Source organism: Drosophila kikkawai, chromosome 2L (genome assembly GCF_030179895.1).
Source record: "Drosophila kikkawai strain 14028-0561.14 chromosome 2L, DkikHiC1v2, whole genome shotgun sequence".
Taxonomy (NCBI): Eukaryota; Metazoa; Arthropoda; class Insecta; order Diptera; family Drosophilidae; genus Drosophila; species Drosophila kikkawai.
Window position 1 is genome coordinate 27,049,839 of NC_091728.1, and position 288,358 is coordinate 27,338,196.

The 288,358-nt window shown below is 42.3% G+C and overlaps 3 protein-coding genes and 4 long non-coding RNA genes across 20 annotated transcripts; 5 read left to right on the forward strand and 2 right to left on the reverse strand.

The window, feature by feature from the left end:
* Window positions 1-1,621: 1,621 nt before the first annotated feature.
* Window positions 1,622-2,709, forward strand: LOC138929130 (uncharacterized). The gene is made up of 2 exons (XR_011445571.1): window positions 1,622-1,855; window positions 1,916-2,709. It is a non-coding gene; the product is annotated as an uncharacterized lncRNA (long non-coding RNA).
* A 53,534-nt stretch (window positions 2,710-56,243) lies between these two features.
* Ugt50B3 (UDP-glycosyltransferase family 50 member B3) lies at window positions 56,244-108,966 on the reverse strand. The gene is made up of 7 exons (XM_041775919.2): window positions 108,841-108,966; window positions 108,498-108,580; window positions 108,365-108,422; window positions 86,211-86,394; window positions 57,626-57,922; window positions 56,781-57,568; window positions 56,244-56,726 (listed from the first exon to the last, which is right to left on the reverse strand). Exons 1-7 carry the CDS (start codon window positions 108,846-108,848, stop codon window positions 56,558-56,560), a joined length of 1,587 nt encoding a protein of 528 aa, XP_041631853.1. The 5' UTR covers window positions 108,849-108,966; the 3' UTR covers window positions 56,244-56,557.
* Window positions 99,743-100,141, forward strand: LOC138927891 (uncharacterized). Its single transcript, XR_011444334.1, has 3 exons — window positions 99,743-99,806; window positions 99,942-99,966; window positions 100,024-100,141. It is a non-coding gene; the product is annotated as an uncharacterized lncRNA (long non-coding RNA).
* Window positions 108,967-109,005: 39 nt separating the features above from the next.
* Window positions 109,006-190,049, forward strand: LOC138927918 (uncharacterized). 6 transcript variants are annotated; one of them, XM_070283364.1, is made up of 3 exons: window positions 109,006-110,727; window positions 120,288-120,404; window positions 189,618-190,049. In XM_070283364.1, exons 2-3 carry the CDS (start codon window positions 120,397-120,399, stop codon window positions 189,889-189,891), a joined length of 282 nt encoding a protein of 93 aa, XP_070139465.1. In that variant the 5' UTR covers window positions 109,006-110,727; window positions 120,288-120,396; the 3' UTR covers window positions 189,892-190,049. The 6 variants fall into 6 exon arrangements, with proteins under 6 accessions (XP_070139465.1, XP_070139466.1, XP_070139462.1 ...); XM_070283365.1 differs by having other exon boundaries at window positions 109,006-109,190; XM_070283361.1 differs by lacking the exons at window positions 120,288-120,404; window positions 189,618-190,049 and adding an exon at window positions 114,261-118,962 and having other exon boundaries at window positions 109,006-114,097.
* On the forward strand, window positions 143,827-148,188 carry LOC138927919 (uncharacterized). The gene is made up of 3 exons (XR_011444377.1): window positions 143,827-145,261; window positions 145,332-145,417; window positions 145,473-148,188. It is a non-coding gene; the product is annotated as an uncharacterized lncRNA (long non-coding RNA).
* TpnC41C (Troponin C at 41C) lies at window positions 148,383-162,956 on the reverse strand. 2 transcript variants are annotated; one of them, XM_070283366.1, is made up of 4 exons: window positions 162,450-162,956; window positions 149,050-149,077; window positions 148,592-148,987; window positions 148,383-148,522 (listed from the first exon to the last, which is right to left on the reverse strand). In XM_070283366.1, exons 1-4 carry the CDS (start codon window positions 162,939-162,941, stop codon window positions 148,488-148,490), a joined length of 951 nt encoding a protein of 316 aa, XP_070139467.1. In that variant the 5' UTR covers window positions 162,942-162,956; the 3' UTR covers window positions 148,383-148,487. The 2 variants fall into 2 exon arrangements, with proteins under 2 accessions (XP_070139467.1, XP_017029307.1); XM_017173818.3 differs by lacking the exon at window positions 162,450-162,956 and adding an exon at window positions 155,333-155,634.
* On the forward strand, window positions 151,281-153,064 carry LOC138928986 (uncharacterized). Of its 8 annotated transcripts, none has more exons than XR_011445401.1 (4): window positions 151,281-151,348; window positions 151,405-151,730; window positions 151,791-152,808; window positions 152,870-153,064. It is a non-coding gene; the product is annotated as an uncharacterized lncRNA (long non-coding RNA). The 8 variants fall into 8 exon arrangements; XR_011445404.1 differs by having other exon boundaries at window positions 151,286-151,348; window positions 151,405-151,459; window positions 151,628-152,808; XR_011445403.1 differs by having other exon boundaries at window positions 151,304-151,348; window positions 151,405-151,459; window positions 151,511-152,808.
* Window positions 190,050-288,358: the final 98,309 nt, after the last annotated feature.

Consider the following 288,358-nt stretch of genomic DNA (forward strand, 5'->3'; position numbering starts at 1 on the left):
AGGTAAGAAAATTTTGGGAAGACCTTCCGGAAAAGTCGCTAGCGGCTCAACAGATGGACACACTGTTGTATGTAAAATTCTGAAACACCCTACAAAGATCATAGCTGCGTTGAAGTTGTGTATCAATGAACTCGGTAAAAAAATATTTAAACAAAAAAATCGAGCTAACGAAGCATTACCAATTGGAAGTAATGCCTGCTGTTAGACGATCAAGACTTGGACGGCGTTCACGCAATGCAATAAGTATTCAGAATTCCCGTAATAGCCGGACGCAAGAGGAACGTACAGAAATTAATGCATCGATACGTGCCCAAATGGCACAGCTTCTCGCTCCACAAAGATCACCTCAAGCCCGACATAATAATAGAGAAAGACGAGCCGCAAATGAAAACTTGAATCGCGCTGCATTCGCATACAATCCTGAAACATCCTACAAGGATCTTACGTGCGTTGTTATTGGTTCATTATCTGTTGTATGTCAGCATTGAAATGCATTGAAGTTTCGGTTGGAAACCCCCGGCTTATGCTGTGCAGGTGGCAAAATTAAATTGCCCGTTTTGGCTCATCCACCAGGGCCATTGTATTCGCTACTATATAGAAACTCAGCCCAATCAAACAGTTTCCTAAATCTTGCACAAAAATATAACGGATGCTTTCCAATTACGTCATTTGGAGTCGAGGTTTTTCATCAATCAGGCTACAATCCAAGTTATAAGGTAATGGCGTCTCTTTATTATCAAAATTAACAACTCACATTTTTTAAAATTGCATTCCAACATTCAGATTCATGGGCAAATTCAACACCGAGCGGGCGCTTTGTTATCACCACAAAACTTAACGTGAAATTATCGAACAATTGCAAAATCTTCTCTATGTGCATAATGAATTGGTCAGATTGTTCAAAACTGCATTGGATATAATGCATTATGACGAACATAAAATCATTATCAGCGCTGACAAAAGACCCACTGGTAGCCATGCAAGACAATTTAACGCTCCCACTATCAATGAACACGCAGTGGTGATTGTTGGCGAGAATGTTGAATCACGCGATATTGTTCTTAAGCGTCGGGATAATGGCCAATTGCAGCGAGTTTATGAGACTCATCGGTCTTATGATGCTCTTCAATACCCGTTGATGTTCTGTCGTGGAGAAGATGGGTATCACTTCAACATAAAGATGGTCAATCCAACGACAGGTTTGTTTAAAAGTCATCACGTCTTTTTAATTCTACAACTGAGTTTGAATTCAAATTTTAGGAGAAGAAACGAATAAGAAGGTTAGCTGTATGAATTTTTATGCGTATCGATTGATGATTCGACTTGATGTTGACAATCATCTGTTAAGATACCACCGTTTGTTTCAACAGTACTGTGTCTCAATTTCATTCGTTTTAATCAGTCGAAGTTGCGGTCAGACGAGTACATTCACTTGCGTGACGCCATCGCTATTGAAGGACACGCGAACAACATCGGTTGTTTGACCAATCTCCCAGCAACTTATGTTGGAAGTCCGCGCCATATACAAGGGCAAATTTAAAGGAGAGGAAGTTCTTATCCCACGAATTCCGATTATTCCAACAGATCTTCCATTCCAATTCAAGAGGATTCAGTTCCCAGTTTGATTGGCGATTGCGATGACAATCAATAAACCGCAAGGCCAATCGTTGGAAGTCTGCGGGATAAATCTAGAATATCCATATTTTTCACATGGCCAGCTATACGTAGCCTGTTCGCGTGTGGGAAAGCCGTCATCATTATTTATTTTTACACCGGATAACAAAACAAAAAATATTGTTTATCAGATCGCTCTCCACAGATTTCAAGTCAAAAAAATTTGTCAATCCAACGACAGGTTTGTTTAAAAGTCATCACTTCTTTTTGATTCTCAACTAATTTTGAATTCAAATTTTAGCCTAAAATTTTTAGGAGAAGATAGGAATAAGGTCAGCTCTATGAATTTTTATGCGTATCGATTGATGATGTTTCAACAGTACTGTTTCGACATGTACGTCAAAGTAGAAACGGAACGTCTCAATTTAATTTGTTTTAATCAGTCGAAGTTGGGGCGAGATAAAGTTCGCCGGGTCCGCTAGTTGTTTTATATTGAAGCAATCGTACAAATTAAGAAACGATTTTTACAATGATTCGTCTTTTTTAAACCCGAAATATGCCAATGACTTGCACCCTACATCATTGTACGAAATCGCGAAGAATTACATTCCATCGCATATTACTGTGGATTTAACAGAGCTGGACAAGGAATGGAGAAAACAAAGTCTCTTGGCGATACGGATTGTAACGATTCCATAGATACTGTAGACTATTGGAAAAAAATGTTTGAAAAAAATAATGTTGACGGCAGACGCAAATTCCTTCAACTGCCCATTTTGGTAAACTATTTTATGTCACTGCCTTTTTCAAATGCTGCAGTTGAACGATTATTTGGTGATCTAAAAAATATTAAAACGGATAAACGCAATAGGCTGGATAATGAAACGGTTGCATCAATTCTCTGTGTAAAATCTGGCTTAAAAAGAACGGGAACAACTTCTGTACAACTAATGAAAAATCAGTTGGAAATACCACACCTTAAGTTTGTACAGTCCAATGCAACTGCAAGCGAATCAAAAGAAATTAGACTTAGTATCAATAAAGTGTAATTAAACGATTCGTGTTTTATAGAAATATATGAAACCTGGAACTGTATATTATCCTTTTATTCCAAGTCAATTTACGCTATCAGCGCACACATTTCAGCATAGAATAATATTTTAGGCCTTAAACAGAATGGAAATAAGGGTAAGTATACGCCACCTGAACGTGCTGTAACTGTTTCTTTTATACGATAACACGGTAGTCCACGGTAGAGCTAGGTTTTATCTATGATTTCAAGCAATTTCCCCTTTTATAGTTTTTCCCCTTTTCCTTCCCCTCTAGACCCTAATTTCCCCTCAAAAGGGGAAGTTCCCCTCATTGTGGAAACACTGATTCCTTTTCCTATTTTTTTCATTCATATTTTTCTTTGTCCGATTATACGTTGAGCGTCAAATAATGGAATAATTATGTTTTAGTTCATAAATTAAGAGTTAAGAAATATGTTATTTTTTTGTATGTTATTGAATAATAAGAATGTTAATCTTGAATAAAAACAGAAAGAACCGATCCATTTCGTACATTTTTGATAGTTTTTGAGCACATTTATAATAAGAAGGTACTTGTCCGATTATGCGATGGAGTCACTGTATGTACATATGCAAGCACACGTACGCCGTTGATCGCAAAAAGAAACTCTTTTAAAAGTAAAGTTAGTATACAGATTAAAATATATATGTTTATGCATATATGTATAAACTTATATTTGGCACTGATCTTTGATTGTCTTTATTTATTTTACAATTTTAATAGCGATCAGCGTTCATGTAGATGCATGCAAATGTCTGTATGTATGTGCGTACTTATACATGCATTAGCTGTACAGTTGCCGTTTCTTTAACGATTTTTGAGCTTTTTTGTAGATGCATGCAAATGTCTGTGTTTGCATACACGTATACATGCATTAGCTGTACAGTTGTTGTTTCTTGAACGATTTTTTGGATTCTTATTGTCTTGCAAGTGCGAGCGAGATAAATGGCGCTGACTTCCAAGAACCGTTTATTGCGATATTTGTACATATGTATACATATATTCGGTCATGTTAAATATTTTACATTTTCCTATTTTCCTATTTTTTTCAACTTAAGAATATTACATGCGATTTCTTAAAGGACCTAAATGAGGCAGATTTAGCGTTCCTCTTCAAAAACAGAAGGCTGGGAGAAAAAATACGATTTAGAAAGAAGCTTCTGGAATGGAGAAAACAAACTGTAATTATTTAGATATTTCTTTAAATAATTAATCAAAAATAACAAATTTTAAAAATACGATTTAGAAAGCAGCTTCTGGAATGGAGAAAACAAACTGTAATTATTTAGATATTTCTTTAAATAATTAATCAAAAATAACAAATTTTAAAAAATCCAAATATTCTTTCAGAACACCAATACTCTAGATAAAGGTCTTGATTATAGTCTAGATGTGAATCTTCCAAAAAGTTCAGAGAATGCTAGGGACACTATTGTAAGTATTGCTTTATAGCATATATTAAATAATCATGTGCACCTAATAAGCATTTAACTGATATTGTTATTTATTTAATTAATTAAATAATTTATTTACTTAGGATTTGATTGAAATTTTGTGTGAGCACTGCTCTGGAGAGTACGTGATACGCATATTTAAGGAAATACAAAAACTGCATGACACTTCCAGAAAAATACTCATTGAAGCCACGAATATCAAAAAATAAAAATTATAATTTTACCAATACTTTAAGGGCACCAAATACAAAAAAGGGTTTTTTATATTATCTAAAAATATGATTTTTTATAAAATAGAAGAAATTTTATTTTTAAATGAGAAGGAATTTGCATTTGTCTATCTTAAATATAATATAGAGATATTTAATGAACATTTAAGATCATTTCAGATTAACGCAATAGACCAAATCGATTTTATATTTCCTGAAGACATATATAAAAGTCCATTACATGTGCATAATATAGAAAAACTATATATAAGGCCAAAATATTATTAATTAAGAACATATATTCAATAAGAAACCAATATATACTTTAAGAAAATCTATATATAAGGAAAAAATATTATTAATTAAGAACATATATTTGTTCATGCCAGAAAGGCGCTTAATTTCGGGAGGCAGTGCGCTCTCTCTTTCTCTCCCTCTCCCTCCGGACTTCCAGTCCAAAGCTCCTCCGCTTGCGCTCTCGCTCTCCAAGCTGATGCTTCGGCCGCTCGCGCACTCCTAGTTTGATCTCCGACTCCAACTTGTACATTTTAATTCCTATATTGAACTCCAATAAAGCGGTCCATTCGTTAACATTGAAAATAACCACGCCCCCCCCGGCCTACTACTTTCTTGCGGTATTCTTTTTGGTGGTGACTTTTCGCTATTTCTTTGGTGTTTTACGACTGCGGCGCGGGAGTGTTTTCTAATAAGAATTTTTTGTGCTCATCTTACGGAACGGACAACAAGTTTCCCCCAGCCGAACATTTGGTCCTACAGAGCCGGATTTTGGATTCCGGATTTTTTCTACAACTCCGCTTCACCAGCAGTTCTCGGCGTTTTCTGCTTCCAAGATAAGTGCTCCGTATTTCGTCGCCCCCCTCGCTGCCGATCTTCAGCAGTAGTCCGAACATTTAATTTCGGTCACTCTGCTGCAAGATTAATTTTCCGTGTCGACTCCAAGTGCGAGTTTTCCTGACAACGGCAGTTGAGGAATTTTCCATTTCCTACAATTTGCAAATTTTCAATCCGTCTCCGTTTTGAACGTCGCCATATTCTTGTTATTCCGCTTTCCTCTATTCATATTGGCATTTATCCGTACATCAATGTACAAAACGGTTCCTACATAAGAATACAAATTCATACATATGTCCATACATATCAGCTTACAGAAACCCATTGATTTTTATTTCGTACAATAGAAAATAAAATTCCAATAATAAAAATTTAATAACAATCCAATACAGTCCGCTGCCTACGAATAGCTATCCAGTGCTATAATAAATCCATATACTTATATTATATTTTCTCCATATGAACATATACAAAAACCATTACATACAACATTTTTAAAAAATATATAAAACAAGAAAATCAAAAAAATACAATAAATAAAGAATAAAATATTGCAAAAAATTTGTAAACCAGTGTCCGTATTTTTTTGTGCATTTCATTTTTGCACCTTGCATAGTTCCGCTGCCGCCGCGACATATAATTGTCTACTTACAAACATATCCATACACAAGAGCTTTACATCGCCGGCAGCGTAACCCAACGAACATTGTGTTGGGAAAAAGGTGTCAGGTGTTCCAATCCCACCATTCCGGTTTAATTATTTTTTCTTTACAATTAATATATTTTTTAAATTAAATAATAATTAATCAATCAATTATTGTTAAAGTTTTTTTACTCGCATAAATATCCGCAATCGTCATAATTACGTAATCTACATCCTTCCTGCATTTATTTTAAATACGAAAATAATAAAAACTCTGCATTTCCATTCCGCAATTATTTATAAATATAAATAAATTTCGATTCTCGTCGCATTTGCTCCAATTAATATTGGCTCCACTACAAATAAATTTTCCATTCTCGTCGCATTTGCTCCAATTAATATTGATTCCTCTACACATATTTTCGATTCTCGTCGCTTCTACTTCAAGTAAATTTTTTCCAGTTTATTTACTGAGATTGGTTAATTCCACCATCTACCCTCTACAATCCTCTGCAATCCATATTTGTTTCGATTTTACCGTCTCACATTGCTAGTCCTTCGATTTAGTTGACGGTACTGGGAGCAAATAATTCTACCATTCGAATTCTACAGCATATTCTTGCGAACATCCTTTATTTTGAGAATTCTGCTCAATCCAGCAGCTTCATTCACCTACTTAGTTGGTCACTCCTGCCTACTCCCAAAGGAATATAAATATGTCAGAAGGACAAAAGTCAATTCCCCAAGACGCAAGTCAGAAGAGGGAGATATCCAGAGCCAACGGCCCTCTAGATGTTGCTATGCTTGAGTTTATAGCAACTAGCAACCGTCTCATCCAATTTGAGAGCCAGATTTTTGCGGCATCCACTTCCAAGCCCAATTCATTCACATTAAAGATCCGTTTAGATCAGATCCAGTCCTTATGGGAAAAGGTTGAACGGGAGTATGAGACCGTTTCCAGAGCAGCTCTTCACGAGGGAGGTAGCGGAAATCTTCCGCAACTTCAAAATAAATACGAACACTATTATGCGGTGTACGAAAGATGTGCTTCCAAGCTGAGCGAATACATTGACCGTGTGTCCGTCTCCAATTCACAGGCAAGAGCAGCTCCGCCACCAGAGACATTCTCGAGGGGCTGCGATCTTCCGCCATGCAATACAGGAATCTTCGACGGAGATTATCTGCGCTGGCCCACATTTCGTGATCTGTTTACGGCCATGTACGTGAACAATTCCAACTTAACTCCAGTGGAAAAGCTTTTCCACTTAAACGCCAAAACTAGCGGCGAAGCTCACGCCATTGTTTCTAAATCTCCACTGACCAATGATGGCTTCCAATCCGCGTGGTCAGCGCTTCACGATCGTTTCGAAAATAAACGCGCGTTAGTAAACAATCAACTTAAGAAATTATTTAACATGGAGTCCAGTGAACGCGAATCCTCGGCAGCCTTGAAGGAGCTGCAAAATACAATCCAAAATTGTCTAACATCGCTGAGAATTTCCGGCCTTTCTACCGAGAATTGGGATTGCCTCCTTGTCTATTTGAGCTCCACAAAACTTCCGAAGCTGACGCTTTCATTATGGGAGCAATCCATCGAACAAAAAACCGAAATTCCTACGTGGCCGGAACTTGATTCATTCCTAACAGAGCGCTATAGAACTCTGGAAGCCATAGATTCTCTCCAGCCTACTGTGACACGTTTTCGTTCATCTAAACCGATAAGTTCCAACCCATCGCCACGAGGACTACAATCCTTTAGTACGAGGATTCTACATACGTCCAAAAAATACGATTTGTGTTCTGCAGAGAACCATCCAGTGCGTTTGTGTCCACGCTTCCTTCAGATGACGATAGTCGATCGATCATCTTATATCCAGAAAAAGCAGTTGTGCTTAAATTGCTTTGCAAGCGGTCATCCACTCCGTAATTGCACAAGCGCCCACAATTGTCTTACTTGTCACGGTCGGCATCACACTTTGTTGCATCCAAGCGACTCATCTTCCAGTGTTCCGATTCCTCGTGATGACACCCGACAAATATCTCCACCTATCCAACGGATTTCGTCGTTCTCTACACAAGTGACCAATGCGGCCGACTCCTTCAACTACTGGGTTCCATACAACGACAACAAAAGCAGACGTTCCCGAGGTATTTCATCCTACCAATGCCGAGTCTGTCAAGGGAACCATCCTCTTCGGAAGTGCCACCGTTTTCTTCGACTTGATGGAAAGAAACGGCTCCAGGCAGTCATCGACAGGAAATACTGCGTCAACTGCTTGGCCCACCACCATTCTGGAGGATCTTGCCGTAGTAACGACCGATGCCAGTCGTGTGGACAGGATCATCACACACTTCTACATGCCGACGACCGCTCAGCGAATCCAACACTTTCCCGAGCGCAAGACTTCTAATATTTTGCTGCGTATCCTCGCAAGGGGGGGAGAATGTTCACGCCAGAAAGGCGCTTAATTTCGGGAGGCAGTGCGCTCTATCTTTCTCTCCCTCTCCCTCCGGACTTCCAGTCCAAAGCTCCTCCGCTTGCGCTCTCGCTCTCCAAGCTGATGCTTCGGCCGCTCGCGCACTCCTAGTTTGATCTCCGACTCCAACTTGTACATTTTAATTCCTATATTGAACTCCAATAAAGCGGTCCATTCGTTAACATTGAAAATAACCACGCCCCCCCCGGCCTACTACTTTCTTGCGGTATTCTTTTTGGTGGTGACTTTTCGCTATTTCTTTGGTGTTTTACGACTGCGGCGCGGGAGTGTTTTCTAATAAGAATTTTTTGTGCTCATCTTACGGAACGGACAACAAGTTTCCCCCCCGCCGAACAATATTAATATATTTAATAAGAAACCAATTAAAAAATCGAATTTTAATTTGAAAAAATAATTTTTTGTGGTAATTTCAACTGTAATTACAGTATTCAACAGTATATGTACGGTATACTGTAAACGTGGGTTGCTCTGCAGTTTCTACAGTAAAATAGTGTATTTCACAATTTGCTCTGCAGTTTCTACAGTAAATTAGTAAAATAGTGTATTTCACAATTTTCGTGGTTTGGCGCTTTTTAACCGCAAAATCGTGGTTCCATGTACTGTAGAGCAGTACAAGTTACATAATGCGTTACGTCGTTATACTGCAGCGTACAGTTCATGGAACCCAAGATTTTGGTTGTTGCCTTTTGACCCACGAAATGGTTGGATTTACCCACGATAATTTTTTCTGTGTTGGTTTACCAAAGAGTTGACCCGCCCCAAAAATAAAAAATCAAATCTGTAAGCTAAATTTTAAACGCACCGGTTTTCAACGTTCCTATCTAGTCTGTGCATAACGCGCAGTGTTACAATAAATATTTGACTCGTTGCAGGGCCCAGTTTTCTGAGGACCCAAAACAGTTTTATAATTTCGTTAAGACTAAAGCCTAGTACTCTGACGATGAAAATCCGCTGTAACATGTGTTATAGCAGAATCGCTGAATACTTAAAAATTAAAGAAAAGCCATGAAACGCCATGAAAATGTACCTTTTATGGCGTTTAAGGCTTTTCTTTGGTCACACTGGACAGCTGTTTGTAAACAAATTTGTTAATTAATATGGCATTAAAATGCCCTTTGTGGGTCAAATCCCATATAATGGACTTCGCCTTGATAGCCCACTTATTTTTCTTTAACTTTCCCTCCATTAGGGGTGTAAGAATAAATAAAATGAATTATTGTTATAGCACGATATCAGCTGTTTACTCTCTTGATCTGGCAACACCATTCAATTTTCGCAGGTATAATTTTCGTCGTCAAAGTACCGTCAAAATTGATGAGGCTATTTTTTATTTTTCACACCGTTTTTTTTTTGTATATGGAGTCTGGCCGCTATATATATGGCTGGCAAAAATCCTCCATCTGAACCCTCCCCGAGGGTCCCGGCTGGGCAATGGGCACTGTATTAGCCCGGACACGGGCAATGCAAGGCCACGGCTCAACATCTTCTGCCCTAAAAAGCCTAAGGAACTGAGCCGTTAGCCAGGACTGGAGGTGCCTGGCGGAAGGCATAAAACGCAAGTGGGCGGTACCCCCATAAAAGATACCATTCTGGAGAGTTTAAATGATGAAACCAAACCATTGCTGGGATGTCAGCCCAAACGTCGGTGAAGGGAGTGACCGCTACCACCGGCGGGAAAGGGGGGGGGGGGAACAATCCTCTCTGCGTGCCATAGTCGATACAGACTCGAACCTTGAGAACGTGCAGCTCTCTAAAGAGAAGAAAGAAAACCTTCTCCACTCACTGAAACCAGGTACCAGCTCCCAGCGCAGGGACGGGCCAAAGCAGTCAAGCAAGGGAATGAAGGCCAAGGCGCTGTACAAAGAGGAGAAAGTAAAGCTTACCTGGGCTGAGGAAAAAATCGCTGAGGGGAGGCTTCACTCCGCCAAACTCCCCCACATGAGACCGACTGGTGGATTCGCCAACAAGGTGGAGGAGACGCTTGCCAACAAAAGGCAACGCTCAGCCGAAAGCGCCTCTATGGACGCACCGGAGAGCAAGCGGCAATGCGGGCCTAAGGAGGCAGGCCCTCCCCAAATGGCGAAAACAGCAAAAGTCAATGAGGTGACAAAACGACACTTGATCGTGGCCCTCATTGACAGAAGCGATGAAGCCGGCAAAATGACCGAGGTGCAGTGGAAGATGGTGCATGCGCGGCTCGTTGAGTCATTGTACGCACGGATGGAGGATGATCCCGAAGCTCCCATGCCCACCTTCGATGGCGCTGGGTGGCTGAATGGGGTCAAAATCCTAAAGTGCATGGATGACCCGACAAGAAAGTGGCTGATGCAAGCGGTCTGCCAGATGGAGGCGCTGTGGGAGCGGGCCAAGCTAGAGGTGGTGGACCGGGAGCTAATCCCATCCACTCCAAAAGCGAAGGTACTCTTCCCCATCGCAATCCAAGCAGACCGGGCGCTGAAGCTGCTGCAGCGTCAGAGCCCGGAAATCCCAACCGCGGACTGGAAGGTTCTGCACGTTGCGGTCCCATCACCCAAGGAGGGGGGCAAAGTGCAGTCCTCCATATAAACAAGGAGGCAGAGGACATCCTCTATCCCAGATACGGGAAGATGGCGTGGGGCATGGGTAGCGTATACCTGTGCATCAAAAAGCGCCACCCCGGGGATAAGGATGACGCTGGATGAGTCCGACGAAGGAGAGGACGGTGACCTGACCGTAGTAGTCAACCCGTCATATGAAGGTGAGCCCAGTACCCATGCTGCAGCTCAACCTCCATAAGAGCAAGGTCGCGTCGGCGGAACTCCTCGCCGACATAGCTTTGGTCCAGGAGCCATGGATCGCCTCAGGCAATGCCATCGCCGGACTGAAGTCCGCAAATTACAATTTGCTCCATCCACCAACGGTAAGCAGGAATAGAACCGCCGTACTTGTACGGAAGGGTCTACACGCTAACCTTATGTCTCACTACAGCTCTGATGACCTGACCGTGGTGATGCTAGAGAGCGGGAAAAAGCGCCTTTTGGTAGCTTCCTGCTACATGGCACACGACAGGACGACCCCACCAGAAGAACTCATGAGCCTGGTAGAAGCCAGCTCGAAGGACCAGCAACTGCTCGTGGGTGCAGACGCCAACGCGCACCAGAGCGTATGGGAGAGCCCCGACATTAACGCAGAGGTGAGTCCCTCTTAAACTTTATACTCTTAACCAACCTAAGTATAGCAAACGTGGGGGAGGAACACACCTTTGTAGGCCTCCCCTCCTCAAGCGTGCTAGATCTTACTCTTGGGATAAGGTATTTTGGTATAAGAATGGAGAGTCCTTGAGAGACCATCCTTTTCAGATCATAAGTACATACGGTTCTAATACGCATTCGACACTCTCCAAAACAATCAGTCTTCAGGAACCCCCAGAATACTAACTGGGGAAAGTTGAAGGAGACTATCGCGACACGTCTCGCGACCTCTCCGGGCACAGTAGAATCTGCGGAAGACATAGAAACTTCTGCTCTAATATATTTTTTTTTTGCTTAATATTTATTGGTTTTATAAACTTTGCTGCTTTAAGCCTAGTACTCTGACGAGAAAAATCCGCTGTATAAATTTAGACAGCGGCCAAACTCCATATAAAAAAAACGGTGTCGAAAAAAGAAGAGGAAGAACTTTTAGCCACGTCGTTTTTTCCGGTACTCTGACGACGAAAATGAAGCCTGCGAAAATTGAATGGCGTTGCCAGATCAAGATAGTAAACAGCTGATATCGCGCTGTCTAAATAATTCATTTGATTTATTTAGACAACCCTAATGGAGGGAAAGTTGAAGGAAAAAGGTGGCATTGATAGGGGCTGTCAAGGGGAAGCCCATAATATGGAATTTAACCCACAAAGGACATTTTAATGCCATATTTATTAATATTTTTAATATTTTTTTTGAATATTTGTTTACAAACAGCTGTCCAGTGCGACCAAAGAAAATCGTTAAACGCCATAAAAAGTACATTTTCATGGCATTTCAGGATTTTCCTTAATTTTTTTGGTCACACTAACTCGGTAGCGAAATAAACAGCGATTCCGCTGTCTAATTTAGACAGCGGGTTTTTCTCGTCAGAGTACTAGGCTTTAAGCTTAACATCTACTATTCAATCATTGGTTCAATAACATGTAGCAGAGGAAACAATTAAAAAAAAAAAAATATTTAACTACGTTATTCGCCGGGTGGGCAGCTCCCGGATGATGACTCTCCTAAGTCGTTGTCTTCCTCTTGTAGCTGGCAGTGCTCTCGCCAGCGGGTTGGGGTGTCGAATTAACCTGGTTCGGTGTCGGGCGGCAATGGTGCTTATGGAATCTCCCACAGCAGGGACATGTAGCTCTGTCCGTATATCCCGGTTCCTGATATACCACTCAGCGCCTGTAATACGCCTCAGGAATCTGGCTTGGAAGGCTTGTATCCTTCGGCGATGCGATCTGGCTGCAGTGCCATATACAGCCACTCCGTATTGCCAAATCGGTGCCAGTAGGGACTGATACAGGCGAGTCTTGCACCTAAGGCTCAGCTTCGATTTAGGGCCTGTGAGCCAGCTAATGCGCCTGACAGTGTTTTCCAGTTTGGCCCTAATCTGCTTGATATGTGTGCTGAACGTCAGTCTCTTATCAAGCACCAGTCCCAGGTATGTGTGTTCCACAAGTTGTGGCAGAAGCTGACCGTGAAGGAAGACACCTGGGCATGTGCTTCGCTTCAGGGTGTATGTGACCACCGCACACTTGTCCGTATTGATGGCCACATTCCACCTACAGGCCCAGTTTTCAAACCTCTTGAGGAGAATCTGAAGTTTATCAGTGGCACTATATATGCAGCTGGATCTAGCCAATACTGCGGTGTCGTCTGCATATGTAGCAGCACACGCGCGCTCAGAGCTTAGGTGAAGCGGGGCATCATGAGCGAATAGATTGTAGAGCGTGGGTCCTAACACGCTTCCTTGAGGGACACCAGCTCTGATATTCCTGGTGGAGGAGGCAACTCCATCCTGTACCACCTGGAAGCTCCTCTCCTTGAGGTAGCTGCAGATGATCTCAAAGAGCTGTGGTGGCAGGAGCTCTTTGATCTTGGACAGGAGCCCCTCGTGCCAGACCCTGTCGAAAGCCTGCTGAATATCGAGAAATGCAGCCACGACATACTGGTTCCTTTGATACCCCTCGACAATAAAATCGACGACTCGGTGGAGCTGTTCAGGAGTACCATGTCCTTTCAGAAATCCGAACTGGTGTCTTGGTATGCCTCGATGACTTCAGGTAGCCTCTGGATCCTGTCAAGTATGCACCTCTCGAACACCTTGGCAAACGTGGGAGGGAGGCTGATCGGCCTGTAGTTGGCTACGTTGTTGCAGCTTTTTTTGTGGATCATTACCACGTTTGCGTTTTTCCAGGAGAGCGGGAAGTGTACGAGTCTTAAAGCAGCATTGTATACCAGGACCAGGAAGAGGAGTGCCTTAACCGGAAGGAGTTTAGCAACTCTATTGGTGATGCCATCCGCTCCTGGCGATTTCCGGTTCTTCAATTCCTGATCCTGGCCCGCACTTCTGGAAGCAGGATCGGTGAAATGGGAGGCGTCATTTGGTGAGGTATTTCTAGAGAAGCAAGGACCTTTTCAGTCCTTTCCTGAGAGGATGTTGCGAAAGGGGTAAATCGCTCCTCCAGACTTTCGGCGAAGGCTTCCGCTCGGTCCTGTGGTGACTTTGCCCAATTTCCATCCGCTTTTCTCACAGGAAACTTGGGGGTTACTTGCCTTTTACTCTGCCCGGCAAGTTTCCAAAGCGCGTAGTCCGTGTCCCTGTCTGGTGTTGCCTCCTCCAGCTCCTTGTCAATGCGCTCCTGGCGTAGAAGTCTCAGCAGCTTCCTGACACGGTGTGCCAGTCTGCGGTACACCCTCAGCACCCTGGCTTCATGCGTCCTGGAGTATTCCCTCCTGAGCCTGTGTTTGGTGTCGATCAGTGCCCTGATGTCCGGTGGTAGAGAAAGGCGGGGCACAGTGTGGCGGCTTCTGTCCGGGGGCATTGCGAGCTCTGCTGCTGCCTTGATTTTATCCTCCAGAAGTATGGCAGCGTCATCTACGTCCTCGGCAGAGTTAATCTCCATATGCAGGTGTATGGAGTCCTCCAGGGTTCTTCTAAACATCCTGACGTCAGATCCGGGGGGCAGGAGCGTCCTTCTTGGCACATAAGCGCTTCGTGGCAGGTGTAGGTTGACTATGAGTGGGATATGATCCGAGCTAAGCTCAAAGGATTCATTAATAGTCAGCCGACGTCCATGGAGTCCTTTAAGCAGGGCGAAATCCAGAGCAGAAGCGGTTCTGCCGTTGCAGGGAAAGCACGTAGGTCTGCCAGTGGCCAGGATTTGTGTGTTCGTGTTATCCAGGGCTTCAACCAGCATTGTGCCTCGCCTGTCAGCTCGGAAGTTGCCCCAGTTGCGGTGCTTGGCGTTGAAGTCTCCTCCTAAGATGGCTTTATCTCCACAAAGGTTAAGCAGAGCCTCAAATCCATCACATGTCCAGGTGGGGCGAGGGGGAAGGTAGACCGCTGCCACATCCAGATCTCCAAAAGGAGAGTTGAGAGTGATCATCGCCATCTGTGCCAATCCCAGGCGTATCGGGTTGTGCTGAAAGTAGGTCAGTCCACTTCTGACCAAAATCGCAGCTCCACCTCTGGTTACAGCACCAGCTCAGCTCTATGGAGGAAGTACCCAGGAATGTTGAAGAATACTCCGTGTTTAAGGAAGGTCTCAGACACAAGCATAATGTCAATGCTATGTCTTCAGAGGTACACCAAAAGCTCCTCTCGATTAGCAAGGAGACTTCTGGCATTCCATATACCCACTTTAAGGGTCCCCATGGATAGTTGGCATTCCTCTTTTCAGCTCTCTTACAACAAGAGATCGTGGCTAAGGAGGAAGCCAATTGGTCCACAGTGGCCTTGAGGCTGGTAAGCACGGTCACTATCCTCGTCGTGTCCCAATCAGAGTCTGGGTTGGGTGGCGCTGTAGTATTATGAGATCTGCCTCGGCTTCCTAGCACTGGGAAGTCGTCCTGCAGGTTATAGCTTGCCAGCCTTAATCCAGGAGGTAGTACAAAGACGGCCGCAGGCGCGGCTAGTTGTTGCTGCTGGGCTCTCGTCCGTCGGGCATACGACAACCCTGGTTGAAGCATTGCCGACGGGATTGCAGTATCACGTCTGCGGGCACCTCTCCCTGAGTTGTTAGATGGCAAATTCTCACTGGGGGGGACTCTCTTAAGCAAAGATGCAAAGATGCGGCATTTTTTGTCATATGCCGCATGGCCTTCTCCACAGTTAGCACAGCAGAGATCCGCTGCGATGACTGCCTTACAGGCCTCAGAGCCCGTCCAGTGGCTGTCTCCACACCTTCCGCAGACTGGTGGTTTAAGGCAATAGTTCTTGGTGTGATTAAATCCGAAGCACCGAAAGCATTGTTTCAGCCTGTTGCTATCCCTTTTTAATTCAGCTGTTACCCTCTGCCTACCAATCTAAGCAATCAATAGAGCTTCTTTATTATTAGGGGCCTGCTTAAGGTCCACAAACCAGCAGTTCTGCCTGGCCTGGTTCGGTGATTTTTCTTGAGTTCTAATATAGACTGCCACAGAATTGGCTAGACTCCGGAAGCTTCTAGCTCCAAGTAGCCAACCACAAAGAGTCATCTCAAACGCGACGATGGACTGTGGACTGAGGGCAGCGAAGAGGCAATAACAGCACTTTCCAGGAGGCACCCAATGCGAAAAAACACCAGGACCTAGCAACTGGAGAAGAGCATTTCCTAAAAGATCTAATATCCTCTAGTAGAATCCACTGGGCTATAGACTACTTTGCGAGGGTAAAAGCACCAGGACTAGATGGAATATTCCAAACCATGCTGCAGGCGACCAACGAGGTGATCACCCCATGGCTTTACACAATATATACAGCTTGTTATCCAATGGATAGGGATATAGCCCGTGCTTAAACAAGCTGCCCAAAGCAGGAAAGTGCAGCCACGTGAGCCCCAAGGATTACAGACCGATAAGCCTCACCTCATTCCTACTTAAAACGCTGCAAAAGCTGCTGGACCTATACATCAGGAACGATGTAGGGAGACAACTGTCGACCAACCAGCACGCCTACACGAAGGGGAAATCAGTGGAGACGGCACTACATTCGTTGGTAGCCACCATTGAGAGAGCCCTAAACCATAAGGAGTATGCACTTGGAGTGTTCGTGGACATATCCGGGGCATTCAACAACGTTAGCACGGACGCAATATCACCTAGAAGCGACCAACTCGTCCCCCGCTATTATCTTGTGGATCAAAAATCTTCTAAGTTGCCGGCGGGTACAATCAGATTGGGGCACCGCTTCCATGGTGAGAGGAGCGCACAGAGGCACGCCGCAAGGTGGGGTTCTGTCGCCCCTCCTATGGAATCTGGTGGTAGACGACGTAATCAAGAGATTCGAGAGGAAAGCACCAAAGATAACAGCTTATGCGGATAACATAAGGATAATTATCACGGGAGTCTGTCCATCGACCCTCAGCTCGATCATGGAAACAACGCTCAGGGAGAGACAGAGAGTGTAGAGTAGAGTAGAGAGTGTAAAAAGGCCACCATTGCGCTAAATGCATCCAAGAAGATGCTTAGCAGCACATGGGGCCTCTCACCCGCTCTAATGCATTGGGTCTACATATCGGTGGTGCGTCCGACTCTACTTTATGGAGTCTTTGTACAATAAGTTTATGGAGATAACAGCGGCAGGCACTGCTTTGCATATCAGAGGCGCTGAGGTCAGCCCCTACCAAAGCACTCGAAACATTAATCGGTATATATCCCCTAGACATCCAAGTGCAACTGACGGCAGGAAAGGCGGCACAACGTCTGGTTGCATCAGGAAACTGGTCGCTACAAGGATTCGGGCACAGTTAAATTGGTCGACATGAGCAGTACATCTGACTACATGATACCCAGAATGTGCCTGGATGTAAACACAACAGTATTCATGGAACCAAATGACTGGAAGTCAGGCCAGGACCATGCTAAATACTTCAATATATACACCGACGGCTCCAAGATGGATGGAGAAGTTGGAGCGGGCATATACTGTTCAGACCCTGAAATGAGCACCCTGTCGTATAAGCTTCCAGGCGGAAGTATTCGCCATCAGGAAAGCAGCAGAGCTTGCGCAGAGCATAAACCGCCCACATGAGTCGGTCAATTTGTTCGTAGACAGTCAAGCGGCGATAAGATCCATGCAATCATCACCGGTCAGTTCCAAAAATGTACTGGCAAGCAGGGAGTCACTAGATAGCCTGAGCACGACTAAGTCAGTGGGTTCCCAGCCACCAAGGCATAGACGGTAACGAAACCGTGGACGAACTTGCAAAGGAAGGCGTCGGACTGGTGAGTGAAAGAGCAGAAAACGTCCCTATCTCCCTAAGAATGCTCCAAAGCGAGCTAGAGAGACGCAACCTGCAGAAAATCAAAAATCATGTGCAAAGAGCACAACGAGAAACTCACTCACTACGTGCTGCATCTTTCGCGGAAGGACTGCAGAATGTTAGTGGGTATTCTAACAGGTCACTGTATGTCTGCACATGCAGTCTAGCTGGGTATTACCGACAACGCCAAATGCCGGAAATGTGATGAATCCGAGGCAACAGAAACCTTGGAGCATCTCATTTGCAAATGCCCTGTCCTAACGAGGGCAAGAAAGAGATACCTAGGCTCTCCAGTTCTGGCATCGCTAGAAGATGCCTCCAGGAGGAAGCCAGGCGAACTCCTTGCCTTTGCGAAAAACACCTTGATATTCAAGGATCTCGAAACCCGCATAAATAGTCTCTAGGTCCATCTAGGAATTTCCCCGGATAGCTATGGGCCATATTGGCCTATGTGTGGCCCCTCGAGGGTCGTCCGGACTAACCTAACCTAACCTTACCTGGCCGCTATAACACGTGTTACAGCTAATTTTCGTCGTCAGATTACTAGGCTTAAACGTAAATCAATTACTCATTCTTCCGCGCTCTCTTTTGAAAATACATCAGCAGATAAGGATCAGGCAATAGCCGATCTATTTGCTGTTTTTTCAAACCAATTACTTTAACTTAATAGACTCCAATCAGACTTATTCTTACGTCATCCCCAAGTCGAACCAAATCTTTAGTCCTACCTTAAAGGAAAGCTTCCTTCTTCTAGATCTTCATCTTGTTAAGCCAGTTTTTTTTTGGCAGGTCTCGACGGAATACCTGGCTGTGTGCTTAGGTATTGTGCCGAAGCCCTGTGTAATCCCCTTCTCAAATTGTTTACCTTATCCTTAGAAAAGTGGGAACTTTCCCCTTATTTAGAAGGAATCATTCGATATTCCTCTCCACAAAAAAGGTAGCAAATTGGAGGCCAACAACTACAGAGGAATCTCTTAGTTGTCGGCCATCTCAAAACTGTTCGAAAATGTCATTACTCCTCATCTGCAGCACCTGTGTAGGTCAATTATTTCTCCATGTCAACATGGTTTAATTAATCGAAGATCAATTACAACCAATATTTTGGAGCTCACTTCCTTTATTATAAAGTGCTGCCGAAATAACTTTCAGACAGATGTAATCTATACTGATTTCAGTAAAGCATTTGACTCTGTTAACCATTCTCTTCTTGTTCGGAAACTCGATTTAATGGGATTTCCGATTGATCTTCTTAATTGGATCTCATGTTATCTAAATGGCAGGACGCAAAAGGTCCTCTTTAAAAATAAACTATCTACGAGGGAGTCATTTGGGTCCCCTATTGTTTACATTATTTATCAACGATCTGCCCGAAGTTTTTACCAACTCCAGAGTACTTATGTACGCTGATGACGTCAAACTTTGTGTGCAATATAACGACGCTTCTTGCCAGTCAGACTTACACACAGATCTTAAAAATTTTGAAACATGGTGCCGCGTGAACTTATTAAATAGCTCTAAATGCAAGCTAATGACATTCTCCCGTGTCGTTCCTCAGCCTGCAACTTATACGCTAAACGTCTGCTCTTTGGAAAGAAATAATATAGTTGATGATTTGGGTGTCCGTCTGGATCCTAAACTTGACTTTATCGATCATATTTCGTGCATGGTGAATAAAGCCAGGGGTGTGCTTGGGTTCATTAAACGGTGAACGAAGGAATTCAATGACCCCTATGTTACAAAATCTTTATATACTTCATCTGTTCGCTTGGGAAAGTTGACAACCGAACGGCATGGTCTATCTACAAGAAAAGGCATCAACATGACGGCTCCCTTTACTCATCGGTGGCCAATACCACCCAGCAGCGACTCAACCAACTCCCACGACGAGGCTCAAATCCAATCTCCACACCACCACCAAACACAGTCTCGGCGTCAGCATCAACCTCAAACCGCCCACCAACACCAGATGACAACAGAAGAAACGTAATCGCATATGACGACAGGGACGAGGCAGCTATGTCAACAAGCTCTGTTGAAGAATTTGAAAACGGTAATAGAAAGTCAACAGTTAATATCCTTCCAAAGAATATAAGCAAGAGAACCAAAAGAAATATTATAAATAAAGAAAAAACAAATAGCTCAATAATTACTATATCTAAACTTAAGAACTCTCCTATTACAGATTTGATAAATAACTAAAACATTAAAAAGACACCCTCTATCTACTTAACACATGTCACTTACTATATTGCAATGGAACATTAATGGTTACTTAAATAATTATAATGAACTATTATTGCTTTTAAAATCACAGAAACCAAACATTATATCCCTCCAAGACATATTCAAAAAAATTCTTTACAAACAGAGCAGACTGGGAAAAATTCGAAAAACTTTCAAACATCCTTAATAACAAATTCCAATATCAACTAAAACAAATAAAGAACATAGTAACACTAATAAAATAATACTAAATAGCGCTTATTATAGTATCCCTCAGTCCCAGCCCCCAAAAAGCCAACATAATGTCCCATGGTGGAACAAAAAATTAGAAACATTAAAAGGTATTAGAAACCGAGCCTGGAGATCCTTTAATAAAGACATGACCCAAAAAAACTTAATAGAATATAAAAAAAAAATTAATGCTCAATACAGAAGAGAAATCCGATCCAGCAAAAGAGATAGCATGCAAACACTTACATCAAGTATATCACCAGAATCCAAACCCGAAAAGATTTGGGATAAAATCAGACAATTCTGTGGCGTTCACAAATTAACAAATATCCACTGTATACACGACAACCATGTAAATACATCAGCTACAAACGCAGTAGATATTGCTGCCATATTTGCTAGACATTGGTCATCTCTTTCCGATGACAGCAACTTCTCCGAGGAATTCTTACATGCCAAACAGAAAGTTTACAGACAAAACAATAATGAACACACACATAAGGCAGCTGATTTGATTTGATTTGATGGAAAAACAAATTGAATATCTAGAATTTTGCGTAGCTCTAAACAGCCTAAAAGGACACACTCCTGGAAATGACAAAATCAACTATGACATGATACAGCATACAGGGAAAGCGGTAAAAATAAGAATAATTAACTTTTTCAACTCTATACTAAAATCATTTATCCCCCAAGCTTTTAAAATCAGTACAATAGTCCCAATTCACAAACCTGGAAAAAACAAAACGACCATAGACGCATATAGACCAATTAGCCTCAACCCATGCATTTCTAAAACGCTTGACAAAATCATTTCCAAACGACTGTGGTGGTTTGTTACTTCTAACAAACTCCTTAACAGTCGTCAGGTAGGTTTTAGAAAGGGGAAATCTGTGTAAGACTGTCTACTATATGTAGACGCTCTAATCAACAGGGCCCTCTCTGAAAAACGACACTTCTCAGTAATATCTCTAGATTTCGAAAGGGCTTTTGAGAAGATAGGACTACACACAATACACAACCAACTTACTAAATGGGGCTGCGGGCCAACGATACTAAGCTATGTAACGCAATTTATGACTAACCGGAAAATCAGAGTTAGAGTTAACCAAAAATACTCTTTAATTCACCCCCTCCATAATGGAATCCCACAGGGGTCTCCATTGTCTGTGATTCTATTCCACATTGCCTTTAACAGCCTATCAGACACAATAAGCTTGCACAAAAACATTAACTTTACTGCATACGCCGATGATTATAGCATAATTATTGACTTAAAAAACAAAAGAATCCACAGATAAATGTTGGCAATCTTTTCGAGGACATAAGGAACTGGTGTAATAAATCAGGAGCGTCTCTCTCCATTTCGAAATGTAAACATATACACGTATGCAGAAAGATAAACTGTAGCTGCCAAGTATCTACCCATCTTAACAGAATAGAGACAGTACTTACAATATTAGGTCTATCATTTAACTCAAAATACAAATTTAACCCTCACATACAAAAAACTTAAAAAATCCCTTACTAAGTCGACCAACATTATAAAATGCCTCTCAAATGAGAAATATAATTGCCAGTCACTCACACTCATTGAAGGCGTTAGAAGTTTGTGCATCTCAAAAATAGATTTTGGGCTTCCAATATACGGATTAGCACCGAAATCAACCATAAAACCAATACAAACCGTATTGAACAATGCGATCCGAGCAGCGTTAGGTGCCTTCTGTTCGACACCCACGTATAATCTGTACATTGAAGCAAACCTATCCCCAGTAGAAACCAGGATAAAACAGCTTCAAGCCAAACTTTCTCATACAATTATACACGCTAGGGACACTCCACTAAAACCAATAATAGAAAAGATAACAAAAAAGAAAAACCGGAAATTTAGAAACTCAGCACTTCAAAAAGTTATAGAGTTATGCACAAAAGTTGACATTCCCATAAACCCAATAAAAGTACGAAATATAAAAAAGCCTCAATGGCACCGAAAAACGGATGCCATAGACACACGCTTAAGTCAACATCACAAATCAAACACAAACCATGCAATATTTAGAAAAGAATTTCTACAGACCAAATCTGAACTTAAAAACTACACCTTTATATACACTGACGACACAATTGCATACGCGATAACCACGGAAAACGAAATATTAAAACAGGCCATTCTCCCACCCTACTCATCTGTCTTCACGGCAGAAATTGTTGCAATATTGGACGCCATTGAGATTGAACGGAAAATAAAAGGAAGAACGTGCATCTGCTCCGACTCCTTATCAGCAATTGACTCCATTCGAAACATTGTCAACTCATCGTACATCCCCTCGAAAATCAGAGGACTATTAAGTGACTTGTATCCTAAAATAAAAATCTTGTGGGTTCCGAGCCACGTCGGAATCAAGGGCAATGAGTTAGCTGATGACACCGCAAAAAATGGAACAATCTCACCTTTGATTACATCTCCTAACATCAACCGCTCAGATATCAACAGACACATAAAATCAATCTTCTCTAACAGCCATCTCAATCTCCTACAGTACTCTTCTAGTTGGTACCAAATCATAAACAAAAACAACTACAGTATTAACGATTATTCAAAAAAACCAGACATTATCAAACTCCCCAGAAAAATTCAAACCAAAACAAGAAAGGAAGCTAACTTCGGCACGCCGAAGTTTGTATACCCTTGCAGATTGGTTTTGATGTTTATATTATAGATTTAAATGCTGAAAACACTCACAAAACAGAGTTTCATTCATTTATGTTCACAGTTTGACAGTTACAGTTTTACATTCACAGCTTTAAATCTATATATATATAAAAATGGAGACAAAAAATGTTACTAATGGCATCACAAGAGAACGGCTGGGCCGATTTGGCTCAAATTTTTTTTCAGTTGTTTGTAATTGCGAGTAGAAGGTTATTACATACATTACATACATTTGGGAAAACCTTCCGGAAAAGTCGCTAGCGGCTCAACAGATGGACACACTGTTGTATGTAAAATTCTGAAACACCCTACAAAGATCATAGCTGCGTTGAAATTGTGTATCAATGAACTCGGTAAAAACTCGGCGTTCACGCAATGCAATAGGTATTCAGAATTCCCGTAATAGTCGGACGCAAGAGGAACGTACAGAAATAAATGCATCGATACGTGCCCAAATGGCACAGCTTCGCGCTCCACAAAGATCACCTCAAGCCCGACAAAATAATACAGAAAGACGAGCCGCAAATGAAAACTTGAATCGCGCTGCATTCGCATACAATCCTGAAACATCCTACAAGGATCTTACCTGCGTTGTTATTGATTCATTGTCTGTTGTATGTCAGCATTGCAATGCACCGAAGTTTCGGTTGGAAACCCCCGGCTTATGCTGTGCAGGTGGCAAAATTAAATTGCCCGTTTGGCTCACCCACCAGGGCCATTGTATTCGCTATTATATGGAAATTCAGCCAAATCAAACAGTTTCCTAAAGCTTGCACAAAAATATAACGGATGCTTTCAAATTACGTCTTTTGGAGCCGAGGTTGTTCAACAATCAGGCTACAATCCAAGTTATAAGGTAATGGCGTCTCTTTATTATCAAAATAACCAACACACATTTTTTTAAAATTGCATCCCAACATTCAGAATCAAGGGCAAATTCACCACCGAGCGGGCGCTTTGTTACCACCACAAAACAAAGATCATAAATTCCTTCAGATCTATTTCATTGGTGATTCGGAAGTTGAACTAAATCACCGCTGTGCAATTTTTACTGCAACTAAACGTGAAATTATTCAACAATTGCAAAACCTTCTCCATGAGCATAATGAATTGGTCAGATTGTTTAAAACCGCATTGGATATAATGCATTATGACGAACATAAAATCATTATCAGCGCTGACAAAAGACCCACTGGTAGCCATGCAAGACAATTTAATGCTCCCACTATCAATGAAGTCGCAGTGGTGATTGTTGGCGAGAATGTTGAATCACGCGATATTGTTCTTAAGCGTCGGGATAATGGCCAATTGCAGCGAGTTTATGAGACTCATCGGTCTTATGATGCTCTTCAATACCCGTTGATGTTCTGTCGTGGAGAAGATGGGTATCACTTCAACATAAAGATGGTCAATCCAACGACAGGTTTGTTTAAAAGTCATCACGTCTTTTTAATTCTACAACTGAGTTTGAATTCAAATTTTAGGAGAAGAAACGAATAAGAAGGTTAGCTGTATGAATTTTTATGCGTATCGATTAATGATTCGACTTGATGTTGACAATCATCTGTTAAGATACCGCCGTTTGTTTCAACAGTACTGTGTCGACATGTACGTCAAAGTAGAAACGGAACGTCTCAATTTCATTCGTTTTAATCAGTCGAAGTTGCGCTCAGACGAGTACATCCACTTGCGTGACGCCATCGCTACTGAAGGACACGCGGCCAACATCGGTTTTTTGACCATTCTCCCAGCTACTTATGTTGGAAGCCCGCGCCATATGCATGAGTATGCTCAAGATGCGATGACGTATGTCCGGAATTACGGACGCCCGGATTTATTCATCACCTTCACATGCAATCCGAAATGGCCCGAAATTACCAATTTGTTGCTTCCAGGACAAACATCCAGCGATCGACCTGACATCACTGCACGAGTATTCAAGCAAAAGATCACAGTACTTATGGATTACATTGTTAAGCAGAAGGTTTTTGGCGCAGTTCGTTGTTGGATGTACTCGGTTGAGTGTCAAAAGCGTGGCTTACCACATGCGCACATTCTGCTCTGGATGTTCGACAAGATCCGACCAGATCATATTGATTCGATTATTTCAGCCGAAATACCAGATAAGCAAACAGCAAGCTGCATTCCATTGTGACAACGAGCATGATCCATGGCCCTTGCGGAGTCCACAACCCAGAGTCAGTATGCATGAAAAACGGAAACTGCACAAAACGATTTCCCCGTCCGTTGACGGCTGAAACAATCAGTGGAAACGATGGATATCCATTGTATAGGCGTCGTTCTCCAGATGATAACGGCAAATGGATCGAATTAATGGTGAAACGTAACGAAACAAACGTAACAGTAATCATGGATAACCGCTGGATCGTTCCATATTGCCCGCTTTTGTCGAAAACGTTCTCAACGCATTGCAATGTTGAGTACTGCAACTCTATCAAAACCATCAAATACGTTTGCAAATATGTGAACAAAGGGAGCGACATGGCGGTGTTTGGCATTGCTGATCCGAATGCAAACGACGAGGTGACGAAATTTCAACTTGGAATATCCATTATTTTTGCAAAAAAATTTGTCAATCCAACGAAAGGTTTGTTTAAAAGTCATCACTTCTTTTTGATTATCAACTAATTTTGAATTCAAATTTTAGGAGAAGATAGGAATAAGGTAAGGTAATAATGTACGTCAAAGTAGAAACGGAACGTCTCAATTTAATTTGTTTTAATCAGTCGAAGTTGGGGCGAGATAAAGTTCGCCGGGTCCGCTAGTATTTTATACATTTACCGATCGCTTCTATGGCAGCTATATAGTTGTCCGATTTTTATGAAATTTATACCATATTTCTAGAATAATAAAAAAAACGTATATCTCAGAGTAGATCAAAATACGTTGAAAAACAACGAAGCTATAATTTTTTTTCCTATTAATTTCCCGATCGTTCCTATGGCAGCTATATCATATAGTCGTCCGATTTTCATAAAATTTTTTACCAAAATTCAGAAATAATATAAAATGACCATATCTAAAAAATGTTGAAAAACAGCAAAGTTATAATTTTTTTTCTAAAAAATTATCGAACATTTGTATGGAAGCTATATGATATAGTGGTCCGATCCGGCCCGTTCCGACATATATAGCAGTGAGAGTATATAGAAGACTATATGCAAAGTTTCATTCAGATAGCTTTAAAACTGAGGGACTAGTTTGCTTAGAAACAGACAGACGGACGGACGGACAGACGGACATGGCTAGATTGACTCGGCTGTTGATGCTGATCAAGAATATATATACTTTATAGGGTCGGAAACGTTTCCTTCACTGCGTTGCAAACTTCTGACTGAAATTATAATACCCTGCAAGGGTATAACTATCCGATTACGCCTTGGACACACTCGGCTTACACACAACTACAGACTATTGCAGGCCATAACCAATACCTGCCAATTCTGCGACAACACCACAAAGTCAATAGAACATATTTTAAACGAATGTACAGCATTTCAAAATCACAGAACCTCTATTCCTAATTCAAACCTTACCCTGCTTCTCTCCAATCCTACAACGAGCAACCTCCTTAAACTTCACAATTTTCTTAAAAAAACAAACCTCCTACACCTTTTATAAAATAAAATCAATATTTAAGATAACATAAATTTAACCAATAATCAAAACTTTGAACTATAATATTTGTCAAAATAGAATAATAAGAATCAAACTTCATAGATTTTAAGAGAAAACTTTGAATGAAATACCTAAATCCAGTCAGCCTAAAGCCTAAGTAGCTATGGCTGCTCCCCATCTGTTGCTTTAGTTTATAACTTTAAGCAAACAGAATGTAAATGAATAAATAAATAAATATTTCCTTCGCGCCTATTAGACTATTTGGTTGTTCTCTTCGAAAGAATTTGATTGATCAAAACGGTTGACCGTTTTGTGCGAGCTCTGCCTTTTTCACTGGTAGCGCCATAAGCCCTAACCAGCATGGATTTATGCCAGGACGGTCTACTACCACAAACTTCTTTTGTTTTTAATCACTATACTAGTAAGTAAAATCAATTATGCAATCGGAAATAATTCTTAGCAATACCCAAGAAAATGGAAAACAAAATGAATTATTATAAGTCTCGAAAAATATCATAAATTAGCTTATTATCGTGCCTATTTAAATGGTATTTAAAGTGGCCTTAAGCGTCCATAACGTCACAGTAAATTAATTTTCGCTCGGCGTTATAATCATATTTAAGCAGAATTCATTTGCACCACTTTTTTCACGTATTAACTCCGAATTCAGAGTAAACAAAGCTGAAATTGTTATAAACAGAAGCATTACCCTTTTTTATTTTAATGATATAACTTATAATGGTTACGGACCTTGGTTTTTAAGAATATACGAATAAGTTAGTGTGACTGCTTGCTACATCTCCTTTTCACTGTTCAGTATGGCCCGGTCCTCTGGCTTTTGACATATCAAACATTTGATCACCCTTCGGATCAGTTTCCCCATTTGGCTACCAGATGCGGACTCTGGGTCTCCGTGGAATTTCTCGGATCTTACCTCCTGACTTGCTAGACTTTCTTTGGGCCCCTCGTTAAACTTCAGGTCCGATTGACGACGCACAGTAGCGCCTCTCGAACAAAAGCCGTTGCAAAAATCGAAAAAGTCATAATCGCAAAATCGATTTAAACCATAAAAAATCGACAGAGAATTTCCCAAGGATTCCGAATCTGTAACCAAAAAAATTTTAAGATTTTTTTTTGAAGATATGAGCATTCAAAGTCGAAATTGTTTTCCGTGTATGCGTCATACAACAAAAAATAGGTAAATTAGTCGACTTTCAGGCAATATTACACAAAAACTACATAACCAATGGTCTTGATTTTTTTTAAATGACAGGTATATTCATTACCTCTTATTCAAATAAAAAAAAGGGTAGTTTTGTGTGGGCTTGTACAGGTAAATCGCTACCTGCTAGGTGTCTATTTTTTTTCACCTTTTTCTTGCTAAAGTAGTCTATAACTTCTGAAGCTGCCCAGAGCCGGCGACTACACTAAGACTACGCACTGCGTGTATCTTTCCTGAATTAGAATCCGTTTAGAAAGTCTGCGTCCAGCTGCGACTCTGGCATTGCGAAGCAAAACACTGAAACAACTCAGGGTAAAATATACCAAAATACCGACACAATTTCATACAAACCAACAAAAAATACTCACTGTAGCGCTCACGGTTCTGTGGCGGCTAAACTTAGAAAAACAAATTTTTTTTTTCAGTTTTCAAATTATTTTTATCAAAGCAAATACATTAAAATAAAGATAAAAAATTAAATCAAAAATATTTTTATAAAATTGTCTTCATTGCGAAAAAAATATTTCTTCACTTTGATACCCTTTAAAAAGGCGAATGAGTGGGCGTGGCAGATTTTCCAATACATATGTAAATTTTACAACAATTACCTGTCAAATGGCGTTTAAATTATTTAGTTATCTTGTTTTGTTCAAAAGTTATGATTTTTGCAACGTAAAATGAGAAAAGGCGCTACTGTGCGACGGTTGTCGTTTTAGGCTTTCACTACATGCACTATGATTTTTCCCCTTTTTTATACCCTTGCAGGATATTATAATTTCAATCAGAAGTTTGCAACGCAGTGAAGGAGACCTTTTCGACCCTATAAAGTATATACATATATATTATTGATCAGCATCAACAGCCGTGACGATCTAGCCATGTCCGTCTGTCCGTCCGTCTGTCCGTCCGTCTGTCCGTTTCTACGCAAACTTGACTTGACTTCTATATACTCTCACTGCTATATATGTCGGAACGGGCCGGATCGGACGACTATATCATATAGCTGCCATACAAATATTCTATTAATTTTTAGAAAAAAAAAAATTATACCTTGGCTGTTTTTCAACATTTTTGCATAATTTTTGAGATGTGGCCATTTTATATTATTTCTGAATTTTGGTATAAATTTTATGAAAATCGGACGACTATATCTTATAGCTGCCATAGGAACAATCGTGAAATTAATAGAAACAAATTATAACTTGTTGTTTTTCAACCTATTTTTATCTACTGAGATATAAGCTTATTTTATTAGTTCAGAATTTTGGTATAAATTTCATAAAAATCGGACAAATATATTATATATCAGTTTTCACTCCGAGCTTCAAAGAGTAAAGACGTGCGACCGATCAAATCCCCAAGCGACAGCTTATCAGCAAATAAATCTATATTTAGATCAATCAGTTCGTGACTTATTTGCGCAAAGCGGTAAAAAACAACAAACACAAAGACTAAGTGAACCAAACCAATACTCTATAGGGCCCGAGCCCAACCATACCACGATGTCTCGACCACCCGACCGCCCTTTGACAACGAACAGCACGATAACAAATGAAGCAAAATACATAATAATTAGTAGAACTGACAAAAAAACATTCGAGAACATTAACCCATTTATAATAAAAAAAGTGGTAGACTTCACCTGTAATGGAACAGTCGAAACGTGCAAAAGAACAAGAGCAGGAACCCTCCTTATCAAAACAAAAAACATTCTACAAGCCCAGAAATTACTTAAATTAAAAATTTTCCATGACTTCCCAGTTAATGTCGAAGAACATAAAACACTTAATACCTCTAAAGGTGTCATCTACTCCAACGACCTGCGGAACATTGACGAAAAAGAAATATTAGAAGAAATGAAGCCACAAAATGTGATAGAAGTCCGTAAAATTCTAAAAAAAAAACAACAACGAAACAACAGAAACTGGCTTAATTATTCTGACATTCTCCACAATTAACTTACCGGAAAAGATATGGATAGGTTATGAAGTCGTCCAAGTACGCCCATACATTCCACCACCAATGAGATGCTACAACTGTTTAAGATTTGGACACCCCACGGCCTTTTGTAAAAGCGAACAAATTTGCGCCAACTGCTCCGAAAAAAAACACACGGACGAAAACAATATATGCACCAAAATAAAAACATGCATAAATTGCAAATACGAAGATGAAGAAATTAAACACCATAACGCAATGGACAAATCCTGCCCTGCCTTCATCAAGCAAAAGGAGCTTACTGCCATAAAAACACTCCAAAAAGTCGATCACAAAACAGCCCGCTACATCTACAACACTCGCCACATCCACCCACCGATCCCCTTCTCTCTGAAAGCCGCACTGCCATCACAAAAACCATCTACAAAAGAAACAACAACACATACTACTAAAGCTTCAACTACTAACTCATCAACACCGATCAACACTACCAGACAAATCATTAACTACGACAGCTCCCCAGAAGAAGCCATGGACACTACTGCATCAACATCTTTATACTCCACTCGCTCCGAAATCTCTGACGAACTAAAACTAAAGATATACACAGCTAAGTCCAATAAACTTGGTATTCCCCTGAAATCAAAAGAAAAAAACACCCAAAAGACGAAAACCGAAAAAAAAATAATAAAAAAATAGCAGAACTAATGATTACCTAAATAATTACAATTACCTACAAATACTTATAAAAAACAAATACCCCAAAATCATATCTATTCAAGATACCCACCTCCAATCTACCAACAATATCCCGATCCCAATTAACTTCACTCTATATCACACAAATAACTCTAACAACCCCTACGGCGGAGTAGCACTTTTACTTCACAACTCTTTAGAACAACAACAAACTCAAATTAGCAACATTAGTTTTGATTCAATAGCCGTAACTGTAAACTCTAAGATTAAATTCACCATAATTTCTAGCTACATACCACCAAACAAAAAATTTACTTTACAAGATTTGCATGACACTTACAACTTTATCGACACTCCACTCTTAATAACAGGCGACTTTAACAGCTGGCACAAAAGCTGGGGCTCGCAAAACAATAACCCACGAGGAAACATACTATTCAAATTCATAAACCAGTCTGTATTAAACACACTTAATGACGGCTCACCCACCCACTTCACTACACACCACACATTCACCCACATCGACCTCTCGATCGCTTCTCCGGAAATAAAACTTCACTCCAAATGGTCAATTGACAGTCACCTCTCAGGAAGCGACCACTTCCCGATCTCGATTGTACTTTTTGAAAACGAAACAATTGATTCTTCCATAACCAAGCCAAAATTTAACATAGAAAAAGCTGATTGGCCTCTATACCAATCAGTAGTCAAACAATTTTCCGACAACAGACCACCCGCCAAAATTTAACATAGAAAAAGCTGATTGGCCTCTATACCAATCAGTAGTCAAACAATTTTCCGACAACAGACCACCCAGCTTACAAATAAACAAAGAAGCAGCCAACCTCTGCTCTATAATACGGCACAGCGCGCACCTTTCTATTCCGCAATACCACCTAAAAACATCCAAGCAGGTCCCTTGGTGGGACAATGAGCTTAAAACATTAAAAAACAACAAAAGAAAAGCCTGGCAAACCATGTGCCAAAATATAAACACAGCAAATATTATTACATATAAAAGAGCGAATGCCAAACTAAAACGAGAAATAAAAATAAAAAAACGAAAAGCTTTATTTGAATTTACCTCCGACATAAATTCACAAACCCCAATACCAATATTATGGAAAAAAATCAATCGATTCTGTGGCCTCAAAACCCACTTACAAATTCACTGTCTTGCCAACCCCTGCAACCCATCTCAAACCTATACAAAACCAAAAGATATCTCTAAAGCATTATGCGAACAGTGGTCAAACGCTTCACTTAATAATAATTTTCATACCGAATTTAGGTCACACAAAGAAAACATAAACTTTAATATTACTCACGACACAACCCCCCTTACCCTACCATTGGAATCTGAAATATCTATCATTGAACTAAGAGCCGCCATTAATCAGCTTAAAGGTAAAACTCCCGGTAGAGACCGTATAAGCTATCAAATGATTAAGAATCTACCAGATATAGCCATGCATAGACTACTAAAATTCTATAACAACATCTTTAACACATACATTCCACAACAGTTCAAAGTAAGCATCATAATACCCATATTAAAACCCGCCTCAGACAAAACAGCAATATCATCTTATCGACCCATATCCCTGAATAGCTGCTTATCCAAAGTTATGGACAAAATAATTTCCAAAAGACTATGGTGGCTAGTCAACAACAGCCAGCTACTCGATAGTCGTCAAATGGGCTTTAGGAAGGGAAAGTCGGTATCAGATACCCTAGCCTCGCTAGACTACCTGACTACCGCAACCCTATCGAGAAAAAACCACCTATCCTTAATCTCGCTCGATTTCTTAAAAGCATTTGACAGAATTGGAACTCACACCATAATAGATGAACTTACAACCTGGAAATTAGGACAGAAAATGATGAACTACATAACAAACTTTTTAACAAATAGAAAAATTTCCGTTCAGATCCAAAATATTCAGTCACAACCTCTACCACTGGAAAATGGAATCCCACAAGGATCTCCACTCTCCGTTATCCTATTTGCAATCGCTTACAACAAACTAAATAAAATAATAGGCCTTCACAAATCTTTCGAATTCACCGCATACGCCGACGACTATACAATATTAAAAAAACTAAAAAAAACAGAAAACACTTTAGATATAAACCCTCTGCTCACTGACATACAAGAATGGTGCAATTACTCCGGAGCAACTCTCTCTATACCGAAAACAAAACATTTACACATTTGTCGTAAAAAAAAGTGCAATTTTGAAATTATTAACAACCTTGACATAAAGACCGTAAAATCCTTAAAAATACTTGGTATTACCTTAACTAATAATTATAAATGGGACAAGCACATAGAACAACTAGTAATACAAATAGCCAAAAGGCTAAATATTATTAAATGTCTCTCTAGCAACAGCTTTAATTGTAATATTAATACTATTATTTATGTTATCAACACAATCATAATGTCAAAAATTGACTACGGTCTGTTTCTATATGGAAGAGCACCAAAATCAAAACTGAACAAAATAAAAACCATATACCACTCAGCTGTTAGAATAGCCTTCGGAGCCTTTCGCTCAACACCAATCAACAACCTACTCTATGAATCCAACATTAAGCCAATAGAACACAGAACTAAACACGCCTTATTAAAAAACTTCAAACTTATATCTTTAGCAAAAAAAACTCCGTTAGAACATATAATAAAAAAATCTTGAAAGCAAAACGTACCCCAAAACTATTATCTTCTCTACAAGAAACCATAAATAGCTGCAAAACGATTCACCTAGATCCAACCCCCATTAAAATTAATAAACAAACAAAACCCACATGGCCCTATAACTACTACCCCAAAATAAATAAATCATTACAAACCTCAGTCAAATCTGACACACCACCAATTGTTTACTACCAAAAATTTCAAGAAATAAAACATAGCCTCAAATACCACACCTTTCTGTACACAGACGGCTCTAAATCCGACCACGGGGTAACCTACAGTGTAACCTCCACACATTCCATCATAACCCAGCAAATGCTCCCACCTTACTCGTCGATTTTTACTGCCGAGATAGCAGCTATCCTCTGCGCATGTAGATACGCAGAAAAACAAAAGGGAAAATTCGCTATATGCACCGACCCTCTGTCTGTCCTTACAGCACTAGAGAATCCCAATAACTACAACTACTACACTCTTGAAATTAAAAAAATAATCTCTAAATATAAAAACAAATTTTCTTTGATATGGGTACCAGGACATTGCGGTATTAACGGAAATGAAATTGCAGACAAAGCGGCTAAGGAAGCAACGAAATTGGCATTAATATCCGAAAAAAATCATAACACACCTGACACTCTGAAATATATCAGTGAACATATGAGATCCCAATACGACCAAATCTGGAACCACACAACTCAGCACTACAAACTCATTAACCCAAAAAAACTAAACAATATTGAACTTCTTAGCAAAACATTCTCTCGATTAGACACTATCAAATTTATGAGACTTCGCCTCGGACACACTAAATTGACACACAGCTGCCTCTTAGACAAAACTTCACCGCCTACATGCCAACATTGTAACCAAGCCTTAACACTAATCCACATATTCCTAGAATGTCCTATTCACGATGAACCTAGACAAAAATTCCTCCAAAATAACATAGAACAAATTCTAAACCCAATAAATGCTGTAACGACCATTAAATTCCTTAAATCAATCAACATCTACAACAATATATAATCCTAACATTATCAAAACACAATACACATATATTTAATTTTATCAACATATTATGTACATACTAGCATACATACACAATCATACCCTTAGTATATAAAAATTATTAGTGTAAATACCTTATTCATTTAATCACTCAACTAATATTGTTAATTATAGCAAATGTATAACTTAAGCAGAAGGCCATTGTAGCTATTGCTTAACAAAAAAAAACAAAATTATCCACACTTTGTAATTGCGGATAATTTCTTTATAATAATAATAATAATATTATATATGTCGGAGATTACTTTGAAATGTTAGATGTAATTACTATTTGTAAGACTCTAAGTGTATCGAATATGGAAATAAATGAAGAGTTAAATAAGTAACGAGAGAAAAGGAAGAGAACTTATTAAGAAAGAGCGTGGTGGGGATGAAGAGAGTATTCCCTACCGAGTGTGGCGCAATGACGAGTAGAGAAGGACGAGGAAAGTATAGAAAGGGAAAAGTGCAAGTCAGTTCCAGCGAGACTGTCAGGGAAAGCGGACGTACTACTCAGTCATTGCGACTCACTGCGCTTAGTAAAAAGAAAAGGAAACGACAATGGCCGACAACATTGACCCCCCATCCCCGACATCAGAAGTGGGATCACCACCCCTACAAGACAACCCGGATAATGGCTGGCGCACACTTCTGGAAGCGCAAAGCAAAGTGATTGCAGAACTTTTGAATGCTGCACAGTCCACGTCGACGCCTGGCACACGTGCCGTTTCTGCAGTGCTACCATCTTTCGACCCTGAAGCTGCCGACGCAGACGCAGCAGCATGGTGCAAAACGGCGAACATGATTTTATCTGAACATCCGCAAGAAGGTGCATCCTTGGTAATGACGCTCAGCAAGTCGCTTCACGGTAGCGCATCGCAGTGGCTGTCGCAAATTTGCTACCCTGGGATGAGCTGGACACAGTTCAAGGAATTGTTCATGGAACGCTACGAAGGCAACGAGACGCCTGCAGCATTGTTGCTAGACATGCTGAAGGGACGCCCAAATCCTGAAGAATGCCTCTCCGTGTACTCCAGCCGGTTGGTTACATCACTCTTGACCAAGTGGAAAGGAATGACGCACGAAGAAATTGCTGTATCGTTGGTCCTAGCTCATACATCCCAAATTGATTCCAGACTGCAGAGATCAGTGTTTACAACAAATCTAAAAACACGTGCGGAGCTACAACAACAACTGAAAGCTCATACGTTCGCAAAACAATCTGAATACTCTGGAATGGAGCAAGGCCCGGAAAAGAAGAGGTTCAAGACGCAAACGCCGATAAGATGCCATAGTTGTGGAAAACTTGGACACAAAGCAATGGAGTGCCGCAAGAGAAAAGCAGAGGAAAGAAATGAGACGAGAACAGCCCTTAGCAACAACAGACAAGCCGTGACATGTTATAGGTGTGGCAACATTGGTCACATTGCATCAGTGTGCACTAAGGGGACAGCAACAGCGAATATAAACATCGAGAAGAGAGTGGACATGTGTGCGGTACTTCAGCCTAAGGGAACTGCAATACAATCTGGTGAGCGGTTTCCATTTTTCTTCGATTCGGGTTCCGAATGCTCGTTGGTGAAAGAAAGCATCAGCGAGAACCTTGCCGGAAAGAGATGCCATAATCTGGTAGTGTTGAGAGGCATAGGTGACAATGTTGTCAAAAGCAATAAGCAAATTCTGTCCACCGTACAAATTTCAGGATTTTAATTTGAATTGTTGTTTCACGTAGTTGATGAAAATTGCCTTAAATATGACATGATAATTGGACAAGATATTTTTCAACATGGGTTTGGAGTTATTTTAGAAAGTAACAAATTCGATATTTATAGAACTCAAACTGTAAATAAATAAAACATAAATAAATCGGTTCAGAGACGGTGTATCGCTTTAGTGAGAACAAGAAGCAAATAGTAAGGGAGAAAATTCAGCAGATGTTGGAAGCAAAATTAATCAGACCTAGTTGTTCTCCTTTCGCTAGCCCAATGTTAATGGTTAAAAAAAAAATAAATAAATAAAAAAAAAGGATGGTAGTGAGAGATTGTGCATTGATTATAAAGAACTACACACAAATACAGTATCTGATAGATGTCCCTTGCCATTGATTTCAGATTCGATAGAAAGAACTGCGTTTGTGACCACGGAGGGTCAATATGAATCTTTAGCAGTGCAGCTTGAACAGAAGAATGCGTCTCCTATATTTTTGATGTAATTGTTAAAGCATTTGGGGTTTAGCATAATTGTTTGCGATGGATTGCATGGATGACATGTTGGTCATGGCAGGCTCGGAAGATTAGGCTTCCCGAGGACTGAAAATTATATTATATGTTGACTGTACCAGGGTCTTCATTTAACGTTGCCAAATGTGGGTTTCTCGAGCCTGGGCTATGAGGTGCGCGGTAGAGAGATCAGATCCAATTCCTAGAAAATTCTTACGTTAAAAATTCGTCCTTTCAATCGGTGTAATTGGGCGTAAGACCATTTATTGAATTGGCGTCTTATTTTTAAAAATTTGTGTCTCGATTTTCTCAAATTGGGAAACCGATTCTTTAACTTCAAGTACCTTTACGTGAAATTACGATTTTCAGAAATTACAACGAACGTCTTTTAGTGCTATTACAAGTGTAGTATGCACATATATTGAGTACCCACTATACTTAGCGGGTACACACTGTAACACTAAGTTGCAATGTTTATATCATAAACATCAAGTGGACGAAATATGAACTACCCACTTATGTATATATCGGCCGCTCACAAAGAATGCAAGTGTCAGCATAAATGCTACACGAGCGGACCACATGTATGTATGTGCATATACCTCCGCGCTCAGTCCAAAAGAGCATAGCTATGTATTTAAGAATATTTAAGAATATATACATGACTCTCTGCTGCCGCTGTTGGCAGCGCAGCTAAGGGACTTAGACTTCCCTAGCTTTAAGTCCATATTGATTAAGACACACATAAATGAGAGTTCGGAGCGACAACAATGGTTGCTCCGACCAAACCAAGAAACTGAATGTAACATTGACCAAACCTAATCTGAAGAATAAATAAAATAATAATCAATGAAAACCCACTCGAGAACCTGCCTACTTATTTCTGGAGGAAACTGATGTTAATATTACATGGCGACCGATAACAGAGAAGAACCTCAAGGGACCGCAACTCTGAACCGCAAATGATGAAAACCGATGCTGGAAAACGGATCAAGAGGCAAAACGCAGTGAGTAGTGTGTGATGTGCGGAAAAAGAAGTGGTGTGGTAAAAAAAATTAAAGGCCAGAAAGGCCGAACTACTGAAGCTATTGAATAGCGGAAGTAATGTGAATTGGGCCCACTCGGTAAAAATACATGCCGAAGTGGAGCATATAAAAAATATATTGAATGAAAAAAAGAACAAACCACCAAAAACCACTGAGACAACCACATCCACCTACACTGTGATTAAAAACAATGGAAAAATTAATCTGAAACAACCCCCTCCAGAAGAAGCTGAATATCCACGATTTAAAAAGGAATGCCCAAAGGACTGCCCGGGACCTCTGGAGAGCCCGTTTTGCATATCAACATGTATGAAGCCTGTGCGATGACCAGCACCGGCACCGCCTGAGCCCATAGGCCCAGGACAGCTGCAGCAGAAACTGTGAGTGTGAGGGGCAGGCCGCCTCTTACACCTTCGAGGGAGCGTCAGCGAAGCCGGACTGGCGACGACCAGCTGACGCAGAAGGACGTCACTGGAACCTGTGGAATCCTGCACAATATTTTTAAAAAACATTTTGCACTGCGTTGCATATTTTTTTTAAATTGCACTACGATGCATATTTTTTTTTATACATATAAAAAAACAATTGTAAAATTGAGCGACATTAAAGTTGCCCGATAGCGTGTGGCCTGGCGGCTATACAACCAATAGGCAGGGAAAAATGTAAATTTTTTTTATAAAAGAAAAGAAAATTAAACAAAATCTTAAAATTTGAAAATAAAATTCGAAATATTATTATGTATACCATTGAGGAAATGTATAAAGAACTATATTAAAAATTACTTATCATATATCCTTGGAAATAAAATAAAATAAATAAATAAAACAAACACAATTCGAAAACAATCAATAGGAAACCATCAGCAAAATGGCTAGCAGCAACGCTGACATTAGACGTACTGACATGAGTCAGGAAATGCAGGAAAGCGCCATTGAATGCGCAAAACAAGCGATTGGTGCATTCGAAACTGAATCGCAGATTGCCAAATATATAAAAAACGAATTCGATGCAAAATTTAGACCCAACTGGCATTGCATTGTCGGCAGGGATTTCGGATCATCTGTGTCCCACGATCCAGATCATCTTATATATTTCTATTTAAATCAGTTAGCGATTTTATTGTATAGGACAAGTTCGTAGAGACAGCAATTCCGTTTGTGTAGGTTCGAGAATAAAATTCGAGTAATGTTCTGAACAAAATTCCATTAAATAATGGAATGGGGTGAACTTTATAAAGAACTGAACAACATAAAAACTGATTTTGACAGATCATACAAGTCATTATCAAGGACCCGGCTGGCACAGCAAAATACTGTGAATAAGCATGCTGAAATATTAGTAGACCGCTTTAACGCAGCGCGTATATTAATATATGACCAGAGAGACCGGCTAGACAAAGCCAATTGGTCTCGAGTATCTAAGTTCTTACTAAAATTACGAGAGAACTTAATATACATAAAACAAAGGTATAACTTGGCCATTTCAGTGCCAACTATATTAAATACACCATTGGCAGTAGAAACTGAAGACGAGCCAGCACCATCAGAATCACCAGCTCTTGAGCCGGATGAAATAAGTGACCCAGCTACTGCAGATACCGAAATAGAGGAAAAAGATATAAACAACCTCACAGTACCTGCAGTCCTTATTCAATCTGAACCATCAGATCAGGATCTAACAGACTCTACCGATAACGACAGCATTGTAGAAACAAAACCTAACACAATGGCTGACGAAACGATTGCCCAACGGGCATACATTAAAGAAATTTCGAGTGCCATACCCGAATTCAACGGCCAAAAATTACATCTACAACGATTTGTAACGGCCTTGAAGTTAGTTAACCTAACAAAGGGAACATTCGAACACATAGCTGTAGAAGTGATTAAATCCAAAATTGTTGGATCAACACTATACAGAGTTCAAGATGAAACGACCATACTTGCGATAATCAAGAAGTTGCAAGACACCATAGTCGGCGAAACGTCCGATGTAATAAAGGCCAAAATGGCCAAGACTATACAGAAAGGCAAAACTGCCGAAAAATTTACCTCTGACATTGACAATTTACGGAAGCTCCTCGAAGCTTCGTATATCGATGAAGGCCTCTCAGCCGAACACGCTGATAAATTCAGCACAAAGGAAGCCATCTCCACAATGGTCAAAAATTGTGAGCATGGCCGACTTAAGACAATATTGGAAGCTGGCAACTTCACGACAATGAATGAAGCCGTCACCAAGTACATACAATGTAGTACCGAAATGACGGGTAATGCCAACGCCATATTGTACACACAGAGAGGTAACAACTATCGCGGTAATAATTACAGAAATAATTATCGCGGTAGGGGTAATAGCCGAGGTAACTACCGAAATAATGGCTATTACCAGAATAACCAAAATAACGGTTATAACCGCAGCTATAATAATAATAACAATAATTATTATAGAGGAAACAACCGTGGCGGAAACAACCGCAGCGGAAATAATAGCGGATCGAACCGAAATAATCAAAACAATGTCCGAGTAGCCCAAGGCACATCGGAAAACTCACAAACCCCTTTAAATATTCAAAATTAGACGAAGCTAGAATTCACACAGTTAATCTCAGCCAAAATGTATTTGTTCCATTCCAATGTAGCTACTGGGAAACAGCTTACCTTTTTAATAGATACGGGTGCAGACATTTCAATTTTAAAAGAAACTTCGGATAACTTCCAAAACATTCAATATGATTACATAATAGATATAAAAGGCATAAGTCAAGAAATAACCAAATCTCAAGGTTTAGTTTCAATGTTTCCCAAAATGCCTTCATAAGATTAATTAATACAACAAATACAAACCAAATAGTAAGTACAGATAATCTAACATGTGAACCACTTTCGAACTACGATGTAGTCAACACAAATCCAGACAATAGAGAAAAATCTGTACTATCGCAACTTTCAAAAAACTTCCCTCCACAATTCAAGTCACAGCTTTCCAACTTATGCACTCAGTATAGCGATATATTCGGATTGGAAACCGAATCAATAACAACGAACAATTTTTATAAACAAAAACTGAGATTAAAAGATGATGAGCCAGTCTATATAAAGAACTATCGAAGCCCTCATAGTCAGGTTGATGAAATTCAAAAGCAAGTCGGAAAATTAATCTCCGACGGGATTGTCGAACCATCTGTTTCTGAATATAATAGCCCTCTGTTACTTGTTCCTAAGAAATCATCCCCAGGGTCCAATTTAAAGAAATGGCGATTAGTAATTGACTATCGTCAGATTAATAAAAAATTACTTTCTGATAAATTCCCATTATCTAGAATTGATGATATTTTGGATCAACTAGGTCGAGCTAAATACTTTTCATGCCTTGACTTAATGTCAGGATTCCATCAAATTGAACTAGAAACAAGAAAGGAAGCTAACTTCGGCACGCCGAAGTTTGAATACCCTTGCAGATTGGTTTCGATGTTTATATTATAGATTTAAATGCTGAAAACAGTCACAAAACAGAGTTTCATTACATTTTATCTATACTTATTATGTTTACAGTTTGACAGTTACAGTTTTACATTTCCAGTTTTACATTTTCTCTACATCTACCGATCGGTTTATATGGCAGCTATATGATATAGTTGTCCGATTTTTATGAAATTTATACCATATTTCTAGAATAATAAAAAAAGCTTATATCTCAGAGTAAATAAACATACGTTGAAAAACAACGACTCTATAATTTTTTTTCCCATTTATTTCTTGACCGCTCCTATGGCAGCTATATCATATAGTCATCCGATTTTCATATAATTTTTACAAAAATTTGTGACGAATAACGCACAAATAAATAAATATTATATTAGGGACTAAGAAGAATACACAAATACAAATACAAATACACAAATACATATATATATAGCAGTAAGAGACAAAACTTGAAGACAAACATATATATTAAGATTTAAGAATAAGCGACAACAACTGAAGACACAAAAGATACCTAGGAAATAAGAGACAATGATTGGAGTAAAATAAAAACAAAGAACAAACAAACCAAAAGAAAACGAGCACCAGTTTGATTTAAATGCGCGCGCGCGCCACGAACAGAGAGAGGTCACACTGGCCCGCTAAGGGTCTGGCCACACTATTATGGCAAATTCCCTCGGGAGCGACAGCCACACTCGAGCGCTCCAGAGCGCTATATAAGGCGAGCGCCAGCCGTAGAATGGCATTCAGTTTTCGGCCGGCGATCGGTCAAGTCCTCTAACCGGAGCTAACAGGAAGGAGCCGCCCAAGGAGCACAGGACGAGTAAGGTATATTGGTAAAGTGGTAACTCATAGTCGGACCCCGACCATATCTTACGTCTATAACTTGTGGAAGACCTTAGGGCCTCTCTGTACGTCTCGATATTGGAAGACCTAAGGGCCTCCCTATAAGTCGCTATATATATCTTAGAAGACCTAAGGGCCTCTAACAACTTCTCGATCTTAGAAGACCTAAGGGCCTCTAACAACTTCTCGATCTTAGAAGACCTAAGGGCCTCTAACAACTTCTCGATCTTAGAAGACCTAAGGGCCTCTAACAACTTCTCGATCTTAGAAGACCTAAGGGCCTCTAACAACTTCTCGACCTTAGAAGACCTAAGGGCCTCTAACGACTTCTCGATCTTAGAAGACCTAAGGGCCTCTAACAACTCCTCGATCTTAGAAGACCTCAGGGCCTCTACCAACCTGCTCACCTTAGAAGACCTTAGGGCCTCTACAAACTTCTCATACTAGAAGACCTTAGGGCCTCTACAAACTTCTCGATCTTAGAAGACCTAAGGGCCTCTACACACTTCTCACCTTAGCAGACCTGAGGGCCTCTACAAACTTCTCATCTTAGAAGACCTCAGGGCCTCTACAAACTTCTCACCTTAGAAGACCTTAGGGCCTCTACAAACTTCTCATATTAGAAGACCTTAGGGCCTCTACACACTTCTCACCTTAGCAGACCTGAGGGCCTCTACAAACTTCTCATCTTAGAAGACCTCAGGGCCTCTACAAACTTCTCATCTTAGAAGACCTCAGGGCCTCTACAAACTTCTCACCTTAGAAGACCTTAGGGCCTCTACAAACTTCTCATATTAGAAGACCTTAGGGCCTCTACACACTTCTCGCCTTAGAAGACCTTAGGGTCTCTACAACCTCCTAATCTTAGAAGACCTCAGGGCCTCTACCCACCGATTCCTTGGTGGAAGACCTCAGGGCCTCCGCATCCTACACTAACCTGAAAGATCTCAGGGTCTTCGTCGACTCCTCTCGCCCTCTAGGAAGCTAGACGACTCGGAGCCCCAGCCCGAGAGCGAGCAACGGACCCCAGGGCAACGGAACGCGCCGTGAAAAGGGACGAGTGGACGGCGGATCACCGGTGACGAAACCCAGCCGAGGAAGGACGACCCGAGCCGGCATACGGCCCCCCTGGAGCAGATACTCTCGACGACCAACACCAAAACCCCGCTTTCTTATTTGTACCCGTATATATATATATATATACAATAAATTGTTTGTCCCAGTATAACCTAACTACGGCTTTCTCCTCTGGAACCCGGATCGAGAACTTCCTTGCAGCAACCACCTCAGGCAATAAATAAATATCTGAGACGAACCCTGGCCATCCTTGAGCCCGAGGAATGACCTAACCGTCACAAATTCTGAAATAATATAAAATGGCCATATCTAAAAAATGGTGCAAAAATGTTGAAAAACAGCCAAGTTATAATTTTTTTTCTACAAATATATCGAACATTTGTATGGCAGCTATATGATATAGTCGTCCGATCCGGCCCGTTCCGACATATATAGCAGTGAGAGCATATAGAAGACTATATGCAAAGTTTCATTCGGATAGCTTTAAAACTGAGGGACTAGGTTGCGTAGAAACAGTCAGACAGACAGACAGACAGACAGACAGACAGACAGACGGACAGACGGACAGACAGACAGACAGACAGACGGACAGACGGACAGACGGACATGGCTAGATCGACTCGGCTGTTGATGCTGATCAAGAATATATATACTTTATAGGGTCGGAAACGTCTCCTTCACTGCGTTGCAAACTTCTGACTGAAATTATAATACCCTGCAAGGGTATAAAAAGTTCAAGAGATATAACGTCTTTTTCAACGAGCAATGGCTCATATCGCTTCACGCGATTACCTTTCGGATTAAAAATAGCTCCAAATTCGTTTCAGAGAATGATGACTATTGCATTCTCTGGACTAGAACCTTCTCAAGCATTCCTTTACATGGATGACTTAATAGTAATAGGTTGTTCCGAAAAACATATGCTTAAGAACTTAACAGATGTTTTTGAGAAATGCAGGAAATACAACCTAAAGTTACATCCAGAAAAATGTTCATTTTTTATGCATGAAGTGACTTCTAGGTCATAAATGCACAGATAAAGGAATACTTCCAGATGACAAGAAATATGACGTCATCAAGAATTACCCAGTCCCGCACGACGCGGACAGTGCTAGACGTTTCGTCGCGTTCTGTAACTATTACAGACGTTTTATAAAAAATTTCGCTGACTATTCACGGCACATAACAAGATTATGTAAAAAGAATGTTCCTTTTAAATGGACAGATGATTGTGAAGATGCATTTCAGTATCTAAAAACAAAACTTATGGAACCTACCTTGTTACAATATCCAGATTTCACAAAAGAATTTTGCATAATAACAGATGCAAGTAAGCAAGCATGTGGAGCGGTTTTAACTCAAAACCATGATGGTCTCCAACTTCCCATTGCATACGCATCAAGAGCATTCACTAAAGGTGAAAGTAACAAGTGTACTACTGAGCAGGAATTATCTGCAATTCATTGGGCAATATTACATTTTCGACCGTATATTTATGGAAAACATTTCGTAATTAAAACGGATCACAGACCCCTTACATATTTATTTTCAATGACTAATCCAAGCTCTAAACTTACACGTATGAGGCTCGAACTAGAAGAATACGACTTTACAGTCGAGTATTTAAAGGGAAAAGACAATTATGTAGCTGATGCGTTATCGAGGATAACCATCAAGGAATTACAGAATATCACTGGATCTATACATAAAGTCACTACTAGAAATCAAAGTAGACAGAAATCCTGCGCAGGAAATCAACAAACAGAATTGCCTAGGCAATCTGAAGAAAAAGCTTCAAAGCCCAACGTATATGAAGTCATTAATAATGACGAAGTACGTAAAGTAGTGACCTTGCATGTAAATAATAACATGTGTTTATTCAAACACGGAAAGAAAATTACAGCAAGTTATGATGTTAGCGATTTGTATACTAATGGAACCTTTGACCTAGGTCAATTCTTCCAAAGGCTTGAAAAGCAGGCCGGTATTAACAAAATCAGCCAACTCAAGGTGGCACCGTGGGAAAATATCTTTGAACTAGTTTCAATTGATAATTTTAAGATAATGGGCAATAAAATATTGAAATTATTGAGAGTAGCGCTACTCAACCCGGTGACCAAAATAAACAATAAAAAAGAACAAGAAGCTATACTGTCTACATTCCATGATGATCCAATCCAAGGAGGTCACACAGGCATTACAAAAACCTTGGCCAAGATCCAGAGACACTACTACTGGAAAAATATGTCCAAAGACATAAAAGAGTACATAAGAAAATGTCCAAAATGCCAAAAGTCCAAAACGACTAAAAATACCAAGACCCCGCTAACAATAACAGAAACTCCGCAAAGAGCTTTCGATAGGGTAATTGTGGATACAATAGGTCCACTACCAAAATCTAATAATGGAAATGAATACGCAGTAACATTAATATGCGATTTGACTAAGTATTTGGTAGCAATACCCATACATAATAAAAGTGCAAACACAGTAGCGAAAGCTATATTTGAAAATTTTATTCTCAAGTACGGTCCAATGAAGACGTTCATTACGGACATGGGAACGGAATATAAAAATTCGATAATAGAAGACTTATGTAAATACTTAAATATCAAAAACATAACTTCTACTGCACACCATCACCAGACCGTCGGAACAGTGGAACGAAGCCACAGAACACTTAACGAGTTCATACGCTCATATATCTCGGTCGATAAAACAGATTGGGATACATGGCTACAATACTTCGTATATTGTTTCAATACAACTCCCTCTATGGCACATGATTATTGTCCATATGAGTTAGTTTTTGGTAAATCTTCAAATTTGCCAAAACACTTTAATAGCATAGATAGAATGGGTCTACATTATATAATATAGAAGACTATGCTAAGGAATCTAAATTTAGATTGGAGCAGGCATACAAGAGAGCTAGAATAATGCTAGACATTAATAAACAAAAACAAAAACATAGGTACGACAAAAATAGTTTAGACTTTTAATTAAAAATAGGAGACCAGGTTTTATTAAAAAATGAAACTGGTCATAAGTTAGACTTTAAATATACAGGTCCGTATAAGGTAGAATCAATAGGAGTTAACGATAACATAACCATAACAAATATTAGAAATAAAACACAAGTAGTTCACAAGGATAGATTAAAACCATTTATTTCATAACCATTTTAGTTCTTTTTATATTTCACGTATGGCCATACATAGCATAAATACTATTAAAATCATAATACATAAGGTAACTAAAAAAAAAAAAAAAAAAAAGAAAAAAAATTTTACAAAAAATTCAAAAAAAATTTTATATATATGTCGGAGATAACCGTTATTTAATTTAACCGTAGTCGAGCCAGCGAGTTCTGTCCGCCTGCGCACTCCAAACGTATCTGTCCACGTCACTTTTCCTTTAGCCTTTTCACATTTTCTTACTTTTTACTCAAACGTCAATCCTAGACAATCTCAAGCTGTCTCTCTCATTCTCTCCTATTGTTGCGACAGACGAACAGACCTCACTCAGTAACACTCCTGTTACCGACTCAACTGTCATTGCGCCTGCGCGCCAGCGACACCTACAGGGCTACCAATACCTGAGCATGCCGAATAACTCTGTTGCCATAGCAACAAGCTTTCCAAATTTGCACTTAGCAACCAACTCGCCGACACGGCCATCCTGACAATTCACGCGTCCTCGCGTGACGTGTCTTCTAATAGCTCTAAACATAACTGTCATTTATCATTCTCTCTTTTTTCTCTCTTTGGTCTCAACTTAACATTTCATTTTATCTGTTTTATTCATGTCAAATAAGCTTTACTTTTATTTCTTGTCGCCACTTCATTCTCTTCTCGTACCAAATCTGTATCTTCTTTCTCTGCTCGTACCACAACTCTTACTCAACATCTCTTCATCAATTTATACAGGCTCTTGCTGCACACTTTGCAACGCTCACACGCACCTCTTGCGTCACGGTCTCTCTGGACAGCCTTATAAATGATTCCACCAACGAGTGCCTCAGTCGGCGATCTCTCGCTTACACTTCTAGTGTCTTCAAATGTTAGTTTGGCAGGATAACCTTTCGAAACCATAGAGTACAAGCTCTTTTCGTATTTCAAAAGGCTCCGCTTCACATATTCTGACCATAGGAATAAAGTAGGCCCTGTTTCATGTGATCCGACACGGCCTTCCTGACAAATCACACGTCCTCGTGTGTTAACTTTAAATCACAGTATTCTAAAATTTCGGTACTCGTTACATTTTATTGTCAACAAACATTTCATTAATTTTCTAAACATAAGTATTGAGGCATTTAGACAAAATAAGCATCTTGGTTTCATGATAACATAACAAATTACATCTTCATTTTAATCATAATTTACAATTCAGACTTCTCTAATTACATAGCTTTATCAACTGGTGTATTTCCTTTTACACCCACATACTGACCCCCGCCATAACAATTCCTTCTGTTATGGTGCGGTCTCCACTGACCCCCGCCATAACAATTCCTTCTGTTATGGTGCGGTCTCCACTGACCCCCGCCATAACAATTCCTTCTGTTATGGTGCGGTCATTATATCCCCTCTTGGGATTCCAAGGCATCAACCGTGCCATCCATATCATCATTCCCCACATGGGAATCAGACGCATCTCCACTTGAGTCGTCTAAATCTTTATCAATCAACGTCATTGCTTATTTGTCTATTTGGCAATGCCCTCAAAAACTCATGCGCATACTTATAAGTTCTTTTGCTTGTTAAGGATTTTAAAATGTACCGATTTCCATCTTCATTTCTTTATCTCTTTCTTTCTCCTCTCTCTCATTCGTAACAATTTCAATTTCCAATTTATCCATTTTAAGTTAATCTTGCCTTAACAAAATTGTGCTCTTCCTTCCATAATTTTACCGAACCGGCATAACGTAACTTTAAATTTCTTTCTCTATACTTTTCTCTGTGTCATGTGGTGGTATCAAGCCCAGAGGGTGGGTCCGATTGGCATCTCTTAAGGGCTTGCATTGGTTGCACTACTAACTGTGCAGTTCGCCGCAAGTTGCACCCCGCCAAGAGCATCTTGCCATCACCTCTGCGGTCCTGGTATCCAGCCAGATGACTACTTTAAAACTTTACACATGATACAACCTTCAACAATCTTTAAACTTAGTCATTTCCAACAATATTGATAAATCTGGCTGAGTCTATTTTTTTTTCCACCCAAATACATAACGGATTTATAACCTTGATTAATAAGCAACTAAATTTAAGGGACACTACTGGCAGATAACATTGCCTCACACCTCTCTGTATTCTTTAAAATCCCTCTTCGTAACTCAAGTTAATTTCAATTATTTTTAGTTGTTTATAAACTATACCAATAAATCCTGAATCCTGAAGTTGATCAGTCGGTCATTTGAGATTTCCATTCTAAGTTCAGACGTTTTTCTGTCAATTTATTTTTATTTATCGGAGTTAAATCAGTCATGTGAATTCTGGACACAAAAAGAATTCCACAATTGCCTTGCGCTTTCTCTTCCTCTACTCTATGATGCACTTCAGTTAATTTTTTTTTTTTAGAAATGATTACATCTGCAATAAGTATAGACTACAAACTCTCATCTGAGCAAACAATGCCAAAAATGTCAGAATAATTGCACGCCAACCAATATTTCCAATTCATACAAAGGCTACTTGGACTCCACAAGACACATAGTTCTACCAATATATCCACCAACATAAGGGTCTCCATTAATTAGGTGTATTAGCATTGGACCATATCCACAAGAGCTTATATCTGTTTCAAATTTGATCAGATGTTTCGAACCAACAAATAACGATTACAGGCTCATTTGTAATAATATTAAAAACGTTCGTTCCAATTTCTGAATATCGTCATTTCACTTAAAGATACTTGAAGCCGAAGAATCTGTCTCATGATCTGAGAAAATCGAGGCACACGTTTTTGAAATAAGGCACCAATTCAATAAATGGTCTTACGACGGTCTCTTAATTGCACCGATTAAAAGGACGGACCTTTAACGTAAGGATTTTCTAGGAATTGGGTCTGATTTCTCCACCGCACACCTCATAGCTCAGATACTGCGTAGTAGGTTCAAGAAACCCACATTTGGTAACGTTAAATGGCAACCCTGGTACAGTCAACACATTTAATACAACTTTCAGCCTTCGGAAAGCCTTTTCTTCCGAGTTTGCCATGATTAACACGTCATCTATGTAAACTATCGCAAATAATCATGATAAATTCCAAACGCCTTAACAATTGCATGATGAAGGTAGAACCAAACCAAACGGCACGGCAGACCAAACAGACGGCAACTCGTAATTTTTTTAAATTAATTATTTTTCAACAGAAACATTTTTCCTTCACAGGGCCTGACACAAGCGGCAAAGGCCACTGTCCGAAACCATTTTCGAATATTGCTTCCGATATTCTAAGCACAACCTATCGTATTCCCCAACATTGCAATCAAACACATCTCTATTCCCATCTTTAACCAACAACTTTATGTCCAAACCATGTGTGTGGGGACACTCTGCACTATTCATGTCTACTAGGCGAGTTTCTAAAGCAGACTGAATATATAAATCTGTATTTTTGCCGAAATTGCTCTTAACCGCATTGAGCTCCCAAATCGAAGAATAATTGGAAAGGGCTCACCCGATACTGTCACTGTTGAATCACACAAATCAACTCGCTTCTACATGCAGCTGCCGCTGCCGCTCGCAGCCGCTGATACCCATCTCGTGCACACAGATGCAATGTGACCACCGTTATCACGCCTGAAGCGCGTCACTCCAGCTCTCCGCACTTCAGCCGCAGTTCCGCCAGTGTGCTGTTGTTGTTGTCTTCCATTCTTCCCCAAATTTTCTGGCCGACAATGATGACACTTGCAACCGTCCGGCTCAACACGCGACCAGTGCATTTGACTGCCTATCACGACTCCGGTGTCTCGCACCACGCGGCTGCGCAAGCCTTCGATGCGCCACTGAATTTAATATCGACCGAAAATCACTTTATCAGAATGCCCGCGAGGCTATGGTGAATCCCACTTCTGATGTCGGAGATAACCGTTATTTAATTTAACCGTAGTCGAGCCAGCGAGTTCTGTCCGCCTGCGCACTCCAAACGTATCTGTCCACGTCACTTTTCCTTTAGCCTTTTCACATTTTCTTACTTTTTACTCAAACGTCAATCCTAGACAATCTCAAGCTGTCTCTCTCATTCTCTCCTATTGTTGCGACAGACGAACAGACCTCACTCAGTAACACTCCTGTTACCGACTCAACTGTCATTGCGCCTGCGCGCCAGCGACACCTACAGGGCTACCAATACCTGAGCATGCCGAATAACTCTGTTGCCATAGCAACAAGCTTTCCAAATTTGCACTTAGCAACCAACTCGCCGACATATACATATATATACAACTATAAAATAACTTCACTATATTACGTTATTTTCAAAAGGAGGGAGATGTAGTATGCACATATATTGAGTACCCACTATACTTAGCGGGTACACACTGTAACACTAAGTTGCAATGTTTATATCATAAACATCAAGTGGACGAAATATGAACTACCCACTTATGTATATATCGGCCGCTCACAAAGAATGCAAGTGTCAGCATAAATGCTACACGAGCGGACCACATGTATGTATGTGCATATACCTCCGCGCTCAGTCCAAAAGAGCATAGCTATGTATTTAAGAATATTTAAGAATATATACATGACTCTCTGCTGCCGCTGTTGGCAGCGCAGCTAAGGGACTTAGACTTCCCTAGCTTTAAGTCCATATTGATTAAGACACACATAAATGAGAGTTCGGAGCGACAACAATGGTTGCTCCGACCAAACCAAGAAACTGAATGTAACATTGACCAAACCTAATCTGAAGAATAAATAAAATAATAATCAATGAAAACCCACTCGAGAACCTGCCTACTTATTTCTGGAGGAAACTGATGTTGATATTACACAAGTGAGCCTGTAATCGTTATTTGGTTGACAGTTGTAAGCTCTTGTGGATATGTTTCAATACTTATAATTAATTAATTAATGGAGACCCTTATGTTGGTGCAGTATATTGGTAGAACTATGTGTCTTGTGGAGTCCAAGTAGCCTTCATATGAATTGGAAACATTGGTTGGCGTACTATTATTCTAACATTTTTGACATTATTTGCTCAGATGAGAGTTCGTAGTCAATACTGACTGCAAATGTAATCATTGCGGAAAATATTGAAATTAAGTGCATCATCGGTGGCCATACTTAAAATCGTTGAGTTGTTAAAATCGCTGAGTTGTCCGTAAAATGGTGCAAAAGGAAGAGCACTAAAATTGAAGGCAAGATCAATTTAAAATGGAAGAGTTGTTAAGAATGAGAAAGGAAAGAAAAAAAAGGATAAAGGAATGAAGATGGAAAATTAAGATGAAGAACGGCACCAAACAGAGCTGGATCCGAAGAGGACCCTTTGTCAATTTAGAAAAGCTTGATGGTGGCCGATATGTTTTGAGATATTTGTCGAGTAAGCGAAATTTTAAGTAGTTGCCCGCGATGCCTGTTGAGGTAGATGCAGATGAATGCGAGAGATCGTCGACTGAGGCACTCGTAGCTACCATAACATCAAAGCAAGAGATCTGTATTTTAAGATGGTTGAGGTGGTGCCATACACAGGGACTAAATTTGAATGATTGTGTGAAGCGTCGCTAAGGTGCGGCAAGAGTCCGGTACTGTGGTATGTGTGTGTGGTAGCCAGACGATTGAACTTGAGCGGAAGAGAGCGTGTCCTCTAATTGATGTGTTTAGGAATAGCCTGCTAAGTTAATGTCTGATGGATATCCAAACTGTTGGGTTTGTGCGGAAGAGAGCATGTACTCTATGGTCGTGAAAGATTATCCCGCCAAACTAACATTTGAAGACCCTGGAAGTGTAAGCGAGAGATCGCCGATTGAGGCACTCGTTGGTGGAGTATAAGGCTATGAGGGTCCAGAGAGACCGTGACGCAAAAGGTGCGTGTGAGCGTTGCAAAGTGTCCAGCAAGAGCCTGGCAAGAGTTTGGTACAGTGGTAGCCAGACGATTGAACTTGAGCAGAAGAGAGCGTGTACTCTAAACCGTGTGTTAAGGAATATCCTGCTAAGTTAATGTCTGATGGAATGCAAAATTGATATCCAAACTGTTGGGTTTGTGCGGAAGAGAGCGTGTACTCTATGGTCGTGAAAGATTATCCCGCCAAACCAACGTTTGAAGACACTAGCAGTGTAAGCTAATTGATTTTGAAGAGTTATGTAGAGCAGTATGAGTAAAGAAGCTAAGTGATGATTATTGCGAAGTTATGGCAATGAGGTCGAGGTCGTGTTATAGTCAGGAAGGCCGTGTCGGAGATTACTTTGAAATGTTAGATGTAATTACTATTTGTAAGACTCTAAGTGTATCGAATATGGAAATAAATGAAGAGTTAAATAAGTAACGAGAGAAAAGGAAGAGAACTTATTAAGAAAGAGCGTGGTGGGGATGAAGAGAGTATTCCCTACCGAGTGTGGCGCAATGACGAGTAGAGAAGGACGAGGAAAGTAGAGAAAGGGAAAAGTGCAAGTCAGTTCCAGCGAGACTGTCAGGGAAAGCGGACGTACTACTCAGTCATTGCGACTCACTGCGCTTAGTAAAAAGAAAAGGAAACGACAATGGCCGACAACATTGACCCCCCATCCCCGACATATATGTAGCTGCCATAGAAACGATCGGTAGATGTAGAGAAAATGTAAAACCAGGAATGTAGAACTGTAACTGTCAAACTCTAAACATAATAAGAATAGGTAAAATTTAATGAAATAATATCTGCAAGGGTATACAAACTTCGGCGTGCCGAAGTTTGTTTCCTTTCTTTTTAATTTTAAGCCTATTGCATTGAAATTTGGAATGAATACATTTATTAAGCTCCCAAAACGACCTACCAAGCTTTAAATGATTTGGGGTAATATTTCATATAGCAGCCATATAACCGATTTTTGGCTTTGCGATGCGGTCGTTCACGCTAAGTGTCTAGACTTTCGTAGACGCAATTTCTGCCAAAAATGGTTTACGCTACTGTTGCCATGCCTGTCGGGAGGTTGAGAAGGAAATGTTATTCTTCATGCGGCAAACTATAAGTGGATTTAATGAACTTAGGGTCAATTTTCGCAAAGCGAATGACCTGTTCCCAGTGCTGGACGCTCACTTTAACAGGATGAAGTTCCAATGGTGTTGAGATCGGGAGCGGCGAAAGATTCGGCAACCGAATGTGCCGGGATGCAAATGGCAGCAGCGGCGCCAGTCATATCCGTTGAGTCTGCTGCGGTGTCTCAATCTGTGACACCGCAGACTTCGAAAAAAGTAGTAGCTGTTCCTCAGGGAAAAAAAAGGGCCGGAGCACCGGCCGAAGTCGGTAATGCTGCGTTTCCGAAGACCCTCACCGCTATTCCACCACAAAAAACAATATTTGTTTCATCGCATCGGAAGATGTACTTGCCATATACTACTGGGCAAAAAACACGCCGCCAATGTGAAAGTGGAAAAATTTAACTTTTCTCACCCCAGAGACATCTCATCGTTTAAGATAAGTGTCTCCCTCGATCTCTTTGACACAATTGTTCAGGTGACTTCTGGGCTGAACACGCTGCAGTTAAGGAATATGAGGTGAAAGTAAATAAAAAACGTCCTGTGAGAGTAAAACCTCCAAGGCCGTCACAAACCACATCAACTGCAGGTATTGAATTTATCTGTGTGAAACTATCATTTCCAGGTAGTTTTATCTATATAACCTGTTCTTAAGTTCCTCCATCTGCTGAAGGGCCTATTTATTGGAAACACCTTTCGCCAATTCGGGCCGTTTCCAACATGCTTTTAGATAGTTGGTCATCAGATGGTACGTCCAATGTCCTCCAAACTGCGGCACAGCATGACCTCATCGATTGCTTGCTTGACATTACTTTGTCCCAAGATAACCATGTCTTAAGTTCTTTAAATCGCTTACTGGATCTGTGTTTCGCCTCCGATCCTGTAGGTGTAAACTTAACAAGAGTTGATCCATTGACGCTTCCTGAAGACCTTTACCATCCTACTTTCGAAGTGACCATCGATACGGGAACTGTCGTAAAGAATAAATCTGATCGCTTGGCCAATAAAGTTCGCTGATTTCGTAAAGCACTTTAATTTGCGGATTTAATTGGTCCGATCTATACATGTGTACTTACATGGCGTCCGCCGTGGATATTTTGTACAGTGCCATGAATGCGTTCTTTGCATCGTGTGTTCCGTTAGCCTATCCGTCGGTTTCTAGTAAACCACCTTGGTTCACTAAAGAGCTGACACGGCTAAAAAACGTTAAGTCTAGGCTTTATAATCATTATAAACGTAACGCTACTGTTCATTCAAGATATTTTAGTACTCGGTCGAATTTCACCGTGCTTAACGCGCAGTGTTATAAAAGTTATTTAACGCGCTGTTGGGTTCAGTTCACGCAGGACCCGAAACCGTTTTATAACTTTGTTAACACTAAACGTAAACCCAATTTATATCCTTCCTCACTTTCATTTAATAACAATACTGCAAACTCTGATCAGGCCATCGCCGATCTCTTTGCCGACTTTTTCAAAACTACTTATTCTTCCTCAAATAGGTTAAATCAGACTTACTCCTTTGATTTGCCCAGGTCGAACCTAATTTTCAGTCCTATTTAAAACGAAAGTTTTTTCACCGGGTCCCGATGGAATACCAGGCTGCGTGCTCAGGTATTGTACCGGGGCTCTGTGCAATCCCCTTCTGAAATTGTTTACCTTATCTCTAGAAACCTCAGAATTTCCCCTTATTTGAAAGGAATCATTTATTATTCCTCTTCACAAAAAAGGTAGCAAACGGACGCCAGCAATTATAGAGGAATATCTAAATTATCGGAAATTCCAAAACTTTTCGAGAATGTTATTACTCCTCACTTGCAGCATTTATGCAGATGCGTAGAAGAAGCATGGTTTTATGAGGCGAAGATCGACTACTACAAATCTCCTGGAACTCACCTCTTTCGTTATTAAGTGTTTCCAACGTAACTTTAAAACCGATGTGATTTACACAGACTTCAGTAACGATTTTGACTCGGTTAATCACTCTCTTCTTGTAAGGAAGCTTGACTTAATCGGGTTTCCTGTCGATTTTCTTAAATGGATTTTCAGTTATTTGAGTGACAGAACTCAAAAGGTTTTATTTAAAAATTCTCTGTCTAAATTCCTCAGGGTCACTTCTGGCGTCCCACAAGGTAGCCAGCTCGGCCCGCTGCTATTTACATTGTTTATCAATGACCTGCCGCTGGTTCTAACGAACTCTAGTGTACTTATGTACGCTGATGACGTTAAACTATGCTTGCAGTGTAAGGACAGTCAGACCTGCAATCGGATCTGAATAACTTTCAAGCATGGTGTCGTGCTAATTTATCACATCTCAATAGCTCTAAATGCAAGCTGATGACATTTTCATGTGTCACTCCCCAGTTTTCCACTTATATGCTAAATGATTGCGCTCTTGAAAGAATATCTCTTGTTGACGATTTAATGTTCGCATAGACCCTAAACTTTCGTTCTCTGAACATATTTCGTGCGTGGTTAATAAAGCCAGGGGCATGCTCGGTTTTATTAAGAGGTGGTCGAAGGAATTCGATTCCCCTTATATAACGAAGACCCTTTTTACTTCGTTAGTTCGCCCTATATTGGAGTATGGTTCATGCGACTGGAGTCCTCAATTCGGAGTCCATATTAACCGTATTGAATCTGTACAAAAGAACTTCTTACTTTTCGCCCTCCGTGGCCTACCCTGGGATGCTGATGAGAGACTACCATCCTATTCTAGTAGACTTCTATTAATTAACTTACCCTCGCTAGCTAACCGTAGAACGATGCTTGGTGTCGTATTCCTTAATAACCTAATAAACGGTGATGTTGAGAGCCCCTTTCTTTTAGGGCAGCTCAATTCGTGTCGTACGTCACACGGCTGCGCCCCTCAGTCGGTTGGACGGGAGGAAGAAGCGGGACACCGCGCGAAAAAAAAAAAATTCCATTTGCAAAGTTTAGTATATATTATATACATATACATATTATATTTGCCGATGGAACACACAGTTAATTCAGTTGCCTGGGCCATCCTGTTCCCCCTGTTTTCTCCTTCTGCTGACCACCCACACTACAAACACGTACTGCATTTTAAATTCCACCAAGAATTTGACAAAAGCGGACACTGTTTGCCAGAAGTCATACACATATCAACCTTTTATAATTTTAAATTAAAAACAACAAATGTTCGATATTTACATTTTTAAACACCGTATTTTTATTTATTTAACGTAGAGTGAAAGGACCACAGGCCTGATATATGGGTCCATGACTAAATTGCATTTGTAATTAACTTTTCGGCACACTTTGATTTGTAGACTTTGGCTAGATTTTTCATTTCTTTAATTATAAATGTAAAAACGTATTTACAAGGCTTTAACTCCCATTGATTTGTAACAAGAAAATCAATTTGTTCCTATTCTGAGGCATGCTCAAGTAAACTTTGGCTGCTTAAGTACAATTTAAAACTTTCTTATTACTAAGCATTTTTGTAAAAGAAGGTTCCAGTTAAAGCTTCTTAGGCTTCATTCTCGATGCGGTTGGGGAGGCAAACGTAGTGATATGAATGCTGTGTACCTTCTCATTCCGAAAGTCAAGGCGTTTCAGTAAAATAAGTAAGCTGAAGAGAGCAATCATATAAAGGGAAAACACGTCTAGAAGATAGTACTGCCACCATCTGTGGACCAAAAAAAGATATTAAATGCTTTATATTAAATATGTTATAAATTACGTCATATTTCGCGAAGGTGCTTGCAAATGATAAGCGCCTTTGTGACGCAGCACATATTCGGTCCAGTATATGGCCGTCTCCAAAGCTGTCGAGCGCTGATCTAGTAAAAGATTCTGACGATAGCGAGCTGCATTTCTGTAGCGCGGGTCATGAATCACTTTCATGATTGCCTTATAAAGTTGATTGGTAGACAGCGTCTCAAGATCCAGCTTGACGGCGTAGCCATCTACCTCGGCTTTGGCAGAATTAACATCATGATCGCAGAATACTGGCATCGTTACGACTGGTACTCCGTGAAATACAGTCTCAAACATGCTAAGCAAACCTCCGTGCGTGACAAAAGCTCGTAGTTTAGGATGACCCAATATGTCCTGTTGAGGCAGCCACCGTGAAAGTTTCACGTTTGAAGTAAGATCATGTATGTCTGCCGCATTTCCTTCGTACTTCCAAAGCACATGATATGGCAGGTGGGCAAACGTCTTTACAAGCATGCGACGGAGCGATTCGGGCATATTCGCAGCTTTTACAGATGAACCCATCGATACATAGATAAATCCCGAGACTCCAGAAGCACCAATAAAGTCCTCTAGATCTTTTGGAAGTTTCCTAGCTCGTTTACAGTGAATGCAAGCCACCTCTGCCACATTTGGATTCAAGGCTCTGGGATAGGACACCACTGCGTGGCCATTTTGTAAAATAAAGCTTACATTACGAGCCATTTCATAAGGGTGCGGTATATGGCTGCCCAAATGTTCTTGCAACACAAGATGCGTTCGCCGCATAACGTACTAGGAATAAACAAAAAGATTAAGGTTTGCTTTTTTTTAAATTTATATTTTTCTTACCATATGCAAAAGGTTTTGTCCAATTTGCATGCCCGTATTTATAGCCCGTTGGTAGATACTCATCGTGTCCGTAAATCGAGAATAAAAGTTCGGCGTTACGGCATAGCTTGCCGGATTTCCAGCAATAGATAGGCTACCAGTATAGAAGCCTACTGTGTTTATATACATAAATGGGATCTTTAGCAGGTGCACCAATCCTAACGCGCATTCGGGGAAGGCGCCGTCCAATATGGCTAAGTCGAAGCTTCGAGTTGACAACTCTCTAGTCTCCGTGTCCCGCAGCATTGCGTCGCATGACTGCCAAGAAAATATAAAATGTTATTCAGGTTATAAAAAGAATCAAAATCGAAATGAAAATTTAAGCAGAATATATTTTAATATATACCTAATATTTCATTACTAAGCTACCGGAAATATATTTCCAATATTCCTCTTTATAGAAAAAGAATTCAACTGGTAATGCAGTTGAAGTCTGGCCCAACAGGATCAGCAAAGTTAAAAATTATTAGGCGAACGTAGCTGGGAACATGTTGAGCATAGGTTTTGTCTGTAGATGGTGCAGAATGTTAGCATACATCAACATTTTATTATCTAATATCACCTATGTCTATAAACCGATTTTCAAACAACTCATATCGAGTATAGATTATAATTCAAGTGTGCTAGAGCATTTAAAAATACCCTAAAGTACTGGAGGTATCGATTGGCCATGTCTGACCTAGGTATCCAGCTAGTTCGTGAATGGGTACTTTCTTAAATGATCTGAACTCCGAACCACCTATCATCCTGTGGTAACGCCGAACCACCGGGTATTTTATTTAGTAATTAAGGGGTCGGTTAATATTAGTCATTTATTATACTACTTTTACTTTTTACTACCCTGGCAGGGTATTATACTTTAAGTCAGAAGTTTGCATCGCAGTGAAGGAGTTATTTTAGACCCTAGAAAGTATGTCTTGAACAGCATCAACAGCCAAGCCGATCTAGCCATGTCCCCATCCGTTTCTACTTCGACAAATTTTTCACTCTAGCGCCTTTTCCCATTTTACGTTGCAAAAATCATACCTTTTGAACCAAAAAAAGATAATAAAGTAATTTAAACGCCATTTGACATTCCCTTTTTTTATAGGGTATCAAAGTAAAAAAATAGGTTTTTTTGTCAATGAAAACAATTTTTAAAAAATAATTTTTTTTAAGTTTTTATTTATGTATTTGCTCATATAAAAATAATTTGAAAACTGAAAAAAATTTAACTTTTTTTTTTTTTTTCAAAGTGTAACCGCCACAAAACCATGAGCGCTGCAGTTAGTATATTTTTTGGTGTGTATGAAATTGTGTCGGTATTTTGGTATATTTTACCCGCAGACGCAGCTCGACGCAGCAGATGAAAGTTGATTTTGGTCCAGAATAGATCCACAAAGGTCGTAGTAATAGTGTAGTAGATATAAACTACTTTAGCCAGAAAAAAGGGGAAAAAATGGACACCTGGCAGCCCAAAACCTAATTCCCTTTTTTCGGATTATCTTACAGTTTATGAATGTGCCTATTATTAAAAGCAAAAACCATGACGATAGGTAATCTTTTTTTCTGCAATGTTACCTGAAAGTGACCAATTTTTCCTTTTCTTATGATGCAATAATGGAAACAAAGTTCAACTTTGAATGCTTATTTCTTCTATCTAAAAATTGAATTATTGCAGATTCGGAATCCATGATAAATTTCCTGTAGAATAGGTATGGTTAAAATCGTTTTTGTGACAACGACTTTTTGCAACTGCTTTTGTTCGAGAGGTGCTACTGTGTGACGGTCTTCTGCTGTCGGAGAATTGGGAGAAGGGTGAGTCTAAGATGGCCGACATGGCTAGCCGACAGGTTGGTTACCGTGGCGACCGGACCGTTCCACCGGGTGATCAGATGCGACGATGGGTTATCCTGGAGCTTTCTGGTGGACTGTGTGGCTAGGATAAGCGACACATGGGCTTAATATAAGGCTTGTCCACGCCAGGGAGATTCCATCTTTAAAGCCGAAAAAGAGATGAAGTCGAGCAAAGCGTTCCTTCTTTTCATTAATCAACGCCGCCTGCCGCTGTTAAAAAATCTAGACCCTAAGATCTGATACGGCAAAGGGAAGGCCAAGATTAAGGTCTTTCTGCCCGAGTCGGACGAGTTATTAGAAGAGGTCGATGACACCAACAAGCTGTGGGACGGTAGGTGACAAGTCCCACGACACATTCCAAACCAACATCGATATTGAAAATCGGGCAGATTAACACTGACGCGCAACTCACATGCTTTACATATCGATATCAGACTTATACAGGACGCTTTGACTAGGGACGAGAAAGTCGCTCGCCTGAGGATCACAGAATTCACTAATCCGATGCGTAATTAAGAATCAATATAACACTTCTTGATCTTAGCACACCGGATCTAGCAGTTGCCAGATTCATTACAGCGGATGGGAGCGGAGTAAACATCGCCTCGGCTTACATGGCCCACGAAGAGCCGGCACCACCTGAGCCTGTAGCCAAGCTGCTGCAACGGTCCGAAGACACGAAGATGACACTGGTGCTAGGGTGCGACGCAAATGCGAAGCAAACGCTCTGGGGAGCTCGGAATCGAACAAAAGAGGTGAGTCTCTTTTTGATAACATTATTTGCCGTAACGTTACAATATGTAACAAAGGCAACACACCAACCATCTTATTTTCTCAGGGATCGCAAATCAGAGTTATGAGTAAAATAAAAGTTAATACCAAAAAATTTAGCTGGAAAGATGGAAAATTTATGTATACCAAATTTTATTAAGAAAAACTTTTAAAACCAATTTTTATTTTTTAATTTGAATAAAAGAGTTTTAAAATAATTTTAAATAGAGAATTTTATAATTTACATGTTGTTTTTTACTGATTAAGTAAAGATGAAGAGTATGCGTTTTCAAAGAAAACTGTTTTAAATTTTCTAATTCTAATTTTAAAATATAAAAAGGCAAGCATAATGCCTATGGTCTAGAAGTTATTAGCAAAACATGCCAATTTTTCTGATTTTATCACCAAAATAACGAATAATAATCGCTTTCGCTAGAATTATCATTCGAATATTTTCAAATATGTTTTAGAATATGTTAGATTCTGTCAATGTTTATCAATAAGAACACTTTTATATGTGACTATAATTTTAGAGAGGTTATACTTTTTTTTTTTTGCCGCGGTTGACCTTTCTATAGAAATGATATTCAGGCCTGCTCCGGTAATCGTAAAATTTTTTCGATTTCGTTTTGGGCGAAAACGAACCGTTTTGGTTTTTAGCTGCTCCGGTTTTCGGCAAATTTCTGCTATCGGATGTTTCGATTTCTCATCGTTTCTCACTGCTCAAGCAGCTAACTTGTGTTGTTGGTAATAAGCAAACAACGTAAAGTACTGCCTATTATATTTACAATTGCCCTTTTTCTAAGCCAGAAAAAGGCAAAAAATGGTAGAATTAAGCAAATCTAGGCACCTAAGATGCTGCCACACTTTTCACAGTTTTAATTCCGGTGGTCTCAAATAATTATTTGGTTAATTTGGTCCATTTAAGTAATCACATTAAATAGCATTATTTATAAACAACCATTTTGGCGGTCCTTTAAAGTTATTAATGTATTCATTTATATTTTATAAGTATTTTTAACTGGCTGTTTCGTTCCACCAACAATATGGCAACCTTGGCGATAACTTTTTGAGGTGAACCTATCGACCTATCGCCAAAACGAGAAAACTGGTTGAACACGGCAAAACTTTTGTTGTCAAATCTGAGGTGGGGTCAGAAATAAATTTTTTATAAAATAACTACCTGCCAGAATGATCTTGTGGTGGTGTGGAATAAACATCAATAGAACCTACACATACACATAAGATTAGAGATAAGATCGACTGTAAATAGACTTTAAGCTCTCCTTGATCGCTGCTAGTAAAGTAGTTGGATTTAGACCGTACAAGTGTTCGGACGTACAATAAAGATAACCCAAACTGAGTCTAGCAATCTTCTCTTTGGATATTGACGTGAAGCTCAACTAGCAACTGAGCCATCTAAAGGCCAACTCATCAACGATCGATTTTGGACCTAGTTGAAATAGCTCCCTAAACCTAAAAGACGCGGAGATTGATAAAGATCTGGCTTGTCTGAGACCGCTACTAAACTGGGCCCTAACATCGACATAACTGGCGACGACGACTAACAAAAAATTAAACCACCCGTTTGGAATTAAATTCCAAAACAAAATCTTTAACACGCGTTTCAAACATACGAAATACGACCATAAAAGCCCGTAAATTGCGGCTCAAGCATAACCAGCGAAGCCAGCCTTATCAGCACAGAAGATAACGGCTCTACCCTCGCCTGAGCGGTCCACCGGCGATCTTCGAGACCAAGCTTTGGCAATCATCATCGCTGTCGCTTATCTTACCTTCAGAGACTGCTGCGTTGGACAATACACGCAAAATAAAATTAATTACCGTTCTTCAATTGATTTTCGCTGGAGCTGTATTATTCTAAGAGACTGCTGCATTGGAGCTTTACTACCTTCGACTGCTGCGTTGGACAATACACGCAAAATAAAATCAATTACCGTTCTTCAATTGATTTTCGCTGGAGCTGTATTATTCTAAAAGACTGCTGCATTGGAGCTTTACTACCTTCGACTGCTGCGTTGGACAATAACATACAAAGTAAAACCAACCACCGTTCTTTATTCTTTTCACCCTATCCCCAGACCTTTACTGTTCTAAAGAAAGCTTATAACTTTATACATAACTAACCTACATACAAAAGCCACACAAAAATGAATACCGAAATAATTGCGTCGTTTAATCTCTATTTAAATTGTATAAAAACTATAAAAGATTTTGATGGATCGGACAAAAATCAGCTCCCAGATTTTATTAATCAAATTAATGACTTCGAAACGTTCGATGAACAATCTAAAAACCTCTTACTTAATTACATAAAAAACAAATGCATTGGATTAGTAAGACCCGTTTTGCATAGATACGGAAACATTAGATCGTGGAACGAATTAAAAGAAATTCTAATAAAACATTTTGGGGAAAAAGAGACTAGTGACATATTGATAGATACCCTAAAATTATGTAGAATAGAATCCACAATAGAGCAATACTATAATAAAATCAATGAAATTGCTAGTAGAATTCATAGCCATTTAGTACAGAGGAAGTTAATAGGATTTCACTTAGGATCTTTAGGGACAATCTTCCCGAACCTACACTGATAAAAAAAATAAAATCTTCTTTTGAGATTTTGCGCATTCTTAATTTAAAATCTTACTATAAGACCAAAAATTCTAGAAAGGAGATTTTTCAGGGTGTATTTACGAACAAAATAATCTACTTTTAAGATTTGCACATTTTTTGGCATTCTTAAAAAAAAAATCTTAAAAAAAGACCAAATATTCTAATAAGAAGAAGAAAAAATCATAAAGTAATACCGAAAATGATTCATTTTAAGAAATAAAAATCGTAAATTAAGATTTTTGTTAATCTTAAAAATTCAGAAGAGACGGCTTCTAGTGTTGTCTCTTTTTTTCTCACACAAAAATGGAAGTCATAGTGCCGTCTCGCTCTTACGACCATTCTTAAAAAATCTATTTTTAGCTCAGAGGGGAGATACATTTTTTTTTTGTTTTCTCTGTCCTTGGAACTGTATGTATTCACGTTCCCGACATTAGTGTTTGATTTGCCTCAGTGGCCCAGTTGGTAAGCGGTCGGTCTGTGAATTTTGAGACATGGGTTCGGATCCCAGCCGGGGAAAAAAATGTAAGTAGCTTTTAATAAAATTTCTAATACTAATTTAATTTACAATAATCATTTCTAGCTCTATAATTACAGATTGTAAAAATTCTTTCACAATAATGTTTAATTTAAAATGTTTGGTATTACGAATGTTTAGTAGTATTAACTAAGGCCGGTCTCGTTAGGATTCAAACAAATTTTTTTTTTTCTTAATTTAAGCCTTGTTATGGTCATTTTTTAAGATTTTCGGTCGTTTATCGTTCTTATTTTAAACTTTTTTAAGGATTGAAATAATATTTGAAAAATCTCAAATGTAGAATGAAAAAGTACTTAAAAGATGACCGAAAATATCCAAAGAAGACCAAAATATGCTTAAGCCATTTTCGTGACCGAAAAATCTCGTTTTTATGACCAAAATTCTTGTTTTTTTTTATCAGTGTACTAAAACAATGATTTTTGCTAGGAATCCGCAGTCATTAGATGACGCATACAAAATTATCGAAGACGCTCGCCATCAGAATTATACTCTCTATGGGCCCATTCGAAAACAGTTATATAATAAAACTCCCTTTAGGACAAACTTTAGCAACGATAACTATAATCGAAATAACCCAATCCAAACTGAATATCAGAACCAACCACGGGCAGAGGATAACCCCGGTACTTCGAATAGGCAAAATATAAGAAGATTCGCAAACAATAATAATTATCTTAACAGACATATTGCTAATCCAAACACTAATTCTCGAATGTCCTACAACACCATCCAACCGCAACAAATAGTTAATTATAACCCAAACAATGATACTTCGGCAACTCCCATGGACGTAGGCCAGATTAATAAAAATTTTCAATTAAAGGACCATCAAGATTACCTTATATAAAAATCGAATCTTCCGTAAGAGAACTTCTATTCATTATTGATACTGGAGCTGATTTCAGTATCATTAATGAAAATGTCTGCCACCCGAAGTGGAAAACTAATATTGATGTCAAAGTAAAAGCAATGGGAAACACCATTAAAATACAAAAACTTTGTAGATTTCCTTCATTCAAAGAATTTCGAATAAAAAATTACTGGTGTGAGTTCTTGGAATACAACTTTCACGACCATTTCGACGGTATAATTGGAGGAAATATATTGAACGATTTAAATGCAATCATAAATTACGGAGAAAATAAAATTACTTTAAATAATGTAAGCCTGAAGTTATATATGCAACACCCAAAACCGTGTAAAAACTTCGGAGCTAATGTAAATCAATTCATGAGGCTAGAACATCTCGATTATAATTCCCAGAACCAGCTTAGCATTATTCTAAAACGGTTCGAAAATATCTTCTATAAAGAAGGAGACAACTTAACGTTTACAAGTGTAATTAAACATAAACTATCCACAAAAAACGAGATACCTATCTATTCAAAAGCGTATAGGTACCCCGAAGCCCATAAGGATGAGGTGAATAAACAAATAAACGAAATGCTAAAACAAGGAATAATAAGGCATTCAAGTAGTCCATATAACAGTCCCTTATGGGTCGTGCAAAAAAAATTAGACCTTTCTAACCAACAGAAATGGCGGCTGGTCGTTGATTATAGAAAATTGAACTCTCAAACAATCGAAGATCGGTATCCTATCCCTAACATTGACGAAATATTTCACAAATTGGGAGGATGCAAAATCTTTTCTTCGCTCGATTTGGCTAAAGGGTTCTACCAAATAGAGATGAATGAACGCGATATTCCGAAGACAGCTTTTCTACCGCCAACGGACATTATGAGTTTTTGCGAATGCCTTTTGGTCTTCGAAATGCCCCAGCAACTTTCCAAAAACTTATGAACCATTTGCTTCGACCCTATATAGACCATTTCTGCCTTGTATACATGGACGACATTCTTATTTTTTCGAAAACAATCGAAGAACATATTGAACATCTAAATAAAGTATTAAAATGTCTTGCCAACGCTAACTTGAAACTTCAAATTGACAAATGCGAGTTTGCCAAATGCGAAATAGAGTTTTTAGGGCACGTTCTTAATGGAGACGGGTTAAAACCAAGCTCAAAGAAAGTAGAGGCAATTGATAAAATAAGACTACCAACGACACAAAAACAAATTAAAAGTTTTTTGGGAATTACTAGCTATTTTAGAAGATACATAAAAGACTTTTCTAAAATTGCAAAACATTTAATAAAATACTTGAAAAAAAATTCTAAAATAAATACAAAAGACTTAGAATTTATAGAAGCATTTGAAAAATTAAAACTATTAATCAAAAGCGACCCAATTGTAGTCTATCCCGACTTTAAAAAGCAGTTTACACTTATTACAGATGCCAGCAACTATGCCTTGGGAGCGGTACTCATGCAGGATAAAAACGTTATATGCTATGCTAGTCGTACTTTAAAAACTCACGAACTTAACTATAGCACGATAGGAAAAGAACTATTAGCTATCTTTTGGGGAATTAAACATTTTCATTATTATTTGTATGGGAGAAGATTTATAGTTAAAACCGACCACCGCCCACTAGTATGGCTTAACAATTTAAAAGAACCTAACTTAAAGCTACAAAGGTGGAAAATTCAATCAAACGAATACGATTTCGAAATTGAATTCATTAAAGGAAAAGAAAACGCGTTAGCTGACGGACTTAGTAGAATTTGCGATCATAATATACCCCTAAATAGTCCCGAAATGAATAAAACCTTTTCTGTAAACTTAAATGAAACCGATATATTTATGGGCGAACTTACAAATCCAATGCAATCTTTAAAAGAAAACAATGAGCCAAACTATGACTTTTCCTTAGACCTAATAAATTTGTTTTCAAGCCAACCATCAAATTATGAAACCATTCACAGTGCTCAATCAGACAACTTAAATTACATATATACGAAATACAGAAAACGCTCTTAACATATATAAATTTCAAATCGTACTGAAAAAGTCTGATAAGGAATTAAGATCCACTAAAATCTTATATAAAAAGAAAATAAGAATCACTATACAAACAAATGGCAATAGCTCAGATTTATTAAATATAATGCGAGACATTCTACCTGAAAAAGGCTTAATAGCCATCTTTTGCGAAGACATAAACCTGTACGTAAAATTCCAGGAATGCTATAGACAATTTTTTGCCTACAACGTTAATATTAATATAATAAGATCATTTGCACTCCTTAAAGATATCACAGATAGAGAAGAAATTTTGAAAATAATCGACGAGGAATATTTAAAGAACAACCATAGGGGTATCAACGAAATTTTTTCAGAAATAAAAAAAATATATTATTATCCTAATCTTCAGAAAGAAATTCAAAAATACGTCAATAACTGTAAAATATGTCACTTAGCCAAGTACGATCGAAACCCAATAAAATATAAGCTAAACATAACCGAAACTCCTTCCCAACACAATGAAATAATTCACATGGATATTTGGTTTCCCATGAGAAACATCATGTATCTGACCACCATCGATAAATTGACAAAATATGCTACTGCACATTATCTTAAAAATAGATCGTGGATATCTCTCTTGAAAGCATTAAAAGATAGGATACAAAATTTAGGAAAGCCCAAACTGATTATAACAGACAATGAATTTAATATAAACTGTATAAAACAGTTTCTGCTAGACAACAATATAAATATACATTATACGACTCCCTATAAAAAAACAGGAAACTCGGATATAGAAAGACTACACTTAACATTAAATGAACATATCCGATTGTTTAACGCAGATGATAAAAATAAAGATACAATTCAAAACAAAGTATATAAAGCAATTCTCCATTATAATAATACTATTCACTCTACCACAAAATATAGACCAATAGATTTTTTAAACAATTTACTTAGTTCAGAGCAACTTCAGAATCTTTCAGAAATTGTTAAGCATCGTAAGGAACAATTAAATGTAAAGAATAATAATACTGATAAAGATAATTTTATAAACGATTATGTAAAAAATAATAAAGTTGGTAAATCTAATCCTAAGTAAAAGCTATCTCAAAACTACCATCAAGACGGAAATTATCTCATATCAAATGACAATATAAATAAGAAAATTTACAAAGATCAAGTTAAAAGAAAATACAAATTCCAAGATTAAAATTAAGAAAAACAAGTATATTAACATTCTATTGAACGTATGCATATGTATTACAACTATTTACTTTTCATCAATTAATATTGCCGAAACTTGTCGGGGGGGAGTCATGTATAACTATAACTACACCTAGAACTAGAACTATAACTACAATTATAACTATTCTAATGCCCTCAATTGTAACCTACACATACACATAAGATTAGAGATAAGATCGACTGTAAATAGACTTTAAGCTCTCCTTGATCGCTGCTAGTAAAGTAGTTGGATTTAGACCGTACAAGTGTTCGGACGTACAATAAAGATAACCCAAACTGAGTCTAGCAATCTTCTCTTTGGATATTGACGTGAAGCTCAACTAGCAACTGAGCCATCTAAAGGCCAACTCATCAACGATCGATTATGGACCTGGTTGAAATAGCTCCCTAAACCTAAAAGACTCGGAGATTGATAAAGATCTGGCTTGTCTGAGACCGCTACTAAACTGGGCCCTAACATCGACATAACTATATCGCGCTGTCTAAATAATTCATTTGTTTTATTTAGACACCACTAATGGAGGGAAAGGTGAAGGAAAAAGGTGGCATTGATAGGGGCTGTCAAGGGGAAGCCCATAATATGGAATTTAACCCACAAAGGACATTTTAATGCCATATTTATTAATATTTTTAATATTTTTTTTGAATATTTGTTTACAAACAGCTGTCCAGTGCGACCAAAGAAAATCGTTAAACGCCATAAAAAGTACATTTTCATGGCATTTCAGGATTTTCCTTAATTTTTTTGGTCACACTAACTCGGTAGCGAAATAAACAGCGATTCCGCTGTCTAATTTAGACAGCGGGTTTTTCTCGTCAGAGTACTAGGCTTAAGAAAAGAACGGAGGCTCGGGAAAATAAGAGGGAAGTCGCCACCCCTGAAATACACCGACGCCATATGGCAACGCCGGCGGCGGAATAGCGCTCCCGGCCCTGAACAGCTGAGATTAATCGAGTAAATCTTACCAATCTGGCAGCACCCTCACCTATCGATTATCGAGACCTGTCGGATATCTCTCGTAAAGGAACAGCTGATAACCGCCTATGTAAAGCAGCGCACAAGCCAGGACAAATCACTTTTGCAGAGCAGCCAAGCCGGCAACAACTAGTAAGTCTTTAAAAATCAACTAACCCTAATAGAACCAGAGGAATAGGTAGCAGTGGGACAAAGTTCGGTTCTACATAGCGGATCTTGCCTAGTGGAGGACATCCGAGCGAGCAAGGATAAGTGCGGGGCGAGGTTCGGCTCTAGATAAGGTATCTCGCGGATACAGGGGACCCGAGTGCGGTTCTTTTGACCAAACTTGTACGAAGGTATCATAGACGTGGGTCAAAATATGGCTCCAGCTAGCGGATTTTGATTAGGGGAGGGCATCGAATAAGGCTCGTGTCAGCCGAACTCGTGAGAGCCAGCATAGGATGGAACAATGTTTGGCTCAAATTAGCGGATCTTGGCAAGTATAGGGTATAACTGATGCTTTAGGGAACGGTGCAAGCTTGGGCCACAACGATCTTTGTCTTTGAGAGACGTCACCCGGACTCGCCCACCGTGACCAGACCCGCGGCCAGACCGCAATAGATCACGCGCCCTACGCCAAGCCGACTAGCCCTCGCACACATTACGGAGTCGAATCATCCACGACATAGTATTATCAAGCCGACTAATCTGTGCATATTTTGCGGAGTCGCAGCACCCTCGACAGGGTATCCATCCAGCCGACTAACCCGCGCACACATTGCGAATTCAAATTACCTACGACAGGGTATCCCAACCACAGGAAACACCCTAAACATACCCACCACAGGCTATGGTTACAATATTAATACTCACGGTATTCCCTTGACGAGTTAATGGCTGAATTGCAGAAAATATCTAAAACTGCTGAACAAGTTGTTTACTTATGCAGTTTTGCAATTGTATACCATAGATATATGCTGTTATACATAAAATATAAAAATTTATATAATTTATAAACAAAACCTGACCCCGAAAACATAAGTCAAATACCTCGGCATTGTAATTGACAGCAGCTGACGTGGAAAACCCAATTTAGGAGAGAGGGTGTAAAAGGCCACCATAACGCTATATGCATCCAAGAAGATGGTTAGCAGCACATGGGGCCTCTCACCAGCTCTAATGCATTGGGTCTACATATCGGAGGTGCGTCCGACTCTGCTGTATGGAGTATTAGTGTGGTGGCAAGCCATGGAAAAGAAAAGCAAACCAAAGCACTCGAAACCATAATCGGTATATATCCCCTAGATATTCAAGCGCAACTAACAGCAGGAAAAGCGGCACAACGTCTGGTTGTATCAGGAAACTGGTCGCTACAAGGATTCGGGTACAGTTCAATTGGTCGAGACATAAGCAGTACATCTGACTGAGGCTGTCGTAGAAGCTACCAAGCCATTGCAGTATATTCCAGGCGAAAGTATTCATCATCAGGAAAGCAGCAGAGCTTGCGCAGAGCATAAACCGCCCACATGAGGCGGTCAATTTGTTCGTAGACAGTCAAGCGGCGATAAGATCCATGCAATCATCAGCGGTCAGTTCCAAAAATGTACTGGCAAGCAGGGAGACTAGATAGCCTGAGCACGACTAAGTCAGTAAGGATCTACTGGGTTCCCAGCCGCCAAGGCATAGGCAATAACGAGACCGCGGACGAACTTGCAAAGGAAGGCGACGGACTGGCGAGTGAAAGAGCAGAAAACATCTCTATCTCCCTAAGAACGCTTCAAAGCGAGCTAGAGAGACGGGCTGACGCAAGCGCAAAAAGCAGGTGGAGGAGCAATTCCGCAACCTGCAGAATACCAAAAATCATGTGCAAAGAGCACAACGAGAAACTCACTCACAACGTGCTGCATCTTCCGCGGCAGGACTGCAGAATGTTAGTGGGTATTCTTACAGGTCACTGCCTGTCTGCTGGACATGCAGTCAAGCTGGGCAAACAACGCCAAATGTCGGAAATGTGATAAATCCGAGGCAACCGAAATCTTGGAGCATCTCATTTGCAAATGTCCGGCACTAATGAGAGCAAGAAATAGATACCTAGGCTCTCCGGTTCTGGAATCGCTACGATCCCACGAGGGCCGTCCAGTTAAACCTAACCTAACCTAACCTATATTGTTACGAGCAATTGTTTTTGCAAGCCACCGCATAAAATAATTTTGTACCTTATGTAGCACCTCCTTTTCTTAAAAAGGGGGGGTGTCACATTTATTTCGTCTATTGATATATTTGCATCACTGCGCACTGCATTCGTGGCTTCATAACAAGAAATATTAAATAAAAAAACAGTGGATTATCAATTAATAAATAGTAATTATTAAAAATAACTAGGGATTCCACTGAATTCATGACTATATATATATTATATATATTTTCATAAAAATAACGATTTTCTTTTGATTATTTTAATCGATGTTTAAACCATCGATATTCGCCAACAACTCTTTTAATTTTCGTAAAACATAGGGCCTCCTGAATTCTCGGTTAAATTATACCCAGTCCGTAAGAAAAAGTAAAAAAAAAAGACGCATTCAGGCAGGATATTCCCTATACTTGCAAACTATTTGGAATATTATGATTTTCTTAAAGCTAGTAGGGGTGCAGTCAGTGAACAGGATATGGTTGTAAGCCGATTTCAACATCTGAATGAATTGAGGCGTAGCATGCAGATACTCGTACAACTCTGCTGAGATTTCTGTCTATGCGTAGAGCTTTGTTCGTCTTTGCCGCGTTAATTGCGAGTCTTACCTTAGTTATTTGTATACCACATAGTTATCTATATTCAAGGCATATGCGTTAAACATTTTGTAGATGGGTTCCTGACGAAAAGGGATGCTTTACGCTAGTCTGGATGGCTCTGCCTGTATGAAAGTTTCCTTTCAAGATCCCAAAATTCCGTACTACTTTTTACGCAGGGAATTTTATATTCCATGATCTGAACGTAAGTTTGCTGCTTCAGCTAGCAGATATTATTATTATTATTTTTTGAGGGTATTGAGCGTGCTGGATGTTTGAAGAAGATCGACAGATCGGATACGTGCAGTACTACATTTTCTGTCAAACCATGGTTCCGGCCGAGGTTGCAAGGTGCTGCATGCAGCACACTGATTTTTTTTTATACACGACGTAATATTGACCAGTATCTGCCCATCAGTGCATTTTTCACGCCACCTGAGATTTGGCAGACACCTTTTCAGATCTTCCCAAAGCTATACTCAATCAGAATTAGCAAAGGCAAGTCGAAAAAATGTCACCTTCGTTTTATACATCTTTGATGGTCCCTAACGAAAAAGTAATTGATTACTGAGCAGGCCTGTTCTCTGAATAAAATTACGTCCCCTCACTACTCGTTCTACCACTTATGACAAGGAAGTTTAAAAACTCTCACATCTGGATGAACCTCCATACAAGTTTGCACACGACGTCCTAGACTGCTACCATGATTGAGACTCTCAAATTGCGCCACCACCATGCTTTTCTCCAGGTGTATTTGATGTAGGAGTAAAAAGGTAACGTCATTCTTAAAAGACGGTTGCAAAGTATTTGTTTCCGGTAAGTGTTGGCAATAGCTTTCATTAAAGAAATGACAGCACTGTGCTTAGAGTGAGCGGGTCAGCTGCCGCATTTAAAAAAAAAATCTCTGCATACAGTCGACTCAGCAGCGTTGTTGGACTTACGTGCCTTTGTGGCTTTCAGCGCTGAGTTTTCCAAAATTTGCCTTGAAGCATCTCGACAACACGTCTACACTGCGCATCAACCTTTAGTTCGACTATTAGTCCGGACATAAAAATTCTAAATTTCAGAAAGGACTTTGTGCAACTTCATGGAAATTAGGTGGTTCTTAAAAAAATGTGGACCAGAAACGTGGTCAAAGAATAGCGAATTTGTTGGTTGTTGATGTTCAGTTGTGAGTTATTTGTACTAGAAAAGTGAGTGGAAAAAAGTGAATTAAAAGGACCTAAACTAAGCCCTTAGAAAGATTCGGACATTAGTTGGTCAATTAATCTCATTCTATTATGTCAAAAACTTAAATCATTGTAGTGTGTATTTATATTTCGACGGATAAATGATGGATATGAATAATTATTGTAATGCACATTCCTTTGTTTGCACACTACATTCGAGGGAAACCTTTATTAACATACATTACAATTCTACCGGCAAGAACGTCTCGGTCTGAACGAAATAATTATATTTATCTTATTTAATTAATTAATTAATTAATTACATACAAGAGACGTCAACAAAGTTTTAGAGAAACAAATAATATCGACAATGGAGTCCAAAAATAGCCACTAAATTCATATACTTTTTTAGTCAAACTGCGCGCTTATACAGAAAAAATGCAATATCGACAAAACAAGGAAAGTTTTAGCAGCAAGTATTCATTCATTCATTCTGGGACTCGAGTTTCCCCACCTGAGTTTTGAGCAACTTTTTTTCATCGATCTTATTTTTCAGTTGCTCGGAGCGGACGAAGGATAGAGTTTTTTTGAAGTGATTTTCTAGGTGAAAATTTTATATTTTAGTTTTAAAACAACACCTCGTTTTGACAAAACAAAAAGTAGATGCTTCGGGTCAGTTCACTTGACCAAAAGCAAGAGCAGAAGTTCGAGCAGATGTGAGTTATTTTTGAGAGAACTTTAGTGGCCGACCGTCCTAGAAACAGCGAGGGCCATCCGGAGCTTAAACATGTTGGCAATCGACAATTAAATCACATTCAGTAAGCATACTGGCTATCACGCCATAATTACATAATCGCATGCCGGGATTATGAGACCGGAGAACTGACACCAATCCCCTTAACCGTGAGAATACAACAGAGAATGGGGAGCCCTAAAAAGGACATCAATGCATCCTGTCTCTGCCCACCCAACCTATGGACTTCCTTCTGCGCTATGAGGCCACCGTGGATTTGAAAGACCTTTAATTAAGGTTCGCAGGAAGAAGCCTTGCTGGAGTGGGGGGCTCAATATTAATTGTTTTACTAGGTTGAGGAAGTAGATGCTACCCGCGCAAACAAATGAGGGACAGGTAAATTCAGCAAAGCTTATCAACATAATCCAGCATTTTATAGATGTAGAGTTTGTAATGTTAATTCTGAGATGATTTATAATATGTGTGTGGGAATAACATAAACTTTTAGCTTCTTTCTTTAATGAACAATGTAAATGTAGGCGACTTTAGCAACTTTGACAACTGATTCATAACTTCATACGACTTTAGTGGCTTTATTTAACAACTTAATACAATCACTCCAGAAAACACGACTACTCCTTGCGACTTCTCTCGCCACTCTGCAACTCTCCCTCTTGGAGAGGGATCCTCTCATGATCGGCTAGTTGCCATTCGCAACGACGCAAAAGGTGTACTCGCTGCCAGGCTGTACCTTAACACCTTACACTCGGCCCTCTTGCTCATTTTCATCTGACCCAGATGAAGCCAACTCGTCGTCGTTGTTGGCTTGTACCTCCATAGCTTCATGTATTCGCAACTGGTACTTGTTAAGTTTAGCCCTTCGACTTGGGCTGTTTTTTGAACGTCGTACCGGCCGTTTTGCTTTATTTGAACGACTTCGGACGGTTCAGCTTTCTTCCTGCGATAAATTGAGTCTTCTTGACTGCGACGAGATCACCCAACCTGTAGATGTGCGTTCGCTTGCCCTTTTTGTCGTAGTTTCGCTTATATACCTGCTGGGCCTCTTCAATGTTCTTTCTGGCTTCGTCCCGCATTTTTTGTCTCAGTAGGCTGCACGTCCATAGTGTATCTTTCGATGCAAATGTTATTGTCTTGACAGAAACATGGCTCAACTCTTCTGTGTCTGACTCTGAGATTTTTTCAGGGAAATGTACCATCTTTAGACGTAATCGTCCAATACGGACATGCGGAACACCAGTTCTCGGTTAAATCCTATCTGGTTTCAAAAATCATTTCTAAAATTGACACTGATCTAGAGTTTGTGGCGGTTTGTATCTAGGCTTACGATTATTCTACCTACGTTTCATGTTCGTATACTCCACCCAGGTCCGACACTGATATATATATGCAGCATTTATCATTAATTCAAGAAATTCATTCTCCCCTTGGTGTTAATGACCACCTTATTGTTACGGGTGATTTCAATCTGCCCTCCATTTCTTGGATGCACTTGTTCCCACCTCACCCCACGATTTAATTCATGGTCTTATTGACCACTCATTGGGACAATTAAATTTAGTTTCGTTTGTCTCTGAGTTTGCCAATGCCTACGTCACTAGAATTGACCCTCTTTCTAGTCCTGAGGACGTTTATCATCCCACTTTGGAGCTAACCCTTGAAGCCTCCACTCCATTACTATTGTGTCCGGAAGCTGAGCCTGCAACGTTTCTCTCAGACATCGTTAAGCGTTTCTATGACATAATGTTCGCAGTTTTCGGCATGTATGTTCCTTCATTTCCCTCACCAGAAGTTTCTCATAAGCCCCCTTGGTTTTCTCGTCGGCTTTCTTATCTAAACAATTTGAAATCCAGACTGTTTAAAAAGTATAGCTAATCTGGTCTCCAAGTCGACCATTCGAAATATTTAACTGCTCGTACAAATTTCGTAGCACACAATTCAGAATGCTACAGAAACCACTTAAATCGGTGCAAAATTGAGTTTCAGGCTAACCCTAAGCACTTTTACGCTTTCGTAAACTCGAAACGGAAATCTCAACAATTTCCATTATGTCTTCATTTCGATATTGATATCGCAGACCTGTTCGCAAAATTCTTCCAGACTACATACTCACAAATTAATTTCGATAATAACTCAGAGTATTTTTTTTCCACTTCCGCTCTCCAATTTGATTTTTATGCCTGTAATCAGCGAAGATGATGTTCTTCATAATCTCAGAACAATCAAACTTTCCTTCTCCTCTGGTCCAGATCTTGTACCTAGCTGCGTTCTGAGAAATTGTGCCAGATCATTATGTAGACCACTGTCTAGACTTTTTCAGTTATCACTTCAGCATTCGTTTTTCCCCAAAGTTTGGAAAAAATCTTTTATCATTCCGCTTTATAAAAAGAGCAGTAAATCTAATATTGAACACTATAGAGGTATAGCAAAACGTAGTGCGATTCCCAAATTATTCGAATTTTTAATTACTACTCAGCACCAATGTAGCTCAATAATGTCCCCGTCACAGCATGGCTTTATGAAACGTAGATTAACGTCTACAAATCTCCTTGAGTTTGTTGTTGTCATTAGAAATGCATTTAAAAATAACTCCCAAACCGATGTTATCTTTACAGATTTCAGCAAAGCTTTCGATTCGGTGAATCATCAGTTACTGCTGAAGAAACATTGTCTTTTGGGTTTTCCGGTTACGTTGATCAAGTGGATTTCTACTTATTTGTCGAACCGAACTCAAAGAGTTGCATTCAAGGGTTCATTCTCAAACCTTGTTCAAGTGACTTCGGTGTTCTGACTCTCCTAAGCTTTTGCAAGCTGATTTAAGGGGGTCTTCTCATTGGGCAACTTTTTTTTTTCGATTTTTTTTTTTTGCATTTATTTATAGCTTGGGATGTTGTGTATATGTCCCCAAAAGGATTTTTAGAAATTCGAAATACTTTAGAAGATACAGCCTCATTTGTGAAGCAAAGTCTTCGCAAAATGAGCTTTTTTCAAACTTCAAACGCGTTTATCTCGAAACCACGTTTTTCGAACTGGCGGCCATGATATCTCCAGTTCAACTGAACCGATTTTCATGAAACAAAGTGGAATCGACGCAGAATTGTCACCATTTTCGGGTGACGGAACAGATTTTTTTTTAAATGTTTTTTTCTATTTTTTTTTTACACTAAACTAAAAAAAAAAAGCCCGAAATCGAATTTTTTTTTTTTGAATGGCCGCCATTTTGTTTAAAAAAATTTAAAAAAAAATCAGTTCCGTCACCCGAAAATGACATTTATTCTGATTATAACCCCGTTTTTATTTTTCATTTCGGACGCTCTGGAGACCCTGAATCGTGGCCGCCAGGACGACACCTTTTTTTTCGACCACCAAGTTTGAAGTCTCATTACTCTTTGAACAACCCTCGTATCGAGGCAAGAACAACTTTTTTAGTTACTTTGAACATTTTTGAATACAATAAATAAAAAAAGTTTTCAATTATTCTTTGCGTTTTCAAATAAGAATTTTTTTAAAAAGGGTCCAAAAAACGGGTTTTGAATAAGAAGACCCCCTTAAAGAACACGTTGCCCTGGTGCACTCACAATTTATTGTTTCTTATCAAATCTAAATGTAAATACATGTCGTTTTACCGCAGAAATTGTTTCCATGCCAACTATTCCGTAGGCAAGAGTGTTCTTGAACGTATTTGTTCTGTAACGGATATTGGAGTTCTATTTACCCACCGATCACATCGGTATAATTGTCTGTAAAGCAAAGGATGTTTTTGCTTTCGTAAAACGATGGTCTAGGGAATTCGATGATCCCTACACTACAAAACTTTTATATATATCTCTGGTTCGGCCCATACTCGAATATTGTTCGTGTGTATGGTCCCCCCAATATGCAAAGTATCAGGACCTTATCGAATCGGTACAGAAACAATTTCTTTTGTTCGCTCTTCGGGGTTTCGACTGGGACCCACATCGCCGCCTTCCTCCCTATGCTGACAGACTACGCCTTTTGGACCTGTCCTCTCTTAAGGATCGTGGGACCTGCCACGGCGTGATGTTCCTTCATAAACTAATGAATGGACATCTTTTTTTCCAGTCAGATTCCAAGTCAAATACGTTTTTCAGTTCCTTCTAGGCCATCACGTTACTTTCGGCCTATAGCTTTTGATATTTGTAAAACTAATTTCGAGGCACACGATCCTTTTCGCGTTTTATGTTCACTTTACAACGACATGTACTCTCTGTTATATTTTAAAATGTCATTAGACTTTAACAAAAATAATATCTTAAGACATCTATCCTTGCCTCTGACCACCTGATGTGAGTCGTGGCATATCATTGAAAAACACTCGTTATCCGGTCTGAGCTAAGGATATGGATTTAAAAGGGCAGATATTTGCTATTCTTAATAAATAAATTCACATCCTTGAATACAATAACTGCTTTCGGATGACTTCCGGTGGAGCTAATATCATTCGAGAAGGCGGCTTCATGCCGATTTGCAAGGTAAAAGATTCAACAGACATAACCATTAACTCACACAAACACAATGAATTGCAGCACATAACCACTACATATACACCACACACTACACCATCACACGATCAGATGGTGAATACGCTGAATGTGCAATATTCAGCGAACACAACAGTTAAAGAGACGAAATATTTAACAGTTGCAATCATTTTTTCACGCTAATTATGCTGTGGTTAATATGTTCAAGACAGCATTGGAACGAATTCCATCGGATATGCACAAATTTGTCATAAGGCCGGATTGTATCCCAGCAGGTGAACATGCGTGAAGATTCAATGCACGCACCTTTAATGATGTTGCTGCAATCAGTGTTGGGGATCCAACTAAATCGCGAGACATTGTCGTTCAGCGATGAAGCAATAACATGCATCGTGTAAACGAGACACATCGTTTGTACGAAGCGTTACAATATCTAATCATTTATGGGCAAGGGCAAAATGGATACGACATCACATTGAAGATGGTCGATCCAATTAGAAGTACAATATTCACACATAATTATTGCTATTATTGGTTTCCACTTGCGACGACCCACGTCGCAACAACAAATATAATCCATAAGTAGAATTAAGCTTTCAAATAAGATTAAGAATAGTAGTGGCAACGCCGGCCAAGGAATAGCGCGTCCAGCCCTGAACAGCTGACGATAATCGTATGGATACGATCGATCTGGCAACGCCCTGCCTATCGGCCATCGGGGAATTATCGATTATCGATCGGGGGAGAACAGCTGTCGACCGGCTATATAAAGCGACGCACCGGCCAGTGCAACTTCACTTTTGCAGAGCAGCCGAGCAGTCAACTGGTGAGTTAACAAGTAGTACTAATCCTAGCTTTAGCAGTAGAATAAGGTTTGGCCCTGGCGGCGGACCTTAATAGAAAAGAAGGTAGGAAAGGTGAAGGTAGCGTTAGGTCTAGATCTGGCCCCCTGCAGGCGGATCTAACGAAGTAGCTGGGAGGAGCGGAGTTTGGCCCTAGTTGGCGGACTTCGCACAGATAGTCAGCCGTGGGACGAGGTCGGGCCCTTGCATGGCAGATCTCGCGGAAACAGGGTATCGAGCGCGGTCCGTATGACCTCGCCGTACAGGTAGTATAGACTTGGGGTTCTGACCTGGCCCTTGGATGGCAGATCAGGAATAGGGGAGGGCGTCGAATGAGGTTCGCCACATTCGCCAAGCAAGCATAGGAGGGGAGAAGATCTGGCCCTTGCCGGCGGATCTTGATAGCTACAGGGTAGCAGAAAGGCGTTAGGGACGGTGCGAGCTTAGGCACAACGATCGCTCACCTCGAGTGACGTCACCCGGACCCACCTACCGTGACCACGACAGCGGCCAGCCGCAACGGTCACGCACCCTAGTCGCGTCGCCCGAACAGGGTATTCACAAGCCGACCACGAGACAGTCGCGTCGCCCGAACAGGGTATTTACAAGCCGACTACGATACAGTCGCATCGCCCGAACAGGGTATTCACAAGCCGACTACGAGACAGTCGCATCACCCGAACAGGGTACTCACAAGCCGATCACCGACGATCGCATCACCGATACAGGGTATCGCCACGCCGACAATCAGCAGTCGCATCGCCCGAGCAGGGGAACAACAAGTCGACCCACTGGACCCTAGTCGCAGTGTCGCATCACCCACCACCGGGTATCATCGTCAGCCAGCCGGCTGAGCACCATCGAAGACCGGGACACGGATCTACCCGCAACCAGGGTATCAACAAGACACCCCCACAGCAGCAACCACACTGTATTTTTTCCACAGGTTTCACTATATATCTTGATCAATAAAGCTTGTATTAAAATTACCTCTCTCCTCTTGCCTATTTACTGATTATTGGGACACGAGGGACTCGGACACTACAAATTTTCTGTACGAACCCCGACTCCGGCGAGCTAGGCCGAGCACCCCAAAAGAGGGTCGTTACAGTGGCGCCCAACGTCCTGAAAACCTCGTAGTCCTTAATAACAAAGTAAAAAACCATGGCAACAGAGAAGTTAACCCGCGGATGGGTAACAAGTCTAAACAAGACCCAGCTGGAAGAATACAGAAGGGAGTTTGGAATGGAACCAGAGCTGATAGTGGAAGACCTACGACGCCAGCTATCAGACTTCATAAAAAACGGAGACCACGACGAGGGAAGAGTCAACAGGCTGAGAGAACTAAGCCAGCGACATGCAAAGAACAAACAAAGCCCCGTAGTGGAGGTAAACTGGGAAGTGATCACAGCAATGCTACAGGCGGAAAAAGAAATGAAACCAACAAACAGCGCGGATACAGAAAGAGACTTGGAGGAAGCAAGCTCCGGAAAAACCCAAGAAGGCTCGCCAAAGCCGGAACTCAAAAGGAACAGCCAATCGGAACGCGCGTCAGCCATAAATACCATCCGAGGATGGGGCGAAACATTCGACGGGTCAGGAGACGCGTTAGAGTTCATAACACGGTTGGAAGAACTGGCAGCAGCCTACGATATAGGGCTAGAAAACATTACAGCGGCAGCAGTGGTAATACTGAAAGGTGCAGCCCTAGACTGGTGGCGGACAAACCCAGAAAAGATCCACGATTGGGCAACGTTCAAGGCACAGGTTACGCGGTATTACGTACCGGCGGACTATAGGGAACGAGCAATGGAGCGGATAACGAGACGTCAGCAGTACGCACAGGAACCCGCAAAAGACTACATACGGGAACTACGGAAGATGATGTCTCACACCACACTAAGCGAGGAACAAAAACTAGAATGGACATATAGGAACAGCACCGTGGAATTCAAGAGATATGCCAAACGTAGTGAAGTACAGTCGCTACAGGACTACCTAAGACTAACGGAGGAATTCGAAGCCTTAGGAACACAATACCCACAGCAGACACAAGCAAGAACGGCAGGAATACCCAACGTAAACAACCTGTGCCGACGATGCAAACAACCAGGGCATATGGCGCATCGGTGTAACAACCCGGCGAGACTGTTCTGCTGGATATGTGGAAGGGACAACACAAGAACAATCGACTGCTGCAGAAGATACGAGGGAAACGAAAGAGGCGCTGGGAGTCAGGTGGGACACCCAGTGCCAACCCAGACATACCACCAGAGACGATGATCAGGTTTGACGGCCGGAAGATCATCGCCCAAGTCAAGGCGGCAGGCGTGCAGGTCGAAGGAATAGTCGACACAGGCGCAACGAGAAGTTTCATAAGCGAAAAACTAGCGGACAAACTCCGACAGTATGGCGAAGTCCAACCAACAGACGAGGTAATAAATCTAGCGGATGGAACTACAACGACGGCCACAGAAGAACTACGTCTAAAGATCGAACTAGGGGAAAGCAAAGCAGAAATAACGCTACTAATTCTGGACGACGTTATCGGAGGTATACTACTAGGGGTAGACTTCTTGGCACAGTGTGATACGACACTGCGGTGCGGAGGATTAACCACTCAGCTCAAGCCACAGACTGGAAAACAGCAGAAACACCAGAAAGTAGGAATAGCGGCAGCAGAACCGACAGAGGCAGAAGTCGAGGAATTCCTAAAAAGGCAGCTAAAGCTGATGGGTGAAATCCACGGGACAAGTCATATTGCAAAACACAAGATATACATGAAACACGACAGACCACTGAAGCAAAGGTACTATCCGAAAAACCCGGCAATGCAGAAGATAATTCACGACCTAGTGGAGGAACTCCTACAACAAGACCTGATCGAACCCTCGCACTCAGCCTATAGCTCACCGGTAGTGCTCGTTAAAAAAAAGAACAACCAGTGGAGGCTATGTATTGACTACCGGCAGTTGAACACGCACTCGGAACGAGACGCATACCCAGTACCACGGATGGACCACATCCTTAACCAACTGAGAGAGGCAAAGTATATCAGCACACTGGACCTAAAGAACGGCTACTGGCAAATACCCATGGAAGAAAACAGCAAACAGTACACGGCATTTACAGTACCGGGACGAGGATTATTCCAATGGAAGGTCATGCCATTCGGTCTGCACACCGCACCAGCAACGTTCCAAAGGGCACTGGATTCAGTGATAGGCCCGGAGATGGAACCATTCGCGTTCGCCTACCTCGACGACATTGTAGTGATCGGTAGAACAAAGAGAGAACACCTGGAAAAGCTCCAGGAGGTACTGGCAAGGCTACGGAAAGCGAACTTACGAATCAACCCGGAAAAGTGCCATTTCTTCCAGGACAAGTTGAAGTACCTAGGGCACGTAGTAAGCGCAAGGGGGATACACACAGACCCCGACAAAATAGCCGCAATCAAGGACCTGCCCGAGCCGACAACGACAAAACAAGTTCACAGCTTCCTGGGAGTCGCCTCATGGTACAGAAGGTTCGTACCCAGATTCACCGAAATCGCGAAGCCGTTGTTTGAGTTGATAAAGAAGAACGCGAAGTTCGAGTGGACAGAAGAACACGGAAGAGCAACAGAAGAACTAAAAAAGGCACTGACAGAAGCACCAGTACTCGCATGCCCAGATTTCACAAAGACATTCATATTGCAAACAGATGCAAGCAACTGCGGCTTAGGGGCAGTACTCACGCAAGAAGACGACGACGGAGAACACGTCATCTCATATGCGAGCCGCAAACTAAGGAAGGAGGAAATGAACTACTCAGCAACAGAAAAAGAATGCCTCGCGATACACTGGGGTATACACAAGATGAGGATGTACCTGGAAGGATACCACTTCGTGGTAATAACGGATCACCTGGCGTTAAAGTGGCTGAACTCCATAGAGAGTCCGTCAGGACGGGTGGCGAGATGGGCACTGGCACTACAACCATACTCATTTGAGGTACGATATCGGAAGGGTAAACTCAATGTAGTAGCCGATACACTGTCAAGACAACCTACCGAAGAGGCCCAAAGTGCCGAGATAGCGGAAGACAAATGGATTAGAGAAAAACTAATAGACATTGAGAAGAATCCGAGTCGGTGGCCAGACTACTGTGTCGAAAACAACAAATTATATAGACACCTACCGTCATGGGCAGCAGACGAAGACATACAACCCTGGAAACTCTGCGTAGGCAAACACCAACGAGCGAGAGTATTGGAAGAAAACCACAAAACAGCAACGGCAGGACACCTGGGAGTAAGAAAGACCAAGCACAGGATTGCTACGCGATACTACTGGCCAGGAATGCATCGGGAAGTCAAGAATTATATCGACCGATGCACGACATGTCAACAGTACAAGGTGTCACAACAGCAGGCGTCCGGAAGAATGCTCACACGGATAGCGGAGGCACCGGGCGAAACACTATGCGTCGATTTCGTGGGCCCATTACCTAGATCAAGTCACGGCAACAATATGCTACTAGTATTCATTGACAAGTTCTCAAAATGGGTAGAGCTGACAGCAATACGGAAAGCGACCACAGACGCAGTCCTCAAAACGTTCCGAGAGAAAATACTGGCACGCACCGGGGCTCCAAAGGTGTTAATCTCAGATAACGGAGTGCAGTTCACAAGCCACAAATTCAGAATGCAGATGTCAAAGTGGGGAGTACACCAGCAATTCACGGCTCCATATACACCGCAAGAAAACCCGACAGAACGTGCGAACCGAACAATAAAAACCATGATCGCACAGTTCGCGGGAGAAAGGCACGACCGATGGGACGATGTACTACCGGAGCTGACACTAGCATTTAACAGCAGCCGGTCGGAGTCAACTGGATACAGCCCGGCATACCTCACATACGGGAGAGAACCGAGGCTGGCGGGAAGTCTGTTCGATGAAGCGACAAAAGGCTCAGCGATAAACGAGGAGACCATGGAAGAAAGAATAGCACGAATCAAGGAAACATGTGAGCTAGCAAGAAAGAACATGGAAAGAGCAGCGCAGGACCAAGCCAGAACATATAACCTGAGGAAACGCGAATGGAAGCCGAAAAAGGGGGACATGGTGTGGGTTCGACAACACCCACTGTCAAAAGCTTACAACAAGTTTTCAGCCAAGCTCGCACCGAAGTTTGAGGGTCCATTCAGGGTCGTAAAACTAGAGTCACCAGTAATAGCGGTAGTAAAAGAGGTAGGGTCGGGCAAGACACAAAGAGCATATGTAAATAACATGAAGAAATACTTAGGAGAACAGGGAATAGCACTCGACAACACCGAACCTAATAACACAAATACACTCACACAAGAACACTAGCACAATGGTCAAATTCAATAACGGGTCAACCCAGCTAGATTGGCAGGAGAAGTCATCAGAACCACCTCGAAAATTTAAACTGGCAAAGGAGGGGGGAGTGCGACGACCCACGTCGCAACAACAAATATAATCCATAAGAAGAATTAAGCTTTCAAATAAGATTAAGAATAGTAGTGGCAACGCCGGCCAAGGAATAGCGCGTCCAGCCCTGAACAGCTGACGATAATCGAATGGATACGATCGATCTGGCAACGCCCTGCCTATCGGTCATCGGGGAATTATCGATTATCGATCGGGGGAGAACAGCTGTCGACCGGCTATATAAAGCGACGCACCGGCCAGTGCAACTTCACTTTTGCAGAGCAGCCGAGCAGTCAACTGGTGAGTTAACAAGTAGTACTAATCCTAGCTTTAGCAGTAGAATAAGGTTTGGCCCTGGCGGCGGACCTTAATAGAAAAGAAGGTAGGAAAGGTGAAGGTAGCGTTAGGTCTAGATCTGGCCCCCTGCAGGCGGATCTAACGAAGTAGCTGGGAGGAGCGGAGTTTGGCCCTAGTTGGCGGACTTCGCACAGATAGTCAGCCGTGGGACGAGGTCGGGCCCTTGCATGGCAGATCTCGCGGAAACAGGGTATCGAGCGCGGTCCGTATGACCTCGCCGTACAGGTAGTATAGACTTGGGGTTCTGACCTGGCCCTTGGATGGCAGATCAGGAATAGGGGAGGGCGTCGAATGAGGTTCGCCACATTCGCCAAGCAAGCATAGGAGGGGAGAAGATCTGGCCCTTGCCGGCGGATCTTGATAGCTACAGGGTAGCAGAAAGGCGTTAGGGACGGTGCGAGCTTAGGCACAACGATCGCTCACCTCGAGTGACGTCACCCGGACCCACCTACCGTGACCACGACAGCGGCCAGCCGCAACGGTCACGCACCCTAGTCGCGTCGCCCGAACAGGGTATTCACAAGCCGACCACGAGACAGTCGCGTCGCCCGAACAGGGTATTTACAAGCCGACTACGATACAGTCGCATCGCCCGAACAGGGTATTCACAAGCCGACTACGAGACAGTCGCATCACCCGAACAGGGTACTCACAAGCCGATCACCGACGATCGCATCACCGATACAGGGTATCGCCACGCCGACAATCAGCAGTCGCATCGCCCGAGCAGGGGAACAACAAGTCGACCCACTGGACCCTAGTCGCAGTGTCGCATCACCCACCACCGGGTATCATCGTCAGCCAGCCGGCTGAGCACCATCGAAGACCGGGACACGGATCTACCCGCAACCAGGGTATCAACAAGACACCCCCACAGCAGCAACCACACTGTATTTTTTCCACAGGTTTCACTATATATCTTGATCAATAAAGCTTGTATTAAAATTACCTCTCCCCTCTTGCCTATTTACTGATTATTGGGACACGAGGGACTCGGACACTACAAATTTTCTGTACGAACCCCGACTCCGGCGAGCTAGGCCGAGCACCCCAAAAGAGGGTCGTTACACACTATCAATTCATTTAATTTTGCATTTTCAGGCGTATCAACGAATATAAGAATAAGCGCAACGAATTACTATGCGTATCGTATGATGATTCGTACACATGAGGAGAATGTCATTCTGAAGTGCCGTTGGCTATTCAATCAATTCGCTGTCGACATTTATGTCAAACTTGAGACCGAACGTTTAGCGTTCATCCGATTCAATTAGGCAAAGCTACGATCTTAGGACTGACGATTCTTCCATCATCTTATACCGGAAGCCCGCGCCACATGCACGAATACGCTCAAGACGTTATGACGTACGTGCGAAATAATGGAACTACTGGTTTATTTTTTACGTTCACATGCAATCCGAAGTGGACGGAAATTGAAATTAAGTTAAAACTGGGCCAAAAACCGCAAGATCGCCATGATATTATAATATTCTCATTGATCCAATTGCAAACTGCAAATGAATGTACACGGGCAATAGGGGCATTAGTCCTTTTTTCAAATCCCACCTCCTACTACAGACCTAATTTTGAGGAGGAACCAGCGCGACCTACTGTCCCCTAACTACTTACATCTGCACGCCTAAAAACATTCGTCACATTTTACATTTAAATTTATTTTATTTAACAAATTTGGAATTCAGAAGAACACCTATATTTGAATATGACGCCCAGACTATGTTGCAATATTTTGAAAGAGCATATATAAGCTATATTTAAATTTAAAAAATATTATTTTCATTAACAAATTATAAAGATAGAATTTAGTTGAATGTAACTTACTTCGAATGCATATCTCAGACCATCCCATGGCTTAATGGGCATATCTCCAGCCATTCGTGAACCAAGTAAATCCCAATTGGTATAGTTTTGAATGTATTCAACTAAACCAGCTGGAGTTATCTCGTTCAGACCTTCAATGTGAAAATCTGCAGGGAAGCCACTTAGGAAAGTAATATTGTGACCCCTGAAATCACGGAAAGTTTTTATTAATAATTTTTGTATCCTTTGTTTTTGGTGTTGTATTGGTGTATTCTAAATTTAGAGATCATGAGATAATTCTTTTTTTTAATTAAAAATTAATATTGTTATGTATGTAATTTATGGAATCGTAAACTCCCTTCAACCATGGGATGATTTTAGTCAAGTAGTTGTATTAAAGCCTAAAAAGGTTTCTGACCGATTTTCGCAAGAAAAAAAGTAAATGATTCAGAAAAATACAGTTTTTTCTTAATACTTAATGTTTCTTGTTGCACTTACCACGTGATCAAAGAATCAGCACAGATATGCCATTTAATTTTAAACTTTACAGTTCATAGTGTCCAAAAAAAACCACATGGTTGATCTTTTATCTTGATTGGTGAACTATTCTTTTAACAAAATCCTGTAGGCCTGTTTTGTGAATCACAATGGATTCGTGCCAACAGTTATTTAATACTAATGGGATATGGGTTCCAGACGTAAGTCGAGGAACGTGGAAATTGAGCTGCCCTAGCAGATTGGGGCTTTCAACATCACCGCTTATTAAGAAATACGACACCAAGCATCGTTCTACGGTTAAGTAAATTAATAGAAGTCTGCTAGAATAAGACGGAAATCTTAAGTCAGCATCCCAGGGTAGGCTACGGAGGGCGAAAAATAAAAAGTTCTTTTGAACAGATTCAATACGGTTAATATGGACTCCAAATTGAGGACTCCAGACGCATGAACTATACTCCAATGTCATCAGTTTGCATTTGAAGCTTTTGAGATGTAATAAGTTAGCACGACACCATGCTTGAAAGTTATTAAGATCCGATTGCAGGTCTGACTGGCCAGAGCTGTCCTTACACTGCAGGCATAGTTTAACGTCATCAGCGTACATAAGTACTCTAGAGTTCGTTAGAACCAGCGGGAGGTCATTGATAAACAAAGTATATAGCAGCGGGACGAGCTGGCTACCTTGTGGGACGCCAGATGTGACACTAAGGAATTAGGATAGAGCATTTTTAAACAGAACCTTTTGAGATCTGTCACTCAAATAACTCAAAATCCATTTAAGAAGATCGACGGAAACCTGATTAAGTCAAGCTTCTTTACAAGAAGAGAGTGAATAACCGGGTCAAAAGCTTTACTGAAGTCTGAGTAAATCACATCGGTTTGAAAGTTACGTTGGAACACCTAATAACAAAAGAGGTGAGTTCCAGGAGATTTATAGTGGTCGATCCATGCTGACATGGAGAAATTACGAATCTGCATAAATGCTGCAAGTAAGGAGTGATTACATTCTCGAAAAGTTTTGGAATTGCCGACAACTTAGAGATTCCTCTAAAGTTGCATGCGTCCGATTTGCTACCTTTTTAGTGGAGAGGAATGATAAATGATTCTTTCCGAATAAGGGAAAATTCTGAGGTTTTTAAAGATACGGTACACAATTTCAGAAGGGGTTTGCACAGAGCCCTGGCACAATACCTGAGCACGCAGCCTGGTATTCCATCGGGACCTGGTGAATAAACTGGGTTTACACGATGAAGATCCAAACTAAGGGAGCTTTCGTTTAAAATACGACTGAAAATTAGGTTCGACCTGGGCAAATCAAAAGAGTAAGTCTGATCTAAACTATTTGAGGAAGAATAAGTAGTTTTGGAAAAGTCGGCAAAAAGTTCGGAAATGGCCTGATCAGAGTTTGTTGTATTGTTATTAAATGAAAGCGGGGAAGGATATAAATTGGGTTTACGTTTAGTATTAACAAAGTTATAAAACTGTTTCGGGTCATGCGTGATCTTGACCCTACAGCGAGTTAAATAAATCTTATAACACTGCGCGTTGACCACGGTAAAGTTTGACCGAGCGCTAAGATTACTAGAAAGAGCAGTAAGAGAACCGGAACGTTTATAATATTATAAAGCCTAGACTTAATATTTTTTAGGTTTACGAAAAACCGACGGATTGGTTAACAAAACACACGTTAAACAGAACGAATTGACTGTAAAAAATATCCAAGGCGGATGCCATGTAAGTACACATGTATAGATCGGACCAATTAAATCCGGAAATTAAAATATTTAGCCTTTAAACGTTTGCTTTACGAAAGCAGCGAACTTTATTAGCTAAGCGATCAGATTTATTCTCTACGACAGTTCCCGTATCGATGGACACGATGAAAACGTCAATGGATCAACTCTTGTTAAGTTTACACCAGTAAGTTTACAGGATCAGAGATGAAACACAGATCTAGTAAGCGATTTAAAGAATTTAAGACATGATTAACTTGAGACAAAGAAATGTCATGCAAGCCATCTATGAGGTCATGCTGTGCCGCAGTTTGGAGGACATTGGACGTACCATCTTATGACCAACAAGCTCCAGGTATATTGAAGTCTCCTAGAGTTATTTGTTGGTCTGTATCTGAAAGCATGTTGGAAATAGCCTGAATTGCCGAAAGGTGATTCCAATAAATAGGCTCTTCAGCAGATGGAGGAACGTAAGAACAGGTTCTATAGATGAAACTACCTGGAAATGATAGTTTAACACAGATAAAGTCAATACCTGTGAGATCGTCATTTTTGATTTGTTTGGAGATAAGGCTGGAGTCAACGGTAATTAAAACTCAACCTCCTTGCTGGGAATGAAGGTCCAATCTATAAATTGTGTACTTAGCTGGGTAATTTTCGGAGCACTGAATCTCCGGCTCTAACTAGGTTTCAGTAAACGCAATCACCTGGGAAGTATTTAGTTTTTTGGCACTGCAGTGACACCTGTGGTCGAAGTGCTTTGCGCCGGCCTTTGAGGTCTTACTCCCACAGGCCGCTTCTTCTGGAAACCCGTATCAAGTCCCTTGCTAGAGGATTTGGATGGGTAGAGAGTTTTTCCTTGTAGGACGCTTTTTGTTTTTTTATTTCGTTCTTAACTGCAGGAATGCCGAGATCCCTGTGGATGTTTTTATTGCGAATATACCATGGTGCCCCGGTGATACTTCCCAGGATTTTTGATTGGGCGCGCTGTATGATGTCTAGATTGGTGCTGCACGCGTTCCCCCAGAGCTGGGAGTTGTAGAGCAGGACCTTGTAGTCCAGACACAGGGGCGATCGGGAGTTTATGAGCCAGTGGAGGCTGCTGGCTTTTAGTTTTAGATGAATTTACTTGCATTCAATGTGTCTTCGCCATGTTAGGCGTCTGTCCAGATGGATGCCCAGGTACGTTACCACGTTGACTTCGGGGATCTGCGTGCTGTTCAGGTAGAGCGGATGCCCTCCGTCTGTTGTCTGTTGAGAGTGAACGTTATGTGCTTACACTTTTGTGCATTTATTTTGATACGCCAGTCAGATAGCAACTTCTCGACTACCTTAAGGTGGTTGGCGAGCTGGGTTGTTGCACGGACTGGGCATCTGGAATGGCTGAGGATCGCAGTGTCCTCAGCGAATGTGGATAATGTTAGCTGGTTGCTTGTGGGGATATCCGCTGTGTATAGGACAAATAAAGTAAGCCCAAGTGCGCTTCCTTGTGGAACTCTAGCTTCGATTGAATAAGTGTCGGATGTTGTTGCGTTGCACCTCTCTGCGAAGACTCTGTTGTAGAGATACGACTCAAGTAATTTGTGCGTGTATACCGGCAAAAGTGTTTTAATTTTGTGCATGAGGCCGATGAGCAAGACGCGGTAGAATGCTTGAGAAACATCTAGAAATATCGCGCTGCAATATTCTCGATGCTCGAAGGCTGTGCGAATTTCTGATGTTATTTTGTTAACTTGCTCTATATTTCCATGCTTTTCTCTGAAGCCAAATTGATGAGCTAAGATGAAGTTGTGAGCTCCCAGGTAAGGAATTATGCGCTTTAGTACGCATTTTTCAAATACCTTGGACCAGCATGATATTAAACCTATTGGTCGGTAAGATGACGGAATCGTGTGGTCTTTTGCGGGCTTCGGTATCATTATAATTATAGATTTTTTCCATTTTGTTGGGTAATGGCAGAGACTTATGATCCCATTGAAGATTTTACAGATGACCTCAATAGCACAATTCGGAAGTTCAATTATCATTTTTTGAGTTATTAAGTCATCGCCGGGAGCCTTTTTCGGCTCAGCTACCTGATGACCTTGGTGATCTCGTTCGGACGAAATGATGCTGGAGTAGATTCCGTTTCAGTTTGGATTAGAGGTAGTTCAAATTGATTTGCAGCATGGTTCGGCTGGAAAACGCCCTGGAGATGTGAGGCAAAAGTTTCGGCTCTGTCTTTGTCGCTGCGGGCCCAGCAACCAGATGACTTTCTTAGTACGGGGTGACGGTTTCAGTCGGTGAACTTAAATTTGGGTGAGCTCTCCATAAGGGATGCTTTGTGCTGGTTGGCGAGAGTTTCTCAATATATCTTAATTGTGCTTTTTCGGCATCTTGCTTCAGGGCCCGGCTTAGTTTGCGTGTGGCTTCATTTAGACGTTGCTTTGTGCTTGGCGATCTATTGGTTTGCCACGCCCGTCGCAGACGCCTCTTTTCTTGGATAAGCTGTTCAATTTGCTGGTTCGTTTTGAATTTGATTTTTTGCACATCCGTCTGTTGTGGTGATGAGATCCTGGCTGCAGTCACAAGTACCTCTTCCAAAATGGGAACTCACATACATTTTGTATTTCATCCAATTGGTTCTGTGCGACGTCAGCCTGTAGGGGCGATCCGTAGTTTCTGGGCTTTGAAGAAGGGTTATTAACAGCGGCGAGTGATCTGAAGAATGGTCCGGAAGGGCCTTGGCGTTTATTAAATTGCGTGGGATGTTTTTTGTCACCGCGAAGTCAATTAGATCAGGTATCTTTCTGGGGTCTGCTGGCCAATATGTGGGGCTACCAGGGGAAACGTAGTCCAGTTTATTTCTCACATTGATGAGAGCGTTATACAGTTGTCTTCCCTTGGGGGTCACGAGGCGGGATCCCCAATGCGTGTGCTTGGCGTTGTAATCTCCTGCAGCTATGACACGATCTCCAAGAGAGTTGTAGAAATCCATGAATTGGCCTTCAGAGATTGTAAAGCGAGGTGGGCAGTAGACAGCAGCAATGCAAAGGTTGCCGTTACCTGACTGCACTATAATGGACGTAGCTTGCAAGTAATTTGTTGCAAACCTTTGGTGAAAATCATGTTTGATGCGTTCTCTCTCTTTACCATCTGGGTGATCTGTGCGGTGGAAGGTATACCCTCTAATATAAAAGTTGTATCTGTTTGTGAGGTGCGTTTCAACAAGTAGCATGGCGTCGATTTGGATTTCATTAAGTTCAAGTTTATGCCGCTCAATATATGGGCAAGTACATCTTCCGACGCGAGGCCAGGGGCAAGCCGTGAAACAAATATTGTTTTTAGTGGTGGAACAGCGGTAAGGGTCTTTGGTTATGCAGCATTAACAACTTCAGTCGGTGCATCGGCTCTTGTCAAAAAAAATTCTGCGATGTCAATGACTGAGACAGTGTCTCAGTGGACTCCATGGATATAACTGTCGGAACAGCTGCCAATTCCATCCCGGCACATTCGGTTGCCGAATCATAACGGCTCCCGATCTCAACACCATTGGAGTTGTTGTGTGGGTCGGGAGCTGGCCGAGGGGGTGTGCCAGATCTTAGCTTGCTGGGGCTTGCGCTTCTGGTCTGGCGCATGAAGGATAACATTTCCTTCTCAACTTCACGACAGGCATGGCAAAAGTAATGTAATCCATTATTACTGGAAATTACATCATCGGTACGGTCCGTTAAGTTGTAGCATATAACGTACATATACGGGAAAGATCCGGTCAAGAAATCGAACGGATGGTCGGGGAGTCCTATTTCGCAGAACACGTGATGATTTTCCGGCTCAGTGTTAGTCGGGCATTGGAGAGGCTCCCTGGTTAATATTCTGCTAGGCTCATTGCTCGCGGTCATTGGTATTGAGATTTTATATAGAATGAGAGGCAGAACTGAAATAGTCTGAGAGAGGGAGTAATCGAGTCCTACATAACCATATGCGCCACTCAGGTGGTATTGAGCAGCGATATCCCCACCCTACCAATGATCGCTAGTGCTAGGTTTTCCTAAAGGATATTTGCATTAACATTAGAACTTACTTCAATTAATAAAGATTTTTAATCGTAATACCTCATTAACTTGTTTCATTTGGCTTTCTTTCGCTCTTGACTAAGTATGTACTTCATTTAACTATGACGAGAGAATGAGATGGTTTTTATATATACAGAAGAAACTAAACTTAACTAAGTAGGATAATACTAGTAAGTTGGCAGTATTAAGTAGGATGGCTAATCTTTTTAATAACCCCGTATTCTTTTCAGTGTAAATATATTTGTGTGCGGTTCATCAACGGTTTTATTTATGAAAGACCGTCCGAATTAGAGGACGTCTTCATACGGAGTTATTGTTTCAAACTAATTTTATTTTATTCAAATCCTAGCTTATATAGCTAACATGAGAATGTATTTTGATCTTAGTTTTAGACCCACGCATCGGACAGTTCCCGATCGTGGGATATACTCTAAGTGCGATAAGGGTGCACGCAGTCACCCCGATAGCACATATCTTAAACAAACCCAGACCGCTCGCAGGAGGTCATATTTCGGGTTGCTTGTATTTTCATAGGCCCAACTGGCGGTTGTACTTAGAGGTAGTCAAGTGCAGTGCAGAGATTTAATACCTAACATATGCATCTTTTCTATATTCGTGTTCACGTGTGAACAATTTATGTTTACATTTCAAAAGGAATATATCTGTGTTTACTTTCAATTGTTTGATCCGATCAAATAAAAATAATAAAATTAAATAATAAAGGTTATGGATGACTTATCCATTATTTCCTCGGCGAAAGATCTTTCTCCAGGTGCTGAATGGTTTGGTTAATAACAGTTAGTTGTTTATTTATTATTTATAATTTGATTCGCTTTTGTAATATATTTTAACTCATACCTAACAGCTTCATCGTGTCTTTATATAAAAAAAATTTAATAAAAGCATTTTTCCTCGCTAAGAACTACATTTTTCTAGTATAATTAATTATTTTTATTACCCTTGAGGGTATTATAATTTCAGTCAAAAGTTTGCAACGCAGTGAAGGAGACCTTTCCGACCCTATAAAGTATATATATTCTTGATCAGCATCAACAGCCAAGTCGATCTAGCCATGTCCGTCTCTCCGTTTCTACGCAAACTAGTCCCTCAGTTTTAAAGCTATCTGAATGAAACTTTGCATATAGTCTTATATACTCTCACTGCTATATATGTCGGAAAGGGCCGGATCGGACGACTATATCATATCGCTGCCATACAAATGTTCGATAAATTTTTAGAAAAAAAATTATAACTTGGCTGTTTTTAAATATTTTTCGCCATTTTATATTATTTCTAAATTTTTGTAAAAATGTTGTGAAAATCGGACGACTATATTTTATAGCTGCCATAGGAACGATCGAAAATTAATAGGAAAAAAATTATAACTTCGTTGTTTTTCAACGTATTTTCATTTACTCTGAGATATGCTGTTCGGCTGGGGGGAAACTTGCTGGTTTCGTTCCGTAGGATGAGCACGAATTATTACTAAAATGAAAATCACTCCCGCGCCGCAGTCGTAAACACCAAAGAAATCACCACCAAAATGAATAGAAGTAAGAAAGTAGGAGGCCCGGGGGCGTGGTTATTTTCAATGCTAAACGACCGTGGACGTGGTTTGCTTTATTTGGCTTCAGTATAGGAATGAATCAAGTTCCGGCCACGTAGGAATTTCGGTTTTTTGTTCGATGGATTGCTCCCATAATGAAAGCGTCAGCTTTGGAAGTTTTGTGGAGCACAAATAAACAAGGAGGCAATCCCAATTCTCGGTAGAAAGGCCGGAAATTCTCGGCGATGTTAGACAATTTTGGATTGTATTTTGCAGCTCCTTCCAGGCTGCCGAGGATTCGCATTCAATGGACGCCATGTTAAATAATTTCTTAAGCTGATTGTTTACTAACGCGCGTTTATTTTCAAAACGATCGTGAAGCGCTGACCACGCGGATTTGAAGCCATCATTGGTCAGTGGAGATTTAGAAACAATAGCGTGAGCTTCGCCGCTAGTTTTTGCGTTTAAGTGGAAAAGCTTTTCCACTGGAGTGAGGTTGGAATTGTTCACGTACATGGCCGTAAACAGATCACGAAATGTGGGCCAGCGCAGATAATCTCCGTCGAAGATTCCTGTATTGCATGGCGGAAGATCGCAGCCCCTCGAGAATGTCTCTGGTGGCGGAGCTGCTCTTGCCTGTGAATTGGAGACGGACACACGTTCAATGTCTTCGCTCAGCTTGGAAGCACATCTTTCGTACACCGCATAACAGTGTTCGTATTTATTTTGAAGTAGCGGAAGATTTCCGCTACTTCCCTCGTGAAGAGATGGAAACGGTCTCATACTCCCGTTCAACCTTTTCCCATAAGGACTGGATCTGATCTAGACGGATCTTTAATGTGAACGAATTGGGCTTGGAAGTGGATGCCGCAAAAATCTGGCTCTCAAATTGGCTGAGACGGTTGCTAGTTGCTATAAACTCAAGCATAGCAACATCTAGAGGGCCGTTGGCTCTGGATATCTCCCTCTTCTGACTTGCGTCTTGGGGAATTGACTTTTGTCCTTCTGACATATTTATATTCCTTTGGGAGTAGGCAGGAGTGACCAACTAATTAGGTGAATGAAGCTGCTGAATTGAGCAAAATTCTCAAAATAAAGGATGTTCGCAAGAATATGCTGTAGAATTCGAATGGTAGAATTATTTGCTCCCAGTACCGTCAACTAAATCGAAGGAGTAGCAATGTGAGACGGTAAAATCGAAACAAATATGGATTGCAAGAATATGCCGTAGAATTCGGATGGTAGATGGTGGAAATATTCAATCTCAGAATTGCAAGTAAATAAACTGGAAAAAATTTACTTGAGGTAGAAGCGACGAAAATCGAATATATGTGTAGAGGACTCAATATTAATTGGAGCAGATGCGACGAGAATTGAAATTTATTTGACCAAATAAATAATTGCTGAACGGAAATGCAGAGGTTTTTTTTATTATTTTCGTATTTAAAATAAATGCAAGAAGGATGTAGATCACGTAATTTTGACGATTGCGGAGTCTTCCTTCACTTCCGTAGGATAAGCACTATTAAAACACTCCCGCGCCGCAGTCGTGGAAAACCAAAGAAATATCACCGCACGTAAGAAAATCACCACCAACGAAAAGAAGTAGTAGGCCGGGGGGGCGTGGTAATTTCAATGTAAAATAGTATGGACTTGGTCCGCTTTATTCGAGTTCATAAAGGGAATTAAATGTACAAGCGGGAGTGGGAGATCAAACAACTAGGAGAGCGGGAGCGGCCGCTCAGCGATGCGACGATCGGCCAGAGCCGAAGCATCCGCTAGAAGAGCGAGAGCAAGCGGAGGAGCTTTGGACTGGAAGTCCGGAGGGAGAGGGAGAGAAAGAGAGAGCGCACTGCCTCCCGAAATTAAGCGCCTTTCTGGCGTGAACATATGCGATTTTGTTATCATTTCAGAATTTTGGTATAAATTTAATGAAAATCGGACAACTATATCATATAGCTGCCATATAAAGCGATCGGTAGATGTAGAGAAAATGTAAAGCAGGTATATACAACAGTAGCTGTCAAAAGTAAAATGTTATGAAACTCTGTTTTGTATGTGTTTTCAGCATGCCGAAGTTAGCTTCCTTTCTTGTTTTCTATAACTTTCTTGATTGTTCATATGATAAGTATATGATAGAGTTGTTCGATCTAGCCCGTTCCAAATATAGGGAACAGAAAGAAGACTATCTATCAACAAGGTTTATTAAAAAAACCGATTTTCCGTAAAATCGGCGAGATTGACTCTTCTGTATATATAAAACTAACCCATTAAAATTAAGAATCAACGCAGAGCCTAATCCACTTTAATGAACCTATTAAGGTTTCTTACCGTTCAATTCTTATAACACTAAATATAAAGATATGCGAAGATATATTTTGGCCCCAAACATCCCCCCCAATTGTTCTAGTGGCAAAAAACCCATAATTTTCTTTAAAAATTCTGGACGCTAAACGGTTTAACTAATCGATACAATGCTTCTGCCATCATGTAGTTCTCTCGATAATAAAGATTTAATTTTATTTAATATTCGATATTTCATTTTTTATTATTTTCTTTTTGTGATATAAATATAAGGACTACCTTGTCACACGAGGACAATTATAAAATAAATGAAGAAAAGTCAATTATAGAAAATCAAAAAATGGCATTTAATGGATTTATTTGGTAGTTTCCTCAAAGCTCTAGGCCTATTCTAAAAAAACGTATAACAACCAGTGTTTAAAAAACTGTGGTAAGTTTCATTTCGCATGATTTTGATTCTGCTTCTGCTTCTGAACAAATCAGAAGTCGCAGTCAAAGCATAGTCAAAAATCAAACAGCGACCAAAATCAAAAATCAGCAGCAGTCGCCGCTTTTCGTTTTCTTGCTTTCGGCTTTGCTGTTGCTTTCGTCGTAGACGTAAGTCGATGCTGTGGCATGCGTCGACTTTCGGAAGTCGTCGGCAGCTACAGCCGCATAAGTCGGTGCATTCGACTTTTAGCTACTTTTGATTTTGGTAGCTGTTGCTTTCGATCAGCAGCGTAAGTCAAAATTAGCAGGAATATGCAGATCGTGGAAGTCGCCCAAAACTGCCGTTGTTTTCGATCGTCGCGACTTTTCATTTATGACCTATGAGTTTGATTAATTTTTTGGCAATTAATTATTTCGTACTTCTTGTACCTTTTTGTTCATGTTTTTTATTTTATTTTTTAATTTTTACGAAAAATAACACAATAAATCAAAAATGCTTTTTGGATGTGGCCATTGACACCTTGCCACTGTTTGAAAATTAAAAATTAATAAGTTTATTAACACTCAAACTGTTTTTATGTTTTTATTTTAATTAATTTTGTTTTTATTGATATTGAATTACTCGCATTTTTGATTTATTGTGTTATTTTTCGTAAAAATTAAGAAATAAAATAAAAAACATGAACAAAAAGGTACAAGAAGTACGAAATAATTAATTGCCAAAAAATTAATCAAACTCATATGTAGGTCATAAATGAAAAGTCGCGACGATCGAAAACAACGGCAGTTTCGGGCGACTTCCACGATCTGCATATTCTTGCTAATTTTGACTTATCTGATCGAAAGCAACAGCTACCAAAATCAAAAGTAGCTAAAAGTCGAATGCACCGACTTATGCGGCTGTAGCTGCCGACGACTTCCGAAAGTCGACGCATGCCACAGCATCGACTTACGTCTACGACGAAAGCAACAGCAAAGCCGAAAGCAAGAAAACGAAAAGTGGCGACTGCTGCTGATTTTTGATTTTGGTCGCTGTTTGATTTTTGACTATGCTTTGACTGCGACTTCTGATTTGTTCAGAAGCAGAAGCAGAATGATTTTTTTCATTTTATGATATCGCTCGCAGTTGAAGTAGTGAAAAGCAAAAATATTGCGACTTATGCTAATTCGACTGCAGTTTTTTAAACACTGATAACAACCCAATGCACACTGGTCCCAAAGTCCAAAATTTGTGCAGTAATTAGAAAAATGGAGATATACGCTTGAAACTTGGTACAGTTAATGGTTGTTGGACATAAAAAGCCTCTGCAAAAATTTTTTGCGATCGGGCCACGCCTTCCTTACCTCCCCTTATAAACAACAAAATTACTCATACGTCCGTTTGTCAATTGATATTGCTTTCAGTTTTACATGGCTTAGATTTTAGTTTCTTATCAGAAAATAAATATTTTAAATGAAAAAATAACTAAAATAGAAAATGAGGAAAGTTTTCGGCTAATTTTATTTATTTTTTTTTATCACATATATTTATTAAATTAATCATTTTCTACATCTAAATCAAAAGAATAGTCATTAGTAAATTCAGTTGTGTCCAAGTCATCTCCATCATCAAATCATCAAATGTATCTGGTATACAATCTTCAAAATATTGTTTGTACAAACTTTGGCCAGTTGAACCGTCAAATCCATAACTGGCAATTAATTTCATATTACAAATATTTGGATAAACGTCAAATATGTCTTTTTGTAATTGTAATATACGTTCGACAGTGTGATTAAGCATGTTTTGTAGTGAAACAGAAGCGACAGACTCCGTAATATTTATTCCTTTAGGCCTGCACTTATCTTTTGCAGCGATAATTTTTTTGTAGCTCGGATAAATGTCGCAATTCCTGCATTTACTTTGCAGCCTTATGCTCATATACTGTTTTTTTGTAAAGCCGTTTTCAATTAAAAATCTAAGGCTTCTTCTGGAGTGAAAGGTACAGGCTCTGCTTTGGAAGATACTTCCTCAACGGTCAATCGCGCCTTTTTTGCAGCCAAGTTTGCTGCATGAGCAAGAAGATTAACGTCGTTATTATTTTTAGATGAAAGATCGGCAGCTAATCTTTGCTTTAAACGGCAACTTCCTGCATCATAGTTTAGTCGTGGGCGTCCTGCATTTTTGGGGGCCTCTTCCATAAAATCAGATGGTAATAATTTGATTTTGAAACGTGATGCGAGCCAATTTTCATGCTTCTTCTTAAGTCTTGAAACATCCCGGTTACAATTGTTTAACCGTGTTTTTAATGCAGCAACAAAGTTTCCTATTTTCTTGTCTATTGAGTTCTTTATATGTTCCTTTAATGTTTTAATAATATGCTGCAGCACAAAATCATAAATACTTTTATTTTCACGACCATTTGCCAGCCAAACCTCTACCATTTCAGCATAGCTCAAATCGATGTTGTCTGTCAAAAAACAATATTTCATGGAATCGGGCAAAAACGGGCAAAAAAAAATTAGTGTAATCAAAAAATATATATGTTAAAGATAACATCTGTATCAATAGTTTCTTAAATACGATTAAATACTATATACCTTTATTCCACGGAACACGGCAAAAGTTAGGTTAGAATTGTTAAAACACATAACCCCTGCAGTACCACATTTCATCAATAGGCCTTTTCATCAACAATTCATCAACGCGCCGACTGCGACGTCGACAGAATCGACGCTCTGCCGACTGCTACTTGAACCCGAACTCCCTTCGGAGACCCGAACTCCCTTCGAGTCCGATTTGTCGGTGCATGCAAAAAAAAACAAAAACAATTTGCATGGGCTTCGTTTTTTGAAGTCCGAAACAAAGTAGAAGACGCAATTAAAATAGATTCTCGAAGGTTCGACTCCATATTTTCGGAGCAGCGGTTTTCGGTTTCGTCTTGCTTCTTCTTATTCCCTTTGCATTACAAGTTGAAGTGTTCTCCACTGCAGAAGTGTCGTGTGTTAAAAATATTAAGAAATCAAATAATTCAATAATTACGTTCCGGGCCATATTGGAATATAAAAAAAGGTGAGTAAAAAGATTGTTCGTAATTAAATAGAAGCCTATAAATGTACATACATATATTATTTTATTTATTATATGTACATATATAATATATTAATATATTATATTTATATATGTATGTATGTATTTTCTTTTCAGACTGCAGTAATGGCCAATATATTGGGTAATTTTATTTAATTAAATTATATTTTTCCTTGATTAATTATAATTTTTTCTGTAGATGCAATTTCCCAAGTGACTAAAACTGAGCCTCCAGATACTGCGCAATAAATTTGGTCTTCATGAATAGAAAGCGGAACACCAAGGATCAAAAAGACCTTAAGGCCTTTTAATATATGTATGGATGTTTAATCTTAGTTTTTTATATTTGTGTTTTAGTTTGGGTATAGAATTAGTAAAAATAAATAATATTCATAAAAATTTAAGAGTTTTATTTTTATATATGAAAAAAAAAAATCATCAACAATTCATCGATGAATTGATGATGAAATGTTGATTAAAGGCTGATGAAATGTTGATGAATTGTTGATGATTCATCGATGTATTGTTGATGATTCATCAACAATTCATCAACAATTCATCAACAATTCATCGATGAATCATCAACAATTCATCAACATCAGCCTTTCATCAGCCTTTCATCAGTAATTCATCAACAATTCATCGATGAAATGATGATTAATTGTTGATGAATTGTTGTTGATGAATGCCTATGGCATGCCCATGTTAAATTCATCAGTAATTTGTATGGCCATTCATCGATGAATCATCAACAACACCCCTTCGGCTATTGATGAAACGTTGATGAATTGTTGATGAATGGTACTGCAGGGACATCACAAAAACACATATTAATAAATAAATTACACATATAACAAATATTGCAATATTACATAATATTTCACATACCTGCACAATTATCATCCATTTTGAATTATTGCAATCGAGATATTAGATTTTACACAATTTGTTTTCAAACTTTGCATTAATTTCACGAGAAAGCAATGCCAAAGTTTGCGGTAAACTATTAGCTGATTTCCAGGGCTGCCAGCGATCGCAGGGATGCAATTTCAATTGAAACTCTATTATTTTCAATTGCCCTGAATATTACTCTATCGCAATAAAATATTGTTTTTGCCCAACTCTTAAAAAAAAAATTGGATTCTTGCACAAATTTTGGACTTCGGGACCAGTGTGCAATGTCAAAATAATATTTCATTACGAAATTCTTCAACTCCTTGTACATTGCTGGTGATAATTTTTTTCTTTTTAAAACTTAAGAATAATATTATAAATTTAAATTAAGCCTAACAATAAAATAAAATTTAAGTAAATCAAAATCCCTGTCGCTGGGTGATGGGAAAATGAAAGGGGGAAACATAATCAACTATGTATACATATGTATGTATTCTTACCATTCAAAATGGGGATTCATTTTAGTTTCAATAAAAAACTGAAAGTGTAAATAAAGTAAGCCTCAATAACACAAAATTAAACAATTAATACTGTAGAACTTCTACACTTCACTTCTACTTTTTCGTTTCGCAAGCGGTTATAACTCCGATGCAACGGGAGCAGGTCATGTCAGTTGCAACGCTACTGCCGAAAAAACGACGCAGGAGAAGTTAAGCCGCTCACGTGCCATAGTCGATACAGACTCGGACCTTGAAAGCGTGCAGCTCTCCAAAACAAAAAAACCGCAAAAGTCATTGAGGTGACCAAACGACATTTGATCGTGGCACTCATTAACAGAAGCGATGAAGCCGGCAAAATGACCGAGGCGCGGTAGAAGATGGTGCAGGTGCGTCTCGTTGAGTCATTGTTTGCACGGATTAGATCCCGAAGCTCCCATGCCCACCTTTTATGGTGCTGGGTGGTTAAATGTGGTCAAAATCCTGAACATCCATTCCTAATGCGAAGGTACTTTTCGCCATCGCAATCCAAGGGGAACGGGCCCTAAAGCTACTGCAGTGTCAGAGTCCGGATATCCTAACCGCGGACTGGCAGTCTCTGCATTGGGACAGGGAACTTTGGTATCAGAATGGAGAGTCCTTGAGAGAAAATCATTCCCAGATTATAAGTACATATCGTTCGAATACGTATTTAATTATTTATTTATTTCGCCAACTGTAAACCTTAACTAAAGCTTAACTAACATAACTAACTAATATTAATTGTGGATAAATAAAGAAGAAATGCATTCTTAATTAAGGCCCTTGGTGAGCAAAGGTCCAATCGCATGTTTGGTGGAAGATTGTTGTAAAAATATAAGGCTCTATAAATGGGCTCATTAACGCATAATTGGTTCGACAAATGGCTCAAACGTTCTTAAGTGCCTACCAGGAACTGGAAAATGTATACAACTAAGCAATGCAGGACAATCGATTTTGCACGAAATAATGTGGAAAATGACATGTAGACTAGCAAAACAAAAAATTTTTCTGAACGAAGCATACTCAAGCTTAGACCTTACAAAAGAAAAAAAATAAGCTGAGCTTGGTGTACGGGTCGCTGAATTGAGCCGCATTACGCTTTATGAACCCATACATAGCATACGCTTTCGGAACCATATAGTTTATATGGTCAATGAAAAGGAATTTAGCGTCAAACATAACTCCCAAGTCAAGTGCTTCAGTTTTGCAGGCAAGGAGGCAGAAATCGATCGAGTAGGAAAAAAGCGAATTGTTGAGCATTTTGCTGTACGTGACAGTGAAGCATTTGGACAGATTTAAGGCCAGCTTTTTCCGAGAGCACCAATATCCAACTCTAGCCAAATCATCCTTAAGCATATTACAATCCGGGACCGAATTTACCGACATGAAAGTTTTTAGGTCATCGGCAAAAATTCTGAGTTCTTAAAGCATTGGCCAATGTCATTTATATATAAAATAAAAAGAAAAGGTCCTAAGGCAGTCCCCTGAGGAAGGCCAGACGCCGCTATATACGGACTCGAAGAATGATCATTGCACACCACTCTATACCGGCCATCTATATAAGATCTTATCCAATTCAGCATTGATGAATGGAAGACTATTTTTTTCTAGCTTAGCCAACAATGCACTATGGCAGACCTTATCAAATGCTTTGGCAAAGTCAGCGTATACCACATCCACATGCTTTTGTCTCGAAAAGGCATTAATGCAAAAATGGGTAAAAACAGCTAAGTTTGTGGTAGTCGACCGTCCTGGCATAAAACCGTGCTGGTTAGGGCTGATGATGCTACCAGTGAGAAAGGCGAGCTTAGCTACAATTCGCTCAAAAATCTTTTATATATTGCTAAGCTTTGCAATTGGCCTGTAGTTGGATATTATATTTTTACCGCCGGAAAATGGGAGTAACTGTTGCCAGATTCCATCTCTGATTAAAAACACCGCTGGAGAGGGATTTGTTGAAGATTATTATAAGTGGCTCTGAACGAACACCAATACAACTTTTTAATATAAAAGGTGAGAGCCCATCGCAATCGAATTTTTCATAGTCATTAAGGCTCTCCGCAGCGAGTTGGCAGTCGGACTCAGTGACATATAAGCTCCCAATAGCAATAGAACGAAGCGTGAAATCATCATTCCATGAAGATAGTGCTTCGAAGTTTAACGCAAAGTATTTGGCAAACAGATTTGCCACTACGATATCAGAGGATGCTGACGACTTATGTATATAATGACATGTGGGAGGGGATATATGATGTTGTTTTCTTCGAGTTAATAAAATGTCAGAAAAATTTCAGATTGTTAATTAATTTCATTTCCACATCTACTATGTATTGGTTATATTATATAAGACCTTATTTAAGAATTCGAATTCGTATCTCTTATAGAATTTATTTCCGATATTCTTGTATTTTTTAAGCAAAGCAGACGGTGAAAACAACAACTCCAGCCAAAGAGACATAACTTAAAATAGCCTTGGGCTCCGTAGTCGCAACAAACTTGCCGGCATGTAGATATGTGATGATTGGCAAGACTTGGAGAGTATCCGAAACAGGTGAAACTCCAACGACTGTTTTTTTATACTCTTGCAGGGTATTATAATTTCAGTCAGAAGTTTGCAACGCAGTGAAAGAGACGTTTCCGACCCTATAAAGTATATATACTCTTGATCAGCATCAACTGCCTAGTCGATCTAGCCATGGCCGTCTGTCCGTCCGTCTGTCCGTCTGTCCGTCCATCTGTCTGTTTCTACGCAAACTAGTCCCTCAGTTTTGAAGCTATCTGAATGAAACTTTGCATATAGTCTTCTATATACTCTCACTGCTATATATGTCGGAACAGGCCGGATCGGAAGACTATATCATATAGCTGCCATACAAATGTTCGTTATAACTTGGCTGTTTTTCAACATTTTTGCATCATTTTTAAGATACGGCCAAAATATATTATTTCAGATTTTTGGTTTTAATTTTATGAAAATCGGACCACTATATCTTATAGCTGCCATAGGAACGATCGGGAAATTAATTGAAAAATATTATAACTTCGTTGCTTTTCAACGTATTTTCATCTACTCTGAAATATGAGCTTCTGTTATTATTTTAGAATTTTGGTATAAATATTATGAAAATCGGACAATTATATCATATAGCTGCAATAGACACGATCGGTAAATGTAGAGAAAATGTAATGCTGGGAATGTAAAACTGTAACTGTTAAACTGTATACATAATAAGTATAGGTAAAATATAATGAAACTCTGTTTTGTGTGTGTCTTCAGCATTAGAATTTATAATATAAATATCAAAACCAATCTGCAAGGGTATACAAACTTCGGCGTGCCGAAGTTAGCTTCCTTTCTTGTTTGTTATTGTTATTATTCTTCCTCTTCCTATGAAGAACTTTTACAAACTCGTCTCTCTCAGCATTCGGGGGTCGTAGACCTTGGCACTGGACCGACGATAAAAAAGCAGCGGCAGCATACGATTGAGACACTACCGTTGCATTAGCGGCTTGCCCTTGGCGAGGCCTACCGGGGACGTTGTTGGTATGTTGGATTGAGTCCAAGCTTCAGAGAATTTAAAATTTAGATGCTGGTACCAACACTCTAGATTTTTATACCCTTGCAGGGTATTATAATTTCAGTCAGAAGTTTGCAACGCAGTGAAGGAGACGTTTCCGACCCTATAAAGTATATATATTCTTGATCAGCATCAACAGCCGAGTCGATCTAGCCATGTCCGTCTGTCCGTCTGTCCGTCTGTCTGTCTGTCCGTCTGTCCGTCTGTCTGTCTGTCCGTCTGTCCGTCTGTCTGTTTCTACGCAAACTAGTCCCTCAGTTTTAAAGCTATCTTAATGAAACTTTGCATATAGTCTTCTATATGCTCTCACTGCTATATATGACGGAACGGGCCGGATCGGACGACTATATCATATAGCTGCCATACAAATGTTCGATATATTTTTCGAAAAAAATTTATAACTTTTCTGTTTTTCAACATTTTTGCACCATTTTTAAGATATGGCCATTTTATATTATTTCTGAATTTTGGTAAAAAATTTATGAAAATCGGACGACTATATGATATAGCTGCCATAGGAACGATCAGGAAATTAATAGGAAAAAAATTATAGCTTCGTTGTTTTTCAACCTATTTTTTTCTACTCTGAGATATAAGCTTTTTTTATTATTCTAGAATTTTGGTATAAATTTCATAAAAATCGGGCAACTATATCATATAGCTGCCATAGAAGCGATCGGTAAATGCATAAAATATGTAAAGCTGGGAATGTAAAACTGTAACTGTCAAAAATTTTTCAAAAATTTTTTAGTGCGAGTCATTAGCTACAACATAGCCATCGCACTGCCACAGTATATTTAGTAAGAGTTAGATTGCATCAGCAGGCAAATCAACGCAGGCAGTATGAAATACCCGAGGGCAAAGAGAAGCGCAGCGAACAGCCTCTTTGTAGCGAAGCTGGGATGCCGAAACTTCTAAATTACACTTGGCGCACAACATAGCGATAGCGATCATATCTCGTTCGAACGCTTGAAAGCTAGTCTACGACTATTCGAAAACTATCCAAAACAATCAGTCTTCAGGAACCCCCGGAATACTAACTGGGGAAAGTTTAAGGAGACCATCGTGACAAGGCTCGCGATCTTTCCTGGCATAGTAAAATCCGTGGAAGACAGAAAATTCCCTAGAGACCCTCTCCAAAGAACTGCGAAATGGTTTCCACGCACCAGGCCACCCAGGTGAAATAAGGACATTACACTTCGATGCAACGCACTTAAAAATATTCTTCAAAACAGCCAAGCAGGCGAAAGATGATACCATCAATGAGGAATACAAAGTCCCACTAAGGTACTACAAGAAAGGAAATATGCAAGGCGCAGAGAAACTCGTGGAGAAACTTTTGCTCCAATATAGAGAATACCCCTGAAACGGATAGACTCCGAAAGCTGCTATCGAAGCAGCCAATAATGCAGAGTCAGCTTAAACGCGACGACGGTCAGTGGACTGAGCGCAGCGAAGAGGCCTTAACGGCTTTAATGCAAGCTCATTTCCCAGGATACACTGAGGTATCCCATGCCAATAAGCACCAGGACCTAGCAACTGCAGAAGGGGATCTCCCAAAAGATCTAATATCCTCTAGTAGAATCCACTGGGCTATAAAGTTCTTCAAGGGGATAAAAGCACCGGGACTAGATGGATGCATTGGAAGACCTCTCGGATTGTCTTCGTGCCCAAAGCAGGAAAGTACAGCCAAGGATTGCAGACCAATCCTTATTTCTACTTAAAATGCTGGTAAAGCTGGACTTATACATCAGGAACGATGTAGGGAGACTACTGTCGACCAACCAGCACGCCTACACGAAGGGAAAATCAGTGGAGACGGCACTACATTTGTTAGTAGCCACTATTAAGAGAGCCCTACATAAGAAGGAATATGCTCTCGGAGTGTTTGTGGACATATGCTGGGCAATTAACAACGTAACCGTAATAATGGAGCGCCTAGGAGCGACCAACACTCCGCCATCAGCATCTGAATGAGAAACCTTTTAAGATGTAGGCGAGTACAATTCGATTGGAGCATCGCCTCCATTGTGATAGGAGCGCACAGAGGAACGCCACATGGGAGTCTTCCCATCGACCCTCAGCTCAATTATGGTATTAACACGGACAAGACGGACCTCATTCTCTTCACCAAGAGATACAAGGTGGATCCCCCCCACCCCAAAATCGACTAAATTAGGCTGATCCAGAAAACACAGGTCAAATACCTTGGCATTGTTCTAGACAGCAAGCTGTCATGGAAACTCAACATACTGGAAAAAAGCCACATAAACCTATACGCATCCAAGAAGATGCTTATCAGCATGGGCCTCTCACCCGCTCTTATTATGGGGTTTACTTACTTCTACATATTATTGTTACGGTTTTAAAGTTACAGTTTTACATTCGCACTTTTCTCTATATCTACCGTCCGATCTGGCCCGTTCCGACATGTATAGTAGTGCGAGTATACAGAAGACTATGTGCAAAGTTTCATTTAGGTAGCTTTACAACTGAGGGATTAGTTTGCGTAGAAATATGGAAAAACGTGGAAAAACACGCACAAAAAATGTATAAACATAAACAAGAAGCCTAATGAAGACTGAAATTAAATTTTATTAAATTCTGTTTTCTCACCAAAATCAATTAATATTACAAAAAAGGTATTCTGCGTTCTTTTAATAATACCTTTAAAAATAAAATGGTAAAAAAAAAGTATATTAAAACAAGAACTTCGGCACGTCGAAGTTTGTATACCCTTGCAGATCGCAATTGGATCATTAAGAATCCAGCCATTCTGGTTAAATAATTAAAATGAAAATATATACAATTTGTATATTTATACATAGCATAAATAAAATGCTGAGAACACACACAAAACAGAATTTCATAACATTTTACCTATACTTATTATGTTTACAGTTTGACAGTTACAGTTTTATATTCAAAGGATCAAAGGGAGAGGAAGTAAGGAAGCTAATTTCTGCGCTGCGAAGTTATTAAACCCATGCAGTTTGTAATTAGGTAGTAATGAATCAATTCATGTTGGCCAAATAAAAAAAAGAAACAAGATTATTTATTAAATGTTTTATAATGTATTCCATAAAAACATGTATAATATTAATATTATCAAAATATATGTTTAAAAACAACGGAGGTATGGCAACTTTAATTAAATGTACCTATTTATTTTATATTTGCATTCTAATTTTCCTGTACACTTAGCGATCGTTCCTATAATATATAATATTTTCATCCGATATGCATACAATTTAAATCGACATTCTGAATATATGATTTCCGATCCGGTCTGTTTTTATTGATGTAAGTACTAATGAAAATAGAAAAAAGACTATGTGCAAATGTTCATTAAAATATCAATAAAACGGAGAGCCTAGTTGTTATCCAGTCATATCTAGATCTATACATTTACATACGAATGCGATATCATATATAGCTTCTCTCAGTACCTTTTTTTTTCATTTTATTTTAGTAAGTATTTTTTTAACTTTTATATACTCTACTAGTTTAATCACAATCACAATGCTTGGTAAATCATGCTTATACATACCTGGCTATAAGTCCCTTAGCCAGCTCCCAAAAAGGTATTTTGTGAGACTTTGTACCACCTACAAAAAGGAAAAAATTGTCATGTTTTTAAATAATATCAAGTAATTTTAGGAATGTTTTTTAGTTATAGTTACCCTGTGTTGCCATTAGGACGTCTGCAGAGAGTGTACTGCAGGTGCAGATCATCAAAAGCATAGCGCCTATTCGAAGCATTTTTCTGTAAGTGGCATTTATAATATGTAAGTGAATTTTATATTTTGTATCCGTACATGGATTTAAAGCCGTTTGACAAGACGTCGGACCAGTATTTCGCAGACTGCGAGCAATTCGCTTGGATTTTTAAATTTTATACCTATATGACCAGTTTCATGCGCATGCTACTTAAGTCACTTAATGGAGCGTTTACTACACGACTCGAAATTTTAATGTACTTATAATTGATGTGTTTATGTTAAGAGGAATTTTTTAAATACGCACAATGTCATTAAGAAGCAATTCTACGGAAGTTAACTCCTCGTGGTATAATTTCATAAAAGGTTAATTTGTATGTGGCTTCTGAATATAATATATCAAATAAATTCTGAAAGAGAAACTCTTCTGAGCGTTGAGAATCATTGATGATGAGGTTCAGGCTACCGTTACTAATGTTAAATCTCATTAGGATTCTGTGAACTGGAAACAATAATGTATGATGTAATCGGACTTCTAAAAGGTTATTTTAAAACTCAAATAATATGTTATAACACCAAAATCAGTAATCAGTAGTTCAGAGAGTTTTTGATTTTACATCTTTTTACCGTCGATTAAAAACACCATTTAACGAAAAAGTAAATTTCATCAAAATATTATGTAATGCAAAATATTGAAAGATAAAGACTAAATTCCGGTTTGTCTACACCTAAAGTTCGATGGTCGGCTGCAGCGTCTGGTTTGATTAATTTTATATATATCTCAGGGCATTATTTTCTAAAATATCAAGTATATTACAATATAACAAAACGTATTTCTTACAGACGAATCTTATACCCTCGCGGAGTCTAATAATTTTGGTCAGAATTAAGCACAGAAGGAGTCTTTTCCGATACTATAAAGTCGAACAGCGTCAACAGCCGAGTCGATCTGGCCATGCCACGCAAACTAGTCTTTCTCTCAAGGAAACTTAGCATATAGTCTTTTGACTATTCTCTATATCGGATGATCGGAAATTTTGTTGAAAAGCGTAAATAAATTAGCAAAAATTTCTATATTTCAGGTTTTATCCGAATATGTTGTAAATCATCAAATTTCATTACGTTTATTGACAATTTTTATTTTTACAATTTTATATTTACAGGTTACATTAGCACTTTTACATTTACAGCTGTAATTTCGGAAATGACTGTCACTGCGTACAGTGGATACTTTTGATGCCACGACGCACAGTAGCGCCTTTTCTCATTTAGCGTTGCAAAAATCATATCTTTTAAACCAAATAAGGTAATCGAATAATTTAAACGGCATTGCACAGGTAATTGTTGTAAAATGTATATATGTACTGCATAAAGTACCACGCCCACAAATACGCCTTTTTAAAGGGTATCAAAGTGGAAAAATATTTTTTTTTCAATGAAAACAATTTTTAAAAAATATTTTTTATTTAATTTTTTATGTTTATTTTAATGTATTTGCTCAAATAAAAATAATTTGAAAACTGAAAAAAATTTTTTTTTGTTAATTCGAAGTGTAACCGCCACGCGCTACAGTTAGTATATTTCTTGAAATGTATGAAATTGTGTCGGTATTTTGGTATATTTTACCCTGAGTTGTTTTGGTTTTTTGCGTTGCATTTCCGCAGACGCAGCTCGACGCAGCCGATGAAAGTTAATTCTGATCCAGGAAAGATTCACGGAACTTGTAGTCCTAGTGTAGTCAGTGGCTTTCATTGGCGTCAGAAGATATAGACTACTTTAGGCAGAAAAAGGTGAAAAAAATGGACACCTGGCAGGTAGCGATTTACCTGTAGAAGCCCAAACCAAAGTGTCGTTTTTTTAGGTTCTTTAATAGTTTATGAATGTATCTATCATTTAAAGTAAAAACCATGACCATTGGTTTTATGGTTTTTTTGTAATATTACCTGAAAGTCGACCAATTTACACATTTATTTTGTATGATGCAAAAAACGAAACAAAGTTCAACTTTAAATGCTCATAACTTCTACAAAAAAAAATCTTAAAATTGATTTTATTGCAGATTCTGAATCCTTGTTAAATTTCCTGTCGAATAAGTATGGTTAAAATCGTTTTTGCGAACATGACTTTTTTGATTTTTGCAACGCTAATTGTTCGAGAGGCGCTACTGTGCGACGAAGACAAATTTAAAAGAATGGTAAATTAAGACTGTAAATGTCAAAATGATAATTTAAGACTGTAGTTGTAAAACAATAATTATACAGTTAAATATGATCGAAATTGGCATAACTTCGTATTTTAAACTTAATCGAAATCTAATAAATATATCAAATCAGTGTTTATTATACCCTTGCAGGGTATTATAATTTCAGTCAGAAGTTTGCAACGCAGTGAAGGAGACGTTTCCGACCCTATAAAGTATATATATTCTTGATCAGCATCAACAGCCGAGTCGATCTAGCCATGTCCGTCTGTCCGTCTGTCCATCTGTCCGTCTGTCCGTCTGTCCGTCTGTCTGTTTCTACGCAAACTAGTCCCTCAGTTTTAACGCTATCTGAATGAAACTTTGCATATAGTCTTCTATATGCTCTCACTGCTATATATGTCGGAACGGATCGGACGACTATATCATATAGCTGCCATACAAATGTTCGATATATTTGTAGAAAAAAAATTATAACTTTGTTGTTTTTGAACATTTTTGCACCATTTTTTAGATATGGCCATTTTTTATTATTTCAGAATTTTGGTAAAAATTTTATGAAAATCGGTCGACTATATGATATAGCTGCCATAGGAACGGTCGAGAAATAAATAGATAAAAAATTATAGTTTCGTTGTTTTTCAACGTATGTTTATCTACTCTGAGATATAAGCTTTTTTTATTATTCTAGAATTATGGTATAAATTTTATAAAAATCGGACAACTATATCATATAGCTGCCATATAAACCGATCGGTAGATGTAGAGAAAATGTAAAACTGGGAATGTAAAACTGTAACTGTCAAACTTTAAACATAATAAGTATAGGTAAAATGTAATGAAACTCTGTTTTGTGAGTGTTTACAGTATTTAAATCTATAATATAAACATCGAAACCAATCTGCAAGGGTATACAAACTTCGGCGTGCCGAAGTTAGCTTCCTTTCTTGTTATTTATAAATATGACAGGTAATTGTTGTAAACATTATACATATATGTACTTCTCAATGTGCCACGCCCAGATCCCCTCCTTTATAGGGTATTAAGGGGGTCTTCTCATTGGGCAACTTTTTTTTTCGATTTTTTTTTTTTTTTTTCATTTATTTATAGCTTGGGATGGTGTGTATATGTCCCCAAAAGGATTTTTAGAAATTCGAAATACTTTAGAAGATACAGACTTTTTTGTGAAGCAAGATCTATGCAAAATGAGCTTTTTTCAAACTTCAAACGCGTTTATCTCGAAACCACGTTTTTCGAACTGGCGGCCATGATATCTCCAGTTCAACTCAACCGATTTACATGAAACGAAGTGGAATCGACGCAGAATTGTCACCATTCTCGGCCCGAAATCGAAATTTTTTTTTTGAATAGCCGCCATTTTGTTTCAAAAAATTAAAAAAAAAATCTGTTCCGTCACCCGAAAATGACATCTATTCTGATTATAACCCCGTTTTTATTTTTCATTTCGGACGCTCTGGAGACCCTGAATCGTGGCCGCCAGGACGACACCTTTTTTTTCGACTACCAAGTTTGAAGTCTCATTATTCTTTGAACAACCCTCGTATCGAGGCAAGAACAACTTTTTTAGTTACTCTAAACATTTTTGAATATAATAAATAAAAAAAGTTTTCAATTATTCTTTGCGTTTTCAAATAAGAATTTTTTTAAAAAGGGTCCAAAAAACGGCTTTTGAATGAGAAGACCCCCTTAAAGGGAATAAATCGTTTTTTTTCATATAAAAACTAATTTTCCAAATTTAATATTTTTTTGCATTATATTTTTTGGTTTGATTTATTTAAAATTATTTGGAACACGGAAGAAACATTTTTAATTTGAACCATTTTATTCTGTTATGTCTGTTCGTGACTTTACATGCCGCAGAGATGCAATAAATGGGTCAGATGATGCAGTTGACATGTTGAACAGGTTTTCATTGAAGCTGCAGTTGGTAAACTTTTTGGTAGATTTCGGTATATTGTACCCTGGATTGTTTTGGCGTTTGTTCGAGAGGCGCTATTGTACGCAGTAGCACTTTGGTCCAACCGACCACATTTATCGGTCAAAATTAATACGTCTATTAATTTAAGGGATATAACTGAAAACTTTACCAATCCTAATATTTTACTTATACGATGATACTGGATCAAAATTATCTGTATCAAGAAACTATATCCCATAGCTTTTATAGGAAAGATTTAGAAATTTTTTAGATACATTTACGAATTTTCGGTTACCTCAAGATTATGTTATCTTAACGAAAATTAATAATTTATATACACTTGCAGGGTATTATAATTTCAGTCAGAAGTTTGCAACGCAGTGAAGGAGACGTTTCCGACCATATAAAGTATATATATTCTTGATCAGCATCAACAGCCGAGTCGATCTAGCCATGTCCGTCTGTCCGTCTGTCCGTCTGTCCGTCCGTCTGTCCGTCCGTCCGTCTGTCCGTTTCTACGCAAACTAGTCCCTCAGTTTTAAAGCTATCTGAATGAAACTTTGCATATAGTCTTCTATATACTCTCACTGCTATATATGTCGGAACGGGCCGGATCGGACGAATTTATCATATAGCTGCCATACAAATGTTCGATAAATTTTTAGAAAAAAAATAATAACTTGGCTGTTTTTCAATATTTTTGCATTATTTTTGAGATATTGCCATTTTATATTATTTCAGAATTTCCGTAAAAATTTTATGTAAATAGGACGACTATATCTTATAGCTGCCACAGGAACGATCGGAAAATGAATAGGAAAAAAACTATAACTTCGTTGTTTTTCAACATATTCTTATCTACTTTTAGATATGAGCTTCTTTTATTATTTCAGAATTTTGGTAAAAATTTTATGAAAATCGGACAACTATATCATATAGCTGCCATAGAAGCGATCCGTAGATGTAGAGAAAAGTAAAGCTGAGAATGTAAAACTGTATCTGTCAAACTGTAAACATTATAAGTATAGGTAAAATGAAGTGAAACTCTGTTTTGTGTGTGTTTTCAGCATTATAATTTATAATATAAATATAAAAACCAATCTGCAAGGGTATACAAACTTCGGCGTGCCGAAGTTAGCTTACTTTCTTGTTTAAGAAATCGAATCACGAATTCCTATCGTTTATGTAAAAAGGGAAGTGATCGAAGCAGGCGGAGAGCTCCGAAGTGACGGCAGCAAAGTAGGAATAGGGAGAATAATATTCATTGAGTTTTTTGGAGTTCAGCAGTTCGGTTGAAATTCAGCAGATACAAAAGCAGAGAAAATAACTAAAGTTGAATAAAAACGGGAAAAAGCAGAAAACTTGCAAATTTTAGAAACATATATAATATCCGAAAATTAGTATAATAAAACGTAACAAAAGACGGTAAATACCCATCTCACATTTATATAGGAAGAATCAGGAAAAAAATTAACTTTTTGCATGTACATAATTGCATACAAAATGGATTATAAAAACTTTCTACGATTCAAAATTTTTATTTGAAAACCCAAGGCGTATTATCCAAACCCAATTCACTTCTCCAAAGGAATAGATAACCGGAAATGAGTATCTTGCTTGCGAAGATTTGGAAGCCCTTGAACCAGATTGTTGAATGCGCTTTTATTTACACGGAAACTTTCTTTACAAAATTCGTCTGAATTTCTGGCAACATCCTCCTCTCAAAATGAGCCGAATCGTGGCTGTTGTAATTCGCTTAAATTATTATATAATAATGTTTTTTCGTAATGAGTTAGCTGATTTTTCCTACAAAAGTCCAAACGCTGCGATTTTGCAGCAACTCGAAGGTTGCTGGAGACATCCCAGTCAAATCCATGAACTTTATCATGGTAACTTTATGTTGCTCCATTGCTGATATCAGGCTTTCGTCGTTCATTTTCGTAATTTCATTTTGTTTCCAATAACCTTAAACAGGCTGTCAAAAACTAACGCATATAAATTGAGTTATGTAGTATAAACATGCTGTCAACGTTCTTGCGTTAATTTCGATTTCGATAGGTATCTCAGATCGGTCAAAATTACTGTATTTCTTAAATTTTTTTTTTATATTAATAAGTTTGCATTAGTAAAAAGACGTCGACGAAAGGAAAGCAGCAGAGCTTGCGCAGAGTATAAACCGTCCACATGAGGCGGTCAATTTGTTCGTAGACAGTCAAGCGGCGATAAGATCTATGCAATCATCAGCGGTCAGTTCCAAAAATGTACTGGCAAGCAGGGAGTCACTAGATAGCCTGAGCACGACTAAGTCAGTGGGTTCCCAGCCACCAAGGCATAGACGGTAACGAAACCGCGGACGGACTTGCAAAGGAAGGCGTTGGACTGGCGAGTGAAAGAACAGAAAACGTCCCTATCTCCCTAAGAACGTTCCAAAGCGAGCTAGAGAGACGGGCTGACGCAAGCGCAAAAAGCAGGTGGAGGAGTAATTCCGCAACCTGCAGAATATCAAAAATCATGTGCAAAGAACACAATGAGAAACTCACCCACTACGTGCTGCATCTTTCGCGGAAGGACTGCAGAAGGTATTCTAACAGTTCACTGCATGTCTGCTGCACATGCAGTCTAGCTGGGTATTACCCACAACGCCAAATGCCGGAAATGTGATGAATCCGAGGCAACCGAAACCTTGGAGCATCTCATTTGCAAATGTCCGACCCTAACGAGGGCAAGAATGAGATACCTACCCTCTCCAGTTCCCGAATGATCGGGAAATTAATAGAAAAAAATATAACTTTGTTGTTGTTCACGCCAGAAAGGCGCTCAATTTCGGGAGGCAGTGTGATCCCGAACGCTCTCCTTTTCTCTCCCTCTTCCTCCGGACTTCCAGTCCTAGAGCTTCCAATCCGCTTTCCCTAGCTTTAGTTTCTTTTGTATTGACCAGTACCAATTTACTTCTGATCAAATAAAGACATCGACGCCCGTCGCGTAACACCCCGATAAGTCTCCGTGTTCTTATTTCGAGTGCATTTCAGCTTAAAGCCGCCCCCCTCCAACATTTGGTCCATCAGAGCCGGATTTTTCGTCGCATCTACCAGTAGCTCCGGTGGCTTTAAAACCGCACAAGATAAGTTCAAATATATTATTGCTGCCGGTCATACAGTTAGGTTTTGCGAAGCTCAATTCGTCTTAATCTCTCTGTATGATTATTGTCTAAATCCAAGTCCGATTAATCCGACACTACGGCAGCATAAGAAGTTCCAATTCCAAATCCAAAATATTCGTTTTCTACATTTTTCAATATCTGTGCCAAAATCCAAATTGTGTGTGTAAATAAATGCAATAGCCACAGTGAGAATTTATTTCCAATAGTTCTCAATTCCTCTTCGTTAACTGTGTTTCCGCTAGCATTTATTTACATTTACATACACATTAAATACAGTCCACCCCACAAGACTACAATCGCTGTCAACATTGACAGTTTCCCATATTCGAGAAATTATATCCAAATAATTTCTATACAAGATCCACGGGTTCCAAAATTCATAAAGTGTTTGTTTAAATAAATGTCTAAGCCACAGTAAAACTTTCCAATTACGAATTATTCTTAATTCCTTCTCGTTTACTGTGTTCCCGCTAGCATTTATTTACATTACATACATACTCCAAATACAGTCCATTTCACTCCGAAACTTATATTTACAAATTTACAACAATAACTGTCCGCAGCTACTAAAATTACAAATTTATTTAATTCGTACATATATTTGTTGTTTATTACTCCCTCGCTCTATCCTGAGCTGCAATACGTATTTACATACATACATAATCGTCTGCATACGACGCTCCAATATTTGGCCATTTTTTCCGCCTCTCCTTATCTCCGCTATTTTGCACTTGCATACGACAAGTGCACAAATATACACACACACGTATTGGTTCCGAAATACAGCACCGGTCAATCACATAAGTCCAGATAAATAAAATAATTTGTAAATTATTTTATATTAAAATTCCAACTAACTAATTAAGTTAGAAATCCAAGTGCGCTTCCGTATCCGCATTAGTGTGACCGTTTTTTCGCTGCTGACCGGAATTATTGAATTAATTCAAATATTCCCGATTTAAATTCCATACGGGAAAACTACGATTTTCCAAAATTAATTATATATAATAATTATTACGACTCCGATTGGTTCCTAAATTCCCAATCAAACTTCGACACATAAATTTTAATATATATTTATAGTACATTTTTGTAAAAAAAAAAAAAAATCCAAAATGGCTCCTTCAATTTCAAACAAATTTACTTTGATCTGTGACCGTCTGAGTCACTTCGAGTCCAGAGTCTGCAATCCAGCAGCACCCACTCCATCCAAGTACTCTTGTCAAATCCATCTCGACCAAGTCCGAGCGCTATGGGACAAGGTCGAGACAGAGTACGAAGCTTGTTCAGAGCTAATTTCAGTTGGTTTAGAGGGCGCTGCAGACACCTTGCCTACTCTTAAGGCAAAATACGACGACACCTATTCCATTTATGAACGGTGTGCCGCCAAGTTCATGGAACAGATCGATACGATCTCTGCTAAAGCAGCTCCAGTCCAACCTCCTGCGCCCCAAAATTCCTTTCCGTCTGGCTATCGGCTTCCTCCGTGCGAAACGGAAGTGTTCTCGGGCGATTATCTTCGCTGGCCGACTTTCCGAGACCTTTTCACAGCGGTCTATATCGACAATCCTACGCTGACCCCTGTAGAAAAGTTGTTCTATTTAAATGCCAAGACGAGTGGTGAAGCTCATTCCATAGTTTCGAATTCGCCACTGACCAACGACGGTTTCCGCTCAGCATGGGAAAACCTATCTGAGCGTTTCGAAAATAAACGCGCGTTGGTGAACAGCCAACTGAAGAAATTACTAAACATACAATCCATTGAACGCGAATCCTCGGCAGCCTTGAAGGAGCTGCAGAATACAATTCAAAATTGCCTCACATCCCTAACTCTGTCCGGCCTTCCTACGGATAATTGGGATTGTCTATTGGTTTATTTGTGTTCCTCGAAGCTTCCAAAGCTAACGCTCTCCTTGTGGGAGCAATCCCTACCAAATAAAACCGAAATTCCGACGTGGCTAGAACTTGATTCGTTCCTTACTGAGCGCCACAGAACTCTGGAAACCATCGATTCTCTCCAGCCTCCTACGTTACGCCTCAGTCCGTCCAAACCGACAAAATCCATCGTGGCACCGCGAGTACTGAAATCCTTTAGTACGCGGATTGTTCCCATATCCAAAAGATGCGATTTATGTTCTGCAGAGAACCATCCAGTGCGTTTGTGTCCACGTTTCCTTCAGATGACGATAGTCGATCGACCATCTTACATTGAGAAAAAGCAGTTGTGCTCAAATTGCTTTGCAAGCGGTCATCCACTCCGTAATTGCACAAGCGCCCACAGCTGTCTTATTTGTCACGGTCGGCATCACACATTGTTGCATCCAAGCAACACTTCATCCAGTGTTCCGAATCCTCGTGATGACGCACCACAAATTCCCGCACCCATCCAAAGAGTTTCCTCGTTCTCCACACGAGTGACCACTTCTGCCGATTCCAATTACTGGGTTCCGTACGACGACAGCAAGTGCAGACGTTCCCGAGGTATTTTATCCTACCAATGCCGAGTCTGCCAAGGGAACCATCCTCTTCGGAAGTGCCACCGTTTTCTCCGGCTTGATGCGAAGAAACGGCTCCAGACAGTCATCGACAGGAAGTACTGCGTCAACTGCCTGGCCCACCACCATTCCGGAGGATCCTGTCGAAGTAGCGACCGATGCCAGTCGTGTGGACAGGATCACCACACCCTTCTACATGCCGACGAACGCTCAGCGTTATCCTACGCTTTCCAGAGCTAATACTTCCTGGTACTTTTGCTGCGTATCCTCGCAAGGGGGGGGAGAATGTTCACGCCAGTGTGATCCTTTTCTCTCCCTCTTCCTCCGGACTTCCAGTCCTAGAGCTTCCAATCCGCTCTCCCTAGCTTTAGTTTCTTTTGTATTGACCAGTACCAATTTACTTCTGATCAAATAAAGACATCGACGCCCGTCGCGTAACACCCCGATAAGTCTCCGTGTTCTTATTTCGAGTGCATTTCAGAGTTAGAGCCGCCCCCCTCCAGCAGTTGTTTTTCAACGTATTTTCATCTACTCTGAGATATAAGATTATTTTATTATTTCATAATTTTGGTATAAATTTTATGAAAATTCGACAACTATATCATATATCTGCCATAGGAGCGATCGGTAAATGTAGAGAAAATGTAAAGCTGGGAATGTAAAACTGTAACTGTCAAACTGTAAACATAATAAGTGTAGGTAAGCCAGAATGGCTGGATTCTTAAGGGAGGATATCCATGTAAAAAATAGTTTATTATTTAAAGCAGCGATGGGCACGAGACCTAACGGTTTGAGCAGCAGCTCGGTCAGAAAAAAAAAAAAAAAAAAAAAAAACCCCCAGCGTTACGACGCGTCGCAGCCACGCGACACACAGAATGTGCGAGCCGAGAAAATACACTGACAAAAACTTTTTGAGTAGATCAATATCTTCAGCCATTTTTGCGTGCATTTATGTCCGCCTAAGAAAAACGACTGCAAAAAAATTTTTTTCTTTAGTGCAGCTCGGTCGCTTGTGTTTTGTTGTTGCAAACTCGGGATCGCTCGCTACCTGCGCCAAAGGTCAGTGTGGTTGTTTTTGTAAATCTTCACGGTTCGCTGGTCGCGAGGAACGACTGCAATGTGCGACTTGCTGGCGCCTCCGAAAAAAGATAACGGTTTGAGCAGTGTGAGCAAATTGTGGCACGGCGTGTCCATCGCTGATTTAAAGAATATACTGTGTAAGTTTCATTATCAAATTCCAACTTTAAGTGCCTCAAAACAAGTATGCTTGACTATTTCCTACATTAAAAAATTCACGAATAATGCCTAAATTTTGACCGTTTACATAAATATATATCCTCTTTAATGATCCAATTGCGTTCCGAAGTTAGCTTCCTTTCTTGTTTTCAGTTTAATTAAGGTTAGGTTAGGTTTAACCAAACGGCCTGATGGGGCCACGCATAGGCCCATATGGCCCTTAGTTGTCCGGGAAATTTCTGGATGGACCTAGAGACTATTTACGCAAAAGAAATACTCCAAGGTTTCGGTTGCCTCGGATTCATCACATTTCCGGCATTTGGCGATGTCGGTAATACCCAGCTTGACTGCATTTGCTGCAGACAGGCAGTGACCTGTTAGAATACCCACTAACATTCTGCAATTCTTCCGTGGAAGATGCAGCACGTAGTGAGTGAGTTTATCGCTGGGCTCTTTGCACATGATTTTTGATATTCGGCAGGTTGTGGAATTACTCCTTAACCTGCGTTTTGCGCTTGCGTTAGCCGTCTCCCTAGCTCGCTTTGGACAATCCTTTTACCAATTTTCCCACAGCTGCGCAGTTAACCTTAGTTACCCCGAGTTTTTTAGGGCTATTCCCATGGCCTGAATTGATCTGTCACTTCCTGCCAAGAACCAAGCCCTAAAATAAAAGAGAAAACCAGAACAGAAACAAAAATTAAGGCAACTTTTATGCCTTTTCCAGAACAAGCCCATGGTGGTGGAGCCGAGCGACTTTGAAGTCTTTATAGCCAAAAATAAAACAGTTATCTAGAACGATCCCCAGAGGGAGCTGCTCATCTATCCCCCTGACGATGTCTCAGTGAGTAGATATACATGTGTTTTGTGGAAGCAAAAGAAACAAAGAATTTTAAAATGAATTCATGAAGTTGTTCTTGGTCTTAAGAGGTTTTCAATAAATGTAAACTTTAAAGGTGTTTATATTTTCTTTTTACAAAGTTATATTTACTTTAACTCTGTATTTGAATAATTTATGTCATATCACCGCTTCCACAATTGACCTTTTGTTAATTTTTCATTTCCATATCAATATTTATTGCTTTATTCATTCTTCAGAAGATCATCACGCCCCGCAAGCAACGCGATTCTTTGTCCCCTGCATGATCCCTTTATAATTGGCAACGCAAACAACTCATACTAGGTCACTTTCCAACAAAATTGGCGTTGCCATCCTTCTTAATAAAACAAAAGCGATTTGTAAATATTTACAAAGCAAATTATTGTATTAAGCCTAGTACTCTGACGACGAAAATCCGCTGTAACGTGTTATAGCGGAATCGCTCTTTATTTGGCTACCGAGCTAGTGTGACCAAAAAAATTAAGGAAAAGCCATGAAACGCCATGAAAATGTACCTTTTATGGCGTTTAATGCTTCTCTTTGGTCAAACTGGACAGCTGTTTGTAAACAAATTTTTCAAAAATATATTTCAAATATTAATAAATATGGCATTAAAATGTCCCTTGTGGGTAAAATTCCATATTCTGGGCTTCGACTTGACAGCCCCTATACATGCCATTTTATTCCTTCAACTTTCCCTCCATTGGGGGTGTAAGAATAAATCAAATGAATTAATGTTACACCCCGAGATCATCTGTTTACTATCGTGATCTGGCAACGCCATTCAATTTGAACAGCCATCATTTTTGTCGTCAGAGTACCGGCAAAATCGACGAGGCACAAATTTCTTCTTTTTCCTTTTTTCACACCGTTTTTATACCCTTGCAGGGTATTATAATTTCAGTCAAAAGTTTGCAACGCAGTGAAGGAGACGTTTCCGACCCTATAAAGTATATATATTCTTGATCAGCATCAACAGCCGAGTCGATATAGCCATGTCCGTCTGTCCGTCTGTCCATCTGTCCGTCTGTCTGTTTCTACGCAAACTAGTCCCTCAGTTTTAAAGCTATCTGAATGAAACTTTGCATATAGTCTTCTATATGCTCTCACTGCTATATATGTCGGAACGGGCCGGATCGGACGACTATATCATATAGCTGCCATACAAATGTTCGATAAATTTTTAGAAAAATTTTAACTTGGCTGTTTTTCAATATTATTCCATCATTTTTGAGATATAGCCTTTTTATATTATTCCAGAATTTTGGTAAAAATTTTATGAAAATCGGAGCACTATATCTTATAGCTGCCATAGGAACGATCGGGAAATTAATAGGAAACAAAATATAACTTCGTTGTTTTTCAACGTATTTTCATCTACTCTGAGATATGAGCTTTTTTTTTATTATTCTAAAACTTTGGTATACATTTCATAAAAATCGGACAACTATATCATATAGCTGCCATAGGAGCGATCGGTAGATGTAAAGAAAATGTAAAGGTGTGAATGTAAAACTGTAACTGTCAAACTGTAAACATAATAAGTATAGGTAAAATGTAATGAAATAATATCTGCAAGGGTATACAAACTTCGGCGTGCCGAAGTTAGCTTCCTTTCTTGTTTTATATAGAGTTTGGCCGCTGTAACACGTGTTACAACGGATTTTCGTCGTCAGAGTACTAGGCTTTAAAATAAAAACCGAAAGATACGAGCAACTAATTTATTTCTTTCACGAATGTCACAAATAAATAACGGCAAATAATGAGAAAAAAAATTGGAAATGTTAAAGTTTGCTGAATAAAGTTAGCAGGACATAAAAAAACAAGGCTAACAAATTGAACGACAATTTTTTTTCTTTCACGAAAAATTAACGGCAAATTATAATATAATCAAAATTATGAACATGATCTATATATATAAAAATGGAGACAAAAAATGTTACTAATGGCATCACAAGAGAACGGCTGGGCCGATTTGGCTCAAATTTTTTTCAGTTGTTTGTAATTGTCAGAAGAAGGTAAGAAGGTAAGAAAATTTTGGGAAGACCTTCCGGAAAAGTCGCTAGCGGCTCAACAGATGGACACACTGTTGTATGTAAAATTCTGAAACACCCTACAAAGATCATAGCTGCGTTGAAATTGTGTATCAACGAACTAGGTAAAAAATATTTAAACAAAAAAATCGACCTAACGAAGCATTACCAAAGTGAGCTTAAACAATTGGAAGTAATGCCTGCTGTTAGAGGCAATAAGTAATCAGAATTTCCGTAATAGTCGGACGCAAGAGGAACGTACAGAAATAAATGGACGTGCCCAAATGGCACAGCTTCTCGCTCCACAAAGATCACCTCAAGCCCGACATAATAATAGAGAAAGACGAGCCGCAAATGAAAACTTGAATCGCGCTGCATTCGCATACAATCCTGAAACATCCTACAAGGATCTTACCTGCGTTGTTATTGGTTCATTGTCTAGGATTGCAATGCACTGAAGTTTCGGTTGGAAACCCCCGGCTTATGCTGTGCAGGTGGCAAAATTAAATTGCCCGTTTTGGCTCATCCACCAGGGCCATTGTATTCGCTACTATATAGAAATTCAGCCCAATCAAACAGTTTCCTAAATCTTGCACAAAAATATAACGGATGCTTTCCAATTACGTCATTTGGAGTCGAGGTTTTTCATCAATCAGGCTACAATCCAAGTTATAAGCTAATGGCGTCTCTTTATTATCAAAATTAACAACTCACATTTTTTAAAATTGCATTCCAACATTCAGATTCATGGGCAAATTCAACACCGAGCGGGCGCTTTGTTATCACCACAAAACAAAGATCTTAAATTCCTTCAGATCTATTTCATTGGTGATTCGGCAGTTGAACTAAATCACCGCTGTGCAATTTTTACTGAAACTTAACGTGAAATTATCGAACAATTGCAAAAACTTCTCTATGTGCATAATGAATTGGTCAGATTGTTCAAAACTTCATTGGATATAATGCATTATGACGAACATAAAATCATTATCAGCGCTGACAAAAGACCCACTGGTAGCCATGCAAGACAATTTAACGCTCCCACTATCAATGAACACGCAGTGGTGATTGTTGGCGAGAATGTGGAATAACGCGATATTGTTTTTAACCGTCGGGATAATGGCCAAGTGCAGCGAGTTTATGAGACTCATCGGTCACATGATGCTCTTCAATATCCGTTAATGTTCTGTCGTGGAGAAGGTGGGTATCACTTCAACATAAAGATGGTCAATCCAACGACAGGTTTGTTTACAAGTCATCACTCCTTTTTGATTCTACAACTAAGTTTGAATTCAAATTCTAGGAGAAGAAACGAATAAGAACGTCAACTCTATGAATTTTGATGCGTATCGATTGATGATTCGACTAGATGTTGACAATCATCTGTTAAGATACCACCGTTTGTTTCAACAGTACTGTGTCTCAATTTCATTCGTTTTAATCAGTCGAAGTTGCGGTCAGACGAGTACATTCACTTGCGTGACGCCATCGCTACTGAAGGACACGCGAACAACATCGGTTGTTTGACCAATCTCCCAGCAACTTATGTTGGAAGTCCGCGCCATATGCAAGGGCAAATTTAAAGGAGAGGTAGTTCTTATCCCACGAATTCCTATTATTCCAACAGATCTTCCATTCCAATTCAAGACGATTCAGTTCCCAGTTCGATTGGCATTTGCGATGACCATCAATAAATCGCAAGGCCAATCGTTGGAAGTCTGCAGGATAAATCTAGAATATCCATATTTTTCACATGGCCAGCTATACGTAGCCTGTTCGCGTGTGGGAAAGCCGTCATCATTATTTATTTTTACACCGGATAACAAAACAAAAAATATTGTTTATCAGATCGCTCTCCACAGATTTCAAGTCAAAAAAATTTGTCAATCCAACGACAGGTTTGTTTAAAAGTCATCACTTCTTTTTGATTCTGAACTAATTTTGAATTCAAATTTTAGCCTAAAATTTTTAGGAGAAGATAGGAATAAGGTCAGCTCTATGAATTTTTATGCGTATCGATTGATGATGTTTCAACAGTACTGTTTCGACATGTACGTCAAAGTAGAAACGGAACGTCTCAATTTAATTTGTTTTAATCAGTCGAAGTTGGGGCGAGATAAAGTTCGCTGGGTCCGCTAGTAGAATTATAATTCTATAATATTATGCTGAGATTAAGGTACATTGAAGTAGCTACTGCTAAAAACAATATTAGACTTAATTAATTAATTAATAATTAATAATTAATTCTATCATGATTATGAAAATCCAAAGAGTCGAATATTGTTTTTAGCAGTTGGTACTTCAATGTAACTTAATCTCAGCATAATAATTATCTAAATAAATTATATTCTATAGCCTAGTACTCTGACGACAAAAATCCGCTGTAACATGTGTTATAGCAGAATCGCTATACATTTTGCTTGGTAACCAGTGTGACCAAAAAAATTAAGGAAAAGCCATAAATCGCGATGAAAATGTACCTTTTATGGCGTTTAAGGCTTTTCTTTGGTCACACTGGACAGCTGTTTGTAAACAAATTTAATAAATATGGCATTAAAAGCCCTTTGTGGGTTAAATCCCATATTATGGGCTTCGTCTTGACAGCCCTTATCAATGCCACTTTATTCATTCAACTTTCCCTCCATTAGGGGTGTAAAAATAAATGAAATGAATTATTGTTAAATCACGATATCAGCTGTTTATTCTCTACATCCGGTAATGCCATTCAATTTTCGCTGGTATCATTATTGTCGTCAGAGTTCCAGCAAAATCGACGAGGCAAAAAGTTCTTCTTCTTCCTTTTTTCACACAGTTTTTTGTTACAGCGGATTTTCGTCGTCAGAGTAGTAGGCTTATAATGCACATCCTACTGAAAATCGTTTTGCAGTCCCGAAATTTCTTATTTTGTACCGCATAAGAACGCATCTAATAGGGTTTTCTCACAGAGCGTCAAACCGCATCCACCGTCCGTTGAACAAACTGCCCATAAGGTTTTCCGAACTTTCTCATGTTGGACCGGCATCAAAGTGCATCTAAATTTAACGACCATTTGTTTGGCTATAGTTTTTCGGTGCAACTCTGATTTCTGTTTCTTAACATTGACCATTTACAACGAAAATGTAAACAAAGTTGGCGAGGAACAAATGAAATATGGAATTTAAAATGTGGGGCTACAAGCATGTCCAAAATAGTGGTTGGTGTTTTTCTGTATATTCTGGCCCCAAAATGTCAACTGCTACTATTTAATATAAACCGCCTACCTTTACTTTATTTTATAGATTTTGGAAGCCTATACTACCTCTACACCAGAGAACTGCAAGGGTGGCATTTTTTTGCACTCTACTCACACCCAACTAAATTCGGGTGCCGGTGCCACTCACCACTGCAACTGTTGCAAGTACTCTGTGAATTGAGCACCCGATCATTGCGGTACTTTTCGTCAGCGGGTGCCGATCACACTTGCACTCAAAAAGGGCACGAGAAAAACAACTATGCAAAAAGAGTGGCAAGAAAAAAATTGAACTTATTGACAGAAAATGAAATGAGTAACTTGGGCAACTTATAGTTACTATATCGATAATTCTGCTCAGCTGGGCATAGCGTGATTCTATTGGACAGTCAAGTTGAGGCGTTTTTGGCGAGATAAACGGATTTAAATGAAACGGCACCATGCATTGAGTGTTTTCATACTCAATAGTGCCAATTGTACAGTATTATCGTATAGGATAATCATGTAACGGTTGGGAACGCTGCCAGATAGTAAAATTTTCAGGTTCCAGGGGGGGGAGGGGGAATTTCCTAATTTCAACCGCCCTCCCACATCCACACCCCCCCCCCCCCCCACCGGGATCCACCACTGTGTTATTACCCTTAAAAATCCGTTCTTAAAATTTGTCTCTTGAACTTATGTATATCGATAATTTTCAATACATTTGAGTGTCTCGAATTTGACCAGGCCTGCTCCGGTAATCGAAAACGGCAAGAAAACGAGAAATTGGTGCTCCGGTAATCGAAAACGAAAGATTTTTTCGATTTGAAAAACGGGCACCTTTTTCTGGCCGGAATGAAAAGTAAATGACTTTTTTTCAGAGCTTGCAAATAACTGTCGACGGGGTTTTTCCTGTGCTCTCGTTGCGAGTAAAACCGAAAAAGATTATACTCTCTCGCTCTCGCTCAGAGCAAGGGAGTTTTGCTGTCTTCATTTCGGTTTTTTGTTGAACGCTTTTCGTTGAGCTCTTTTTGCTTCGGCCTTTCAATGAGCCGTGCGTAAAGAGCGGGACGCGAAACGTTCGCACACAGAGAGCCAGCAAAAGACCAAGTGACCGAACAGCTCAGCGCGAACGGTCTTCACCTTTGTTTGTTTTTTTTTTAATTTATTTATTTTTGTGAACAAGTGTCCATATAACAAAATGCTATTAAAAAGAAAAGAAAAGTTTTAGACAATGTTGTTTTTAAATCGCAACTAAACGTTTAACGATTTACTTGCCTATGCGTGTGAATGTATACCAATACATACGCAAGAGACTTTTGTTCACTGACCACGGTTCATGGGACAACCGAAACAAAGCAGAATAGAAAAAAACGAGTTCGCTCTGAACGCGCGCGAGCTGATTCCAAGAACTCATGAATGGGTGCTCTCTGAGTCTTTTCGTAAAGAGTGAGAGAGAGACAGATATATGCAGACAATTAGAAACGGTCGACAGTTTTTTGCAAGCTCTGCTTTTTTTATATGAAATCAGGTCCTATTTACAAAAGAAAAAAATTGTTTACTCAGTAGTTTATTGATGTTTATTCCACACCATAAGATCATTCTGGCAGGTAGTTATTTTATAAAAAATTTATTTCTGACCCCACCTCAGATTTGACAACAAAATAAGTTCACCCCAAAAAAGTTATCGCCAAGGCTGCCATATTGGTGGAACGAAACAGCCAGTTAAAAATACTTATAAAATATAAATGAATGCATTAATAACTTAAAAGGAGCGCCAAAATTGTTGTTTGTAAATAATGCTATTTAATTTGATTGCTTAAATGGTCAAAGTTGACCAAATAATTAATTGAGACCACCGGAATTAAAACTGTGAAAAATGTGGCAGCATCTAGTGCTTCACTCAATAATTTTTTGCCTTTCCCCTTCAAAATAAACAATTGTAAATATAAAAGGCAGTTCTTCACGTTGGTTGCTTTTTTCCAAAAGAACAAGTCAAGTGCTTGAGCAATAAGAAACGATGAGAAAACGAAACATTCCGATAGCTGAAATTTGTCGAAAACCGGAGCAGCTAAAAACGAAAACGGTTCGTTTTCGCCCAAAACGAAATCGAAAAAATTTTACGATTACCGGAGCAGGCCTGAATATACATACATATATAGAAAAATAAGAAAGCTAACTTCGTCACAACATAGTTTGTATACCCTTGCAGTTTGCTATTGGCTAATTAAGAATCGATCCATTCTGGTCAGATTAATTAAGGATTAAAAAAGGAAATATGTACATATATGTATGTATATGTATATAAAAGTTATACATTTATACATAGGATATTGTTATATATACATATATTTGGTTTTGAATAAAAAAGAAAGTTTAATCGTATAAAATAAAAACTATATTTAGCACTTAATATCTAATATAATAAACATTATCAGGCCTGCTCCGGTAATCGTAAAATTTTTTCGATTTCGTTTTGGGTGAAAACGAACCGTGTTCGTTTTTAGCTGCTCCGGTTTTCGGCAAAGTTCTGCTATCGGAATGTTTCGTTTTCTCATCGTTTCTCACTGCTCAAGCGGCTAACTTGTGTTTTTGGTAATAAACAAACAACGAAAAGTACTGCCTTTTATATTTACAATTGCCCTTTTTCTAAGCCAGAAAAGGGTAAAAAATGGTAAAGTTAAGCAAATCTAGGAACACACCGATCGAAAAAGGTAAACAATAAAAACGGTCGCCATTCGCGGCGTAAAACTATGAATTTCTGAATTCCACATCGATGTATTCACGCATAAATGAATGCGGAAACCATTCAATTTATGTTTTTAACCTGTAATGCCTAAAAATTTTTTAATTATTACCGAAAAAAAAAATATTTAAATTTACAGCGCAAGAACCTTGCCACCAAAAACATATTCAGGCCTGCTCCGGTAATCGTAAAATTTTTTCGATTTCGTTTTGGGCGAAAACGAACCGTTTTCGTTTTTAGCTGCTCCGGTTTTCGGCAAATTTCTGCTATCGGAATGTTTCGTTTTCTCATCGTTTCTCACTGCTCAAGCAGCTAACTTGGTAATAAGCAAACAACGTAAAGTACTGCCTATTATATTTACAATTGCCCTTTTTCTAAGCCAGAAAAAGGCAAAAAATTATCGAGTTAAGCAAATCTAGGCACCTGAGATGCTGCCACACTTTTCACAGTTTTAATTCCGCTGGTCTCAAATAATTATTTGGTTAATTTGGACCATTTAAGTAATAAAATTAAATAGCATTATTTATAAATAACCATTTTGGCGCTCCTTTAAAGTTATTAATGTATTCATTTATATTTTATAAGTATTTTTAACTGGTTGTTTCATTCCACCAACAATATGGCAACCTTGGCGATAACTTTTTGCGGGGAACTTATCGACCTATCGCCAAACCGAGAAAACTGGTTGAACACGGCAAAAATTTTGTTGTCAAATCTGAGGTGGGGTCAGAAATAAATTTTTTATAAATTATATACCTGCCAGAATGATCTTATGGTGGTGTGGAATAAACATCAATAGACCACTGAGGAAACTATTTTTTTCCTTTTATATATAAGATCTGATTTCATATAAAAAAAGCCATTTACTTTTCATTCCGGCCAGAAAAAGGTGCCCGTTTTTCAAATCGAAAAGATCTTTCGTTTTCGATTACCGGAGCACCAATTTCTCGTTTTCAAAAACGAAAACGAAAAAATCTTGCCGTTTTCGATTACCGGAGCAGGCCTGTATAAGTTAAAATGCTGAAAAACACACAAAACAAAGTTTCATTACATTTTATATTTACAGTTTGATAATTACAGTGTTAAACTCGCAGCTTTACATTTTTCTGACATCTTTCGGTAGTTTCTATGGTAGTGGTCCGATTTTTATATAATTAAATGATAAAGAATGGCCATATCTTAAAAATGAAAATATGTTGAAAAACAGTCAAATTATATTTAGTTTTCTAAATATTTGTCCGTTCCGGCCGGATCTGAGAGTATTCAGAAGACTATTACAAATACTACTTTGCGTCGAAACGGACAGACGAACGGAATAATATTCCATATATACTTTTTAGGGTCGGAAATGTCTCCTTCAGTGCGTTGCAAACTTCTGACTGAAATTATAATACCCTGCAAGGGTATACAAATTACGGAATGCTTCGACCTTTTTATTTGTTTTCATCGGTATGTTTTTGAGTAAAGAGTTTTTGAGAGAGAGAGTTAAAAACTGTTTTGGACGCAACAGCAAATGAGAAAGAGAGAGAGAGAGAGGTAGGGAGGGAGGGCCAAAATTCCATATCAGAAACTATTGCTTTACTTTTAGCCCTAGACGGTCATGCTACGTCGATTCGAAGACGCAAAATCACAAAAGACCGAAAAATGAAAAAAGGTAGTTTTTTATTTTTTGTTTTTAAGTACATATTCTTAATATGAGAATGAATTATTATTGTTAATTTTGAACAGTTAATATGATGAATTAAATGCTGTAAAAATTTGTTTACAATATTTGTTTTGTTTTTTAACAATTTTACTTATTTTAAAATTGGCGTCGTCGATTCGACGAAGCATAACCTTAACGTAGGAAAAATAAGCATGACCGTCTAGGGTTAAAATAGAAAACTTTCTTATAAACTCACATGATACAAAAATTATATATAAATTAACAACTAAAACACCAACCAAAAACTATATTATTATTAACAAGCGGGCCCGGAAATCTCGCTCCTAATTCTTATTTTATATAACCCCAGAGTGATAATAAAACGCATGTCAAAAATAAATTTGTAAGCTTCGTCGATGCTCTACTCTTTGCGCTTTATTTGCGTCCGTAAATGACAAGCGCTAGTTCGCCAAGTGAACCGATCAATGAACGGCAGTCGCATAACTCTTATGAATTGGAATGAAAACAGCCGACAAATAGCCTCAACACAACGCATGTAACGTCCAAGTTAAAAATTTGTCACTGTTATCGACTTTGCCTCTGTTACCGACCGTAATGCACCTGCTGTTATCATTTGGATATTCGTCATGTCCACTCATAGTGTAAGGCACAAAGGGGCTGGGAAAACAATTTTCTTGGATCTTTTGGATCGAAATTTCTGGCCATCTCGTGTTGCACGTGAATATGAGGAATAAATCCGGGAGTACGTAATTACCCAGGTACATCATAGCGCCAATTTGAGTAACTGGCAGAATGGTTAAATAACGACAACAAAGAATGGTCAAATTGATACGTTTCGTTTCTTCTTAACGTATATGTCAACACAATACTTTTTAAACAAACGGCGGTATCTCAAGAAATGATTCTCTAAATTCTGCCTCATCATTAATCCATATGCATAAAAATGTATTATATTATTCGTTTCTTCTCCTGAAATATTAATTTATACTTATTGTGGAGCAAAAAATAAAATGGCTTGTAAACAAAGCCTGTCTTCGGATTGACCATCTTTATATTAATTTGAAAGGCATCTTTTACATGACAGAACATCAACAGGTATTAAAGTGCTTCATGCTATGTGATTGATGAGTGTCGTACGCGCGCTGCGATTGTCCATTATCCCGACAATTAAGAATAATGTCCCGTGATCCCATGTTTCGCCAAAAATTACCACTGCAATTTCATTGACTGTGGAGCGTTGAACTGTAAGAATTGTAGTAGTAAGGATTGCTTAACACTGATTTAGTTAAATTGGCGAATCTAAAAAAAAACAAGAAAGGAAGCTAACTTCGGCACGCCGAAGTTTGTATACCCTTGCAGATTGGTTTTCATATTTATGTCATAAATTATAATGCCGAAAACAGACACTAAACTGAGTTACATACCTTTTTACCTATACTTATTATGTTTATAGTTTGACAGTTACAGTTATACATTCCCAACGTTACATTTTCTCTACATCTGCGGATCGCTTCTATGGCTGCTATATGATATAGTTGTCCGACTTTCATAAAATGTATACCAAAATTCTATAATAATAAGTAAAGCTCATATCTCAGAGTAGATGAAAATACGTTGAAAAACAACGAAGTTATAATTTTTTCTATTACTTTTCCTATCGTTCCTATGGCAGCTATAAGATATAGTCGTCCGATTTTCATAAAATTTTTACCAAAATTTTGAAATAATACCAGAAGCTCATGTGTCAAAGTAGATTAAAATACGTTGAAAAACAACGAAGTTATAATTTTTTCGATTAATTTCCCGATCGTTCCTATGGCAGCTATAAGATATAGTGGTCCGATTTTCATAAAATTTTTACCAAAATTCTGGAATAATATAAAAAGGCTATATCTCAAAAATGATGGAATAATATTGAAAAACAGCCAAGTTAAAATTTTTCTAAAAATTTATCGACCATTTGTATGGCAGCTATATGATATAGTCGTCCGATCCGGCCCGTTCCGACATATATAGCAGTGAGAGTATATAGAAGACTATATGCAAAGTTTCATTCAGATAGCTTTAAAACTGAGGGACTAGTTTGCGTAGAAACGGACAGACGGACGGACAGACGGACATGGCTAGATCGACTCGGCTTTTGATGCTGATCAAGAATATATATACTTTATAGGGTCGGAAACGTCTCCTTCACTGCGTTGCAAACTTCTGACTGAAATTATAATACCCTGCAAGGGTATAAAAATAGATCCATTTGTCGTTGGCATCACGAGTACGTATGTTATGTTTTTGTATTGTTACTGTATGTATAGTTAGTAATACTGTGAGTTTTTAACATCTGTTGAGGCCCTAAAGAATTTTCCCGAAAGTTTTTCAACATTTTTTAGCAACAAAAACAATAGCAGGGCAATATCAAACAATTGAAAAGCCCTAAATAATGATTATTTGTATTTTTCAAAGATAAGAATTTATGTGTTTTTCTACTATCATCAAAAATATATCAGGAATACATATTGTATATGTATATATAGATATATGTAGCTTACGTTAGTATGTACATATATATTTACATTTATATTTGACTTCAACAAACTTTCAAATTATGTATTATTCCCTGTGATGTAAAAATTAAAATAAAATGGACCAAACACACCATTTACAAGTGGTATAAAAAAATATTTTTAATTTTACAAATATGTTCAAAGTCTTATCGTCTAATTTAAATAAATAAAATTTGTTTTAAATTGAAATAATTGAAATAGACAGATTGCAAATAAAATATGAATATAAAAAAAATACTTACTCAAAACTACTATTATAATTAATGTAGCCTTAAAAATTTCTATAAGTATTTTGAGTTTTAAAACGTTTTCATTTTGCATAATAAACAAAGTATCTTACTGGGTTGTTAAAAGCTTACGAAAATGGCTGCGATTTACTGAATGTATGCATGTATTTATATTGCTATTATGTCATTTAGTTGATTTCGGAGCTAACTGCTTCTCCTAAGCTGAAACAATGGTATTACACAAATAATACATTATGCCGTAATTGCCATAAGTCTTTGTTTCCCGTTTTTTTGTTTCCCTTAGTGTATATTACTTAACATGTTGTTGCTATCCCATGCACCTGACATCTCATTCCGTTTTGATCCATACATACATTTGCTAAAATGACAGCACTGATAAAGTATACATTCATGTATACATGTATCAGTTTCTAACACTTTAATTTTTTTAAGCGCAACACTTTATTTTGTGATACTTAGGTCCATATAAAAATACGCCTTGGAAATTACTTAATTTAAAAAACGTATAGACTGTACCTGGATTAATTCAGATTCTTGATCCCCAGCTACAAAATCTGAGCAGTATTCTTTTGTAAATAATTGGGTTATTTAAATTGCTGTTTTTGCATTGTGCAGCCGTTTGTTAAATTATATTTTATTTTGCACTTTAATTGTGTTGCACTGGAAGCCCTCTATGCATATGCAGCAACTGGTCTCTGAGGCCAGATTGCCGGAGAGTTCCAGGAAACAGTTGCTGCGACTACTTTTGCTCGCGACACTTCTGAATATGCAAAGCCGTTAACACACTTTCACCAAGGCAAACGTAATATTTCATTTGCTGATAATAAAGTGGAAACATATTCCGAGGCTGACCACCGAAATAAGGTTGATCAAGCTAGTCAACCACTAAAAAAATCATTCTCACTTTCAATAGCAATTTATTGATAACTTCTACTGGAGCTTTTCAGCCAAGCAATTAAACTTATTAACCAATTTACATTCTGTCAGATAAGACCACTAATCCAATAAGCATAAAAGCTTTTCACTTTTCTTTGGGACGGCGCCTCAGCGAAGTTTCTCCGCGGGTAAACTGAAACAAACTGAACGTTGACTGTGGTTTTTGGCGCTGCTTGGAGTCACAACAAGATACTGGTGTTACAGCAGTATGTGCACACAACACGAGCTCAACGGTTGTGATTGGTTTCAGTTACGTTTGGGTAACTTTGGCCAGACAATACTACATCTACTATTAGGTTTATTTCAGTTTCACTCTGAAATATTTCTAATAGGTGTTATTGCTAAATAGTTCCGACCTTGAAGAAACCTCATAATTTTCTTTAAAACTCGGGCGTGCGGTTTTTATAAGAAATAAACTCCGTACCGCCAGAGTTAAATCTTACATAATGTAAAATGTGTAGTTGTTAGTTTGTGCATGCGTCCCCATAAACTATTCTGGGGAAGAAAAAGAAAGTCTTGGAAAAAAAAATATTTTTTTCCATGGGACGTATTATTGCAGGGAGCGAACTTAATATGCTGTATAGTGTAATGAAAACAATTTGGATTAAAATCGAAACAAATATTTGTTGTATTAGTACATATCTGAATTTTCTATTGATTATCAAAAAACTTATTAAAATTATTAAAAACAAGAAAGGAAGCTAACTTCGGCACGTCGAAGTTTGTATACCCTTGCAGATTGGTTTTGATGTTTATATATTATAGATCATAATACTGAAAATACTCACAAAACAGAGTTTCATTACATTTTACCTATACTTATTATGTTTACAGTTTGACAGTTACAGTTTTACATTCCCAGCTTTACATTTTCTCTACATTTACGGATCGTTTATATGGCAGCTACATGATATAGTTGTCCGATTTTTATGAAATTTATACCAAAATTCTAGAATAATAAAATAAGCTTATATCTTAGAGTAGATAAAAATACGTTGAAAAACAACGAATCTATAATTTTTTTTCTATTAATTTCCCGATCGTTCCTATGGCAGCTATATGATATAGTCGTCCGATTTTCATAAAATTTTTACCGAAATTCTGAAATAATATAAAATGGACATATCTGAAAAATGGTGCAAAAATGTTGAAAAACAGCAAAGTTATAATTTTTTTCTAGAAATATATCGAACATTTGTATGGTAGCAATATGATATAGTCGTCCGATCCGGCCCGTTCCGACATATATAGCAGTGAGAGCATATAGAAGACTATATGCAAAGTTTCATTCAGATAGCTTTAAAACTGAGGGACTAGTTTGCGTAGAAACAGACAGACAGACAGACAGACAGACAGACGGACAGACAGACAGACGGACATGGCTAGATCGACTCGGCTGTTCATGCTGATCAAGAATATATATACTTTATAGGGTCGGAAACGTCTCCTTCACTGCGTTGCAAACTTCTGACTGAAATTATAATACCCTGCAAGGGTATAAAAAATTATAACTTCGTTGTTTTTCAACGTATTTTCTATCTATCTATCTATCTATCATCTACCCTGAGATATAGTCTTATTTTATTATTTCAGAATTTTGGTATAATTGATATAAATATATAATATACATATAAATGTAAAGCTGGGAATGCAAAACTGTAACTGTCAAACTGTATACATAATAAGTATAGGTAAAATGTAATAAAATAATATCTGCAAGGGTATACAAACTTCGGCGTGCCGAATTATAATAATAATTATTAATTAATTAATTAAATAATAAATAAATAAATAATAAATAAAATAAATTAAATAATAAAAATAGTTTAATTAATTATTAATTAATTAATTATTAATTAATTAAATTATTTTTATATTTAATTAATAATTAATTAATTAATTAAATATAGTTTGGTTTAATTAAAAAATTAATTAAATTAAATTATTTTTTATATTTAATTAATAATTAATTAATTAATTAAATATAAAAATAATTTAATTTAATTAATAATTATTAATTAAATATAAAAATAATTTAAATAAAAATAATTTAAATAATTTAAAATTAATTAATTAATTTTTTTTAAATTCAAAATGTAACCGCCACGCGCTGTAGTTAGTATATTTTTTGGTTTGTATGAAATTGTGTCGGTATTTTGGTATATGCTGAGTAGTTTTGGTTTATGCTGTTGCATTTCCGCAGACGCAGCTCGACGCAGCAGATGTAAGTTGATTTTGGTCCAGAATAGATCCACAAATGTCGACAGCGACCTTTTTGATTTTTGCAATGGCTTTTGTTCGAGGGGCGCTACTATGCGTCGTATACATGCACGACTCACTCCATAAGCAAAGCAGATTACACTAACAATTTTTTCTCCGCGTCTTCGTTGATCTCGGCAACAACACTTTCATAGGCTTCGCCGTTACCTCGCTTGTCCGAATGTAAATTATTGTTGGATCGTCGAAAAATTTACATCGCGAAAAATCTGTTGTATTTGGCGTTGCAGGCAAGATGTTTGATATTGCAGAAACTAATTTCATTTTTTGTGAAAATAGCTTTTGTGAGCCCCAATGCATTGTTTGCTTTAACGTATTAGTAAATAAAAGTATATAATAAAAATTTGTTTTTATATTTTATGTTTTGTTTACTTTTTTTAATAAAATGTATTTTTATTACTTTCGATATCTTAATTTGAATTTACTTTCATTTTTTTTCACTTCAGAAATTTGAAGTTAAAAAAAAACCGTTGGCGTAAATGTATTTGTGTTTTCATTTATGTGTATTGGTGAGTTGCTCTGTCATAAGCAACGTTTGGGCACCCCTGCTTTATAGAGTCGAAAATGTATCCTACACTGCGCTGCAAACTTCTGACTAAAATCAAGGTCAAAACGATTGTCAATGAAAAAATTATTTTTCTTTCTTTGAAAAATGTATGGTTTGTTTTCAATATATCGAAGAACCTGTTTTCAGTTTTGGCTGCCCAAGACAATAATCCAAGTAGTCGTTTTGAGTCGTCACCAACAGAGTGCACCCTCAAAATAAACGACAAGATTGTCCTCGTTGGAGCCAGAGAAGTTGGAGGAACACTTTACAAAGCAGCGATCGAGCCCATACTTCCAGAACGAAACGTCGATGTCAACGTCGCAACTTCAGGAACTTCAATTATCAGGAACTTCAATTATCTACCACGAGATGTGGGGACATCAGGACAAGAACCACATCAAGGACATGCTCAAAACAGAAATGGGCATTCAAGTCAAGCTTGAGAGTAGCTTTGCGAGCCTTGCATCAATGGAAAGGCGCATCGATTGGCATTTGGAACGAGGAATCCAGCGATGAAGCAAGGAGAACTGATGTCAGACGATGTTTGCGGCCCATTTGAGGATTCTTTCCAGAAGAAGAGGTATCTGGTAGTTTTTAAGGACCTGATTTCGTCAAGCAGAAATCAGAGGTCAAGGACGTGCTGCGACACATGGTTTCTCACGCCAAGCAACATGGGCACACAATTCGAGAATTCCTGAGCGGCAATGGAGGAGAATTCGACTGTGCAGGAGTGAGAGAAACTCTTCAGGAAGCTGGTTTACTTTTCGACTCACCGCTCCCTATACTCCAGAACAAAACGGTGGTGTCGAGAGAGAGAATCGAACGATAGTCGAAATGGCGAGAACTTTCAAGTATTCTAATCCAGAAATAAAATTTCCAGAAGCAATTTGGCCCGAGTTGGTCAGCACAGCAGTCTACGTTCTCAATAGGACGGGTAAATGTTCATTGAAGGGTCTGAGCCCTTACCAACTTTGGCTGGGAAAGAAACCAAGCATCAAACATCTTCGAATTGTAGGATCGACGTGCTACGTACACATTCCATGCCAAAAAAAGGAAGAAGATGGACGAAAAAGCTGAAAAGGGGTACTTGGTGGGTTACGACGGCGATGAGAGATATCGTATTTACTTACAAGAGAAGCAGAAAGTAGTCGTGTCGAGGGACGTAAAATTTCAAGAGAAAAATGCAATCAATGAGGTTGAGGGATCGTTTGAAGTTGAAGAGACCGGAGCATCTGGATGACTACGTAGCAGCTGCCGAGAATTTTGTGCTGGAGAGTCCAGATTCCTTCCATGAAGCCATCAACAGCAACGTCGAGTGGAAAAAGGCAATGGACAGGGAAATTTATTCCTTACATCAAAATGAAACTTGGAACTTGACAAGACTCCTCAGAAGATCGAAAGCACTTCCTTGCAAGTGGGTCTATCGAGTCAAAACCCACCACGACAAATACAAAGCTCGCTTGGTCATCGAAGGATTCCGAGGGCCGAGAGACGAGGGATTGATTACGACCAAACTTTTAGCTATGTTGCAGGAATGGAAACAATCCTCTCAGTGTTGAGCGTTGCAGCCAAAAATGATATTATTTTGGTCCAATTTGACGTCTCGACAGATTTTCTATACGGTGAATTGGATGACAAGGAGATTTACATTCAACAACCTGAGGGATACGAGCAAGGACAGGGGCTTGTTTGCAGATTGAAGAAGAGTCTCTACGGCCTTAAGCAAGGGCCGAGATGTTGGCAAGAACGCTTTGGAGGTTTCCTACGGAAACACAATTTCAAAGTCAGCGAGGCAGATCCATGTCTCTACATCAGGGAAAGAAATGGCAAAAAGATTCTACTCGTTGTTAACGTAGATGACGGACTCGCCGCAGCAACAGATACGCTAGATTTGGAAGAATTTTTGGACGAGTTAAAATCAGAGTTCAAAATTGTCTCAAGCTAGAGTGAGTGCTTCTTGGGACTCGAAATAAAGAAACAAGCATTTCTTCATCAGGGAAAGAATTGCTGAGGGAGAATTTGGGATCGAACAAATCCCGACTGAAGAACAACTCGCAGATATGATGACAAAGCCGATCCTCAATACTCGTCTCCGGATTCCGCAACAAGATTGGACTCTTCTGAAGGAGAAAAACACCATTTATTTTGCTTTATATAGAGTCATAAAATTTTCAAGTTTGTCAATTGAATTGTTATTTTTTGAATTCTCACAAGGGAAAGTGTTGAAGATAAATGTTTCAAATTCAAAAATACCCGCCAAGTTAGAGGGCGCTTTAAATATCATAAATAAACAAGATTTTGATTTCCAAGAAATATCGTTTATTTACTGGCCTAAATAACTAAATAAGTAAAAGTTATAATATCGGACACTGAAACGTACAGTTTGCCTAATTGTCGAATCCTGACCCGAAATCGGATAATAAAACGGGCAAACACTGGGACCTGTGCAAGTGCAGCAAATATCCCGCTAACGGACACTAAAGTGCACCGCACGCGTTAAAATTCTTGTTGTCAACGAAACTGCTAGAAATCGGTCTACGGTTCTTCTCCCTCCTTCTTTTGTCGCTTGCCTGTTTTTTGTTATTTCGCTGCAAATGAGCAAGAGGAAAATACTAAATTGAGGGAGAGGAGTTATTCTTGCATCATCTTTCAACTCTTTTGGTTTGAGGAATTTATACCGTCACGTCTCTTTTCCTTTTGACCGGCGAGTTTGCGCGGACGTCAGTGAACAGTTTTTTGCACGCGCACGTGACTAAAACGGTAAGTGTTAAATTTAAATGTATTAATCAGGCCTGCTCCGGTAATCGTAAAATTTTTTCGGTTTCGTTTTTAGCTGCTCCGGTTTTCGCCAAATTTCTGCTATCGTTTTGCTATCGGAATGTTTCGTTTTCTCATCGCTTCTTTCGCTCAAACAGCTGATTTGTGATTTTGGTCAAAAGTAAACAAATTTAAAAAAATGCCTTTTATATGTTTAATTTCGTGTGTAGAAGCCAGGAGGAGGCAGAAATTGCTGCAATTAAGCATCTAAGGCATCTAAGATGCAACATCTTTGGTCGAAGAGCCAAAGTCATTCAAGGCGCTGCAAAGTTTAGCCTACTTATATATAAAAATGAATTTAACTTAAAACAGCTGGTTTTCACAAGAGCGGGCTCCCACATTTTTTACAGTTTTAGTTCCGGTGGTCTCAATTAATTATTTGGTCAATTTTAACCATTTAATCATTTGCGAAAGTGATTTATTAAAACTCAGTGCCGAACAGTTACATTTGGAGTATTTGTATTTGTTGGAGCAGTAGATTATTAGTATATTGTTGTTGAAATTTACATGAAGAAAAAATAGAACTAAAACGTAAACAATGTAAAACAAACAATGTAAAAGTGCAAGCGATAGCACTCAGCCGAGCTGAATAGCCGAAACGCATAGCTTTCATAGCGAGGCAATTCGGACGCTGCTTGTGTAAAAAGAGTAGCCGATTAACCTTTGGAACTGCTGGCTGCGCCAGCGCAATAAAACTTTCGTGCGACTGCAGTTCTTTTCGTCTTCTTTTCTTTGCCTTCGAGTGGAAATTCCCCAGCTAGGCCGCTAGTTGCTAGTCGCCTTTTTTATTCGAATTTTTTGTCCGGAAAACCCTCACGGATTTACATGTTGGCGCCCGAGACAGGGACTACGACTTGGAAGCACTCCACGTTACGTATGTTTGTGTGCAATTATCTGGCTGTAATTCTTGGCACTTTGTATATTGGAAAACCAATTAAAACCAACATATAAAACCTCCAAATAAACAAATAAAAAGTGTACAACCTTTAAATTTTTTTGAATTTAATCCCCGTATGGGATCCACTTAAATATTTTCGGACAGTTTATTTGTCAAATAAAATTCAACTTGGTGTTTAATTTCGGCGTTGGTTTTTGGCATTATTAACCCTTATATAACCCAAATAAAATTTGGTGTGCTTGTGAATTTATATTAATAAAATTTAATATTGGGGTATCGGCGAAATTGTATCAAGTGAATAATAATTACGGAATCATTTGCGAAAGTGCCAATCATTTACATTTGGAGCATTTTTATTAATTCCCAATCAATTTCAAAATGGCTGAAAGAGATTCAGCTGCAAAGTCAAATGCAAAACTTTTGATGGCTATGCAGAAACACGATATGGTTCTGAGTGACATCGAGCGAATGAAAAAGGGGATTTGAGGAAAGAACTATTTCATTCGACAAAATTCAAATGGAATATCGAATGCAACTTCTCGAATCGTACTGTAAAAAACTAATGGATATCCAGGTAGACATTGATATACTATACCCAGAAAATGATCTGAGAGCGTCGGTTGAGGATGCGTGTATTATTACAAAGGCATTGTATCGCTCCGCAATGGGAGAAGTCGAACCTCAGAGACTTAGTCAAGGGGATTTCAGTGGTTATCGTCATTCATCGCAATTACCAAAAATGAATCTGCCGAAGTTTAGTGGAAAACATTCAGACTACAAAAATTTTATAAGTCTATTCGAGAGTTTAGTTCATAACGATCCATCCCTTACAAAGGTAGAAAAGTTCAACCATTTGCTTACATGTCTAACAGGTGATGCATTAGGAACTGTAAAGGCGTTTCAAATTTCCGAGTTAAATTATGAGAAAGCATTGGCTAGCTTGAAAAACGTGTACGACAATAAATGTTTGATTTTCTTCGACACGATTTCTCAGTTGTTTGACCTTCCCCAGGTATCGAAACCCTCTGCATCAGGCTTGAGGTCTTTTGTTGATGAAATATCGGCTCTGCATGCATCATTGCAGTCGTTGGGTAGTAAACAGGAGATCAACAATGCAATTTTTATTCACATAGCTATGTCCAAAAATACGACAAAATCCCGATTTGAGGAGCAGCTAGATTACAATAAGTTGCCAACATGGACTGATTGTGCGTTTCAGTTGAATCGGCGATACCTGCATTTAGCTGCTGAGGAATCAACTAAAAGTAAAGGGAAGCCTAGCCAAGGTTCGAATAAGGGATACTCAAAATCGTCATTCTCATGCACAAAAGCAGATCACAAACCAGATTTGAAATGTCAATATTGCTCAGCGACGAATCATAATTTAGGTAGTTGCCAAGCCTTTATGGCTCTGTCCGTGATTCAGCGTTTTGATTTTACGAAACATAATCGGCTGTGCATAAATTGTTTAAATCCTGGTCATCCAGTTAAAAAATGCATCTGCTCTAAGCCTCATAACACACTTCTTCACAGATATGGGGTAGAGCAGCAACCTGTAGCTTCGGGGTCAGGTTCTCAAGTGCAGTCACAGTCGTTTCCTGTAGCATTTGATCATTCAAATCAAGCCCACTCATGTCATGTTGCAAGTAGCGACCAAGTGATTCTTGCCACTGCTGTCGTTAAGGTCCGGGATAGATTCGGACAGTTTCAATTAGCACGAGCTCTTTTAGATTCCGGGTCGCAAATAAACTTTATGGCCGAAGATTTGGCACAACGTTTGCGGTTACATAGGGAGGAGCCTTATTTGAATATTACTACGGTCGGGAAGAACGATTCGGTAGTGCGGCACAAGGTTCACAGGTCAATTCACTCTCGCGTCAACGCTCATAGTTTCACGACCGATTTTTTGGTGTTAAGGTCAATTTCATCATATCAGCCTGATTATGAAGTTAATTATGCCCAATGGAAGATTCCAGCAAACATTGAATTGGCAGACCCGCGTTTTCACAAGCCCGCAAAAGTGGATTTGCTGATAGGCGCAGAATCCTTTTTTGAACTTCTAAGCGCAGGCCAGATAAAATTGGGTTCCGAACATCCGTCCATTCAAAAAACATTATTATGATGGATTGTGTCGGGGAAAATACACTCAACGCTTAGCGAGTCAAGCTCAACTAGGCAACGTCACTGTCAGTGAAAATATAAGTTCTCTCGACTCTCTGGTGGAACGATTTTGGGAATTGGAACAAGTCCCAGAGAGATCGAAGGCTGTTTACACAGCTGAACAAGTTGCTTGCGAGAAGCATTTCCAGAACACAGTAAAAAGACTTTCTCCAGGTCGTTTTGAAGTGAAGCTGCCATTTAAGACAAATCCAAGTGTTCCAGGCTTATCCTTCGAAACGGCAAGAAGCAGATTTCTTTCGTTGGAGCGCAGACTTGCGAATAATTGCGAGTTGCAAGACATGTATCACGAGTTTATGAGAGAGAATCTTAGCCTTGGGCATATGTCACTGCTTCCAACGCCTCCTCCAGGATAACACTATTATATTCCACATCAATGTGTCCTGAGACCTGATAGTAGCACCACAAAGTTGCGAGTTGTTTTTGATGCGACAAGTAAAACGTCAACCTCGATCTCATTAAATGAGACTCTAATAGTGGGTGCAACTATTCAGAGGGAGCTTTATGCTATTTTGGCTAGATTTCGATTGAACGAATATGCCTTGACAGCAGATATTTCAAAGATGTATAGGCAAGTTAACGTTGCCAACGAAGACCGAAATTTCCAACTCATTTTGTGGAGGGAAAAATCGACTCAAGCTCTCCAAACCTTTCGCCTAAACACTGTCACTTATGGGACAGCCTCTGCTCCATTCTTAGCCATTCGTTGTCTCATTGAGCTATCAAAAATTTACGCTAAATCATATCCGGTGGCAGCGGAGGTAATTTCGAGCGACTTTTACGTTGACGATATGCTCACAGGAGCGAACAGTTTGGAAGAGTTGGAAGTGATTCGCAAGGAAGTCACTGAGGCTTTGGAGTTAGGGGGTTTCCATCTAGCGAAATGGGCAACAAATCATCCAAGTTTGATGACTAGCCAGGGACCAGAAAAATCGCTTATATTTAACACCTCTGAGTCCGTTAAGACGCTAGGAATGAGGTGGAACCCACAGAATGATGCATTTCATTATAATTTGGAGGATTCGTTTCAATCCTTACCTCCCACGAAACGCAACATTTTGTCCGTCACAGCTCGTTTGTTTGACCCCTTGGCGCTATTGTGTCCGTTGATCACAAGAGCAAAAATTTTGCTTCAGGAGCTTTGGCGACAAAAACGAGATTGGGATGAATCAGTTCCCATGAAATTGCATACAAGTTGGAACGAATTTAAGCAGAATTTATCAGAGATTGACAAGATATCCATTCCTCGATATATCTGTCTGTCGGCCTATGACAATGTTCAGATCCACGGATTTGCTGACGCATCGAGCCACGCCTACGGCTGTTGCATTTATGTTCGCACGGTGGCTGGGACAAATAGCTTATCGAGACTGCTAACCGCTAAGTCACGAGTGTCCCCGCTAAAAACCAAATCAATTCCAAGGCTCGAATTATGTGCAGCGCATTTGCTGGCCAAGCTATGGACTCAAGTATCTCCTTTGCTACACAAGATAGAGTTGGAGAGCGTTAATTTTTGGTCAGACTCCCAAGTCACTCTATATTGGTTAAAGAGGGATCCGTCTACTTTAGCAACATTTATCGCGAATAGAGTTGCTGAAATCCAAGAACTCGCAGAGAATATAGTTTGGCGTCATGTGCCTACGGAAGAGAATCCGGCTGTGGAACAGATATGTATGGGAAAATGGACCTGAATTTTAAATGCGAAATCCAGACGAGTGGCCTAGTTCTCATCAGATTGAGGTATCACAGGAGTTACAGTTGTCCGAGAATACAAAAAGCGTAGCAGTATGTTCCATCACAAAAAACCAACCGAATGTCTTTATTGAACTTGTTGGACGATGTTCGTCATTTAATAAATTAATGTGGATCATGGCATACGTAAATCGATTTATTCAAGGGAAGAAGCGGCAACGCGATGTTGTTATTTCGTTTCAATTAATTTGGGTTGGGGGAAGATTATTAAACGCGCCAATTCCGTATGATGCCAAATTTCCGTTGTTACTGCCATCGAAGTCAGAATTTGTTTCGTTGTATCTTCGCAACTTACATCGGACTCATTACCATGCTGGTGTCAAGGTTTTGGTATCGCTCTTGAGACAGCAGATATGGCTTATTAATGCTCGAGGAGCATGCACTAAAATTGTCCGTAGCTGCGTACACTGTTTTAGGTACAAACCAGTGCTAATGGACCAGATAATGGATAATTTACCCGCCGATAGGGTCAAAATGGCTCGCCCCTTTTTGGTTTGTGGGGTAGACTTCTGCGGTCCATTTTATGTATCATTGAAGATCCGCGGTAAACCCCCGATTAAGACGTATGTGGCCGTCTTCATGTCTTTCTCGTCAAAGGCTGTTCACCTTGAGCTTGTGACAGACCTATCCACTGACAGTTTTTTATCTGTTTTTAAAAGGTTCGTCGGGAGGAGAGGGCTGCCGAAGAAGGTGTACAGCGACAACGCCACGAATTTCGCAGGAGCGAGCAACGTGCTGCAGGAGCGGAACGCAGCGTTTCACCACAGCGAGGATCAGCTGAGAGGGTACGCGGCTCAGAGAGGTGTCGAGTGATGTTTCATACCGCCGAGGTCACCACACTTTGGAGGACTGTGGGAGGCAGCCGTCAAATCCCCCAAGCATCGACTGCTGAGAGGGGTCGGCAACGCCAAGCTAACGGCCGACGAGTTGAGCACCCACCTGGTCGAGGTAGAGGTAAAAATGCAATTAATGGATTAGCTGTCAAAATTAGAGTGGTTTAGATAATAAAAATGCACTTAATTAGGGGGAGATATCAATCTGTCATAAGAGGGGGCAATAAAGATGGAATAAATTATGTGACGGCAGCCGGATCAGCAGCAGAAATAAAACGTGAGTGCAGTGTCACAGAAAACCAAATCGGTGATTAAAAGGAAGTTTCTTCCAGCGTGGCGTGGCGAATTGCACGGGCAACGGATTTTTTATGTGTTTTTGTTCTGCCGTGTCTCCGAGCCGCTGACGGGATTTTGGACTGGGAGAGCCCCTCCATCACCAAGACACCTGCGCGCCATTAGGCTCCAACACCAGGCCGCCTGAGCGCCAGCAAGCCGCCATCAGGCGCATCTACAAGCCACCAAGTCATCTGGAGGACCACGCTGGGTCCGTTCCGGTAAACGGCCGACCATAACCTTAGTGGTTGCTGCCAAGACTAGCGTATTTCCTGCCGCCCATAGTGGCCATATATATTCTGCCGTCATTTCTGGTGATTTTCTGCCGCCAATCCTAGCCTTTGGAGCCAACCGCCGCGCTGCCTCGCTTAAGACCGCGCTCTATATAGCGCGGTCTCCTGCAATGTAAAAATTGGATATATATTTTATTCGTATGTTTTTTGGTGTTCATTGTAATATTTTTGCATTCGATCTTCATCGAGTGCAGACGTGCTTACGAACGACCGCTACGTGGGGTTTATTCTCGAAGTGTTTTTTGATGGTGAAAAGTAAATTCGGAACTATAAACTACGTACTGATAGTTAGGCCAAGCCCTACAGTACGTATGACATACGGACACTAGTGCTTGAGACGTGTTTTTGAGCGGCAAAGTTCATTTAGATGGTGCCACGCGTAACAAGCTCAAAATAATGAGCGGCGATCCCGCCGTGTGCTTTACCATCTAGATGATCTGAGCGGTGGAAGATATAACCTCTTATGTGAAAGTTGTATCTGCTTGTGAGGTGCATTTCAACTAGTAGCATGGCGTCGATGTGGTTTTCATTTAGAAATGGTGTTAGTTCAAGTTTATGCCGTGAGACGCCGTTGGCATTTCACGTGGATATACGTAGATTGGACATTGATTATTTCGACTGTTGTGCTACAAGCAACTGTATCGCCATATTCTGATTCTGGACAAGCGTTTGCATGGTCGTTTTCATAAATGACATGAGTTCCATCATACTTTGTTGCATGATCACCGTCATGGATTCCAGGTAGTTTTGTGGCTGCCCTGGGGCCTGCTGAGCATTTACTGAGTTTGAGGGGAGTGGATTTTGCATACCAGTTCGTAGAGCTTTGGCCTAGGAGATGCCCGTGGGGGCATTTAGCGGACCAAAAGAAGATCTGGCTGATTTGGCAAAAAATACATCTGGAGTAGTTTTTGAATTATAATACACATTTTGTGCATTTTGTTGGCGTGTAGCTGTCGCTCGTCGCATGCGACTGTTCAGCTCCTTGTAGACCACGCATTTTTCGTAGTTGGGTCTTCTTTGTTCGCAGGGCAGTGTGCGGAATTATGGAAATCTCCACAGACTACTCAGACTGACCGAAGGGTGCAGTATGTCCTTGTATGTCCATACTCCTGGCAATTTGTGCATTGCACAGGACTGTTGCGATTGTACGGTTCTTCTACGGTGATTCTTCGATGCAATAGAAACTCAACTTGTAGATCGGGTGAACTTCATTCTTCTTTAGGGCTTTGCTATCTGGCTCAAGTTGCAGCTTTTTGTTTTTGTTGATAATGTTGCTAACATTCTTGGCAAGGAAACCCTTGCTCTAAGGGTTTGTAGTATCTCAGAAGGGGCGACGTCTGGTTCAATTCCTGATAGCACTACTTGCAGTCCGTTGCTGCTTTTAAAGTGATAGGTGTAAAAGTTCGTTTTTGATTCCCGCTGGTATTTAGACACAGCTCAAAAGTGTTCTTCTGTTTTGGTTTGAATTTTTGTTTCGCAAATGTTCCCTTTAATAAGCGGAACAACATTAAAGTTTCCGTCCCTGACCAGGGCGTTTGAGCTTTTCTCCCTAATATAAATGGGTGGGGGCTTTGGCTGTTTTTGAGTCTCCTGCTCCGGCTCTGCTTGGTTATTCTCATCGGCTGCTAGCGGAGAAAATCTGTTGGAGTTTTTTGGGTCGTAGCTTTTGGTGACACGGTTGATCTTGAGTTGGTTACCAACCGTGTTATGTGGGCTAAGCTTACGCTTAATTTGGATGTAGCGATCCATGTCAGTCTGTATGGCCGGAACCGCTTGTTGCTTATCGGAGCTTACGGTTTTTGTTACTGTTACTGTTGCTGTTGCTCTTGCTGCATTTGCAGAAATTGTAGCACTTCTTATAGTTGGTGCGTCTTGCATCGAAGCCGGTCGTGATGGGGTTTGGCATTGATAGTTTCAAGATGTAAGAGTTGGAGTGAGTACGGCGGGTGAGCAAGAGCGCGCTCTCTTGCCATCGGCGGTCAGTAGAGCCGGGGTGGGCTTGGTGGACGCTTTTTCTGCTTCGATATCGTGAATGGAGAAATACGCGAATCAACCTTATCTTTGGTTTACAGAGCTTCTACGCCGATTCTTTTGATCGTCGCTCATTATTTTGAGCTTGTTACGCGTGGCACCATATAAATGAACTTTGCCGCTCAAAAACACGTCTCAAGAACTAGTGTCCGTATGTCATATGTACTGTAGGGCTTGGCCTAACTATCAGTACGTAGTTTATAGTTCCGAATTTACTTTTCACCATCAAAAAACACTTCGAGAATAAACCCCACGTAGCGGTCGTTCGTAAGCACGTCTGCACTCGATGAAGGTCGAATGCAAAAATATTACAATGAATACCAAAAAACATACGAAAATATACTTCATACAGTAAATACAAAAAAAAAAATATATATAAATAGAAACATCCCAGAATGTCATAAAACAAGTATAGTTGCGATCGATCGGTTGCGTTGTCTGAAAATATAGAAAAACTCATCAGATGTTTGTTATTCAAAAATGTTTTAAAGACTTCAAAAAGATTTGTATTTTATCAAATCAGTCTAATTGCAAACTGCAAGGCTTCCCAAAGGTTGCTTGTTCTAATAAAATATTACAACTCCGAAAGTTTAAATATTTATTTACTTTTATGTTTCATATTTCCTATAATTGAATTACTTTTATTTTCATACCAATCTGGAAAGTATGGACATAATTTATATATTGCGTTCAATCGTCGCCGCCTGTCATAACTTCCATAAATTCTATAAAGTGAAAAAATTATAATGTGATTGTTATTGTATTAGTATTAATTAATTATTTAATGTGCTTACCATCGAAATCTACGGTTCCGGATCCATCTGAATCAATTTCTTCAATCATCATGTCTAAGTCGTCGTTTGTAAGTTTATCATCTAGTTCCCGAAGAATTTCACGAAGTACACCTGTGGTAATATAGCCATTTCCTTCTTTGTCATAAAGGCGAAATGCTTCTTTTAATTCAGCCATCATGGCTTCCGCGTCCTCTTCAACAAGAAATCGGGCAGCCAATGTTGTAAATTCTTCAAATTCAATTTGACCGGATCCATCTTCATCAACTTCAGCGATAATATCGGCCAGAGTAGCATCATCAAGTTGGTGTCCTAACATACTCAGAATGGTTCCCACCATTGCTGTATTAATGTATCCATTCTTTTCTGGGTCAAACGCATTAAATGCGTTGCGCAGTACTGTAAAAAAAATTAAATTAAAATTACAATGAATATTCCAATAAACCTTAGTTATAACTTACAAGCAGTTTGCTCCTTGGTCAATTCGTCCTTAAAGTAAAATAAAAAAAGTTTTGAAAATTTGTATTTTGTGTTTTATTAAATATATAAATTTTAGATATCAGAATTGCAAATATTTCTACTTTATACCCTTATGGGTCGAGATCAACATGGAAATAATCAAAAATTTCGAAATCAGGTAAAAGACTTGATAAGCAGTTTGTGATTAAATTAATACCAAATATTTTAAAAAGAATACCATAATCATAAAGCAATACCAAAAACTATAAATATCAAGAAATAAATCCTAAATTAAGATTTTCACGCTCTTACGACCATTCCTTAAAAATCTATTTTTAGCCTAGAAAGAGAGAGATATACTTTTTTTTTGCTCTTTTCTTGGAACTCTATGAATTCCCGACATTAGTGTCTGATTTGCTTCAGTGGTCCAGTTGGAAAGCGGTCGGTCTGTGAAGTCTGAGACATGGCACTATGGTCCAGAATCCGTTTTTTTTTGCATAAAGTCGAAAAATTGAGCTACAGGGTTCAAACTTCGCAGATTTTGTTGTTGTGGCATTAACAACTTGTGTACAAAATATTGGGCCAATACGACCACGCCCACTCTTGCCGCCTCTGCAAACTGATTGATATTTAATTTATAATTTTTATATATATACATAATTACCATTTATCATATACATATTTAACGCATATATAATGAAAAAGTTAAAAAAAAGAGAGATATTTTTCCGAATTTATAATTAGAATTATTGGAAGAAATGAACCGTTCAAGAACGTAGTTACTTTTGGGAAGATATTTATGAATATCACTATAAAAATTACTGCATTTTTAATCTATTTCCTTTATTTTCTTGGATTTTACAGTGTCTTTATTAATTTTGGTGCATAGTCACTTCGATACAGATTGAATGTTTCGATTGTTGCTGCTCCATAATTTGAAAAGTTCGCTGTGACTAAACTATGTATATTACCAAAATGTTAGAAAAGGGGGACGAACGGGGATGAGTTTTTTGTTTGTGGTTAAAGACAACACCCACGAGTACAATCTGGACCAATTAGTTGCTGTCAGCATGGAGCAGCTTATTAGTTATATTCCACGAAACACGGAGAACGCATGTTAGTTTTCTAAAAACATACACATAAATTGGACATTACACAACACTAAATACGTAGAACTACACATAAAATAACAATATACATTAAATAGTGCGTACCTTGAAGATAATTTTCCATATTTTAGTTGAATTTTTTGGACCAAAATTATGTGTCTTTCACAACATAAAGCAACTAAATATTTTAGCGCGAATTTATATTCGGAAATGAGCTGATCGCAATCGCACTTTTAAAAGCTCTCAATAAGCTTTGATGGCACATTTAAAGTTTTTAATTAACATTTTTATAACGTATGATGAATTTACTTTAAAATTAAAATAAGAAAACAACGATATATTAACATAAAAAAATCGACTTTATGCTCGAATCCCAGCCGGGGATCAAGAAATGTATATATATAAATAATATATATAAATATAAGTGTATATATAATATATAATAATTTAAGTAATTATAACCATTTGTAGCTCTATAATTACAGATTAAAGAAAATTCTTTCACAACAAGGGTTTAATTTAGATGTGTTTGGTATTATGAAGGTTTAGTATTACCTATAGCGGATTTCTTTAGGATTCAAAAATATTCAACATTTTATATTTTTTTTTTACCAAACCCGAGATAAAATCAAGAATGTTAGGGATTTAATTATGACTCTTGATCTTGAATTAGGATACAAACATTATACAATAAAACCAAAATTCTAAAAGAAGACATAAAAATGCTTGCGTTACTTTCGTAACCGAATGGTCACGATTTTATTTTATTATGGATACGCTAACTTTAACCTTACTAATTTCACTAAGCATTGTAAAGAACATATTTTTTTCTTTCACTCTTGATTTGTTTAAAGTTTTGTGGAGCTGCTCTTTTAATCTCACGCTCCTTTTTTAACACTTCTAATATTGTCAGCTATGTTAAAATCAGCAAGGAGGCTATTTATCCAGGCGATCTCACTATTAAGACTGCTGGTGCATTGGCGTTGCTGCCCGGACCGTTGGACAGTAGCGTCTTTTAAACAAAAGCCGTTGTCGAAATTGGAAATGTCATAGTCGCAAAACCGACGGAGAATTTTCCAAGGATTCCGAATCTTTAATCAAAATAATTTTAATATTTTTTTGGTGGGTAATATAAGCACTCAGTGTTGAACGCTTTATGCGTCATACAAAAAAATAAAAAATCGGCTTTCAGGTAATATAACACAAAACTGTATAACCAATAGTCATGGTTTTTGCTTTATATAACAGGTACATTCATAAACTCTTATTCAAATTAAAGAAAGTGTTGTTTGGGCTTGTACAGGTAAATCGCCACCTGCAAGGTGTCTATTATTTTCACCCTTTCCTGTCTAAGGTAGTCAATAAAACCTGAATCGGGACAGATTTGGCAGCTAGACTATTACTAAGCACTGCGGTCATCTTTCCTGAACTAGAACCAATTTTCATCGGCTTCATATCAGAATATTTTCAGATTCGGAATCCTTTGAATCCTCCTCCGTCGGATATGTTGGAAGATCCAGCTCGAACAGGTGCATAAATTGTCCACATATGCTGTACAATTATGTTCTAACATGGTATTTTACTGAATACGATCCATATTACTCACGATGAAGATCAAAATTCGCACTCATTAGGCTGCAACTGCTAGCGACACCATGAAACTCCCCACCACCGTGCTTTTCTATAGGAATAAGATGCTAGCTGATATAAGTTTGGACTGTCAAATTTTTCTCCCCACACTCCATAATATTGGACGTCTAGGAAATTGGCTTCTCATCATAGCCATAAATTTCAGCAAATACTTTTTTATATAATCTGTTTGCTTCTCAGTTTCATCTTCTGAAGCTTCTTCGATGGATTGTAAGAAATCGTCCATCGGAGAGGAGGGGTTTGTGCTTTGAGGTTTTTAAATTCGAATACTGTTACACAGATTTAAAAACGTGAAAAATTTTGACGCGTATAAGCGCACAAATATATTAGAACTAGAATAGAATAAGAACATTAAGCGATATCGAAAAAGGGATTGGCGACATTAAGAAAACCATTTGAATTAAATGCGCGCGCACGCCAAAGATCACGAGTGGAGGGTCACACTGGACCGAACGGAGGCTGGCCACACTATTGCAGGGCCTAGTGGGCCACGGCACTAGAGAATTCTTTTATCAGCCGAATGCGATTGGGTCGAGTTAAATTCGCAGTAGTTAGCAGCGAATTCAGTTTTTGGGAACCCAGGTTCCTATAAATAAATCGTAGTTAAAATCTCTCTGCTGACTTTCGAGTTCAATAAACTTCTCTGAGCTGGCTTTCGAGTTAGACAATAACTTCCCTGAGCTGGCTTTCTAGTCCAACAACCATTCTCGGTGCAGACTTTCGAGTCCAACAACATGTATCTCTGTGCTGAATTTCGAGTCCGACAATAACTTTGTTCTGTTGACTTCCGAGTGCAACCACAACGGGGGTCTGTTGACTTTCGAGTCCGGACACATCCCCACGTGGATGACTTCGAGTCCGAACGCATTCGCTCGTGGATGACTTTCGAGTCCAAGTGACCTATCTTCTGGCGAAACTATCAGTATCTTCCTTACCGGACAGCCGCAAATCAAGACGAGGAGGACGAATCGGAACCACGGCGTAACCCAGAAGCGAGACTCGGCATGAAATTATTGAGAATTGTACCTTTTAAGTCAATAAACATTAATATACATTTTTACAGCATAATCCTCTAGCGTTCTACTGTGAGACTGGGTTGGGATCTTGTACAGCAACCATGCCTGAACCAAATTAATTCCTGAACAGACCCTGGACGTCCCGCGAGCTATCCGAGGACCGACACACCGACACAAAATAATAAAATCTAAGTTTAATGTACGTTGTTGTTTATTTTAAACTTGTAGCGTCAGGAATAATTTTACCAATAAATAAATAAAGCCATTAAATTAATGTATCAACTTTTTTTTTCTCAAATCTATAATCACTAGACAATTATAGGAAAAGATCACAAATTGAATTGATTTTTATGTTTGATAAATAACAAGAAAGGAAGCTAACTTCGGCACACCGAAGTTTGTATACCCTTGCAGATTGGATTTGACGTTTATATTATAGATTTAAATGCTGAAAACACTCACAAAACAGAGTTTCATTACATTTTACCTATACTTATTATGTTTACAGTTTGACAGTTACAGTTTTACATTCCAGCTTTACATATTTTATACATTTACCGATCGCTTCTATGGCACCTGTATGATATAGTTGCCCGATTTTCATGAAATTTATACCAAAATTCTAGAATAATTAAATAAGCTTATATCCCAGAGTAGATAAAAATACGTTGAAAAACAACGAAGCTATAATTTTTTTCCTATTAATTTCCCGATCGTTCCTATGGCAGCTATATCATATAATCGTCCGATTTTCATAAAATTTTTACCAAAATTCAGAAATAATATAAAATGGCAATATCTAAAATGGAGCAAAAATGTTGAAAAACAGCAAAGTTATAATATTTTTTCTAAAAATTTATCGAACATTTGTATGGGAGTTATATGATATAGTCGTCCGATCCGGCCCGTTCCGACATATATAGCAGTGAGAGTATATAGAAGACTATATGCAAAGTTTCATTCAAATAGCTTTAAAACTGAGGGACTAGTTTGCGTAGAAACAGACAGACGGACAGATGGACAGACGAACAGACGGACAGACGGACATGGCTAGATCGACTCGGCTGTTGATGCTGAACAAGAATATATATACTTTATAGAGTCGGAAACATCTTCTTCACTGCGTTGCAAACTTCTGACTGGAATTATAATACCCTGCAAGGGTATAAAAATTTGAAATAATATATAATAGCCAAACCTCAAAAATGATGCAAATATGTTGAAAAACAGCTAAGTTTTAATTTTTTTTTTTCTAAAAGTTTATCGAGCATTTGTATGGCAGCTAGATGATATAGTCGTGCGATCCGGCCCGTTCCGACATATATAGCAGGGAGAGTATATAGAAGACTATATGCAAAGTTTCATTCAGATAGCTTTAAAACTAAGGGACTAGTTTGCGTAGAAATGGACGCACGGACGGACAGACGAACCGAAGGACAGGGCTAGATCGAGTCGGCTGTTGATGCTGATCAAGAATATATATGTATGTATATACTTTATAGGGTCGGATATGACTCCGTTACTGCGTTACAAACTTTTGTCTAAAATTATAATATCTTGCAAGCGAATACAAATAGAATACCAAAATGCCTACGTAACACGTTAATATCGGCGAAGTATGCTATACCATAGGTGGGTTCAAGATATAATAATCCAATATTATGCCGAAATAATGTTTATAATTTTTTTCATTAAGCAATTTTTTGGGTTTCTTTGTTTTTTGTTTTTTTTTTTTTGTTTATAAATAGCTTATTACTTAAAGAATATACTGTGTAAATTTCATTATTGAATTCGAATACAACTGTTAACATGGGCGCATCCTAAATTTTAAACGTCTTTTTCTCAGTTTTATTTTTTGAATTTTTAACTATGCTATAGACACGATTTACAAAAAAACGATGTATTATATCGCAGTGAATCAAAAATTATTATGATAAGCATGAAATTTATCTTATTTTTGAACATAAATAGGTGTAATAAAACTGAGTTTTGGTATTTATTAAGAGGGTGGAAAGTGAAATCAAATTTCTTGAAAATTGAACTTTTTTTCTTCAAAACTGAATTAAATTTTTTTTTCATAATATCTTTAGGGTTTTTTAGGTTCAAATAGAAGATAAACGTATAATAAGCACATATAGCAACAGGTCTTACGAGCTCTATCGTGTCCATAGCCGGGAAACTCAAAGCTCGATGCGCCACGGCATATATTCCATAAGTCCGCCATTTTGTAAGTTATTATTTATTATTAACTATCTTGAACGTTTCACGATGATTGCTTGACTATTTTCTACAAAAAAAATCCATGAAAAATGCCAAAACTTTGACCGTTTACAAGTACATATATCCCCCCTTAAATAACACGTATTTAAAATTAATTCTCTTTGGCTTCTACTTTTCTTTTTTACCAGGAAGAACTGTTGTTATATATTTTTATAGTAACTCGACGCACTATTTATATTTTTATTACATCCACAGATTTCAATATTGACGTCAAACCATGTTTAACTTACACTCATTTTCTCCGATACAGTCGACTATATTCCAAAAAGAAATTTTTGTATTTTATGATTTTAATAAATTTTGCCACTATACAAATATTTAAATAAAATGGCTTTTAAGTTGTTGTTTTACACTGATATCTGTGCTAGTATTGGGTAATAAAAACGTTTTACGCCCGTTAACCGATCGCTTTATTAGTGTAAAAGCATGCCAATGTACTGCTGCTATGATTGAAGACTGTGAATTAATATAGATTTTCTTATAGTGCAAATTATATCTATTGGTTTCGGCGCCATAATCTTAGAATCAAATAAATTTTACAAACAGCACTCGTTGCATTCGGTGAGACTATTTTCGCAAAAACAAAAACAATTATTGTAACAAAATTGAAAAGCGAGCATAAGTATTCCCTTTGAATTGTTTCTGTAAAAATATTTTTGTTTCCGAAACAGCTTCGTACTCGGGAATTTATTTTTAGATGGACAATAATGTAAACATTTTTTTTATATTTGCATACGTATACCATATTTTCATGCATCTTAGTATGCAATATACATATGAAACCATCTATGTATGTATTGGCGTCCCAAGAAAGAAACAAAAACAACTGGTATATACAAAATATCCTGAAAATTTGTTTTTTTAATAAGAATTAAAGCACAGTCAAAGTAATGCAGGAAGAGTTAAACAAAAACCAGAGAATTACTTTAGTGCCAAGCCGCTTCAACGGAAGCTGATCATACACGTCTTCTTAATGAGTCCTCTATTGTAAGGTCGATGGTACAATTGTTTGCGAATAATAAGTTCCGTATTAATAATGTAAATTTTAAATATAATTATTTCGAATATTAGTTTTATTAGATTATTTAATGTATTCCACGGATGAATGGTATGCTAAAGATGAATATTTTATATACGTTTGCAAACGTTATTATAATAGTTTGCTCCTTTCTTTTGCGACGAGCGAAAGTAGAATACAAATAAAAATATAAAAATAGCTTTGGTTTTAAGTTATTGCCTTGAAACATTTACTAATACGTCATAGAATACAGATGTTGCGACTAAAGTTTATCACTGATCTATATAACTAAGCATTATATTTAATATATTCCCCAACATATAACAATCGATTATAAGTAAAAAAGAAAACAAATTAAACCAATTAAAATCTTATCAGAAAAAATACCTTAAATGGATATGGAAATTGAATATATATTTTTTATACTGAATCGGGTGATGATGGAAGACACATGTAATTTCCATTTTAACACCACCTTAACAAATTTGGGATGAGTAGGCATAATTTACAAATCCTCATTTAATTCTCGAACTCTCAACTAAGTTAAGCGGTTTGTTTAAATACAAATAAATATATGAAATGAGGTACAGTCGGGCAACGGGTACACATTTTGCTTCATTGTGAATGGCAATCGACTGATCGGCGATGAGCAAAGTGACCATTAAAAAGAAGTGCAGAGAAGCTGGAAAAGGAGAGTAGCAATCACAAAGAGAAGTCATCAGATGCAGTCGGATTTTCGGGAGTCATTTAATTGAATTGGTAAAGAAAGCTACTAAAAGTCGTCTAAAGTCAAAGTTGTTGAAGTCGACTAAAGTTTTTTTAGCAGTTGCTATTAGTTTATATTATCCCGCATACTTCATTGTACCTTAATCTCAGCATAATAATTATCTAAATAAACTATAGGTTAGGTTAGGTTAGGTTAGACCCGACTGCCCTCGAGGGGCCACACATAGGCCCATATGGCCCATAGCTATCCAGGGAAACTCCTGGATGGACCTAGAGACTATTTATGCGGGTTTCGAGATCCTTGAATATCAAGGTGTTTTTCGCAAAGGCAAGGAGTTCGCCTGGCTTCCTCCTGGAGGCATCTTCTAGCGATGGCAGAACTGGAGAGCCTAGGTATCTCACTCTTGCCCTCGTTAGTGCCGGACATTTGCAAATGAGATGCTCCAAGGTTTCGGTTGACTCGGATTCATCACATTTCCGGCATTTGGCGTTGTCGGTAATACCCAGCTTGACTGCATGTGCAGCAGACAGGCAGCGACCTGTAAGAATACCCACTAACATTCTGCAGTACTTCCGCGGAAGATGCAGCACGTAGTGGGTGAGTTAAACCATATATTTTAATACAAATTTTACAAGTGTGCGGAATCAACTATCCCAATGCTAAATATATATATATATATATTTTTCTTTTGCGTGCTTCATGTAAAATACAAGTATCAATAGTCGCCGCGATAAGTACAATTTGAGCTGCGGAGAAGTAAATACGTCAAGAAATCTTTTCGTACTGATTTTATTACATACGGCATGGGGTTTATATACATGTTCTTGGGTTAAGGGATATTTATTTTAGGTCTACTTTGGGTTACATTTATCAAATGATTGGGTCTATCCTATTAAAACAAAAACAGGTGGAACAGCCATGTGCACTACTTAAATAACAAATTCCTGCGAAGTCTGCATGCAACAGGTGTGAAATACGTGACCGATCGTGGGATTCTGTTTATGACCCGAAATAACACAATTGTGCGCCTATTTGACCCTAGTGTCCCGAGTTTCCAGAGATTATTTAGGTAGCTGGACAGCGACCAAATGCAATCTTATCAATAAATTGCTGGTGGCAGCTCCGAGCAATTATCAAGTTTCAAGCCAGATAAATGCTTTTTTGGTAGTTATTAGTTTGCAAGAAGAATCTGTTTTATTATAAATCAATTTCACCTCACAACTTGTCTCTGAAGAAACATGGCTTGCTTATTGTAGCAGTTGAAATCGTTCTTAGCCCTTTCTTGGCAAGTCTTAAAGTCAGAATCTGACATTTCTACGAACTCATCACGGTGACTATTGATTGCCAGAAAAGGTACTCTTGTTTCGACTGGATCCCTTCCTGAAATATGAATGGAATTCTGGCCAGTTTGTAGATGTCTAATACTTGTGACTAAATCAATGGAAAACTGACTTTAATGATGACGTAATCATTTACAATAGCTCCTCCACCCTTCTTCATTTGGTATGCCGTAAAGATGATACTTGGAGAAACTGAAAGAATTTGTCCGGTCTTTAAGTGTCTTAGTATTTGTTCCAGTTGTTCGGCTCTTTTTATGACATTAATTGTTGAATCTATAAGGGACCTTTGGTTTTTTTAATGATTAATCAGTGTTCCTCATTACCTTAACCTGTTATTGTCGTAGCCATGTCTTTGGCATATGTTGAATCTTGTGTAATATATCACTAAGGATATTGTATGGGTATCGGATGACGGATGGAGGGGGGTAACTTCTCTGGGAGGCACGAGAAGTGGTCCGGCTATGGGTCTGGTCGGTATCTGGGAGTGAGAGTATGGAGAGGGTCCTAAAGAGTCACCAAGTCGTCGGATATATATATTCATATTTTATTTTCGCGTGCTGGCGGGAGAAAGAGAGAAAAATCAACAACAAAAGAATGGATGAGAGAAGGTAAAAGAGTAAACAAAAAGGGGAACCTGCTTGTCCACAAACACATGCGGAAGCGTAGCAGCCATGGTGATCCAGCAGCAGATCGCCCACCCTACCATGACTTCACCGCCTCCTAGCTGTGTGTAGCCGGAATCCCTTGTGACACGCTTCTAAGTCCTATGGATCCTCCTTCCCGACTTTGGGTCCTGCATGGTCCCCAATTGAGACGAATTAGTATTTCATAATTAACTATAATTTATTCTACAAAATTCTGTTTTAGTTCTCCTATTTTCCATGAAACATGCTCTTCCCTAGTTGGGCTAAATAAATGCAATAAATAACAGCATCCAAGTATATATAAATAAAATAAGAGAGGTTAAATATGATGTAATGTTAAATTAAACTCTAAAAGTTGGAAATATAACTAAAATGGGAACATAATAACATAAAAGATATAGTTAAGCAATCATTTTGTTGGTTTAAATTCAACAGACGCTGCCTTCCTTGCAGTTGTATTTAATTTCAATTATTTTATTATTTTATCTTTACGCTAAGCGAAGCAGCCAAGACAACAACCGTTTTCTTCCTATCAAAATGTGGATCGTATGTGACGTTAACATTCAAGGCCAAGGCCAGACCGAATACAGCTATTGCATTAAAACTGGGTCATTCTTAGGAAAGACAACGTCGAAAGCGCTTTCTCGTTCTGCATTCCCTGTAAAATCACTGCACAAAAATATTTAGAGCACAAACCAGATAAAAAGGCAGATTAACCACAATAATAATTAATTAATTAATCATAACTTTTTCTTCAACTTCAACAATTCTTTTCGTTTCATTTCCTCTCTGCTTTCTTAAAAGATCGCTATTTAATTTTTTTTTAACGTTTTTATATTTGGCTCCACTTCCACTTTTTCTTTTAGTGTAGCAGCTTATCGGTGGCTCTTCTCTTTTCTTTTTTTTGTCTCTTTTATTTCGGGCAATGCATGGTATTTTTTTTTTCTTTTTAATTCAATCGGCTTTGCCGGGAGCAAGAAAAGGAAAGAGAATAGCTTAGAGGGGAACGGAAGATAGATGGAGTTTAAACTAGCTCATTGGCTTAGGTATTTGGCTAATTAGTCAATTTTTCAATGCCTCTGGTATTCGATTTTTAGGTTTAGATTTTTTAGCCCAACACTGAACCTAACCAAAAAAAAAAATTCAAACACAAAAAAAAACTAAGCTCGGCTTTTACTGGCGAATCCGGGCGGAATTGCACCGGACTTTTTTCAGGCCGCTCCTCCGATGGCCGTTTTGGGGTCGGGTGCAGTTGCCATTTGGGAATTAAAACGTTTCCGGGTTCCGAGCTCGCCCCGCGCGTCTCCCGATCGGAGCGACTGCTGTGCTTTAAGCCGAACTGGCGCTTTCGGGAGAGGCGAGTAGAATCGACTGGCGGAACTGAAGAAGGCGACGAAAATGGTGTGGAGCGGCGTCCACTAACAGCTCCAAAATTTTTCGGGGCTCGCCTGCAAACATAATTTCCCCTATAATGTGAGCCACAACGAAGTAGATGGATATCGCCCTATAAGCCTGCTCTTGGGAAAATGGCGAAAAGAATTGTACTTAACCGGATCCTGCAACTTGAAGCGGTGAAGCGCAATATACCAAAGCGACAGTTTGGGTTTAGGCGAGGTCATGGAACTCCGGAGCACTTACATCGAGTGGTGCAATGGAGGAGAAGCAATATGCGGCAGCTGTGGTCATGGACATTAAGCAGGCTTTCGACAGGGTGTGGCATGAAGGCCTCCTCTTTAAGTTAAAAAACATATTGACTCCGCAACTTTTCCAGCTGGTTAGCAGTTTCTTGCAGGCCAGAAGCTTAAAAGTGGTTGTAGATGGAGCTAACACGATAGCAGGGATTGATGAAGACGACGTACTTATTGCAACGTTTGCCGACAACACTGCCGTGCTGACAAGAAGCGCTTGTATACATACAACTTAGCGAGATCTACAGAGCTATGTTGACACCTTCGAAAACTGGACAAAAAAATTGAATATAGGGGTCAACAGTGGTAAATGCGCAAACGTAACCTTTGCAACAAGGACCAAATCCTGCGGCGTGATCACAATGTTGGGCTCTGAACTGGAGCACAAAGCGTCGCATAAATACCTGGTCATATTTGACAGGTCACTCAACTTTTAAGCCCACACCACAATGGTCAAGCACTCTGTCTTGCAGAAGGCAACGCAAAACAAGCTGCCTCTACATAATAAAGTTGCCATTGTTCGGAGCAGACCGCCAGCACCTAGTCACGCACGCATAGGTGTACTACTGCACCTGCAGCGCTCTTTTGTTTTCTCTTTCTACTCTTTTCTTATCTCGCCTAAGCTGTCGCATTAAACTACAGACTACAATTGTACTCTCATAAACATATATATATTCCAAAGCCAAGCTTACAGACTGTGTCTGCAGCTCCGAGAAAAGAAACACGAAAATTAAACACGGCTTATACTAAAATCCTATCGCGCGTTTTTATTATAAACTAAAGGGTGTGTAAGGAAGTTCGACGGCTGGGGTAAGCCTCAGTCACGTCCAAGGTCCTCTTTAACAGAAAAATTTGTAAAGATGTGGGACAAAGTGTTTTGACGGACGGCAAACTGACAGGAGATGGTAATGGTCAGTTACCGGGATACGCAGCCAGAAAAATGGCTGATTCGGTCTCTGCAATAGAGCGAAATATTCGTCGGAGCGCGTTTTGGGTCGGGCCCGTAGCAATCGCTAGAAGGAGACCGAAAGAGGGGTCGATTTTGGGGACCACCGTTTCCTGGGGCAGAGTTTATGGCCTAAGATCTAGGCATTTTGGGCAAATATTCTACGAAATTCATGGCCAGCGTGGCGGTGGGTCGTTCCCTCGCGAGCTGGACTCGATCGGAGTCGAAGATTTTACTTGAGAAAGCTTTTCTGGAATTTATTTAATTTTTCTCAATTCTCGGAAGTGGCGATCAGTGATTAGCTCCTCCGCGAGAGCACAAAAATATATATATTAAATAAGATTTTACTTATATCTCATTGTTAAATTTCGGAGTAAAATTTCTCCCAGTGTAGGCGAAACTCAGCCTTTCCCGCGAGCACCAAAGAAGAAAATTTATATTTATGAGAGCTTTCTTGAATTTATTTAATTTCTCCTCATTTTAAATTTATCCGCGTTTATTTTTTTCTCAGTGTGGGCCGCGGTTAGATAATCCGCGAGAGCAGGAATATATTTTGAATAAAATTTACTTAGGTCTCATTATAAAAGTTTGGAGGGGAAATTTCTCCCAGTGTAGGCCATCCCCCGCAAGCACCAAAGAAAAATTATAAATACATCCGAGTTTATGTTTAATTAGTTTTCAGTTTCATTATTTATTTATTTTTACTTGAGTTGTATTTTCTTCAAAATGTTTATTTTTCAGTTTTCATTGGGTTTTATTTTTTATTTAAATCAAGTTGTATTTTTCCAAAATTTCTCTCTTTTAGTTTTCGTTTTGGTTTTATTTGAATAATAAAGTTTGCAGGGATTTTTAACAAAAAAAATAAGGTTAGATGTCGGGGCATTATTTCTAGCCTACTCTAGCGAAAACCGCATCCTGGCCATCGAGAAATTTCTATTTACACCGGTACCCGCTGGCCAAAATGCGATCCTCCTATACACTCACCCGTCTCCGTTTTTCCGCACACACACACGTGCCTGCCGGTGGCTGCTGCTTCCGCCACGTCCTCGCCGTCCGCTTCCAAAAGAATTTGCCTCCTTGGCCGTCGAGAAAAATTAAACTCCGCTGCACGTCACTGGCTGCCTCACGATCGTTGGGGCACTTGGTATAAATTGTCACTGTCAATAGGCACTTTTTCTGCACTCGTTGGTCGCAAGAAAAAAATATAACTCCGTCGCTTGGAAAAAAAACACTCCCGTTTTGGCTTCGCTGTGAAAAGAACTCCGTCGTCCGCTCGCACGTCTCTTCGATTTCGTCGCCTCCGCAAAAGTAAATCAGACCACGCGGCTTTGCCAAATTTTCGGCCGCGCCGGTAATTTTCCGTTGCTCATTGCATTGCGGTGCATCAGCTTCCCTCTCGCTCTCTCCTGTTGGCGCGTGCCAATTTTCGGGGGTTGCTTTGCGCTCGATCGTATGCTCGCTCTCTGTTGCTCCCATACGGCGCTAACTCCGTGGCCACTTATTCGTGGTGAATAGCTCTCTCTGCTCTCCGCGTGTAGATGTGTGTGTGTGTGTGTGCGGGGTCTAGAGATGTGAGAACGGGGAACCAAAGATAACTACAAACTCTTTTCTATGCTTAACTTTTGTACAGCTTATAAATGACTATATTATTATATTAAAATATACGTTGCCCATTTTATAAAGAATGTATACGAAAATGATTATATCTACAATGAATTATTTATACAAAGCTTAAGGTTACAAAAGGAGAAGTGAATAAAGTATTTTACAAGAGATTATTTAAATATTGACAAAGAGAATAATTGGGCGTTTGCCGGTTTGTTTTTGTTGTTTTTTTTCGCTGCTCGCTGCGGTGGCTCTCCATGAGCGTTGGCGGCGGTTGTTTTGCCGTCGGCTGTTGTTGTTGTCGCTGCCGGCTCCTGATCGCCGTTGTTGTTGGCTTGGTGAGCTGTTGATGACGTGGCCGTTGTTGATGACGTAGCTGCGGTTGTTTTTGTTGGCTACGGGCGCGAAGTATTGTTTTCGCTGGTCGCGCTGGCCGTTGCCATTGCCGCTGCTGTTGGCCGCTGTTCTGGCCGGTTTTGTTGTGGCCGGCGTTGATGACGTCGACGGCCGGTGTTGTGGCCGTTTTGTCGATGACGTCGACGTTGGTGACGTGGCGGCCGTCGTTGTTGTTGACGGCGAGAGCGCGCTGTTGTTGTGGCCGCTGCTCGGGCCGGTGTTGAGGCCGCTGGCCGCTGTTTTCTGACGTCGCTGTTGATGACGTGGCCGTGGTTCTGGCTGATGTTGTTGCCGTCGGCTGCTGGCGCGGGTGGCCGGTGTTAAGGCTGATGTTGGTGCCGCCGCCAGTATTGGTGGGGAGTCAGACGACTCCTCACATCCTCCCCTTACTTCGGGGTGCGCTGAGAGATGGTGACCACGTTCCCCTTGCTGAAATGGACCCTGAATTGCACTGGGCCCGCGTAGTACAGGAATTTCCTGCTCACTCGCCTGTTCGCTGCCTCCTGTGGTTGGACGCGCTCGACCACAGAGCGTGGGATCCGTCCTCCCGGGATCCGGATACGCCAATGTCGTGGCGGCAGGACCCAGTCCTCATCGGCAGTGGGATACTCCTCCTTCTCCTCGGCTGCGGGGGTGGCAGGCGGACCCTTGCTCGGCACCGGTGTAGGGCGGTTGTGTTGTTCAGCTCGCTCTCGGCGGGCCTTAGCGAGACAGTCCTTATCGTACTGCACAAACCAGGGATCGGGGGGCAGCTCGCTCGCGCTGCGCTTGGGTTTCGGCTTTGGCTTCAGGCCGCATATCACCCCGGACGCGGAGAAAATGGTGCGTCGGGCAACGTCGGCCGGGTCGAAGTCCGACATGCTGCTGGCCCGCCGGTGTCTCTCGTAGGTGGGGCCCACGTCGTCGTCCTCCTGGCTGCCGTCGGCGTCGGCTACGCTCCCGTTGCTGCCCTTGCTGCTAGGGCCTGTGGCGACTACGTCGTTGTTGTCGCTGCTCCCGTCCGGTCGACCGTGGCGGTTCTCCTCGGGTGTCGCCGACCTCGAGGTCCCCACGGCCGACGCGAACACCACCCGGCGACGTGCGACTGGCACCCTGTTGGGCACCGCCGCGGCTGCGCCGGCGTGGCTAACTGCGCGCTGGAGATCGGGCAGTGGTCTACGGCCCGCTAAAATCTCGTCAGCGTGCTCCATCGCCTCGCTGAAGGCCTCCCAATCGATGTCCTTGGGCAGGAATCCCTCGGCTGGATATCCCAGCACCACGTCATCCGTGCGGGGGACTTCCACGGTGGCCGCGGCTGATGTCGCTGCGCGCCACAAACGGCCAGGCTTGTTCGATGCCATTGTCTCTGTAGAGGGAGAAAACAAAGGTTTATTAGCTCGCGGTTGTGATGATTACTAACTAAGGTTTTAAGGAAAGTTAGTAATAAGGGCAAAGATTCGCTGTGCTGGCACTGGGAGCGTTGAGTTTCCACTAGGGAAAGTGGGACGTTGGGAAGGCGCACCCTCCAGCAAGTGGCCCCACTGACTCAATTGTTGGCTCCTGTATCAGTGTTCCTAGGTGGCTCTTGCCTCGGCCGGATCGAGCGTGACTCGTCGGCTTCTTTGGAGCAAGTTGGGTGCTGTTTTGCCGTCTTCATACGGACTTCCGCGACTGCTGCTGCGTGGCTGTCGCCGTGTGTTCTCCCGCTGTCCGCGGGTATCCTTGTCTTCTGCGTCTCTGCTGCTGCTGCTCCGCTGCTCAGGGGTTTAGCGCTCCTCGATCGCTAAACTTGCTCCGTAATCGGTGCGTCTTCTACGTGGTCCAGTCTGCTGGGCACCAGATTCTGTGTTTCTGGCTCGTTGACTGCTTCCTTCAAGTCTCCAAGGGCTGCTGTTCGACGTTGCCGGCTGTGAAGATGCTGCAAGCGCACTATGGTGGGAGAGAAAAATTTGATTACTTTGTAAGGGCCTTCATATTTGGGAGCGAGCTTGGCGGCAAAGTTATCCGCCGCCTTAGACAAATGATGCTGCTTTACAAAGACCAGTGATCCTATGGTTGGCCTCCATGATCGTCGTCTGAGATCATAATGCTTGCGCTGTTCCAACGACGCCCGTTGAGTGTTCTCTCGAACCACCTTGAAAATATCCCGCAGCAATTCCGCCTTTGCTTCTGGTGAATGTGGCGCTTGGCTTGGTCCTGGAGTCACTTCATCATACAAGGCTCCTGTGAGTCGTGGCTCTCGGCCTTGAACGATGAACGCCGGACTAAATCCGGTGGAGTCGGAGACGCTGCTATTTATCGCCAGGTTCAACTCGGGCAGGAGTTCGTCCCAAGTCGTCTGCTTGTCCTCGATATACTGGGCGACCATTGTTTTAATGGTTCGATTGGCCCTCTCTGTCGGGTTCTGCTGCGGGGTATATGGCGCTGTGTACTGGATCTCCATCCCTGCCTGTTTACAAAAGGATTTAAATGAACGACTCGTAAACTGTGTCCCATTGTCACAGACAAAAGTGCGAGGAACTCCGAAGTGATTTAAAATCCTCTCCCTAAAGGATTTTTCGAGATGTGCTGAGGTGGCTTTTCTAAGTGGGACCAGCTCGACCCACTTCGAGAACGCGTCGAAAAATACGAGCAACATTGTATTCCCACCTTTTGATCGCGGAAGAGGCCCAATAAAATCGGCGCAGACAGTATCGAATGGCTCACTCACCTGCCTGGTAAACATTTTACCCGCTGGCTTGGCTTGACTAACTTTGAATCGCTGACAAGTGTCGCACTTGCGAACGTACCTGGAAATATCGCGAAAGAGGCCCGGCCAGTAGTATCTCTGGGCGATCCGGGCGGTTGTCTTCCTGATTCCCAGGTGTCCTGCCGTGGGCTGGTCATGGCATTCCGCCAGTACGCGCTGCCGGTGTTCCTTGGCCACACACAGTTTCCATGGCACGGAGTCTTCGTCGTCGGGTCGAGATCCGATGTGTCTATACAGCTGCTGGTTCTCATATACGTAGTCCGGGTAATCCTCAGGTCTGTCCTGTACAAGCTTCACCATCCGCTGGTACCATGTACTCTCCGGCTTATCCTCCTGGATCATCTGTAGTACCTCCAAAGGCTGTCGAGAAAGTGCATCAGCGACGACGTTCTGGCTCCCGCGTCTATAGGTGACATCGAACTGGTACTGCTGGAGTTCTAGCGCCCAGCGCGCTACACGGCCGGTGGGATTCTCAATCGAGTTGAGCCACTTCAAAGCGAGGTGATCGGTTATCACTTCGAATCGGTATCCTTCCAAGTAACATCTGAGCTTCCTGATGGCCCATATGATAGCCAGACACTCCTTTTCCGTGGCGGAGTAGTTTTCCTCTGCAGCGATGAGGCGTCTGCTGGCGAATGCGATGACTCTTTCTTCTCCCTGGATCGTCTGTGTGAGCACTGCTCCGAGGCCGATGTCGCTGGCATCCGTTTGTAACACGAACTTCTCGTTGAAATCAGGGCAGGCAAGAACCGGTGCCTCCGTCAGTTTACTCTTCAGGTCATCGAACGCATCCTGCTGCTCCTTCTCCCATTGCCACTTCTTGCCCTTCTTGAGCAGTAGAGACATGGGCTGCACGACGCTAGCAAAGTTTGGTACGAATCGCCGATACCAAGACGCGATACCCAGACATCTCCTTAGCTCCTTGCACGTGGTCGGTGGGCTCAGTTGCCGTACTGCTGAGATCTTCTCGGGGTCGGTGTGAATTCCCTCCTCGCTGATAACATGTCCCAAGTATACCAGGCTGCGCTTAAAGAAGCTGCACTTCTTTGCGTTGAGGCGAAGGTTCGCCTTCCGTAGCCTCCGGAATACTTCCTGTAGATGCTGTACATGCTCTTCCAGGGTGCGTCCGATGATGATGATATCATCTAAGTACGCAAACGCGTTGGGCTCCATGTCCGGTCCTATGACGCTGTCGAGCGCCCGCTGGAATGTGGCTGGTGCTGAGTGGAGGCCAAACGGCATCACTTTCCAGTGGTACAGGCCCCTCCCGGGGACTGTAAAGGCAGTGCATTCGCGACTAGACTCGGCTACAGGAATTTGCCAATATCCGCTCTTCAGATCGAGCGTCGATATATATTTGGCATGGCGCAGGCGTTCCAAGATGTGTGTTATCCTTGGCAGCGGGTATGCATCTGGAATGGAGTGAGCATTTAATTGGCGAAAATCCACGCAGAGTCGCATCTCTCCGGACTTCTTGCCCACGAGTACGATCGGGGCGCTGTGGGGACTCCGTGAGGGCTCTATACAGTCGTTGCGCAACAGCTCGTCGATCTGCTCATCAATAATCCTCTGCATCGCGGGATTCTTCGGAAAGTATCTCTGTTTGATGGGCTTGTCATCCCGCATCGTGATCGTGTGTTCCGCGATATTCGACACTCCTGTCAATCCGTCGAATTTAGCCAATTCCTCCTGTAGAAACTGGTTCACCCATGGCTCCAAGTCTGCGTGCTCTGTATGTTCGGTGATGACAGCTAGTGCTCCTCCAGCGTCAGATCTAGGCTCCGGGATGGCTGGTGAAGGTGCTCGCCTTTCCGCTACGGGTTCCACTGCCGGCTCCATTGGCCTGGTGGCTTGTCTTCGTCGAAACGGATTGTTTCGCACGGCGTTGTCATCACGAGGCCCTAAAATGCGACTGGTCGGGGTATCTGACGTCGCATGGTCTGTCTCGTTGCTGGCTGGTGGGGATTCTGCGGCTTCGATGGGGTCTGCTGCTTTCGGAGTGAACGCGTTTGTCAAAACCAACGGCGTAGCTAAATTATAGGTGGGGCTGGTTAACAAGAACGGGTTTAGCTGCAGTGATGCGCGGCCACATTGAATAGTGGCAGATACGCCACAGAGGAAGTCCATGCCTAAGAGCACGTCTTCCATGATCGACGGCAGAACTAGTAGAGGAAAAGTCACCCTACGTTGGTCCAACTGGACTTTGGCGACTAGAGACGTTGTGATCTCCTTGCGGGAGCCTTCAGCCAGGCTGACGTGAGTGCGTACCGACCGTACGTTATGTGTTGTCCCTACGAGTTGGACCACTCGTTCACTCACAAAGCTCCTGCTAGCTCCGGTGTCTATAGTCGCGCTGAACTTCTGCCCCTCGATCTGCACCTGCGCGATGATCCGACCAGCCTGCACCTGTAATATCTCTCCTAATTCCGGGGATTCCTGAAGGCAGTCTCCGTCCGCTCCCCGAGTGGGCGAAGACTCCTCTCGTTTCCCGGCTGTGTGCGTCTGCAACACTCGACTGTGCGTATTCCCCGACGCCCACAATCCCAACAGAAAAGAACTCTGGGATTGCGGCACGTTGCCTGCTGGTGGCCCTCTTGAGCACAATTCCTACACGCAAACCTGAAATTTGTGATCGTTGACAGATTCCCTACTCGAGGACCCTGTGGGGTCGTAGCTGGGATGGGTGGTCGCCCGACTGTTCGCGAGAAATTTTGTTGAACTGCTGGTGGCTCGTATCCGCTCCTCCTTGGCGCGGGTTGTGGCTCAGCTACCATCCTGGCATGGCTTCCAGTGCTCCGGTCCCGAGTGACCTCGAAATTGACCGCCAAACTGGTGAGTTGCTCCAATGTGGTAAAGTCGTGCCTCCTGGCGTACATCTGGTACTCCGGTTGGAGGTTCTCGTAGATGCGCTCCAGCTCTTGTTCCGCGCTGTATCCCGCTCGGTGCATCAACAGTTTGATGTTGACGAGATATTGCTTGAACGTCTCCCCTCGACGCTGATCCCTAGTGCGGATCTCATCCTCGAGTCGCTGGAAATACCTCGGCGGCAAGAAGAAATCCAAAAACGCCTTTTTGAACTTCGTCCAGGATTCTCCTAGCAGCTGGCTCGTCCGGAACCAGTGCTCGGCCGTGTCCGTCAAAAGGCCAGGGATGGCCTGCGGCATCTTCTCCACGTCGACTTCGTAGGCCGTGGCTCGTTCCTCGAGATGCTGGATGAAGGTGATGGGATCCGTGGTGCCATCGAAAGTTATTCCCCAGTTCCTGAGTTTCTCCGACAGTGTCGCTGCCGACATCTCCGCCTTCTTTGGAAGAGTCTCACGCCTGGCCGGGAGGGTCTCCACGTCTCTGGCCACGTCGGCGGTAGCTCTGCCCTCCAGTACTGGTACTTGCAGTTGCGCGGGACCCGGTGGGTGTGGTTGTGGACTCGGCGATCGTTGTTTCCTATCCGCTAGAGTGGCGTTGATTTCCGCCTCACATTCCTGTAGTCGTTCGATGACTTCCAGCACGTGATCATCTTGATTGTTGAAGGCAGCCAGCCGGCTCCGCATTTCCTCCACGGTTCCGGTTGCTTCCAAGGAAAACTCCTTCAAAATCGCCTCCAATTCCCGCTTCCGCAGATACGCGATCCAGCGTGCGCCCATATTGCTGTGAAAAATTTAATCGACTGGCAAACGACAGGAAAAATTTCGAAAGGTCGAGAGAAATATTTCAGACGAGGGTCAAGCGACGGTTGAGTTGATTAAACTTCAGTGAACTATTTGGTTTTTATTTTTCGCACAAAAAAAAATCACCAAATGCCCACGTGCAACTAGGTTAAACTCGAATTTGATGTAAAACGACGATTTAATGTTGCTGTTCTCCTCGACGGGGATTAAATTTATTCGACGACGATGCAAGCTTGTAGAATTTCCACGACGATGAGTCAAATTAGGCGACGGCGATGTAAATTTAATTCGACGATGATGCAAAGTTTTATTCCACGATGCTGTAAATTTTATTCGACGGTGATCGCGACTTAGTAAAATTGGTACGACGATGGCTTTTACTTCCGTTGAAAACTGCGACTGTACGTGTTGACTCGACGGCGGTTGAAAAGAGAAGGCCCTCCGATGCGTATCTGCAGGCTGTGTTCGATCGCCGCTGGTGTGAGAGAGACGACGATGAGAGTGAAGGGTGAAAACAAAATGGCTGCGCTGTGGGGAATTTGGGTTAGCTTTTCCCTGCCTCGTGCTTTCGAAATTCTCGCGACCTGACTTGGCTACCTAGAGGGCTTTTCGCTCTCGCTCTCTCTCTCTTTTTTTTTTCTTTCCCTCTTTGCTTTCTCTGCTCGGTTTTATTTCTTGGCTCACGTGTGTTTCTAGTCACGTGATCAAATAACCTCTCGTTTTAGGTTATGATCTTTTCACGGCTGGGGGTATACAAATTTTCGCTGCGTGTGCCACGAGTTTCTGAGAGTGGGTATACTTTTTGGTTAAGTTCTCCCGATTTTTGCCATGTGCCTCTCGAAAAATTCAAAGTTTTCTCGATTGTGAGGTTATATAGAATGCCCGGGATATATTCTTATCGATATATATATATATCCACGTAGTTTTCTGCCCTAGAAATTTTGGTGTCCCTCGACATCCGACTCTCCATATGTTCCGACTTAGAAAATTTTCTCTAAGTGGCGGAACCGAAAATTTTTCAAACTTGACGTATCCGAATGGGTCTTTAGGCCATATTTTCGACGTCTAAAGTTCGTAAACCCCATGTCCCTGTTCGGGCGCCATTCTGTAAGGAAGTTCGACGGCTGGGGTAAGCCTCAGTCACGTCCAAGGTCCTCTTTAACAGAAAAATTTGTAAAGATGTGGGACAAAGTGTTTTGACGGACGGCAAACTGACAGGAGATGGTAATGGTCAGTTACCGGGATACGCAGCCAGAAAAATGGCTGATTCGGTCTCTGCAATAGAGCGAAATATTCGTCGGAGCGCGTTTTGGGTCGGGCCCGTAGCAATCGCTAGAAGGAGACCGAAAGAGGGGTCGATTTTGGGGACCACCGTTTCCTGGGGCAGAGTTTATGGCCTAAGATCTAGGCATTTTGGGCAAATATTCTACGAAATTCATGGCCAGCGTGGCGGTGGGTCGTTCCCTCGCGAGCTGGACTCGATCGGAGTCGAAGATTTTACTTGAGAAAGCTTTTCTGGAATTTATTTAATTTTTCTCAATTCTCGGAAGTGGCGATCAGTGATTAGCTCCTCCGCGAGAGCACAAAAATATATATATTAAATAAGATTTTACTTATATCTCATTGTTAAATTTCGGAGTAAAATTTCTCCCAGTGTAGGCGAAACTCAGCCTTTCCCGCGAGCACCAAAGAAGAAAATTTATATTTATGAGAGCTTTCTTGAATTTATTTAATTTCTCCTCATTTTAAATTTATCCGCGTTTATTTTTTTCTCAGTGTGGGCCGCGGTTAGATAATCCGCGAGAGCAGGAATATATTTTGAATAAAATTTACTTAGGTCTCATTATAAAAGTTTGGAGGGGAAATTTCTCCCAGTGTAGGCCATCCCCCGCAAGCACCAAAGAAAAATTATAAATACATCCGAGTTTATGTTTAATTAGTTTTCAGTTTCATTATTTATTTATTTTTACTTGAGTTGTATTTTCTTCAAAATGTTTATTTTTCAGTTTTCATTGGGTTTTATTTTTTATTTAAATCAAGTTGTATTTTTCCAAAATTTCTCTCTTTTAGTTTTCGTTTTGGTTTTATTTGAATAATAAAGTTTGCAGGGATTTTTAACAAAAAAAATAAGGTTAGATGTCGGGGCATTATTTCTAGCCTACTCTAGCGAAAACCGCATCCTGGCCATCGAGAAATTTCTATTTACACCGGTACCCGCTGGCCAAAATGCGATCCTCCTATACACTCACCCGTCTCCGTTTTTCCGCACACACACACGTGCCTGCCGGTGGCTGCTGCTTCCGCCACGTCCTCGCCGTCCGCTTCCAAAAGAATTTGCCTCCTTGGCCGTCGAGAAAAATCAAACTCCGCTGCACGTCACTGGCTGCCTCACGATCGTTGGGGCACTTGGTATAAATTGTCACTGTCAATAGGCACTTTTTCTGCACTCGTTGGTCGCAAGAAAAAAATATAACTCCGTCGCTTGGAAAAAAAACACTCCCGTTTTGGCTTCGCTGTGAAAAGAACTCCGTCGTCCGCTCGCACGTCTCTTCGATTTCGTCGCCTCCGCAAAAGTAAATCAGACCACGCGGCTTTGCCAAATTTTCGGCCGCGCCGGTAATTTTCCGTTGCTCATTGCATTGCGGTGCATCAGCTTCCCTCTCGCTCTCTCCTGTTGGCGCGTGCCAATTTTCGGGGGTTGCTTTGCGCTCGATCGTATGCTCGCTCTCTGTTGCTCCCATACGGCGCTAACTCCGTGGCCACTTATTCGTGGTGAATAGCTCTCTCTGCTCTCCGCGTGTAGATGTTTTTTTTTTTTTTTTTTTTTGAAAAGAATATAGGCTTAAGTACATATGTTACAGAGGATGGATAGGGTGGAAAGTCCGCACCCGTGGGACTGCCGCAAAGCTATACTTCACGGGGGCGGTTGGCGGTCCTGTTGCCGCTCATCGGTCGCCTTCGGTGCGACGGGTCTGCTCCCGGCGCCTCAGCTCTCGCATCACGGTTGCTGCCATTTCGGCAGCCGCATTCCATTTGGAGGGGGTCTCCAACATGCAACCGACTAAGTTGTCGGGTGTCAGGCGGCAGTTCATTGCCGCTTCCAGCGCGGCTCGTTCCGCCGAGAATAGGGGGCATACGAAGAATGCATGCTCCGCGTCCTCAGTAAAAGCGCTGCCACAGTAGTCGCAGTACGGGTCGACCTCATGCTTAAACCTGTGGAGGTAGGCCTTGAAGCAACCATGTCCTGTGATGATCTGCGTGGTGTAGTAGTCCAGCTGACCATGTCGTCTCTGCAACCAGGGAACCAGATCGGGGATGAGCCTGTAGGTCCATCGTCCTGTGCTCGCGTTGTTCCATCTATCCTGCCATCGAGCCATGGTGCTGCTTCTCTGGATTCTGCTACCTGAGTTCCCAGTCCTGCGCTCCTCTGCCAGTAGGTCTATTGGGATTGCTCCCGACACCACCAATGCAGCTTCTTCTGACACCGTGCAGAAGCAGCTCGAGATGCGCAAAGCGCAGCGTCTGTAGACAGACTTACACTGCCGGCTGTAGCTGACAGTCCTCATGGCTTCCGCCCAAATCGGCGCGGCGTACAAGATGGTCGAGGTCACCACTGTAGCTATTAATCGTCTGCTATGCTGCTTTGGGCCACGGGTGTTGGCCATCATCCTAGAGATAGCGGCAGTGGCCTTAGATGCCTTGGCCGCTGCGTACTCCAGGTGGCTCTTAAAATTCAGCCTATGGTCGATCATGACTCCGAGGTACTTGATCGCCGGACTGGACTCGACGTATGTCGAGCCGACCCGGAAGGTGACCTTCTCTACGGTCTTTCTACTGCTTATGAGCACTGCTTCCGTTTTGTGTTCGGCGAGCGAGAGACCGTTGTCTTTCAGCCAAGACATCATCATGTCGATTGCAATGCTGCATTTAGCAGAGACATCGGACAGGTGCTTCTCCACCGTGACCAGCGCTATATCGTCAGCGAACCCTACTACGGCGCAGCCATCTGGTAGTGGAAGTCTCAGGATCCCGTCATACATGACGTTCCACAGGATTGGCCCAAGAACAGATCCCTGGGGTACACCACCTGTCACGTGGTGCATCTGGTTGCCGTCGTCGGATGTGTACAGAAGGACGCGATCTTTGAAGTAGTCCGCTATCAGGAGGGTGAGGTTCCCTGATATGCCGCCGTGTTGGAGTGCCTGCAGGACTAAGCTCCAATTTGCTGAGTTAAAAGCGTTTTTGACATCTAGGGTGGTGACCAGGCAGTATTGCTTGGTGCCTCCCTGCCATCTTTCGCCTTCAATCGCGTTTGCTGCCATTAGCGTTACCTCTCGTATCGCGTCGATCGTGCTCCGCTTCTTCCTGAAACCGTGCTGCTGATTCGATAGAGCTCCACGCTCTTCGATCTCTCTCTCCAACTTGTTGCAGATTATGCGCTCAAATATCTTCCCCAGTGTGTTGAGCATGCACAGGGGGCGATATGAGGACGGGTCGTCATTCATTTTGCCTGGTTTAGGGATAAGCACTAGTCTCTGCTGCTTCCATACTCTTGGAAAAGTGCGCTCCGCAATGCACCTGTTGTATACCTGTGCAAATAGGCTTGGGAATGACTTCATTATGGCATGAAGTGCAGCGTTGGGAATGCCATCGGGTCCCGGGGCTTTGGCTGCCTTGCTGCTGGCCAACGCGCACAGTATTTCCTCCTCGTTGGTGAAGATCGCTTCACTCGCAGCTATGTTTGGCAGCACGAGGGGCGGCTGCGACGGGAACAGCGTGGAGATTATAGCTCCAAGTTGTTCCTGGGAGGTTGGAGTCGGCGGTCTGTAGAGTTTGCCCATGACCAGCTTGTAGGCCGAGCCGAAGGGTTCCTGGTCTGCTGCATCGCACAGCTCTTGGAAGCACCTGCTCTTACTCGTCTTAATAGCGATTTTGAGGGCTTTTTTCTTCTCCTTGTAGCGTGTCTCGAACAGCGCTTGCGTGGGACGCCCTCTACTTCGTTGACATCTTCGCCTTGCAGAGAGGCACTCGCTCCTGGCGACGGATATCTCATGATTCCACCAGGGGACTGGTCTCCTTCCATTTCCTCTAGTGGAGCTCGCCATGGCGGCATCACAAGCAGCCTTGATTCTCGCAGATAATATGCCGGCGCAGGTGTTGGCGTCGCCAGTGATGACGTTGCCATCCATACTGCTTAGGAGTGTGTCTGCGTTAAGGGTGTGTACCTTGTACGCAGATTGCCGGAGAGACGGGCTCTGCTGGCTGTGCGTCGTCTGGGTGATAATGGCTGCGTGGTCGCTGTATGTGAGCAAATCCGTGACCTTCCAGTGGCTGGTCCGGCAGAGCTCCGGGCTGGCGAAAGTCAGGTCAATGATTGACTCTCTGCCTGCCTTGCTATAGGTGCATCTAGCTCCATCGTTCAGGAGACAAACGTCTAATGTGGCCAGGGCGTCCAGAAGGATGGTTCCCCGATGAGTCGTTTTCGAGCTCCCCCAGGCGGTGGACCACGCATTGAAGTCCCCAGCGATTAGTACTGGGGATCTTCCGCGGGCGTCTCGGGCGATCTCCTGCAAGATGTCTCTAAAGGCATCTATATGCAAGCTCGGGGCTAGGTAGCAGCTATAGATGGTGGTTGCTTGGACCTTGGCCCTTGCATAGCCAGGTCTCGACGCCCTCTGCGACAGGTGTCCGGGGGACTGCCCGCAGCTCCATATGGCTGAACCACCATCCGCACTCTGTTGCCATACTCCCTCTGCCTTTGACTTGTACGGTTCGCTCAGTACAGCAATGTCAATTTTCTCCTCGAAAACCGTCTGTGACAGCAGATCTTGGGCAGCTCTGCAGTGGTTTAAGTTAAGCTGTAAAAACTTAACCATTCTGCGTGTTATGGGTGGCCTTCAGGTACTCCGGGCAGATCCTGCTCAGAGTAGCGTGCGCAGCTTCACCCGCGGGTTTGCCTCCTCTGGTGCATAGGATACACCTGGGCTTGGCTTGGCACGTGTAGTGCTTGTGGCCTTCTTCCCCGCATCTGAAGCAGGAGTTTTGTGTGGCCTTGGCTACTGAGTCTGAGGCCCTGCATCTCGTCGAGGTATGTCCATAGCCCATGCATTTGAAGCACCTCCTTAGCTCAGTCTTCTGTCTGATGCGACAGACGACCCATCCGATTCGGATTTTGCCCTTGTCGAGCAGTCTCCGCGCATGATCAGGCCTGAGGCTGACGGTTGCTGTTTGCGTGCCGCCAAACGCCTTCCGCATCCTAGGTGCAGTGTTGCTTGGGATGTCGCAATCCTCTCCGGCAAACAGAGCCATAGTGACTTCTCCGCCGCTGGTCATCTCGTCCAGGTCGCGAATCTCCACTTGCACAGTTTCCTGCATGACCGCCACCTCTGCTTTATCGGATATGGCCGTCCTGAGTGCTGCCTGCAGCTGCTGTGTGGACGGGTCCTGAGGCTTCTGCATTCTCAATAGAAGTCCGCCATTTGCAGTTCTTCGCAAACCTTGAACATTGTCTTTGAGTCCCTGGAGGGAGGGCTCAGTTTTGACCAGCTTCAGCATATCTGCGTACGAGCCTTCGCTGCATTTTATTAAAATAGCGTCGGCGCGCTGCTTCCTGGGCATGACAGCGTTTGGTGCTCGAATCCCTTTGGGTTCGATGCTCTCCGGTCTCGGTTGGGGATTTCTGGGCTTAGGCTTGGCCCTGACCTGTTGCCATGCCGAATTTCCTGGCCCGGTGGTACAAGCCGCTTTGGGGATCGTGGCTGTCAGCGTGGGAGTGGTCTGCTGGCTTACGCTCGAGGTAGAGCCCTTGGTGTGGCCCTCGGCCAGCGCTGCACTGATGTCGACCTGCAGCTTTTTCATCGCCAGCATGGAGTCGATTGTCCCCTGGGTGACGTGGCGGACCACCTTTTTGTTGTTGGTCTTGGTATCAGTGAACTTGGCGATCATCTCGTCTAGCATCTTCCCCAGCTTTTCGGCTAGTGCTGGTGCGCTAGTGTCCACTCTCTGCTTCTTGTGCGCTCCTGACTGGTTCACATCGGGGCTCACGGCATCCCAGCTTCTCTTCGGGGTAGCCGTTTCCTCCTCAGTCTCGCCGAAAACAAACACGGGTCCCTGCACATTTGGCGGTGCCGACACCGGTTGCTTCTCTGGCATGCTCGCGGGAGGCGAGTGTTGCATCTTCTGCTTGTTGCGCTGGAAATTTCTCAGCAGTTCCTCCTCTGCTCTAGCTACCGCTAATGCCTGGGTCTCGTCATCCCGGCCTGCAGGCGGTTTCGCTTGGCTCATCGCACCTGCTCCTAGCGGGGTCCCTCGGTGCGCGGGGATTTCCCCCTGCGAATGCCTGATGGGAGTTATACCGCTCCTTCTCGGTCCCCAGAGCCCCTTTTAATTGGCGCCGCCTCAGCGGGGGGGTTGGAAAATGGCGAGTTCCTTGGCCTTGTGCTCTTAGCCCCACCAGAGCCAACTGCGGAATGTGGATGACAATTCCTAAGCCTAATTTAAATTTAAATTCAAATCCAAACCCAAACCTAGACCCAAATTCAAACTTGAAATTCGAAATTCAAAACCTAAAATTCAAAACTTTAAATCCAAAATTCAAAACTTAAAATTTAAAATTCAAAATTCAAGATTAAAACTCAAAAACTCAAAAACTCCGCGTGTAGATGTGTGTGTGTGTGTGTGCGGGGTCTAGAGATGTGAGAACGGGGAACCAAAGATAACTACAAACTCTTTTCTATGCTTAACTTTTGTACAGCTTATAAATGACTATATTATTATATTAAAATATACGTTGCCCATTTTATAAAGAATGTATACGAAAATGATTATATCTACAATGAATTATTTATACAAAGCTTAAGGTTACAAAAGGAGAAGTGAATAAAGTATTTTACAAGAGATTATTTAAATATTGACAAAGAGAATAATTGGGCGTTTGCCGGTTTGTTTTTGTTGTTTTTTTTTCGCTGCTCGCTGCGGTGGCTCTCCATGAGCGTTGGCGGCGGTTGTTTTGCCGTCGGCTGTTGTTGTTGTCGCTGCCGGCTCCTGATCGCCGTTGTTGTTGGCTTGGTGAGCTGTTGATGACGTGGCCGTTGTTGATGACGTAGCTGCGGTTGTTTTTGTTGGCTACGGGCGCGAAGTATTGTTTTCGCTGGTCGCGCTGGCCGTTGCCATTGCCGCTGCTGTTGGCCGCTGTTCTGGCCGGTTTTGTTGTGGCCGGCGTTGATGACGTCGACGGCCGGTGTTGTGGCCGTTTTGTCGATGACGTCGACGTTGGTGACGTGGCGGCCGTCGTTGTTGTTGACGGCGAGAGCGCGCTGTTGTTGTGGCCGCTGCTCGGGCCGGTGTTGAGGCCGCTGGCCGCTGTTTTCTGACGTCGCTGTTGATGACGTGGCCGTGGTTCTGGCTGATGTTGTTGCCGTCGGCTGCTGGCGCGGGTGGCCGGTGTTAAGGCTGATGTTGGTGCCGCCGCCAGTATTGGTGGGGAGTCAGACGACTCCTCACAGGTGGCAAATTCGTTGTCTTCCCCACAAACATTTTGGTGACCCCGACGTGATCTTTATCGGAGTCTGCATCTCGGTTTCGTAATTGTTTAATATCGTTTTGTAACGCCCCAAATCAGGGGCGCACCATTTTCTTCACCAACTGCGTGCCGAGAGAGAGCTCGGAGTCACTTTCGTTCTTATCCAGTTCCTTATCATTGTTATTATTAGGTTAAGTTCATTTTTTTCTTGTAAATATTTGTCATTATTCATTATAAACTTATAAAACTAAACTAAGCGGTAAATATTATTATTAGTCGTGGAGAGGCGAACCCACAGGAACCAACTAGGTGGCAACCCCTGAACACCTCGTTAGCCACGACGCGACCCGCGCAGAGACCCCCTGAATTTGCTATCGTACTCCCCGTGATCGATAGGCCACTCGATAAGCGACCCGGCCGATCGATAAGCGCGACGCGTCGCTGAAGTGCGAGCACTAATTTTTTCACCCGGCCTCTTCCGCTCTCAACGTTCACCGAGACAAGACGTGCGCCAGTCGCCGAGAGTCGCCGAGACCTAAGAAAACCCACGTGACGCATCTTACCGCAGAGCTATCTCTCGTGCACCTCGCGAATCCGTGCTCCGCCGCGCCACCACCACGCCCGATCGTGCGCTGTGACGCGAGCCGCCTCTGCAAAACGCCGGCCACGCGAGTTTTCCACACGCGTTTTCCCCCCCTTCTCCGCGCGCCAGATCGCGACAACCGCGTCGCCAGGAGGAGTCACGTAAGCACCTCTATCCTTTTACCTTTTTTTAAGGGCAGCAGCAGGCCCCGGCAGACAAAAGAATAATTATAATAAACCAACGTAAAAAAACAACCAAAGTGGAACGTAATTATTATTATTTCGTAGTTTGTGGTATCCTTTCTCTTCACCCTTTTCCTTCACCTCGACCGAGACGGACGCTTGTGTCTGGTTTCACACTCACAAGGCGAAGCTTCGGCCGAGATTTCCTCCTCTTCTCCTACCCTCTGCATGCTCCAACTAAAGTAAATCTCCCGTAGACTCCGAGTCCATCCGGAGTAGTACATCTCCCGTAGACTCCGAGCCCATCCGGAGTGGTAGATTTCCCGTAGACTCCGAGTCCATCCGGAGTAGTAGATCTCCCGTAGACTCCGAGTCCATCCGGAGTAGTAGATTTTCCGTAGACTCCGAGACCATCCGGAGTAGTAGCCTCCCCGCTTCCCCCCTCAGCCCCGATTCCGCTACCGTGAGTCGCTGCGACGACCCACATACATTCTCGTTAGAAAGCGCCACCTATTGGTCCGAGCACCCTCACGACCAACACGCGTTTTCGGTAGACAACACCCCCTAGCGGTGCGAGTTGCTAACTCGGGATCGGCGTGACACCCGTCAGAGGGCGCTATTCTTCGAATTTCCGGACGATCACCGTTCCCACCTCAACCGAATCTCACCTCTGCGGTGTGATCGGACCTGGCCGGCAGACGGCGCTACCCGCGTTCACCCACCAGGGGGCGCCAGCGACAATTTCTCGGAGTTTTGCAATCCTCAAGCTTCATTCGAAGCCTCATCCGTTCGCCCGACAGGTGGTGCTGAACGCCCACCTTCTCACGGTCCGCCACACGGGCGAAGCAATACAGTGGCTCTTGGTCTTAACCACGTAGTGCTACGCCGGATGCGCAGTCTGCGAAGCACTGCCAACGATTCTACGTTAGGTGTGTCTCGTTCCTCGGTATTCTGCCACCTCCATACTATTCCTACTACAGGTCCCATCCCTCTATATAAATTTTCTTGTATAGGTTCCTTGGCCCCGACTGAGATTTTATCCCGGCCAGAGAACTTCGTGACAAGTGGCGCCCGAACAGGGACCGTAGGGAGAAAATACCAGGAAAAATACCACCTGTATGGGGAGTGTGTAACACCGGAACGAGTGACATAACCTAAAAATTTGAGAAAAAAAAAAATAAATAATTAATAATAATAATAGAGAAAAGTATAAAAAGTGCTCGCGACCGTGAACATATTCGCATCGAACCAGTACGCGCGCCCGGTACTAAGCCCACGAGCTTACTCGCGACCTCGAACAGTTACGCGACCGAGTGTCAGTGAAAGAAAGACAAACCATAGACTCCAACCAAGAGCCCCAGTGGCCCAACGGTATCCAGAGACGAGAAGAGAATACACGAGGACAACCCAGAAGAACCCACCGAAGCTATGGATCCCGACCAAAAACATACCGGTGAGTTCGTTCCACGTACGATTAAGAATCCTGGGGTCTCCACGCGGTGGATTTACTCCGGCTTGAAGACAGAATTGCAAGCGTTCGTCGAGAAGTTTGGGTTCTCCCCTGAGGGAGTCGTTGACGATTTACGGCGAAGTTTTGTCGCCCTCGTCAAGGAGTCTGAGCAACCACAGGAGGTGTGGACTCGACTCACCGACCTCTCACGGCGGTATACCACCCGGGGCCCGAGCCCTGTGCCTCCTGAAGAAGAGAGGCCGGGACCCAGTGGCCTGTCGACAAATCAAAATGCAGGATCGAATGCCGGAGTCTCTCCTGCGGGACGGCCGCGTTCCACTCACAGTTTCACTACTACCCCCCAGAGCTTCACTATGACGGCCCCGAGCTTCACTGTTCCTGCCCAGAGTTTTGCGATCACCGCCCCTTCTTCTTCGACTATTCCCCGGGAGATGTACCCTGAGCCGAGCCACGACCGGCACCGTCGGGAATTCGTTTGCGTTCCGGAGCGAATCCGGAAATGGGGGCTTCAGTTCGATGGATATTCAGACCCATTGGCATTCATTGAGCATTGAGCATTGGACTTTGTCCTACGGGATTGACCTAGGGCTTCACCCTCGGGCTATGGCGGAACTGCTGACGAGCAGAGCCGACAAGTGGTTCCAGACGAGTCGCCTCCAAGGGGCCGACTGGACCACCTTCCGACGAGAATTTCTGGAGTTCTTCCTTCCCCCCAGATACCTCCAACGCTTAGATGACCGGATTCGGAGTCGTGAGCAGTTGGAGGGGGAGACCTTCAAAGATTTCATGTTAGACCTTCGTGTTCTCATGGGTCACGCAGGCTACGACAAAACCCAAGAGCTGAATCGGCTATACGAAAACGTCGCGCCGGAGTATCAGATGTATATCCGGCGTAGCGAATTTCAAACCATCGGGGAGCTAGCCCAACAAGCCACCGAGTTTGAGGCTGTTCAAAAGCGGAGCCGCGAGCGACAACACGGCAACCCTACCGCTATGAATACCCCTGTCCGAAATCCGCTTCCCCCACGTCAGATCCGCCTTCCTTCTCCGATGAGACCCAGTCAGGGAAACCTACCTCACACACAGCCTGAGCCCCGAGCACCCGTTCCCGCCAGGGTTAATCGGGTGACAGCATCTGATCGGCGAATTGATGTCAGAGATGCGTGCCGCAACTGCGAAGAGCCAGGACACTTCAGCCGCGATTGTCGGATTGCCCGACAGTACTTCTGTTGGGATTGCGGACGTCGAGACGTCCGGACAGTCGAGTGCTGCCGACGTCAAAAACAGGGAAACGGGATGGGTCCTTCGACCGGCGGAGTCCGTCGGGACCCAATCCAGGGAATTACCAGTAACCGCACCGCTTAGGATAGAGAGAGGGAGGATCGCTGCTGAGGTCGACATCGGCGGACACGTGCGTCTAGCCACCATTGACACAGGGGCGTCGAAAAGTTTTATCAGCCAGGACATCGCCGACGTAGTGGGGCAACCCCATCAGTTTAGGGAAATCCGCACGCAGATCAACCTCGCCGACACATATCGGGTCGAAGTGTCAAGGTTGCTTTTAGCTGATGTGACTCTCGCACAGAAGTCAATTCAGGTTCCCCTACTCGTAATGCCCGCGATGCTGGAGCCCCTAATCCTCGGGATGGATTTCCTTGCATCTATTGGCACCACCCTCCGATGTGGGAGCGTGAGGCTGCTCTCTCTACACCGACCCGAAGAACTCGGCAACACCAGGCACAACGGACCAGCGCATGCCGATCAGGACACGAAAATTAAACACGGCTTATACTAAAATCCAATCGCGCGTTTTTATTATAAACTAAAGGGTGGCAAATTCGTTGTCTTTCCCACAAACATTTTGGTGACCCCGACGTGATCTTTATCGGAGTCTGCATCTCGGTTTCGTAATTGTTTAATATCGTTTTGTAACGCCCCAAATCTGGGGCGCACCATTTTCTTCACCAACTGCGTGCCGAGAGAGAGCTCGGAGTCACTTTCGTTCTTATCCAGTTCCTTATTATTGTTATTATTAGGTTAAGTTCATTTTTTTCTTGTAAATATCAGTCATTATTCATTATAAACTTATAAAACTAAACTAAGCGGTAAATATTATTATTAGTCGTGGAGAGGCGAACCCCCAGGAACCAACTAGGTGGCAACCCCTGAACACCTCGTTAGCCAAGACGCGACCCGCGCAGAGACCCCCTGAACTTGCTATCGCACTACCCGTGATCGATAGGCCACTCGATAAGCGACCCGGCCGATCGATAAGCGCGACGCGTCTCTGAAGTGCGAGCACTAATTTTTTCACCCGGCCTCTTCTGCTCTCAACGTTCACCGAGACAAGACGTGCGCCAGTCGCCGCATCCTACGAGACCTAAGAAAACCCACGTGACGCATCTTACCGCAGAGCTATCTCTCGTGCACCTCGCGAATCCGTGCTCCGCCGCGCCACCACCACGCCCGATCGTGCGCTGTGACGCGAGCCGCCTCTGCAAAACGCCGGCCACGCGAGTTTGCCACACGCGTTTTCCCCCCCTTCTCCGCGCGCCAGATCGCGACAACCGCGTCGCCAGGAGGAGTCACGTAAGCACCTCTATCCTTTTACCTTTTTTTATGGGCAGCAGCAGGCCCCGGCAGACAAAAGAATAATTATAATAAACCAACGTAAAAAAACAACCAAAGTGGAACGTAATTATTATTATTTCGTAGTTTGTGGTATCCTTTCTCTTCACCCTTTTCCTTCACCTCGACCGAGACGGACGCTTGTGTCTGGTTTCACACTCACAAGACGAAGCTTCGGCCGAGATTTCCTCCTCTTCTCCTTCCCTCTGCATGCTCCAACTAAAGTAAATCTCCCGTAGACTCCGAGTCCATCCGGAGTAGTACATCTCCCGTAGACTCCGAGCCCATCCGGAGTGGTAGATTTCCCGTAGACTCCGAGTCCATCCGGAGTAGTACATCTCCCCGTAGACTCCGAGCCCATCCGGAGTGGTAGATTTCCCGTAGACTCCGAGTCCATCCGGAGTAGTAGATCTCCCGTAGACTCCGAGTCCATCCGGAGTAGTAGATTTTCCGTAGACTCCGAGCCCATCCGGAGTGGTAGATTTCCCGTAGACTCCGAGTCCATCCGGAGTAGTAGACAACACCCCTAGCGGTGCGAGTTGCTAACTCACGATCGGCGTGACACCCGTCAGAGTAGTGGAGTAGTGGATCTCCCGTAGACTCCGAGTCCATCTGGAGTAGTAGATTTTCCGGAGACTCCGAGTCCATCCGGAGTAGTAGATTTTCCGTAGACTCCGAGTCCATCCGGAGTAGTAGACAACACCCCTAGCGGTGCGAGTTGCTAACTCACGATCGGCGTGACACCCGTCAGAGGGCGCTATTCTTCGAATTTCCGGACGATCACCGTTCCCACCTCAACCGAATCTCACCTCTGCGGTGTGATCGGCCCTGGCCGGCAGACGGCGCTACCCGCGTTCACCCACCAGGGGGCGCCAGCGACAATTTCTCGGAGTTTTGCCATCCTCAAGCCTCATTCGAAGCCTCATCCGTTCGCCCGACAGGTGTTGCTGAACGCCCACCTTCTCACGGTCCGCCACACGGGCGAAGCAATACAGTGGCTTTTGGTCTTAACCACGTAGTGCTATGCCGGATGCGCAGTCTGCGAAGCACTGAGAGAACTTCGTGACAGTTTAAAAAAAAACGCTTGTTTGATGTCGTTTGCGGGCATTCGGTCACAAATACACAAACATATGTATATACATACAGTGGGCTGCCGGCCGTTTGATTTTTTGTACATTTAGCGCTGTGAAAATCAAAGCTGTGTTGTGCAAATAATTCGACATAAAAGTGAATCGAATTTAATCGTTGTTAAAATCGCATAGTGCATATACATATACATTTATATGTACATATAGCCACCGCCATACATACATTCGTTCACATATATCCGCTGTTGCTAAGCAGGCAACTTAACGGCAAAAACAACAACAACAAGTTTAAGGTTCCGTTTCATTTCGGCGATGCTTGAAACCTCTACATTTTCGCGGTAGAAAGCATAGGGAGTTTCGTGCCTCTGACGCGGTCAGACATTTTAATTTATTTTATTTTTTTTTTCTCGTGATCGAATAAAAGATATGTCTGATGCGGAAAATTCGGTTCGGGCACCAAATGAATCCCCAAGTGACGTTGACTTCTACCGAGCCAAAGCCGACTCTATTTTGCGGCAAATAAACTCGATGAAATTTTATTTAAATGCTGATTCGGTCAATCAGTTTGATGAAGCTGATTTACTCGCCCGAATGGATTGGATCAACTCCTTAAACCAGACATTTGATGCTGCGCAGACATCGTTGGAGCGACTGGATTTTACGGAGATCTCGAGCGACCATCGGATTGAGTTTTCCGGAGTTTTCATGGATGTAAAGGCAAATCCTCGAAAGCTGGATCATAGGACGCGTGAAAAATGGGAAGAGGATTTATCGATCACAGAGCTGCCTACCTGGGATGCTATGGAGTCGTTTTTGGAGAAGAGGTGCAGGATGATGGAAAACTTGGATCAAGCCTGGGTAACTCAAACACCAGGCCAGCAGGTGGGGAAAAACTTGCACATATATAATCCAAGTGCACTTATTGCTTCTGCCACTAACTCAGGTCAGCAGATATCTTTATTTTGCGATGCAAGGGATGATTATTTGCCAAAATGCCCTCAATTTTGAAATTTGAGTCCGAATCTTCGGTATCGAGAAGCAAAGAAGTTGCACCTTGTGACGCCTGTAGGCGCACAATATATCGTATAAGGAAGAAATAGAATAAAATAGAACCAGTTAGGGACATAAGAAATGGATTGGCGACATTATGAAAATAATTTGAATTGAATGCGCGCGCGCGCCACTGATCGTCAAGGAGGGTCACACTGGACCGAACGGACTGGCCACACTATTCGGGGAAAATCCCGCACAGGACTCTGGCCACACTGAAGCCGCGCCAGGGCCTATATAAAGCGGACCACGGCCCTGGAGTAATGACTTAGCAGCCGACTGCGATTGGGTCGAGTTCGAAGTCACTTTTTGGGAACTCTGGTTCCTATTTATAAATTGTAGTTAGGATCTCTGCTGACTTGCGAGTCCAATCTGACGACTTTCGAGTCCAAAACACTGCCGACTTTCGAGTCCGATTCTCTCTGCTGACTTGCGAGTCCAATCTCTGACGACTTTCGAGTCCAAAACACTGCCGACTTTCGAGTCCGATTCTCTCGGCTGACTTGCGAGTCCGAAACACTGCCGACTTTCGAGTCCACTTCTCTCGGCTGACTTTCGAGTCCGAATCTGCCGACTTTCGAGTCCGAAACACTGCCGACTTTCGAGTCCACTTCTCTCGGCTGACTTTCGAGTCCGAATCGGCAGACTTTCGAGTCCAAACGTCTCTGCTGACTTTCGAGTCCGAATCTGCAGACTTTCGAGTCCAAACGTCTTCGAGCTGACTTTCGAGTCCGAATCTGCAGACTTTCGAGTCCGAACTTCTCCGAGCTGACTTTCGAGTCCAACAAACGGCGCTGAGCTGACTGTCGAGTCCGACAACTACTGGGTTCGGTTGACTTTCGAGTCCGAACGCATTCTCTCGTGGTTGACTTTCGAGTCCGAACGCATTCGCTATTGGGTGGCTTTAAAGGCCCCTACCCTGGCGGGACTATCGGCATTCCCCTATCGGACAGGCGTACTCGGGACGAGGACGAATCGGAACTACGGCGTACCCCAGAATCGAGATCCGGCATGAAATTATGGAATTATTATTGTACCTTTGAAGTAAATAAACATTAAGATACATTTACGGCATAATCCTCTAGCGTTCTACTCTGGGACGGGGTCGGAATCTCTTACCTGGACGTCCCGCTGACTACCCGTGGACGACAGGACGTTACAGATTGGTGCCCGAACAGGTTGAAGTGGTTGCAAGAGATCGACACCAAGAGTAATGGCTAGCAGGCAGATTTAAGAGAGAGGCGGCAAGACCGTGAGTCAGAGCAACGACCACAAGGAAACGGTCAAGGATTGTAAGAGCTAGACGTACGCAAAGCTGGAGATACAATCATGGAGAGGAGGATAAACGTGGAAATCCTGGATCAAGTAGGAGCTGGGGAATAACGTACGATGGAATGACCAACCCGCTAGAATTTATAAGGGAGCTGGAAGGTTGGGCGACGGGATACGGCATCGGGCACGACCAGTTGGTGCAAACCATGCCGTTCATCCTGGAAGACGCGGCGAGCGATTGGTGGAACTGCACACCAAACAAGCTGGACAGTTGGGAGAAGGTCACGGGAGAGCTGGTGGCGTACTTCTTGCCGCGGAGGTATCAGGAGCAACTCAAGGAGCAGATCCAGCATCGGAGGCAAGGAGAGACCGAACCAACGAGAGGGTTCGCAATGGAGCTGATGCAAATGATGAGGTTTGCGGAGTATACGGCGGAGGAAAAATTGAACCGCATATACCTGAATTGCCGAAGCCAGATAAAACTATACACGAGGAGGTCGGGGTTCAAAACACTTCCCGAGTTTCTCAAACTGGCAGAGGTAGTTGAGATGATCGAAGCAGAAAGTTTCGATCAACCACAGCACAGACTCGACCAAGAGATCTGCAGAGAGTCCGACGGTGGGCCTGTTAAAAGGGACCCCAAAACCATCGGATGCTGTGAGACGGCATGGAACCGATCAGGGCACACATGCCAGGCGGTTTCGGACCAATGGAATACACCAGGAAGTGGAGAGGCCAAGGTGTACATTCGGTCAGCCGCTAGGAAAGAGGGCACCGAGGAATTAGAGGAATCCGACATGGTGATCCAACAAGACCTGGAAGAGGAATCGAGGCAAGAGGAAGGTGGAAGCACCACGGCGCTAGCAGGCGAGATAGGAAGGATGGCAGAGCAAGTGGAAGAACAGCCGCACGGGCAGGAAGACAAGGATCAAGAAGAAGAAATGCTGGAGGACCAGATGAGGGCGGACGTAGAGAAGAAGGACGTGGACCAAGGAGAGGAGCCAGTACAGTACAGTACATCGTGGGAAGGAGACAGCACGATTACAGAAGCAACGGGGATAGACTGGAGCGAACAAAGATCGACGGGTCAAGTAGCATCCCAGGGGAAAGAACGAGGAGCGAAACGGAGGAGGCAACAGCACCAAGACGGAACGATGGACAGGACCCCGAACTGGAGAAGCGTATTCGACCGGGGCAAAGACGTTACGGTGCGGAATCACACCGTCTCCCAAACGGGGGGGGAGTGTGACGCCTGTAGGCGCACAATATATCGTATAAGGAAGAAATAGAATAAAATAGAACCAGTTAGGGACATAAGAAATGGATTGGCGACATTATGAAAATAATTTGAATTGAATGCGCGCGCGCGCCACTGATCGTCAAGGAGGGTCACACTGGACCGAACGGACTGGCCACACTATTCGGGGAAAATCCCGCACAGGACTCTGGCCACACTGAAGCCGCGCCAGGGCCTATATAAAGCGGACCACGGCCCTGGAGTAATGACTTAGCAGCCGACTGCGATTGGGTCGAGTTCACCTCCCCAGTAGTTAGCAGCGAAGTCACTTTTTGGGAACTCTGGTTCCTATTTATAAATTGTAGTTAGGATCTCTGCTGACTTGCGAGTCCAATCTGACGACTTTCGAGTCCAAAACACTGCCGACTTGCGAGTCCAATTCTCTCTGCTGACTTGGGAGTCCAATCTCTGACGACTTTCGAGTCCAAAACACTGCCGACTTTCGAGTCCGAATCTGCAGACTTTCGAGTCCGAACTTCTTCGAGCTGACTTTCGAGTCCAACAAACGGCGCTGAGCTGACTGTCGAGTCCGACAACTACTGGGTTCGGTTGACTTTCGAGTCCGAACGCATTCTCTCGTGGTTGACTTTCGAGTCCGAACGCATTCTCTCGTGGTTGACTTTCGAGTCCGAACGCATTCGCTATTGGGTGGCTTTAAAGGCCCCTACCCTGGCGGGACTATCGGCATTCCCCTATCGGACAGGCGTACTCGGGACGAGGACGAATCGGAACTACGGCGTACCCCAGAATCGAGATCCGGCATGAAATTATGGAATTATTATTGTACCTTTGAAGTAAATAAACATTAAGATACATTTACGGCATAATCCTCTAGCGTTCTACTCTGGGACGGGGTCGGAATCTCTTACAGCAACCACGCCTGAACCAAATAAATGTATCTGCACAGACCCTGGACGTCCCGCTGACTACCCGTGGACGACAGGACGTTACAACCTTTGCTTGAACTGTTTGCGCAAGGGGCATAGTTTGCAGCAATGCAAGTCGACGCACTGCAGATATTGCCGCATGAAGCACCATTCATTGTTACACATAAACCATGACCCATCCGCACCATCCATCTCATCTGCATCTCCATCAATCTCTCATCAATCCATCGATCCATCCTCGAGCTCTCAGCCATTGCCATCCACTTCATCATCAGCATTAGTGTCATGTGCTCAACCATCACCTCATCCTGAGCATCACATATCAAGCCCTCCACCCAAAGCCTCAAATATTATGCCGATTGATTACGTGTTGCTTCCGACTGCAATTATTTACTTGAGAAATAGAAGTGGAGCATTTATGCCTTGCTGAGCAATTTTAGATTCTGCCTCGCAGATAAACTTCATAACCTCTCGCTTAGCTAGTCAACTTAATTTGAATCATAAAAACTCGCAAATCTCGATTGCTGGGATAGGAGAATCGTCCATAATTTCGGATAGGGCAGTCGATATTGTTGCGCAATCACGGGATGCCAGCTATCGTGCGTCATTCGCAGCTGTTGTGACTCACAGTATCACGGATTACCAGCCCCATTTCAATATAGATGCAACATCATGGAGAATTCCGCAGAACATTTCGCTCGCTGATCCTTATTTTAATCAATCGCAACGAATTGACCTTTTGCTTGGCGCTGATTTGTTTTTCCAAATAATTTCCACAGGAAAAATTCATTTGGACAGGACTTTGCCAACTCTTCAGAACACCAAACTTGGTTGGATAGTCTCTGGAGGGTTATCGAGTATGCCCAGCCCTGCATCGAGGAAGTCACATCCGGCGGAGTCGGCGTCATCAGAGTAGCTATGGTCCGTACAGCTACGGGTCTAATCAAGAGAGCCGTCGCCAAACTAGCCGCTCTGCCCATCGATTCCGAGATAGTTGGAACCGTACCTCTTCCAACGGGGGGAGTATGTTCGGAGCAGACCGCCAGCACCTAGTCACGCGCGCATAGGTGTACTACTGCAGCGCTCTTTTGTTTTCTCTTTCTACTCTTTTCTTATCTCGCCTAAGCTGTCGCGTTAAACTACAAACTACAATTGTACTCTCATAAACATAAATATATTCCAAAGCCAAGCTTACAGACTGTGTCTGCAGCTCCGAGAAAAGAAACACGAAAATTAAACACGGCTTATACTAAAATCCTATCGTGCGTTTTTATTATAAACTAAAGGCTGGCAAATTCGTTGTCTTCCCCACAAACAGCCATATATAAGACGATTTTATCTCCCATATGGAAATACGCTATCCTAATATATGGTACTGCAGCCAAAACGAACTTAAACAAAATTAGGATAGCGCAACCCAAGACCCTAAGGAAATTTTTGGTGTTCCCTGGTACGTCAAAAACAAGGACATCGAGAGGAACCTGAAGGTCCCGATGGTCGGAGTCGTTCTCCAAGATTTGGCAATCGGCTATGCGCAACGCCTCGAAAACCATCCTAACGCTTTGGCCAGACACTTTACAGGGAGACCCAGAACAAGAAAATTAAAAAGATGCCATCCAATTGACCTTCCTAAAAGGGTCATAACATAACACATATAACATAATTCACATAACATAATAAACATTATACACAAAAATTTAAATGTAAATATGTAGGTAAGATATTGCATAGGTATCTTTTTGTTTTTGTTTTTAATATGTAATTAGATTAAGTTGCCTCAGCGGTATCAGAAAGCTAGTTTAATTAAACATTTTTAACAAAAAAAAAAATATATATGTGTGGTAGACAGAATATAATCTCACAACTTCTTTATTTAACTCTGCGACCCAGAATTAATCTATTCGAGATGTGCTTACAGACTAATGTACTCTTTCATCGGCCTAACAGAATAGGTATCGGTGTTGTACAAGTATCGGTATCAGTGTAAACCCCCTTAACACTGATACCGATACTTGTACAACACCGATACCTATTCTGAATTAGGAGGCCAAAAATTAGTTGTTTTTCGCGATTTTTTTTTGGAAGGTAAAGAAACGACCAAGCTTCTTGCAATTTTTGGTATATTTTTATACATATTTAAAGTGCTTAAATAAATTTAAAAAAAAATATATATTTCAAAATGGCGGACTTATAAGTAGTTCACTGCAGCTCGTAATTCTTGTCTGAAACAAAAAATTCAAAAAAAAAATTCAATTTTTATAAGTGCATTTTCTACATGAACTAAGAAAAACCGGAGAAAATCGTGAAATCGGAACTTTTATTCAGGTTTAAAAACAAAAATGCATTTTTCGGAATAAAATATTGACTTTAATATGCTGTAAAAAATTTAAAAAGCGGTTTTCAACAACCGTTTTAGTTCATTTAGAAGAGAATTTAATTCTAAAGAGAATAAGCCTTTATTCGTTTCAATCGGTCAATGAGTTTTTTTGTTATCTTTCCCGCCAATTCGAAAGAATCGTAAAAATGAAAAGTGGAGAAAACGCGCTTCAAAGTTCGCCCAAGCGCTCGCAAACCTGCTCGGCGCTCCTTTGCTTTCATCTCTATCTTCAAAAATACTTCCAATTGGCTTCTGAAATTTGTGGTATATTCTTAGATAGTTTATCTATCGATTTAAGCAATAAAAAAAATCGATTTTTTTGGCCTCCTAATTCAGGAAACCCCCTTAAGTTATCGGTATGGCCGTTAAAGTATCGGCCTACTACAAATGTGAGCACTAACTGGCCCCTGGACCTGGTTAAACTCACCTTAGTATTTAAGACTCAAATTAAATAATAAAACACGGATAAAGCCGCGCAAACTTTTCCTTTCCTTGGCTCGAAATTAGGTAGCACCGTAAAAATGTACAACAATTTTGGGCGCTCTGAGGTTTCAAAAGGAATATATAGAAGCGTCGGCCAGAGGCTCAGCCAATCCCTCGCCCACGCTGGCGTTGTCAGCAAACTCCATTTTGGATAGAGTATCTCTCGAAGAGTTTGCTTAATAGGAGCGATACTTTTACCACTTTGTAACCTTGCAACGACCTTTGCGTGCTTTCTCTAAGCCCCATCCTCGAGATATTTATAAAGCCTACTTTTAGGCATATATGAATGCCTCTGCATGCAGCATCCTACACTAGTACACCAAAAAGACTACTTGCTATATTTGCAACGAAGTCGAGTTCGGGCTCTTTGTTTTCGAGTTCATTTTAGTAGGCTAGCAGGTGGAAACGCGGATTCCTTAACTTCCAAAAGGACACGGGACGCCGCTAGCCCAGCAGCCTCTCAGTGCGACACGCCTCCGAAGAGAATCCCAGTGCCTCAAAAACATTGCGGAGCTGCGCAAGATCCTGGATGATGTTCTCCACGACATCAACTATAGGCAACAATAGTAGGCATATAACCTTGGCTATGAAGACCAAGCTAGCGCGCGTGAAAGAATTTTAAGTCGACGTAGGCGAGTGGCTCAACTCCGCTCGGAAACCCGCAGCAGTACCATGCCGCAAATGCTCTCATGGCGGGAACAACTCAGAGACCACCCAGAGACGGTTCGCAGTGCAGCAGACCCCCAAGGTCTAGAGCAAGTAAGGGCGGCCAGCGCGAGCACGAAGAAACAGCGGCGCGTCGGCACACCGGCTGGAGCTCCTAGGCAGGAAAAAAACTCCGCCAGTGGGACTCCTGCGGCAAGCGCGACCAAACCCAGTGTACCTAACCGACCACTGCTAATTAATGCGAACGAGCATAGCGCAGGTGCTTGGCGACTCAGCGGAGGTTCGCGGCATGCCAGAGGCCTTTGAACCTTCGGTACTCGAGATCCCAAACTAAGGAGCCTGTGGCTGTGGCTGTGGCTGCGATCGCAATTCAGCTTGGACAAGGCCAAGGTAAAGGAGCATCCGCCCAGGCTACGCCGAGTCCCCGACGGCAGTAATAAGCCTCCCATGCTAAGGCTAATACGGTGCTGATGAGAAGAACAGTGTAGCAGTACTTGTCGGACGTCAGATCGGCGGTTGGTTTCGATCGCGGTAGAGCAAGTGGGGTATGGGTGTACAGTTGCTACCTGGCACTGAACCTCCCCCTGGAGGCGTTCAGCAGCATCATCGACGAGCTCAGCGACGACATCCGGTGACGAAGCAACATCATAGTGGGCGGCGACTTCAACGCCTGGGCCCAAGATTGGGGAGCCGGGTCCATATTAGACCTAACGTTAGCAGGGCAGCGCACTAGCCTGCCAAGCCAAGTGGAGGATCAGCGAGATCTACACAGCCAGCGACCACGAGGCCATCCTCGTTTCCCTCGGCAAGAACCTACCTCGCAGAACGGTTCCGCCTAGAGCAAACAAGGCGTATCGGCAGGACACGCTCAACGCCTGAGCGTTCTCGAGCGCCCTAGCTGGAGGACGATGTCGAGCGTGCATGCAACGCTAGCAGCAGCAACTAAAAACTTTTCGCAAGCACTACACACCTGTTTACTGGTGGATCGACGACATCGCAAATCTTCGCTCATCTTGCCTCCGAGTTAGAAGGCTAATCCAGAGAGCGTGCGGCTCTCCGAAACTTCTAGCCTGTAGCGAGGCGTATAGGATCGCAAGGGCGGCCATGAAGAAGGCGATAAGGGCCAGTAAGAGAGAGTGCTTCCTTAAGCTCTACGACGATGTCGAGAAGAACCCATGGGGCGGGGCATATAAAAATTGGTGAAGCGCGTGAACGGTGGCAGCAAAGCACCATCAGATCCGGAGGCCCTCGTAGGCATAGTTCGGGTGCTATTTCCAATTGGACAACCGCTGCACTACCCTGTGAGCAGCGAGTCCTTGGAGATATGCCCGGAGCAGGAAATACTAGTGCCTGCGTGGACCCTTAACAATAAGAAGGCGCCAGGTCCCGACTCGATCCCTTACAGGGCGACCAAACTGTTGCTCACCCTGCATCCCAAGGTGATCGCCGAGACCTTCAACAAGTGCCTGGCGGAAGCACGTTCTCAGAGCGTTGGAAGCGACAAAATCTGGCGGACTCTCGACAAACCAGTTTGGCTTCCGGAAACGGAAATCGACCCTGGACGCCATCGAAATAGTCACCAACTTGGCCGCGAATTCCATCGCAGGCACAATATGGAAAAGCGGCGTTAAGGAGTACTGGTGGTAACACTAGACATCCGGAACGCCTTTAATTCTGCGGACTGGAGGCGGACACTGAAGGTCCTGGAAGCCTTTAACATCCCCGGTTACCTACTGAGGATTATCTGCAGTTATTTCAGCGAGAGGAAAAAAGCTACGTGTGGGTGCGTGAAAGAAACCTACCGCTTGTGTGCCCTAGGAGTAGCGTGAGCCTTCAGGATGGTCTCCGACGATGCGGCTCTGGTCAGGGGCAGGTGCCGCTGGGAGAGCTAGTGCAGGAAGCCCCCCTCCAATGCGAGCCGGAAAATCCTTCGGTAAGGCGTGAGGCCAGGAGCAGCGCAGCACAGGTGGGACAGATCCACCAAAGCCCGCGGGACTCACCGCCTGATTCCAGACATCAAAAGCTGGATTAGTCGGAAGCACGGAGAAGTGGACTCAGGCGCTCAGCGACAACGGATGCTTTCCAAGTTATCTTAAACGATTCGGACACGAGAGAGGGCCATTGCCGAGAATGCGGGACCGGGGTGGAAGAGAACGCGCACCATGTCCTCTTCGAATGCCATCGCTTCCACCACGACTGGCAAGCGCTGGAGGTGGCCGTGGGTACGGAGGAGGAGGCATGGGGCGCGACAGCCATGTTCGTGGCAAGAGTCATGAAAACCCTGAGGACCCTGATTAGGCGGCCTGTACCTCGCGCGAAGCAATGCCTATCGGCAGTACCGCACAACCATGGCCCTCTACTCTTATACGTTTGCACCTTCCCACCAACCAAACCGCAGTCTTCGTATCCTGTGTTATACAATAACTTGTCTTTAATGTTATGTTTGTAAGTGTAAAAAATGCCAATTGTCAAATATTAGTAAGTGGGCAAGCATGAATGGACTCTCCCTTAATCCGACGAAATGTAAATGTTTAATTATTAGTAAAAGATCGTAAAATATTCCAAATCATCCAAGTCTTCGTATTAATAACGGCTGTATTGAGTATGTTAAGCAAGTTGTTAACCTAGGTATTACCATGACTAATAAGCTATCATAGAGTGCACATGTGTGACGGTCTGTCTTTCCACGGATAGCTTAGCGGGACGTCCAGGGTCCGTTCAGGAAATATTTGTTTGGTTTAGGTGTGGTTGCTGTAATAGAATTCCCGATCCGATTGTCCCCAGGGAGAACTCGAGAGGTATATACGGTAAAGAGTAAGAGTATGGTTTATTTGGCGTAACGGTTACAGTCAGGGCGTGCCTGGGAAGGAAGAGAGGGAGAGAGAGCGGTGGACGGCCTCGAAAGTCCGCAGAGGGAATCGGACCCGAAAGTCAGCAGTGATTCGGACCCGCAAGTCAGCAGGGAGAGAGTCGGACTCGAAAGTCAGCTGTGTTCTGGACTCGCAAGTCAGCAGAGAGAGTCGGACTCGAAAGTCAGCAGTGATTCGGACCCGCAAGTCAGCAGGGAGAGAGTCGGACTCGAAGAGACTACGGGGTTAACTTCGATGTATTGCTTAAAACCTGGGATTACCTGGTTCCAAAGAAAAAGTGACTTGGCTGCGTAGTGATTACAATCGCAATCGGCGGCTGAGTAATTTCTTCAGCGCCGAGGCCCGCTTTATATAGCCCCCGGCGAAGCTTTAGTGTGGCCAGAGTCATGTGCGGGAATAGCCCGAATAGTGTGGCCAACCTCTGTTCGGTCCAGTGTGGCCGTTTGCTTGCGATCGGTGGCGCGCGCGCACTCAATTCAAACCTGGCCTCCTTGTCTTCTTCCTTTCCCCTCTTTATTTCTTTCTTCTTTGGGTTCGGTTAGTTCAGGTCTTTCCATATTTCAGTTTTCCCTTCTTCTTTGGGTCTTTATTTCAGTTCTTGTTTTCCGTTTACATACTTCATTCTTTGTTTCATTTTACATACTTCAGTTTCTTTGATTCTTAACTTATTATTTTTACTGTGACGACACGACTGGTCGCCACAACCTTATAAATATATGTAAATAAATAACCCTGCAATTTAAGCTTAGAACTAGTTATGTACATATTATATCTAAAATTAAGACTAAAACTAAGCACACACACTCACACACGCACACCCGGCATGAAGCCATACACACGCACACACACACACACACATCACCCGGCATGAAGCCAAATAAACCCCGCGAAGGGAAGATCAAAACGAGCACTAAGCTTTGAAGTCACGCGCGCAAGTGGCAACGCTGTCGGCGATAGTATCAGCATCTGGCAACGCCAAGATCGATCGCGGCAGCGCTGCCGGCAGGAATTAGGTCACGGCCACACTGCGGAAATTAGGTCAATTTAATCCTCGCAAAATTCTAGATCTCGCAAGTTGTGCCGCTCCCGAAGTTAAATGAAAAACCGCGTGTCCGCGTCGGGAATAATTATCCTGCAGGACCTCGAAGGACATCCCGCCAGGGTGAGCATGGCCGCCGGCCATTAAGTATATATATACCGGGGAATTTATCCCACACCCGCCGCCAGAAGTTATTTTCCTAAATAAATTACCTAATCAGAAAACATGTGCCTAATTCAAACTGCCCGTTTTCCCTGTCTTCGTTCGCGGGCCGGCGCCCCTCGCCGGCAGTGACCAATTCCCCTCCTGCCTTCCCCGTAGCACCGGAGTAATTCCGGGTGCGGGCGAAAGCCGGACGGGAACAGGAGCCCGTGGCCGCCGGTCCCCTTTCCCCCTTGCCCATCAGAGAGCCATCCCGCCGCTGGATTTTTCCGGGCGAGGATCTGGGGTTGGTCGCTGGATTTTTCCGAACCAACTGTCCCGCTGCTGGATTCTTCCAAGCGTGGACGCAGGTATCGGCTGCTGGATATCTTCCAGCCGTTGTCCTGTCCCAACGGACGCCGCGCTGCTGGATCTTTCCGAGCGTGGGCGTGGCTGCTGGACTATTCCGAGCCCTCTGAGCAATCCTGCCGCTGGATTCTTCCGGGCGAGGATCTGGGGTTGGTCGCTGGATTTTTCCGAACCAACTGTCCCGCTGCTGGATTCTTCCGAGCGTGGACGCAGGTATCGGCTGCTGGATATCTCCGAGCCGTTGTCCTGTCCCAACGGACGCCGCGCTGCTGGATCTTTCCGAGCGTGGGCGTGGGCGTGGCTGCTGGATTATTCCGAGCCCTCTGAGCAATCCTGCCGCTGGATTCTTCCGGGCGAGGATTTGGGGCTGGCTGCTGGATTTTCTCCGAGCCAGTGGTCCCGCTGCTGGATTCTTCCGAGCGTGGACACAGGCCTTGGCTGCTGGATTCCTCCGAGCCTTTGTCCTGCCCCGAAGGCGCCCCGCTGCTGGATCACTCCGAGCGTGGGCGTGGGCGTGGCCGCTGGATAATTCCGGGCCGCTCGTCCCGCCGCTGGATAATTCCGAGCGCGGACGCGGGCTTGACCGCTGGATTATTCCGGGTCGCCCAGTTTCCCTGGCCAACTAATCACGTGCAAATATTTTCTTCCCCATTTTCCCCGCTAGCTGGCCAGAAAATTATCGGCGCTGCTCCGTTCTGGGTGTCTCGCAAATTATAAATTTTGTGAGGGGACTCTGGGCCGCTGAGGATCACCCCGGCCGCCCAGACGCTTCCTTACATGGCGCCCGGAGCAGGGACAGCCCAGGACGGAAAGTTGGTCATCGTGGCGGATTAAAGCCCCGCCAGCCGATATTTTTTATTTAGGTCAGGAAAATATATATAAATAGGAAAAAAAAATATATATATATATGGAAAAAAATATATACATTTTCTATGGGGAGAATATTTGGCAACGGCCACGTTTTTTTCACAGTGCAAATAGGTCGCGCCAATTCGGCGGCAGACGGCAGCGGCGAAGCATAATACAAAGAGAAATTGGCAATAAAATTTTCCACCCGCCACGCGGGATATTCCCGCCAAAAATTAACTTCGCTGCACCGCTCGAAATTTGACGTCGCTGCCCGCGTCAACGCAGGCAGAGGGACGCTCTCTGCCGCTATCACTCTGTCGCTTTGCTTGCATTCGCCCGAGATTCCCGCCCAAAACTTAGCTTCGCTGCATCTCCGCCCGCGTCAACGCCGGCAGAGGGACGCTCTCTGCCGCTATCGATCTGTCACTTTGCTGCGCCGCTGCTACCGTGGGCAGCAATAAATAAAGCTACACTGGGCAACATAATTTAATCTCCGACGAACTATCGTAATAATCACATCGCTCAAGTTCCCCGCCGTCGCAAAAATATTTTTTTTCTCTCGCAAACGCCAGTGACTAAGATCCTTTCCGCCGTGGTCAAGAACATCCTTCGAGGACACTTGAATATTTTTTCCGAAATTAATAATATCCCTCAAGGACAGTGCCGAGAAAAATTCTTTCGCCGTCGCATTCAAAGAACTCAACGGGAAGATCTTTTAATACAACAAAAAATACCACGGGTACCCCGAGGATCCTGCGTGATCCTGTCGCCGATTTAAAACAAAGCGGATCCTGCGCGATCTCAAAAACGCGGAAACGCGGAAACGCCGAAACAATTAAATAAAATAATTAAACAAAATAATAAATATAATAAAATAAAATAAATACAATAAATAAAATCAAATAAAATAACTGAATAAAATAAATAAGTAATAAAATAAACGCAATAAATCAAATCAAATAAAGTAAAATAAAAAAGTTAAACAAAATAAAATAATTGAATAATTAAATAAAATAATTAAAGAAAAAAATAAATAATAAAAGAATTAAATAAATTATATAATAAAAATAAACAGAATATTTAAATTTCGATTGTTTACGTAGAGCGATTATACTCGATTCCGTGACCCGTGCCATTGCAAATTAATTCTCGGTCGCCGTATCCCTGATCATTTTCTTCGCAAAGATGGGCGTCACCTGGATTAGCTATCGTAAAAAGATGGAGCTGGAAGCCATCTATCGTTCGACGGAACGACGGATCCACTCGGGTTCATTGAGCACATCGAGGAGCGTACCGATACCTGCCGGATCGACCGGAGATATTTGGCTCAAGCCCTGGTGGTGCTGCTGTCCGGCCGGGCTGAGAGTTGGTTCCGCACGAGCGGACTCCAGCAGGCCAGCTGGGTCGAGGTTCGCCGTGAATTTCTAGATTTTTTCCTGCCACCGCGGTACTATCAGCGACTGGAGGACGAGATCCGGACGCACCTGCAGCGACCCAACGAGCCGTTCAAGGAATACTTAGTGGATCTTCGCTTGCAAATGCGCCGAGCTGGATTCTCTCCGGACCGAGAGCTGGAGCGCGTCTACGACAACATGCTGCCGGAGTACCAGCTGTTCACCCGAAGACAGGATTTCCGCACCCTGGCGGAGCTGACCCACCTAGTAGTGGACTACGAGGTGACGCGCAGCCGGAATGGAGCCCAGGATTATCGCTCTCCGAGCCCTCGACAGGAAGCTAGACTCAACTATGGGACGGAAGCCGGGCAGACGCCGCGCCGTTCCCCACCAGCAGCCCCATTGGGCAACCAGCCGAAACGCAAACACGAGCCAGAGCACAGCCTCTCGCGGCACATCGGAGCCAGTCAACCTTCGCGACGCCTGCCGCAACTGCGGCCAACCGGGACACTTCTGGACCGAGTGCCGGAACCCCCGTATCATTTTCTGCTGGGACTGCGGACGCAGAGGAAATCCATTTCGCACCTCCATGAAGCGTGTCCGTTTCCAGGACCACGTCGAGGAAACGCCGGCGCAAGACTCGCCTCTCTGCGGAAACATTAACTCGGTGAGTCACCCCGCTGGGGATCCAGACTCAGCCGAGGCGGAAGAGCTCGAGACCCACAGCTACCCAGAGCCCTGGGTAGAGGAATTCCTGGAGAAGGAGTTGGCCTTGTTCGAGAATCTTTCAGGGGTGTCCCACATAGCGGAGCACCATATCATCATGCGCAGCGATTGGCCACTGAAGCAGAGATACTTCCCGAGGAACCCGGCCATGAGGGCCATCATCGACAAACAGATCGACGAGCTTCTTCGAGACGGGCGGATCGAGCCCTCGTAGAGTCCGCACAGCGCGCCCATTGTGATTGCGGCGAAGAAAAACGGAGACGTACGCATGTGTGTTGACTACCGTCAACTCAACGAAAACTCGGTTCCCGATGCCTACCCGCTCCCGAGGATTCACCAGATTCTGGAACGCCTCCGGAACGCCAAGTTCATCTCGACGCTGGACTTGAAGAATGGATACTGGCAGATACCAGTAGCCCCGGGCAGCCGAGAGTGTACGGCTTTCACCGTTCCCGGCAGAGGATTATTCCACTGGCTGGTGATGCCGTTCGGCCTGCATTCCGCCCCTGCAACGTTCCAGCGCGCTTTGGATACAGTCATCGGGCCTGACATGGAGCCGCACGCATTCGCCTACCTGGACGATATCATCGTCATAGGCTCAACGCTGGAGGAACACGTCGCCAACCTTCAGGAGGTCTTCCGATGTCTGCGCAATGCAAACTTGCGCCTGAATCGAGGGAAGTGCCACTTCTTCCAGCGCCACATCGTCTACCTGGGACATGTGATCAGCGAGGCGGGTATCCATACAGATCCGGACAAAGTCGCCGCGATCCGCGAGCTGAAGCCACCAACTTGCCTAAAGGAGCTCCGGAGGTGCCTTGGGATTTCATCCTGGTATCGCCGCTTTGTTCCAAACTTCCCCGACGTGGTCGAACCCATGACCGCGTTGCTGAAGAAAGGCCAAAAGTGGGAGTGGACATCGAGGCAGGATCACGCTTTTCAGGAACTGAAGGCGCTACTGACGAAGGCACCGGTCTTGGCCTGTCCGGATTTCGGCCAGAAGTTCGTTCTACAGACGGATGCCAGCGAGTACGGAATAGGAGCCGTATTGACGCAGACCATCGAGGGACAGGAGAGAGTTGTCGCTTATGCCTGTCGCCGGCTCACCCCGGCCGTGAGGAACTACTCCGTTACGGAGAAGGAGTGCCTCGCCATCGTCTGGGCAATCAGGAAGATGCGATGCTACCTCGAGGGGTACCGTTTCGACGTGGTGACGGATCATCACTCGCTGAAATGGCTGAATTCGATCGATAACCCGACGGGCAGGATTGCACGCTGGGCTCTCGAGTTGCAGCAGTACCAGTATGACGTCCATTACCGGAAAGGGGCCCAAAATCTTGTGGCCGACGCCCTTTCTCGCCAACCGCTGCCTACCGCGCAGCAAGCACAGGTACAAGGAGTCAACTGCCGATGGATCAAGAAGATGCTCCAGAAGATGCGGACAGAACCCGCCAAGTTCCCCGACTACAGGGAGGAGAACGGACAACTCTATCGCCGCATTGGTCTTCGGCCAGAGGAGGAGGAGTACACGCCATGGAAGCTGTGCGTTGGGTCGGATTACCGCCAACGCGTCCTCGAGGAATGCCATGACCATCCCACCGCCGGACACTTGGGAATCCGGAAAACTAGTAATCGCGTGGCTCAGCGATACTACTGGCCGGGTTTATTCCGCGACGTCGCGCGCTATGTTCGTCACTGTACGAGTTGCCAGAAGTTCAAGGTAAGCCAGGAGAAACCTGCGGGGATGATGTTCACCCGCCAGGTCGACGAGCCATTCCAGGTTCTCTGCGCTGACTTCGTCGGACCGCTTCCACGATCGAAGCAAGGCAACACCATGCTGTTGGTGTTTCTGGATGCCTTCAGCAAGTGGAGTTGGTGCTACTGCGGAAAGCCACTGGAGCACAGCTTGAACGCGCTTTTCGGGAACGGATCCTGAGCAGATTCGGAGTTTCAAGGACCTTCGTCTGCGACAACGGCACGCAGTTCACAGGTCGGTCTTTCCAGAACTTCTGCAAATCGCTGGGCATGGAGCTGCAGCACACGGCGCCGTATACGCCAAGGCAGAACCCGACGGAGAGAGCCAACAGGACGATCAAGACGATGATCGCCCAGTACCTGGATGGAGGCCCGCAGAATACATGGGACCAGTTGTTGCCGGAAATCTCTCTGGCCATCAACAGCAGTGTCTCCGACACAACAGGATTTAGCCCAGCTTTCCTGACGCAGGGGCGAGAACCGAGGCTGCCACGGACTCTATACGACGAGCTCACACCAGGACGAGGCACCCCAGAGGTGGCCCCAACGGACCGAAGCCAGCAGCTGAGGGACATCTTCCGAGTAGTGCAAGACAACGCCGAGCGCGCTACGGCGGATCAGGGCCGACACTACAATCTGCGCCGACGGACTTGGAAGCCGCTTGTAGGATCTATAGTGCTGGTAAGACGCCACGCACTGCGCACGTACTGCGAGTTTGGGACAGCTGAAACCCTACCGAAAGGGAGAAGCAGATGACCACGCCGAAGGCGCGAGCGATGACAGCGACTACGAGGAAGACCACGCCGAGGACACGCACAACCCAAAGCAATCAGACGCCGCCGACACGAGCCCTGGGGAGAACCACCCCACTCCACGCCGCCGCCACTAAGCCACGCCCGATCGAAAGATGGCCATGTTCAGAGGGGCCACTTGCTGACAGGCGCGCCTGTCCAACGCTCCTACCCCCCTAGGGGGGAAACATTGGCCCTCTCTTTCGCAAAAAACTTAGAAATCGAGCAACTCTCGGTTGGGTAGGGTCCTTCGAAAGCGCCCCCCTAACAACGCCGCCTCTTTTGCTCTTTTCTCTCCACAGACACATCGATCACCACGCAGCACGAACGCACTCGGTGCACCAGACTGCGGCAGAGCAACATCGCTAGCAACAACAACAGAGACGCGACCCACCAGCGAGCACACGGCCACATCCTCGAGGATCCAGCGCACGGCAGCGCCAAACACACGCGTTTCGCATCTCGCCCACGATCCCGAGCACGGCCGCATCGTCACCACCCGGACCAGCCATCTCACCACGATGACGAGCACCGTCTCATCACCCCGGACGGCGCCTGGATGGGGCTCGCCCTTGAGGAGCTGCTGGATGGTCTCCAGATGGGGCATCGGCCCCAACCTCCACTCCTCGCGCAACTCCGTGTGGCCGGAGGCCGCGGACAAATCCCGTCCGCGGAGCAGCTCGACGTCCCGCCGGATCATCAATTCGGCCCAATACGGGTGGACACTACCCCGCCACGACCACGGCCAATCGAGGCCGCCCACACGCCTGCCGACCAGGGCAAGCAGCCACTCACGGATCAGGGGCCGCCGCCTTTGGTCCCGCTACGCACGACCCGGGCTCCAGCGACCCTGGTCACCCAAGAGCAAGCCCCAGGAGGGAAGCCACCGCCACGGGAGGCACCACACACCAGCCGGCTGTCCACGACGCCTACCGGCAACCAGGGGCAGCCACCACAGGCAGCACCTCGAGCAGCCCGACCGTCGACGCGCCCGCACACCGGCCGGGTCGCCACGACAACTACCGGACACGAAACCCCATCATCAAGGGCGACGCCGCGAGCTGCCCTCACTTCGGCACGCTCACGCACCGGCCCGACTCCAACAACGCCTGGGACACGCGCAGTCCAGGCTGTAGCGGCACCAGACCCAGACGGCGAGGTGGAAGTGGCGCTACGAGAGTGCCTAGGCGACCTTCCACCCGACGTGCTGGAGGAGATGGCCCACGGGGCCGAAGGGTTGGACCTAGAGGACCTCTTCGGGGAGTCTCCCGACGAGGACGGAGTGGAGCTCCCAACGCGCCCCGCCTCCGACCAATCCGTCGACGAGCCACGCACACCGTCACCCCAGTTCCTTCCGGACTACGAGGAGATCTCCAGCGACGAGGGAGAGGCGGCTGAGAACATCCAGATCTCCGACTCCGACGACGCCGAGTCAAATTTTAGACCGCCGGGCACCCTGCCGCCGGCGTATGAGGACATTTTCGGGCCGGGTCCATACGCTACCAGCTGCCCGATATCCACTTGCGCGGCCTCATCACCGAGCCAGTCACCGCCGACCACGTCACGCGGATACCACGCCGCCGTCGCTCCACGCCAGGCAGATGGGCCATCGACAAGCCAACACGTCGACTTGACGACCGACGAGGACTCCGCCGACGAGAGGCCAGCCGTGGCCGTACCGAGCCGCCCCCCGCTAGCAAGACCCGGCGAATACGCCGCTGCAGTGGCTCGACGCAGGGCTGAGGACCTGAGCGACGAGCTGGGCTCGTCCTCCGCCGGGCCGGTCCGGCCAATCAATCCGGAGCCACGTTCGGTCAGGGACCGACCACCGACACCAGCACCGGCACGCCGAGGCCGCCGACGGAGCGCGCCCTGGGCGGATAGCCCCAGCGAATCCTCGTCCGAGGAAGAGTTGCCCCGCGATCGCCAAGGTCGCACCCGCTGGCTACCCGTTCCCGACGGCTGGAACACGCCCAACGGCACGCTACCCGCCGGGCTCATCAGTCGAATCCAGCAGCGACTTCTAATAGCCAGACGAAGGGCCCGACGCTATCTGGAGGAGGAAGAGGGTCAGCGATTCAGGGTGCAGCTGAACCGGGACGACCACGTCCGGGTCTTCCTACACCCCACCCAGAAGTAAGGAGGGAGTGTGACGACACGACTGGTCTCCACAATCTTATAAATATATGTAAATAAATAACCCTACAATTTAATCTTAGAACTAGTTATGTACATATTATATCTAAAATTAAGACTAAAACTAAGCACACACACTCACACACGCACACCCGGCATGAAGCCATACACACGCACACACACATCACCCGGCATGAAGCCAACGGCATGAAGCCAAATAAACCCCGCGAAGGGAAGTTCAAAACGAGCACTAAGCTTTGAAGTCACGCGCGCAAGTGGCAACGCTGGGGGGAACAGGAGCCCGTGGCTGCTGGATTTTCCGAGCCCGGACTTGCAGCGAGGCCGCCGGTCCCCTTTCCCCCTTGCCCATCAGAGAGCCATCCCGCCGCTGGATTTTTCCGGGCGAGGATCTGGGGTTGGTCGCTGGATTTTTCCGAACCAACTGTCCCGCTGCTGGATTCTTCCGAGCGTGGACGCAGGTATCGGCTGCTGGATATCTCCGAGCCGTTGTCCTGTCCCAACGGACGCCGCGCTGCTGGATCTTTCCGAGCGTGGGCGTGGGCGTGGCTGCTGGATTATTCCGAGCCCTCTGAGCAATCCTGCCGCTGGATTCTTCCGGGCGAGGATTTGGGGCTGGCTGCTGGATTTTCTCCGAGCCAGTGGTCCCGCTGCTGGATTCTTCCGAGCGTGGACACAGGCCTTGGCTGCTGAATTCCTCCGAGCCTTTGTCCTGCCCCGAAGGCGCCCCGCTGCTGGATCACTCCGAGCGTGGGCGTGGGCGTGGGCGTGGCCGCTGGATAATTCCGGGCCGCTCGTCCCGCCGCTGGATAATTGCGGGCGCGGACGCGGGCTTGACCGCTGGATTATTCCGGGTCGCCCAGTTTCCCCTGGCCAAATAATCACGTGCAAATATTTTCTTCCCCATTTTCCCCGCTAGCTGGCCAGAAAATTATCGGCGCTTCTCCGTTCTGGGTGTCTCACAAATTATAAATTTTGTGAGGGGACTCTGGGCCGCTGAGGATCACCCCGGCCGCCCAGACGCTTCCTTACATTACATACTGCATTTTCCTTTTTGCTCGGCAAGCCGCTCGTGTACCCTGCCCGGCGCCTGCGTGCCTCCAGTGCCCAGAAAATCCATTCCTAACAGTATCCCTCCGGACACATACCGTAGTATCATGAATGTTCTTGTGAACGATCTCCCTCCGAATACTATTTCCGCTGTGAAGTTCCCTATTGCCTTTTGTCGAGCTCCGTTGGCGAGTGTTATCTCTACCCGTGTCCCCCACCATCTTCCTTGCTCTCTTAGATCCTGGTACATGTTCTTACTGATCGCGCTTGCCGTTCTCTTCCCGATTCCGATCCGTGAAATGACCTGGAACCCGTCGCAGCTTAAATCGTCTTCTATAACTGGATTCTTTGTCGCCTGATGTCCAAAGTGTCGGCCTTGTATCCCCTTCGGGCTTGGGAAGGTAGGGGTGTGGGTTGCGCTCGCCCGGTGTCCATCCTGGTGAGGATCGCGGCGTGATCGTTCCCCGAGTAGGCATCGCTCAAGACCCAGGTGCACTGGCTAGCTTTGGAGCAGCTCGCCACGGCTCTGCTGAAGTCTGCCATCCTGGGCCGCACGAATTCTATCTCTGAGCAAAGCCAAGCCATTCGCTTGGGTGCATTGCCGCATGACCACAGGGCAGCTTTTCCAGAGCTGTCCGCAGCCCAGTATGGGCCTGGGCCTATCCTGCACGGATCACTAATGGCGGCAACATTGGTACCGCTTTCTCTGACCGATTGTGACAGCCAGTCCTGTGCTGCCGCGTAGTGGTTCAAGATCAGTTGACCCACTATCATGCCATTTTGATTTGGACTGCTCTAAGTGACGCACTGTAGCGCCTTTTCTCACTTTACTTTGTAATAATCATAACTTTTGAACCAAATAAAAAATCGAAGAATTTAAACGGTGTTTGACAGGTAATTTTATATATTATTTCCTTTTTCTAGGGTATCAAAGTGAAAAAAGAATTTTTAAAAACAAAACTTTAAAAATTTCTCTCATTTTTGTTTATTTGATAAAATAAAAATATTTTAAACCCTGAAAAAAAAATTGTTTATATTATATAATATACATTTTTTTTTTTAATTTTTGATTTTCTTTTATTTTTGGTTCATTTTGACTACTTGTTACTAAATATATTGTAACGAAAGCCGCCCAAATAGAGCTTTTGATCCTCAAGCCAGTTGGCAACGTGAGCAGCTGCGCAATAAGGAGTTTTTGACGGCACAGAACTCAAAACGAGATAAGCTGCGCAATCCCGAGAATCTGACAGCCAGGACAGCCTGGTCTCTCTGATTCTCTTGTTCTTAACGCCGATTTCCTGAAAAACAACACGCCGATTTGGCTAATAATAAAAGAAAAGCTACGAAATACACCACCTATACGTGTGTTATCATTGTGAGGCTTCGACGGGGCAATTGGCACTGCTGAGTTCTCCGCAGACACACCTTCAATAAAAGTTCCGCTCGGCTTTCCGTAGTGATCTCGGCCGGCACCCCCTTAGACGCGGCCGAGGTTCGTTACATTGGTGCCAGGTGTGGGGTCTCTAGGGTTTGCGAAAACCCTGACCTACGAAAATGCCTAAGAATTCCGCTCGCCACCGCCGTCAAGACTCCCCTGAGGGCATAACCAAGAGGAACCGCGGGATGGTGCCGCAGCGCTGGACGCCGTGGATCGAGCCGTCGACCGCTCACTTCGGCTGGTCTATGGATCAGGCGCTGAATCTAAAGCTGGAACAGAAGTTTGAGCAGATGTGGGCGACTTTTGAGAGGACTATGCTGGGAGACCGCTCCGGAAACAACGGAGCACAGCCGGCGCGCAGTCGCGAATGCGCTGCGCAAGCAAGGAGCGACCTGCGTTCCGCCAGCACCCCGCGCTTTGCGGAGGCCGCCAACGCGGACTCTGAACAGGCGAGGCCGGTGTATTCCCGAAGGATAGACTCCGGGCATGGAGCGGCGCCAACTCCTGCGCTGCCGCCTGCCTGCGACCTAACCTCACATTGGGGAATTCTTGAGGTGTCGGACGCGGAGCTGCCGCCCACATTCGACGGCACCCGTCCCTGGCCGGAGTTCCAGCGCCTGCTGGACGACATTGTAACAAACACACTCACCGAGCGTTGTCCACCTCAACACGCTCTGTCTACTTTTTTCTGCTCGGCAGGCTCAGGGAAATGGGCGTGGGTTTTGTGTTGAAATGAACAAGGGTGCTACATAACTAATATTGTAGACAGAGATACTCTAGCTGTGGATATGGTAAATAATACGAATCAGACTAAGGAAGTGTACCTATTGAAGATGAGACTCCGATGCTATTGGCCTCAATCTAAACCCTCCCAACCTGTGAAGTTCATTCGGGCTCCACCCTTTTACAACCAATGCTCTACATCCCCTTAGGTGCCCAACAAGATATTAAATTATTTAATTTTCAAAGTCATATAATTGCAGGCTGAGATAATATTAAAATACATTTTCCTAAATCTAATCCTTAAACCTAAGTTTACGTTATTTACGTTACGAGACCTCTTATTGAGTCAGTTTGTTTTTATATGTCAAATGAAGGGAAATAAATTTAAGAGAAGAAAGAACTCTTTTCATTTTTACTTTACATTAAAATAGATTAACCTATTAATATTCTTTTAATTCATTTAATTAATTAAGATGTGCAAACTATTTTATAAGTCTTGGCGAAATTATAAGTATGGGTTCAGTTTTATTTGGTTGTTTTGCGGCTAGGCCGTACTCACGCTTTCTCCATCAACGTCAGCAGGCCTGATGACTGGTGATGTCTAGCTGTATGTGTCTTAAGTTATATTAGGGAAAAATCAATATTATAATTGCCAAATCTCCCAAAAAATTGCTAAATTAAGATCGAAAAGGTTTATAAGTACGAATTCTTAAACAAAAAGGCTCATATATGCAAAACTAAATATACTTAGACACTATCATTCACGTTGCACCGCTCCTGGAGCAGAGTGTAGGCCGGATCAGTCGCCAGCTCTCAATAGGGATATGCAATGCTACTTCCGTCGTTCGCACTGATGAAGACGACACGCACTATGTGCGACAGGGATGGACTCAATCCCTTGCGTAAGGTGTGAGCGGAACAAGACCAGCCCGCCAAGGCGTGGGTGCGGCAGAAGCGCACGACAATCTAATGGCAAAGAACGCGCGGCGATGTGGCCAAGAAAAAAGACGCACGGCGATCCAATATGTGCACCGAAGAAAAGCACGGCGATCCAATATGTGCGCCGAAGAAAAGCACGGCGATCCAATATGTGCGCCGAATGAGGGAAAAGTTGCACGTGAGCGAAGCGGTAAAGTAAATCCAAATCGAGGACCACCGCGATCGGCACGTGTAAGGCCGCCGAAAAGGGAAGCGCAGCCCCACGCTGTGCGTGCGAATGCTCCGATGACACGTGGCGTTGATCCGGCTGAGAAGCCACAAACAATGGCAACGATGAATTCCACAAATGAATGCCACCTCACGTGGTGAGCAATTGCTGGCAAAAACAATGCCGGTCGCTTAGGCGACTCTGCCAGTACGGCTGACGCTGTTTTGAGAAGGCAAAATTAGCACTCCGACGATCGACTATTCACACAAGCTTACCAATATACGATAGAGCACTAAATTTTCTTACACCCCTCTAAGCGAAGCCGCCGCCCACCGAGCAACCTGGTGCCCGACAGAGTCTTCCCCCCAGTGGAATCGAAGCCGTCCTGGCCCCCTTGCTCCCGCCGCCGCCGCTCGAGGAGAGTGCCCAGCCGCCACGGGACATTGAGATCGCCGCAGCCCCGAACGCCTCATCGCACCTCGACGAGAAGCCGCCGCCCACCGAGCAACCGGGCGCCCGACACAGTCTTCCTCCCAGTGGAGTCGAAGCCGTCCTGGCCCCCTTGTTCTCAGAGCCGCCGCCCGAAGACAGTGCCGATTCGTCTCAGGAGTTAGAGTTTGCCGCGATCTGGGACACCGCCACAGTGCCCCGGCCGAGTGGCCTTTCGAGCACCCCCACCCCACGATGCGCCAGCTACATTCGAGCGATTGATGGATGGTTTATTCTCCGGCCCAAATTGGAAATCTACTCTGGTTTATCTGGACGACATCATCGTACACTCTCGTACAGCCGAAGATCATCTGGAGCACTTGCATCAAGTCTTCGAGAGATTGCAAAGCGTAGGGCTGAAACTGAGTCCTCACAAATGCCATTTCTTTCGAACCGAGGTTAATTACCTGGGCCATATTGTGAGCCGCAAGGGACTAACTGCTTGTCCGGAGAAGATTCAAAAAGTCGTCGAATGGCCACCACCTCGGAATAAAACGAAAGTGCGCTCCTTTGTGGGACTATGTTCGTACTACCGCAAGTTTATCCCAGACTTTGCCACGACTGCGCGGCCTCTCCACAATCTGACGGAAGCTAAACGCTTGTTTACATGGTCATCAGCGGCTTACGACGCCTTCAATGCGCTCAATGTCAAGCTGACAACGCCACCGATTCTAACGTTTCCCGCTCCCGATGGGGTATTCATTGTAGATGCTGACGCGTCAAACCATGGTGCAGGCGCAGTGCTTAGCCAACAGCAAGACGGCCAGGAGCGCGTACTGGAGTATTACACCAAGTCCTTTAGTGCTGCGGAGCGCAATTACTGCGTAACTAGGCGAGAGCTGCTAGCAGATGTTCTGTCCACGAAACATTTCCACCACTACCTATATGGCCGGAAATTTATGCTACGCACGGATCACTCGTGCCTCCGGTGGCTGATCAACTTTCGGGAACCTGAAGGACAACTAGCTCGCTGGATTGAACGACTCCAACAGTACAGCATGGATATCCAGCACCGCAGTGGGAAGCAACATGTAAACGCCGACGCTTTGTCTCGTCGTCCTTGTGGCAAGTGCCGCGTATGCACCAAAGCGGAACAAAACGACGGCCTCGAGATCATGTTTCTACAGACCCAACCCATCGACCTAGCTAGCAGCCAGGACAAGGACCCAACTCTCGCATTGATCCGGCAGTGGCTGGAAAAAGGAGAGCGACCAAGTAAATCGACCACATGGAGTGATAGCCCCGAAGTGAAAGCATATTGGCATCTGTTTGAGCATCTTTACCTGGACAAGGGCCAATTGATGATTAAAACCAAATCGGCGGACCTAGCCCAGGTGGTACCCCGCGCTCTTCAGGAAGAAGCCATCCGCAGCGCCCATAACTCCACGATCGGCGGACACTTTGGGATCAATGAGACAGTCGCCAAGCTGAAGAAACGCTTCTTTAGGATCGGACAAACCGCCGACGTAGCCCTTTGGTGTGCCCGCTGTACCGAATGCAATGCCCGACGAGGACCTTCCCGCCGTACGGTAGGCCAACTGCAACCCAATGTCCTGGGCGCGCCTAGGCCCCCTGCCTACTACCGCACTGGGAAATCGCTACATCGCGGTTGTGATGTGCTACTTCACAAAGTAGCCGGAATGCATCGCTCTGCCCCATCAAACCGCCGAAACGGTAGCCCGAGCCCTCGTCCAAGAGGTGTTTTTCCGCTTTGGGGCTCCCTTTATCCTCCACTCGGATCATGGCCGAAACTTTGAGTCGGAAGTATTCCAAGCGTGCTTGCGCCTGCTCGACGTGGAAAAGACCCGTACTACGCCCTTGCACCCTCAATCGGACGGGAAGGTCGAAAGGTTTAACCGAACCCTCCTGGACTACTTGGCTAAATTCGTCGCCGCAGATCAACGTGATTGGGACCAACTTTTGCCACTAGCTCTGTGGGCGTATCGATCGGCACCGCAAGAGGCAACGGGATTCTCACCGTCGCTACTGATGCTGGGACGCGACCTCCGACTACCGAGCGAACTGCTGTATGGTCGACCGTCCCCTAGTCCGGAAAGTTATCCGGAGTTCGTGGAAAAATTGCAGGACAGCCTCCGACAAACTCAGTAGATCGGACGACATCACTTAATTGCAACCGCCAACGTCAACAAGATCCGTTACGATCTGCGATCGCATCCCGTAAAGTTCGTCGTTGGAGAAGAAGTTTGGCTCTACTCCCCTACCCAGCGGGTGGGACGTTGCCCTAAACTACAATCTGACTGGATTGGACCGGCCACCGTCATCCGGCGTCACTCTGACCTAGTGTACGAGATACGCTTGCCCGGGAAACGTGCCACGCGAACCGTCCATGTAACCGCCTGGCACCATACCGAGACCCAAATCCACCGATACTCGGCCAGGAGGCTCGAGTCTGAGGAGGGGGTAATGTAATGCCGCCCAAATAGAGCTTTCGATCCTCAAGCCAATTGGCAACGCGAGCAGCTGCGCAATAAGGAGTTTTTGACGGCACAGAACTCAAAACGAGATAAGCTGCGCAATCCCGAGAATCTGACAGCCAGGACAGCCTGGTCTCTCTGATTCTCTTGTTCTTAACGCCGATTTCCTGAAAAACAACACGCCGATTTGGCTAATAATAAAAGAAAAGCTACGAAATACACCACCTATACGTGTGTTATCATTGTGAGGCTTCGACGGGGCAATTGGCACTGCTGAGTTCTCCGCAGACACACCTTCAATAAAAGTTCCGCTCAGCTTTCCGTAGGGATCTCGGCCGGCACCCCCTTAGACGCGGCCGAGATTCGTTACAATATGCTTATATTTGGGGATTTTCTAATAAACTAAGCATTTCTGAACTATAATCATTTGATTCCATTTCTTTTCGAGACCTTAAAAACCGCGGAGATGAAATAAACGCGTCAGATGATGCAGCCAGATGCAAATGCAGTTGCAATTCTCTTTGGTAGATTCCGGTATATTTTAGTTTACTTATTGGGTTGTTTCGGGTTTTTGCTTCGCATTGCCAGTGTCGCATCTGATTCCGGAAAGATACACGCAGTGCGTAGTCATAGTGTAGTTGCCGGCTCTGGGCAGTTTGAGAAGTTATAGACTACTTTAGCCAGAAAAAATGTGAAAATAATGAACACCTGGCAGGTAGCGATTTAGCTGTACAAGCCCAAACAAGACTACCTGTTTTAAATTTAAATAAGATTTAATGAATGTACCTGTAATTAAAAAAAAACAAGAAAGGAAGCTAACTTCGGCACGCCGAAGTTTGTATACCCTTGCAGATTGGTTTTCATATTTATTTAATAAATTATAATGCCGAAAACAGACACTAAACAGAGTTTCATAACTTTTTACCTATACTTATTATGTTTACAGTTTGACAGTTACAGTTATACATTCCCAGCTTTACATTTTCTCTACATCTACAGATCGCTTCTATGGCAGCTATATGATATAGTTCTCCGATTTTTATGAAATTTATACCAAAATTCTATAATAATAAGTAAAGCTCATATCTCAGAGTAGACGAAAATACGTTGAAAAACAACGAAGTTCTAATTTTTTCTATTACTTTCCCTATAGTTCCTATGGCAGCTATAAGATATAGTCGTCCGATTTTCATAAAATTTATACCAAAATTCTGAAATAATAACAGAAGCTCATGTCTCAAAGTAGATTAAAATACGTTGAAAACAAGAAAGGAAGCTAACTTCGGCACGCCGAAGTTTGTATACCCTTGCAGATTGGTTTTTAGATTTATATTATAAATTATAATGCCGAAAACAGACACAAAACAGAGTTTCATTACATTTTACCTATACTTATTATGTTTACAGTTTGACAATTACAGTTTTACATTCCCAGCTTTATATATTTTATAAATTTACCGATCGCTTCTATGGCAGCTATAAGATATAGTTGTCCGATTCTTATGAAATTTATACCAAAATTCTAGAATAATAAAAAAAGCTTATATCTCAAAGTAAATAAAAATACGTTGAAAAACAACGAAGCTATAATTTTATTCCTATTAATTTCCCGATCGTTCCTATGGCAGCTATATCATATAGTCGTCCGATTTTCATAAAATTTGTACCAAAGTTCAGAAATAATATAAGATGGTCATATGTAAAAAATAGTGCAAATATGTTGAAAAACAGCCAAGTAATAATTTTTTTTCTAAAAATTTATCGAACATTTGTATGGCAGCTATATGATATAGTCGCCCGATCCGGCCCGTTCCGACATATATAGCAGTGAGAGTATATAGAAGACTATATGCAAAGTTTCATTCAGATAGCTTTAAAACTGAGGGACTAGTTTGCGTAGAAACAGACTAGAAACAGGCTAGATCGACTCGGCTGTTGATGCTGATCAAGAATATATATACTTTATAGGGTCGGAAACGTCTCCTTCACTGCGTTGCAAACTTCTGACTGAAATTATAATACCCTGCAAGGGTATAAAAATTATAATACCCTGCAAGGGTATAAAAACAACGAAGTTATAATTATTTTCGATTAATTTCCCGATCGTTCCTATGGCAGCTATAAGATATAGTGGTCCGATTTTCATAAAATTTTTACCAAAATTCTGGAATAATATAAAATGGCTATATGAAAAAAATGATACAATAATATTGAAAAACAGCCAAGTTATAATTTTTTTTCTAAAAATTTATCGAACATTTGTATGGCAGCTATATGATATAGTCGTCCGATCCGGCCCGTTCCGACATATATAGCAGTGAGAGTATATAGAAGACTATATGCAAAGTTTCATTCAGATAGCTTTAAAACAGAGGGACTAGTTTGCGTAGAAACGGACAGACGGACGGACAGACGGACGGACAGACGGACAGACGGACATGGCTAGATTGACTCGGCTGTTTATGCTGATCAAGAATATATATACTTTATAGGGTCGGAAACGTCTCCTTCACTGTGTTGCAAACTTCTGACTGAAATTATAATACCCTGCAAGGGTATAATAATGGCCATTGCTTATTTAGTTTTCGTGTAATGTTACCTAAAATCAGACTAATTTTCCTATTTTTAGTTGAATGACGCATACACCGAAAACAATTTCAACTTAGAATGCTCATATCTTCCACAACAAAAAACTGAACATTTTTACAGATTACAGGTTCATAATCCTTGGGAAATTCTCTGTCGGATTTGTTTGGTTAAAAACGATTTTGTTATAATGAATGTTCCTATTTTTGCAACGGCTTTTGTTCTTTGCACAGTAGCGCCTTCTCTCATTTTACGTTGCAAAAATCATAACTTATGAACAAAACAAGATAAAATAATTTTAACGCCATTTGACAGGTAATTGTTTTAAAATGTACATATGTATTGGAAAATGTGCCACGCCCACTAAATAGCCTTTTTAAAGGGTAACAAAGTGAACAAAATTTGTTGCAATGAAAACCAATTTTTTTTAAATATATTTTATTTAGTTTTTCATCTTTAATGTAATGCATTTGCTGATTTGTTTTTGATTCGCAATGCCAGAGTCGCAGCTGGATGCAGCAGATCTAAAGGGATTCTGATTCAGGAAAGATACACGCAGTGCGTAGTCATTGGTTAGTGCTGCCAGCTTGGGCAGCTTCAGAAGTTATAGACTACTTTAGCCAGAAAAAGGTGAACATAATGAACACCTGGCAGGTAGCGATTTACCTGTACAAGCCCACACAAAACTACTCTTTTGTTTAATTGTCGTTGGAGTTGCATCTGTTTCGGATACTCTCCAAGTCTTGCCACTCATCAAATATCTACATGCCGGCAAGTTTACTGCGGCTACGGAGCCCGAGGCTGTTTTAAATTATGTCTCTCCCAAATTAAATGTTGATGCCAAAATGTTTTCCTACATCAAACTTATAAAAAAAGATGTGGACATATCTACTTTAAAATTCGTCAACTTCAAACTCGGCGTTCCTGACCAACATTATAAGGCTGTCTTCAGTAATGAGTTTTGGCCTTGCTCTGTTAAGGTCAAAAGGTTTGTCCATAGGGAGAGGACAGATGAAGAGGATACCATTATTGAGCTGGGTGGACCTGCAAGAACGTCAACCCCCACTCATTCGTCAAAAAACCCCCAATGATCGACGCCGCTGGTTCGACGCTTTTGTGGATCATACTCTTCTTGCTCATTCCCCCGTAATCATATGCTCGGGCTAAGCCCACAGTGCTCGCAGCATCTTTATCTTTCTCCGCGCCTGCGCTCGTCATCATCGTTTTCTATGCTGCAACAACAACATCAGCCGGTGCTTTTGCCGTCTCTTGTATGCGATATTCGCCTTGGCTTGGCGCCTTCGTCCACGCTCTCAACGCCTCCGCTGCTACAACAACTTTGGCTGGAGTTGTTGTTTTCGTCGTCTGCTCTGCATGTAGATGCCGTTCTTTGCTTGTGTTCGCCGTTGGATCTTCTCCGTCTTCTTTGGATGCTGTGTGCTGGCTGGGGGCGCTCACTTGATGCTCTTTATGGATTCGCCCATCAACAACAACAGCTGATGCAGGCTGATGTCTTTGCTGCTGGATTGCAGCTCTCTGCATGCCTGGCTCTCTTAAGAGATTATATTCGCTCTTTTCAATTTGCTTCGGCGCACTTGGATTTTATTAAACCTATTATGGTTGGAACTATGTCGCTATTTAAGGCTGCCTCTGGATTAGCTGCTCATAAACCGCGCCGAGGCTCACCTAACTTTGCATAGATTATCTGGTGGTGCCCCACGCTTATTCAGAAACTGTGCAACCCTCTCCATCCCCCATAAATAGCGATTCCCCCAGCCTGAAAATATATTTTCAAATAATGTCTGTCATGCGTACAAAGACTGGCGCTGTCTATTTGGCCACATCGTCCTGCGACTATGATGTCATTATTCTAGTTGAAACTTGGCTCAACAAGGACTTCTTCGATAATGAATTTTTTGCCGCCAATCTCTACCAAGTATTCCGTAAAGACCGAGATGCGGCTAAGACGCAGTGTTCCAGAGGTGGAGGAGTTCTTATTGCTGTGCGCCGTACTCTGAGGTGCACTTCTATCCGGCTTTGGAATGATGACTCACTTCTTGATCAACTTTGTGTGTCTCTCGCCGGACCAGCGGAAACTATTCTTCTGGTGGTATCATATATTCCCCCATGCAGCAGTTCGATTTGTATAAGGCCCACGTAGATAACATCGCCCGTATAAGCCAAGATCTAATGGATTCGAAAACTATCTGTGTTTTTGGAGACTTTAATCTTTCCTCGCTAGTGTGGGCGCATGGAGTAGACTCAATGATTCCCAGTAATCTACATCTGCCAAAGGAAATCTATTTCTGAGTGTGATGCTCACCACCAGCCCTTACTTATTTCATTATATATTTATATATTTTCTCCTTATAAACCAATCACATCTTTATTGTACATTAATATGAACAATTTAAATTTAATTCAAAACGATATTAAGCTTGTTAATTGGGTTGAGGTCCTTTCGCATGTTAATTTGGACACTTGCTATGAGAACTTTTTAAAAACTATTGCAACAATCATTAAAAAATACGCGAAAAAAAGGTTCTTTTATTCGTATAATTTACAATGGTATACGCCAGGGCTTAAAAAATACAAGAATCTCAGAAATAAATTTTACAAGAGATACGTCGAAAGCGGTAGTTCGGCAGACTTCAATAGATACAAACAGCATAAGCGCGAATTCGAATTCTTAAATAAATTCTTATATAACCAATACATAGCAGATGTGGAAATGAGACTAATCAGTAATCCAAAATCTTGTAACGGAACTGCCTTTTGCCAGGGCAATGCCGGGCTAGCTCAGAGTGGCCCAGGGCGGGTTCGACCCGATGCACGCAGTCCGCACAATCGAATACCGACAAAATATTGGACGTCTCGACTAACACTATCGCTGACAAAACTCACATCACTACGTTAAAAAGGTAAACAAAGACTTGGACGACAATGTGGACGAATTGGTGGCTTAGATGTGGACACCACGACGCACCCTCCCATCCAGTGATGCCTCCTGGTCATCTCGGGGCATCGATACGTGAGTTTACAAAAAAAAATACATCAAACACTAACAACTATTAACAAAGTCTTATGCACAATATCTTATATTTCCGGCTGCGGAGAATCAATGGCTATTGATATGGGGCATGCTAAACCCAGGCGAAGAGACTACGGCCAGGATTGGCGCGAAAATATATGCCTCCGACCACTTAGGTTAGGGCCGGCCGATTTTGATCGGAACGGACTCACCGCTGTCATCCAGTTTCCGTTGGGTTTGCCGAGCTCCCGATCTCGCCTGATGGTGGCTTGTGCCGGCGGCCGCTGCTGCGCAGGTGCGCTGAGACCTGGTGTCGCGCGGTGGTCTCGGGAAGTGAGGGTTCGCCCAGACAAAATCCACATAACGCTCGGAGACGCGGATGCACCAACACCAAGGAACACAGAAAAAAAGACCCGTGGCACGTGTTATTCGTCACGGCCACGTTGTAAGAAAAAAAAAACCATATATTTTTTTTAACAATCACTATGGCTATTTTCCTTCGCGCTACTTCACTCACGTTTTTCTTTTTAAATCTTAAATTTCACTTTTTCTCTAATCACTAGATGCTAACGCGCCGACGTCCCGCTAATCTCTCCCTCTTCCAGTCTCCTGCCTCCCTATATAGGCTCCGTTGTCCGAGTTCCAATTTTCGGCTTACCGTAATCTTGAGGCGCTCAGTGCAACGGCCTAGTGAAAAGGGTAAAAACCCTTTCTCTTAATTTTGGTTTTTCCCGGTTCGCTCACCAGTCCCTGCCTCCCCCTGTTCCTACCGACCCTACCTCTATCGATATATCGATAGCCCTCCAGCCCATTCCGACTTAAAATGCAATACCACCTGTTCGGCTCGAGGGGGGGAAATTCAATTTCCAATATCTCCAGATAGGCACAAAAGTTATTTTAGAATACTCCCGCGCCGCAGTCAACGAAAACCACCGTAGAAATCACCGAAATCGCGAAAGGGAAAATCACCACCAAAGGAATGAGAAGTAGTAGGCCGGGGGCGTGGTTATTTTCAATATAATGATCCGCTTTATTGGAGTTCTAATTAGGAATTAAAATGTACAAGCTGGAGTGGGAGATCAAACAACTAGGAGAGCGGGAGCGGCCGCTCAGCGATGCGACGATCGGCCAGAGCCGAAGCATCCGCTAGAAGAGCGGGAGCGAGAGAGCGAGCTGAGGAGCTTTGAAGAAGCGGGAGCGCTTCGGAGTCGCGGGGGGCGGGAACATAAGCTCCTGACCTGAACATTCTCCCCCCCTTGCGAGGATACGCAGCAAAATATCAGAAGTCCTTCGCTCGAGAAAGTGTTGATGATCCTGTCCACACGACTGGCATCGGTCGTTACTACGGCAAGATCCTCCAGAATGGTGGTGGGCCAAGCAGTTGACGCAGTATTTCCTGTCGATGACTGCCTGGAGCCGTTTCTTCGCATCAAGCCGAAGAAAACGGTGGCACTTCCGAAGAGGATGGTTCCCTTGACAGACTCGGCATTGGTAGGATGAAATACCTCGGGAACGTCTGCTTTTGCCGTCGTTGTATGGAACCCAGTAATTGAAGGAGTCGGCCGCATTGGTCACTCGTGTAGAGAACGACGAAATCCGTTGGATAGGTGGAGATATTTGTCGGGTGTCATCACGAGGAATCGGAACACTAGAAGATGAGTCGCTTGGATGCAACAAAGTGTGATGCCGACCGTGACAAGTAAGACAATTGTGGGCGCTTGTGCAATTACGGAGTGGATGACCGCTTGCAAAGCAATTTAAGCACAACTGCTTTTTCTGGATATAAGATGATCGATCGACTATCGTCATCTGAAGGAAGCGTGGACACAAACGCACTGGATGGTTCTCTGCAGAACACAAATCGCATCTTTTGGACGTATGTAGAATCCTCGTACTAAAGGATTGTAGTACTCGTGGCGATGGGTTGGAACTTATCGGTTTAGATGAACGAAAACGTGTCACAGTAGGCTGGAGAGAATCTATGGCTTCCAGAGTTCTATAGCGCTCTGTTAGGAATGAATCAAGTTCCGGCCACGTAGGAATTTCGGTTTTTTGTTCGATGGATTGCTCCCATAATGAAAGTGTCAGCTTTGGAAGTTTTGTGGAGCACAAATAAACAAGGAGGCAATCCCAATTCTCGGTAGAAAGGCCGGAAATTCTCAGCGATATTAGACAATATTGGATTGTATTTTGCAGCTCATTCAAGGCTGCCGAGGATTCGCGTTCAATGGACGCCATGTTAAATAATTTCTTAAGTTGATTGTTTATTTTCGAAACGATCGTGAAGCGCTGACCACGCGGATTGGAAGCCATCATTGGTCAGTGGAGATTTCGAAACAATGGCGTGAGCTTCGCCGCTAGTTTTTGCGTTTAAGTGGAAGAGCTTTTCCACTGGAGTTAACCTTGAATTATTTACATAAATGGCCGTAAACAGGTCACGAAAAGTGGGCCAGAGCAGATAATCTCCGTCAAAGATTTCTGTGTCGCATGGCGGAAGACTGCAACCCCTCGAGAATGTCTCTGGAGCTGTTCTTGCCTGTGAAGTGGAGGCGGACACACGGTCGATGTCTTCGTTCAGCTTGGAAGCACATCTTTCGTACACCGCATAATAGTGTTCGTATTTATTTTGAAGTAGCGGAAGATTTCCGCTACTTCCCTCGTGAAGAGCTGCTCTGGAAACGGTCTCATACTCCCGTTCAACCTTTTCCCATAAGGACTGGATCTGATCTAGACGGATCTTTAATGTGAATGAATTGGGCTTGGAAGTGGATGCCGCAAAGATCTGGCTTTCAAATTGGATGAGACGGTTGCTAGTTGCTATAAACTCAAGCATAGCAACATCTAGAGGGCCGTTGGCTCTGGATCTCTCCCTCTTCTGACTCGCGTCTTGGGGAATTGATTCTTGTCCTTCCGACATTTTGGATTGGTTTGAGACTTGATAGGAGTGACCGACTAACTAGGTAAATGAAGCTGCTGGATTGAGCAGAATTCCCAAAATAGGATGGATCTCAGAATTAATCAATAGAATTCGAATGGTAGAATTATTTGCTCCCAGTACCGTCAACTAAATCGAAGGAGTAGCAATGTGAGACGGTAAAATCGAAACAAATATGGATTGCAAGAATATGCCGTAGAATTCGGATGGTAGATGGTGGAAATATACAATCTCAGAATTGCAAGTAAATAGAGTGGAAAAAATTTACTTGAAGTAGAAGCGACGAGAATCGAAAATATATGTAGTGGAACCAATATTAATTGGAGCAGATGCGACGAGAATTTAAATTTATTTGTATTTATAAATAATTGCGGAATGGAAATGCAGAGTTTTTTATTATTTTCGTATTTAAAATAAATGCAGGAAGGATGTAGATTATTATTATTATGCGATTGCGGATATTTAATCGAGTGCAAAACTTTAAAAGTAATTGTGATTAAGTGATTGATTAATTATTAATTAATTTAAAAAAAATATATTAATTGTAAAGAAAAAATAATTAAATCGGAATGGTGGGATTGGAACACCTGACACTTTTCTTCTCAACTTAATGTTCGTTGGGATGCGCTGCCGGCAATGTAAAAGCTCTTGAGTATGTATACATATGTATGTACGTAGACAATTATATGTCGCGGCGGCAGCGGAACTATGCAAGGCGCAGCAATAAAATGCACAAAAAATACGGACACTGGTTTACAAATTTTTTGCAATTTTCACAATATTTTATTCTTTATTTATTATATTTTGATTTTCTTGTTTTATATATATATATATTTTTAATGTATGTAATGGTTTTTGTATGCGTATGGGGAAGAAAATATAATATGTAATATATATGTTTTATATGGAGAAAAAATAATATAAATATATGGATTTATTATAGCACTGGATAGCTATTCGTAGGCAGCGGACTGTATTGGAGTTTTATTTTCTATTGTACGAAATAAAAATCGATGCTTTATGTAAGCCGATATGTATGTATTCGGCCAGAGCCGAAGCATCCGCTAGAAGAGCGGGAGCGAGAGAGCGAGCTGAGGAGCTTTGAAGAAGCGGGAGCGCTTCGGAGTCGCGGGGGGCGGGAACATAAGCTCCTGACCTGAACACCACCCAAGGATTTGGAGAGATGCTACTGTATTCCGGCGGCTCGACAAGATCATTGGGAGCATTTGGATCAGGATCTTGATCGCAGTTCCGTACGGGGCCCAACGCGGGGCCCACGCTTTACGGGAAGTATTAGACATCTTTTGGTTCCTTTTCATCCTGGCATACTTTGTGTTCTTCTTTGTTCCCTTCCAGGTCAGATGCGGATGTCCTTGGCGTGATAGATGCCCAAACTTCGGCCCTGCAGATCCTCCAGCTCGTACGCATTGTTGCCTACGGCCTTCACCACTCTGGCCTTTAGGAACTTTTTGGCGAACTTTGCATTAAATTGCTTCCCAAAGTCGCTGAGGACAAAGTTCCGGCGATAGACTTCTTGCCCCGGCTTCGCGGTGAAGACTCTGGCCCTCTGGTCGTATCGCTGGCGACTGTGGTCATATGCGGTCTCCAGACTCTTGCGCACCTTCTCCTGTACCACCCGGAGTTTGTCAGCCGTCGGCATTCCGGCCATTTCATGGTCACACATCGACTGCAGCTTCCTTGCCAGTCTGTAGCTGGACCCATGCAGGAACATGCGATGCCCGAACACAGTAAGGAACGGCGCCTCGCCTGTTGCTGAATGGACTGCATTCCTGATGGCCACCTCAATCTCCGGAAGGTACGCATCCCACTCCCGATGGTCACTCTCCAGGAACCCTCGAATCGCTGCCAGGACACTCCGGTTGACCCGTTCCGCTGCGTTGCTCTGGGGGGAATAAATCGGGGTCTTCAGATGCCGGATCCCGAAGCTCTCCATCGCCTCCTCGAAGATCTTCGAGGTGAACTGCCGCCCGTTGTCACCTCCGGCACTCCAAACTTGTAGAATACCTCCGTAATGAGGAAATCTACTACGTTTGAAGCGGTTGCGTCTCTCATCACCTTGAGGAACGTGTATTTGGAGAAATGGTCCACCACTATGAAGATCCAGGCGTGTCCCTTCTTTGACCTCGGATATTTGCCAAGGAAGTCGACGTACAGCTTCTGGAAAGGCCGCTCCGTCTGTACCCGCTCTCCAATCCCCACCATCATCCGGTGGTTCGGGGCCTTCGACTCCTTGCAAGTCTGACATCTTCGGACGAACTCGCGGATCTGCATCACCATCCCAGGCCAGTAGAACTGCCTCCGCAGGATCTCCAGAGTCTTCCCCATTCCGCCGTGAGCTGCCTTGGGATCCGTATGGGCTCGCTCAACCAGGCTGTGGGTCAGACTCTGTGGCATCCAATGTTTCCATGCGGATCCTTCCACTTCGTCATCCAACGTTGCCGGGGAGACTGGCTTGAAGATGAGACCGTCCTCGATCCTAAGATCCGGTAAGTTATCCGCATTCTCCTCCACTTCACGGACTAACTCCTGATACTCATCCCCAGCGAACTCGGTGGTCTCGAAACCCAGAAACTCTGTCGGATCGACGGCGATCTCCTCCACGCATCGCGAAAGCGTGTCTGCCACCACGTTCTCGCTGCCTTTCCGGTGCTCAATGTTAAAATTGAACCCCTGGAGCTGCAGAGACCACCTGGCCAGGCGTCCCGATAGGTCCTTCATGGACATCAACCATTTCAGGCTGGCGTGATCCGTGATGCAAGTGAATGGCATCCCTTCCACATACGGACGGAACTTCCGAATCGCCAGGAGCGCTGCCAGGCACTCTTTCTCGGTGACGGTGTAATTCACCTGGTGCCTATTCATCTTCGCCGAGAAGAAGGCTATCGGCTGCTCCTGGTTGTCCTCATCCTTCTGGAACAGAACCGCTCCAACCCCGATGTGAGAAGCGTCGCACTGCATGAAGAAGTGCCGCTTGAAATCGGCGTGGACTAGTACCGGCGCCGTCGTTAGACCCATCTTCAGGGCTTCGACCGCCAGCTGCGCCTCCGGACTCAGAGAAAACTTCGTGTTCCCGGTCTTCTTGAGCGCCTCGGTGAGCGGTGCTGCCAGCGTTGCGAAGTTCCTGACGAAGCGCCGATACCATCCAGCCGTGCCCAAAAAGGCTCCTTCATAGTCCTCGGCTCTGACATCCTACGGATCGCAGCCACCCTTCCTGGATCCATTCGCAGACGACCTCCACCTACGATGAAGCCTAGGTAAGTCAACGACTTGAAACAGAATTTGGATTTGCTAAGCCCAATCGTCAATCCTGCTTCCCTTAGGCATTCGGCGACTCGTCGTAGGTACCGGAAGTGCGATGTCCGGTACCAGGATGAGCAGATCGTCTAAGTAGACGAAGACGTTGGACCGGATTTCTGCTGGGATTACTCGGTCCATGAGTCTCACCAGCCGCTGCGCCGCATTGCAGAGTCCGAACGGCATCACTCGGAACTGATACAGGGGCCGACCAGGAACCGTGAACGCTGTCAACTCCTTGCTCTTCTCCTCCAGTTCGATCTGCCAAAACGCGAATTTTAAATCCACGCTGGAGATGTAGTGCGTCTGATCGATTCTGGACAGGATTCCATCGATACTAGGCAAGGGGTAAGCATCCTTGACGGTCACCTCGTTCAGCTTCCTGGCATCCAAACAGAACCTGTCCTTTCCAGGCTTCGACACCACCGTCGTCCGGTTACTCCACGGGCTCTTGCTCTCCTCGATGACTCCCAGCGCCAGCATCTTGTCGACCTCGTCCTCGACCACCTTCTGCTTCGCCGGAGACATCGGATAGGGTCGATCCTTAAAAACCTTCGCGCCTTCCACCAGCTCTATGGAATGCTTCTCCAGGCTCGTGGTTCCTAACCCATCCTTCTCAAATGTAAGGAACATCCGCTTGATCTCCTCCAGCTTCCGGGACTCCGCCTCGGATAGGGACCAGGATTCGGGATCGGGCTTCTCCTCGTCATCGTCTTCTTGGTCGGCGTAGTGTTCCATTTCCCTGGCGTGGATTTCTTCGGCCTTCATCACGCTGTTTGTCGGTACTTCTCCCACTACGGCCGGGGCCAAGCCAAACGCTCGCCAGAAATCGACTCCGAGATACGCCGGCTGCTCCAGGTACGGGCAAAGATAGAAAAGAATATTCTGTACCCTCCCTTTGTACTCCACAGGTAGCTTCAATCGCCCTATGATCGAACGAACCTCACCTGCTGCCGTACGCACCACCGAGAAATATCTCTGGACAGGCACTCCCAACGCCTCCACCAGTTCCCTACCGCCTTTTCCGAGCAGACTGACACTCGCTCCGGTGTCTAACAGACCCGTCAGCTGCTGGCCTAAAATGTTTATCGCGGCGAAGGGCCTGGGATCGTGGTTGCCGCCCCGCTGCACTGCTGCGACGACTTCCCTTCGCTTTTCCCGACGCTGTCGAAACCGCTCCCTGGCCTTCCGAACCGTTCGGGATACCTGGCGCATTCCGCACAGCTGGTGCTGTTTAAAAATCCTATTCCTAGCTTCTAAATACCTTCGCATGCGCTCCTCATAGGGTAAGTATCTTAATTTATTATTATTATTTTGGTTACTATTTATTTGTCCTTCTCTAGGCTCTCCTACATCGCGGGTTTTCGTCCTGGGCGAGTTCCTCCCGCTCTCGCATCGCCCAGCCGACCGTTTCCCGCGCAATTTGGGCACTTTGGGGCAACAGTGTCGGCCTTTCCACAGCGGAAGCAGAACACTTTCCGCAGCTCCTGCTCGCAATCGCGGAAGCCGTGATCCATTGCTCCGCAGTTCCAGCATCCAGCTCGGAACGGATTCCGTGGCCTCTCCCGGACTTCCTCGACTTCAGGCGAGTGCTCCTCCCCGTCTGGCTCCGGTCCCGCCACCTCGCTGACCCTGTTCCGCTCTCCTGCCGGATAGCGCGTCGCTGGAGGAGGGAACGGTGTACTTCTCCGGCGTCCAAAGCTGCGCTCGACCTCGATACTCTCCTGCCGCCTGCATCAACGGTGAGCAGCTCCATCGCGTAGACAAAACGCGCTATTCCCTCTCGCAACCCCTTCTTCATCACCTTTACCAAATGCCGCTCTGGCATTGGCTTTTTCAGACGTGCCGCTAGGGTCTGCATGGCGTGCAGGTAGTCGTCCACGCTCTCTCCTGTTTGCTGCTCCCGTTGCCAAAGCAGATGCATCCTCTGGTGCTCCGTTTCGTGGCTCTGGATCCTGTCCAGCAGCGCCCGACGCAACTGGCTCCAACTGTCCAGCCTGTGCTGCTGAACGTGGACCCAGTACCACTCCAACGCCCGGCCCATCAGCAAGGTGTGGAAGTTTCGCAGAACATCAGTCCACGGGCTCCAGACGAAACACGAATCCTTCGACGTGGTTCCTCTCGTCCTCGCCGCTGAACGTGATGTTCCACTCGGGCGTAATGGGAACTGCCTCCCGCGTCCCAGTTGGCGTACGCCCGCTCGTCCCGGAACTCTCCGGCTCGGCGATCCTCCACGCGCCAGCTCCTGCCTCCGCCGTCATCCCGCGGCCTCTCTTCCGCCTCAGTGGACCATCCTGGGCTGCTGCTGATCACCTCCAATGGATCAGGTGCCCTCCTTGGCGGCTTCGGTGGCACACGTGGCGGTGTCCTTGCCGCTTGCCCACTGGCCGTTTGGTGGCTCTGCGGTATGGCTCCACGAGCGGCCTGGGGTCCCTACGTCGGTCGTCCCCTCGGAAACGGCTGCTGTGGTCGTGCTTCTGGGAACGGTTGCTGTCGTGGTGCTTCTGGGAACGGCTGCTGTTGCTGCTGGGCTGGCGTCCGCAGCGGCTCCTGTTGGTGAGTAACTGCCGGCCTCAGCACCTGATTCATAAACTGCATCATTTCTAGGAAGCCCCTGGTTCGGCTCCTCTGGCTGTTCTTCTGCCCGTCGTCGCGGTGGCGTCCTCGACAACCCCATTGAAATCCGCGGCGGCGCGTACCCCACAGCACCCTCCGCATCCGTGGACCACACTTCCTCTTCCTGGGCTGAAGGACCCTTCGACCTAAGCTGATACGTGTTTACTGTGTCCTCTGCCATTTATTATTCCTAAACACCTAACAAATTTATAACGACACTTACACAAATATCTGAACAAACCCCTAAAAAAACGATTCATAAACACCTAACACCGAATAAATAAATATATATGGTAAAATTAAATAAATAAATAAGTAATAAATAAATAAATAATAACGATAATAATGATATAAATAAATAAATAAAGCAAGATAAATAAATAAATAAATAACCAAAAATAAATAAATAAATATATAACAGAAAATAAATAAATAATTCAATAAATAATCAAATACCACAATTAATATTTAAATTTCCATATATATAAATATGTACTCAGTTCACTAACTTTTCCTTTCTTTCTAAATTTCAGGGGGAGATGGAGCCGATTAACCGCCGGTGGACTCCGTGCCAGATTTCCTGCGTCTTACAATTGCCCAAGTCGTCCCTACTCCGGCCGCTCGTCAACTGGACTAACTTTCAGCTGAGCTGAAAGTCGCCAGTTAAGGACATCGGCCTTCGCAGCATCCCGTAGGATTTTTCTTAGCGAACGCGACCTGCGGTTCACCTTGTGGTGGTCGTGCAGCGCGCAGTAAATACCACCTCCAAGGCAATCCCACAAGCCGCCCTCACCAGGAAAACCCAAGGATCTGCACCAAAAATTACGTTAACATGAAAACAAAGGACTCTACGTTAATACATCAATACATTTATAAATAAATACCATGTACCCTATCTACTATATCACAGCTTTTATTGTATCACAGTGTATCGCGTGCTTCTTGCACGGGTCTGTGCCCGAGGGATGCAAATCCGTCGACTTACGACCGGATGCCACCACCTTCGCACAGCAAAATAGTTGCGAGCTGTGACTGGGAGCAATTGTCCGCTCTTCTGCGGCACAAGCCTCCCGTCCTGACCAAAGAAAAAAAACAAAGACATTTCCTAAACCAGGACCTACGCCTTAACCAGTAGTCCCCAGGTCATCGGTGCATTTGCAGACCGTAAAATAGGCCTCGCAAGTCACCGTTCGTGGGGGCTGGATGGTCCAGGACGTGGCCTGACGAGACGTCGTCTTCTCGCTATCCTATTTGTTTTTATTTGGGCGCCATATTGTAACGTAACTGCCTTTTGACAGGGCAATGCCGGGCTAGCTCAGAGTGGCCCAGAGCGGGTTCGACCCGATGCCCGCAGTCCGCACAATCGAATACCGACAAAATATCGGACGTCTCGACTAACACTATCGCTGACAAAACTCACATCACTACGTTAAAAAGGTAAACAAAGACTTGGACGACAATTTGGACGAATTGGTGGCTTAGATGTGGACACCACGACGCACCCTCCCATCCAGTGATGCCTCCTGGTCATCTCGGGGCATCGATACGTGAGTTTACAAAAAAAAATACATCAAACACTAACAACTATTAACAAAGTCTTATGCACAATATCTTATATTTCCGGCTGCGGAGAATCAATGGCTATTGATATGGGGCATGCAAAACCCAGGCGAAGAGACTACGGCCAGGATTGGCGGCGAAAATATATGCCTCCGACCACTTAGGTTAGGGCCGGCCGATTTGGTCGGAACGGACTCACCGCTGTCATCCAGTTTCCGTTGGGTTTGCCGGGCTCCCGATCTCGCCTGATGGTGGCTTGTGCCGGCGGCCGCTGCTGCGCAGGTGCGCTGGGACCTGGTGTCGCGCGGTGGTCTCGGGAAGTGAGGGCTCGCCCAGACAAAATCCACATAACGCTCGGAGACGCGAATGCACCAACACCAAGGAACACAGAAAAAAAGACCCGTGGCCCGTGTTATTCGTCACGGCCACGTTGTAAGAAAAAAAAACCATATATTTTTTTTAACAATCACTATGGCTATTTTCCTTCGCGCTACTTCACTCACGTTTTTCTTTTTAAATCTTAAATTTCACTTTTTCTCTAATCACTAGATGCTAACGCGCCGACGTCCCGCTAATCTCTCCCTCTTCCAGTCCCCTGCCTCCCTATATAGGCTCCGTTGTCCGAGTTCCAATTTTCGGCTTACCGTAATCTTGAGGCGCTCAGTGCAACGGCCTAGTGAAAAGGGAAAAAACCCTTTCTCTTAATTTTGGTTTTTCCCGGTTCGCTCACCAGTCCCTGCCTCCCCCTGTTCCTACCGACCCTACCTCTATCGATATAACGATAGCCCTCCAGCCCATTCCGACTTAAAATGCAACAATCTTTCTGGCATTTCGTTAACTCGAAAAGAAAAACATTAAATATCCCTTCCCACATGTCATTAGATGACTCTTTAGCATCCTCTGATATCTAAGTGGCAAATCTGTTTGCCAGATACTTTGCGTCAAACTTTGAGCCACTTTCTTCATGGAATGATGAGTTCACACTTCGTTCCATTGCTCCAAGCTCCAATATGGGGAACTTATATATCACTGAGTCCGATTGCCAACTCGCTGCGATGAGCCTTAATGACTCTGAAAAATTTGACTGTGATGGGCTATCACCTTTTATACTGAAAAATTGTATTGGCGTTCTTTCAGAGCCACTTATAATAATATTTAACAAATCCCTCTCCAGCGGTGTTTTTACTCAAAGATTGAAGCTGGCCCCATTTTCAAGTCTGGCGGTAAAAATATAATCTCCAACTACAGGCCAATTGCAAAGCTTAGTAATATATCTAAGATGTTTGAGCGAATTGTTGCTAAGCAGCTTGCCTTTCTCACTGGTAGCACCATCAGCCCTAATCAGCACGGCTTTATGTCAGGACGGTCGACGACCACGAACTTAACAGTTTTTAACCACTTTTGCCAAAGCATTTGATAAGGTTTGCAATAGTGCACTGTTGGCTAAGCTCGAAAGAATTGGCTTCCATTCATCAATGCTGAATTGGATAAGATCTTATTTAGATGGCCGGTGATATAGCGTGGTGTGCAATGATCATTCTTCGAGTCCGTATCTAGCGACGTCTGGCCTTCCTCACGGTAGTGCCTTGGGCCCCTTTCTTTTTGTATTATATATAAATGACATTGGCCAATGCTATAAGAGCTCGGAATTTTTATTGTTTGCCGATGACCTGAAAATTTTCAAGTCGGTAAGTTCGGTCCTGGATAGTAATATGCTTCAGGATGATTTGGCCAGAGTTGGAGAGTGGTGCTCTCGGAACAAGCTGCCCTTAAACCTGTCCAAATGTTTCACTATCACGTACAGAAAAAGGTTCAGCAATTCGTTTTTTTCCGTACTCGATTGATTCCTGCCTCCTTGCATGCAAAACTGAAGCACTTGACTTGGGAGTTATGTTTGATGCTAAATTCCTCTTCATTGCCCATATAAACTATATAGTTCCAAAAGCGTAAGCTATGTATGGGTTTATAAAGCGTAATGCGGCTCAATTCACTGACCCTTACACCAAGCTCAGCTTATTTTTTTCTTTTATAAGGTCCAAGCTTGAGTACGCTTCGTTCATTTGGAACCCGACTGGATCGGTACATTCCAACCGCCTAGAACGGATTAAGAAAAAGTTTCTGTGTTTTGCCCTTAATTCCCTAAATTTCCATGAACCAGTTCCCTCCTATTCCGCTAAATGTCGTCTTGTGCACTTGTCATCTCTACACGACAGTAGAATTGTTTCTAGTCTACTGGTCATTTTCGACATTATTTCATGCAAAATCGATTGTCCTGCATTCCTTAAATGTATACATTTTTCTGTTCCTAGTAGGCATTTAATAGCGTTTGAACCTTTTTTATTGCCTATTTGTCGTACTAATTGCATAAAATGAGCCTATTTCTAGAGCCCTATACTTTTTTAATAATCTGCCACCAAACATGCGTTCGGACCCTAGCTCACCAAGGGTCTTAATTAAGAATGAATTTCTTCGTTATTTATCTTCAATTTATGTTAATTAGTTAAGTCAGTTAAGCTTTAGTTAAGTAGCCAGATAAGGTTTACCATTGGCGAAATAAATGAAATAAATATAAAGTATAAATATTTCTGCTTGTCTTTCGGCCCTCTCGGCGCATGTTCGAGGCGCTCGCCTTCGGTCCGGATTCGCTGCCAACACGGAGCTTCGCCGGCGTTTTGGGTGGGGGCGTGTGCTTGTACGACCGTCGGGGGCCGTACCAGGGATACGGCTTGTAGGCCAAGGATGACCTTTGGGAGATGTCTGCACTAATTTCTCCGCCGAGGGCCTAGCCCAGGTAATCGGTGCAGCGGTCTGGCTCCACTGGTCCACCACTCCGATGTCATCGCCACCAGCCCTATCTTTTCTTTCTAACAGCAAAGCTCTTCCTAAAGCTCCTTCAGCCGCGCAAAGGCACTCTGCATTGTCTTGTTGATGTTCCGAACTTTCTGTTTCAATTCCATCTTTTTGATCTATGGCTTAGGGGCCTTGATCTTCTTGCGTGGGTGGGCCGTTACAGGGGGGGCTACGGAAGTCCCTGACTCTCGTTGAGAGTGGGGTAGACGAACTCGTCTCCCGTCCGATGGGATCCAGGACTCTCTCTGAGGAACGCGATTCAAATTCAAACAGAAAGGGCGCGCGCCATGATCATGCGCAAAGGGTCACACTGGCCAAAATGAGGATCTGGCCACATTCTAATGGCAAATTTCACCGGGAGCGTCGGTCACACTTAACCGTACCGCAGCCCTATATAAGACGAGCACCACCAACCCTTGGGAAGCATTCAGTTTTCGGCCGGCGATACGTCAAGTCCTCCAACGGAGCAGTGGTAAGCAAGCAGCAACCAGTCATTATCACAGGAAGCGCCGAGACAAGTAAGATATCCTGGTAAAGTGACAATACATGTCGGACCCCGACCATATCTTACGTCTCTATTTCTTGGTAGACCTTAGGGCCTCCATATAAGTCTCTATATATTGGTAGACCTTAGGGCCTTCGTATACGTCTCAATATTTGGAAGACGTTAGGGCCTCCATAAACTTCTCCATATTGGAAGACCTTAGAGCCTCCACCAACTTCTCATTACTTGGAAGACCTCAGGCCCTCGCTAACCTTCAGGGTCTACACTAACTGGAAGATCTCTGGGTCTCCGTTAACTGGAAGATCTCAGGGTCTCTGCTAACAGGAAGATCTCAGGGTCTCCGCTAACTGGTAGACTTCAGGACCTCCACACACTTTTCTCGCTCTAGGGATACCTGGACATTCGGATCACGATGCGCCAGTCCACCCCCTTCCCCAGCGAGAAGAACGGTCGACCCTGAAGTACCGCGGACCTGAGCAGCTAACGCCGACCGCAGATTAACCCAAACTTCTCAAAAACCTTTTGTACTATTTCGAACAAAAAATCGATAAGTCCAAGCATAACCTAACTCTCAGCCTTCTCATCTGGGACCGGGTCGGTAACTTTCCTTTCAGCAACCACCTCAGACAAACAAATAAATTTCTGGCCATCGTTGAGCGCGCAAGGAACAGACCGACACCGGCAAAGTTATGTAAAGCTGGGTATATCTAGCGTCAAAAAACGAACTTACGGAATACTCGGAAGAGTTCAGATTAGATACTTCGGGGAAAAGTGAAGAGTTAAGACGATTGCTGGCAGCATTTCCTCATCGATGGCTTGCTTGCTGACACGCCTAAAACATTTAGTCTAGGCTTTATAATAGTTATAAACGTACCGGTTCTCCTAATGTTCTCTCTAGATATCTTAGTGCTCGGTCGAATTTATAAAAGTTATTTAACTCGCTGTTGGGATTAGTTCACGCAGGACCCGAAACACTTTTATAACTTTGTTAACATTAAACGAAAACCCAATTTATATCCTTTCTCGCGTTTATTTAATAACATTACAGCAAACTCTGATCAGGACATCGCCGATCTCTTTGCTGAGTTTTTGAAAACTACTTATTCATACTCAAATAGCTTAGATCAGACTTATTCTTTTGATTTACCCAGTCGAACCTATTCTTTAGTCCTATTTTAAACGAAAACTCCATTAGTTCGGATCATCATCGTGTAAAACCAGTTTATTCACCGGGTCCCGATGGAATACCAGGCTGCGTGCTCAGGTATTGTGCTGGGGCTCTGTGCAATCCCCTTCGAATCCCCTTATCTTTAGAAACCTCAGAATTTCTCCTTCTTTGGTAGCAAATCGGACGGCAGCAATTCTAGAGGAATCTCTAAGTTATCGGCAATTCCAAAACTTTTCGAGAATGTAATTACTTCTCACTTGCAGCACTTATGCAGATCCGTAATTTCTCCATGCCAGCATGGATTTATGAGGCGAAGATCGACCACTACAAATCCCCCGGAACTCACCTCCTTCGTTATTAGGTTTCCAACGTAACTTTCAAACCGACGTGACTTACACAGACTTCAGTAAAGCTTTTGATTCGGTTAATCACTCTCTTCTTGTAAGGAAGCCTGACTTAATCGGGTTTCCTGTCGATCTTCTTAAATGGATTTTGAGTTATTGAGTGACAGAAGTCAAAAGGTTCTGTTTAAAAATGCTCTATCCAAATTCCTCAGAGTCACTTCTGGCGTCCCACAGGGTAGCCACCTCGGCCCGCTGCTATTTACTTTGTTTATCAATAACCTCCCGCTGGTTCTAACGAACCCTAGAGTACTTATGTACACTGATGACGTTAAAATATGCCATTCAGACCTGCAATCGGAACTTAATAGCTTTCAGGCATGGTATCGTGCTAACTTATTATGGGATGATGATGAGAGGTTACCATCCTATTCAAGTAGACTTCTATTAATTAACTTACCCTCCCTAGCTAACCGTAGAATCATGCTTGGTGTCGTATTTCTTAACAATTTAATAAACGGTGATGTTGATACCCCTATCTTTTAGGGCAGCTCAATTTCCACGTTCCTCGACTGACATCCAGAACCCATATCCCATTAGTAGTAAATCACGGTAGGCGGGAGTTTGAAGTACATGAACCCTTTAGGGTTTTATGTACGAATTACAACCGCCTATCTGATATTATTCGTACTGATAACCCTTCTATACTAAAAGCTTTAATACTTGTAAAATTAGTACTGTAATCTAGTTTTGCATGTGTTTTTATTTACTTTTTCTTTTTATTTATCTATTTTAATCCGGATAGCTATGGGCCATATTGGCCTATTTGTGGCCCCTCGAGGGCTGTCTGGTCTAACCTAACCTATATATTTTAATATTAATAATTTTTTTTTCCCCCTCTTAATTTTTCCTCGTTCGTTTATCTTCTTTCATTCTAACGCGTCTATCTAGTTCGCGATTTGTGCCGTACGTCACACGGCTGCGCCCCATGTTCGGTTGGGCGGGAGGTGGAAGCGGGACCCCGCGCGTGAAAGAAACCATTGTCGCATTATTTTTCCCATAGCAACTGTTTGGAGCAGACCGCCAGCACCTAGTCACGCGCGCATAGGTGTACCACTGCACCTGCAGCGCTCTTTTCTCTTTTCTGCTCTTTCTTATCTCACCTAAGCTGTCGCGTTATCTGTTCAGCCAAACTACATTTGTACGCTCATAAACATGTATATTATTTGAAGACAAGCTTTCATATACGCAGTCTGCAGCTCCGAATAAACAAACACGGAAATTAAACACGGCTTACATTAATAACCTATCGTGCGTTTTTATTATAAACCAAAGGGTGGCATATTCGTTGTCTTCCCCATAAACCACAACAAACTCACAACTAAAAAGCTAGTTACTCACTAATAAACCTTTGTTTCCCCACAGCAATGGCATCGGACGACTCCCCCGATTGGAGCTCTGGCAGCGAGATGGAACCCGCAGAGCCTGCACCACCTCGCACTGGCGAGCCCCACCTGTGTCGTTACGTATTAGACGGCTTCTTCTGGAAACCCGTATCAAGTCCCTTGCTAGAGGATTTGGATGGACACAGAGTTTTTCCTTGTAGGACGCTTTTTGTTTTTCTATTTCGTTCTTAACTGCAGGAATGCCGAGATCCCTGTGGATGTTTTCGTTGCGAATATTCCAAGGTGCCCCAATAATAGTTCGCAGGATTTTTGATTGGGCGCGCTGTATGATGTCTATTTTGGTGCTGCACGCGTTCCCCCAGAGCTGGGAGCCATACGTCCATATTGGCTTCAGTGTGGAGTTGTAGAGCAGGACCTAGTAGTCCATGTTTGTCATGTTTGTCTGTTGAGAGTGAACGTTATGTACTTACACTTTTGTTCATTTATTTTAATACGCCAGTCAGATAGCCACTTCTCGACTACCTTGAGGTGTTTGGAGAGCTGGGTTGTTGCACGGACTGGGCATCTGGAACGGCTGAGGATCGCAGTGTCGTCAGCGAAAGTGGATAATGTTAGCTGGTCACTTGTGGGGATATCCGCTGTGTATAGGACAAACTCCAGTTTCGATTGAATAGGTCCCGGATGTTTATGCTTTGCACCTCACTGCGAAGACTCTGTTGTAGAGATACGACTCAAGTAATTTGTGTGTGTATACCGGCAAGAGCGTTTTAATTTTGTGCATGAGGCCGTCGAGCCAGACGCGGTCGAATGCTTGAGAAACATCGAGAGATATCGCGCTGCAATATTCTCGATGCTCGAAGGCTGTGCGAATTTCTGATGTTATTCTGTTAACTTGCTCGATAGTTCAATGCTTTTATCTGAAGCCAAATTGATAATATTGTGAGCTCCCAGATAAGGAATTATGTGCTTTAATAGGCATTTTTCAAATAACTTGGACAAGCATGATAGTAGACTTATTGGTCGGTAAGATGATGGAATCGTGTGGTCTTTTCCGGGCTTCGGTACCATTATAATTATAAATTTTTTCCATTTAGTTACGTAATGGCCGACACTTATGATCCCATTGAAGTTTTTGATGACTTATATAGCACAATTTGGAAGTTAAATTATCATTTCTTGAGTTATTAGGTGCGACGATCCACGTCGAAACATAAACAGCAAACAACACATGAAATACACTCTTTAGTTATTAAACAACACCACGAAAGACATGAAGTCACGTTCTTTTATTATTATAAATAAAAACGTAGGTTAAGAATAAAAACAACGAAAACAAACAAAACACTAACGGCAAGATTCAAAGTATGGTGGGCGGGGGAAAAGATAGGAAGTGCGGGCACACTGGCACCAAGTGGCAACGCCAGGGGAAACATGGCGCGTCCAGCCCTGAACAGCTGACAATAATCGAGTGGATATGGTCGATCTGGCAACGCTCTGCATATCGACCATCAGGGAGTTATCGATTATCGATCGGGGGAGAACAGCTGTCGACCGGCTATATAAAGCGGCGCACCGGCCAGTGCAATTTCACTTTTGCAGAGCAGTCAAGGAGACAACTGGTGAGTTAACAAGTAATACTAACCCTAGATCTAGCAGTAGAACAAGGTTTGGCCCTGGCGGCGAACCTTAATAGCAAAGAGAGATAGGACAGGTGAATTTAGCGATAAGACTAGGGCTGGCCCCTGCAGGCGGATCTAACGGAGTAGCCGGGAGGAGCGGAGTCTGGCCCAAGTCGGCGGGCTTCGCGTAGCTAGTCAGGTGTGGGACGAGGTCTGGCCCTTGTTGGCGGATCTCGCGGAAACAGGGTGTCGAGTGCGGTCCATATGACCACGCCGTACAGGTAATATAGACGTGGGTCCTAATCAGGCCCTTGGATGGCGGATCACGAATAGGGGAGGGCGTCGAGTGAGGTTCGCCACATTCGCAAGCAAGCGTAGGAGGGGATAAGGCCTGGCCCTTGCTGGCGGATCTTGACCATTACAGGGTAGCAGGAAAGCGTTAGGGACGGTGCGAGCTTAGGCACGACGGTCGCTCACTTCGAGGGACTTTACCCGGACCCACTTACCTTGATCACGACAGCGGCCAGTCCGCAACCGATCACGCACCCTATGCGCAGCACCCGAACAGCGTATCAACAAGCCGACTACAGACAGTCGCATCACCCGAATAGGGTATTTTTAAGCCGACTCACCGCACATTCGTAACGGAGTGCAGTCAAGCCGACCACCGACGGTCGCGTCACCCGAACAGGGTATTCTCAAGTCGACTCACCGCACACTCGTAGCGGAGTCGCATCACTCGTATAGAGTGCAGTCAAGCCGACTACAGCCAGTCGCATCACCCGAACAGGGTATCATCAAGCCGACTACCGATAGTCGCATCGCCCGAACAGGATATCATCAAGCCGACTCGCCGCACACTCGTCGCGGAGTCGCAACACTCAGCCAGAGCATCGTCAAGCCGACTCCCGACAGTCGCATCACCCGAACAGGGTAACTTCAACTCGACCCACTGTACATTCGTCACAGAGTCGCGTCATCCACCACAGGGTGCCATCATCAGCCTCAGCCAGCCGGCTGCTCATCAACGAAGACCGTGACACGGATCTACCCGCCACCAGGGTAGCAACGAGACATCACCACAACAACAACAACATTGTATTCTTTCCCACTGTTAAGTCTCTGTTAATTTGCAGGCGAAACGCTCGGAAACTTTCCGTGTGCCATTGGGCCGGCGGATTCAAATCCGCACAATAAGAAATTAATTATTTTAAAATACAATGCGATTATGTATATTACAAATGTTAATTGTAATCTATTCCTTGAGGTTTTGGGAACATTATTGCATAATTGAATTGAGGAGGGGAAATGCCTCACGCATCTTCCCATTTGCCGTCGCAAAAAAGAGTATGTGGGGCTTGCACCCACTAAACCCCCCCTCGTCGTTGGCCGTGCTTCCACCTCGGAAAAGCTTTCGCATTACTTCGAGGTGGCGCCAGTTAAGCGCTATACGCTCTCATCTTCTTACTGCGTCCAGATTACCCAGCTGTCTCATCCAGGTCGGGCTTCTTTGCTCGAAGGATGTTCTCCACGAATCTTGCGATGCGCTTCCATGCTTCGCTGCCTACCATTTTTGTCACAAAGTTTTCAGAGGTTATTGTCCCAACCACTTCTTCCAAGGACCTGCGCGCCGGTCGGAATTTTGCGCATTGAAAGATGGTGTGTTCACCACTGTCGATCTCCGCATCTCCGTATATGCATCTGGCATCTGTTCTTTTCATGCCTGTCAGCATCTGCGTGACGTAGTAATCCACGTCTCCGTGTTTCCTTGCAGACCATGCTACCAGATTTGGTAGCTGTCCAACTGCCTCTCCCTTCTGCTGTCCATCTTATCTGCCATTGTCGGAGGGTTTCCTCTCCGGTCCGCCCGTTTAGTGCCCTCGTCGTGTCTCCATCTTGTCGTCTTTCGTATATCCTTTTTCGCGCTTTGGCTAATAGGTCGATTGGTACCGTGCCTGCAACTAGTAGTGCAGCCGGGCCGGATACCGTTTGATACGCGCTCGCGATTCGCAAAGCCATCATTCTTTGCACCTCCTGTAGAGGTTTTGTCCTGCAGGCTGTCTCAAGGGTTCCTGCCCAGATCTCGGATCCGTAAAGCATGATTGCGTGGTTTATCTCGATTAGAAGCTTTCGTCTTGATGGTAATGGGCCGCCCACGTTGGCCATGAGTCTGCTAAGCGCCTTTGTAGTCTCGGTCGCTCTTTTCTTCGCCCCTTGTATGTGTGCACTTAATGTTAGTTTTGAGTCAAGTATTACTCCTAGGTACTTTATGACCTTCAGCGTCCTTATAACGTTTTCCCCTACTCTCATATCTATTTCTAGGGGGATCCTTCTCCTGGTAGCTAACAATAGCTCCGACCTTCATCGAGTACAGACGCGCCTACGGACGACCGCTATGCGGGGTTTATTCTCGTAGTGTTTTTTCATGGTGAAAAAGTAAATTCGCAAATAAACTACGAACTGATAGTTAGGCCAAGCCCTACAGTACGTATGACATTCGGACACAAGTGCGTGAGTCGTGTTTTTGAGCGGCAAAGTTAATTTATGTGGTGCCACGCGTAACAAGCTCAAAATATTGAGCGGCGATCAAAAGAATGAGCGTAGAACCTCTGTAAACCAAAGAAACTGTGTTTTCTCTTATTTCTCAACTCGCGATATCGAAGCAGAAAAAACGTCTACCAAGCCCAACCCGGCTCTACTGACCGCCGACGGCACGAGAGCGCGCTCTTGCTCTCCCGCCCTACTTATTCCAGCTCCTACATCTTGGAGCTCCGAATGCCAAACCCCACCACCAGCGGCTTCGATGGAAGACGCACCAACAACAAGCAGAGCTGCAATTTCTGCAAACGCATCAAAAGCAACAGCAACAACTAAACCAACGACCAATATTGCGAAATCGGTGCCAACGGCCGCAGCGCAAAATACAATGGTAACAAAAACCGTGAGCTCCGATAAGCAACAAGCGGTTCCGGCCATACAGACTGGCATGGATCGCTACATCCAAATCAAGCGTAAGCTTAGCCCCCATTACACGGTTGGTAACAAGCCTAAGATCAACCGTGTCACCAAAAGCTACGACCCAAACAACACCAACAAATTTTCTCCGCTAGCAGCTGGTGAGAATAATGAAGCAGAGCTGGAGCAGGAGACTCAAAAACAGCCAAAGCCCCCACCTATATATATAAGGGAAAAAAGTTCAAACGCCCTGGTCAACAAAATTGTTGCGGTGGTCGGGGACGGAAACTTTCATGTTGTTCCGATTATTAAAGGGAACATCTGCGAAACCAAAGTTCAAACCAAAACAGAAGAACACTTTCGAGCTGTGTCTAATTACCTGCAGGAAGCAAAAAAGAGCTTTTACACCTACCAACTAAAAAGCAGCAAGGGACTGCAAGTAGTGCTGAAAGGAATTGAACCAGATGTCGCCCCCTCCGAGATACTAGAAGCCCTGAAAGGCAAGTGTTTCTTTGCCAAGAATGTTAGCAACATTATCAACAAAAACAAAAAGCCGCAACCTCTTTTCAAAGTCGAACTTGAGCCAGACAGTAAAGCCCTAAAGAAGAATGAAGTTCACCCGATCTACAAGTTGCAGTTCCTACTGCATCGAAGAATCACCGTGGAAGAACCTCACAAACGCAACGGTCCTGTGCAATGCACAAATTGCCAGGAGTATGGTCATACAAGGACATACTGCACCCTTCGGTCAGTCTGCGTAGTCTGTGGAAACTTCCACAACTCCGCACACTGCCTTGCGAACAAAGAAGACCCCAACACGAAAAAATGTGGAAACTGCGGAGGAAACCATACAGCTAACTACAGAGGCTGTGAGGTCTACAAGGAGCTGAAGAGTCGCATGCGAAGAGCGACAGCTACACGCCAACAAAATACACAAAATGTGTATTTTAATTCAAAAACTACTCCAGATGTATTTTTTACCAAAGCAGCCAGATCTTCTTTTGGTCCGCTAAATGCCCCCACGGGCATCTCCTACGCCGAAGCTCTACGGACAGGTATGCAAAATCCACTCCCCTCAAACTCAGTAAATGCTCAGCAGGCCCCAGAGCAGCCACAAAACAACATGGAATCCATGATGGTGACCATGCAACAAAGCATGATGGAACTCATGTCATTTATGAAAACGACCATGCAAACGCTCGTCCAGAATCAAAATATGGTGATACAGCTGCTCGTAGCACAACAGTCAAAATAATCAATGTCCAATCTACGTATATCCACGTGGAATGCCAATGGCGTCTCACGGCATAAACTTGAACTAACACAATTTCTAAATGAAAACCACATCGACGCCATGCTACTGGTTGAAACGCACCTCACAAGCAGATACAACTTTCATATAAGAGGTTATACCTTCTACCGCACAGATCATCCAGATGGTAAAGCCCACGGCGGGACCGGCATCCTTATCAGAGAACGCATCAAACACCACTTCCACCAAAGGTTTGCAACAAATTACCTGCAAGCTACGTCCATAAAAGTGCAGTCAGGTAACGGCAACCTTTGCATTGCTGCTGTCTACTGCCCACCTCGCTTTAAAATCTCTGAAGGTCAATTCATGGATTTTTACAACTCACTTGGAGATCGATTTATAGCTGCAGGAGATTACAACGCCAAGCATACGCATTGGGGATCCCGCCTCGTGACCCCCAAGGGAAGACAACTGTACAACGCTCTCATCAATGTGAGAAATAAACTGGACTACGTTTCCCCTGGTAGCCCCACATATTGGCCAGCAGACCCCAGAAAGATACCCGATCTAATTGACTTCGCGGTGACAAAAAACATCCCACGAAATTTAATAAACGCCAAGGCCCTTCCAGACCTTTCCTCAGATCACTTGCCGCTGTTGATAACCCTCCTTCAAAGCCCAGAAACTACGGATCGCCCCTATAGGCTGACGTCGCACAGAACCAATTGGATGAAATACAAAAAGTATGTGAGTTGCCACATTGAGCTAGCCCCCCAGCTCAATACTGAAGCCGACATCGACTCCTCCACCTCCGCACTGGAAGAGGTACTTGTGACTGCAGCCAGAATCTCAACACCACAACAGACGGATGTGCAAAAAATCAAATTCAAAACGAACCAGCAAATTGAACAGCTTATCCAAGAAAAGAGGCGTCTGCGACGGGCGTGGCAAACCAATAGATCGCCATGCACAAAGCAACGTCTAAATGAAGCCACACGCAAACTAAGCCGGGCCCTAAAGCAAGATGCCGAAAAAGCACAATTAAGATATATTGAAAAACTCTCGCCAACCAGCACAAAGCATCCCTTATGGAGAGCTCACCCAAATTTAAGCTCACCGGCTGAAACCATCACCCCGATAAGAAAGTCATCTGGTTGCTGGGCCCGCAGCGACAAAGACAGAGCCGAAACTTTTGCCTTACATCTCCAGGGCGTTTTCCAGCCGAACCCTGCTGCAAATCCATTTGATCTACCGCAAATCCACACTGAAACGGAATCTACTCCAACATCATTTCGTCCGAACGAGATAACGAAGGTCATTAGGGAACTGAACCCGAAAAAGGGTCCCGGCGTTGACCCAATAACTCAAAAAATGATAATTGAACTTCCGAATTGTGCTATTGAGGTCATCTGTAAAATCTTCAATGGGATCATAAGTCTCGGCCATTTCCCAACAAAATGGAAAAAATCTATAATTATAATGATACCGAAGCCCGGAAAAGACCACACGATTCCGTCATCTTACCGACCAATAAGTCTACTATCATGCTTGTCCAAGTTATTTGAAAAATGCCTACTAAAGCGCATAATCCCTTATCTGGGAGCTCACAACATTATCCCAGCTCATCAATTTGGCTTCAGAGAAAAACATGGAACTATCGAGCAAGTTAACAGAATAACATCAGAAATTCGCACAGCCTTCGAGCATCGAGAATATTGCAGCGCGATATTTCTCGACGTTTCTCAAGCATTCGACCGCGTCTGGCTCAACGGCCTCATGCACTAAATAAAAACACTCTTGCCGGTATACACACACAAATTACTTGAGTCGTATCTCTACAACAGAGTCTTCGCAGTGAGGTGCAACGCAACAACATCCGGCACCTATTCAATCGAAGCTGGAGTCCCACAAGGAAGTGCACTTGGGCCTACCCTATTTGTTCTATACACAGCGGATATCCCCACAAGCGACCAGCTAACATTATCCACTTTCGCTGATGACACTGCGATCCTCAGCCGTTCCAGATGCCCAGTCCGTGCAACAGCCCAGCTCGCCAACCACCTCAAGGTAGTCGAGAAGTGGCTATCTGATTGGCGTATTAAAATAAATGAACAAAAGTGTAAGCACATAACGTTCACCCTTAACAGACAAACATGCCCCCCGCTCTACCTGAACAGCACACTGATCCCCGAAGTCAACGTGGTAACGTACCTGGGCGTCCACCTGGACAGACGCCTAACATGGCGAAGACATATTGAATGCAAGAAACTTCATCTAAAACTAAAAGCCAGCAGCCTCCACTGGCTCATAAACTCCCGATCGCCCCTGTGTCTGGACTACAAGGTCCTGCTCTACAACTCCACACTAAAGCCAATATGGACGTATGGCTCCCAGCTCTGGGGGAACGCGTGCAGCACCAAAATAGACATCATACAGCGCGCCCAATTAAAAATCCTGAGAACTATCACTGGGGCACCATGGTATATTCGCAACGAAAACATCCACAGGGATCTCGGCATTCCTGCAGTTAAGAACGAAATAGAAAAACAAAAAGCGTCCTACAAGGAAAAACTCTCCACCCATCCAAATCCTTTAGCAAGGGACTTGATACGAGTTTCCAGAAGAAGCCGCCTACTACGTAACGACCATCCAACCCAGCCATAATTATTCAGGGCCATTTACTCTGTACCAGTCTCATGACTGCTAGTTAGGTAGTATTGTAAGATTTGATACACTTATTGTTAGTCTCATAAATGAGAAGATTCAATAAATAAAAGCAAAGCCTAAAAAAAAAAAAAAAAAAAAAAAAAAGTTTTAGATCGTGTGAGTTTAGCCATCTTTTTACACGTATCATTACTTGCGTCAGCTTGCGTTGTGCATACTCGGTATTCCGAGCTGTAATGACTGCGACTATGTCGTGTCTAGGTGGAAAATTTCGTCATAGCTTATGTTCCATAGCTCTGATCCAAGTATTGATCCTTGTGCGGCTCCTGAAGTTATCTGTAGGCATTTCTCCCCTGCTTTTGTTTGATACAGTAGTCGTCGGTTGTCAAGACAGTCCTGTATTATCCGCATCAGGTATCATAGGGTTTGGAATCGTCTTTTCAGAGCATCAATTATGTTGTCCTATTTAACGCTGTTGAAGGCGTTTTTAACGTCCAGAGTGGCCAGGAGCACTACCGGTCTCGAGAAGTTGTTGCCCTGTTGGCTGCTAAGAGCTTGGTTCACGACTTCTCTTGACCAATTTCTCTAGTAGCTTCCCGGTTGTGTTAAGCATGCATAAGTTGACGGGGTTAGGGGGTCTCCCATGCCCTTGCTTATCAGGACCAACCGTTGCACCTTCCAAATGTCTGGGAATTTCCCGCTGGTAATGCACTCGTTATACATATCCAATAGGATATGGGGTCGGTTCTCCGCGATCGCTTTTAGGACTTCTGCTGGAATGTTGTCGGGCCTTCTTCCTTTTTAAGTCCTCAGTGGAGAGCTCGATCTGGTGTTCGGCTATTGGTGGAGTAGTCCTCGCTATGCTATTTGTATGGGCGGGAAATAGTGCTTTGACTATTTGGTCCATTTGCTCTTCCTTTAGATCCGGTGTTGGATTTCTTGTTCTGAGCTTCTTCATCACGATTTTATATCCGAGCCCCCATGGGTCACTATTGACATCGATGCAGAGGCGTTTTCATTTCTCCGTTTTGCTTTTTTGGATGGCAATATTTAAATCCTTCTTGGATTTCTTAAATTCTGTAAAGATCCCTCTTCGTCTAGCCCTCGTAAGGCAGCGTCTGTTTTTTATACACGTTTCTCTGAGAGCTTTTATCTCTTGGGTCCACCAGTACGCTTCTTGTCCTTGTCTGCGAGGATTTCCCATTTTAGGCATTGCAGCGTTGCAGGCCTGCTTTATGGTTGTCATGCCGTTGCTGATTATGTTACCACCTCTCTGTCGGTTCAGCCTTGCGTCAATTTCTCGAATAAGCCTTTCTTTGTCCAGTCGATTAGCGTTCCATCCTTTCCTCGTTGGTGCTAATGTAGTCACTTCGTTTTCTGCTATGTCAAACATAATATAGCAGTGGTCACTTCCGTTGTAGGTATCAAGGACTTTCCAGTCGGCGATTTTGTGCGCGCAGTTTTCTGTCACTACGTTCCCTACGTTCTGCCTACGTTCCCTACTCGATTGAATGTGGGTATTGCACCTACATTTGCTGTTAGCATCCCGGTTCTTGTGGCCATGTTTAGGACTCTACGGTCTTGAGAGTCAGTTGATGGCATACCCCATTCCTGAGCTCTTGAGTTAAAGTCCCCAGCTATTATGAGGTTTCCACCTATGTGCCTTGCGTTGTCTTCAATATCTTCAAGTTTCGTCTGGAAAGTCTGAATGTCGTCACTTGGGGTCAAATAGCACCTGAATATCGTCCAGTTTCTAATTTGTGTAATGACGTGGCATCTTCCTTTTTTGTCACTTCTGTGTGGAGTCGTAGTGGGGTCCGGAATCCATATGGCCGCCGTCTTTGTGTCGTCTTCCAGCCAGAATCCTTCCTCCCGTTTCTTGTATTGTTCGCTTATGATAACAACGACAATTTGGTTTTCCAGCACAATTTGGTGCAGCAGGTCATTTGCCGTTCTGCTTCTATGCATATTTGCTTGAAGGATCTTCATGGCTTTCCTTTTCTTATCACGCTGGGGCAATGCGCAGTCCCAGGGAGGTGTCCAACATCACTCCTGTTCTCTGCTGTGCAGATACAGCATCTTAGAGCTTTGGTGCTGGTCTTTATTTTGTGACCATTTTCACCACATCTGATGCAGAGGTCTCTCCTATCCGGTCCTTTGCAGTCCTTTTGCAAATGTCCAGCCCCGAAACACTTGAAACATCTCTTTATGTCGATACAACGCTTCACCCGACAGCGGGTCCACCCTATTTTTATCCGTTGTTCCGCCAATATCTTCGCCGCGTCTTTTGTTGGTAGCGTAACGAAGGCTCGTCTTTGTTCTGAGCTATTTACTCCCGTCTGATGGATTGTTATATCCTGGCTTGTTTCGCCTATGCTATCTCTAATTGATGATATTATTTCGTCTTCTTGTGTGATGCTGTCGATATCTCTGATTTCCAGTTTGACCATTTGCCTCATGGTCTTCACAGATCCACACTCTTTAAGAGTGTCTTTGATACTTTCACATAATTTGTCCATTTGGCTTCCTTTGGCAAGTTCCAGGAGCATGTCGCCTGCCTTCGTTTTTCTGACCGATATTATATTACTGCCTGATTCCTCTGGTTTAAGAGTCTTCCGCAGGTTGCCCAGCACCTCAGCATAGCTCTTACCCTCTGCCGGTCTGATTAGGACGGCTTCTGGGCGAGAACGCATTCTTGTGCTAGGTTTCTATTTACTTCCCTCAGCTCCATTGTTCCTGATACGTCCGACTTTAGTTTTGTTTTCTTTTTTCCCCTTCTTGTATGTGACCTTCTGAAATCCGTCATTTGCCTGTTTGCTTCTCACCTTCTTGCTCATCTCCTGAGCTGCCGGGCTACTGGCCTTATTCCTTCGAATTTATTAATTAACTAAGTGCTTCACTACTATCTATATGAGTTGGAAACTACAGGGGGTCAAAATTTGATCAGCCCCTTTTAGCAAATCTAAGACAAGGCAAACTCTTTTGTTGAAAGCGACCAGCTGATTTTGTTTGGGAATTTAAGGGAAATTAAAAAAAAAAATCCCTTAAATCACCTAGGGAAATTCACTTATGTTAAAGGGAAATCCGCAAATGTTAGCAAATTCACTTCCGAGTGGAAACTAGAACAGGCCTGATTATAAATTTCTCTACGAACCCCGACCCCGGCGAGCTAGGCCGTGCACCCCAAAAGAGGGTCGTTACATAGGTCATCGCCGGGAGCCTTTTTCGGCTCAGCTACCGGATGACCTTCGTGATCTCGTTCGGACGAAATTATGCTGGAGTAGATTCCGTTTCAGTTTGGATTAGAGGTAGTTCAAATGGATTTGCAGCAGGGTTCGGCTGGAAACCGCCCTGGAGATGTAAGGCAAAAGTTTCGGCTCTGTCTTTGTCGCTGCGGGCCCAGCAACCAGATGACTTTCTTATCGGGGTGATGGTTTCAGCCGGTGAGCTTAAATTTGGGTGAGCTCTCCATAAGGGATGCTTTGTGCTGGTTGGCGAGAGTTTTTCAATATATCTTAATTGTGCTTTTTCGGCATCTTGCTTCAGGGCCCGGCTTAGTTTGCGTGTGGCTTCATTTAGACGTTGCTTTGTGCATGGCGATCTATTGGTTTGCCACGCCCGTCGCAGACGCCTCTTTTCTTGGATAAGCTGTTCAATTTGCTGGTTCGTTTTGAATTTGATTTTTTGCACATCCGTCTGTTGTGGTGTTGAGATTCTGGCTGCAGTCACAAGTACCTCTTCCAGAGCGGAGGTGGAGGAGTCGATGTCGGCTTCAGTATTGAGCTGGGGGGCTAGCTCAATGTGGGAACTCACATACTTTTTGTATTTCATCCAATTGGTTCTGTGCGACGTCAGCCTATAGGGGCGATCCGTAGTTTCTGGGCTTTGAAGGAGGGTTATCAACAGCGGCGAGTGATCTGAAGAAAGGTCTGGAAGGGCCTTGGCATTTATTAAATTGCGTGGGATGTTTTTTGTCACCGAGAAGTCAATTAGATCAGGAATCTTTCTGGGGTCTGCTGGCCAATATGTGGGGCTACCAGGGGAAACGTAGTCCAGTTTATTTCTCACATTGATGAGAGCGTTATACAGTTGTCTTCCCTTGGGGGTCAGGAGGAGGGATCCCCAATGCGTATGCTTGGCGTTGTAATCTCCTGCAGCTATGAAGCGATCTCCAAGAGAGTTGTAAAAATCCATGAATTGGTCATCAGAGATTGTAAAGCGAGGTGGGCAGTAGACAGCAGCAATGCAACGGTTGCCGTTACCTGACTGCACATTTATGGACGTAGCTTGCAAGTAATTTGTTGCAAACATTTGGTGATAATGGTGTTTGATGCGTTCTTGGATAAGGATGCCGGTCCCGCCGTGGGCTTTACTATCTGGATGATCTGTGCGGTGGAAGATATAACCTCTTATGTGAAAGATGTATCTGCTTGTGAGGTGCATTTCAACTAGTAGCATGGCGTCGATGTGGTTTTCATTTAGAAATGGTGTTAGTTCAAGTTTATGCCGTGAGACGCCGTTGGCATTCCACGTGGATATTGGACATTGATTCTTTCGACTGTTGTGCTACAAGCAACTGTATCGCCATATTCTGATTCTGGACAAGCGTTTGCATGGTCGTTTTCATAGATGACATGAGTTCCATCATACTTTTTTGCATGATCACCATCATGGATTCCAGGTAGTTTTGTGGCTGCCCTGGGGCCTGTTGAGCATTTACTGAGTTTAAAGGGAGTGGATTTTGCATACCAGTTCGTAGAGCTTTGGCGTAGGAGGGGGCATTTAGCGGACCAAAAGAAGATCTGGCTGCTTTGGTAAAAAATACATCTGGAGTAGTTTTTGAATTAAAATACACATTTTGTGTATTTTGTTGGCGTGTCGTCGTCGCATGCGACTCTTCAGCTCCTTGTAGACCACGCAGCCTCTGTAGTTAGCTGTATGGTTTCCTCCACAATTTCCACATTTTTTCGTGTTGGGGTCTTCTTTGTTCGCAGGGCAGTGTGCGGAATTGTGGACGTCTCCAGAGACTACGCAGACTGACAGAAGGGTGCAGTATGTTCTTGTATGTCCATACTCCTGGCAATTTGTGCATTGCACACGACCGTTGCGTTTGTGCGGTTCATCCACGGTGATTCTTCGATGCAATAGGAACTGCAACTTGTAGATCAGGTGAACTTCATTCTTCTTCAGGATTTTACTTTCTGGCTCTAGTTCGACTTTGAAAAGTGGTTGCTGCTTTTTGTTTTTATTTATAATGTTGCTGACATTCTTGGCAAGGAAACCCTTGCATTTCAGGGCTCCCACTATCTCAGAGGGGGCGACGTCTGCTTCAATTCCTTTTAACACGACTTGCAGTCCCTTGCTGCTTTTTAGTTGGTAGGTGTAAAAATTCTTTTTGGATTCTTCGAGTTATTTAGACACAGCCCGGAAGTGTTCTTCTGTTTTGGTTTGAATTTTTGTTTTGCAAATGTTCCCTTTAATAAGCGGAACAACATGAAAGTTTCCGTCCTCGACCAGCGCAACAATTTTGTTGACCAGGGCGTTTGAGCTTTTCTCCCTAATATAAATAGGTGGGGGCTTTGGCTGTTTTTCATTCTCCTGTTTCGGTCTGATTGGTTATTTTCATCAGCTGCTAGCGGGGAAAATCTGTTGGGGTTGGTTGGGGCTTAGCTTTTGTTGACACGGTTGATCTTAGGTTTGTTACCAACCGTGTTATGTGGGCTGAGCTTACGCTTAATCTGGATGTAGCGATCCATGCCAGTCTGTATGGCCGGAACCGCTTGTGGCTTATCGGAGCTTACGGTTTTTGTTACTGTTACTGTTGCTGTTGCTTTTGCTGCATTTGCAGAAATTGTAGCACTTCTTATTGTTGGTGCGTCTTGCATCGAAGCCGGTCGTGGTGGGGCTTGGCATTGATAGCTTCAAGATGTAGGAGTTGGAGTGAGTAGGGCGGTCAGTAGAGCCGGTTTGGGCTTGGTGGACGCTTTTTCTGCTTCGATATCGTGAGTTGAGAAATACGCGAATCAAGTTTATCTTTGGTTTACAGAGCTTCTACGCTCATTCTTTTGATCGCCGCTCATTATTTTGAGCTTGTTACGCGTGGCACCACATAAATGAACTTTGCCGCTCAAAAACACGACTCACGCACTAGTGTCCGAATGTCATACGTACTGTAGGGCTTGGCCTAACTATCAGTTCGTAGTTTATTTGCGAATTTACTTTTTCACCATGAAAAAACACTACGAGAATAAACCCCGCATAGCGGTCGTCCGTAGGCGCGTCTGCACTCGATGAAGGTCGAATGCTTATCAAGTGAAAAACACCTGAGACGAACCGGCAGATTTCTACAAGGAGGACCAGCAAGAAGACGCGCAGCAGCCACTAAGCGGAATCCAGACCACCAAGCCGTCGAGTTGACGCAGACCATTCACGGAGATCACGCCATCAAATCTCAAGCCGTCGATTGACGCTGGACGCCAGGAAAACCCAGGAGACAAAGGAGCAAGTGTGCCGGCCCAGGACCAGTGGCGGAGCCCCAACGAAATTCACGTGTGTGTGTGCGTGAGAGTGAGACTGGTGAGAGTGACAAGTAAAACTGAAACGAGTGGCCAACGAGTTGAACCCGGCCGAAATGGCCAAGTGCACGTAGAAAATCTCGGCGGGCCTCGATGCGGTATCACTTCAGAGTAGGTTAGAAATTTTAACGGTGTAAGACATAACCTCGCTTAAGGGGGGGGTAAGGTTAATTCGGTGCAAAAATGCCCACTTTTCAAAAAAATGTTGTGGCGAAACGGCTAAAGCTAGCTTAACGAATTAAATACCATATAATAACACAACATTTGAACAGTTTGTGATAAATTTTGTATTGAAAAATATTTAGAGGTAGAGGAGTTATAGGGAATCTCCCGAGTCGCCTCCAAAAAAAGTTGGTTTGCGGTGTACATCCTAACTGTCCACAGAATCATCCGATCTACAAAAATTATACCTCATTCGTTAAAGGATAAGTGTCCCGAGGTATTCTCGAAGCGTTTTTATTTTTAAAATTTTTTCCCTATTTTTTATCAAAATTTGAAGTCAAAACCCCGATTTTTGACTAAAAAATTAAGTTAATTTGTTAAATAAAAAATATAAGAAAATTAAAAATTAAAAAAAGCTCGACGAGAATACCTGTAGAATTATCTAAAGAAGTTATGTTCCAAATTTCAAACCGATTGGTTCAGTATATTTTTAGTTATCGTGTACACCGATTTTCAAAATGGCATTTTTCAGGAGAGCGCTTTAAACTTTGTGATTCTCATGCATTGAACACCTACCGACCTTCGTTCAGCTCCGCATAACTTCGTCAATTTTACTATGATTGATGTAAAACTTGGACACAATATTCTTAAAATATTTAACTTTTAAAATAAAAAATAAAAAAAAATTTACGAAAAAAAAAATTAAATACCTTACCCCCCCCTTAACCCGCTAACTTGGTGTAAGAAACCCCTGAATATTAACCTCCACACAGAGAGAAACGCCTGAAACGCAAATAAAAACAATGCTAATTAAATAAATAAATATTTCTAAAAATATTTAAAAAGAAATCCTTCGCCATGGTTTTAATTCCACCCATAAATCTAGGAATATTTTCTGCCACGTTTTTAAACCGCCCTCATGGAAAATCGGACACTGAGAGAAATTAATAAAAATAAAAACACAAAAGCTTCCTGGTTATTTCATAGGCATATAAATCTGGGAATATTATTTTATGAACAAATCCTGAATATTTTCTGCCACATCTAGTCGTGCTAGAAACTCGAACCCGTCTGCAAACTCGGCCAACAAAATAAATGTCAAAATAAATACTTCTCGATTATGTCATAGCACACATAAATCCAAAAGCTGGCCCGCGCTTAAAATATATTTATTTCGAAATCCGTTATTTATTCGGGGCCAGACTCAGCCGGCCGCCTAATTCACAACGTGGCTGACACTCTCCATCAGCCCACCGTTCGTCAAAGGCCTTTGTCCCAATCTTTATCAATTTTCTGTAAAGAGATCCTGGAGTGACTGAGACCTATCACAGCCGTCGGTCATCACACATCATCAATAATCATTATTTTTGAAATATATTTTTTTATCAAACAAAGTTTCTATTGAAAATATTTCATTTTTTTACTCAAATCTAATGATTAACTTTGATTAGAGTAGAAAAAATCAGAAATTGTGTTGATTTTTATGTTTGATAAATAAAAATAAACATTATTTACGATCCCTGGTATAAATACTTAGGGCTACTTTAAAAGTGAATGTATATATAAACATGCTGAGGGCTACTACAATATTAATATTTTATATGTGCATTTTTCTAATAAGTTTATTAGAAGTTAAAAAATTAAAATTCTAATTTTTCAGCTTGACTTTAAACGGTCACATTTAGGTTTGTTTTGATTACCGGTTCGCACCATTTTTTCGCACCACATTTTTGGTGTTTGTTTGTTGGTCGTTCATTTGTTTGCTCGATTGCTTCCAATTATTTCCGAATAAAAACTCACTTGCTTCAGGAGTGATGTTTAAAAGCTTTCAAATATTATGATTTGGTTATCTATAGGAGGTACACTTAAACAATTTTGGGTCGGCGTGTTGTGATATGCGGGTTTAAATTATTTAATTTAATTATTTCATAATTATTGTTTGTTTTTAAATTTAGTTTAAGTTTAAATTTGTTTTGTCTTTTACTAGTTTTTGACTATGTTTATAGTTAATTTAGGATTTTATTCTTGTAATATGTTTGTTGTATCGTTGTTATTTTTTTGAGATTCCACGTGGCTAACTTTTCATCTAATTTTTGTCACTTGCCTGGGTGGTGTTTTTTCTCGAATTATAAAGGCTTCTCGGTTGTTGCGAGCAACTAAAGACACTTTCCCAGTTAAAGGATTAGAAGCGAAAGGTTATATTTACACTTACGTAAGGCGGTCTGCCAAAGAAAAAGGGGTTTGCAAAAAGGGTTTGCAAGAGAGAGTTTGGCCACGGCCACGGTCACGAGAAAGTTTGGTATTACTTTTAGTCGGAAAAGGAGGGTCAAAGGTTAAAATTTATATTTTCCAGCATTTGAACAAAATATTTATCGTGAGGGTTTAACCAGCAGCCGAAGCTGACTTAAGGGGGGACATCTGAGTAACTGGCAAAAAAAAAGCCAATTTTCTAGAATTTTTTTTGGCCAAATGAAAAAGCCAATCGAAAAATTTTAAAGTAGGTTTGATAATGTTAGATGTGAACTACAAAATAAATTTTTTTGTTAATAAATCGAAAACAAAATGGCGGCTGTGCAGCATGTATTCGTAGGCCCTATTTTTTTGAAAGGGGTCCATGGCCGAAAACCTAACGTCCTTAGTTTATGATCTAGAACAAAAAATCAAATTTTGTTAGTTTCTATATCTCAACCGCTATCGACCTACGTAGGATTTTTTCGATATTTTGATTTTTAGCAAAATGGTAAGTGATTAAATAAAATGTTCAATTTTCATGAAAAAAAAACGTCACAAAATTGTTGATAAAAAAAAGTAAGCAAAAAAAAAAAAAAAAAAAAATCCTACGTACGTCGATAGCCATAGGTATTTTGGATATACTGTCAAAATTTCAGATCGATCGGTTACGATTTGTTCGAGTTGTTTTCGGCCAACTCAAAAAAAGTGGTTTTGAGAAAAACGCGTTTAAAGTTTTAAAATCGTATATGATTACATGTGAGGCATCGCCGCAGAATGGAAAATTTCGACACTTAGAAACTTTTGCCAGACTCTATCTTTTGATATGTTATTTTTAAGACCCTAAAGTATTTTTTAAGCAAAAAAAAATTTTTTCGATTTTTAAAAAAAGTTACTCAGATGTCCCCCCTTAATAGCGGGCCACTTTCCTTATCGCGAGATGTGAGCAGATTTTTATGCGAAAATAAGAAAATAAGGTAAGAGAGATTTGAACTGCTCGTATGCACGACTCGAAACGGAAGGACCGAAATCTGGGTTTATGAGCTTTTTATCGGTTCTCAAGCCGACGAAGGTGCATTTTGATTAACCACTATTTGTTATTCACAGGTAGTTGTCGAATTAGGTGAATAGTGGGTCCTATTATGGCGGAATAAGACGGGATTTTGAAACAAATTAACAAAATTAACAAAAAAAAAAAACTTTCCTTTCCCAACCTTCGTATAGGGAAGAAGATATTTCTAGCAACTAAGACGACCATTACATACCTGAAAGTCGACCAATTTACTCATTTTTTTTGTGTGATGCAAATAACGAAACACAGTTCGACTTTGAATGATCATACCCCTGACCCCCTGAGCGCGAGAAAAGAAATCAGATTGCTGTCTGTTAGTAAGAATGGGTTGAATAAGCTTGTTCCACATTTACAAAAATTATATGGCTTACGCAGCTTGGTATAGATAATACAATGGCGACTAAACGCGATTGATTTAGAAAGATATTGGTCTGTACATTGCTAATTTGATAAATAAATAATAAAATATCTGCCTTGATTTATGCACGGTTGTGAAAATGAAAACTCCCAAAACAAGCAGCTTTTGACAGTTTGACCGCTATTTAGTCACAATTGGCACGTAATGCAAACTTTTCGGCTATGTACAAGCCAAAATCTTTCTGAAACAGTGGCGATTTTTTCACATTGTTTGTTACTAAGAAAATGGTAATTCCTAAATAATGTTGGTATTGGCTGGGAAACTAAACGTTGGAATGATTTGCCTGGAAATATTTTCGCAATTTTCAAATTCAAAGGAAGTTTACAATCATACCTTGTTAGTGGGCGAAAGCGAAACTACAAGTAATTATGATTTTCCAAAAATAGGTAAAACAAATGCTTTCAGCTCGAGCCGTAAAATATTATAAGTGTTTCCGGGCATCTAAACCAGCGATTTGATTCAGACAGACAAAAAAAAAAGTTTTAATTGGAGAAATAAAAACTTTTTATTGAATATTTTTAACGGTGTATCGGACTTAGATGATTAGGGTGTCGTTAGATGAGTTTTGAGATCTAAAATGCGACCTTGATAAAAAAGACATTTAGCCTCAATTTTTTTCTAAATCAACTTAAATTCAGCCAAAAAACATACTTTTATAGTTTTAGGTTCTAATATCTCAATTACCTGCCGTATAAAATATTTTCTGAAGAATTTCGAATCTTTTCGGAAAGTAAATTCTAGTGTTTCGTGTTCGTTGGCCTGTATTATCATATCATACAATCAAAAATTCTATGAAATTATTTACGAATTCATGGGTCCCTACGGGTCTAATAACTTTCCATGTGCGTAACGCCAAACAAAAATAAGTTAAATAAGTTAATGAGTTTAAATGTTCTTTGCCTCAAAACAAAACTGCAATGATTCAAAATAAGTACCCTTTCTAAGTTGTAAATGTAAATTAATGTTTTTGAAATGACCATACATTTTAAATTTACACACAAAATAATATTTTTTAACTTTACAAAAAATTATAATATTAAACAAATGACCTTACATTTCATGTTAAGTTTTTTACACGCTTAATAAATTTTTTTAACTTTTCAAAAAGTATATCTGTAGACCTGGTAAAAAATCGATATTATTAACGCACTGTTAGAAGCACTGCTGGCTTGACAAAACAAGTACATAACCGCAACACATTAAGTGATAAGAAAGAAAAGTTACCGGCCCACATAGGTTATTACGGAGCCCAAGTCGCGTTCTGTTTATTATCTCACACATACACCGGCCGCCTCACATCCACAATTATAGGCACGGAACCACGCACACTCACCAGCATGATGGAATACTGTTGCTTCTCCACCATGAGGTATTTTCGATATAAAAGCAGAGCCCCTGAAGGATTTGCTTTTATTCACATCGGTTATGAGTCGAAAAAACCGTTGTTGGTTTGTTCAGCGGAGCAACTATAAAAGAGTTAATGCCTTGAAATGTATCAAGCGTCTAAGAACTTTGTGCGTGTAATTGTGTGTAATTTTAGTTTAGTAAGTGTAAATTATAAAAATACTTCAAGAAGTAATAATAATGGATTAAAAGTTCGCGTTATTATAACCAAAGCGGACATAGTATGTAGAGACTTGGTGAGTTTTTAAGTTGAGTAACAAAATTAAACATTGGTCATGACATTAAAAATATTTTGCAAATGATTTAATAATTTGTAACAGGGCACGTAATCATTATAAGTGAAAAATAAAAATCAATGTTTAATGATTATCTATTGATTTTAATATATTTTAATTATTTTTTGAGCTATATTTTTTCGCTCAAAATATTAATTTTTTTTTGAGTTACTAAATAAAAATTACAAATGAATGAATAAAATTGGTTTAATATATAGATTCTAGCAATCATTGATTATCTTGAGTATCCAAATTGTAGCCGATTGGTATAATTAGTTTTTTTGTGAGGCTTTTCCAACTGGATGTTTTTTTCTTAAAGAAAATATTGATAATCATTATTTACGGATCCTGATTTGTAATGCTTCAGAATGAAATGTCGTGCAGTTAGAAATAATATTTTTTAAACCATATTTGGCAGGTAGCCTTTAACGTCTTTAACAGTTCGAATTTAGTTAGACGGTCAAATTATTAATCTTAGGTTGTCAGCTTTATTAATTTTTGAAGTTTGTAAGGCATTATATTTTTTATATTTCTTTAAGTTATAAGTTCCTAATAACTCCCACTGATATAATCAATCAAATCGGATTTCACGTTCTACTGCCCAAAATATACGATGATATTATGGTTTAGTAAGAAACAGTGCTGGTTTTTTCTGTTAGTGTACAGTCATAAATAAACAATTTCTTTCTTCTATGAAATACTTGCATTATTCAATAGATCTAGTTTATACAACAATACTAAACAAATGCTTTAAGCTTGACGAAAATTTCCAGCTGTGGTAAAACCTAAATAGCGTTGTAAGTCTTGAAGCCGATACTTAAATGTACTGGCATTGCACATTGGGCCAATTAAAGATTTAAAACTAGGCTCTTCAAATTTTGTACATATGATAGTGTCGATGCAAATAAATTATATCTAAGGTTCAGACCGATCTGACCACGCCTTCCCTAGCATCCCATATAAGATACTTGTACGGTAATAAATAATGCTAGCACTCGTTAAATTCAAAAAATGTTTTAAATTCATTTTTTGTAACACTTAACCTTAATATTAATAAGTAAAAAATAACAATGCATTCAAAATGACTATAAATAAGTATTTTTCATTTGAAATGTTCCTAGCAGTCGCTTATTACATCAAGTTCTATTGAAAACGGATTTTCAGAGTCAAAAGCAAAAAAGCTTAATAAAATTATTTTATATACATACACTTTGCACTTTAATAACACATAGTTATATTTTGGCACAAGTTAGCAAAACAGACAAGTTGGCAGGTTAGCTTTTTTCTACTTTTGGACAAAACAAATAAACGCACACAAAAAACACATTATCAAACATGAACAAAGTCTATTTTAATACAAATATTCTCCATACCCTTGTCTTTCTTTTCCATAATTTTAGTGAAAATTGCTTAAATCACAAGTAAAAATAATCTTTCTGGCGCTTTTTAGTTTCGCACTTACGGAATCAAAGAGCTGACTTTGAAGGGCTGCCAAAATTTCCGGGATGCATTAACACAATTCAAATCTTTTGATTCATTTTAGTCAAAGTATATACTTTTCAAATTTTATTATTAAAATAGTTTTACTTTCTATGAAAAATTTTAATTTTCGTCGAAAAATGTGCATTGTACCAATATTTTGTTTTGCCTGCATAAAATACAGTGCATATATAGAATAAGTACATTTAAGTTTGAACGATACACTTTAGAATTATTTTTTTAAGGGGGTCTTCTCATTCAAAAGCCGTTTTTTTGACCCTTTTTAAAAAAATTCTTATTTGAAAACGCAAAGAATAATTGAAAACTTTTTTTATTTATTGTATTCAAAAATGTTCAAAGTAACTAAAAAAGTTGTTCTTGCCTCGATACGAGGGTTGTTCAAAGAGTAATGAGACTTCAAACTTGGTGGTCGAAAAAAAAGGTGTCGTCCTGGCGGCCACGATTCAGGGTCTCCAGAGCGTCCGAAATGAAAAATAAAAACGGGGTTATAATCAGAATAGATGTCATTTTCGGCTGACGGAACAGATTTAAAAAAAAAAATTTTTAAACAAAATGGCGGCCATTCAAAAAAAAAAAATTCGATTTCGGGCGTTTTTTTTGTAGTTTAATGTAAAAAAAAAAAAAATAGAAAAAAAATTTTTTTTTTTAATCTGTTCCGTCAGCCGAAAATGGTGACAATTCTGCGTCGATTCCACTTTGTTTCATGAAAATCGGTTCAGTTGAACTGGAGATATCATGGGCGCCAATTCGAAAAACGTGGTGTCGAGATAAACGCGTTTAAAGTTTGAAAAAAGCTCATTTTGCATAGATTTTGCTTCACAAAAAAGGCTGTATCTTCTAAAGTATTTCGAATTTCTAAAAATCCTTTTGGGGACATATACACACCATCCCAAGCTATAAATAAATGCAAAAAAAATATATATCTATTTTATATATGGAAATTATTATGAAATCAAAAGTTCTTTTGCGAAATATCTGCTATCAGATGTAGGACGACACACAGTAGCGCCTTTTCTCATTTTACGTTGCAAAAATCATAACTTTTGAACAAAACAAGATAACTAAATAATTTAAACGCCATTTGACAGGCAATTGTTGTAAAATTAGCATATGTATTGGAAAATCTGCCACGCCCACTCATTCGCCTTTTTAAAGGGTATCAAAGTGAAGAAATATTTTTTTCTCAATGAAGACAATTTTTTATAAATATTTTTTATTTAATTTTTTATCTTTATTTTTATGTATTTTCTCAAATAAAAATAATTTGAAAACTGAACAAAAATATTTTTTTTTAATTCAAAGTGTAACCGCCATGCGCTACAGTTAGTATATTTTTTGGTTTGTATGAAATTGTGTCGGTATTTTGGTATATTTAACCCTGAGTAATTTTGGTTTATGCTGTTGCATTTCCGGGGACGCAGCTCGACGCAGCAGATGTAGGTTGATTTTGGTCCAGAATAGATCCACAAAGGTCGTAGTTATAGTGTGTATAGTGGCTCAGCCCATCCAAAAAAGATATAGAATACTTTAGCCAGAAAAAAGTGAAAAAAATTGACACCTGGCAGGTAGCGATTTACCTGTGCAAGCCCTAACCCAATTCCCCATTTTTTTGGATTGAGTTACAGTTTATGAATGTGTCTATTATTTAAAGCAAAAATCATAGCGATAGGTAATATAGTTTTTGTGTAATATTACCTGAAAGTCAACCAATTTTCCTTTTTTTTTTTCTTATGATGCAAAAATGGAAACAAAGTTCAACTTTGAATGCTCATATCTTCTACGAAAATCAGAAAATTGATTTTACAGCAGATTCTGAATCCATGGGAAATTTCCTGTCGAATAAATATGGTTAAAATCGTTTTTGCGACAACGACTTTTTCGATTTTTGCAACGGCTTTTGTTCGAGAGGCACTACTGTGCGACGGTGCAGACATATGTACATATATATTTCTTTATTAACAGTGTAATTAGCTTTATTATTGGTATATTATGTTTTTGAGCTATCAAATAAAATTGGGCGTAAAAAGGGCATCTATTAGCAATCAATATTAGTATTAATAATCCTACATATATTGATAAGTTGGCAGTTTTAAATTTATATACTGAACAAATACAATGTAATGTCAACTTTCATGAGCTAACTTATTAAATATTGTATTAAAGTTTTGCAGTTGCAGCTTTACATTTGCGGCACGCCGAAGTTTGTATACCCTTCCAGATTACAATTCGATCTTTAAGAATCGAGCCATTCTGGTTAAATAATTAAAAAAAAAAATTAAAGGAACATATTTAGAAGTTGTATATTTATACATAGCATAAATAAAATGCTGTAAACACACACAAAACAGAGTTTCATAACATTTTACCTATACCTAATTATTATGTTTAAAGTTTGACAGTTACAGTTATACATTCCCAGCTTTACACTTTCTCTACATTTACCGATCGGTTCTATGGCAGCTATATGATATAGTTGTCCGATTTTTATGAAATTTATACCAAAATTTTGAAATAATAAAATTAACTTATATCTCAGAGTAGATGAAAATACGTTAAAAAACAACGAAATTATAATTTTTTTCTTTTAATTTCCCAATCGTTCCTATGGTAGCTATAAGATATAGTCGTCCGATTTTCATGAAATTAAAAACGAAAATCGGAAATAAAATAATTTAGCCATATTTCGAAAATGATGCAAAAATGTTGAAAATGCAAGTTTCATTCAGATAGCTTTAAAACAGAGGGACTAGTTTTCGTAGAAACGGACAGGTGGACAGACGGACATGGCTAGATCGACTCGGTTGTTGATAGTGATAAAGAATATATATACTTTATAGGGTCGGAAACGTATCCTTCACTGCGTTGCAAACTTCTGAATGAAATTATAATACCCTGCAAGGGTATAAAAACCACATTTTAGCTGCATACAATGTTTTTTATTTAAAATTAAACTTTAATGACACAAATATTAAAGTTTAATTTTAGATATATTTATAAATCCAATTTACTGGATGCGAAATGTGTGGCTCATTGGTTTTCAACATTCGTACTTCTTCTCTTAATTGGGGAATGGGAATCGATATCCTACATAATAATTTAAGCCTCAACAAGTAATCATAATTTATGATTTGCGAACGTGCGTCATAAACATTTGAACGAACACACTAAAGAAAAACTTACAAATGCTAATCAAGGTATATATATAAGTACGCGAAATGTTCATCTAAATACCAGAGTTTAAATCCGACATTGCGGATTAGTGCAAAATTTGTATACATACTTTCAGCAAAACTTTAAATTTGCTTTATTTGTACTGCTCTGTAACAACTTGAGTGCTTGGGACAGTTCCGGTCTGCCTATGATAATGGGATTAACGAACTTATTAACTTTTAATTTTCAATAAGGCATCCTGTGCAAGTATCTGCCATCCCCATTCCTGAACTTTACCGCTGGCATTGACGTTCATGGCCATTTTTTGGATATGGATCTGACAGATAACAATTATAAACGAGTAATAAAGGTACACTTGAGTGTGCTCGATTTTAAGATAGCCTTTAACCAAAGAATTGGGCTTTATATAAACAAATAAGAAAAGAATTTAACAACTGTGAAATACCTGGAAAAAAATTCTAGTGCATAAAATTAAAAGCCCAGCAAGAATAGCCTTAGAAGTGTATATACGAAGACTTAAATACTATTCCAAAATAAGGCAGAAAAAGATTCATTATTGTTCGCATAAGGAACAAATTATGGTTCTAAAAATCATTGGCAAGTCAAAGTGCGACATCAAGGGAGCTAACAAAAGAAGAACTTGGACTTAGGGGAAAAATATCTTAATCTTTAGATGGTATATAGAGAAGTCGCATATATTTTGAATATGAACAGCCGTTAGGGCCGAGATAGGGCCATTTTGTCTTATTTAGAATTCATGAAAATCAAAATACTATATCATTTAGTTACCATAGGAACGATCGGCAGATGTAGAGAAAAATTTAAAGCTGTAAATGTAAAACTGTTACTGTACTTATAACTTGTATATAATTAAAATAATATTTACGATCAAATTGAAATCTGCATGGGTATACAAACTTCGGCGGGGGTATATAATTTATAAATTTGTACAAATACTCGAAATTTATAATAATGGTAATATTTTTTTTTTTTTTTTTTTTTTAATTTTTTAATAGTTATTGTCAGCTTTAAGTAGAAAATCAATTCAGTTCCCAGTGTCTTAGTGCCAGTCCTTGAATGGTTTTTCAGCTATGCTCCCTGCTAGCCAAGGCCCGAAGCCAATTGGTTCTAAATTAGTGCCGGAAAAATGATTGTTTGCCAACAAAAATTGGGGGCTAGCACTTGGATGTGCATGTCGAGCAAGGTGACCAAGCTTGGCAGCCTCCGCTTCTGTCTTGTGGACCTCTACAGCAGTAGCATGGGCAGCTGCATGTGCGACAGCAGCCTTTGATGCCGCGAGTGTTCTTTGAATAGCCTCAGAGCGTTGAAGAGCAGCAGCCGCCTGCGACTTTTGTTTCAGTATTACGGCCTGCGTTTGTTTCTCTGTAGCTATACGTTGCTGATTTAATACATTCTCTTTGGCTGCCTGTAAATGCTGCTGTGCTATTAAGACGTTAGCTGAAGCCTGTTTAGCTACCGAAATAGCATTTATCACTTCACTCTGTGTAGGTCCGTAGCCCAGCACTTGGCCAGTTTTCCAGGCGGGCCAACCATGATTCCAAGGGGATCCATTCGAAAGTCTCACATTGTTAATCGAGGGCCACGGAGAGGTGTCTTCTAGAAGCAGACTTCTCTTCGTTAAGACTTTTGAATTGAAGTCGCAGCTAGCATAAACAGCCAATACGAATAACAGCATAAACTGCAGAATAACGGGATTATAGTTTGCCATGGATGATTCGAAGTGAATTTTGCGACGGTAACCAACTTTAGGTGAGCCAATATCTTACAGAAGCTCTATTTATACCCAGCAATCAATCTCAGAGCCAATAATCGGTCACGTAGGAGTTATTGACAGCATAACTGCAAAGTATTAGTTGTTTAAAATTGCTCAACAGTTAATTAAAATGCCACAGTGGACTGATTCCATTTTTTGTTTGGTTAATAGGATCTTTATATATTATCAGAAAATATCCATTCTTAAAAACATAAACACCACCCACTATTTAAAAAGCACCTCTACAGAAAGCATCAAACTTAACAAACGATATATAAATTTAAATTTACAGTTTCTCAAAGAATTAAAATTATATAAACGACCATCTGAATAAAACTCCTTTAAAAACCATGTTTATAGCAGGAGGCCAAAGCAGATAGTACTATTAGGTTATATATTAGTTTTTCTGTTTTGTAACACCAAATTAAAATATATACTATATTGAAGCTTGTAAATCGTATTCAAAGTATAAGGTAATAGTTTTAGGCTATTATTAAAGAAAAATAAATAAATCGACTCTGCTTTTGCTGTTGATCTAGAATAATTATACTTATAGGATTGCACGGTGTCCGCATGTTTTATATAAGCTTATTGATATATTGCAGTTTCTATTTTTCTTCGTTGAGAAGTTTTTTTTTTTAAATATCCTATTATTTTGTTTAAAACTCGAATGTAAGAAATAAAAGTTAAAAAACAATTTTTTTTTTATGAATGTATTTGTTTATACGTGTACGATACTATCTATGTACACATAAATATATACTCTTTCCTTACAATAAAATGTGTATTATTTATTTACTAAAGCATGTTATTTTGTTAACGAAAGAGTAACGTATGAATAATTTTTCTCTGACAGCTGTTAAAATTATGACACAATGCATCTCTAAAAATAAGCAAGCTGTTTCTATACCATTGACGGGTTTTATAATTTCAGTTAGAAGTTTGCAACGCAGTAATGGAGACATTTTCGACCCTATAAAGCATATATATTCTTGATCAGAATCAACAGCCGAGTCCGTCTGTCCGTCCGTCCGTCCATCCGTCTGCCCGTTTCTACGAAAAAAAGTCCCTCAGTTTTAAAGCTATCTGTATAAAACTTTGTATAAAGTTTTCTGAATACTCTCACTGCTTTATATGTCGGAACTGGTCGGATCGCACGACTACATCATATAGTTGCCATAAAAATGTAGGAATTTAATATTCAATACAATGTTTTATTTTGGGATTTGGATTAAACATAAGTGCTTATATTAGTTTTACAAAGTGCTTTCTTTTTAGTTTTTCACGAGCTCTTATTTCACAACTTCTTCTTTTCTTGCTCTATTCTGCACATTCTGACTATATTTTAATATCGTTCTGATGTTGTATTGCCAGATAGCTTAAACCGCTTCGAGTGTGCCGCGAAGTAAGCCCGCCTGTTTCAAATCCTACATTCGGCCCTCCTGTCTGTTCATTCGCCTCGAATGGACCTGACCATGGGTTCATGAATTCAGAAACTGTTGATGGTTTAAATGGACCATCTGTATCTCCAATGCGTTCTACCTCGTATCTTCCATGATCCTTTACAGCAACTATCTTGTATGGCCCTAAGAACATTCCCTTAAGCTTCAATCCGACTCCGTACTGGGTTCTCTTTATCGCAACTAGGTCATTGATTTTATAAACTCGTTCTTGTTTCCTTTTTGAATCAAACGCTTTCTTATTTTCGTCCTGAACTGCTTTTATGTTGTCTCTGGCAATCTGCTGAACTCTTTTGACGTATTTATACCATGCAAACGGGCTTTCATAACTCAGCTTTGCCAGCATTGGTACAACAATCTTGTGAATCCTTTCGACTTGGCCATTTCCGCGCCGTACACCTGTTGCTATAAGAAGATGATGATTATGCTTCGACTCGCAATACTCCTTGAACGCTAGAGAGGTAAAGGCTGTGCCTCTGTCGCTAATTATACGGAACGGATTACCAACGATTACCTTCGACACCAGTGCAACGAGTTGGTTAGAGCCACACATACTTTGAAAAGCCATCAACTACGACAAGGATATGATTGTAGCGTTAGGTCGGTATCTTCATTGTCCCGACGTGATCGATGTGGTATGTGATAGCTACCCTTTGTCAATAGGAGTTAAAACCCTTCTTTTTTTCCTGCTTTGGTATTTACGATTATCCATCTGATGCAATTTTCGACGATTCGCTCTGTCTTTTCTTTCAACTTGAGAATGAAGTAAGACTTTTCGATGAGATCCTGCGTCTTTTTGGTTGAGAAATGTCTTTGATTGTGTGCGTTTTGAATTATTTCATTTTCCATGGCCGAAGGTAAAACAGTAGTTCGCGATTTGGGTCTTTGAAAAGAACATCGTTTTGGATGTAGAAATCCTGGTAAGCATCCTTTTGCACAAGGCTGCTTCAGTCCACTCATCCTTAACTTGAGCTTCCTTTAGATGATGTGTTGCAGAGTCCGAGAAGGAATAACACGAAGCTCGGCTTAGAGCATCAGCATGTTTCATTTTCATCCCTAAACGATACTCAATCTTGTAGTTGAAGTCCTGTAAATACAACGCCCTCCGTGCGATGCGAAGAGGAACTTCCTTCTTGTTCATTTTCATCTTGAATGCGTTACAATCGGTAACGATTGTGAACTTTATGCCCAAACCATAAACACGCCACTTGACTAGAGCTCCAATAATGGCCAACACCTCCAACTCGTACGAATCATATTTTTCCTCAAAGTCTAGTGAAGTCTTGCGGCTCATGTATTAAACTGGATGAAAGGAACTGTCTTCTAGATCTTTCTGCAATAAAACAGCGCCAAAACAGTGCTTAGAAGCATCTGTGTGAATTTCAGTTTGTAAATTTGGATTATACAGCTTCAGGACTGGTTCACTGATGAGAGCAGTCTTCAGCTTTTCAAACGCCAATCGTTATTTCTCCCCAAATTCACACTTAAAATCACCTCTCAGCAAATTTGACAAGGGCCTGGCAATGGAAGCGTATCCGATAATGAATTTTCGAAAATAGGACGTCAGACCTAGGAATCTCTGTATACCTTTCTTGTCTCGCGGTTCAGGGAATTCTTTCACGGCTTGTATTTTCTCGGGACCTTGAGTGATAGTTACACTCTGAATTATGTAGCCTAAAAACTGTACACTGTTGCTCAGTATTTGACATTTACTCCAGTTGATAGGCAAACCGTTTTTAGAAGCGACCTCTAACACATCTTTCAACTTAGCAAGTCCTTCTTTAATATCCTGGCTGTAAATAATTACGTCGTCCATGTAAACAATGACAATATTGGTAGCAAAGAGTTCTCTTGGAGTTCTCAATGGGAACGTGGAAGAAACCGTTGGTTAGATCCAAAGTGGTGAATCTTTTGGATCCTTGCATCTTGTCCAGAACGGTCTCCATATGAACCATAGGGAAATTGTCTCGTAATATTCTTCTCGTTTAGCTTCCGATAATCACAACATAGACGCTTATTTCCGTTTTTCTCGGATACCAAAACTACTGGCGATGCATATTCCGAGGTACTCGATTGCATAATCTTCTCTGAAAGCCACTCCTTAAGTTGATCATCCACTGTTTTCTGGTCACAAACAGGTAAGCGCCGTGGATGCTGATAAACAGGTATTTTGTCCTTCAGAATAATTTTCATTTGAACTGGTGCGTGTACATTGCGTTCGGCTACGTACTCCTCAATCAAATTCTTGACCTAGACCACCTAATATTAGATCAATGCGACAAATCAACTTGACCTGAAACTGCCACCTTTTCTACTCACATGCCCCTAAACTCTTCTAAAAACTCGGTATCCATGTTGCTCTGCTCCTCATCAATACTTCTGGATGCGTTTCGACGCAAAACTCGGTGGCTTTTTTGCTAACTTTCATGTCCACAATGTCAAGAATAGTTCTGCCTAAAATAGTGTCAAACCCCATGTATTCTTCCGGAACTACGTGAAACTCTACCTTCATTTCGATGTTGTCTATTTCAACTGGTAGGATTATACTTCCAAACGTAAATACCTGACTCTCGCCTATTCCAGTCAAGCATTTCTTTCTTCCAGTGAGAAGTTTGCTGCCTATCTTGAGGAAAATGTTCCTGCGCATCAAGCATAGATCTGCACCTGTGTCGACGAGTCCTTTAAAATAAACGACGGGATGATATACCACTTTAAGTTTAAGGGGGGATATACATGTAAACCAACATTTTTTTGGCAAATTTTTTTTTTTTTGTTTAAAAAATAGTTTATTAGTTAAAGAATATACTGTGTAAGTTTCATTATCGAATTCCAACTTTAAGTGCCTTAAATCAAGTATGCACGCAAGGTTCACTAGTGTTAACGTGGGCGCATCAAAAACTTTAATCGTCATTTTCTCAGCTTCTAATTGTGGCATTTCTACCTATGCTATGGACACGATTCACAAAAAACTACGTAACATATCGAAGTGAATAAAAAATTATTACGATCAGCACGAAATTATCTTCTATTTGAACCTAAATGGTTGTTATAAAACTGAGTATTACTATTTTTTAAGAGGGTGGGAAGTAAAAACTGATCACCTGAAAATGACATTTTTTCCTTCAAATCATACGGATTTCGGACAGGAATTACGACTCTATCGTGTCCATAGCACGGCAACTCAAAGCTCGAGGCGATACGACATATGTTCCGCCATTTTGTAAAATATTGTTTATAACTAATTTTTTTTATCATCTTTTTTTATCTACTTTTAACTATATCCAAAGTTTCACGACGATTGCTTGACTATTTCTTAAAAAAAAAATTCACGGAAAATGGCCAAATTTTAACCGCTTACATGTTTATCCCCCCTTAAGGTCGGAAGCTGTAAACTCGCTTTTTGGTTTCGTGGCTGCGCTTTGCTCCTTTTGTTTTACACCCGCTGACTTTCCGATGCACCTCAGCCGACGATATTTTAACTGCGAATACCCTGCACAATGCTGCCTTGAGAGAATCCCAGTTGCGAATATTAACCTGACTGCGAATGAAAGATTTTGCAGCTCCCATGAATAGTTGAAGCGGGTTCCACTCAACGGTCAAAGCACATTTTCCTAACTCTTGAATCCGATGGTCTACATCTGGGCTACCTGTTCCTACTAAAGTTGTTACACTGCCATCTACATCTTTAAGAGTGAACAAAGAACGGCTTGTGGACATTTCCGGCCTGGTACGATCGAGAGCGGTAGCTACAGATTCGATTTCTGAATCGCTGTTTTCATTCTCATCACGAATATTAAAGTGAGCATGAAGCCTACCCTGTTAATAGCGCTTTCTACCGGTTGTGACCAAATTTAACTCTCCTAGCTTCGCGTGCAAATCTTCACATCTCATAACCATTACTTCTTCAAGCTGCTTTTTGAAAATTTTACAATGATTGATATTAGCTTAACAATATGTTTTTTTTCAAGATTTTAAGAATTTCTCACGTTTCAGGTAATTATCTGTTTAAATTTCATACTGCCTAACACTACTTCTCAGCCACTTCCAATTAGATCTTCTTAGCCTTAACGTTTTGCACCTCTTTTGATGCACTGCTTTCAAACCTGCTTGACCGCCTGTCTCGCCTTCCACGACTTACTTGCCAACTGCTTGACCGCCAAATTCTGCTTGCTCCAGTTAGCGTCACCTTTTGTGCTTGTCGCTGCTTGTCCGCCTCTGCTCTTCCGCGATGATCTGCCTCAGCCGTCATCTGTCCTCTGCCTTTCCAGTACCTGCCTCACGCTCCTGACTTGCTCCGCTCGCCTCTGCCTGATGCTGCTCCCAACGCCTTCCACAGATCAGCTTTTGCAAATTTCACTTTTCCGTGACCGACCCGATCACAGACTGCCGCTCTGACGATAATTGACGCACTGCCTCTGGACTATATCCACATCCGTCCCCTTTGCGTGTCTTCCAGCTTGTCTCAAATACGCTCACACATTCAAAGTGTTGCTCTCCAGCGTTGCCTCGTTTCACAAACAGCCAAATTGCACGGCCAGTTCTTTGTAGTTGCAGTTTCACCACAATTCGCAATTTTGGTTCATCTGTAGTTGTGTGTGAAAACGCACTTCAGCACTCCCCAATTGTCTGGCACTTAATGTTTGGGTTTAATCCCGGCTGAGCCCCCAAATTGTAGGAATTTTATATTCAATACAATGTTTTATTTTGGGATTTGGTTTAAACATAAGTATTATATTAGTTTTACAAAGTGGTTTCTTTTTAGTTTTTCACGAGCTCTTATTTCACAACTTCTTCTTTTCTTCTGCACATTCTCTTCTGCACATTCTGACTATCGAGTAATATTTTAGTATCGTTCTGATGTTGTTTTGCCAGATAGCTTAAATCGCTTCGAGTGTGCCGCGAAGAATACCCGCCTGTTTCAAATCCTACAGAAATGTTCGAAAAATTTTTAGAAAACAATTTATAACTTGGCTGTTTTTTAACATATGGGCATTTCCATAATGTCGCACGCGACATTCGTACGCATTCAAAGCAAAAATAAGTATGGTACATTTCATTTCTATTTTTTTTTTTTATAAATGTTAACTTACAGTTCTTGCCTAGGACTATAATTGGTGCAAATGTTGATTTTGAGTGTTTGCTCAAATTTAAGAAAATTTAAAAAAACTAAGGGATTTGCACGCTACAAAAACAGAAGTCACTGATTTCAGCGAAACGGCAGGGATTATTTTAATGAAACAAATTTTAAAATGTGATGCAGTAATGCCAGTTTCGGCCTGGCAAAAATCCTCCATCTGAACCCTCCCCGAGGGTGCCGGCTGTGCAATGGGCACTGTATTAGCCCGAATAGGGGTAATGCATTGCTGCTTGCCCCGTCCGCGATAATACAGTGTCTAGCAAAGGCCACGGTTCAACTCCTTCTGCCATAAAAAGCCTAAGGAAGTTAGCCGTTAGCCATGGGTGGAGGTGCCTGACGGAAGGCATAAAACGCAAGTGGGTGGTACCCCTGAAAAAGAAACCATTCTGGAGGGGTTAAAGAAAGAAACCAGGGCTGGGATGTCAGCCCAAACGTCGGTGGAAGGCGTGACCGCTACCACCGGCGGGCACGGGGGGGAGCAATCCTTCTGCGTGTCGCCAGCGGTTACACCTCTGATGTGACGGGAGCAGGTCATGTCAGTTGCAACGCTACTGCCGAAAAAACTACGCAGGGGACGTTAAGCCGCTCACGTGCCATAGTCGATACAGACTCGGACCTTGAGAGCGTGCAGCTTCTCCACTCACCGAAACCAGGCACCAGTTCCCAGCGCAGGGACGGGCCAAAGCGGTCAAGCGAGGGAATGAAGGCCAAGGCGCTGTACAAGGCTATCCTCCGCATCCAGGATCGGTTCCAGAAAAAAGCCGCCCTATCCCCAGAGGAGAAGGCAAAGCTTACCTGGGCTGAGGAGAAAATCGCTGAGGGGAGGCTTCACTTCGCCAAACTCCCCCATATGAGTTCGACTGGCGGATTCGCCAACAAGGTGTAGGAGACGCTTGCCAACAAAAGGCAACGCTCAACCGAAAGCGCCTCTATAAACGCACAGGGGAGCAAGCGGCAACGCGGGACTAAGGAGGCAGGCCCTCCTCAAATGGCGAAAAAGCCCAAAAAAATCGCAAAAGTCAGTGAGGTGACCAAACGACACTTGATCGTGGCCCTCATTGACAGAAGCGATGAAGCCGGCAAAATGACCGAGGCGCAGTGGAAGATGGTGCATGCGCGGCTCGTTGAGTCATTGTACGCACGGATGGAGGATGATCCCGAAGCTCCCATGCCCACCTTCGATGGCGATGGGTGGCTAAATGGGGTCAAAATCCTAAAGTGCATGGATGACCCGACGAGAAAGTGGCTGACGCAAGCGGTCTGCCAGTTGGAGGCGCTGTGGGAGGGAGCCAAGCTAGAGGTGATGGACCGGGAGCTAATCCCATCCACTCCAAAAGCGAAGGTACGTTAACCTTATGTCTCACTACAGCTCTGATGACCTGACCGTGGTGATGCTGGAGAGCGGGAAAAAGCGCCATTTGGTAGCTTCCTGCTACATGGCACACGACAGGACGGCCCCACCAGAAGAACTCATGAGCTTGGTAGATGCCAGCCCGAAGGACCAGCAACTGCTCGTGGGTGCAGACGCCAACGCGCACCACTGCGTTTGGGGGAGCCCCGACATAAACGACAGAGGTGAGTCCCTCTTAGACTTTATACTCTCAACCAATCTATAGCAAACGTGGGGGAGGAACACACCTATGTAGGTCCCACCTCCTCAAACGTGCTAGATCACAGTTCCAATACGCATTCGAACACTCTCCAAAACAATCAGTCTTCAGGAACCCCCGGAATACTAACTGGGGAAAGTTCAAAGAGACTATCGCGACACGGCTCGGGATCTCTCCGGGCATAGTAGAATCCGCGGAAGACATAGAAAAGTCCCTAGAGACCCTCTCGAAAGAACTGCTAGATGCGAACCACGCATCAAGCCCTATATCGGACACGAGAAAGAGGACCAGGCCACCCTGGTGGAATAAGAACCTTTCACTCCGACGCAACAAACTCAAAGAATTCTTCAAAATCGCCAAGCAGGCGAAAGAAGATATCATCAATGAGGAATACAAAGCCCTACTTAGGGACTACAAAAAGGAAATACGCAAGGCGCAGAGAAACTCATGGAGAAACTTCTGCTCCAATATAGAGACTGCCTCGGAAACGGCTAGACTCCGAAAGCTGCTATCGAATCAGCCAACCATACAGAGCCAGCTCAAACGCGACGACTGACAGTGGACTGAGGGCAGCGAAGAGGCCCAAACAGCACTAATGCATGCGCATTTCCCAGGATGCACTGAGGTACCCGATGCAAATAAGCACCAGGACCTAGCAACTGGGCGAGGCGGCACTACATTCGTTGGTAGCCACCATTGAGAGAGCCCTAAACAATAAGGAGTATGCACTTGGAGTGTTCGTGGACATATCCGGGGCATTCAACAACGTTAGCACGGACGCAATAATGGATCGCCTAGAAGCGACCAACTCATACCCCGCTATCAACTTGTGGATAAAAAATCTTCTAAGTTGCCGGCGGGTACAATCAGATTGGGGCCCCGCTTCCATGGTGAGAGAAGCGCACAGAGGCACGCCGCAAGGTGGGGTTCTGTCGCCCCTCCTATGGAATCTGGTGGTAGACGACCTAATCAAGAGATTCGAGAGGAAAGCACCAAAGATAACAGCTTATGCGGATGACATAAGCATAATTATCACGGGAGTCTGTCCATCGACCCTCAGCTCGATCATGGAAACAACACTCAGGGAGATATGTGAGTCGGCGGAGAAGGTAGGACTCAATATCAATGCGGATAAGACGGACCTTATTCTCTTCACCAAGAGATACAAGGTGCCACAATGGATCCCCCCGAAAATTAACAAAACCAGGCTGACCCCTAAAACACAAGTCAAATACCTCGGCATTGTACTTGACAGCAAGCTGACGTGGAGAGCCAATGTAGTAGAGAGGGTAAAAAAGGCCACCATAGCGCTATATGCATCCAAGAAGATGCTTAGCAGCACATGGGGCCTCTCACCCGCTCTAATGCATTGGGTCTACATATCGGTGGTGCGTCCGACTCTGCTGTATGGAGTCTTAGTGTGGTGGCAAGCCACGGAGAAGAAAACGTATAATAAGCTTATGGAGAGAACCCAGCGGCAGGCACTGCACTGCATATTAGGGGCGCTGAGGTCAACCCCCACCAAAGAACCCGAAACCATAATCGGTATATATCCCCTAGATATCCAAGCGCAACTGACAGCAGGAAAGGCACAACGTCTGGTTGCACCAGGAAACTGTTCGCTACAAGGATTCGGGCACAGTTCAATTGGTCGAGACATGAGCAGTACATCTGACTACATGATACCCAAAACGTGCCCACATGTAAACACAACAGTATTCATGGGACCAAATGATTGGAAGTCAAGCCAGGACCATGCTCAATACCTCAATATATACACCGACGGCTCCAAGATGGAAGGAGGAGTTGGAGCGGGCATATACTGTTCAGACCCTGAAATGAGGCTGTCGTATAAACTACCAAGCTACTGCAGTATATTCCAGGCGGAAGTATTCGCCATCAGGAAAGCAGCAGAGCTTGCGCAGAGCATAAACCGTCCACATGAGACGGTCAATTTGTTCGTAGGCAGTCAAGCGGCGATAAGATCCATGCAATCATCAGCGGTCAGTTCCAAAAATGTACTGGCAAGCAGGGAGTCACTAGATAGCCTAAGCACGACTAAGTCAGTGAGGATCTACTGGGTTCCCAGCCACCAAGGCATAGACGGTCACGAAACCACGGACGATCTTGCAAAGGAAGGCGTTGGACTGGCGAGTGAAAGAACAGAAAACGTCCCTATCTCCCTAAGAACGCTCCAAAGAGAGACGGGCTGACGCAAGCGCAAAAAGCAGGTGGAGGAGTAATTCCGCAACCTGCAGAATATCAAAAATCATGTGCAAAGAACACAACGAGAAACTCACCCACTACGTGCTGCATCTTCCGCGGAAGGACTGCAGAATGTTAGTGGGTATTCTTACAGGTCGCTGCCTGTCTGCTGCACATGCATAAACAGTCTCTAGGTCCATCCAGGAGTTTCCCCGGATAGCTATGGGCCATATTGGCATATGTGTGGCCCCTTGAGGGCCGTCCGGTATAACCTAACCTAACCTAACCTAATGCCAGTTTCAGAAATATAGCTTAGTTTATTTTTTATTTAATTTTAATCAGATTCGCACGCGGCATTTTTTATCATCATACTTTGCATGTAATTTTTACTATTATAAGTAAATTGGAAGAGCATATATCCATTTTATTTCGACTTTTTGCATTCTTCTAGTGATGTTAGTAAACAACAGTCAACAGTTAGTGCCTCGGTTTAGATGTAATTATCAAAAGAAAACAGGACTATTTTTAGGATGTTTTTCATCAAAATAATGAAAAATCGTGTTTGCGCGAAATTTGTTTTAGAATATGATAAAGACCTTCAAATTTAGTCAATTGGCCCTTTCCTAATTTTAATATGTTGGAAAAAAAAACATTTTAGAGCAGTTTTAGTGTTTTGGCCGCGGTGGACCTTTCTGTGGAAATGCCCATATTTTCATCATTTTTGAGATATGGCCATTTTGTATTATTTAAGAATTCCGTTTTTTATTTTATAAAAATCGGACAACTATAACTTATAGCTGCCATAGGAATGATCGGGAATTTAATAGAAAAATATATAACTTCATTGTTTTTAATGTATTTTGAAAATACTATTTTCATCTACTCTGAGATATGAGCTTTTTTATTCTTTCAGAATTAAAGTTTTATTTTTATTAAAATATTGTAATGTTACCGTACATGTGTTGAGATTTTCCCCCCAACGCAGGTGCATGAGTATCCGGATTAAATAAGTAGACTTTAGCCGTTTCGGATTAATACATATACATAAGTTTATTATATATTGAATGGAGAACAAAAGAATGGCACGCAAGATCGACTGCTCTTGAAACCACGCCGCGAAAGACTGAAATCAAAAGTGTGGCCAGTTGAGAATAATATGCTGGCTAAAACGGTCCTCAGATGGAGTTACCAGATTGGTACTTTGGATGAGGCGCTTAATTCGAATACACCCCCTCAAAGTAGCAATCCTATACTATATATTAGTTATGCCCAAAGAAAGAATACTATTATTATGCTTGCTACTGCATAATCCTTTGGTGAGGACATCAGCGGGCATCTTCTCAGTCGGCATATACGCCACCGTGATATCACCACTCTTCTCCTTCTCTTGTATGAAGTGGTGTCGAATATCAATGTGTTTAGTCCGAGGATGGAAGCCGAACCCCTTCACCAGTTGTTGTGCGCTGTGGTTGTCGTTGAAAATTCGGACAGAATCACAGGTCGATCCGATCCGGTTAAGGAGAGCCTTCAAATACAGCGCCTCCTTAACGGCTTCCGACATCGCCAAGTACTCTGACTCAGTACTCGACAAACCCACGGTACGCTGCGGAAACGTTTTAAGGGACAGGCATTAGTTGCGTTAGAAACGCTGACCCTTCCCTGGTCAAATGCCGAGGTTTTTCGGGTTTTCAGCCAAATTAAAGCCTAGTAGTACTAGGCTAGTACTCTGACGACGAAAATCCGCTGTAACATGTGTTATAGCAGAATCGCTGAATATTTTGCTCTGTAACCAGTGTGACCAAAAAAATTAAGGAAAGGCCATGAAACGTCATGGAAATGTACCTTATATGGCGTTTAGGGCTTTTCTTTGGTCACACTGGACAGCTGTTTGTAATCGAATTTGTTAATTAATATGGCATTAAAATGCCCTTTGTGGGTTAAATCCCACATAATGGTCTTCGCCTTGACAGCCCTTATCAATGCCACTTTTTTCCTTGAACTTTCCCTCCATTAGGAGTGTAAGAATAAATAAAATGAATTATTGCAATAGCACCATATCAGCTGTTTACTCTCTTGATCTAGCAACGCCATTCAATTTTCGCAGGTATGATTTTCGTCATCAGAGTACCGGCAAAATCGACGAGGCAAAAAGTTCTTCTTCTTCCTTTTTTCACAGAGTTTTTTTATATGGTGTTTGGCCGCTATCACAATTGTTACAGCGGATTTTCGTCGTCAGATTAGGCCTAAACAAACAAATAGTGGTTTTTAAAAAATCAGCTTTTTTCTTAGTTTTTTCTTTATTGAATTCCGCTTTTTTCAGCTTTTTTTTTTGTTAATCCAGCTTTTTTTGCTAAAAAAAAATGACATCACTGGTGACGACGTCCATTTGGTGAATTTCCATCTGAAATTCTGCTGATAGAGCAACCAATAGTCGCACTGATGTAAATCGCGCTATCGCGCGAGTAGGACTCAAAGAAATCTTCTCCAGGTTTCTGAGCATACCCATTGGCAACCAAACGGGCTTTCTTTTTTCCCAAGCTGCTGCCGTCATCTTTCGTTTGGAATACCATCTTGTTTCCAATTACTTTGCGTTTTTCCGGGCGTTCTGTTATCTCCCAAGTTTTGTTAAAGACTTGGGCCATAAACTCGTCTTCCACTGCGCGTTTCCAATAAACTGCTTCTTTGGATTTGAACGCTTCTTCTAATGTTAAAGGATCCCCTGTTACTGCTAAAAATGCCAATTCGCAATCCTCAAATTCGTCATCAATCGATGTGTCATTTTCTGCGGGATCATTGTTGGGAGTTTCATCTTCCTGTCTTTGCTGATACATCTTACGTGGCCTCCCACGCTGTCCGGTTCTCAGCAATTTTGGGCGTCCTCTGCCCCTTTTCTCCACTACAGGAGTCTCTTCTTCTACTTCACTGCTGCTAGAGGGTTCTACTTGTTCGTCCGGTAAATTATCAGTCATCTGAATAGACAATTCTCCCTCAGGTTCGTTCTCGTAAAATTCTTCATATTTACTCTTGAACCCTGATGTATTCATAAACTTTACATCATTGCTCACCACGATGGATCTTCTCTGAGGAGAATAAAGGCGATACGCTTTCGATTCTGCAGCATATCCTACCAGTATGCATTCCTCAGATCGTGACTCAAACTTTCCCTTATTCGTGCCTTTTATTAATGCATACGCCTTCGTTCCAAAAGTGCGTAAATACATTACCGTGGGAACTTTACCTGTCCAAAAGGTGTAGGGTAGCTCCCCAAATAGAGCCTTTGTTGGGCACCGGTTACGCAGATAGGAAAGCACGGCATAGCAGATAGGAAAGCATAGCTTCTGCCCAAAATGACGGAGGAGCCCCCGCTTGCTTCATCATGCACCTGGCCATTTCTACCAAAGTGCGGTTCTGCCGCTCTGCCACGCCGTTTTGTTGAGGAGTATGTGGCGCTGACAGAACTCTGCTAATTCCGCTTTGCCGCAGGAATTCGTCGGATTCCTTATTCAGGAATTCGGTTCCATTATCGCTCTGTAATTGTTTAATTTTGTTACCTGTTACATTTTCAGCTAAGGCTTTGAACGATTTAAACGCGTTTAATACGTCCGACTTTTGCTTCAAAAAATATACCGAGCTATATCGCGAATAGTCATCGATAAATGTAACGAAGTACTTGCATCCGCTTTTTGACTGTGTACGCATCGGTCCACACACGTCACTGTGCACAATTTCTAGAGTTTTCTGCGATCTCTTTTCCTTTTTAGCACTTTTAGCACTTTTATACGTATTTGCCGTTTGCTTTTCGCTGATGCAAATTTCACACTGCGGTAGTTTGTCATTTTCTTTTAGCTTCATTCCGTGAACTTTTCCACACAACGCCATTCTCTTTAAGTCTTTTTCATTTAGATGGCCCATCCGACGATGCCATGTTTCTATTTCGCTTTGTTCTTCGTTCACTTTGTTTGCTTCATTCTTTTCGGTGTTCAAATAATACAAATTTCCGTACTTTTTCGCTCGAAGCCAAACTTCATTATTATTTTTCATAATTATCGCTTCTTCCTTACGAAAACGCACTTCGTAACCTTTTTCAGTTATTTTAGAAACAGAAAGCAAATTCTGACGAAGATCCGACACAAATAGCACTTCTTTAAGGGGGATCTTCTCATTCCCCTTTCCTTTAATGTCTATCTTCACGTCACCAACACCATTAACCTTCGTTGTGTTGCTGTCGGCCAAATGCAATGTTTTTTCAATGCTTTTTATTTCACCGAACAAATTCTTATTGGAACTCATATGTGCCGAACAACCGCTGTCCAGACACCACATGTCATTACGCCCTTCGGCTATTAATGCGTGTTCATTCACGTTCATCGTCATTTCCTTTTTGTACCGATTTCCGTTGGTTTCGCGTTCCTCGTTTTTCGCACTATACCTGCTCTCTTTCGGCTTCACTGCACAATTTCGCGCTATATGTCCTACCTTGTTGCACACGAAGCATTTTCTGCTCTCCTTTTGAGGCTTGCCTTCTTTACCGGTTTTCTTTCGGTTTGCGTACAAAGCACTTTGTTCTTCGCGGTCACTTTTCGTTTTTCTTGCCTCCGATTCCTCCAATATTTTAACACGGAGCACGTCTGGACTTGGCAAGTCGTCACGTGTCTCGATCGCACACCTAAATGTTTCGTATTAGTCGGGCAATCGCGAGCAAATCGCGAGCAAATCATCTCCAATTGTCACTCCGATCTCTTTTAATTTCTTCACCGCATCGAAGAAACCGTTGATGTGAAGGCGGGCGTCGTCCCCCTCACTCATTCGCGACAATGCTACACGCTTTAACAAGCTGGCCTTTCGCACTGGCCCTTTTGATTGAAATGTGGTTTGCAATTTCAACCAATAATCTCTCGATGTAGTGCAATCTTCGATCAATCCTAGCTCGGATGTACTTATCGACAAAAGTATATCTGCTCGAGCATTCTCGTCTTTAATGGTCCATTCTGCGAGATCACTTTCATTTGTGGGACACTTTTTCGTACCGTTCACGTATGGCCATAAATCATTCTTCACAAGTATAGCACACATTTGCAACTTCCATGTGTCGTCGTTCTCCGCGTTTAGCGGTTCGATGCGCATGTATGTACCCGGCATTTTTCACAGCGTCTCTCGTTTCTCTCCTTTCGCACTTATTTAATTTTCCGCGTTCGATACTACGCGTCCTGGGCCCATAACCTGTTGGGATTTTGCCCCCAACGCAGGTGCATGAGTATCCGGATTAAATAAGTAGACTTTAGCCGTTTTGGATTAATACATATACATAAGTTTATTATATATTGAATGGAGAACAAAAGAATGGCACGCAAGATCGACTGCTCTTGAAACCACGCCGCGAAAGACTGAAATCAAAACTGTGGCCAGTTGAGAATAATATGCTGGCCAAAACGGTCCTCAGATGGAGTTACCAGATTGGTACTTTGGATGAGGCGCTTAATTCGAACAACATGGTAACCTCCAATTAGAGCTGAGCTCCGTTTTGGTCCACACCCTCGTTTTGGTGTTAGTCAGGGCGTCCTCTCAATACCAGCCCGTGCCATTCTGGTAGGCTAGGATGGCAGTTACTGACTGCCTTCCCACTTCTATTAGTGAGAGGAGCTTGTAATCTCCGAAGTGACGCGCCCTAATCTGGTTGTACCGGGCAGTGACACATTAGGTGCTCCGGTGTCTCCTGCTCCCTATAGGCCAGTGGCCGTGATGGCTCCCGTTATTCTCCTGATATCGTTTTTTCTCTTGGAGACGAGTTCTGCTGTTCGTATCTTGTTATCTTCTGGCCAGCTTAATTTCGATCTTCTGTGCTCTTTCTTTATTGCCCATTCCTTGCTGGCTATGCGTTTGAAATGGTCTTGAATATCCAGTTGAACTGAGTTCAGCGAAACTAGAATATCTGCTGTATTTTTGCTTTCCTCTGACCCTTTCCTGCCCAACTCGTCAGCTTTTTCGTTTCCGGGGATGTCGTTCTGTCCGAGTACCCAGGCAATATGTACATTATTGTGTTCTCCGAGTCTGTTTAGTGCCTCTTTGCATTTGGCCACTAGTGTGGAGGTGGTCTTAGCGCTTAGCCAAAAGATACCGACCCTTACTCCGCAGCTCATTTTTGAGCCGTCGGTTTAGAGTGATACCTCATCTGGTTAAGGTACACTCCCTCTGCTCCAATCTTCCCTTGTATGGTATATATGCTTTGCCGAATCTTAGTTCGGTTGTCATATCATCTGTGTCATCTGTTACCCTATAGTTTATCTCGGCTAGGATTCTACCGTGTCCAGTAGTTCTTCCAGCTATGGGTTGCGTTCAGTCGTACCGCGCTTTGGGCTGCTGTGTTCCTGATGAAATGCTCCATAGGGATTATGTTTAGAATGGCATTTAGCCCGGCTGCGGGGCATGATCTCAATGCTCCCGTCGCACCTGCGCATCCCGATCGTTGTATTCTTATGAGTTTCTAGATGTGGTAGGCCCTAGGTTGGTAGGTCTTATAACTGCTGTGTACACTCAAATTATTAACTTGGGGTGAATACCCCAGAGTTTTGGAACATCTTCCTTCAGAAGTAGAATGCTATACTCGCATTCTCGACTCTTTTGGTGATGTCTTGTGTTCAAGACAACTTAGCATCTATCATTCCTAGATAATTTGCTTGTTGTGATAGTTCTAGCTCTATGCCATTTATCTGTGGCTTGTTGAATGTGGCTATCTTTGTTTTTCTTGTAAAGAACATAAGTTCCGTTTTATCTGGGTTGATTCCCAATCTGCAGGCCTTGGCCCATGAATTGAATTTAGTAAGCGCCCTTGTCATTAGTTCGCTGATGACGTCGGGGAATGGCGAGTAAGACTACGTCGTCTGCGTATGCTACTACTTTTACTCTACTCTCAGCCAGAGCAGGGTAGACAGAACACCCCCCTAGATGTGCCCCTCTTCACAAATCTTGTCTCATGAGTGCCAGTCAGTTCGACTGTTATCCTTCTACTCGTAAGTATTGCGCCGATCCATGCTCTGATGCTTTCGTCAACTTCTACTTTGTTGAGGGAGCTCAGTATGGATTCTGCATTTACGTTGTTAAAGGCACCTTCTATGTCTAAGAAAATGGCCATTGTATATTTTTAAAAAGCAGTGCCTTTTCAATTTATCGCACCAGTTCGTGTAGTGCCGTTCCCTGTACGCGTGCTGAGCTTCGAAAAGTTTTTTCTCTGCTTTCCCTCTTATGTGCATATCTAGTATCCGTTCTAGTGTTTTCAATAGGAATGAGGTCAGGCTTATCGGCCTGTAATCCTTGGCTTGAATGTGTCCTCTCCTTCCTAATTTAGATTTAAAGACTACTCTAGCTTCCTTCCGTAGAAGTGGAATGTGTGCTGTATTTAAGCATGCTTGATAGATTGCTTGCAACCATTGGCTCAGGCATGTTTTTTTTCGTCTGCAGAATTCTGGTTATAATTCCGTCCGGTCCCGGACTTTGGTACTAGTCGAATGAGTCTACTAATGGATTCTTTCCATGGTGACGATCTCTTGGACTTGCAGCCGTTGGTCCGCCCTCTAGCTTCCTGTTCTTCAGCTTGGTTTCCTGGAAAGTGCGAATCCAGGAATTAAATAGAAATGCGAGGAAACTACTACTGGCTTGCTGCCGGAGTGTTTCTAGTTTTGGAAGGCTGTCAACATTAGAAGTTATGGTGTACAATTCATTGTAATTTGCACAAAGGACTCTAAAGGGTTCATGCAGCTCAAAGGATGTTCTACAGTTTGGCAAAACTAATGGTAAAAAGGATCTAGTGTTTCTTCTCGGTACATGAAAATTAAGCTGACCCAGCAAGTCAGCAATTTCCACGTCACCTCGGATTTAAATTATATAAGAATGTAATACCTAGCGTGGTTCTACGATTACGACGGTAACCTCTGGCTTGCATCCCAGTTTAAACCGCGTAAAGCGAAAAGTAAGAAGTTCTTTTGATTCGATTATGAGGGCTCCAAACGGAAAATTTCTATTCTAAGATAGGACGAACAAGTGAAGTATATAAAGATTTTGTAATATATGGGTCATTGAATTCCTTCGACCACCGTTTAATGAAACCAATCACACCCCTGGCATTATTTACCATGCTCGAAATATGATCGATAAAGTCAAGTTTAGGGTCCAGACAGACACCCAAATTATCAACTATATTAATTCTGTCCAAAGAGCAGCAGTTTAGCGTATAAGTTGCAGGCTTAGGAACGACACGGGAGAATGCCATTAGCTTGCATTTAGAGCCATTTAAGTTTAATAGGTTCACGCGGCACCACGTTTGAAAATTGTTAAGATCTGTCTGTAAGTCTGACTGGCAAGTAGCGTCGTTATATCGCACGCAAAGTTTGACGTCATCAGCGTACATAAGTACTCTGGAGTTGGTCAAAACTTCGGGCAGATCGTTGATAAATAATGTAAACCATAGAGGACCCAAATGACTCCCTTGCGGGACGCCAGATGTAACCCTAAGAACATTAGATAGTTTATTTTCGAAAAGGACCTTCTGCGTCCTGGTATTTAGATAACCTGAGATCCAATTAAGAAGATCAATCGGAAATCACATTATGTCAAGTTTCCGAACAAGAAGTAAATGGTTAACAGAGTGAAATGCTTTACTGAAATCAGTATAGATGACATCTGCCTGAAAGTTATTTTCCTTTAAAATAAAGTGAGCTCAAAGCCACGTATTCCGTCGGGACCTGGAAAAAAAATACTGGCTTAACACGATGAAGATCTAAAAGAAGAGAGCTTTCGTTTAAGGGGGTCTTCTCATTGGGCAACTTTTTTTTTTCAATTTTTTTTTTTTTTTGCATTTATTTATAGCTTGGGATGTTGTGTATATGTCCCCATAAGGATTTTTAGAAATTCGAAATACTTTAGAAGATGCAAGTTCTTCGCAAAATGAGCTTTTTTCAAACTTCAAACGCGTTTATCTCGAAACCACGTTTTTCGAACTGGCGGCCATGATATCTCCAGTTCAACTGAACCGATTTTCATGAAACAAAGTGGAATCGACGCAGAATTGTCACCATTCTCCGAACAGATTTTTTTTTAATTGTTTTTCTATTTTTTTTTTACACAAAACTCCAAAAAAAAAGCCCGAAATCGAAATTTTTTTTGAATGGCCGCCATTTTGTTTAAAAAAATTTTTAAAAAAATCTTTTCCGTCACCCGAAAATTACATCTATTCTGATTATAACCCCGTTTTTTTTTCATTTCGGACGCTCTGGAGACCCTGATTAACAGGCGTAGAAGGCGCAGTGTTCAAATCGGGCCTAGGAAGAGTAATTCCAGCTGGCCGCATTTTTTTTTCTTACCTTCGAACTCTTTGACAACCACATGCTTTGGTTAGATTTGGGCAGACAATAGTTTGTCCACAGAATTCGTCAGGAACATTTATTTTGAAAGAAGAAATGTTCCTAAGATAGGTAAGGTGTCAAAAATACTGCTTATGTCTCAACCAATTGTACTATGCACTAATCCTTGTAACGACATATTTCCTGATGCAACAATGCGTTGAGCCGCCTTTCCTGCAGTCATTTGCGCTTAGATATCTAGGAGATAGATACCGATTATGGTTTCGAGTCCATTATTTCTCCATGGCTTGCCACCACAATAAGACTCCATACGGCAGCGAGCGGGTGAGAGGCCCAATTTGCTGCTAAACATCCTCTTGGATGCATATAGCGCTATGGTGGTCTCTCTAGTACATTGACCTTGCTGTCTAGTACAATGCTGAGATATTTGACTTGTGTTTTCGGGGTCAGCCTAGTATCTTTGGTAAAGAGATTGAGGTCCATCTTATCCGCGTTTATATGGAGTCCTACCTTTTCCACCCAATCATATATCTCCCTGAGCGTTGTTTCCATGATCGAGCTTAGGGTCGATGGACAGACTCCCGTGATAATTATGCTTATGTCATCCGCCACCAGATTCCATAGGATGGGCGATAGACCCCATCCTGCCACCATGGAGGTGGTGCTCCCTTCTGATTGTACCCGCCGGCAACTCAGAAGATTTCTTATCCACAAGTTGATAGCGAGGGCGTGTTGGTCACTTCTAGGCGATCAATATTTCCCTTCGTGAAGGCATGCTGGTTGGTCGACAGTACTCTCCCTACATCGTTCATGATGTATAAGTCCAGCAGCTTTTCCAGCGTTTTAAGTAGAAATAAGGTGAGGCTCTTCGGTCTGTAATCTTTGGGGCTCACATGGCTGCACACTCCTGCTTGGGGCAGGAAGACAATCCAAGAGGTTTAGGACAGGGATAAAGCTCGTGCTTAGGCAAGCTTTATATACATATTGCGTTGAGCCATGGGGTATTTGGTCACCTGTAACACGACAGGGAATATTTCATCTAGTCCCGGATTTTAATAGAGGATTCCGTCAAGGAATCTATAGCCCAGTGGACTATACTAGAGGATATTAGATTTTTTGAGAGCTGCTCTTCTCCAGTTGCTAGGTCCTGCTGCTTATTTGCATCCTGAGAAATGCGCATTGCGCATGCATTAGTGCTGTTAGGGCCTTTTCGTTGTCCTCATCCCACTGTTTGTCGTCGGGTTTGACCTGACTCTGTATGGTTGGCTGATTCGATAGTTGCTTCCAGAGTCTAGCCGTTTCTGGGGAAGTCTCTATATAGGAGCAGAAGTATCTCCAAGAGTTTCTCTTCGCCTTGCTTATTTTCATCTTGTTGGACTTTGTATTTCTCATTAAAGATATCATCTTTCGCCTGCTTTACGATTTTGAAGAATTTTTGAAGTTTGTTTCGTCGGAGTGAAAGGTTCTTGTTCCACCTGGGTGGCCTGGTCCTCTTTCTCGATTCCGATATTGCGTATGATGCGTGGTAGGAATCTAGCAAATTTTTGAATGGGTTCTCTGGGGACTTTTCTTTGTCTTCCGCGGGTTTTACTATGCCCGGAAAGAGCGTGAGCCTTGTCATGATAGTCTCCTTGAAATTTCTCCAGTTAGTATTCCGCGGGTTCCTGAATACTGATTGTTTTGGAAAGTGTTCGAATCTGTATTGAATCCGTATATACTTAAGATCTGAGGTGTGACGCGTGTAAGCGCACAATAGATCATACGAAAATATAGAATAGAACAGGAACAGCTAGCGACATAAGAAATAGATTCGCGAGCGAAGGGTCACACTGGACCAAACGTCTGGCTACAGTATTTGGGCAAGTGTGACCCTTCGCTCGCGAATCCATTTCTTATGTCGCTAGCTGTTCCTGTCCCCTTCGCGAGCGAAGGGTCACACTGGACCAAACGTCTGGCTACAGTATTTGGGCAAGTCCCGCACAGGCCACACTGAAGCCTCGCCAGGGCCTATATAGAGCGGGCCACGGCCCTAAAGGAATCACTTAGCAGCCGACTGCGATTGGGTCGAGTTAACCTCCCCAGTAGTTAGCAGCGAAGTCACTTTTTAGGAACTCAGGTTCCTATTTATAAATCGTAGTAAGAATCTCTTTGCTGACTTTCGAGTCCGAACTCTGCTGACTCTCGAGTCCGATCTCTGCTGACTTTTGAGTTCGATTCTCTCCGCTGACTTTTGAGTCCGACAACGATTCTCTGAGTTGACTTTCGATTCCGAATCTCTGCTGACTTTCGAGTCCGAACTTCTCCGAGCTGACTTTCAAGTCCGAACGCATTATCTCGTGGATGACTTTCGAGTCCGAATGTATTCTCTCGTGGATGACTTTCGAGTCCGAACGCATTCTCTCGTGGGTGACTTTCGAGTCCGAACGCATTCGCTTGTGGGTGGCTTTCGAGGACAAATAACCCATATTCTGGCGGAACTATCGGCATCTCCATGTCGGATAGCCGCAATCTGGACGAGAAGGACGAATCGGAACCACGACGTAATCCCAGAATCGAGTCCCCGCATGAAATTATTTAGAATTGTACCTTTTAAGTCAATAAACGTTAAGATACATTTTAACGGCATAATCTAGCATTCTACTCTGGGACTTGGTCGGAATCTCTTACAGCAACCACGTCTAAACCAAATTAATTTCTGAAACGGACCCTGGTCGTCCCGCTGAGCTACCCGAGGACAGACTGACCGTCACAAAGGATCTAGCACGGGTTGACTATTATTGTCAGGTCACCGTTCTCCTGGTTGTCGGACTAGTCCAGCGTCATTCCTTGGGCGGAATCCACGATGGTTTCCAGACCTAGGTCCTTCTCCACTTCGCCTGCCATCGGGGTGTGTTCATCCTTATCCCAGTGATGGCGCTTTTTGAGGCGCAGGTATACGCTACCCATGATCTGGGATAGAGGATGTTCCCTGCCTATTTGTTTATCTGGAAGACTGCACTTTGGCCTCCTCCTTTGTTAATGGGGTCGCAACGTTCAGAACCTTCCAGTCCGCGGTTGGGATGTCCGGATTCTGACGCTGCAGTAGCTTCAGCGCCCGGTCCCCCATTTTTTATTATTAAGAATAGCAAATATCTGCCATTATTAATCTATATCCTTACCTCTGACCGATAAGAAGTGCTTTTTAATGATATGCTCCGACTCACATCAGGTGGTCAGAGGCAAGGATAGGTGTCTTAATATATTATTTTTGTTAAAGTCTAATGACATTTCAAAATATAACAAAAAGTACAGGTCGTTGTAAAATATGTCCATTTATTAGTTTATGAAGGAACATCACGCCATGGCAGGTCCGGCGATCCTTAAGAGAGGGCAGATCCAAAAGGCGTAGTCTGTCAGCATAAGGAGGAAGGCGGCGATGTGGGTCCCAGTCTAAACCCCGAAGAGCGAACAAAAGGAATTGTTTCTGTACCGATTCGATAAGGTCCTGATACTTTGTATATTGAGGGGACCATACACACGAACAATATTCGAGTATGGGCCGAACCAGAGATATATGTATAAGAGTTTTGTTGTGTAGGGATCATCGACCATCGTTTTACGAAAGCAAAGACACCCTTTGCTTTACCAACACCAAGATCCGTTACAGATTGGATACGTTCAGTTACACTCGTGTCTAAGAAATAGTTAGCATGGTTACAATTTCAGCGGTAAAACGACATGTATTTACATTTAGATTTGATAAGAAACAAAAAATGGTGGGTGTACCAGGACAACATGTTGTTTAAGTCCGCTTGCAAAAGCTTAGGAGAGTCAGGATTCGCAAGAGGCAAACATAGTTTAACGTCATCAGCGTACATCATGACATAAGAGTGGAAAATAACTTGTGGCAGATCATTTATAAAAAAACCAAATAGAAGAGGACCGAGGGCTCCCTGAGGAACACCAGAAGTCACGTGAACAAGGTTAGAGAATGAATCCTTTAATGCAACTCTTTGAGTACGGTTCGACAAATAAGTAAAAATCCACTTGATCAACGTGACCGGAAAACCCAAAAGACAAAGTTTCTTCAGCAGTAACTTGTGATTCACCGAATTGAAGGCTTTGCTGAAATCTGTGGAGATAACATCGGTTTGGGTGTTATTTTTAAACGCGTTTCTAATGACAGCAACAAACTCAAGGAGATTTGTAGACGTTGATTTACGTTTCATGAAGCCAAGCTGTGAGGAGGACATTATTTAGCTACATTGGTGCTGAAGCTGAGTAGTAATTAGAAATTTGAATAATTTGGGAATCGCACTAAGTTTTGCTATACCTCTATAGTGTTCAATATTAGATTTACTGCCCTTTTTATGAAGCGGAAAGATAAAAGATTCTTTCCAAACTTTGGGGAAAAACGAATGCTGAAGTGATAACTGAAAATGTCTAGACAGTGGTCTACATAATGAGCTGACACAATTTCTCAGAACGCAGCTAGGTACAAGATCTGGACCAGAGGAGAAGGAAAGTTTGATTGTTCTGAGATTATGAAGAACATCATCTTCGCTGATTACAGGCATAAAAATGGAAAAGAATACTCTGAGTTAATATCGAAATTAATTTGTGAATATATAGTCTGGAAGAATTTTTAGAACAGGTTCGCGATATCAGGCTCATAAGAGGCGAAGGCATTACTGAAGTGAACCCATGATCAAAATTGTTGTTCTGTAGCATTATGAATTATATGTTAAATAAGAAAGGAAGTTAACTTCGGCACACCGAAGTTTGTATACCCTTGCAAATTGGTTTTGATATTTATATTATAAATTATAATGCTGTAAACACACACAAAACAGAGTTTCATTATATTTTACCTATACTTATAATGTTTACAGTTTGACAGTTACAGTTTTAGATGGCACCAAGAAGGAGATGTCGCTGGCTAAAAAGGAGCGTCAGCTGCTGCCGAAGAAGTCGACCTACGATGAGATCTTCGCTCGCCGCCAGGAGTTGGCCTACATGAAGATGCGTGACTCCCAAAAGTCGGCCTTTGAGGGTCACAGAATTTTAAAAAAGAAGCAGGAAAGTTGAGTTGAAAGTTAACGCGCACAGGAATAAAAAGATATTTCACATAAAACGATAATCGGAAGTTGATTATAAAATTGGAGACTTAGACGCTATACGCCGGACATAGTTTGTAGCTGGAAAGAAGTTGTCTGGAGAGTACATGGGACCGTAAGAAGTTGCAAAAGAGAAATGGCAGATACGAAGATCTGAAGGCAGCTTCTAACACTCCAAACAGTTGTGATTACATGAAGCTGTGGCGGTATGTGCAGGACAACGAAGATGATTGGTCATCTGGGACAGATGATTAGTCAGGAATGGCCGAATGTAAAAAGGGTAGTGGAACGCAGCAGGGAGGGTGACAAGGGAAACAGGGGAAAAGCAGGAGGCGAGTGGAGAAAAGTCAGTCAGCAGAGAAAGAGGAAAAAAGGAAGAACAGAATGAAAGCTGAAAAATAAAATAAGCAGAAAAGACGGAAAAACTTGCAAAAATTAGAATAAATATAATATAAATAACTTACTATAATAAAGAACAAGCTAAGTTAAGTTATTAACTTATCTTACATTTATTTATGTTAATTTATTTCGATATTTCTTTATTTGTTTATTCTGCGGAAGTACAATTGTTTTTAGGTGAATTTTTGTGTCGTTTTATTTATTTATTCCTACATATTTTCTTTCCTTCGACCCCCTCTGAGAGCTCTTACGGGTAGGTGAATAAGAAAAAAACTTTGAATATGGGAATATTTCAATTACTATTATTTAAAAAATCCTCAAAATTTACCTAAAAGTAATTAGCCGCCTAAAAGAAAGAACAGCTTATTAGAAAATCGCAGCAGAAAAACGCGTTGAGGATTTGAGAAGAACCTATTGGTTTCCGAAAATGAGAACTAAAGTTGACCATTTAATTTGGAATAGCCTTTCGTGTATTTTTAATCCGGTGCCTAGGTCCATTTATAATAGAACCTTACATAGTATACAAAAACCTTGTATTCCATTTCATACATTACATATAGACCATTTAGGCCCTTGACAGAGTATAATTTCAAAGAGAAAGCATATCCTAGCCGTTTTTTATATGCTTTTACCAAGTTTGTTGAACTCTTTCCCGTAAAAACAACTAGTACAAGAGAAGCTCAAGATGCGTTGAGTAGGATTATATATGATCGCGGTACTTGTTTTACGTCACTTGTACTTTGTCATGAGCGAGAAATTGAGCACATAAAGGTAGCCACTAGAGGCTAATGGCCATGTAGAGCAAGTAAACCGTGTGTTAACGCCAATGCTAGGGAAAATATCAGAACCTCTAAGTCAATCCGATTAGTAAAAATTACTTAATAGAGTGGAGAATGCAATTAATAACGCGATACATAGTAGCACCCAAGTAGTGCCTAGTATCTTATTGTTCGGAGTAATACAAAACTGACCTATAGTAAGAAACTATATAAAAATATAAATATCGATAAGAAACTGTTATTGTTATCGACCTTGCATGATCGAAGAGATGCGATCACTAACCTAGAGAGCGCCAATAAGAAGAGAAGATTATTGAATAAAATTTAAAGAAAATTAAAGTTTTACAATATATATATATTTATTTATTTATTTCGCCAACGGTAAACCTTAACTGGCTACTTAACTAAAGCTTAACTAACTTAACTAACATTACTTGTGGATAAATAAAGAAGAAATGCATTCTTACTTAAGGCCTAGGAGCTAGGGTCCAATCGCATGTTTGGTGGAAGATTGTTGTGAAAATATAAGGCTCTATAAATGCATAATTTAACGCATAATTAGTTCTAAAAATAGGCAAGAAAAACGGCTCAAACGTTCTTAAGTGCCTACTAGGAACAAGAAAATGTATACATCTAAGTAATGCAGGACAATCGATTTTGCACGAAGTAATGTCGAAAATGACAAGTAAACGATTCTCCTGTCGTGTGACATTTAGCGGAATAGGAGGGAACTGGTTCATGGAAATTCAGGGAATTAAGAGCAAAACACAGAAACTTTTTCTGAATACGTTCCAGGTGGTGAGAATGTACGGTTCCAAATTAACGAAGCGTACTCATGCTTGGACCTATATATATGTAAGACAGTGGATTTGAACACAAAATAATTAGCAGAAATATAGGAAAGAAGCAGAAAAAATGAAAAGCAGTGGAAGAGCAGACATCAGCAGGAGAAGCGACAACAGAGTAAGAGCAGAGCGCAAGCTACATTGAGAAAGCAGCAGCAGCAGAGCTACAGGAAAACAGCAGAAGAGAAGAGTACATAAAAGCGATATGGAAAGGGCAGCAGAGCGGGGAGTTGGAGAGTGACATTAACGACAGAAATAAATCGCGATGAGCTCCTAAGCTACTTACCCGATTTAAAATTAAATTTGCACACCGTGTGCAGTTTGATCAACCTGAAAGATAGGATAGCTTAAATCTTA

Coding starts and splice junctions, on each gene's coding strand:
- LOC138927918 (XM_070283361.1), top strand. CDS start 116,948: ATGGCTCCTTCAATTTCAAACAAATTTACTTTGATCTGTGACCGTCTG.
- Ugt50B3 (XM_041775919.2), bottom strand. Junction 57,923..86,210: donor GTCTGAGATATGCATTCGAA/GTAAGTTACATT, acceptor TTTTCTTGGCAG/TCATGCGACGCAATGCTGCG. Junction 57,569..57,625: donor GACAAAACCTTTTGCATATG/GTAAGAAAAATA, acceptor GTTTATTCCTAG/TACGTTATGCGGCGAACGCA.
- TpnC41C (XM_070283366.1), bottom strand. CDS start 162,941: ATGGGAGCAACAGAGAGCGAGCATACGATCGAGCGCAAAGCAACCCCC. Junction 149,078..162,449: donor GTGCGGAAAAACGGAGACGG/GTGAGTGTATAG, acceptor TTTTACTTTAAG/GACGAATTGACCAAGGAGCA. Junction 148,523..148,591: donor CGGAACCGTAGATTTCGATG/GTAAGCACATTA, acceptor TTCACTTTATAG/AATTTATGGAAGTTATGACA.